We start from the raw sequence: 288,358 nt of genomic DNA, 5'->3' as shown, positions 1-288,358 counted from the left end.
CAGGGTGGCCGGCTGCCGCTGAGGAGCCACATGGGCCTGCTGCTGTCTCCTGCCCTCTCCTGCCCGGCCGCCTCTGCCCTCTTGGCCTGGCTGCGAAAGACCCAGGAGGCTTGCGTTTCTCAGCCGAGCCTGCACGCTGCTGACAGCTCCTTCAGTCTGTGCCCTGGCCTGGTTTGCAGTGCGTTCTCGTCTCGGGTGAAGAAGCCAGTGGGGGTCCCCGCCCAGGCAGTTCACTGTGCCTGGTGCCACAGGGCATCAAGATGAATGCCACAGGCTGTGCCCTCGGGGTGGGGGAGGCCGACGCAGACCCGCCAGCGTCCGGAAGTGAAAGGGGAAGAGGGAGGCAGTGGAAAGCGCTGAGTGTGGGCTTCCGGCAGAGCCCACCCGCCGCCTGCAGAGTTTCTGCTGGAGCCTGCGTGGGCAGCGCCTCCGCGCCGGCCTCGCGGTGCGGGCAGTGAGGCCAGAAGGGACCCCCTTTAAACTCTGCTCCTGCTATCGCCTCTCCTTGAACCTTAAAAACGGGAGACACAAAAACTTCCTTTTGTGTCTCTCAGGGAGCGTGATGTGATGGGAAGAGGGGCCGAACTCGGGCCCCTTCTGGGCCCTCCTGTTTCCGGGGCCCACAGAACATGGGGTCTGAACTTCTTTGTCCTGCCATCTGCTTCCAGGACCTCCCTGAGTCTCGTTTTCCTTATAAAACGGGGCCCAACAGTAGAAACTGCCCGGAATCTTGGAAATTTAAATGAAATGAACATTTGAAGCCAGGTCAGTACAATAAAGCACGTGTATGTACGTGCATCCACTGGGCACCTCCTCCCTGCAGAGCTTGGCGTGCCCCCGACTGCGACACCCCGGCTCTAGTGTGACCCCGGGTCTGCTGGTGAGGACAGCTGCCCTGGGGCCTGCTTCTCATCTGCCTCGCCCACCCCACCCCTGCCTGGCAGCAGCTGCCTCAGCACCCCTGAGGCCAACTGGGATGGGCCAGAGCTCGGGCAGCTGGTCCTGGATGGGAACTTGGAGGCTTGACTGCGGGCAGAGTGCTGCCTGTGCAGGCCCCAGTCCTGGAATGCCGGCTCGTGAAACTCTAGCCAGCTGACCTTTGGGGCACGGTGTGGACTGAAGCCTGCCTGTGCTTTGGACGCCAGGATGGAGGGAGCATGGAGTGGCGGGAAATGACGCTCACCCATCACAGGCGCCAGCGTCACCCTGGCTTTAACGTCGTCTTCCTCCCAGATTGCTGCATTCTCCTTTCAACATCTTCACTGCAAGTGCATTGCTCGATGATCACTACCCGCTGTCAAATAGTAATAATGACAGCAGCAACGTTTACGGAGCTCCCACTGTGTGTGGCGCAGGCACGATCCAGCTTCATGGCTGCTCTCTGGGTCCCTCCTGCCGGTTGCCTGCCTCAGTCGTCTGGGCTAGGCCCTAGCGGTGCACAGGAGCTCCCTGACCTGCATCTCACTCATCTTCTGCTTATTGTTTCCCTCTGCCTGGCAAGGTACAAATACAGAAGGCTGCTTTTGAACTGTGGTATTGGAAAAGACTCTTGAGAGTCCCTTGGACTGCAAGGAGATCCAACCAGTCCATTCTATAAGAAATCAGCCCTGGGTGTTCTTTGGAAGGAATGATGCTGAAGCTGAAACTCCAGTACTTTGGCCAACTTATGCAAAGAGTTGACTCATTGGAAAAGACTCTGATGCTGGGAGGGATTGGGGGCAGGAGGAGAAGGGGACGACAGAGGATGAGATGGCTGGCTGGCATCACTGACTCAATGGACATGAGGTTGAGTGAACTCCGGGAGTTGGTGATAGACAGGGAGGCCTGGAGTGCTGCGATTCATGGGATCACAAAGAGTCGGACATGACTGAGCGACTGAACTGAACTGAACTGTGTAGTGTCAGAATGTAAAGTAAGTGGTAGGGAGTGGGCTAGGCCCGACAGAGTGCTTTGGAAATAAGCATGGAGTGAATGAATGGAAGAAGAAACAGAAGCTCAGAGAGGGCAAGTAACTTGCCCAAAGCCACAAAGCTAGAAAGTGGTGGAAAGAAAGTTTAAATTCCATTGTCCCTGACTGCTGGAGACAACAGTGTCTGAGCTGCCACCTCCCTCCACGGGGACGCCTCACCTCTGCTGTCAGCTGCACCCTTCCCCTCTCCCCCTACCAGGGAGTCCCAGGGGCCGCACCAGCCCAGCTTGTGGACTTTCCTAAGAGGACAGAAGGAGAAAAGGACCCTGTCACCCGTAAGAGGATAGGGTCCAAGCCGGAACAGGAGAGAGGTGCATCCTGCTGGCTCCTTTGAAACCCTGGGACCCTGTGTGGGGCAGCCTTTGGAAGACGGGAGAGCTGGCTCTACCTGTCCTGCAGATTTGGAATCTAGGTCATTCTGCTGCCTCCCCTCCCCCTCCGGAAGGCGAGCTGATTTCTCCTAGGGTCTCAGAGCAGGAGAGGGGCCAACAAGAGAAAATGTTTTAGTGGGACCCACACCGCGCCTGCTGCCGTCAGGAACATTTCATTTTGAAGCCAATGTAATTTATGAGCTGCAAATGGATTTAGCATTTAAAAGAAAAAGACTTGGAAAAGGTACAAAGTGCACCTCACACCCTTGCACTGAGGCGTGTTTGCGGCTCTATTAATCATCCCAGACAAAAGAGATTTTAATCTAGGGCTAGGCAGTCCAGGGAGGCCCAGCCGTGCTCCCGAACCCCAGGGCTGGCTGGGAGCAGCAGGCGCTGGCTGCGGGCCTGGCCTTCGAGCGGCTCCAGCCTCGGGTGCTCCGCACTTGTGCTGAGCCCTGGTCTGAGTCACGCAGTAGATGAAATTACAGAGGTTCTTGCACATGATGAATCAGAAAGCAGGATCAAGGCAAATATTTGGACAAGACTTGCCCCGCGTGGAGCAGGAGGGAGTGGAGCAGCCCGCCAGCTGCCTGCCCAGAGATGGTTTCTGACAGAGTGCTGCCAGGGGGCAGGCCGCTGCTTACGGGGAATTAGTTCTGATCCATGCAGGCACCCTGCAGTTGGAGCGCTTGGCCAGGCCAGTGCTGAGAGAGAGGCCTGGGAGCATCCTAGGACCCTGAGCCGTGATTCAGTCTCACCCTCCAGGGAGGGGGCCGTGTGGGACAGCGTGCAAGGGTGCGGGGCCGTGCGGGGAGATGGTGCACTTTGAGTCAGCCCATCCGCCTTCTTTTCTGGGAGTCATCACGGCAGCAGGCCGCGTTTCCTGCAGCAGTGAGCTGAGGAGACCACGCGGCCCTTCCACTGCCCCTGCCTGGGCCGCAGCAGGGAGGCAGGCAGACGCAGTGACCGCAAAATGGGGAAGGAAGCGAAACCGTGCGCCCTGTGCCAAGGCTTTACTGCTGTGAGGACTTTCAGGAGAGGCTAATTGCCACCCTTTGCAGCTTCAAAGCCAGGCGTTTTCAAGGCTATTCAGAACAACAGCAGCAACAGCTCACCAGTAATAACAAAGCTACCGTAGGTTTGTCTGGAATCTTTATTAATTTTTCAAAATTAACTTTTGAAAGAGCTCAGCCTTCTTGGGGTTATTGTAAGCTACCTTCTCTCCTTTGCAGGGAAGCTCCCAGGAAATAAACGAGTCTGCCCTGGAGACAGCAGATAAACCCCTAGGAGCTAAGGGTTGCTGTTGATGAATGGCAGGGATAGCACATGTATTCTGTGAGCTGACTGCATGCTGGGCAAGCCTGCAACGTCCGGGCAAGCCTCATGAGAACCCTTACAAGGTGGGTGCCATTTCGCAGATGAAGAAATAGGCTTGGGGAGGTTATATTACTGACCCAGACCGTACAGCTAGAGACTGCACAGGCTGAATTCAAACCCAAGCAGTCAGACACCCAGATTATACTCTGCTTCCCAGCAGTTCTCCTGATTACAGACCCATCTGCAAAATGACCACTGGCACAGGGTCAAGTGAAGCCTACCATTCTAATCTTCTTCCAAGTGGTCAGACCTTGAAGAGACCAGACACGATGGCTGCCTTTGGGATCCTGGCTGCTCTTGGAGCTTGAAGAAGGCTGAGGGGAGCTGGCTTCCTCAGAGGCCAGATGGTCCTCAATGGGTCAACCAACGTGGTCTAGCCCACGTGGGCCAGTGTTGTTGGAGACAAAACTCAGCAAAAATCCTCCTACCCAGACACCCTCTGAGACAGCAAGGCTGATGAGCTTGCTTTTGGGGGAGGTCTGCATTCTGAGGTCAGGGAGCCCCAGCTGTGGCTTCACTAGCTGTCACGCTGTTCCCCTTCCTGTTGCTCCATAGAGCCTCGAAACCTGTGACCTAACAAAAGCTATTTTATTATGCACATAGATTCTGAGAGCTGAGAATTCAGATAGAATGTAGTTACAAGTATGAAGGACCTACTTGCTTCGTGATGTGTGGGGTCTTTCTTGTCTGGGAACACTCAAAAACGTGGGTAAATTCAGGGGTGGGGAAGCTATAGCTGGTGGCTGGAATCATCTGGAGGTATCTTCTCTCTGTGTCTGATGGGTGATGCTGGCTGTCAGCTGGAACCTCAGCAGGGCCGTCACCAGAATACACACACGTGGCCTCCTTATGTGGCCTGGGCTTCCTAACAGCGTGGAGGCCTTGGGCACGGGGCCTGCCTTCTTACATGACAACTGTATTTGTTTGCTGTAACAAAGTACTACGACCTCAGTGGCTTGCTTAGAACAACAGAAATGGGTTATCTCACAGTCTGGAGGCTGGAAGTCCAAATTCATGGTGTTGGCAGGGTAGGTTCTCTCTGAGGACCCGGAGGGAATGATCTGTCCCATGCCCTTCTCTTCGGCTTGTAGAGGGCCGTCTGCTGTATCTTTACACGTCTTCTCTGTGTGTGTGTGTTTAAATTTCCCCTTTTTATAAGGATACTGGTCTTATTGGATTAGGAGCCACTCTACTGACTTCATTTTAACTTGACTACCTCTACAAAGACCCTATTTCTAAAGAAGGTCACGTTCTGAGGTACTGAGGGTGGGTGTTCCAACAAATGAATTTGGGGTGGGAGAGCACAAATCAGCCTATAACAACAACTCAGGGCTCAAAGGCAAGTGTTCCAGGAGAATCAGGCAGAAACCACACAGCCTCTTCTGAGTAGCCTTGAAGTTGAGCTTCATTCTATTGGTCACAAGCTCGTCATTAAGGTCAACCCAGATTCAAGGGGAGGGGGCAGAGACCCCACCTCTTAGCTGGAGGAAGGTAAAGGAACTTGTGGGGCTTTTTTTTTTTCCTCTGAAGTGAAATGAAGTCAAAGTCACTCAGTCATGTCCAACTCTTTGCGACCCCATGGACTATACAGTCCTTGGACTTCTCCAGGCCAGAATACTGGAGTGGATAGAAGGGAAGCCTTTCCTTTCTCCAGGAGATCTTCCCAACCCAGGGATCAAACCCAGGTCTCCCGTATTGCAGGCGGATTCTTTACCAGCTGAGCCAGGTACATGTTACCTCTCTTCCTCTTTTACATGCAGAGAAAGTAAATCCTGGCGTGCTGAGGTCGCCTGCTCAGGGTTGGAGAGTCAGTGCGCTGGGAATCCAGGGTCGAATCTCCGTGTGGCCCGTTTTAGAACTTCCCAGTGTCCCTGCACACGTCAACTCAATCTAAGTGCCAAGTGCTGTGTCTATAAAATGGTCACAATCATACCCAATTCACAGAGTCATTGTAAGGACTCAGTGATGTGAGTTATGTAAAATGCCTGGCCCATCACAAGAGCTCAATTAATGGCAGTTTTTTTCCTCCTTCTCGTCCTTTTTCTCATAAGACATAATTGACATATAACATTATGTTAGTTTCAGGTGTATACCATGATCACTTGGTAAGCATATTGCAAAATGATCCCCACAATAAGTCTAGTTAACATCCGTTACCTCACTGAGTTAAATTTTTTTCTCTTGGAGATGAGAACTTTGAAGATATTCTAATCATTATCATTAATCTTAGCAGTGAAAACAAGATGTCAAGAGATTTTTGGGGGTTACGAGTAATGGGAAAATATCAGATTGAAAATTAAAATCTCTGGATCTTAATTTCAGCTGTGGATGTTTACAACTACTAACCTTTATTGCAACCTTATGATGTATCCAGCCAGGAGCTGAGCATTACCCCATTTGATTGCATTTAAATTTCACTCTGTGAGTGAGGTGCAGAGTTCAGATTTGAACCCAGGAGCCAGTACACTGAATCTCTGTGCTACCCAACCCCTGACCAACAATCTATAAGATTTTTTTCCAGCTATAAACATGTAGCCTGTAGTAATGTCCTGACCCACATAATAATATAATGACTCATGTTCTCGTGTAGGCAAAGATGACTTCATTTATTTTTCTATACCTAAAACTGTTTCATATCTTTAGGTTTCCTATTTCTCCCTGATGACAGAAATTATAACCTAGTCATTTTCATGAAAACCCAGTAGAATTCAGTGATTTCTCAATTTAGATTAAAGCTCATTGCAACTTAGGGTTTTCTATGTGGGATAATGTCTTAGTTCTGCAGGGAATTTATGGATGATCATGCCCAGAATATGCTTGGTTCATGATAGAGGAAGAGACGAAACTAAGTCTTCCTAAATTCCGTTTCATTTCCTCTGCCTGAGCACACAGGAGGACCGCATTTCCCAATCTCCCTTGTAGTTAGGTTGGGTACATGTGATTAGTTTTGGTCAAGGGGCTGTATGAGGAGATAATGCATGTTGTTTATTTGCTAAGGCGATGTAAAGCCCTCTGTGTGACTTTCCAATCCTTTTCTCCTGCTGGAGCCACCCTAGCGGCCATAACTAAGCATGCTGGATTTCTGAGTCATCACTTGGAAGGGTGCTACCTAGGAGGAGGAGCCATGAATCAGAGCTAAATGAAGGAGAAACAAACTTTCATGTACCAAGATCCTCTGTTTTGGGGTATGTTTGTGACTGCAGCATAGCTACCCTATTCTAACCATAACAAGAGTCATCCTGGGCCCCTCTGAGATATACACTGTTCAGTGTGGACTATCAACATTGATTTCCACTGGTATCTGTTGAAGTGGATTTTGAATCTCCAAAGCCAAGAATTTGGTTCCTTGGTATTTGAATTCTGTTGCATTTTCTCTTTCTCAGGGAAAGGAGACTTCTGGAAGAAGCAGGGCAGTAAGAATATGCTGGGGAGTGGAAGCAGGATCCTTAATTTTTGTCTCTGAGCACAATAGTGCTGTAATAACGAGGAGCGCTGTGCCATGCTACTCACCACTCACACTAACCCGTCACGCAGACATTACCCATCTTTGACAGGTGAGAAAAGGGGCTGAGGAAGTTCAAGTGCCTAGCCTAAGATCAAGTGGCAGTGCCTTGGACCTGGGGAAGGTGGTCTTTCTTCAGGGCATGTGTCAGCAGAGCTAGAAAAAAAGTCTCTACAAGGATAAAGCGAAGGCAGACATACAGAGCCCGTGCAAGCCAGGGAGAGCACCAAGCCTGTGGCTGTGCCCAGCGAAACCTCGAGGATCCTCAAAACCAGTGTGTTTATGGGTGTCCACTGCTACGGGGTTCAAAGAGAGAGGAGGGCAAGCTTCATGAGCGTGGACCCTCTGTTCTGGGCAATGCTGTGTCCTTGGGTCCTAGAGCAGCATCTGGCCCACTGCAGACACTGAAATAATATTTGTCCAATGAGTTAATAGAAGAAGAGAAAGAAATAGGACCTGCTCTCAGGTCCCTCGTCATTTGGCTGAGAAAACCAATTTCACTAGGAAAATAGGAGCGCACTAAACCAGGCCCAAGAAACTCTTAGCAAGTATGAATGCAATGAAGAAAAATAGCCAATATATGGGTAAGACCACCTGGATATTGCAAATGTCATGTCTCTGCGTCACACAACTGAAGTGTCTCCAGGGCTGTCTCTGTATGACTTCCAGCAATTGTGATGATCGACATTAGAACCAAGAGGCTGAGTTTATGGGGGAAAGTTTGTTTTTAAGCAAATTGGGATAGAGTGAGTCTAAAGGGTATCCACAGAGGATGGGTGCCTCAGAAAGGAATAAAGGATCGGGCATTTCTGAAGCCTCACCAGGGCAGAGCAAGCAGGGTCAGACCCTGAACGGGGAGGGGTGGAGCGTGTCATAGAGGAAGATGCTTCCAAGAAGAGCAGTGTCTTCTGAGGCTTTTGTCAGACGAAATACTGTGCATTGTGTGATGTCCCTTCACTAAAGACCACTGATGCCCAGGGAGACCCCAGCGGGCCGGGACAGGCTGGCCTTCAGGAGGTGACAGAGGACAGTACAGGACTTCCGGTGCCTGGTTGGAGGGGAGCTTAAATAGAGCCAAACACGTGATCAGCCCTCTCCACGACATTGGTGTGAGGGTTAATAATGTATGTAGTACCTAGGACAGCCGTCCCCAACATGTTTGGCACCAGGGACCAGTTTTGTGGAAGATAATTTTTCCCAGGATGGGGGTGGGGGTGTTTTCAGGATGATTCTCATAAGGAGGACGAAGCCTTAATCCCTCAATGCCCAGTTCACAGTAGGGCCTGTGCTCCTCTGAGGATCTAATGCTGCTGCCGATCCCCAGATAGTCGGTGGAGTTCAGGCAGGAATGCGAGTGATGGGGGGCAGCTGTAAATACAGAGGAAGCTTTGCAGGCTCACCTGCCGCTCACCTCCTGCCCTGGGCCTTGTTCCTAACAGGCCACAGAACAGTACCAGTCTGCGGCCTGGGGGCTGGGGACCCCTGACCCGGGACATTTACCACCTGGGCCAGGGTGAGGGAAAGTGGGGGATTTAAAGAGTGGGGTCCTGTAGGAACAGGAACTAAATATTTGTTCATTCCATATAGTGTCTAACCAGAGAAAACATAGCATCAGTTCAGTTCAGTTCACTCGCTCAGTCGTGATGGACTCTTTGTGATCCCATGGACTGCAGGACACCAGGCCTCCCTGTCCATCACCAATTCCTGGAGCTTGCTCAAGCTCACGTTCACTGAGTCAGTAATGCCATCCAACCATCTCATCCTCTGTCGTTCCCTTCTCCTCCTGCCTTCAATCTTTCCCAGCATCAGGGTCTTTTCCAATGTGTCAGCTCTTCACATCAGGTGGCCAAAATATTGGAGCTTCAGTTTCAGCATCAGTCCTTCTAATGAATAATCAGGTTTGATTTCTTTTAGAATTGACTGGTTTGATCTCCTTGCAGTCGAAGGGACTCTCAAGAGTCTTCTCCAACACCACAGTTCAAAAGCATTAACTCTTCAGCGCTCAGCTTTCTTTATGGCCCAACTCTTACATCCATACATGCTGCTGCTGCTGCTGAGTCACTTCAGTCATGTCCGACTCTACGTGACCCCATAGACAGCAGCCCACCAGGCTCCTCTGTCCCTGGAATTTTTCAGGCAAGAATAACTGGAGTGGGTTGCCATTTCCTTCTCCAATCCATACATGACTACTGGAAAACATGCCGATGACACCACCCAAATGGCAGAAAGCAAAGAGGAACTTAAGAGCATCTTGATGAAAGTGAAAGAGGCGAGTGAAAAAGCTGACTTAAAACTCAACATTCAAAAAACTAAGATCATGGTATCTGGTCCCATCACTTCATGGCAAATAGATGGGGAAACAATGGAAACAATGACAGACTTTATTTTCCTGGGCTCCAAAATCACTGCAGATGGTAACTGCAGCCATGAAATTAAAAGACACTTGTTCCTTGGAAGAAAGACTATGACCAATCTAGACAGCATATTAAAAAACAGAGACATTATTTTGCCTAAAAAGGTCCATATGTTTGACTAAATGGACCTTTTTTGGCAGCACTTGCTCCTTGGAAGAAAAACCATGACCAACCGAGACAGCATATTAAAAAACAGAGACATTACTTTGCTGAAATGTCTCTGTTTTTAATAAGCTGTCTAGGTTGGTCATAACTTTTCTTCCAAGGAGCAAGGGTCTTTTAATTTCATGGCTGCAGTCACCATCTGCAGTGATTTTGGAGCCCAGGAAAATAAAGTCTGTCACTGTTTCCACTGTCAGCCCATTTATTAGCCATGAAGTGATGGGACTGGATACCATGATCTTAGTTTTTTGAATGTTGAGTTTTAAGCCAACTTTTTCACTCTCCACTTTCACTTTCATCAAGAGGCTTTTTAGTTCCTCTTCGCTTTCTGCCATAAGGGTGGTGTCATCTGCATATCTGAGGCGATTGATATTTCTCCTGGCAATCTTGATTCCAGCTTGTGTTTCATACATTTCACATGATGTACTCTGTATATAGGTTAAATAAGCAAGGTGACAATAAACAGCCTTGATGTACTCCTTTCCCAATTTGGAACCAGTCCCTTGTTCCATATCCGGTTCTAACTGTTGCTTCTTGACCTGCGTATAGATTTCTCAGAAGGCAGGTAAGGTGGTCTTGTATTCCCATCTCTTTCAGAATTTTCCACAGTTTATTGTGATCCACACAGTCAAAGGCTTTGGCATAGTCAATAAAGCAGAAGTAGATGGTTTTCTGGAACTCTCTTGCTTTTACTATGATCCAACAGATGTTGGCAATTTGGTCTCCGGTTTCTCTGTCTTTTCTAAATCCAGCTTGAACATCTGGAAGTTCTCAGTTCATGTAATGTTGAAGCCTCACCTCGAGAATTTTGAGCATTACTTTGTTAGCATGTGAGGTAGGAGTAACAGGCAAGTTTGGCCTTGGAGTACAAAATAAAGCAGGACAAAGACTAACAGAGTTTTGCCAAGAGAACACACTGGTCATAGCAAACACCCTCTTCCAACAACACAAGAGATGGCTCTACACATGGACGTCACCAGATGGTCAACACTGAAATCAGATTGATTATATTCTTTGCAGCTGAAGGTGGAGAAGTTCTATACAGTCAGCAATAACAAGACTGGTAGCTGACTGTGCCTCAGATCATGAACTCCTTATTGCAAAATTCAGACAAATTGAAGGAAGTAGGGAAAACCACCAGACTATTCAGGTATGACCTAAATCAAATCCCTTATGATTATACAGTGGCAGTAACAAATAGATTCAACGAATTATATCTGATAGACAGAGTGCCTGAGGAACTATGGACAGAGGTTTGTGACACTGTACAAGAGGTAGTGATCAAGACCACCCCCAAGAAAAAGAAATGCAAAAAGCCAAAATGGTTGTCTGAGGAGGCCCTACAAATAGCTGTGAAAAGAAGAGAAGTGAAAGGCAAAGAAGAAAAGGAAAGATATACCCATTTGAATGCAGAGTTCCAAAGAACAGCAAGGAGAAATAAGAAAGCCTTCCTCAGTGATCAAAGCAAATAAATGGAGGAAAACAATAGAATGGGAAAGACTAGAGATCTCTTCAAGAAAATTAGAGACACCAAGGGAACATTTCATGCAAAGATGGTTACAATAAAGGACAGAAATGGTATGGACCTAACAGAAGCAGAAAATATAAAGAGGTGGCAAGAATACACAGAACTGTTCAAAAAAGATCTTAATGACCCAGATAATCATGATGGTGTGATCATTCACCTAGAGCCAGACATCCTGGAATGGGAAGTCAAGTGGGCCTTAGGAAGTGTCACTATGAACAAAGCTAGTGGAGGTGATGGAATTCCAGCTGAGCTATTTCAAGTCCTAAAAAATGATGCTGTGAAAGTGCTGCACTCAATATGCCAGCAAATTTGAAAAGCTCAGCAGGGGCCACAGGACTGGAAAAGGTCAGTTTTCATTCCAATCCCAAAGAAAGGCAATGCCAAAGAATGCTCAAACTACCGCACAATTGCACTCATCTCACACGCTAGCAAACTCAGCATAGGTACTGTTGTTCTTTCAGACAATACCCATGTCAGACATTGCTAATGGATTGCCAGACTTTCTTACGCAGGCCAGACTCACACTCAGAACCTTCTCAACATTGCACCCCAGGTAGCCACTACCAATGGAATGTTGATTTAGGAGATTAAATCAGTTTGCTTTGCTTGTCCTGACCCTGAGGCCACAGACAGGCAGGCAGCTGATGAGTTGAATGGAGACTGGAAATATTGTAAGATGTTATGGGAAAACCTAAACTGACTCTTTGGCCAAACTAATACAGTGGGTTGTTTTTTAATTCCCTCACATAAGATTTGAATTAGCTGATGACATTTTTAATTGGGGAATTTCACATCAATATCCAGATTTCTGGCTTCTCTTAAAAAACTAGAGTGTCTGGCAACACTGCTCTCCTGCATGGTAACAACTGCCCATAGCTAAGGAGTGGCTCTCCCCCGACACTCCATGAAAGGCTGGGTGCTGTGTGGTTTGCAGGTCCTTCCTGGCCCCCGTTGGCCTTTAGGATCACCCCCATCCCTGCCTCTCAGCCTAACCGGCTGAACACAGGCAAGAGAGTGGCTCTGAAGACGGCCCACGTTCGAGTCCCACTTCTGCCAGTTGGGCATCGCATGACTTTGGACAAGTGCTTATCTTTATTGGGCCTTTGCTTTCTCATCTGTATAATGGGGGTTCACAGCAGTACACTTACGTCATGAGGTGCTTGTGAAGATCAAATGAATTAGAACAGTGCCTAACACACAGGAATCACTGAAATAAGCTTAACTATCATTGTTAAGCCTTTGAAGTTTCTGTAAACACTGGAGAGCCTGTCTCTAAGTCCCGAGGAAATGAGCTACAGAAGGGCCAGATGGTGTCCCCCGACACGGGAGCACGCAGGGTCATTACTGGGGGCAGATCTCTGACCCCACCCCAGAGCTTGGAAGCAGCTTTCTGGATCTACAGTGCTCAGGACACTCATGGTCTGGGGCACATATTTGAGCTCAGGAAAAGGAAAGAAACCGCTTGTTATTTGACCTCACTGTTTCAAGGGTGGGCCTGGAGGGTGCTCCTGTCTGGGAAGAATTACAAGATGAAGCTAATTAGAGTAGAAATGTTGGCTGGAATGCACACTCAGAGCCAGCGAGAGGGGGCCCTGGCTGTTCTAATGACATACTTTAATGGGGTGGAGATTCAAAAATACAGACAAATAAACAAAAGCAAAAATAAACACGCAAACAAAAGCAGCACTAAGGCAAGCCTGGAGGCAGATGTCAGCCACCACTTACTTTTTAATCTGGGAGGTGCTTTTAACCCCAACACCCAGTCTGCCCACCCTCCCTTCTGTCCCACACCCCCCGGCCTGGGAACATCCCACTGCAGCTCTTGGGGAAGCAGAGCATCCACATGGCCTCTATGGACACAGGAGCACGTGGTGAGGACATGCCAAGGGGCGGGGGGACCTGCATGGTGCACGGTGGGGTGAGTACCAGCTGGGGGCACACACAGGGTGTGCAGGGAAATGGGTGTTTTGGTTGAGGAAGTTCATCGCCCCTCCCTGGGGACACTGAGCCCAGATGCTTTTGAACTGCATCCCTTGTTTTCTTCTCTCTTTGAGAGATAAAAAGGCCATTGGTTCTGCTTGAAATTCATCCAAATGGCTTCCTGAATGCCCGTCGGGCCTCTCGTTTCTCCAGCTTTGCCAGCCTTTGCTTTGGGTGTGTTGCCGGTGAGAGAGGGTAGATTTAGATACACCTGCACTGGAGGAGGCGGGAGACTTCACAGGGAAGGACACAGGGGATGGGGAGGCCTCAGAATAACCCAGGAACTCACAGCTGGTGGAGGTGAGAGAAATGGAGAGAGAACAGGCATGAAGCCTACGGCTCCTCCAAAGCTCAGCCCCTGGAGGCGCCCAGCCACCCTCTGCCATGTGCCCTGTGGGCCAGGCCCCAGCCTGGCCATGCACGCAGCCCACGTCCCCTAACCCCGACCACAGGAATGAACTGCTCTGAGGGTCCTATCGACCCCACCTTCCTCCTCTTTGCTCCTTCTGTGTGTAATTCATGGCAGGGGAGACATGCCCTGTCCAAATATTTTTCCTGGAGCAGATTAAAGTGAGGTGGGGGGATGGGGGAGGGGTGGGCGTTTGCAAGTGGGCTGACCAGTCTGGGAAGCAAGCGGCTTGCCAGTGCAGTGGGCACTGCTGCGGTAGTGCTCGCAGCCTGAGTGTGTGGCACTCTGCCCAAGGGGGAAACCTGAACCAGCTTTCTCTGTGGAGCCCCTGCTCCTGCGGGCGGCCCCACCCAGCTCCGAGCCAGACAGCAGGGAAGCCAAGAGACATACGCTAACCTTGACCCACCTCAGCAAGAGGATGCAATCCCTTGGACCAGAGTTTTTGTAGCGGGTGTAAAATTTATGACTCATGTGCAGGAAATAACTTTCCTTACTTTCTACAGTAGAACTCACTTTATTGAAAAGCTCCATTTCTGCTCAGTGATGGGAAAACAATGAACCTCATGCCTTCAGGAGAGCATGGTCATAGTTTGTTAATACAATTCAGTCCAGTGAACTCAGGCTCTTTGGAGAGATGCTCAGCGTTTCCCAGTGGCACACGGAGTGTGGGGATGCTCATGTACAATCTTGTCAAAGGGGGCTGGGCCCTCTGGTTGACTTGGTACCCTCCTTTGGGTGGTGGGAAGCGTGGAAGCTCCCTCACTCCTGTGATGCCTGCTGAAGATTCCTGTGGTTCACTCCAGGAACAGGGAGGGGTGCAGAGACCACACACCCAAGCCTCAGCTCTCTTCCTCTCCCTCTCTTTCCAGGCTCTTCCTCCAGCCCAAGAAAATGGGACACACTGCATTCCGGCACAGCAGAAAAATTGCCCATATGTTACATCCTGCTTCTTCTGCATTTCACAGCTTAAAAGCAGAACTCTTCATTAATTTGAGGCTCCTAGAGGAGTCAAATTCACAGTGGTGGAAAGTAGGATGGTGGATGCCAGAAGGGAGAGAGAATGATGCAGAGCTGCTTCGTTGCTTCAGAGTTTCAGTTTGGAAAGATGATGAAGTTCTGGAGCTGGAAGGTGGGGATGGCTGCCCAACAATGTGGGTGTACTTACTGCTACTGACCTGAAAACAGCTAGGATGGTAAAAATGGGTGAGATGGGATATATTTTACCACAAGAAAAACTCCATGTTTAGTATGGAGATTCCTTAAAAAGTAGGAATAAATCTACCATATGACCCAGCCGCCCCACTATTAGGCGTATACCATGAGGGAACTATAATTGAAATAGACAAATGTAGCGCAATGTTCCCCAGTGTTCACTGCAGCACTATTTATAATAGCCAGGACGTGGAAGCAACCGAGATGTCCATCCACAGATGAATGGATGAAGCAGCTGTGGCACATACATACAATGGAATATTACTCAGTCATAAAAAGGAACACATTTGAGTCAGGTCTAATGAGGTGGATAAACCTAGAGCCTATTATACAGAGTAAAGTAAGTCAGAAAGAGAAAAACAAATATCACATATATATGGAATCTAGAAAGATGGTACAGATGAATCTATTTGCAGGGCAGCAATGGAAACACAGACAGAGAAGACAGACTTGTGAACACAGGGAGTGGGACAAATGGAGGGGATAGCATGGATATATACTATATATGCTAATATATTAGCATATATATATTATATGTATGTTAACACATATATATTAGCATATATTATATATGTTAACATATATATTAATATACATGTTATTATATATGTAATAATATATAATAATATTATATATTATATATTACATATAATAACATATGTAAAATAGATAGCCAGTGGGAATTTGCTGTATGACTCAGGAGGTCAAACCAGTGCTGTGACAACCTAGAGGGATGGGGTGGGAGGTGAGAGGCAGGGTCAAGAGGCAGGGGACATATGTATACCTATGGATGATTCCTGTTGATGTGTGGCAGAAACCAACACAATAATGTAAAGCAATTATCCTTCAGTTAAAAATAAGTAAAAAATTTAAAACTCCATGTTTAGTCTTTCTGGATTTAATTCTTCATATATAACAAGATGCTTTGGGAATTTAGAACAGTTTTTTTTTTCCTTTTTCTCTCAAGTACCTACCTCTGATCACTGAAAGACTAAGTAAGAAATGGGCTTCAAGAATCCATCCAAGATGTCAAAGAGGCATAGTTTCTTTCTCTTTTTAATCCAACTATGAATAATCTTAATCCTCCCCTTGCTGTACCAGGAGACATTGTTAAGGAAGTATAAAAAGTTTTTAAATTCATTAATTAATTCTACACATTATCTCCATTTTCATTAACTATGTGTTAGATATACTGGTCCCCTTCATGGATCACAGGCTTGTCCTGGCAAAGGGGCTTGCATAACTCAATGAAGCTATGAGCCACGCTGTGCGGGCCCATCCATGACAGATGGGGTCAACCCGAAAAGATCTTCAGTTGTGGATGTGTCTGGTGGTGAAAGTAAAGTCTGATGCTGTAAAGAACAATATTGCATTTGCATAGGAACCTGGAATGTTAGGTCCATGAATCAAGGTAAATTGGATGTGGTCAAGCAGGAGATGTCAACGTTGACATCTTAGTCCAACATCAGTAGACTAAAATGGATGGGAATGGGCTAATTTAATTCAGGTGACCATTATATATACTACTGTGGGCAAGAATCCCTTAGAAGAAATGGAGTAGCCTTCATAGTCAATGAGAGAGTCCCAAATGCAGTACTTGGGTGCATTCTGTACAAAAACGACAGAATGACTTTGGTTTGTTTCTGAGGCAAACCACTCAACATCATAGTAATCCAAGTCTATGCCCAACCACTAATGCAGAAGAAGTTGACTGATATTATGAAGACCTCAAGACCTTCTAGAACTAACACCAAAAAAAAAGATGTCCTTTTTATCATAGGAGATTGGAATGCAAAAGTAGGAAGTCAAAGGATACCTGGAATGACAGGCAAGTTTGACCTCGGAATACAAAATGAAGCAGGACAAAGGCTAACAGAGTTTCATCAAGAAACACATGGTCATAGCAAACACCTTCCAACAACATGAGAGACGACTCTACATGTGGACATCACCATTTGGTCAACACCAAAATCAGATTGATTATATTCTTTGCAACCAAAGATGGAAAAGCTCTATACAGTCAACAAAAACAAGACCTGGAGCTGACTGTGGCTCAGAGCATGAGCTCCTTATTGCAAAATTCAGGCTTAATTGAAGAAATCAGGTAAAACTATGGGGCTTCCCAGATGGCTCAGTAGTGAAGAATTTGCCTGCCAATGTAAGAGATGCAGGTCCAATCCCTGGGTCAGGAAGATCCCCTGGAGTAGGAAATGACAACCCATTCCAATATTCTTGCCTGGAAAACTCCATGGACAGAGGAGCCTGGCAAGTACCAGTCCATGGGGTCATAAAGAGTCAAACATAACTGAGTACACACACACTCATACAGAGGAAAAACTATTGGGCCATTCAGGTATGACCTAAATAAAATCCCTTATGATTATACAGTGGAAGTGACAAATAGATGTAAAGGATTAGATCCGGTAGACCAAGTTCCTGAAGAACTATGGATGGAGGTTCGTAACATTGTATAGGAAGTGGTGACCAAAATCATCCCAAAGAAAAAGAAATGCAAGAAGGCGAAGTGATTGTTTGAGGAGGACTTACAAATAGCTGAGAAAAGAACAGAAGTGAAAAGCAAGGGAGAAAGGGAAAGATATATCCAACTGAAAGCAGAGTTCCAGAGAATAGCAAGAAGAGATAAGAAAGCCTTCTTAAGTGAACAATGCAAATAAATAGAGGAAACAATAGAATGAGGAAAACCAGAGATCTCTTCAAGAAAACTGGAGATGTCCAGGGAACATTTTATAAAAGGATGGTCATGATAAAGGACAGAAACCATAGGGACCTAACAGAAGCAGAAGGTTTAAGAGGAGGTAGCAAGAATACACAGAAAACTATACAAAAAAAGTCTTAATGACCTGCATAACCATGACGATGTGGTCACTCACCTAGAGCTGGACATCCTGGAGTATAGGCCTTACGAAGTGGGCCTCATGAAGCATTACTACAAACAAAGCTAGTGGAAATAATGGAATTCTAGCTGAAGTTATTTAAAATTCTAAAAGATGATGCTGTTAAAGTGCTGCACTTAATATGTCAAGAAATTTGGAAAACACAACAGTGGTCACAGGACTGGAAAAGGTCAGCTTTCATTTTAATCTCAAGGGCAATGCCAAAGAATGTTCCAACTACCCTACAACCGTGCTTATTTCACATGCTAGGAATGTTTTGCTCAAAATCCTTCAAGCTAGGCCTTAGCAATATGTGAACCAAGAACTTCTAGATGTACAAGCTGAGTTTAGAAAAGGCAGAGGAAGCAGAGATCAAATTGCCAATATTTGTTGGGTATTAGAGAAAGCAAGAGAATTCCAGAAAAACATCTACTTCTGCTTCCTTGACTATACTAAAGCCTTTGACTTTGTGGATCAAAACAAACTATGGCAAATGTTTAAAGATACCAGACCACCTTACCTATTTCCTGAGAAATCTGCATGCCCATCAAGAATCAACAGTTAGACGTGAAACAGCAGACTGGTTCAAAATTGGGAAGGAGTACAACTGGAAAAGGAAACAAGGCTGTAAATTGTCACCCTGCTTATTTAACTTCCATGCAGTGCATATCATGGGAAATGCCTGGCTGGATGAATCACAAGCTGGAATCAAGGTTTCTGAAAGAAATATCAACCACCTCAGATAAGCAGATGATACCAATCTAAAGGCAGAAAGTGAAGAGGAACTAAGGAGCCTCTTGATGAGGCTGAAAGAGGAGAGCGAAAAAGCTGACTTGAAACTCAACATTAAAAAAGCTAAGATCATGGCATCTGGTCCCCTCATTTTTTGGCAAACAGAAGGTAAAAAAATAGAAGCAGTGTCAGATTTCATTTTCTTGGGCTCCAAAATCACTGCGGATGGTAACTGCTGCCATGAAAAGTCGCTTGCTCCTTGGAAGAAAAGCTATATAAATAAATATAATTATAGATAGACAAATATAGATAGCATGTTAAAAAGCAAGGACATCACTTTGCTGACAAAAGTCCATATAGTCAAAACTATGGTTTTTCCAGTAGTCATGTAAGGAGGTGAGAGTTGGACCATAATGAAAACTGAACACTGAAGAATGGATGCTTTCAAATTGTGATGCTGGAGAAGACCCTTGAGAGTCCCTTGAACTGCAAAAAGATCAAACCAGTCAATCCCAAAGGAAATCAATCCTGATTAGTCTTTGGAAGGACTATTGCTGAAGCTGAAGCTCTAATACTTTGGCGACCTGATGAGAAAAGCCAAATCGCTGGAAAGAGACCCTGAGGCTGGGAAAGATTGAGAGCCCGAGGAGAAGCGGGTAGCAGAGGATGAAATGGTTGGGAAGTATCACTGACTCAATGGACATGAATTTAAGCAAGCTCCAGGAGATGGTGAAGGCCAGGGAAGTCTGGCATGCTGCAGTCCATGGGGTTACAAAGAATTGGACACAACTTAGCGACCAAACAACAAAAAGATGTACTGCATTGGTCAAGAGATTTGAATATAGTGTGTCTCTAAGATGGGTTGAGGCATCAGAGAGTCTCACCATGATGAGCTGAGGGGTTCCCTGAGCTTCAAGAATGCAGAGCGAGGCAGAGGGTCTGGTAGCCAAAGTGGCAGCTGATTTCTTTATTTAGGTATCTTAGAGCACCTCAGCCTTCTTTCATTCAGCACTCAGAAGATGCCATTCCACTGATTTCTACAGTGTATCAGCTTCCTTTTCCTACTGTGACAAATTACTGCAAATTTGGTGGCTTAAAAGAGTACGAATGTATTATCTTACAGTTCTGGAAGTCAGAAGTCTGAAATGGGTCTCAGGGAGCTAAAATTAAGGTGTTGGTAGGGCTGTGTTCCTTCTGGAGACTCCAGATCTGTTTTCTTGCTTTTTCCACCTTCTAAAGGCTGCTCACATTCCTCAGCCTCAGCTCACATCACATTGCTGTGACCTGTGCTCCATCATCACATCTCCTTCTCTGACTTCCCGCCTCTATCTTTTAAGGACACTAGTGATGGAAATGGCAACCCACTCCAATGTTCTTGCCTGGAGAATCCCAGGGACGGGGGAGCCTGGTGGGCTGCCGTCTATGGGGTCGCACAGAGTCAGACACGACTGAAGCGACTTAGCAGCAACAGCAGCAGTGATTACATGGGGCTGGGGCTCACCTAAGTAATCCAGGCTGCTCATCTCAAAATGCTTAACTTAGTCACATCTGGGCTGTCCCTTTAGCCAAGTAAGGTAATGTACTCACAGATTGCAGGGATTAAAGCTTGGATGTGTTTGGGAGGCCATTATTCTGTCTGCCTCGATACTTTCTATTGAAAAGCCAGCTGTAATACAACTTATATTTACTCCTGTGCAGGTAATGACCCTTCTGCTAATAACTGCTTCCAAGATTTTATCTTTGTTTTTGGCTTTCAAGTTTGACTGACATGACTGAGAGTGAGTTCCTCTGTATTTATCCTGCTTTTTTGTTGAGACTTTTTTTTTTTTTTAAAGAGAGGGTTGTTGTTTTTTTTAAAACTGGTTTTGGAAAATTCTCAGACATTAGACCTTCAAATACTGCTTCTGCCCATTGTCTCTCCTCTCCCTCCAGGCTTCTAACGATAGCGTGTGATGTGTCCTCAGGGCCCGTGTATCTCACACTGTCCTGCTCTTCCCCTTCTCTCCTCTCTGTACTTTATTTCCTACTGGCCTCTCTTCGAGTTCATGCACTGAGTTTCCTATGTCTGTCTGCTGTTAAATTCATCCAAGAGGTATTGATTTCAGATACCCTCTTTTCCAATTCTAGAATGTCCATTTAATTATTTTATGGATTCCAGTTTTCTGTTAGTCTCTTTTTATCCATTTTGTCCATCTCTCCCTCTACCTTATTTAATGTAATTACATGGTTATTTTAAAGTCTTTAACTTCTACTCCAAAGTCCTTGGCCACTTCTGTAGCCTGTTTCTTACTTTTGGTCAGCATTTCCTGGCACTTGAGTTTTTAACATGTGCTGGACATTGTGTATAAAAGAAGTCTACAGGATGCAGAGTACTCACCCTTCCCTCCACTCAGTTGCTAGAGCTGACTACCTAACTCCATGAGGGACTGAGCTGGGTTGGGGCTGGCCTGCAGGTTTCATTAGGCTCCTTGTACTGCTGATTTAGTCCTGTTCCTCAGGTGAGACTCTCCCAGACATTTTACTGAAAGCCCAGCAGATCTGTGCCCATAGATTGGAAGAGGCCTTCCTTCTCTTGTACTCTAGGTTATTTGGTCTTCGTTGCATACAGCTCTTGAAGGTCTTTTCAAATATGATGGTCACAATTTGTTTTTTCTTTACTTGTTGCAACAGCAGTTTTGCCTGCTACTATCTACTCCATCTTTCCAGGAAGTGAAACTCCCTCTACGCTTCAAAACAGCAATAGGTGAAAATGCCTGGGGAATAATAAGGTAATGAAGAAGACAAGTGAGGAAATGGGTAGTGGTCTCTCCAGAGAATTAGAGAGGCCTCTATTTTGGGGTCATTGAGAGGATAAATACCACCTTTTTTCCCCAACCCATGTTCTGAAATATTAAGCTGGGAAGATGGTTCCACTGTGATGAGTCTGGAAGAATTGGAGAGATGATGTAGGTATGACAGAAGGACAGACATAAAGGAAAGAGGACAGGTGGACGGGATGGGAAGGAGACGTGCAGCCTGGAGGAGCCCTTGGAGCAGAAGGCGGGGTCACAGCACCGTCAGCCTCTGGATGCAGCAGGAGGGGAGCTGGGAAGCAGCCTGGGTGCTGGGAAAGTAGGTCCCGAGTTTTCATTGCCACAGTCCTGATCCCCCACGGCTACAACCTCAGGGGATTCTTTGAAACTTAGATGTGACCAAGTCCAGTCAACAACCTTGGGCATTTCTTCATTATCTTCAAGGGGAAAGATAATCTCTTTGGCATGCCTTTCCAGGCTCCTCTCGGTAATCCAACTGGCTTTTCCAGCCTCATCCTCGTCATGCTCACCTTGTCTCCATTCCACATTTGGCCTCACAACAGGGCTCTCCTCTGAAACCCGATCCCAGGGCAGAGCAGGGTGGGGCAGACCAAGGCCGGCAGCTCTGGAAAGGCCAGGCCTGCCAAGGGAGCCAGCAGGGGACGGTCCTGAGGCCCCGCCGGGCAGTAGTCCGAGAACTATTCAGAAAGGACGATCAAGCTTTGAGCCCAGAGACCAAGATGGGGGAGGGGCCAGACAGCACGGAAAGAGCAGGGTAAGGAGGAGCCGGGCGGGGACCCCGCTGCGGAAGGACTGCTGCAGAAGCCGGATGCCAGCCATAGCATCCCTTCCAGCCGAGGCTGACCCGGCCACCCCTGGACCGCAGCTGGGACGCCCATGGGCCCCCCGTCCCTCTGAGGTCACTGCCCTTGCACTCTGCCTGTGCCTTTGCTTCTCAGTGAGCTGGCTCATCCTTGCAGGCCCTGCTGGTCCCTGCTACCCCCGCAGCACCCGTCAGGTGCCTCCCAGGTGCCCCGCAGGTGAGTGCTCTCCGCTCTCTCAGAGAGTGTGCAAAGCAGACCTGCCGTCCCCTAGTCCCGCTTTATTCGACAGTGGAAAACACAGATGCACAGGGCAGACTGTAATAAGTTGTGTGCTACGTCAGATTATTAGCATCTCCCGAACTCTCACGATAACCGGGGCTTGTGGCTGGACCCGGTAGGACAGCGCCGCCGGCCCAGGTTGCCTCACCCTGCAGGCGGCCCACGGAATCGCGTGTGGAGAAGTACCCGGCTCCCAGGGGAGTCCTTTGTCTTCAGTCCAGAGCTGCTGTGGGCCCTGCAGGGCCTCCCCTGTGCGCTGCGGGGTTGCTCCTCTTCAGACCCTAGGTCGATGGCCTCAGGACCGCAGGCCGTGCCGTCACGGGGGCAGAGAGTCAGCACAGGCTGATTCCTTGGGAGCCTCTCCGCAGGTCAGCGGCCTTAACCGGCCCCATGCAGGCGCTGGGCCCCCGGCCTGCTTCAGCCACGGCCGGGAAGGCCAGCTTCTTCTCAGGAGTGGGGCTGGCTGCTGCCCTCAGCAGAGAGGATTAGGCCAGGGGACAAGCCCCTAACCAAGCACCCAGGATGCTCAGTGAGCAAGACATTCTAAGGAGATGGGCTGGACCCCACACGCCTTCACCCCCAGCAGGGGAGAGCCTGGCATGAGACCCGGCAAGAAGGGTGGCAAGACCTGGCCTCCAGCCTTACGGAGGCCCCAGGGGAGCTGGGCAGTGGGGACGGGGATGGCTTGGGGATGAGGCCTGGCTCTGTGGACTTCCATCTGCCAGCGGGGGTGGGGAGCAACCCTTGAGTCTGACTGGCGCTGGGTCAGAATGTGAGCATCAGAAATGTCTATAGTAAAGTCAGGTCTCTGAACCACGGAGACTTGAACACTGATATTGGAGACCTTTGTCCACTCGGGCTGGGGCCACACGTGCACTGGTTCTGTGGAAAGGGCCACTGCCCTAGAGCCTGAGTACACAAAGTAACCCCCTCATGGACCCACAGGCCAAAGGCAGCAGAGCCACCACTGTGCTTGGGGGAAGGGGGGCAGAGGGGACTCAGCTCGCTTTTGACAAAGTGACGGAGCCCGTGGCCGCCTCCTGTGCAGAGAGGGTCAGGGCCGCACCTCGTCACGGGGTTGCTGCAGAACTGCAGAGACAAGACCAGTCTGATCCTTCAAAACAAGGAGACGTCCATGTTTGTAACTGAGATGAGAGGGGAGCTGCATTATTTATGAAACAGCTCAGCCCAGAGTTAACAAGGAAGAAGGAGGCCTTTAGAGGGGAAAGTGGTTTCCAAAGCATCCGTATTTTGCTGGAAAAAAAACACACAAACTATGATTTAGGGTGTGCTGAGGTTTAGAGCCGGAGATGACTCCAGAGCAGTTAGACCACGGGAGAAGGGGTGAGTGTGTGGGCAGAGAGCCGGGGTGGGGGTGGGGGCGGGGGCATGATCCTGCGGGCTCGGGGCGGGGGAGAGGGCATGTGCAGGGGACAGTCGTGGGCATAAAGGAGAGTGTGTACACATGGAAGTCTGTTTGTGAAGGAGTGTGTGTGTGTGTGCCTGGATGTGTGTGAATACACTTGGAATGGATCAAGGGACAGAGGGAAGGTTCGTTCCCAAAGATGCAGAGCCTTCTGGACTTGCCTGTTAATTCTGTATGCCTGGCTAATCTACTGGAAGAACTTGGGCCAAGACTCTGAGAAAATGATATTTTTCATCTTTTTAAAAAATTTAAGGTATAAAGTATTCAGTTTGACAAGGTTTGATCATTGTATATGCCCATGTGACAACCACCATGGTTGTTACAAACAGAATATAGAACATACCCATTACATGGAAAGTGCCTTCATGCCCCGGACACTTTTTGACTTCTATCCACAGTGACAGAAATTCACATACGTGAATTCCAGAAATTCATATAATGGAGTAGTGCAGTATATACTCTTGTGTCTGGCTTCTTTCACTCAGCATGTTTTTGAAATTCATCCATGTTATGGGTTTAACAGTAAGCACTCCTTTTTATTGCTCAGTAATATTCCATTAAGGGCTCCCCAGGTGGCTTAGTGGTAAAGAATCTGCCTGCCAATATTAGAGATGCAGGAGACTTGGGTTTGATCCTTAGGTGGTGAAGATCCTCTGGAGGAGGCAACCCACTCCAGTATCCTTGCCTGGAAATTTCCAGGGGTAGAGCAGCCTGAGAGCTGCAGTCTATGGGGCCGCAAAGAGTGAGACATGACGAGCACACACACAATATTCCATTAGATGGATATAACCTATTTTACCTGATTGATTCTTATGAATATGACCACTTCATGTACAAGACTGTGCAGACATAGGTTTCATTCCTTTTGGGTTGGCATCTAGGAGTGGAATTGCTGGGACATTGGACACACGTTTTCCACTGTGAGAAGCTGCAGAACAGGTCTCCATGTACTGGATTCACTTCCAGTTGCCCCATGTACTTCCCAGTACCCGCAGGATTTTATTTTATTCTATCTCGTGGATATGAAATGGTATCTCATTGTAGTTTTCATTTGTGTTTCCAAATAAAGACTGATGGTGGCGAGCTCTTTTTCATGTGCTTATTGGCCATTCACGTCTTCTTCATTAGATGTCTGTTGAACTTCTTTGCTCATTTAGAAAATTAGGTTGTTCATCTTTTTGTTGTTGATTTATAGGCATTCTTGATATATTCTTGACCCTCCTAGGTTTTAAAAAGTAAAACAACTACTGCTAGTCATGTGACTTCTCTTCCTTAGGCTAAGTAAAGCCACCCCTCCCTCCCACTTCATATCTTTTGGGTGGTGTACTGGGTTTAAAATGCACCCGCTGTGATCCCATGGCAGAAATGCTAAAGTCTATTTAATCAAACTCAACTGCCTCTGGAGGCCCTCTTCTACTGAAAGCAGAAAACAAATGAACAAATAAAAGCAACTAATCTTACCTCTTCATTTAAAGACTTAATCTTTTGTATAAATACACAGTTCAGGATCTAAGTTTAAAGTCCCTCTCGGATTTCTCTGGGGACAGGAAGACTTTGGAGAGGAGAGACGTCTCCTCAGGGCAGCAGAGAAAGCCCTCCTGGTCCACTCCCTGGGCTCCAGGCTTGTCAGCCCATGTGCAGGCCCGTGGGGTCAGCCCTGGTCCCTGGAGGTCAGCTCCCTCCTGGGCCCACGCCACTTGACCAGGCCTTGACCTCCGGCTGCAGGGTCTTGTCTCCTCCCAGGCGACTGCCTTCCTCTCCCTCCACCCTTTAAGCACTGCTGTTCCCACCCCCAACCTACCCAGAATGTTCTGGATCTCACTCAAGCCACACACCAGCCCCAGGGAACCTGGCCTATGGCATAGTCAGTCTTTCCTAGTTGCCACGTCAATGTGTGTAAAGGATTAATACCTGGAATAATGCTAATGGGCTTTCCTTTCCCACTCCTTCGTTGTGATTTTCCCTTCTTTCACCATGGTTTCCATCATGTTTATGAGCGGTAGCTGGGATGCAGGAGAGAGGAAACTGGCATTTCAGACTGTCTTTCCACCTAGCATGTCCTTCTACTGAAGCCACCCATGTGGATGTAGGTAACTATGTAGGGTGGAATTCTAAACCGAAAGTGGAGCACAAGCTTACGATCCTTCCTCAGACCATATGCTGTCTCCTGCCTTGACGACAGTATCATCATCTAATTCTGCTGACCAAAAATGTCTCCGATCTCTGCCTCCCACATCTCAGCCCAAGAAAGGCTGCTCCTTTTCCTGTGAGATTGGGAAACCCTCTGCCCATTCTCCCCTATTCTATGACTTGTAGTAAAAACTCCATGTTCATCCTCCATATTTAAAAGAAATCTATCTGAATTTAGGAAAATGTTTCCTCTCTCAACAGCCTGATCTTGCCATTGAAAGCCTGACCTTCAAGCCAATTGCTTCAGAGCTTGTTCAGACACCTGAAGCTGAATGTCCTCTTTTCACGCCAGTTTCTCCTCTCTACTGCTAGCACTCATGAACATGATGGAAACCACGGTAAAAGAAGGGAAAATCACAAAGAAGGAGTGCAAAGAGAAAGCACATTAGTATTATTCAATGTATTAATCCTTCATACACATTTAAGTGGCAACTAGGAAGGACTTATTGCCTCCTTTGAAAAAGTCGTGTATTGCTACATTCAGCTCCAGCTTCAGTTCCCACTCAGCCCTCCTATGCTGGACAGGCTGCTGGACATTCCAAGGCTCTGGGCTTGCAAATCCCCTTCTTGGTTCCTGTTCATGTTAACTCTTCATCCAGCATTGCATGCAATCTCATGCAAGGATTTTCTTAGTATCTGGCTCCATGAGACCCATCCCTCCTGTGCAACAAAGGATCAGGATACAGACCCTGAAGGAAGATACTCATTTCTTAATAATGAAGTTATTAAGAGAGCCTCATTTCTTAATAACGCAGGTGAGCCTAACTACGTTTTGATGGGGCGCATCGTGACACCCAGCCCACTGCACTGCTCTATTGTAGTCCCCTTCCCTAATGCATCCTGGTTCGTTGGTGTGACTGATAAGGTCTAGAGATGGTATATTGTTTCTGAATCTGGGTTTTAAAATATGACGGCTTCTGCCCATCTCACTTGGGTCACTCACTCTGGGGAAGCCAGCTGCCATGTTATAAGGTCACCCAGGTAGCCCCATGGAAAGTTCCACATGGCAAAACATGTGAGTGAGCCATCTTGGAAGCAAGCCCAGAATCACAGCAGCAGTCTGGTGTGGTAGACAGGGTTTCTCCCTCCAGACCACAGCTCACAGAAGAGGAGGCAGAGGCTACAGTTGGCACATAGTCCATCAATGGCACGTGTTTGGTCAATGCCCGAGCCACGCCTTGACTCATAGCCCCGTTTTAGAGAAAAGGATTGGTTTCATTCTTCGCTCTACAGTGTTTCTCAGACTTCACAGCTAATGCTCCCTGTGCCTTGACTTCTCCATGCCACAGAGCCTGGTCATCAGGAGAGCCCCAGACATCCTGTGGTGGGAGGCAGAGACTGGTGGGAGGGCGCTGGGCACCCTAGGTCGAGGAGCTGATGTGGCTAAAGGCAAAGTGATGAGAAAATGGGCATTATTTTTGAAGAGGAGCAACGTGCCCACTGCAATGGAATGCTGGTGCCACATGAGAGGGTTCCTTGAATATAGTACAAAGGACAAAATAGGGTTCCTTCTTGGAGCATGCTGGGGTTGCCCAGGGCCTGCATCGAGACCCAAGCCTCAAGTTCACAGTAAGAAGGGTGTCTTCCTTGAAAGGGCTTCCCCTGTGGCTCAGCTGGTAAAGAATCCACCTGCAATGCAGGAGAGCTGGGTTCGATCCCTGGGTTGAGAAGATCCCCTGGAGAAGGGAAAGGCTACCCACTCCAGTATTCTGGCCTGGAGAATTCCATGGATGGTTCATGGGGTTGCAAAGAGTTGGACAGGACCAAGCAACTTTCACGTTCACTTCCTTGAAAGTGGAGGGTGCCGTGCAACAGACACCCTGGGAGGAAATGTATCCTCAGCCCAAGTATGGTGGGGTCCAAGGAAAATGCTGTGGAAGCAAGAAGCAGAGTGAGGCAAACTGTCCCCTCATACTTGATCTGAGGAGACATTTCTAGAACAACATGAGGCTAGAGGAAACAGAGGAAAGGCCCTGAAATGCCAACTGGGGCTCAGGGCTAGCCCTAATGACCCAAGGAGGTTGATCTTTTGGAAAAACCTCCTCAGCGGGCTCTCAACAACCTCTGGGTCTGAACTTCCAAAAAACAGAGGCTGATTCAGCGAAGGCAGATGGAAATGTGTTGGTTCTTTTGGCTTTCTTTCACTTCATTTTCCTTCATTGCAACATTTTTTCTTCTCAGGACGGTAGATAATTTCCTGAAGAAGGGTCCTAGACATTCTGGATGCCCTGCCTCATAGGCATTACCTTTCAAGGCCAATTTCAGTCAAGTGTTTCTCGCCAGCATGTGGCTGCATCAAGTTCAGAAGCCTGGGGATTCTTCAAGAGGAAGATAGAGCTGAACTGGAGGAAGGACAGTTCTCTATCTATGATCTCCACCCACCTTCAGATCCTAGCATGTACCAAAGCTAGGGTAACCCCCAGAAGGTGTGAAGGGTGTATATTTTGCAGACTTGTGCAAGCAAATAACTTACTTTATTTTTCTATTATCTAACTTGACTTAGCTCCCAAGCCCTGTTGACATTCAGTCACTATCAGATTGTTCTTAGTGCCCTTTGGATAAAAATGGAATCAGTTAGGGATTTTATTGCCCATTCCTCTTTCCCTCCCTTCTGTCCAGGTGTTAGGTGGGAGAAGGCTGCTTTACGGGTGGGAGGCACTGTGTGGCTGTGACCAAGATGCCAGTGCTCACTGGCCCCAGGACATCGGCACCCACTCTTTTATACCTGTGTCTGTGTCCCCTCACTCTCCAGTTCCAGATCCATACAGGTCTCTCTGTGTCCTCTTTATCCCACCACCAAGACTCCGCAGCTAGCTCTCAGGCCCTGCACCCCTCTCTGGCACAGAAACATTGATTTCCCCACCCTGAGGCTCCGGACACCACCAGGGCCCATCTCCCCGGGTCTCTCTGTGCTCTGGCTGCTTCTGCTCTGGCGTCATGGTGCAGATGGTCTCCTCCATGAGGCTTGCTTCCCTTCTGTCTCGTCCCCTCCCCTTTCATTTATCTGTTGAACAAAACCAAAACCTTGGCTTTTTTTAAAAGTATTGTCACTGTTAAAAAAAACAAAAACAAAAATCCATCAGAAATTCAAATGATTTTCCCCTCTCTTTCTTTGGGTAGAGGCTGCAGGCCAACAGGAAAAACAAGATAAAGAAGGGAAATCTCAGTGAGAGCAGTGATGAGGTATTTGAAGGCGAAGGGAAAATGGATGCTCTTCACAACAAAGTTCTTAGTAGTAAGCAACAGAAACAACTTCTGGCTAAATTACAAGAAAGGAAGTCTCCTGGGCAGCTGACAGAATTGTGTGGAAGGCCAGAGGGCAGGTTCACAGCTGATCTTTGAAGAACAAGTCAAACCGCACAAAACTGGGCTGACGGGGAAGCCCCAGCACCACCACTGAGCTCGCTGGAGCCGTGCTGGGCTCCCGCCGCTGCTGCGGCCACCACCGACTCTTTCCTCCCGAGTCACTGCACTGGTGCATTTGCCTGGCAGAGAGGGGGCCCCGCTCTGAGCCCCAGTTGCAAGGCAGGCTGGGAGAAGAAGTAGCTGACCATTCCACTACCTAGTGGGGAGGTGGTTTTTCAGCTCACAGACTCAGACAATTGGCAATTCTCCAAATAAAAGATGTCAGGAAACCAAAACAAATGACCAGGTTCTCTTTTCACATGAGAAACACATGAGAGGTGAGCTGAGAAAGTTCTCTGTCCAAGGACCAGAGCCAGCTGGCAGAGGGGAAGCTGAGAGGAAAAAGGCATTGGGCCTCAGAAGGAGAGCAGAGGCATGGGAAGGGTCAGGAGGCTGGGAGGGGATGGCACGAGATACAAGAACCACAGTGAGATACTCTCTGTTGAGGAGCCTATCCTCTGAGGACCAAGCATGGGCTAGAAGACATGACTAAACGAAAGGAAGGGACCCAGGAGTGCTTGACTGGCCAGGAGCAAAGCTATTTCAAAAAGGGCTGCATAGTCTCTTCCTCCCATCGGGTATGCATGCAACCCTGAGATGAAACCAGATTCTGCTGGAATTAGGTCAGGGCCCTGCGTCGGGAAGATCCCCTGGAGGTGGGCAGGGCAACCTACTGCAGTATTCTTACTTTGAGAATCCCCACGGACAGAGGAGCCTGGCCGGCTACAGTCCTTGGAGTGGCAAAGAGTCAGACACACCCTGGCACACACGCACGCAAGAGGGGAGACGGAGACGGGAAGACCTCACCTTTTGGATGTGAATGTGAGAAACCACCTCCCCTCCACCCATGGGAGACAGAGAGGGGCCGAGGGCTCCAGGGAGGGTCACAGGCAGCTCCCATTTGTCAATACGGTGACCTTATGACTGTGGCCTCTTGTCCATATGACTGTGTTTCCACTTAAAGGTCACCTCCCCCCAGAGAAGCAATCGTGACTATTTTGCGGCCTCTTGGGAAGGTCAGAGTTTTAGCCATCAGATGGCAGCGTTTCAGGGTGCTGCTCTGGCCATGCCTCCCCGCAGCAGCTCACGGTCGCCCTGGGAGGTGGCTCCCGTCCCATTATCTGGCTCCTGCAATCCTGTGCACCTGGGATTGCCTTCTTTACTGCGGATGCCACTGGCTGCTTTTGGTTAGAAACGAAACAGCTGCGCCAGTTTGGGTTGTTGTTAGGAGCTTTTAAAAGAGATGTTGGTTGCACTTAACACACAGTTGGGGCCAAAGTAAAGGCTTGGTAAGTGCCCGGGCTATTCAGCTGGAAATTACATCCTGCTCAGGAGTATAAATGTCATGCTCCCCAGGCCCCAACACAGGCAAACTGCCTCACAGTGCCGGTTCCCCAGGACTACAAATGTTCTGACCAACAGCCCTGCGTTTGCTTTATTCACAACCTGTCTCGGTGAGGAAGGCCAAGCCAACAGGAAACATGGGAGCTCTATGATTGACCTAATCTTGCAAGACCTGGCCAAGACAAAACGTACCACTCCAGGAAACTACAATGGACCTGATCTGTGGATCCTATCAAAGGTCATCTCAATAATTCAAATCAGCGGTACAACCAGGAAAAAAACGCTCATCTAACGTGGTTGAAACCCCCCACATGCAGGTGCTTACTGCTGGTGAAAATGCCGACTGGCACTTCTCCAGAGACTTAATTCCAGAGATAGAACAGGGCTTATCCTTCTGTAGGCAAAAAACCCTGGGTCATCTTCTACTGAATGCAATTGCTCGATGGCAAGTTGAGTTAGTGAGATTATAAATGCAGACAAAAGAGATTTACAGACAGATCAAGATGTTTCATTTGATTGCACAAGTAAATCAAAGCCAGAAATGCAGCAATCTGAGAAAAGACTCCCAGGCCTGAGGAAGACTGAGTGTGGCCATTTCTTCTGAGAAAGGAACCCCACTCAGCTTGTCCTTGGTATCCTCAACCCCCACTTGCTGAGACTTTTCACATTTTGGTGTTCCCTTGGGCACCCCCTGATCCCACAGGGGCTCAGAGTTTGTTCTCAGAATCACTCACAATCAAGTGTGAGTGACTGATCTCAACCACACTGGGAACCAGAATCAAATGTGAAAGTCAAAGGAGGAAACCTTCAAGGAGACTTCAGCCATCCTCACTGGGAGATCTAGGGGCCTGCGTGGGGAAGGAACGCTTCGTAGTCACTTTCCACGAAGAAGCAGATGAACAGACTCGGGGAGACCACTTGGAGTGGTTCTGAGCCTCCTTACTGCATCAAGAGAAAGGGGACACTAGCAGACTTCCCAGGCTGGGGATGAAGGGCGGCCGTACTCGTGAGGGTGTCTGGTGCAGCAGGGTGTTCATGAGATGAAAGAACCTGTCCAGATACCACTGTGGCCTGGACACTGACTCCTCCAGGCCAGGACCAGAGCAGACCAACTTCCAGTGGAAAGCTTTGCTTAGGTCAACGGCCGCTTAGAGGTCGGTTTTCTGAGTGGAAAGCCTATATCTGGTAAGCGACTCACGCAGCCTCCAGGAGTCGCAGGTGTCTCTCGCCCCTGCGGGTCCTGACCACTAGCTCTCCTAAGGGAGTGTTTACTCACTGGCCTCCTGGAGCCTGGCCTCGGGATGAGTCAGGTTGTATGACACCAAGCTCTTTTGTTCAGAAGTGATACAGGACACAGAGTTCCCATGGAATTAGCTCAAAATTAATTTAGCCACAATGGCTTATTATTAGATTTAATTATAAATGAAATGATTCTCCAGGGGCTTTTCACTTTGTAAACAAGCACCTCGGAGTCAAAAAGGGATTTTTTTTCTATTCTCTAGTCTCTCCACAGGTTTTCACAATATTATGGCCAAGGAAAAAAGGGATTTGGACATAGCTTTGGATGAGAGGTCACTCCTGCCAGCCACCCTTGCACGTACACTTGCTTTGGGGAGGAGGGCGCTGCACCCACACAGCCTGCTGAGCACACCTGGGTGTTCTCTGCCGCAGGTAATGTGTGTCCCACTCTTTGTGAATCCATGGACTATAGCCCGCCAGCTTCCTCTGTCCATGGAATTTTCCAGGCAAGAATACTGGAGCGGGTTGCCTTTTCCTACTCCAGGGGATCTTCCCGACCCACGGATTAAACCCACATCCCCTGCATTGGCAGGCAGATTCTTTACCACTGAGCCACTTGGGTCGCCAGTTACTAATACATTGTCCAAAAATCACCCTGACTTGTTCCAGAAGCCCCAAGTCCTTCTGCAGAAACACTGACTCTGTTGAAATTAAAAGAGTCCAAAGAACAAGTTCTCGGCAGTCTGGGCTTTGGTCTCCTCCAGAACCCCTGTTACCAATGTTTCTTAGAGCATGAGGCTCTGCTGTGCCACTGAGGGAACATGAAATGATTGTAGGCACGTACTTCTTATTTTAACGGTTATGTGTTCATTTTAAGGTGTATTAAAACAAAAATCACTCCTCAAAGCTCTGAATTCATGGTAACACCCAGATCTTGAAAATTAAAAAGGTAGGTAGGTCAATTTGAAGAAAAGTATTGCCTAAATAATAAAAAAGATGACATGTAACAAAAAAATGAAGCAAGTTTGCCAAATAACGTGTTGAGCCTAGATCCTCAGAACATGATTATCAGACAGTATCATCAGCTTGTTAGGTCTGTAGAACCTCAGTCCCATGACTTAGCCAGAATCTGCATTTTAACCAAGTCCCTAGGGGTTAGCATGCACTTCAGACTTTGAGAAGCACAGCCTGAGACAACCCTGGGCAGGGTCCCTGAGGGCTGCTGAGACTGGATGGATCAAACACATCTAGTCGAACCCACTCTGACAAAATTGGGTGAAGTTTTGCCCAGCAAAGACAATTATTTTGAACGTTTGCTGCCCTTCTCTCACTCTCACAGAAGATCGTCTATGTTGCCATTGTGTGCACGGCCCGGGGCCTTCTAGGATCTGCTGTCCCTAGAGACTGACTGAGCCCAGGGTGCTCTCATCTGCAGCTGAGCAAAGGATCTCCTGGCAGAAGACAGCCTGGAATGGCCCAGGACATGGCCTAAAGTGAATGCCTCAAAGACCTGTGAGGAGGTTGCCAGCTGCAGGGGCCAGAAGATAAGAGTGTTAATTTAGCTTGGCTGGCATCCAGGAAGCTGAGCAAAGCTAGGCCTCTGAGCTAAGGGCATAAATAAATAAATAACATAAAAATAAGTTGGCAGATGTTTATGCTTCCCTTTGTAACACGAGCTGCATGCATTCAGCATATCCTATGGCCAGGCACTAGGCCAGAAATTCCGTCCCTCACTAAAACCCCGGAAGCTCAGCATTGTCACACCACTGGGACTACGGGTGGTGAAGTCCACACGGTTGCAGAGGCGTTGTCTTGCCTGTGGCCACCTAGCCCTTTGCTCTACTGCTTTCTTGCAGAGACCAGCCCCAGGCAAGAAAAAATCAGCTGGTTGTTTGCAGGGCTGCAGCCTGACCAGTTTTGTCCAGTGGATTCACGAATGGAAGAATTCTTGGGAACCTAATAAGGTTTCAGAGCAGATCTCATCCATCCCTTCTATACTTTGACTCAGACGCAATGGGCTGTTAGCCATGGGGCAATCTCGGAGGCATCTTAAAAGAGAGCCTAAGAAGTTGCCAAGATGCTGGGCTTGTGGCGAGTGCATCTGTGACAGAGAGGCTGCGAGCCTGCCGCTTGCTGGGAGGTCAGGGCGAGGGGTGGGGTTACTTTGGGAAAGTGCACGCTGTGTGCCTGGTACACCGTAGGTGCTCAGTTCACTGGTGGTGCCTTCCCTCTCTCCCACTCCCTCCGAATCTGGCTGACATTTCAGATTATATTCCCCCTTCACCCCACACAGAACTAAAGAGACCACATCGGCCTCTGTTTGAAGCCAAATGGATTCTGCTGCTGGTGAGACTGTTGGAGAAGGTTCCCCTTCTAATGCTGTTGCTCAAATACTTTTAATCCACGCGCTGTTTTTGTGAAACGTGTACCCTTCTTCAATATTATTTGAAATTTTTAATGAAATTCAAAGTAAATCAAATGAATTACATAATTTAATATGCAAATGGCCTCCACCCTCTGAGATCCTGATATGATCATCAGTAAGGACAGTCTGGCTGGTCTCTGCTGAGTTTTGATGGATCAAACCATTGCCAGGTCATGATGAAAAGACGTGGCCAGTACAGCAGACCTATACTCTTCTCACCTGTCCAGCAGTGGGAAAAACGCTCTGCCACCCTCCCTCATAAGGTGGGCATAAGGCCAAAGCTTGGACCAATTGCAGTGCCTCCCTGTCGTGGCTGCAGGAATTGTCCCGGGAGTGGGCACGTGACCTAACCCTCCCAGGACCCTGGAAACTGGAGGGGTGGGGGAGGGAGAGCGGGCATCAGGGAGGGACTGGAGAAGGGAGAAGAGCCCGAAGCCCAGCTGCTGCATCTTCTGCCTTGTGTAGGAGAGGTCTGACAGAGAAGTCCTCTCCCAAAACGAGAGGGCAGGAGCACTGGAGAGCTAGGCTCTCGTCTGGGTCTTGGCTCCATTTGCTACCTTAGCAGATGCCCACCTGCCCTTCCTAGGGTTTGGTGGGTGGAGGCAGTATATTTCTCTTATTTACCTAAAAACAGTTCATTTGAAGATCTCTCTGGAACTTCCCTGGTAGTCCAGTGATTAAGAATCTGCCTGTCATTGCAGGGGACATGGGTTCGACTCTCAGTCTGGGAAGATTCCACATGACTTGGGCAACTAAGTCCATGCACCACAGCTCCTGGGCCCACGTGTTCTAGGGGCCGTGCTCCACGACGGGAGAAGCCCACACACCGCAACGAAGAGTAGCCCCACTCACAGCAGCTAAAGAAAGCCCAAGCACAACAATGAAGACAGAGTGCAGCGAAAAATATGTAAATAAAAATTTAAAAAAATAAAGATCTCTCTGCACCCTCAAGCAAGAGTGGCCCAACTAACTCTCTAGAAAATAAGCATAGAAGGAACCTACCTCAACATTATAAAGGCCATATATGACAAACCCACAGCAAGCATTATTCTCAATGGTGAAAAACTGAAAGCATTTCCTTTAGGATCAGGAATAAGACAAGACTGCCCACTCTTACTACTATTGTTCAATAAACTTTTGGAAGTCCTAGCCATGGCAATCTGGAGAAAGCAATGGCACCCCACTCCAGTACTCTTGCCTGGAGAATACCATGGACGGAGGAGCCTGGTAGGCTGCAGTCCATGGGGTCGCTAAGAGTCGGACACGACTGAGTGACTTCACTTTCACTTTTCACTTTCATGCATTGGAGAAGGAAATGGCAACCCACTCCAGTGTTCATCCCTTCCCAGGGACGGCGGAGCCTGGTGGGCTGCCGTCTATGGGGTCACACAGAGTCGGACACAACTGAAGCGACTTAGCAGCAGCAGCAGCAGCCACAGCAATCAAAAGAAAAAGAAATAAAAGGAATCCAAATTGGAAATTTGGATTTCTTACTGTTTGTAGATGACATGGTACTATACATAGAAAGCCCTAAAGAGGACCCCAGAAAATTACTAGAGCTAAAAAATTAATTTACTCCTTGGAAGAAAAGCTATGATAAACCTAGACAGCATATTAAAAAGCAGAGACATCACTTTGCACACAAAGGTCTGAATAGTCAAAGCTGTAGCTTTTTCAGTAGTCATGTAAAGATGTTAAAGTTGGACCATAAAGAAGGCTGAGTGCCGAAAAATTGATGCTTTTGAACTGTGAGCTGGAGAAGACTGTCATGTGTAAAATAGATAGCTAGTGGGAAGCTGCTATCGATAACACAGGGAGCACAGCCTGGTGCTCTCTGACAACCTAGAGGGATGGTGTGCGAGTGGGGAGGAGGCTCTAGAGGGACGGGATATAAATGTAATGATGGCTGATTCACAATGTGGTATGGCAGAAACCAACACAACATTGTAAGGCAATTGTCCTCCAGTTAAAAAATAAATTAAAAAAAAAATAGTGGCCTGATTAAAGCTAGAGGTACACGAGAGAATTCAAGAATATCTCTTGACATTGAAACAGTTGTCTCTCAATGCCAGTTAATTTGCACTAACCCTTCCCTTTATCTCTGGTGGCTCAGATGGCAAAGAATCTGCCTGCAATGCAGGAGACCTGGGTTTGATCCCTGGGTTGGGAAGATCCCCTGAAAAGGAAATGGCTACCCACTCCAGTATTCTTGCCTGGAGAATCCCCACGGATGGAGGAGCCTGGTGGGCTACAGTCCATGGGGTCGCGAAGAGTTGGACACGACTGAGCAACGAAGCACAGCGTCCCTGTACACACATGGTTTTCTTCCTCTGCCTTCTCACATGTGTCTCTAGATCTCACAGCCCCTCTCACACTTTCCATCCCCATACATCCCCTAATTCTCTTCCTCTTCACTACATACTTTAATCCACCTAGGCCTCTGACTTGTAAGTACTTTTGACTGTTGGCTCACATTTCCTATAGTAATTTTTCCCTCTGGAAATAAGGACACCCACCTGCCCCTCCTCTTGGGGCTTTGTGAGTGCTCCCCAGCTCTGCCCTGTGGCCTGCCAGCCGTGCTGGACACTGCCTGTCTGCCAGAGCACATCCTCTGGCCCTTGTGCTGGGGGAGGGAGGGGAGGGTGGTAAAGCCACAGCAGGTTTGACAGATGCACACAGGAAGCAGCCCCATTTCCTCCGAAGCTGCCCAACTTCTGTGATTCATTTTTAGCATCTGGCCAGCCAAGCAAGTTGGGCCTGATACACTTACCAAGTATTTGTTGGAGCAATTATATTCTAGAATCCCATCTGTGATCTCTTATTTTCTATTTGGTGTTACACATATTTGGGAAGAAGTCAATAAAAACCATCATAACTTAATTTTAATTCACACAAAGGCAAGAGACACCAGCAAGTGACATGATATAAACCTTAACAGTTTAGGTAGCAAATGCACACTCATGTGAATGGCTGTAATACCCAGTCTGCAGGCAGTAACCCAGTTTCAAAGCCCGTTCAGTTATGGCGGCTCAGACAAGTTCCATAACGTCTTTGAACATCACTTTCCTCATATGCCTGTGATACAAAAGACTGCTGTGTGAATTCAAGGTGAGATAGTTCTCTGATTCCATTGCTATTATGACCCTGGACAAGCTTATACCTTGTGCATTAAGGCTGAGGGACAGATAAGTGTTACAGAAACACAGCCAGATCCCAATTTGCAAATTGAAGTGGAGCTTGTTGGGTTCAAAACTATGATAACTTGGGTTAAAATCTCAGTTAACCACATTGCGTCTTATTACAAAATGCTTTTTAAAGTTTTTGGGGAACTTTATTTCAGCCTTAAAACAGTCACCACATTTGAGTTAGAGAATTAGAGAACTTTCTAAACCACTAGCCATCCAAGAAGAACTTCCCACTTGTGTGGGTACTTAAAATTATGATTTCATTTGGGCTCTGCATTTAAAAAGCATGAATTCATTTGGGCTCTGCATTGCATTTGGCAGTTTTTTGCATCTTAATAAGAATGAGTTTTAAAATTTTTCAGTTGTCTAAGTAGCTGGAAATTGAAAACAATTCCTTTTCCTTTCCAAAAAGTTTCTCCTAAGATAACTAAATAGTAAGACTAAATTTTTCATTATAGAGGAAGGGAAGGAAACCCTCCTTTTATTACCTCCCCTTTGTAAATTTTCTACTCATATTTCTAAAAGGCTATTTTCAAACCCCAAGGTTAGAGTTAGTGAATATACCCTTTTTTTTTTTTTTTTACAAAATATAATTTTGTGGTGAAGTAACCAAATAGCATAGAAGGAGAAAAATAAGATCTTATGAAGAAAATACTAGACTTCTAATAACTTTTCTGTAAGATCCATTCATACTGCTGACTTTTTATAAGTTAGAAGCTGAATTCTAACCCACCTAAATACACTCTGACTCTATAAATACACACACATCTAACATACTTCTAAAAGAAGTAAATGTGTGCTGGGAAAATATTGGAACAATGAAGTTCCTGAGAGAAGCTTGTTTTTTCAAGTTATTAAAAGAAGGTGGCAAGCGTTCATGAGGATATGAAAAATTTAACGTCGTCTGAAGGAAACTCTTGAATATGGTTAACGTTGCTGCCAAAAATCTCAGCTATGTTATGTCAGAATGTTCAATTGCAAGCTAAACGTTAATGAATGGAAAGATGGGGTAACAGCAGGAAGTTTCTGCAGCAACACACAGAAACCCTGAAAACCAAGTTCCCAGTGTTGAACTCAATCATTCAAGGGCTATACCATCAGGTTACAAGATCTACCATGTAACGATCGGGGGGCCAGGTGCCTACCAGTGGGGAACAGGAGGAGGGAGAGCAACACGCCCCTTTCCACGTCCTCCTCCGCCACACTTAGGTGGAAACAGATCTCAATCTGCTGTTTCTGAAAAAGTGGGACCCCAAGAAACACAGCTCTAGACTCACAAAAGGTAACATGCTACCCTGCATTCAATACTTCATTCCCTCCTTCCATGCAGCTTGCTCGCATTGGTGATGTTGCTATTTTTATCAGCTCTCTTCAACCCAGCTGTTGCTTCATGTTAACATGGCGGCTGGTGTGAAAATCCCAGCAGAGGCTCATGAATCCCAGAGGGCCTGTCTTCAGTCATTTCTAGAACAGATAAAATGTCACGAGCTTCAGTGGAGAATGGGTCAGGTTCGTTTCATCAACAGAAGCAATGAGAACATTTCTGACATTTAAGTGGCATGGAGTCAGGGACCAAACTCCCCCGTCATCTGCTTCAACCAAAAGCAAGCAGGATGGTAAAGATATCTATGACCAATAAGGGACCATGAATCTGCATAGAAAAATTGGAAGCAGGGATCTTTCCCTTTCAGGGGCAGGCCACGGCTGGCTGTCCCGGGCGCTGAATGTTGTGAGGTTAGGACAACTGCACAGAGTCCAGCCTGGATGCTTCCCAGAGAACCCACTTCCTTTTTCTGACTTACACTGTGACTTGTCATTTTAAACCCGCTCTTTGTATTTCCTCTGTCGAAATAACAGCATTTTGGCGAGACTGTGTACGTGGGGAGAGAGTGCCACATAAAACTTAGACTATTTAAAAATATGACTCTAATTGCAGGTTTGTTTTCCCATGGTTTGGCAAATTAGGGGGGCAAATTGGAGGGGCAGTTGGGACTTGCCTCAGGCACAGAAAGACTGCTTGGTTCCTCATCTGATGGTGTAGTCTTGAACTCCTTCAAAACCTGTGAAAATAGGATTTTAGGAGCTTCCTTCTTGAACAGTAACGACAATTTACATGAGGACCTTCTGTGTCTGAGAACTGCAGTTTAGAACGTGAGCATCAAGGACTTGCATTTCTCTGAGTTCGTTAACGTTCTGAGAGAGAAAAAATCTAGCCCCGAGGTTTTTACAAATAATGTAGAGCTCTCCTCTTGGTGTTTCTAGAGGGTGGTCTCTGAGGTCTCTCCTAGCATACACACACAGAGTTTCCCCCAAATCCTGCAAGCCTCCCCTCTCCACCACACTGCTGGCCTTAATCTGTTCTGTGCTCCCTTCCCACCATGCAACCCCTCACCTCTCTCCTTCTCTGCCTCCCCCACTTAGTGATCTCTCCCTCAGGAGGTACCCACAACCTGCATCGTCTGCCCACCAGGACTTCAGGTGGATGGGATTCCTTGACACTATAGTCCCTGCTCCTTCCTTGCCTCCCAGGCGAGGAAGCTCAGAAAGGTCCCAAGGTTGAGAAATGGAGTTTCTCTATTATTTCAATGGGTTTTCTCATGAGAATATTTCTGTAGAGTAATACTCTCTACATGACCATGTAACTTTACACTGGAAGAAAATACATAAACAAGTCAGGTCTTTTCCAAAGTAGATGGATATAAATCTTAAAAAAGGCAAGAGTATTCATCCATTTTAGAAAAATGAAAGATTGGTTCAAGATGGTTGAGTAGAAGGGCGTATGCTCATCTCCTCCTGCAACTAGCTGTTGAACAACTATCAACAGGAGGATGCTCAGTTCAGTTCAGTTCAGTCGCTCAGTCGTGTCCAACTCTTTGCGACCCCATGAATCACAGCACGCCAGGCCTCCCTGTCCACCACCAACTCCCAGAGTTTACTCAAACTCATGTCCATCGAGTCGGTGATGCCATCAGCCATCTTATCCTCTGTCGTCCCCTTCTCCTCCTGCCCCCAATCCCTCCCAGTATCAGAGTCTTTTCCAATGAGTCAACTCTTTGCATGAGGTGGCCAAAGTATTGGAGTTTCAGCTTTAGCATCAGTCCTTCCAAAAAACACCCAGGACTGATCTCCTTTAGAATGGACTGGTTGGATCTCCTTGCAGTCCAAGGGACTCTCAAGAGTCTTCTCCAACACCACAATTCAAAAGCATCAATTCTTTGGTGCTCAGCTTTCTTCACAGTCCAACTCTCACATCCATATATGACCACTGGAAAAAACATAGCTGTGACTAGATGGACCTTTGTTGGCAAAGTAATGTCTCTGCTTTTGAATATGCTATCTAGGTTGGTCATAAATTTCCTTCCAAGGAGTAAGCGTCTTTTAATTTCATGGCTGCAATCACCATCTGCGGTGATTTTGGAGCCCCAAAAATAAAGTCTGACACTATTTCCACTGTTTCCCCATCTATTTCCCATGAAGTGATGGGACCAGGTGCCATGATCTTTGTTTTCTGAATGTTGAGCTTTAAGCCAACATTTTCACTCTCCTCTTTCACTTTCATCAAGAGGCTTTTGAGTTCCTCTTCACTTTCTGCCATACGGGTGGTGTCATCTGCATATCTGAGGTTATTGATATTTCTCCCGGCAATCTTGATTCCAGCTTGTGCTTCTTCCAGCCCAGCATTTCTCATGATGTACTCTGCATAGAAGTTAAAGAAGCATGGTGACAATATACAGCCTTGACATACTCCTTTTCCTATTTGGAACCAGTCTGTTGTTCCATGGCCAGTTCTAACTGTTGCTTCCTGACCTGCATACAGATTTCTCAAGAGGCAGGTCAGGTGGTCTGGTATTCCCATCTCTTTCAGAATTTTCCACAGTTTATTGTGATCCACACAGTCAAAGGCTTTGGCATAGTCCATAAAGCAGAAATAGATGTTTTTCTGGAACTCTTGCTTTTTCAACGATCCAGCGGATGTTGGCAATTTGATCTCTGGTTCCTGTGCCTTTTCTAAAACCAGCTTGAACATCTGGAAGTTCACGGTTCACGTATTGCTGAAGCCTGGCTTGGAGAATTTTGAGCATTACTTTACTAGCATGTGAGATGAGTACAATCGTGCAGTAGTTTGACCATTCTTTGGCATTGCCTTTCTTTGGGATTGGAATGAAAACTGACTTTTTCCAGTCCTGTGGCCACTGCTGAGTTTTCCAAATTTTCTGGCATACTGAGTACAGAACTTTCACAGCATCATCTTTCAGGATTTGGAATAGCTCAACTGGAATTCCATCACCTCCACTAGCTTTGTTTGTAGTGATGCTTTCTAAGGCCCACTTGACATCACATTCCAGGATGTCTGGTTCTAGTTGAGTGATCACACCATCGTTATTATCTTGGTCGTGAAGATCTTTTTTGTACAGTTATTCTGTGTATTCTTGCCACCTCTTCTTAATATCTTCTGCTTCTGTTAGGTCCATACCAGTTCTGTCCTTATCGAGCCCATCTTTGCATGAGGTATACCCTTGGTATCTCTAATTTTCTTGAAGAGATCTCTACCCCACCAAAAAAAGATACCTTATGTCCAAAGACAAAGGAGAAGCTACCACAAGATGGTAGGAGGGGTACAATCACAGTAAAATAAAATCCCATACCCATTGGGTGGGCAACCCATGAACTGGAAAACAATAATGCCAAAGAAGTCCTCCCACTGTTGTGATGGTTCTGAGCTCTATGTCAGGCTTCCAAGCCTGGGGATCCAGCAAAGGGATTAGGAGTTCCCAGGATATCTGACTTTGACAGTCAGTGGGATTTGATTGCAGCACTTCCACAGGACTGGGAGAAACAGAGACTCCATTCTTGGAGGGCACAAACAAAATTTTGCGTGCACCATGACCCAGGGGAAAGAATAGTGACCCCACAGTAGACTGAACCAGATCTACCTGATAACGTTGGAGGGTTGGCAATGGCTTGCTGTGGGGTTGGGGGCACCTAGCAGCAGTCCTGGGAGGTGCCCCTTGGCATGAGCCCTCTTAGAACTCATCCTTAACCCTAGAATAGAGCCTGTAGACTCCAAGGCTCAGTCACCTCACACCAAACAACTAACAGAGAGGGAGCATAGCCCCACCCATCAGTAGACAATTGGATTAAAGTTTTACCAGCACCCACAGAGCAAGGCTCAGTTTTTCCCACTGCTAACCTTTCTCATCAGGCAGCTTTCACAAGCCTCTTAACCTCATCCACCATGGGGCAGACAGAAGTAAGAAGAACTACAGTCCCACAACTGCCAGAATGAAAACCACATCACAGAAAGTTAATCAAAATGAAAATGCAGAGGATTATGTCCCAGTTGAAGGGACAAGATAAAACCCCAGAAAAACAGCCAAATGAAGTGGAGATAGGCAAACTTTCAGAAAAAGAATTCACAATAGTGATAGTGGAGAGGATCCATGATCTCAGAAAAAGAATGGAGAATATGGAAGAACTGTTTACCAATGAACTAGAAGAACTAAAGAACAAATAGAGATGAATAATACCCTAGAAGGAATCAATAGTGGAATAACTGGGCAGAAGAACAGATAAGTGACCTGGAAGACAGAATGGTGGAAATCACTGCCACTAAATAGAATATAGAAAAGAGAATGGAAAAAACAAACAAACAAACAAACAAATAAAGACAGCCTAAGAGACCTCTGCTGTTGTTATTGTTCAGTTGCTGAGTCATGTCCAACTCTTTGTGACCCTGTGGACTGCAGCATGCTAGGCTTCCCGGTCCTTCACTCTCTCCTGGAGCTTGCTCAAACTCATGTCCATTGAGTCTATGATGCCATCCAACCATCTCATCCTCTGTCATCCTCTTCTCCTCCTGCCTGCAGTCTTTTCCAGCATCAGGGTCTTTTCCAATGAGTTGGCTCTTTGCATCAGTTAGCCAAAGTATTGGAGCTTCAGCTTCAGCATCAGTCCTTCTGATGAATATTCATTATAGATTTCCTTTAGGATTGATTATTTTGATCACCTTGCTCTCCAAGGGACTCTCTAGAGTCTTCTCCAGCACCACAGTTTGAAAGCATCAATTCTTCAGTGCTCAGCCTTCTTTATGGTCCAACTTACATCCATACCTTACTACTGGAAAAACCGTAACTTTGACTATATGAACCTCTGTTAACAAAATGATGTCTCTGCTTTTTAATACACTCTCTAGGTTTATCATAGCTTTCCTTCTAAGGAGGAAGAGTCTTTAAATTTCATAGCTGCAGTCACTGTCAGCAGTGATTTTGGAGTCCAAGAAAATAAAATCTGTCACTGTTTCCACTTTTTCCCTGTCTATTTGCCATGAAGTGATGGGACCAGATGCCATGGGATGGGTCATGGTAGAGAGTTCTGACAAAACGTGGTCTACTGGAGAAGGGAATGGCAAACCACTTTAACATTCTTGCCTTGAGAACCCCAGGAACAGTATGAAAAGGCACAAAGACACTTCTGGGACAAATTAAATGCACCAACATTTGCATTATAGGGGTCCCAGAAGAATAAGAGAGAGAGAAATGTCTTGAGAAATATTTGAAGAAATGACATGAAAACTTCCTTAATGTGGGAAAGGAAATAATCAGAAAAGTCCAGGAAGCACAGAGAGTCCTAGATAGGATAATCCCAAGAAGGAACACTCTGAGACACATAGTAATCAAACTGACAAAATTAAAGATGAACATAAAATATTAAAAGCAACAAGGGACAAACGACAAATAATATACAAGGGAACTCCCATAATGTTATCAGCTGATTTCTCACCAGAAACTCTATAAGCCAGAAGGGAATGGCATGATATATTTAAAATGAGGAAAAGGAAGAAACTACAACCAATAATACTCTACCCAGCAAGACTTTTGTTCAGATTTGATGGGGAAATCAAAAGATTTACAGACAAGCAAAAGTTAAGAGACTTCAGTACCACCAAACCAGCTTTACAACAAATGCTGAAGAAACTTCTCTTGGCAGAAAACACAAGAGAAGAAAAAAGACCCACAGAATCTAAACCCAAAATAATTTTTTTAAATGGTGGGAGGATCATATTGATAATTGATAATTAGCTTACATATTGATAATTACCTTAAATGTAAATGGATTAAATGCACCAAGACAGACTGGCTGGGTGGATGAAAATGTGCATATATGCACTTCCACTTACCACATCACTGCTTGACCTTCCCAAACTGTATGTAATTATTCTCTATTGTTAGGTTAATCATGTTTCCATCATGGCTTACAATTGTAATTACTTTTTATTTTTTCTTTGGCTATTGACTGTGAAAAATGGTAAACATCTTTTACTATTGTGACTGAGTGAGTGGAAGTCACTTAGTCATGTTCGACTCTTTGTGACCCCATGGACTATATAGTCCATGGAATTCTCTAGGCCAGAATACTGGAGTAGGTAGCCTTTCCCTTCTCCAGGGGATCTTCCTGACCCAGGAATAGAACTGGGGTCTCCTACATTGCAGGCACATTCTTTACCAACTAAGCTATCAGGGAAACTATTGTGATTATGGAACTATTATTTGTTTTAATACCATGGCATCACGATTGGCCAACAGAAAATAATAGAATTCGATATCACTAAAACTACCATTTAGTAGGCGTTGCCTGTGGCTCTGTGGTAAAGAATCTGCCTGCCAATGCAGGAGACGCAAGAGATGAGGATTAGATCTCTGGGTCAGGAAGATACCACGGACTGCTGCTGCGGCTGCTGCTAAGTCGCTTCAGTCGTGTCCGACTCTGTGTGACCCATAGACGGCAGCCCACCAGGCCTCCCGTCCCTGGGATTCTCCAGGCAAGAACACTGGAGTGGGTTGCCATTTCCCTCTCCAATGCATGAAAGTGAAAAGTCAAAGTGAAGTCGCTCAGTCGTGTCCGACTCTAGCGACCCCATGGACTGCAGCCTACCAGGCTCCTCCGTCCATGGGATTTTCCAGGCAAGAGTACTGGAGTGGGGTGCCATTGCCTTCTCCACCATGGAGTAGGAAATGGCAACTCAGTATTCTTGCCTGGAAAATTCCATGGACAGAGGAGTCTGGTGGGCTACAGTCCATGGGGTTACAAGGGTCAGACACGACCGAGCAGCTGAGCACAAACATGGTGTTGTTCAGTCGCTCAGTCGTGTTCAACTCCTTGTGACTGCAGCGCTCCAGATTCCCTGTCCTTCACCATCTCCCGGAGCTTGCTCAGACTCACGTCCATTGAGCCAGCGATGCCATCCAACCATCTCATCCCCTTCTCCTCCAGTATAGCATGAGCACCATTTAATAGAAAAACCTGTAATCACTTTTTCAAATTCAGAGCCATAGTAGAGTCATCTTGTAATTTTTTGACAAATACAAATGCCTAGGTATTTTTTCTTCAAATCTCCAGATTTGATTCTAATGATCAGCCATGTTTAAAAACAACTGGACAGTAACTTTGACTTTTATCTAGTCTATTTCACTTTTTTCATTTCCTATTCAGTGCTCCAATTTCATTATTTTGTTTTCCAATTACTCTGTCTCTGTTTTTGTTGTTTTTTATCAAGCCTCTATCAAGTATAGTAGAAAAACTTTTGTATATATATTATATATACTAATAATATTATAATATATATACTTTAGAAAACATGAATTTTTGCTTAGCTAAAAAATTGTGACATTTTGGTTCCACTTGTTTGACTAAGTAGGAATAGAATGCTGTATTTCTAATTTACATTCACTAAAAATTTTGATATAGTTTCATCTATTCTGGCATTTAGTTTTAGTGCTAAAAGTCTATAAAGTTTATTATTTTAGTGTTATTTTGAAAAAATTTGAGGCTTGAAACTCCTAACTTTTCTGAGGATATAAAGGAATATTATTTCATTTTAACAAAAACAGGAAATTAACATGTGATACAGTAATATTAACTAAAGTACAGATTTTCTTTCAAATTTCACAAAATTTTATGTGAGTGTCCATTATTTGCTTTCATATCTTATTGAAGGTTCCACATTGTATTTAGTTGCATTGAGCAATTTCAGCTGTATGCAACAAATTCTGATAAATTCTCTTTTCATTTTTTTTGTTACAAATATTTTCTAATTTTCCTTGCTATGGCTTCTTAGATACACCCATCATTTAAAAGTGGACATTTAATTTCCAAAAACATGGCATTTTAAAAGTATCTTTGGTATTAATTTCTCATTTAAATTCTTTCTTTTCTGTAATCACCCTCTGTGTTGTCTTTTAACTTTATTGAGGCTTTCACTGGCTAAGTCAAAGATCTCTGCTGGTCAGTGTCACTTTGCACTTGAAAATATGTGAGTTATTTTCAAATATCTTTTGATACTGATTTCTAACATAATTTGACAGTGAAAAGAGAACAGACTCTGTGTGATTTCAATACCTTTAGACCATGAAAAATTTGCACCTTGTTTTATGTCCCTGAATATGTTATAGTGTCTCTTGGTTTATAGTCTATGGGAACTTGAGTAGAATTTGTATCCTGCTGCTGTGTGAAAATTGTATAAATCTTAATTATGTTGGATTGTATAAATCTTAATTACGTTGAATTGGTTCATGATGTTTTTCAGGTCTACTATATCCTTCTATTTTTCTGTCTACTCATTCTGTTACTTTTTGAGAGTTTGATATTGAAACTTCAACTAAAAGTATTAATTTATATACTTAAAAATAATTGTAATATGTAGTGGAACTATATGTAATTTTGTTCTGTATTTTCCAGTTCAGTTCAGTCGCTCAGTCATGTCCAACTCTTTGCGACCCCATGGACTGCAGCATGCCAGGTTTCCCTGTCCATCACCAACTCACACAGCTTGCTCAAATTCATGTCCATCAAGGTGGTGATGCCATCCAACCATCTCATCCTGTGTCATCCCCTTCTCCTGCCTTCAATCTTTCCCAGCATCAGGGTGTTTTCCAGTGAGTCAGTTCTTCACATCAGGTGGACAAAGTATTGGAGTTTCAGCTTCAGCATCAGTCCTTCCAATGACTATTCAGCACTGATTTCCTTTAGGATAGACTGGTTTGATCTTCTTGCAGTCCAAGGGACTCTCAAGAGTCTTCTCCAACACCACAGTTCAAAAGCATCCATTCTTTGGCGTTCAGCTTTCTTTATGGTCCAACTCTCACATCCATACATGACTCCTGGAAAAACCATAACTTTGACTGGGTGGACCTTTGTCAGCAAAGTAATGTCTCTGCTTTTTAATACGCTGTCTAGGTTTATCATAGCTTTTCTTCCAAGGAGCAAGCGTCTTTTACTTTCATGGCTGCTGTCACCATCTGCGGTGATTTTGGAGCCCAAGAAAGTAAAGTCTGTCATTGTTTCCATTATTTCCCCACCTATTTGCCATGAAGTGATCGGACCAGATGCCATGATCTTAGTTTTTTGAATGTTGAGTTTTAAGCCAACTTTTTCACTCTCCTCTTTCACTTTCATCATTCCTTTTTAGTTCCTCTTCACTTTCTGCCATAAGAGTGGTGTCATCTGCATATCTGAGGTTATTGATATTTCTCCTGGCAATCTTGATTCCAGCTTGTGCTTCATCCAGTCCAGCATTTCACATGATGTACTCTGCATATAAGTTAAATAAACAGGGTGACAATATACAGCCTTGACACACTCCTTTCACAATTTGTTCCATGTCTGGTTCTAACTATTGCTTCTTGACCTGCATACAGATTTCTCAGGAGTCAGGTAAGGTAGTGCGGTATTCCCATCTCTTTCAGAATTTTCCACAGTTTGTTGTGATGCACACAGTCAAAAGCTTTGGTGTAGTCAATAAAGCAGAAGTAGATGTTTTTCTGGAACTCTCTTTCTTTTTCTATGATCACTCACAATGTTTTACAAGGACCTCCTGACCTGGTTTCAAGACATTTCCATCCAAAGTAATCCCCTTGCCCACCGTGCAGCCACTTCCCCCTTTCCTGCTCTACCAATCTGTTCTCTGTCGCTATGGACTTAACCATTCTGGATATTTCGTACAATGGAATCATACAGTATGTGTTGTTTTGTGTCTGGCTTCCCTCATTCAGTAGATTGGTTTTAAGATTCTTCCACTTTGTTGTATATTTCAAAACATCATTCCTCTTTAAGGCTGAATAATATCCCACTGTGTGTATATCCCTCAATTTGTTCATCTACTCATCAGCTGAGGGATATCTGAGGGCTTTTAACTACCTTCTGGCCATTGTGAACAGTGTTCATGGACATTTATGAAAAAAGGAATTGTTTGAGTGACTGTTTTCCATTGGAGAGTTATATACCTAAGAGTGGAATTGCTGGGGAATATGGTCATCCTATGCATAACTTTACAGGGAATCACCAGACTATATTCCACCATGGCTAAACTATTTTACAGTCTCGTCAGCAAAGTTTAAGAACTCCAATGTCTCTATACCCTTTCTAAAACTTATTATTATTGTGTTTTTTACTGTAGCCATTCTCATGTGAAGTGGTATCTTATTAGTATTTTAACTTGCATTTCCCTATTGACTAACTGTGTGTAGCATCTTCTTGTATGTTTACTGGCCATTTGTATATCTACTTTGGAGAAATCATCTATCCATTTTTGATCTGTAAAGCTGATGGCCTTTGGAACTAGACAATTCGGGTTCAAATATGTTCAACTATTTAGAAGCAGTGTGACCTTGGACTGATTACTTCTCCAGGCTTCATTTTCTTCCTCCATGAAGAGCACAGAATAACTTCACATGACTGCCTCCTTGACATCTTTCAGGTCCTGGCTTAAACTGATGGCTCAGAGAGACTTTCCTGATACTCTTCTTTAAGCTGAAGTGCTTTCTGTTTCATATATCCAGTTCTTTCCTTCCTAGCACTTGACACAGTTTGTAATTATACATTCACTTCTAAGTTTTTGTCACCCATCTGCTCTGAGAGATCATTCACTCTGTGGTCAGGAACCATTGACTTGTTCACAACTGTACGTCCACAGCATGGCAAAATGTCTAACAGATAAAAGGATATGTATTGTTTATTGAATGGGAAAAATAATACATTATTATTGACATCTATAGGGAATTATGTATAGGGCCTGGCACATCAGTTGTTCACCATGGGAAATTTTGGAAACATGGTCAGGGGAAGGGAGAAAGTTTGTGGTCACCATAACAATTGACCTGGCATTTAGAGGACAGGGGCCAAGAATGCCTAGACAGTGTCTGTAGGGCAACCCTGTAAGGCAAACAATTGTCCCAGATCTCTCACAATTTTAGGATATCCTATCAAGCACTGATACAGTGGGGGCCAAGAAATGTTACTGTTTAGTTGCCAAGTCATGTCCCCCTCTCTTGTGACCCCATGGACTGTAGCCCACCGGGCCCCTCTGTCCATGGGGTTTCCCAGGCAAGAATACTGGATTGGGTTGCCATTTCCTTCTCCAGGTCAACTTTCTGACCCAGGGAATCAAACCCAGTTCTCCTCCTTGGCAGGCTGATTCTTAACCACCGAGGCACCAGGGAAGCTGTCTGCAATTATCTGCATTTCTAATACTCTGTTTTACATATAAACAGAAAGTAATATTTGCATATTTTAAGATGCACTAAATTTTCCAGGAATGCAGCTATCACATAAATTTAGAAAAGACTGTTGCATTTTGCTTGAAACTCCACCGAGAATTGTTCACCTTTTCAGAAAATCACATCCTCATTAGCAACACAGTTTGTGGTGTTTGGTCCCTCAAAATAACACTCTAGGATTAGACTGTATCTGTAAGTGTGATTCTACATATTGGTGCAAAAAACTGATTAGTTCATTATGTTTTCTAGTCTAGACATGTCTGAGTATCTACATATTGAAATGCATATTATTTTAATATAAATATTCTCTGCTTCATAGTTAAAGCATATAAATTATTTTGAAATAATGTATTCAGGTAGGTAATCTATGACTTTCATTGCAGGATCATAAAAAAACAAAATCTTTGATTTAAAGGAAAGCATTGATTCTAATAGGGCTTCCCAGGTGGCTCAGTAGTAAAGAATCTGCCTGCCAATGCAGGAGAAATAGGTTCGATCCCTCAGTCAGGAAAATCCCCTGCAGGAGGAAATTGCTACCCACTCCAGTATTCTTGCCTGGAAAATTCCTTGGACAGAGGAGCCTCGTGGGCTGCAGTCCATGGGGTCACAAAGGGTCGGACATGACTGAGCACACGTGCAGACAGACTCAGACGGGATTGAGTCTGATAGAGATTAGAACTCTGCTATTAAATTCTTTTTTCTAATAATGGTAATAGTTACATATTCGAACTTTAATGAAATTTTACTGCTTTGTCTAAGATGAATGGCAAAAGAAATAAGCCCTTTCATATTTTTATTCTAAGATCTTACTTTCTTATTCTTATTGCCGAAATACTCCTTTACGTGTGCCCAGGCACACTTTTAATACTTTGTGCACTCAAAGTATGGGTGCCTAAAAGAAAAAGGTGCATTACAGATTTGTGAGTAAAATTTCTACACATCAATGCAGAGTGAAGTTTGGAAGCTGTACTTACACAAAGTCTGGCTGGAGTTTGAAAAGCATATGCTATATGAAAGAGTTCTGGGCCATATGTACTCTTCAGTCCTGGGTTTAAATCCTGGCTCCACTCCTTAGTAATTGTATTATCTCAAGCTAGTTGATTAACCCTCTGAACCTCAGTTTCCTTGGCTGTAAAATGGAGCAGTAACAGCTGTCTCCAGGGTTTGGGTGTCAAGAAACGTGATCATGTATACACAGGGCCCTGCACAGTGAAGTCGCTGATGTGATAGGTTGTTGTTTAGCCGCTCAGTCGTGTCCGACTCTTTGCAACCCCATGGACTGCAGCACACCAGGCTTCTCTGTCCTTCACCGTCTCCTGGAGTTTGCTCAAACTCATGTCTATTGAGTTGGTGATACTTTCCAATCATCTTGTCCTCTGTCATCCCCTTCTCCTCCTGCCTTCAATATTTCCCAGCATCGAGGTCTTTTCGATTGAGTTGGCTCTTTGCATCAGGTGGTCAAAGTATTGGAGCTTCCACCTCAGCACCAGTTCCTCCAATGAATATTCAGGACCGATCTCCTTAAGGATGGACTGGGTTTGATCTCCTTGCAGTCCAAGGGACTCTCAAGAGTCTTCTCCAACACCACAGTTCAAAGGCATCAATTTTTTGGTGCTCAGCCTTCTTTATAGTCCAACTCTCCCATCCATTTATGGCTACTGGAAAAACCATAGCTTTGACTAGACAGACCTTTGTCAACAGTTTAATGTCTCTGCTTTTTAATATGCTGTCTAGTTTGGTCATAGCTTTTCTTCCAAGAAGCAAGCGTCTTTTAATTTCATGGCTGCAGTCACCACCTGCAGTAATTTTGGAGCCCCCCAAAATAAACTCTTTCAATGTTTCCATTGTTTCCCCATCTATTTGCCATGAAGTGATGGGACCAGATGCCATGATCTTAGTTTTTTGAATGTTGAATTTTAAGCCAGCTGTTTTACTCTCCTCTTTCACTTTTATCAAGAGGCTCTTTAGTTCCTCTTCACTTTCTGCCATAAGGGTGGTGTCATCTGCATATCTAAGGTTACTGATATTTCTCCCGGCAGTGTTGATTCCAGCTTGTACTTCTTCCAACCTGACATTTGGCTCAGATGGTAAAGCATCTGCCTACAATGCGGGAGACCTGAGTTCAATCCCTGGGTCGGGAAGATCCCCTGGAGAAGGATATGGCAACCCACTCCAGTACTCTTGCCTGGAAAATCCCATGGATGGAGGAGCGTTTTGTAGGCTACAGTCCATGGGGTCACAAAGAATCAGACACGACTGAGCGACTTCACTTCACTTCACTTCACTTCACTCTGGAAAGTTACTTAGTGTTAATTTCTTTCTCCACCTCTAATCTCCCAAATTATTTAAGTAATTGCCATCTAGAGAACACAGTTTCTATATAGCATCTCAGGACTATGAACTTACAAAATGATCACACATCACATTCGTTATGGGTCTGAATTAAAGAAGTGTATTTTCACACTATGTTCTATGTATTCTACTTAATATACAACTCAGTCCAAGTCTACTAAACCTGCAGTTTGCTAATGAGCATTTTTCCATGAATTCTGTAGCTTTCCTCATTCTCAAGTTGATTGCAATCTCCAAAGGTTAGATATAGCCACCTTAGAGAAAATGGATTCGTTAGTTTTGAGGCAATCATCAAATGGTCAAGTTATGTTTTACTTTACAGATACTTAAGTATGAAGGATAACTTAATGTCAGTCAACCAAGATTCCTTCACTGTCTATTTATTGTGTTACTTGAAAAAAAATATTCTCTGGTTCAAGGAACTGTTGACTAAGAGAGGGTCAGTGTGCTTACTCAGTCATGTCCATCTCTTTGCAACCCCATGGACTGTAGCCTGTCAGGCTCCTCTGTCCATGAGATTTTTCAGGCAAGGATATTGGAGTAGGCTGCTATTTCCTCCTACAGGGGATCTTCCTCAGCCAGGAATCAAACCCACATCTCCTATGTATCTTGCATTGCAGGCAGATTCTTTATACTTTGAGCCCTCAGGGAAGTCCAACTAGAAGACAAAAGCTTCAGACAACTTCAGGATACTTAGAGCAAGCACAGCTAGATATAGTTCAGAATGAAATGTCAAAGCTGAGGCCATTCAATAAAGAGGAGAACTTTTGTAGAAGAGATGAACTTGGAGGAAACGGAACACTGGTGATGTACTTGTGGTGTGGTCAATGGATATGGATCTGGAACTCGCACACGTGTGAAGAAAAGTATTATAATGACCTCTTAATTGAGTCAAGCCATATGGTGTTGTGTTGAGTTCAATTCAGTCTTACTAGTAAAAACTTTAGTTGAAGTCAACCCATTGGTTTTGATGAAACAATGCTTGCATTCATTCAACACATATGTATGGAACTTTTAGTATGTATCAAACACAAAATGAGAAAGTGGAGACTCTTAGATGACCACCTGACATAGTCCCAGCCCCCATGGAACATACATTCCAAAGGGGCAGATAGACATTATCTCACTATAAGTGTACAGCTGCCTCCTTGCATACAAGAAGGAACCAGGCAGGATCTATAGAAACATATACTTGCACCAAATCTAATCTGAGACACACAGAAAGAATTCCTGAGGTGGTGATGGTTCATCTTAATTTTGAGGAATAAAATGAAGCTAGCTGGGGGGAGGGGAAATGAACATTCCTAACAGAAGGAACAGCATATGTTGACATCATGTTTTTACCTTTTAGTATTTTTAAATAAATCTAGAAAGGAGACTCAAGATGTCTCATCCAGATAATTCTATGTGTTAAATTATTCATATCATAATTCTGCAGTCTTTTATTTTTTAATGTTTTCAGTCAATTTAGAAAATGTCCCCCCCAAGATTTTAATACTATCCCAGGATCCCCCAAAAGACAACAACCTAGAGTCCATAAAAACTGTAGGAGAAGGAGTACCTGATGAAATGATGAAGCAATTGACTGGATCTTTATCCAAGATAGAGATTTGGGTAGGAGAGAAGCAGAGTGGTTAGTCCTAAGGCAAAGAGTGCAATGTCATCAAGATTCAGTGATGCTGGTCTGCAAAAGGACAGAAGCTGCTCTGCCTTTACTGAGTTGTAACTCATTAGAGGGAACTGAGAACCATAGAATTTTAGATCCAGAAATGATCTTGATGTGATGTGAAGTCATTCAGTTGTGTCCGACTGTTTGCAACCCCATGAACTATAGCCTACAACGCCCCTCCGTCCATGGGATTTTCCAAGCAAGAGTACTGGAGTGGGTTGTCATTTCCTTCTCCAGAGGATCTTCCTGACCCAGAGATCAAACCCGGGTCTCCTGCGTTGTAGGCAGACGCTTTACCATCTGAGCCATCAGGGAAGAAATGATCTTAGAAATAATTTTTTTCCACTTCTCTTTTACTCTCAAATAACCAGACATCTGCTGTACCATGCCATCTGGCTAAGAACTCTTTGTTATAACTTTTTAAAAATGAAGAAAGTAATGCATTTATTTATTTTGAAAAATTGGTAATTGTGAGAAACAATAACAAATCAGAAAAGCACTCACAGTTTTATTTTATTTCATTGTGCAGTTTACAGTTATTTAAGTAACCATGTTTCAGTTTTCTGTATTGTCAGATTGCTTCTTTTTCTTTTTCCCTTTCTTTCTTCCTTTATTTCCATCCTTTTTTCTGTTTTTTTTTCTTTCTTCTTAAATAATGCTGCAATAAACATCTTTGCTCCTAAAGTTCTGTTACATATATTCTTCTTCTTTATTATTCATTTCTAGAAATAATATTTGGACTCAGAGGAATTAAATATTCTTGAAGTTCTTGATGTACCCTGCACTGACTGTCAATAGTTGCTGATGTCACTAGCAGAAATATTGATGGGAAACTTTATAAAAGATGAATCAGGCAGAAAACACTACATATCCTAAGTAACCTTAACATCACTGAAAATGTGACAGTCAAACACTGTGTTCAGTCTTTGATTTGAGGCAATAGAAAGTACAGAACCCCATCTATTATATATTCTTCTGAAATTAAAACATGAGAATAATGCAAACCTATCAATCTTCTAGGATTTAATCCCAGTTTACAGGACGTACATGGGGTAGAGAAATAAGTTAAACAATGCCACAAGGAAATAGTCAAATACAGAATCTGGAAAAGTGTACTCCTCAAACAATTTAATTGTTTCAACAGGTGGCATAAAACGAGAGAAGGAACTTCACAGAGAGACATAACCAGATTGAATCTGTGGACTTTTCTTGGATCTTGATTCAAAAAAGCAACTATAAGAAACCATATTTGAAACAACTAGAGGCATTTGATTATGGACTGGGTCTTAAAAAACAGAAGAGTAATTTTGTTAGGAATGAAAATGGTATTATGGATATGTAAGCAGTAGTTCTTACTGGTGAAAGATTCATACTTAAGAATATACTGGTGAAATTAGATAATATCTAGCATTTTATTTTAAATACTCCAAAAAAAAAAAAAATACAAGTGTGTGTATATGTGTGTTGGTGGGGGGATTAAATTGAACATCCTTGTCAAGATGTGGATAACAGATGACACTGGATGATGCATTCATGAGGCTTTCATTTGTCAATGTTTAAAATTTTTTCATAATAAAAAGTAAAAAATAAGTGTGTTAACTGGATAGTACTAAGAAAGTGAATTTTATTTTGAAATTTACAAGTGGGAACCTATTTTAGTTGTACGTAGTAGCATCTTCTACAAAATCATCTGTCTTTTGAAATTGAGATATTAGGATGGCACTCTGCAGAGGTCTAGAACTGCTGTCAGGTGAAGGCGATTGCTGTGGAGGTACAGTGTTGGTCACCTCACGTCATGGACATTCCATGGTGAAAACTGGAAGAAGTTGCCTCTTTTAAGAGTGCCGCTGCTGCTGCTAAGTCGCTTCAGTCGTATCCGACTCTGTGCGACCCCATGGATGGCAGCCCACCAGGCTCCCCCGTCCCTGCGATTTTTCAGGCAAGAACACTGGAGTGGGTTGCCATTGCCATCTCCAATGCAGGAAAGTGAAAAGTGAAAGTGAAGTCGTTCAGTCGTGTCCGACTCTTCACAACCCCATGGACTGCAGCCGACCAGGCTCTTCTGCCCATGGGATTTTCCAGGCAAGAGTACTGGAGTGGGTTGCCATTGCCTTCTCCGCTTTTAAGAGTAAATCCCCATTTTTATTACAATCTACAGGCTCAACGTATTAGAAAGTTAGATTCCTAGGGGAAAGTAAACTATTTAGGGAATACTAAGAACAGAAATTGTTTCCTAAACCCATACTTAGCTAGTCTTATGGATGCCCAACCCCCTGAAAACTTGTTCTTTATCCTTAAATGTTTAAATAAGAAGGTCAAATGAAATATCTTCAGACAGAGGGGTGGCACATATTATGAAAAAGTGTATTTAGTCAATGTATTGGATAAGGAAAGTGATGACCATGCTACCAGATTAAACTTGAGAACTATAGGCTGAAGCTGGCAAAGGATATTTGATTTGGGCATTTATAAAAACAAAAGATCAGACTTGAAAGCTAAGTGAAATAATCCAAGCACAAAAGAACAAAATATTGTACGACTGCACTGGTATGAGGTATCTGGAATAGACAAATTCACAGAGACAGAAAGTATAATAGAGGTTACCAGGGGCTGGGGAGATGAGGAAATGGGGAATTAGGGTATAATGGATGCAGAATTTCAGTTTGGGATGTTGAAAAATTTCTGGAGATGGATGGTGGTGATGATTGTATGACATTATAAATGCACTTAATGCCACTAAATTGTATACTTAAAATGGATTAAAATAGTAAATTTTATGTTTTGTAATATTTTACCACAATCAAAAACAAACAAACAAGTACACTCACGGAGGAGAAGAGGAGAAAAGGTGTGGGCACTGGAATGGTTTCCTGCCTCAGCTCATTTGCCCTGCAAATGATGTCCTTTGTGGTTGTGCCATGAATAAAAAAGTATTTCTAGCTTTTGCCTATCAAACCACAGTCTATTTTACAGCTCACAAACTTGACTGGGCCTCAAATCACCTGCCTGGTTTGTGAAAACACACAGGGTTTCACACCTAGGGTTTCTGATTCCATAGGTCTGAGCTGAGGCCTGAGAATCTGCACCTCTACTAAGTTCCCAGGAGATGCTGATGTCCCATCTGGGAACAGCTCTTTGAGAACCGTAATTATAGTCTGATATCGTCTTTCCATTGTTTAAAAAAAGTCGTGAAATGTTTCCCTAGTTGCCTGTCTAGAAAAATTAGGAGTTTTTCAGATGCAAACAAAAAAAACTCAACCCAAACATTCTAAAGTAAAAATGGTATTTAATAGTATTTAATGGCTCCAACAATGCAGAAGTCAGTGGTAGGGCAGTCTTCAGGTACTGTGTGACTAACTGACTCACCACATTCTCAGACAAATGGCTCCATTTTTGTTATGAGCTGAATTGTGTCTCTCCCTCAAAAAGCTATGTTGGAGTCCTGGCCCAGGACCTCATCATGTGACCTTATTTGGAAATAGTGTCCCTACAGAGGTAACCAAGTTAAATTGAGGTGGTTGGAGTGGGCTGTAATCCAGTATGACCTGTGTCCTTGTAAGAAGGGGACAATTGGACACAGAGACAGACATGTATATCTACAAGCCAAGGAACTCCAAAGACGGCTGCCGACCACCAGAAGCTGGGGGAGAGGCCTGGACAGTCTCCTCACAGCCCTCAGAAGCAACCAACCTGCCGACACTTGGATCTCAGACTTCTAGCCTCCAGAACTGGGAGACAAATTTCGTAGTTTAAGTTACCCAGTTTCTGGGGTCTTGCTATGACAGCCCTATGAAACCAATACAAATTTTTAAGGATTTTCTGCCTTGCCCTCTTCTGCATTTGGTTTCCTCCCAGGCCAGCTTCCACAGTAGTAGCAATGGTTTTAGCAAATTCCAGAACTCATACCCCCACACATACCCTCACATCTACCAACTAGAGGAAGAGCCTATTCCCAGAGGAGAAGAATGAAGCTCTTTCCCAGAATCCCCCAGGAAATACCTCCTGACTTTCATTTGTCCAGATCAGACCATGTGCCTATCCTGGAGCCAATCACAGTGGTCAGAGGAATATAAGATGCTAATTGACTCAAGCCCGGAAGGGTCCATTCTTGAAGAAGACTGATAGAGGAAAAGTGTGCTTCCCCTGAGGAAAACCTGGGGGCAGCTGGTGGGAGAAGGGAAGCTGTGCAACCATAATTATATTGCCAGCTACGCACCGGACAAGGGGATTAAAGTGCAGCAGTACCATGAGCTGAAACAAATTAAATACCACTTTTCTTTCCTTACTGAAGTATAATTTACACACAATAAAATGCAACAATTTTAAGTATACAGTTTGATGAGCTTTGTCAAATTAACCACCATCACCATCTTGATGTACAACATTTCTATCATCACCAAGAATTTTGCTTGTACCACTTGGCAGCTAATTCTTCTCATTCCACCCACAACCCCAAGAAACCTCTGATCTGCTTTCTGTAGGACAGTATCACTAGACTGTAGTGATAGATGTACATTTTCCAGAATTGTCTACGAGTAGAATCCTACAAGTCCTGGCTTATTTTACTTAGTCGTAATGCTTTTGAAATTAACCCTTTGTTCTAGATATTAGTAGCTTGTTACATTCTGATGCTGAGTCACAGTCTGCTGAACAATATACCTGGATTTGTCTGTTCGTTCATCAGCTTATGGATGTTTGGGCTGTTTCCACTTTGGGAGCTGTTATAAATAAAATTCAGTTCAGTTCAGTTCAGTCACTCAGTCATCTCCAACTCTTTGCAACCCCATGGACTGCAGCATGCCAAGCTTCCCTGTCTATCATCGACTCCCAGAGCTTGCTCAAACTCATGCCATCGAATTGGTGATGCCATCCAACCGTCTCATCCTCTGTCATCCCCTTCTCCTCCTGCATTCAATCTTTCCCAGCATCAAGGTCTTTTCCAATGAGTCAATTCTTCACATCAGGTGGCCAAAGTATTGGAGTTTCAGCTTCAGCTTCAGTCCTTCCAATGAATATTCAGGACTGATTTCCTTTAGGATGGACTGGTTGAATCTCCTTGCAGTCCAAGGGACTCTCAAGAGTCTTCTCCAATACCACAGTTCAAAAGCATCAACTCTTTGGTGCTCAGCTTTCTTTATAGTCCAACTCTCACATCCATACATACCTACTGGAAAAACGATACCTTTGACTAAGATGGACCTTGGTTGGCAAAGTAATGTCTCTGCTTATTAATATGCTGTCTATGTTGGTCATAGGTTTTCTTCCAAGGAGCAAGCATCTTTTAATTTCATGGCTGCAGTCACCATATGCAGTGATTTTGGAGCCCTCCAAAATAAACTCTCTCACTGTTTCCATAGTTTCCCCATTTATTTTCCATGAAGGGATGGGACCAGATGCCATGATCTTAGTTTTTTGAATGTTGAGTTTTAAGCCAACGTTTTTACTCTCCTCTTTCACTTTCATCAACAGGCTCTTCAGTTCTTCGCTTTCTCTCATAAGGGTGGTGTCATTTGTGTATGAGAGGTTGTTGGTATTTCTCCCAGCAATCTTGATTCCAGCTTGTGCTTCACCTAGCCTGGCATTTCGCATGATGTACTCTGCATATAAGTTAAATAAAAAGGTGACAATATACAGCCTTGACGTACTCCTCTCCCAATTTGGAACCAGTCTGTTGTTCCATGTCCAGTTCTAACTGTTGCTTCCTGATCTGCATACAGGTTTCTCATAAGGCCGGTCAGGTGGTCTGGTATTCCCATCTCTTTCAGAATTTTCCACAGTTTATTGTGATCCACACAGTCAAAGGCTTTGGCATAGTCAATAAAGCAGAAATAGATGTTTTTCTGGAACTCTCTTGCTTTTTCGATGATCCAGCAGATGTTGACAATTTGATCTCTGATTCCTCTACCTTTTCTAAATTCAGCTTGAATATCTGGAATTTCGTAGTTCACGTATTATTGAAGCCTGGCTTGGAGAATTTTGAGCATTACTTTACTAGCGTATGAGATGAGTGTAATTTTGCAGTAGTTTGAACATTCTTTGGCATTGCCTTTCTTTGGGATTGGAATGAAAACTGACCTTTTCCAGTCCTGTGGCTACCGCTGAGTTTTCCAAATTTGCTGGCATATTGAGTGCAGCACTTTAACAGTATCATCTTTTGGGATTTGAAAGAGCTCATCTGGAATTTCACCACCTCCACTAGCTTTGTTGGTCATGATGCTTCCTAAGGCCCACTTTTTTTTTTTTTGCAGTTTTTTTTAAAATTTTATTTTATTTTTAAACTTTACATAATTGTATTAGTTTTGCCAAATATCAAAATAAATCCATCACGGGTATACATGTGTTCCCCATCCTGAACCCTCTTCCCTCCTCCCTCCCCATACCATCCCTCTGGGTCGTCCCAGTGCACTAGCCCCAAGCATCCAGTATCATGCATCGAACCTGGACTGGCATCTCGTTTCATACATGATATTTTACATGTTTCAATGCCATTCTACCAAATCTTCCCACCCTCTCCCTCTCCCACAGAGTCCATAAGACTGTTCTATACATCAGTGTCTCTTTTGCTGTCTCATACACAGGGTTATTGTTACCATCTTTCTAAATTCCATATATATGTGTTAGTATACTGTATTGGTGTTTTTCCTTCTGGCTTACTTCACTCTGTATAATAGGCTCCAGTTTCACCCACCTCATTAGAACTGATTCAAATGTATTCTTTTTAATGGCTGAGTAATACTCCATTGTGTATATGTGCCACAGCTTTCTTATCCATTCATCTGCTGATGGACATCTAGGTTGCTTCCATGTCCTGGCTATTATAAACAGTGCTGCGATGAACATGGGGGTACACGTCTCTTTCCCTTCGGGTTTCCTCAGTGTGTATGCCCAGCAGTGGGATTGCTGGGTCATAAGGCAGTTCTGTGTCCAGTTTTTTAAGGAATCTCCACACTGTTCTCCATAGTGGCTGTACTAGTTTGCATTCCCACCAACAGTGTAAGAGGGTTCCCTTTTCTCCACACCCTCTCCAGCATTTATTGCTTAACATCACTCATTATCAGAGAAATGCAAATCAAGACCACTATGAGGTACCATTTCACTCCTAAGGCCCACTTGACTTTGCATTCCAGAATGCTGGCTCTAGGTGACTGATCACACCATCGTGGTTATCTGAGTCATGAAGTACTTTTTTGTATAGTTCTTCTGTATATTCTTGCCACCTCTTAATATCTTCTGCTTCTGTTAGGTCCATACCATTTCTGTGCTTTATTGTGCCCATCTTTGCATGAAATGTTCCCTTGGTGTCTCTGATTTTCTTGAAGAGATCTAGTCTTTCCTATTCTATTGTTTTCCTCTATTTCTTTTCATTGATCACTGAGGAAGCCTTTCTTATCTCTCCTTGCTATTCTTTGGAACTCTGCATTCAACTGAGTGTATCTTTCCTTTTTTCCTTTGCCTTTTGCTTCTCTTCTTTTCTCAACTACTTGTAAGGCCTCCTCAGACAACCATTTTGCCTTTTTGCATTTCTTTTTCTTGGGGATGGTCTTGATCACTACCTCCTGTACAGTGTCACAAACCTCCATCCACAGTTCTTCAGGCACTGTGTCTGTCAGATCCACTCCCTTGAATCTATTTGTCACTTCCGCTGCATAATCATAAGGGATTTGATTTAGGCCATACCTGAATGATCTAGTGGTTTCCCCTACTTTCTTCAATTGAAGTCTGAATTTGGCAATAAGAAGTTCTGATCTGAGCCACAGATCTGAGCCACAGTCAGCTCCTGGTCTTGTTTTTGCTGACTGTATAGAGCTTCTCCATCTTTGGCTGCAAATAATATAATCAGTTGAATTTCAGTATTGACCATCTGGTGATGTCTGTGTGTAGAGTCTTCTCCTGTGTTGTTGGAAGAGGGTTTTTGCTGTGGCCAGTGCATTCTCTTGGCAAAACTATGTTAGCCTTTGCCCTGCTTCATTTTGTACTCCAAGGCCAAATTTGCCTGTTACTCCAGGTATCTCTTGTCTTCCTACTTTTGCATTCCAGTCCCCTATGATGAAAAGGACATCTTTTGGGGGTTTTAGTTCTAGAAGGTCTTATAGGCCTTCATAGAACTGTTCAGCTTCAGCTTCTTCAGCATTACTGGTTGGGGCATAGACTTGGATTACTGTGATACTGAATGGTTTACCTTGGAAACAAACAGAGATCCTTCTGTCATTTTTGAGATTGCATCCCAGTACTGCATTTCAGACTCTTTTGTTGACTATGGGGGCTACTCCATTTCTTCCAAGGGATTCTTGCCCTTAGTAGTAGATGTAATGGTCATCTGAATTAAATGTGCCTGTTTCGGTCCATTTAGGTTCACTGATTTCTAAAATGTCAATGTTCACTCTTGCCATCTCCTGTTTGACCACTTCTAATTTACCTTCATTCATGAACCTAACATTCCAGGTTCTTATACAATATGAATAAAATTAAAATTCTATGAACATTTCAGTACACATCTTTGCATAATAATATATTTTCATTTATGTTGTTTAAATATCTAGCATTGTTAGGTTTGTGTACTTGTATGGCAAATGTGTGTTATCAATTTTTAAAAGCTACCAAACTATTTGTTTTCCACAGTATTTATTCCCTGTTGCACTCCTGCAAGCAGTGTATGAGAATTCCTATTGCTCCAACTTGATATTGTCAAGTCTTTTCATTTTAGACATCCTAGTGGGTATGGAATAGAATCTCATTGTGGCTTTAATTCGTATTCACATAATGACATAATATTGAGTACCTACTTATGGACTTATTTACAATGTTTATATTTTCCCACGATCTATCTGTTCAAATATTTTGAACACTTAAAATCATTTTTAACTGAATTATTCAACTCACCATTCAGTTAGCTGTCAGTGTTGTTCACATAGTTTGGATACACGTCCTTTATTACATTTTTCACAAATTTTTTTTTGCATGCATGCTAAGTCACTTTAGTCATGTCTGACTCTTTGCTACCCTACAGACTTAACCCACCAGGATCCTCTGTCCATGGGATTCTCTAGCAAAAATACTGTAGTGGATTGCCATACCCTTCTCCAGGGGATCTTCCCAACCCAGGGATTGAACTCATGTCTCTGATGTTTCCTGCACTGGCTGACAGGTTCTGAACAATATCTTTGAAAAGCAAAAGATTTGTACTTTGCTGAAGTTCAGCTTATCATTTTTTTCACTTATGTTTTATGTTTATGTCTTATTTAATAAATCTGCCTAACCTATTGGCACAAAGATGCTTATGTTTCCTTCTGAAGAAATTCTGTAGATTTAGCTCTTATATTTAGGTCTGTGATACATTTATAAGTAATTTTTTTACACAACATGATGTAAGGAGTCTAGGTTTGTTTTTTGTATATGAATGTCCAGTTGTCCCCACGGTGTTTATTGAAAAGTCAAGCCTTTCCTTATTAAATTATGTGGCACCTTTGCTGAAATTCAATTACCCATATATTTGTCTGTCAAACAAACCTAAACTCCTTATAACATATCATATCATATATATGTATATATATGTGTGTGTGTGTGTGTATATATATCTCAATGGAACAGAGAGAAAATGTGTATATATATACACACACTGAGTTTTCAGTTCAGATGGCATGAAACCTCAAACTTTGTTCTTCCTCAAATTTGTTTTGGCTATTGTAAGTCCTTTGAATTTCCATATAAATTTTATATAAATTCCATATAAATTATCTTATCAGCCTGTACACCATCTCCCTTCCCATGCCCAGAAAAAAGCTTACTGGAATTTCAATTGGTACTGCATTGAATCTGAATAATTTGTAAATTGTTAACATTGTAACAATGTTCCTATCCATGAACATGGTATATCTCTTCATTTATTCACACTTTTTAAAATTTCTCTTAGCAGAGATTTAAAGTCTTCAGGGTATAGCTCTCACACATATTTTGTAAATATATTTCTATTTCCAATGTTTCATATATAATGTGTATTTCTAATGTATTATAATTGGTACTATAATTTTAACTACCAACTTATAAAATATAAATGTAATTACTTCCAGATGTTTAAGCTGGTTTTAGAAAAGGCAGAGGAATGAGAGATCAAATTGCCAACATCTGCTGGATCATCGAAAAAGCAAGAGAGTTCCAGAAAAACATCTATTTCTGCTTTATTGACTATGCCAAAGCCTTTGACTGTGTGGATCACAATAAACTGTGGAAAATTCTGAAAGAGATGGGAATACCAGACCACCTGACTGGCCTCTTGAGAAGCTTATATGTAGGTCAGGAAGCAACAGTTAGAACTGGACATGGAACAACAGACTGGTTCCAAATAGGAAAAGGAGGACGTCAAGGTTGTATATTGTCACCCTGCTTATTTAACTTATATGCAGAGTACCTAATGAGAAATGCTGGGCTGGAAGAAGCACAAGCTGGAATCAAGATTGCCCAGAGAAATATCAATAACCTCAGATATGCAGATGACACCACCCTTATGGCAGAAAGTGAAAAGGAACTAAAAAGCCTCTTGATAAAACGGAAAGGGGAGAGTGAAAAAGTTGGCTTAAAGCTCAACATTCAGAAAACGAAGATCATGGCATCCAGTCCCATCACTTCATGGGAAATAGATGGGGAAACAGTGAAACAGTGTCAGACTTAATTTTTGGGGGCTCCAAAATCACTGCAGATGGTGACTGTAGCCATGAAATTAAAAGATGCTTACTCTTTGGAAGGAAAGTTATGACCAATCTAGATAGCATATTGAAAAGCAGAGACATTCCTTCGCCAACAAAGGTCCGTCTAGTCAAGGCTATGGTTTTTCCAGTGGTCATGTATGGATGTGCGAGTTGGACTGTGAAGAAAGCTGAGCGCCGAAGAATTGATGGTTTTGAACTGTGATGTTGGAGAAGACTCTTGAGAGTCCCTTGGACTGCAAGGAGATCCAACCAGTCCATTCTGAAGGAGATCAGCCCTGGGATTTCTTTGGAAGGAATGATGCTAAAGCTGAAACTCCAGTACTTTGGCCACCTCATGAGAAGAGTTGAGTGATTGGAAAAGACTCTGATGCTGGGAGGGATTGGGGGCAGGAGGAAAAGGGGACGACAGAGGGTGAGATGGCTGGATGGCATCACCGACTCGATGGACGTGAGTTTGAGTGAATTCCGGGAGTTGGTGATGGACAGGGAGGCCTGGCGTGCTGCTATTCATGGGGTCTCACAAAGTCGGACACGACTGAGCGACTGAACTGAACTAAACTGAACCTTGTCAAATTTGCCATTTTTTTAGATCCATTCAGATTTTCTTGTATGTAGATCTGTCTTCCATTAACCAAGAAAGTTTACTTTTTCTGCTTCTATGACTGTTAGCATAACTAATGCTATCTTCAGTTCAGTCGCTCAGTTGTGTCTGATTCTTTGTGACCCCACGGACTGCAGCACACCAGGATTCCCTGTCCATCACCAATTCCTGGAGCTTATTCAAACTCATGTCCAAAGCGTCAGTGATGTCAATGCTATCTTCGGGCTTACAGTTTCTTCTGTCCTCCAAATCACCCTACCCAGGACTTCTCTGTCATCAAGGGCTTTGTAATTAATAGACATTGTTTAGTAACCTTTAAGATCAGGTGGCCTCTATGCTCTGTTGGTCCCCAAACAATGATGAAAGCCTTAGCTGACGTATTCCCAGCACCCACAAATCTAGTTATTCATTCATAAATCTTAACTTAGAAATGCATGCCCTGTGTTCAAGCACCTACCCCTATACCCTAGGTTAACAATAAAATTGTCCCAGTGGCCCCTTAGTGGTGCAGAGTGCAGCTGCAAATGCTTCTAGATCACTGTTCTGCTGCTGCTGCTAAGTCGCTTCAGTCGTGTCCGACTCTGTGCGACCCCAGAGACGGCAGCCCACCAGGCTCCTCTGCCCATGGGATTTTCCAGGCAAGAGTACTGGAGTGGGGTGCCATTGCCTTCTCCGAGATCACTGTTCAGCCAATCCCAATTCCTAACCCTGTGAGTAAAAAACCTTATTGCAAACTGATCTATTGACTATATGGAGTTGCCTGCTTTGTTTTGGGGTTTCAGTATACCTTCTCAGTTCAGTGAGCACTTCCCTCCATCCTTCAACACTGTTCAAATCTATGTAACTTCTGTTTTTTTTTTTTCTCTTGTTTTATTGCATTGACCGGGATCATCAATAGATTTTGAAAGGAAGTGATGAGAGTAGTTATCTTTACCTTGCTTCTGACTGCGATCACAAAACAGCTATTTTGAGCTGCTGCCTATGCATTTTACAGTATGATAATCTTGCTCACACCCAGAGTCAAGATTAAGATTCCTACCACAAGTTCCCATTTTGCTTTTCCTGGGGCACCTTTTAAAATAACTACTTGTTGTTGAGCCCTTGGAATTTTAGTGACCTCTACCCCAATCACGTTGTAAGTAACAACTGCTTTCTACCTGCTCTCTCTCCCCTGTTGGATCATGACCTGGTATGGGGGACTGCCCTTTGCCTGGTTCATTGCACACTCCTACCCCATTTCTGGGTTCTAAAATACATTTTGTGACTTTACTTCTTCTGTTAATATATTGAAACTATACCTTTAATCAGAACTACCCCAGGATTTTCACTTCTCTAAAGCAGAAGCTTAGATGCTGAAGGAGCCACTTGCCAACACTCTGGGTGGCATGTGCCTCCTCATTCAGCAGGTCATAGTTTGCATGCTCTTAATTTAATACACCAGTTACAAACAGGCCCCCCAACACACTGATTTTAAGTGTAAGAATCCATCCTTTCACTACTAAATGTATTAGCTGTAGGGCTTTTGTAGGTACCCTTTATCTGGTTAACACGTTTGCCTTCTAATCCTAGTTCACTGAGAAGCTGTTTTTTTAAATCATAAATAGATGTTGAATTTGTAACAAATGGTTTTTCTGTATCTTTTGAAAAGATTTTATTTGAGCCTTTTTTTTCAATCTGTATATGCAGAGAAGGACTTTTTATTTGAGTGGTATTTTCAGTCTATGTATGTGGAGAATGACAAGGACAGCAGTCTTAGGGCCTTTTATATTAACTCTTTTCTGCACACATGGTGTATTGTTTCCCATCATTTCATTTTTAGCATATATTTGACTTCATATTTTAAAAGACTTTCTCATAGACTGTATATATTTGGATCTTGCTTTTTATCTAATTTGACAGTCTCTGGCTTTTCACAGAAGTGTTTACATCATTCATATTTAGTGTAATTATTGATATGATTGATTTAAATCTATCTTGCTATGTCTTTGTGGCTCAGCTGGTAAGGAATCCGTCTGCAATGTGGGAGACCTGGGCTCGATCCCTGGGTTGGGAAGATCCCTGGAGAAGTGAAAGGCTACCCACTCCAGTATTCTGGCCTGGAGAATTCCATGGACTGTATAATCCATGGGGTTGCAAAGAGTCAGACATGACTGAGCGACTTTCCCTTTCACTGTTATGTCTTTACTATTAGTTCCATTTGGTATTTCCTTTTTTTCTCCACTTTTCCTGCTTTCTTTTGGATTGAGTGTTTTTATGATCCTGTAATATCTCCACTATCAGCTTATCAACTATACCGCTTGGTTTTATTTTTTCAGCAGTTGCAGTTTATAGCACATACATAAATACAGCTGACCCTTGATCAACAGGAATATTAGGGCACCAACCTTCTGTGTGGTTGAAAATTCACATGTATCTTTACAGTCAGCCCTCCCTACAAGCTGTTCCACATCCATGGATTCAACCATCCTCTGATTGTGTACTGCTATAGTATGTATTTACTGAAAGAAATTTTTGTATAAGTGGACCTGCTGAGTTCAAACTCATAAAAGAATCAACTGTATGTATGTGAAATTGTATTTGAGATAAGATTATGCATTTTGTTGTTCAGTCATTCACTTGTGTCCAACTTTCTGCAATCCCCTGGACTGCAGAATGCCAGGCTTCCCTGTCCTTCACTGTCTCCTGGAATTTGGTCAAACTCACATCCTTTGACCTGATGGTTTAATATATATAATATTATTTATATATTTATTATAATTTAATATAATAATTTAGCACATATTTATTATAATGCAGTAATTTAATATATTATAATAATTAATTTGCTTATATATCATATTTATTCAATTATTTAATCTTATTTCAAATAATATTATATAACTTCCATAGTACAGTAATCTTTAAATAGTATAGTTCCATTTCCACCCTTAAGACTTTGTGCTTAGGGCAGAAATAAATGCAAAGGAAACAAAAGAGACCATAGCAAAAATCAACAAAGCCAAAAGCTGGTTCTTTGAAAGGATAAATAAAATTGACAAACCATTAGCCAGACTCATCAAGAAACAAAGGGAGAAAAATCAAATCAGTAAAATTAGAAATGAAAATGGAGAGATCACAACAGACAACATAGAAATACAAAGGATCATAAGAGACTACTATCAACAATTATATGCCAATAAAATGGACAACGTGGAAGAAATGGACAAATTCTTAGAAAAGTACAACTTTCCAAAACTGGACCAGGAAGAAATAGAAAATCTTAACAGACCCATCACAAGCACGGAAATTGAAACTGTAATAAAAAATCTTCCAGCAAACAAAAGCCCAGGTCCAGACGGCTTCACAGCTGAATTCTACCAAAAATTTAGAGAAGAGCTAACACCTATCCTGCTCAAACTCTTCCAGAAAATTGCAAAGGAAGGTAAACTTCCAACCTCATTCTATGAGGCCACCATCACCCTAATACCAAAACCTGACAAAGATCCCACAAAAAAAGAAAACTACAGGCCAATATCACTGATGAACATAGATGCAAAAATCCTTAACAAGATTCTAGCAATCAGAATCCAACAACACATTAAAAAGATCATACACCATGACCAAGTGGGCTTTATCCCAGGGATGCAAGGATTCTTCAATATCTGCAAATCAATCAATGTTATACACCACATTAACAAATTGAAAAATAAAAACCATATGATTATCTCAATAGATGCAGAGAAAGCCTTTGACAAAATTCAACATCCATTTATGATAAGGACTCTCCAGAAAGCAGGAATAGAAGGAACATACCTCAACATAATAAAAGCTAAATATGACAAACCCACAGCAAACATTATCCTCAATGGTGAAAAATTGAAAGCATTTCCTCTAAAGTCAGGAACAAGACAAGGGTGCCCACTTTCACCATTTGGAAGTTTTGGCCACAGCAATCAGAGCAGAAAAAGAAATACAAGGAATCCAAATTGGAAAAGAAGAAGTAAAACTCTCACTGTTTGCAGATGACATGATCGTCTACAGAGAAAACCCTAAAGACTCCGCCAGAAAATTACTAGAACTAATCAATGATTATAGTTAAGTTGCAGGATATAAAATCAGCACAGAGAAATCCCTTGCATTCCTATACACTAATAATGAGAAAACTGAAAGAGAAATTAAGGAAACAATTCCATTCACCATTGCAACAGAAAGAATAAAATACTTAGGAATATATCTACCTAAAGAAACTAAAGACCTATGTATAGAAAACTATAAAACACTGGTGAAAGAAATCAAAGAGGACACTAATAGATGGAGAAATATACCATGTTCATGGATTGGAAGAATCAATATAGTGAAAATGAGTATACTACCCAAAGCAATTTATAGATTCAATGCAATCCCTATCAAGCTACCAATGGTATTCTTCACAGAGCTAGAACAAATAATTTCACAATTTGTATGGAAATACAAAAAACCTCGAATAGCCAAAGCTATCTTGAGAAAGAAGAATGGAACTGGAGGAATCAACCTACCTGACTTCAGGCTCTATTACAAAGCCACAGTCATCAAGACAGTATGGTACTGGCACAAAGACAGAAATATTGATCAATGGAATAAAATAGAAAGCCCAGAGATAAATCCACACACATATGGACACCTTATCTTTGACAAAGGAGGCAAGAATATACAATGGATTAAAGACAATCTCTTTAACAAGTGGTGTTTGGAAAACTGGTCAACCACTTGTAAAAGAATGAAACTAGAACACTTTCTAACACCATACACAAAAATAAACTCAAATGGATTAAAGATCTCAATGTAAGACCAGAAACTATAAAACTCCTAGAGGAGAACATAGGCAAAACAGTCTCCGACATACATCACAGCAGGATCCTCTATGACCCACCTCCAAGAATATTGGAAATAGAAGCAAAAATAAACAAATGGGACCTAATTAAACTTAAAAGCTTCTGCACAACAAAGAAAACTATTAGCAAGGTGAAAAGGCAGCCTTCAGAATGGGAGAAAATAATAGCAAATGAAGCAATGGACAAACAACTAATCTCAAAAATATACAAGCAACTCCTACAGCTCAACTCCAGAAAAATAAATGACCCAATCAAAAAATGGGCCAAAGAACTAAATTGACATTTCTCCAAAGAAGACAGGCAGATGGCTAACAAACACATGAAAAGATGCTCAACATCACTCATTATCAGAGAAATGCAAATCAAAACCACTATGAGGTACCATTTCACGCCAGTCAGAATGGCTGCGATCCATAAGTCTACAAGCAATAAATGCTGGAGAGGGTGTGGAGAAAAGGGGAATCTCTTACACTGTTGGTGGGAATGCAAACTAGTACAGCCACTATGGAGAACAGTGTGGAGATTCCTTAAAAAACTGGACATAGAATTGCCTTATGATCCAGCAATCCACTGCTGGGCATACACACTGAGGAAACCAGAAGGGAAAGAGACACGTGTACCCCAATGTTTATCGCAGCACTGTTTATAATAGCCAGGACATGGAAGCAACCTGGATGTCCATCAGCAGATGAATGGATAAGAAAGCTGTAGTACATATACACAATGGAGTATTACTCAGCCATGAAAAAGAATACATTTGAATCAGTTCTAATGAGATGGATGAAACTGGAACCTATTATACAGAGTGAAGTAAGCCAGAAAGAAAAACACCAATACACTATACTAACGCATATATATGGAATTTAGAAAGATGGTAATAACCCTATGTACAAGACAGCAAAAGAGACACTGATGTATAGATCAGTCTTATGGACTCTGTGGGAGAGGGAGAGGGTGGGGAGATTTGGGAGAATGGCATTGAAACATGTATAATATCATGTATGAAACGAGTCGCCAGTCCAGGTTCGATGCACGATGCTGGATGCTTGGGGCTGGTGCACTGGGACGACCCAGAGGGAGGGTATGGGGAGGGGGGAGGGAGGAGGGTTCAGGATGGGGAACACAGGTATACCTGTGGTGGATTCATTTCGATATTTGGCAAAACTAATACAATATTGTAAAGTTTAAAAATAAAAAAAAAAAAAAAAAAAAGACTTTGTGCTATGGTACTTCTATGTATGTCGCATGGTACATTATTTTTATTTTACTCCAAATAGTCAAATATTTTAAAAGAGTTTAAAAATAAGAAATATTTCTTTTTGCTATGATAATTAGCTTGATTCAAAATTCTAGAAACTAAGATAGTCATGTCTGAGAATAGCAAAAACCAAAACCATAATTCAGAAACTGGTAGCTATTTCGAGTTAACCCTAAGTAAACTCTGTATCATTTAATTGAACAATATCCATGATGAAGAGTGCCTGCTTGACAGTCATTATTTAATACATAGCACAACCCTCTTTGACTTCATTCACCAAATATTACAGAGATTTGCCAAGTGTCTAGCAAATCTAGACACTGGAGTGAGGGACTACGTATGTATTTATGTAGTCTTTTTTTTTTTTTTTTTTTCTTTTCTCAATTGCTTTTCATACTTTTATCCACCGATCTAGCACCATCATGCCCCTCAGATATTTTTACACCAGATTTTGATCCACATAATACAAATATTCAGCAATGAAAGGAGGTCCCTCATCTTTCACTGATTTCTCTGAGAATCCTCTACTTTCCATGCAAAAAATTAAATTGCTCAACTTCTTGTTTACTAAGCACAGCAGCAGCTAGATTACTATAGCTTCCTCTAAACCATGCCAATTAGCTCTTTAAATTAATTGAACTATCCTTTCAACATATTCATTGGCACCCTGTTATTATATTTTTCCCTATTTACGGAAAGGTCATCAAACTGACAGCTCGTATTTCTTTTAATTGTTCAGTTCCAGCTTTTTAATTTACACAGGAAACTGAAAGTTGTAGAGGAAGCTCTTTGTCCTCAAGGAACAGATAGAACAGAAACAGGACTTCTGTTCAGCAGTTCCTCTCTGCTTATTATTATGACACTGTTTTGTTGCTTTCCAAATTATAAGCTCACCTCCAAGAATGCAGAGAATTGAACTTGAAATAATTATTTTCTTTGCATAAATATGTTATCAATTTGATAGTGTTCATTAGCTTGTGTTCAGTTTTAATGTTTAATTCTTTTTTCATTTCTTTTCAATTAAATATTGTATTTGGAACATATGAAACATTTACATAGATCAAAATTCAAAGCTATTAAAAAGGAGAAGGACATTGTGCCAGCTACAGTCTCTTTACCACACTGCCGTCTCCCCACTCTCCCATCTTCCCATCCTGCCACCATCCTGGTGCCATTTTCATTAGCTTCTATGTTTCTATTTGTGGAAATAAGCACATATGTATATGTGTGAATGCGTGCATGTATATTTTCTTATTCGCCCTTCTTTGACATGAAACATCGTATACTGTGTACATTGTTCTGTATTTTGCTTTTTTCAGTAGTGTTTTATCTTTGAGTTTCTTCATCTGTAAAATGGGAAGAACAGTGCGTGAAGCGTAGACAGATGGAGGCATATGAGTCACTTACCGCAGGGTCAGACACAGTGCAGCTACCTCACCCTGTCCTTACAACCCACTCGTATTGCTCCACACAGCAACAGATGGCTACAGACACTCCCATGACTTCCTGCTGGCACTGTAAACTGAAGCGTTCTTGGGGGAAGCAGGCACACACAGTAGCTCTTCCAGTGTGAATGATTGTTAGCTTTCTATTTGTCTACAACTGAAGTACTCACCTTTTCAGACTTTGAGATAAGCCCTCAGAATCTAAAGTTTGCTCTAATAACCCCCCGGTGGCACCCCGCAATCTACCACAGGTAGTCGTGAACCCATCCAACCTTCTGCAGGGGACAAATAGATGCATGGCCAGTCTGCAGTGCAAAGACTTTTCTGTTTGCTCACTTATTTACCACTTCCACACATGTCAGTGCCTGCTAAGTTGCTTCAGTCATGTCTGACTCTGTAACACTATGTACTGTAGCCATTCAGGCTCCTCTGTCCATGGGATTCTCCAGGCAAGAATACTGGAGTGTGTTGCCATGCCCTCCTCCAGGGGATCTTCCTGACCCAGGGATCGAACCTGCGTCTCTTGCAGTGTCTCCTGCATTGCAGATGGATTCTTTCCTGCTGAGCCACTGGGGAAGCTCTTACCACTTCTCCACTGCTCTTAATTTGTGTAGATGCATATTTCTATCTGGTGTCACTTTCTTTTTTCATGAAGAACTTTCTTTAACTTTTCTTGTGATACAGGTCAACTGAGAATAAATTATCTTACCTTTTGTGTTCATTTTAGGGGAACAATTCAGACTAAAGTTACAGTTAGAATTCCTTAATGAAAATGTTTTACATTCTTCAGCAAGCAGAGAAGTAACCCAGAAGCCTGGTATTCAAATCCACTTAACAGTTATGTGATCTTGAGGATGTAACTTCTCTGAGTTTCATTTTCCTCATCTATACAATGTGTTTAACAATATTTACTTTCAAGAGTTTTGATGAGGTTTAGAGACTATATAAATACATATGTAGTCCCTCACTCCAGGCTGGCATTAGAGAAGATTCAATAAACAGAGAATATGGAGCTATTTTAAAAAGTTTAGGCTCTTCAGAGGAATTACTTTGATTTGCTAAAATTTTGTTAAGATTTTCATATCTATGTGCATGAGGCATTTGAATCTGTAGTTTCTTTTCTTGTAATATCTTTGTCTGATTTTGGTATCAGGTTATAATGCTGACCTCATAGCATGAGTTGAAAATATTCCTCTTTTTCAATTTTCTGGGACAGTTTTAAAATATGATATTATTTTTTCCCTAAATACTTTGTATAATAACCAGTAGCGCCACCTGGGTGCTTAGGGTGTGTGTGTGTGTGTGGCGTGCTTTGAAGATATTCATCCACTATTGTCTCATTTGCATTGTTTCAGATAAGAAATGTGCTACATTCTTCACCTTTATTGCTCAGAAGATTAAGTCTTTTTTCTTGGTTTTAAGATTTTTTATCACTGGCTTTAAAAAATTTGATTACAATGTACCTTTGTTTTCTCCAAGTTTCTTGAGAAATCTGAAGCTTGAGTTTCATTGAGCTTTTTAAATTTAGAGTGTGGGTTTAAAGTTTTTAGTAATTTGTTGGGGGCCATTATTTCTTCACATATTTTTTCTGCCCTCTCCTCCTATGGAGATTCCATTCACACATATATTAGGCCACTTAAAGCTGCCCCATAGCTCACAGATCCTCTGTTACTGTTGGTTAGTCTTTTTTCCCCTTGGTGTTTCATTTTGGGTAGTTCCTATTTCTTTGTCTTCATGCTCATTGAGCTTTTGTTCTACAGCATCAAATCAATCCTATCTTCTTTGGTATTAATACTATCTTGTGTATTTTTTCTTCTCAGACATGGTAGTTTTCATCTTTTGAATTCTGATATACATTTAACCATTGTAAGTAGATACAGGGTAGTTTAATTATATATATATATATATATATATATATATATGTATGTATGCATGTATACTTATGCTGCATTAAGTCTTAAGATGGTGGATTGGAAGAACATGCATTCATCTTCTCCAGTGAGAACACCAAAATTGCAACTAGCTGCTGAACAACCACCGACACGAGGATGTTGAAATAAAAGACTGATTCAAATCAGGAAAGAAGCATGTCAAGGCTGTATATTGTCTCCCTGCTTTATTTAACTTATATGCAGAGTATAATGCAAAATTCTGGGCTGGATGAATTACAAACTGGAATCAAGACTCCCAGGAGAGATATCAACAACCTCAGATATGCAGATGATACCACTCTAATGGCAGAAAGCAAAGAGGAGCCAAAATGCTTCTTGATGAAAGTGAAAGAGGAGAGTGAAACAGCTGGCTTAAAACTCAGCATTCAGAAAACTAAGATCATGGCATCTCGTCCCATCACTTCATGGCAAATAGATGGGGAAAAAATAAAAACAGTGACAGATTTTCTTTTCTTGGACTCCAAAATCACTGCGAACGGTGACTATAGCCGTGAAATTAAAAGACCCTTGCTACTTGGGAAAAAAAGCTATGACAAACCTAGACAGTGTATTTAAAAGCAGACATCACTTTGCCAGCAAAAGTCCATATGGTCAAAGCTATGGTTTTTCCAGTAGTCATGTATGGATGTGAGAGTTGGACCATAAAGAAGGCTGAGTGCCAAAGAATTGATGCTTTTGAACTGTGGTGTTGGAGAAGACTCTTGAGAGTCCCTTAGACAGCAAGGAGATCAAACCAGTTGATCCTGAAAGAAATCAACCCTGAATCAACTGGAAGGACTGATGCTGAAGCAGAAGCTCCAATACTTTGGCCGTCTGATACAAACAGCTAACTCATTGGAGAAGACCCGATGCTGGGAAAGATTGAGGGCAAGAGGAGAAGGGGTGACAGAGGATGAAATAGTTCAATGGCATCACTGACTCAATAGAGTTTGAGCAAACTCTGGGAGATAGCGAAGGACAGGGAAGTCTGGCCTGCTGCAATCCATGGGGTCACAAAGAGTCAGACACGACTTAGCGACTGAACAACAAATACTTATGTTGTGTATGTAGATTATACTAGGTTGGTGCAAAAATAATTGTGGCTTTGCATTTGTTGAACTTTGCTGTTTGATGTTGGAATACATTCTTAAATAAGTGTAGTTATGTTATACATCATTTTAATGCACATTTCTCGCTTTATTTTTTTTCATAATGACATATTTTGGACTACAGAAATGATGTTAGGCAAAAATCTAATTCCAGCAGTTTTCTTATTTGAGTTCAAAATGAGTGTAAAGCAGCAGAGATAACTTGCAACATCACCAATGCATTTTGGTCCAAGAATTGCTAACAAACCAAATACACAGTGCAGTGGTGGTTCAAAAAGTGTTGAACAGAAAACAAGAGCCTTGAAGATGAGGCACACAGTGGCCTGCCATTGGAAGTTGACAATGACCAATTGAGAGGATTATCGAAACTGATCCTCTTAGAACTACAGGAGAAGTTGCTGAAGAACTCACCATTGACCATTCTACAGTCATTTGGCGTTTGAAGCAAATTGGAAAGGTGAAAAAGCCCAATAAGTGGGTGCCTCTTGAGTTGACTGAAAATCAAAAGAATAATCGTTTGAAGTGTTGTCTTCTTTTATTCTATGCAGCAATAACAAACAATTTCTTGATCAGATTGTGATGTGCAATGGAAAGTGGATTTTATATGACAACCAGAGATGATTAGCTCAGTAGTTGGACTGAAAAGAAGCTCTAAAGCACTTCCCAAAGCCAAACTTGCAGCAGAATAGGTCACGGTCACTGTTTTGTGGTCTGCTGCTGATCTGATTCACTACAGCTTTTGGAATCCTGGTAAAACCACTACATCTGAGAAGTATGCTCAGCAAATCAATGAGATGCACTGGAAATGCACCATCTGCAGCCGGCATTGGTCAACATAATGGGCCTAATTCTTCTCCACAAACATCACACAACCAGTGCTTCAAAAGTTGAATGAATGGGGCTACAAAGTTTTGCCTCATCTGCCACATTCACCTGACCTCTTGCCAACTGACTACCACTTCTTCAAGCATCTCAACAACTTTTTGCAGAGAAAATGCGTCCACAACCAGCAAGAGACAGAAAATACTTTCCAAGAGTCATCAAATCCCGACGCACAGAATTTTACGCTACAGGAAACAAACTGATTTCTCTTTGGCAAAAATGTGTTGATTGTAATGGCTACAATTTTAATTAATAAAGATGTGTTTGAGCCTAGTTATGCTGCTGCTGCTAAGTCACTTCAGTCATGTCCAACTCTGTGCGATCCCATAGACGGCAGCCCACCAGGCTCCGTTGTCCCTGGGATTCTCGAGGCAAGAATACTGGAGTGGGTTGCCGTTTCCTTCTCCAATGCATGAAAGTGAAAAGTGAAAGTGAAGTCGCTCGGTCATGTCTGACACTTCACAACCCAATGGACTGCAGCCCACCAGGCTCCTCCATCCATGGGATTTTCCAAGCAAGAGTACTGGAGTGGGTTGCCATTGCCTTCTCCGGAGCCTAGTTATAGTGGTTTAAAATTCACAATCCAAAAGTGTAATTACTTTTTTACCAAAGTTAATACATATATAATCTTCATACATCTTCTTGAATTCATGAAAACAGTTACAATAACTGTCTTTGCTGGCTATTTATAACATTCATGTCATTTTGGGGTCAGTTTTTATTGACTTTTTTCTCATTATGGTTCATATTTTCCTGCTCTTTTGCATGCCAGGTGCTTTTTTAAGTTGGATACAGGTGTTGTAAATTTTACCTTGTTAGATGCTAGGCACTTTTGTATTTCTATTCCTATTAATATTCTTGAGCTTTGTTCTGAAATTCAGGTAAGTTACTTGGGACTAGTTTGACTCTTTATGATCTTATGTTTAAGCTTTGATAGGAGGAACCAGAGTAGTGTTTTGCAATGTTTTGTTTAGGGCTAATTTCCCTCCACTATCGAGGCAAAACTAATACCCAATATCTTATTAGGCCCCCGCTCAGTGTGAGCTCAAGGAATTGTTCCCTCAGATTCTTGTGGGGGATTCTTTGCTCAGTCGTGGGTTGTCTTCTCTCACAAACATGCTGATCTGTCCTGAGATGAGTATTTGAGGGCATCTCCTGCAGATATCTAGAGTCCTTTCTCCTTGTAACTCTTTCTTCTCTAATAATGCTCTGCTCTGCAAATTCCATCCATCTCTCAAGAGTCACTATTTTTATTGCTACTGGCCAGTATCTTGAATTGACATTCATATTGAATGTGGGTGAAAAAAAAAGTGCGTATCATTTATTGGAGAAATATTGAACTGCTCTTACACTGTGAACCCTCTGGCCATCTTGTGAAACCTATGGCTGTTTCTCAGAATAATGTTTGCAAATATACAAAGTAAAATATAGGGCTCCAAAGTAAACAGTTATAGTGTTTATAGTTATTAACACATTTTTCTAACTGATTTGTGCACTGTAGTAATAGATGTACTTCTTAATTAATGCATTAGCTAACAAGTTCTAGAGGCGGGTCCAAGTTCTGTAATTTTCAAGCAGTAATGAACATAAACAATATTCTGAGACATGTGCAACAATTGCAATGTGATTTGAATGTTTCCATACTCTCTTTTGGGAGTAATGTCAAGGCATCATTAATATAACTGTGGTTTGTTGCCAACATGCATTTGGAAGGAAATACTAAATTTCAGTCTGAGGCTAGAGAAATGAACAAGCAATGGTTTCTCTCTCTCTCTCTCCTAAGTTGAAGGACCCCTGAATTCTATTTGTAGACCCTTAGGATCTACAATTCTAGGATAAGAACCCTTGTTTTAATCAATGGAAACCAGAGGGCCTGGAAGAAGTGGATTTTACACAATGGGCTGAGCTTACAAAATGGCAATGATTTTATTTAAATCTACCATTATCATGGTGATGTGCCGTGGGGATAGATCTGAGGCAGGGGGGAATGTGGTGCTTACCAGAAAACTGAGACTGTCTTTCATGCCAAAACAGGTCTTCCTTTCTTTACAGTTCCCAGACCAAGGAAGTTTGCCCTAGTGCTAGGAAGCCCACCTGTCAAATGGCTTCTTCCCACCTTTCATCCTGAATCTCAAGTCTTCATCTCTCATAACTGACAAATTAGGCAGGTCTGCTGTTTATTTTTGCCTCTAGTCCTCTGGCCAGGCCACAAACTCCTGGACTTGTGAATACACAGTTCTGTTCCTATCCAACGTGTCCCAACCAGAGAGTCACTGTAATTTTTGGTTTTGTTCCCATAATGCCTCCAAATGTCATTAGTCATATCCTCCTTCCCATTTCTGCCTTGAATAGGCAGTCATTATGATGAAGCCAGGCTTGTTTCAGAATTCCATGAGAACCACAGTGTCAGGCCGTCACAACTCTGGAGCTGGAAATGGAAAAGGCCATGCTCTGGGGCTGGCTGGCACAGTCCTTGTGAGTCATTATGGAAACACTGTCTCCGGATACTGCTGAGAGGGACTGGGTTACTGGTGAGTCCATCTGTCAGATGAGATCCTGACCCCCTGACATCTTAAAACGTTTCATAATGTGTGGGATGTTGGGCCTTCTGTCTGGTATCCTGGTTACATTAAAATTTGGGTTGTTTTATTCTATTTTTGGTTCTCTTGCAGTTTCCAATGTGTTAAAAAAATACATTTTTTCAGATTACACGAATAATACATATTCATTGTACAGAAATTGAAAGAGGCAGAAAAACATTCAGAGGGAAATTCTACCACCCAGAGATATACATTTGATTTTTTTAATATGTTGGCATTTCCTTTAGATATCTAGTGTATATAGTGCTTTTATAAGCTGTGTGTGTGTTTTTTAACTATAACAGTGTAACTCACACAGTCCCCATTTTTAAGGATATAAAATTTTATCATTTTTGCCCTAAAGGAGATCTTACATAAGATATGTAGTCCAACACACTCTTTCTAAAAATGAGAAAACTGAAATCCCAAGAGGGTAAGTGATTTATTTGCCCAAGGCTCCCCAGCTCATGAGCCACAGACTCAGGACAGGAACCCTGGATTTTTGTCTCAATATCCGGCTGCCTCATGACCTCCCTGTGTCCATATTAATCTGTCTGTGCTCATCTTCAGGCATGACCTGAAAGGGCTCTGGCCTCTCTGTCCCTTGAGGAAATACATATGAGTTCTTTAATTACTAAGTAGGAAATTTGCCCCTGACTTAGATTTGAGTTAAGGAACTACCTAACTTCTTTAAATCCATTCCTTGTAGGAAAGTTTAAAATATGAGGGGAAAAATACCCCTCTTTCCCATGCAAAAATTATTTTTGGTTATCATTTGGAAATAAAAACAGTTATAACCAACAACTTAACAACTGAACTAATGTACCTGTCTTTAAACTCAGTAATGGTTATTTAATAACACTTAGGAAACTTTAGCCCATGGGGTAGCCAAGAGTTGGACAGGACTGAGCGACTTCACTTTGACTTTTCACTTTCATGCATTGGAGAAGGAAATGGCAACCCACTCCAGTGTTCTTGCCTGGAGAATCCGGGGGACGGGGGAGTCTGGTGGGCTGCCGTCTATGGGGTCGCACAGAGTCAGACATGACTGAAGCGACTTAGCAGCAGGAAACTTTATGAAGCTTCCCTGGTGGCTCACTCTTAAAGAACTTGCCTGCCAATGCAGGAGACTCAGGTTCAATGCTGGGTCAAGAGGAGCCCTTGGAGAAGGCACTGGCAACCCACTCCAGTATTCTTGCCTATGAAATCCCATGGACAGAGCAGCTTGGTGGGCTACAGTCCATGGAGTTGCAAAGAGTCAGGCACTAGTCAGCGATTAAACAACAACATGAAACTTTATAGTATGCATATTTTTCAGAATTGCAAATTCACCCCCAGAAAGTAAGGCAGGTGCATAGTATAGAGTAGTGTGATGCTATAGAGTAGTGTGATTTGGTATATAATATAGTTAATATTGTATAGAATAGAATAAAATGAATGTGGACTTCAAAATCAGGTGGTCTTAGATTCAGATTCTGTTTCTGCACCTTCCTGGTTTGTAATCTTGGGAACTGAAGCTCTTTGAGCTTTATTTCATCATCTGTAAAATAATGGCAGTTATCCTAAGATCTATATCTATATACAATAAATAAAACTTCATTACCATTTTCTTTATAGAAGCAAGTGGAAAAAAGTGAGAGATGAATTTCTGAATTGGTAAAGAATAACTAAAAATATAAGGCTGCCTAAATTGATGAAGAACCTTACCCAAAAATAAAGAAAAAAAAGAAGAACAGGAGTGACTTGAATATAAAAAATAAGCATAACATAAAATAAAGACAGAACTGAGGCCAAACATGTCTGGCATGTCAATCAATGTAAAGCAGCTTAAGTCACCCGTTTAAGAGATTTTCAGATTGACTTATAAAGCCAAACCCAACTCTATGCTTTATAGAGAAAAGTTGAAAACTAAAAATAAAAGCAGGACTTTTGCTTCTGATCCATGATGGAGTAGCAAGAACAGATTTGATCTCCCACTACAAACAACTAGAAAACAGCAAAATACTGTAAACAGCTGGTTTTAGACATTGAACAACAGGGAGCACGGGACTGTGATCCCTCATAGAAGGGAAATAAATAAGGTGAGCATTGCCCCATTCTCTGCCTGATAACAATTTCTGGACCACTGGTATGGCGGAAAGACACGGGCAGACCCAGGCAGCCTTGCTGAGTCAAGGAGATGGAGTTCCAGTTCAAGGACACTGTCGGGAAAACAGCCACTCAAACATTTCCAGTCTGAGTGTAAATTGGTAAAAACCTTGATGGAGGTCAATTTGGCAATATCTACAGACTTACTGTTTGAGCTGTCAGTCTCATGTTTGGGAATTTATTTTTTAGATATTCTTATCCAGGTGAAAATGACACAGATACACGGTTGCAGCAGCATTGAAGCATTGTTGATAATTAGAACAATATTGGGAAATGCTAATGTCCATTAATAGTGAGTGGACTAAACAAAGTATAATACGCTCATACAATGGAATACTGTGTATCAACAAGAAAAAAGCCAGTCTTTTTTTCTGAATATATACAAAAATTCTAAATAAAATATTAGCACATCAAGTCCACTAATGAATTAAAAATAGTACATTTTTCCCAACTGAAGGGTAGAATTTGTCCTAATGAGGGAGAAAAAGCAAAGATCCTCTTGAGAAGTACAGAAAAAGCAGCTGACAAAATTTAATGTTTATTCTTGCCAAAACTGCTTAGCAAACTAAAACAGAAGGAAATTTTCATTACCTTGATCAAAGGTATGTGGTTGTTATCAGTACTGCTCACTGATATTTCTGGTTTTTCTTCTTTCAAGCACAGTATATGTTTCTAGAAAGACTGGCAATCCATTGTGAAAAATTTAATTGAGCTCCTGTTTTGCACTATAAAATAATTTTAAATAGATTAAAGAGCAACACAAATCTCATAAATAATTAGAAAAAATAAGTAGAAATGTTTATAACTTTTAAGATTTTCTTAAACAAGATCCATATAAAAATGATTAATAATTTGGCTATGTAAAAATATATTCTTTCTGTACCACAAAAGAAAGCATTAAAAAGTCAAAAAGAGAAGGATGGGCTAAGGGAAAATATTTCCACACCAATACAGAAAAAGGGTTATTACCTAGACCAGCACTGTTATAGAATGTCCTGCCATGAGGGAAATGTTCACATTCTGTGTTGCCCAAAGGGACAGCCACAGGCCACATGCAGCTATGCCCAATTCAGATGTGACCAGTTTAAGGAACCGAAGCCTTAATTTTACTTAATTAAATTATTTTCAATTTAAATAGACAAATATGGCCAGTGTGACTCATATTGCAAAGTGCAAATCTAAAAAAGGAAAATACTCTGATACATGGAAGTTTTAAAAAAACAAACAAGAGACACACTAGTTTAGAATATGAACAGGCAAATCACAGAAGAGGAAATAAAAATGGCCAATAAACATGTAAAAATTATTCAATCTGCCTCAAAAAATAAAAACCCTGCAAATTTAAATACAATAAAATATCCTTTGGGGTAAAATTTTATAATTTTTTAATATCTAGGATTGGAGAAAGTGAGGGGAAATGGCTACTCTTTTCCATTGTTGGTAGGACTATATATTACTCAGGCTTTTGGGGGGCAATTTAGCAGTATCTATCAAAATTTTTAAATGTGCATAACTTTAATGTAGCAATTAGTAACATTTTTATGGAGCTTGATAAATAAGAGTAGAATAGAAAGAATTTTCTAGGATAAATTCACCTAGAATAGAAAGTATATGTGGATAAACATGAAACTTTTTGAAAAGAGAAAAACAACATAGAAGGAAACTGTAGCCCCAGCAAATCTCTCTTTCCTGGAAAAATGCTAAGTGTGAGCATGTATATTAGGTATTCATTAAAAAAAAAAAAAAAAAAGACAGTACTTCACTGGCAGTCCAGTGGTTAAAGCTTTACTTTCCAGTGTAAGGGATGCAGGTTCCGTCCCTGGTCAGGGAGCGAAAATCCCACATGCCTCTTGGCCAATAAAACAAAACATAAAACAGGATCAACGTTGTAACAAATTGAGTAAAGACTTTAAAAATATCCACATAAAACAAGTCTTTAAAATACAGGCAAATTTTAGCTTTAATGATATTGCAGGGCAACTTGAACACCACTGGAGAGAGTGCAAATTGGTCCAACCACCGTGGAAACCCAACTGAAGTGTCTACAAAAGTTGAGCATTTAAGGATCTACTCAACAGAAATGCATATGAATTTATACCAAAAGACATATACAAGAGTATTCAGCACACAGCACAAGTCATAGAGCCTCAGCTGAAAACTCCATACAGGTCCATCAGTAATTTCATGAGTAGATAAATTACAGCATATTTCTACAATGAAAAACTCTGCTGCAACGAAAATGAATGAACTACTGGTATACACAGTTATGGAAATGAATCCCATAAATAACTGTTTAGTAAAACAAGCAAGACACAAGAATGCATTCCAAGTGCATCTGTTTACATAAGTGTCACAAGCAGGCAAAATAATCAAAGGGCATATATATAATCCATATATACATTCAATGGTTATCTTTAAGGGAATGGAGCATGACTGGGAGACAGCCATCCCAAGATGTCTGTCCCTTTACAGTGTCTGGTCACTTGTCTCTTCTAGAAGTGTGGTTGGTTTTCCATAGGTTCATCTCCCACCAGGGTGCTACATCAGAGATGGAAGTTTGTTTCTTCCTGGCTTACTTACTCTTGAAGCCCATGCACCGAGAAACAGAAGTCTGATCTTCACTGGCTTGATGCTTGCCTGCTTATTTTCACTTAGTGAGTCCGAGTTGGAAACCACAGTAATAAAACCATTGTCGTGTCAAATGATCACAACCCCAGATGGAGGTTTGTGCTAGTGTCTAAGTGAGTTAATGGGCAACATGTTTAGAACTGTGCCTGGCACATACTAAGTTCATATGTTTGTATTTGCTATAATTACTATTATGCTTTCCATATGCAAACGTGATATTTATGTCCCTTCTCTCATCTCCAAACAAAATAATCACATGTAGAACTTTAAGAAATCCCAATACATACCTAAGTTTCATAAAGTCTATTTCCTTTCTACGTCCCATCATTAAAAAAAAACATTTATTTTGATTATAAACATTTTGAAGGTACAAGAAGTGCCGAAAATGATATTATACACATCCGCAGAGCCTCCACCACCTAGATTTAACAGATGTTAATATTTGGCTGTATTTGCCTCAGATCTTTGTGTGTTTTTTTTTTAAAGTAAAAGAAGAATATATGGAATTTAGAAAGATGGTAATGATAACCCTATATGTGAGACAGCAAAAGAGACACAGATGTATAGAATAGTCTTTTGGACTCTGTGGGATAAGACGAGGGTGGGATGATTTGAGAGACTAGCACTGAAACATGTATAATATCATATGTGAAACAGATCACCAGTCCAGGTTCGATGCATGAGACAGGGTGCTCAGGGCTGGTACACTGGGATGACCCAGAGGGATGGGATGAAGAGGGAGGTGGGAGGGGTGTTCAGGATGGGGAACACGTGTACACCCATGGCGATTCATGTCAATGTATGGCAAAAACCACTACAATATTGTAAAGTAATTAGCCTCCAATTAAAATAAATAAATTTTTAAAAAAGAAAGAAAAAAAAAAAAACAGAAAAAAAAAATAAATAAAAGTAAAAGAAGCAGCTAAGTATCCCTCCCTTCAATGACTCTTTCCTCCCCTTTCCTTCAAATCCCAGAGGGTTTTACTCTCTTAGGATTAGTATACACTTAAGGTTAATATACGCCATCCCTACTTTTACTCTAAATGCATTTATTTACAGAGTCCCAATTTAATATTTAAACTATTAATTGAAAGCTGAAATAACATACAGTCCTGATAATGACCTCTCTCAAAATGTCTTTAATAAACAAAGAAGAGGAACTCTTGAAACAAGGTGATGTCCGTTGATGGAAGATTTAGTGAGATTCAGGGACATGTAGGTGCAGGACAGCTTCTACTTTGCACAGAAGCTGCCTTTCTGTGTAAATAGTGACTGCACCGCAGCCTATCTAAGCTGGTCTCAGAATTTTAAGCACTAGTGTCATCGACCACAGTGGCCCACAACACACGCTTCACAGAATGTCCAACAGCTGAATCAAAGTATCAGCTTCTGGACGCAGCAGTGACGGGGGGCTCCTGGCCTGCCTGCCCGAGACCGGGGACAGCTGTGACCTGCAGGTGAGGGCCCTGTGGTTGCCCACGCCCCTCATACCCTTCAGATGGCTGACCCTGGGCTCTTCTTGTGACCTGCCCAGGAATTTGTAGCAGCTATGCCGACAGATGTCCTGCACTTGTTGGGCTGAGGACTCGACTGTCACATGTCACCTTACATTAAGACATGATGAGCTGTCCCAGTCTTAAAGCTTCCTCTATGATGAGTCCCACCTCCCTGGAGGGGGGCCCTTGGATGCCACCCCTGCCCCCAGCCCCTCTAGAGTCTCCCCTGGAGCTTGTGAGTGCTCTGACCACAGGACAACATCCATTCATTATGGAATTAAATTATTCATTATATTATCATTACATAAAGATTTTATTATCCACCCCTAGACAAGCATTTCTGTGGGCAGGCCCTGCAGTGCTTGCTGTAGGGATGACATGGACCCTGCTGTCCAGGAGGAGAGAAACAATGGGAACAGGTGCCTCGAGCATGCCAGAATGTGGACATGCTGAAGGAATTCAGGCGAGGAAAGACATACTGTCAGAGCCCTCCCCATTCACCTTGGGAAGAGTCCCCTGATGAGTTTGTTCTATCAAGAATCCACCTGCAATGCAGGAGATGCAGGTTCAGTCCCTGGATCGGGAAGATCCCCTGGAGGAGGAAATGGCAACCCACTACAGCATTTCTGCCTGGAAAATTCCGTGGACAGTGGAGTCTGATGGGCTATAGTCCAAGGGTCACAAAGAGTCAGACACAACTGAGTGAGCACACCACCCCCCATCAGTCTCAGCTGCCAAGATGAAATACGGGTGCCCCAACATCTCTCCAGGGCCCTTTAGAAAACCCACATTCACAACCTGGCAAGTGGGCTCTCCCTCCCCCCACCTTTGCAGCTGCATCATCAGGCTGCCTGGGGTGGGGAAGGGAGTTGGTCCATCCTGGTTCTTAGCTATCCCTGGGATTCTATTTGCCTGGAATTTCCTGCTGCTTCTCACCATCCCATAAAAACTTACCTTTCCTGGATGCCTTCTTATTAAGGTTTTACTGTTTCCTTTATTGGTACTTTTATTGGTTAACAGAATAGTTGATACAATAAAATGTGTTACTATAAGATAAGAATCTTAGAGCTAAAAGTGCCGTTTAGTTCTAGAGTTATTAATCAAATTTCTGAGTGAATAGGCTTCTGGAGGCCCAGAAATTACCCAAAACTTAATGCAATGCACCTTTTTTCAGGGGGAAAGGCCTAAAGCTTTCATCAGGTTCTTAAATAACAGTAATAATAAATCAATAACTGTTAAGAAGCATTGATCTATTGCACTACATTCATTGATCTATACTGCATTCAACCAGTGTAAATAGAATACATCAGATATCCACAATAGACAGTAACAAGGCAGACATAGCCCAACCCTCGAGTCACTAAGAATCTTAAACGTTGGAACAATAAAAGAGTATACACACACAACTAATTACAGATAGTAATGAGTGCTGTGAGGGAAACAGTGAAATGCTAGAGGATAATGGGACCTGCTCAGAAGGATGGTTGGGTTAGTCTGGTCCACTGGGGCTTAATTTGAGACCTAAAGGATATTTAGGAGCCAGATTTAAACAGATAGGAGGAAAGCATTCTAGTCAAAGAGAATGGCAAGTGTGAAGATTTTGCAGAAGGGAAGAGACATGGAGGTTCGAGGAGAGGGGGAATAGTGATGTTGGATGGAGTTGGAGAAGGGGCAATTACGCAATGGGTGCCAGGTAAGCACTGGTAGCCAGACTGAGTTTTTACAAGGTGCAATGAAAGCCACTTTAGGGGGTTGGGCAGCTGAGTGACACGATAGCGCTCAGGTTTGAGGAATGCCCCATGGCTGTCTAGAGGAATAGGGCGTAAGAGAGGCAAGGGCTGGTAGACGATTTTGCAGATGAGGGATAATGGTTGCTTGGCCTGGAGAGGTGGAGGAGGGTAGAATTAGGATGTTTAGAGGCAAGCTGATGAGATTTGATAATGGGTTGTAGTGGGGGAGGGGAGGAGTCAGGAGGATGGCCACTTATCTGGGTTGAGCCACTTGCTGGATAGTCATGTTTCCCCAGATGGGGAAGCCTGGATCAGGTTTGGGTTGAGGGATCAATCAAGTCCAATTTTCAACATGCTAAGTCTGGGAAGAGGTTGAAGAGAACAAGCTTATGAAAGAAATGTAGTCAGATTGCTACAAGTGTTGGGTACCTACTTGAGGTTTAAAATCATGAACTAAATATCAGGTTGTGTCTAGCCATGGTCATCTGTTTAGGTGTTGTTCTTGTTTTTCAGTCACTAGGTCGTGTCTGACTCTTTGCAACCCCATGGACTGCAGCACATCACACCTCCTTGTACTTCACCATCTCCTGGAGTTTGCTCAAGTTCATGTCCACTGAATCGGTGATGCCATCCAAGCATGTTTTCCTCTGTTGCCCTCTTCTGCCTTCAATCTTTCCCAGCATCAGGGTCTTTTCCAAAGAGTCAGCTCTTCAATCAGGTGGCCAAAGTATTGGAGCTTCAGCTTCAGCATCAGTCCTTCCAATGACTATTCAGCACTGATTTCCTTTAGGATTGACTGGTTTGATCTCCTTGCAAGGGACTCTCAAGAGTTTTCTCCAGCACCACAGTTCAAAAGCACCAATTCTTTGGCACTCTGCCTTCTTTATGGTCCAAATCTCACATCTGTACAGGACTACTGGAAAAACTATAGCTTTGACTAGACAGACCTTTGCCAGCAAAATGATGTCTCTGCTTTTTAATATGCTGTCTAGGTTTGTCACGGAGAAGGCAATGGCACCCCACTCCAGTACTCTTGCCTGGAAAATCCCATGGATGGAGGAGCCTGGTAGGCTGCAGTCCATGGGGTCGCTAAGAGTCAGACACAACTGAGCGACTTCACTTTCACGCATTGGAGAAGGAAATGGCAACCCACTCCAGTGTTCTTGCCTGGAGAATCCCAGGGACGGCGCAGCCTGGTGGGCTGCCGTCTATGGGGTCACACAGAGTTGGACACGACTGAAGTGACTTAGCAGCAGCAGCTAGGTTTGTCATAGCTTTCCTGCCAAGAAACAGTCATCTTCTAATTTCATGGCTGCAGTCACCATCTGCAGTGATTTTAAAGCCCAAGAAGAGGAAATCTGTCACTATTTCCACCTTTTCCCCATCTGTTAGGTGCAGTGAGCAAAAAGTCAGGTGATGGGAATTCCCTGATAGTCCAGTGGTTAGGGCTCTGCACTTTCACTGCTGAGAGTGCACGTTCAGTCCCTGGTCAAGGAACTAGGCTCCTGCATGCTCCTAGTGGCATGGCCCAAAGTAAATATATAAATAAAGCAATTATAAACATTCATGTACAGTTTGTGGGAATATAAGTTTTGTTTTTTTTTTTTTAAGGCAGGTGATGATTTAATCATAAGTTAGGGTGTTGCCAGCTAATTGTGAAAAATGCAGAGAAGGGCTAGAGAGCTGAAGCTATTTGCCAGAAGCAGCTGTAGTGATGCAGTAGAGACTATAGTGGTTCAAGATCCATTTTCTGCTTCTTCTTGGGAACATGGTTGGGCTACATTTCCCAGATTCCCCTGAAGTTAGATGTGACTATATGACTAATTCCTGCCAATGCAATGAGAAGAGAAGATCTGAAGGCCACTTCTTAGCCTGCCCATCAAAACCTTCCTTATGTGTTTTTCCATGCTCTTGTCCTCATTCAGCTGACTGTTTCGGTGACCTCTAGAGGGACCTTGGAATCTACTGTTGCAGATGGCAGAATCATAGCACTTGTGCCTGAGACCTGTAGAAAGCAGGACATCTACCCACCACACACATGCACAGCTTACCCTGCCCACCTGGACTGTTACCTGAGAAAGAAAGTTCCTCATACGTTGAGCCATTACACATTGGGGTATATTTGTAACTAAAAGTGTGCCAGCTCTAACTAGTGCAATAATACGTCATGTCAAAGGAGGAAGATGGGATGGGAACTAATGGATCAGAGGGCCCCATTTCCAACTGAAACCTCAATGAACTGAAGAAATTTCCTGGAGGAGCTAGGCAGTGGTTCTCAACCAAAGCTGCACATTCAAATCACCTAAAGACTACTAGAATCTTCAACGTCTGGGCTGCTCCCCAGACCAATTAAAATCAGATCTGGGAGGAAAGGTGACTGGGACTTCCCTGGTAGCTCAGATGGTAAAGAATCTGCCTGCAATGCAGAAGATCTGGGTTCGATTGCTGGGTCAGGAAGATCCCCTGGAGAAGGGAATGGCAACCCCTTCCAGTATTCTTGCCTGGGAAATCCCATGGACAAGAGGAGCCTGGTGGGCAGTCCAGGTAGGTGGTCGCAAAGAGTTGGACACAACTGAGTGACTAACACTTTGTGTGCAGAGAGAAGGGAAAGGGAAGAAAGGAGGAGCCCAGTCATTTTTTAAAACTTCTCAGTTGATTCCAGTGTGCAGCCAGTATGGAGAACCATAAAACAAGAATGAAATCTCGATAATCTGATTCATGGATCTTGGTCCTATAAGGGTTTTACATGCATTTTATGACCAATAGGTCACCTGGAGGAACCTCACGCCTGGGAGAGGGGCATCCCCATCTCAGAAGACACCAACCAGAGTGGACTTCAGGTCCTTGAGGGATGCCAGCTGGTTACAGAGAATGGCCAAGAATGAGTATCTCCTTCTCCACTCCAGTATATGGTCAATGTCAAAGAGGGAGAGAGGGGGACTCCTGAAATGGATGTGATTCAATGTAAGAAATAACCTGTTTTGCTCCTATTTGGTTAAAATTTACATTATCTGCTATCAGAAGGATTTAAACAAATGATTATATTTATACATTGGATTTCATAGTTTGGGAAATGTGTGCCTGCTTGAATGCATTTTAATCATGAGCGTTTTATTTCAAATCAGCCTCTGTTGTCAATTCCGTTGTCAAGGACTCAGTAAAATGATGGCGATCTCAGGTCCCAGTCCATCTGAGGGAGACCTTGCCATTGGTCCTCAAACCTGATTGGCCCAGTCGGTGGGCCTGATTCTTACTTGGGAGCTGAATGAGTCCCTAACCCTGGCTAGCTCCCCGGTAGACATGGTGCAGTATAAATTTATCACTTTCACTGGCAGGTAACTCATGGGGTATATGTCTGTGTCCACATCTGAACCATCTTTACCTCCTTCATAGACTTAACTACAAAGCTTCTTGTTTAGACTCAGTTCAGTTCAGTCACTCAGTCGTGTCCGAGTCTTTGCAACCCCATGGATTGCAGCAAGCCAGGCCTCCCTGTCCATCACCAACTCCCAGAGTTCACCCAGACCCACGTCCATCGAGTCAGTGATGACATCCAGCCATCTAATCCTCTCTCAACCCCTTCTCTTCCTGCCCCCAATCCCTCCCAGCATCAGAGTCTTTTCCAATGAGTCAACTCTTTGCATGAGGTGGCCAAAGTACTGGAGTTTCAGCTTTAGCATCAGTCCTTCCAAAGAACACCCAGGACTGATCTCCTTCAGAATGGACTGGTTGGATCTCCTTGCAGTCCAAGGGACTCTCAAGAGTCTTTTCCAACATCACAGTTCAAAACCATCAATTCTTCGGCGCTCAGCTTTCTTCACAGTCCAACTTGCTCATCCATACATGACCACTGGAAAAACCATAGCCTTGACTAGACAGACGTTTGTTGGCAAAGTAATGTCTCTGCTTTTCAATATGCTATCTAGGTTGGTCATAACTTTCCTTCCAAGGAGTAAACGTCTTTTAATTTCATGGCTGCAGTCACCATCTGCAGTGATTTTGGAGCCCCCCAAAATGAAGTCTGACACTGTTTTCCCTGTTTCCCCGTCTATTTCCCATGAAGTGATGGGACCAGATGCCATGATCTTCATTTTCTGAATGTTGAACTTTAAGCCAACTTTTTCACTCTCCTTTTTCACTTTCATCAAGAGGCTTTTGAGTTCCTCTTCACTTTCTGCCATAAGGGTGGTGTCATCTGCATATCTGAGGTGATTGATATTTCTCCCAGCAATCTTGATTCCAGCTTGTGCTTCTTCCAGCCCAGTGTTTCTCATGATGTACTCTGCATAGAAGTTAAATAAGCAGAGTGACAATATACTGCCTTGATGTACTCCTTTTCCTATTTGGAACCAGTCTGTTGTTCCATGTCCAGTTCTAACTGTTGCTTCCTGACCTACATACAGGTTTCTCAAGAGGCAGGTCAGGTGGTCTGGTATTCCCATCTCTTTCAGAATTTCCCCCAGTTTATTGTGATCCACACAGTTAAAGGCTTTGGCATAGTCAATAAAGCAGAAATAGATGTTTTTCTGGAACTCTCTTGCTTTTGTGATGATCCAATGGATGTTGGCAATTTGATCTCTGGGTTCCTCTGCCTTTTGTAAAACCAGCTTGAAATACTGGAAGTTCACGGTTCATGTATTGCTGAAGCCTAGCTTGGGGAATTTTGATCATTACTTTACTAGGTGTGAGATGAGTGCAATTGTGCAGTAGTTTGAGCATTCTTTGGCATTGCCTTTCTTTGGGATTGGAATAAAAACTGACCTTTTCCAGTGCTGTGGCCACTGCTGAGTTTTCCAAATTTGCTGGCATATTGAGTGCAGCACTTTCACAGCATCATCTTTCAGGATTTGAAATAGCTCAACTGGAATTCTATCACCTCCACTAGCTTTGTTCGTAGTGATTCTTTCTAAGGCCCACTTGACTTCGCATTCCAGGATGTCTGGCTCTAGGTGAGTGATCACACCATCGTGATTATCTGGGTCATGAAGATCTTTTTTGTACAGTTCTTCTGTGTATTCTTGCCACCTCTTCTTAATATCGTCTGCTTCTGTTAGGTCCATACCATTTCTGTCTTTTATCGAGCTCATCTTTGCATGAAATGTTCCCTTGGTATCTCTAATTTTCTTGAAGAGATCTCTAGTCTTTCCCATTCTGTTGTTTTCCTCTATTTCTTTGCATTGATTGCTGAGGAAGGCTTTTTTATCTCTCCCTGCTATTCTTTGGAACTCTGCATTCAGATGCTTATATCTTTCCTTTTCTCCTTTGCTTTTCGCTTCTCTTCTTTTCACAGCTATTTGTAAGGCCTCTCCAGACAGCCATTTTGCTTGTTTGCATTTCTTTTCCATGGGGATGGTCTTGATCCCTGTCTCCCGTACAATGTCAGGAACCTCAGTCCATAGTTCATCAGGCACTCTATCTATCAGATCTAGTCCCTTAAATCTATTTCTCACTTCCACTGTATAATCATAAGGGATTTGATTTAGGTCATACCTGAATGGTCTAGTGGTTTTCCCTACTTTCTTCAATTTCAGTCTGAATTTGGCAATAAGGAGTTCATAATCTGAGCCACAGTCAGCTCCCGGTCTTGTTTTTGCTGACTGTGTAGAGCTTCTCCATCTTTGGCTGCAAAGAATATAATCAATCTGATTTCAGTGTTTACCATGTATAGAGTTCATGTGTAGAGCCTTCTCTTGTGTTGTTGGAAGAGGGTGTTTGCTATGACCAGTGCATTCTTTTGGCAAAACTCTATTAGCCTTTGCCCTGCTTCATTCTGTATTCTAAGGCCAATTTTGCCTGTTACTCCAGGTGTTTCTTGACTTCCTACTTTTGCATTCCAGTCCCCTATAAGGAAAAGGACATCTTTTTTTGGTATTAGTTCTAAAAGGTCTTGTAGGTCTTCATAGAACCGTTCAACTTCAGCTTCTTCAGCATTACTGGTTAGGGCATAGACTTGGATTACTGTGATATTGAGTGGTTTGCCTTGGAAAGGAACAGAGATCAGTCTGTCGTTTTTGATATTGCATCCAAGTACTGCATTTCGGACTCTTGTTGACCATGATGGCTACTCCATTTCTTCTAAGGGATTCCTGCCCACAGTAGTAGACACTCAAAAATACTAATAGACCAAGGGGTAATAGTAACGAAAACAACAAGATGTTTTATTCAAATTTGTTCAATGGTATCACTCATATCTCATTTTACTGTACATTGCTTGGCTCTATGTAATTTTAAAGAACAGTTTAAATTATCTATTTAATTTGATCATCCCTTCCCTCTTTTAAATTTTTATATTTTCTAAATTTTCTTTTATAATATTTGTATGTTGTGTGTATTTTTATAAGCAAATAGGAATACTAAAAGATTTTAAATGGTCCATGCTCTTGCCATCTTGATAACCTCTGTTGAAAAAAATTATTTAAATGTTGCATGCACAGGTGCATGGTTAGAACATTTAAACAGCATCTAAGAGTATGAAATGCCAAGAGCCCGTGACTCTCTCTACTCCCCTGCCCTCTGTCCCTTTCACCAAAGAAGTCACTGTTAAGAGTGTCATATTTTCTTTCCAGAAAGCAAAATATGCATATGCCAATACAGAATTTTAAACATATTCTTTTTTTTATAATTTATACAGAATGAAGCCTATTATATACACTCTTCTCTAACTTGCTTTTTTTCAGTGATGTATCTTCAAGATCGTACCATATCAATATGTGTGGCTCTTCTTTAGTCTTTAACAGCAGAATATTCTATAGAATGACTTTGATGTAGTTTATATAACAATTTTCTCCCAGACACTTCTCTTATTTTCAGATTCAGACTTAATAAACAATGCGTTATGAACATCCTACTTTGGCAAACTTTTATGAGTAAACTTTTATATGCCAAATTCAAAATGATGGTTAAAACATTTTAAGAGATAATTTACGATTTGAAATATAAAAATGGCACCTTAAGGCCATTAAAGAAGCAGATCCCTGAGTTGACTTATTTTACTGATACATATGGGGAAGGCAAATAGCATTTGCCTTTCTACACCATCCAGTTCTCAAGTCCACATGAGCAGAGGCAAGCAAAAAGGAAAGTTACACTTTACTTTCAGAGTCAACACTTCAGCGATATTGCTATCCCTGGGTGACCAGAAATGGCCCAGGAACTTGTGAATACAAAGCACTTTTTCTCAGCCTCGAGCTCACTCAGGGTGTCTGTCATTTGCTCAGAGCAAAGACGAGATCTGAAGCAAAAGAGGCAGAGAAAAGGTTCCCATCAGGGCCTGTTGCTTTCTGGTGCCCTGCCCGAGAGAGCATGAGAATGAACATTTTCAAATTGCTTCATACTGAGTACATTAGATGTAGTACATATTTCCAATGGGACAAAAGTTTACATCCAGTCTTCTAGTTTCTCTTCTCAGAGGTAGCCACTATTATTACCTAAGGAAACTTCAGATTGTCTAGGAGAAGGGTTTCTCATCTTCAGCACTACTGACATTTTGTGCTAGATAATTATAGTCATTGGAGAGAAGGAGCTGTTCTGTGAACTGCAGGATGTTTAGTAGCCTCTCTGGTCTCTACCCACTAGTTGCCCTGTCCAATTGTCTCCAGATATTATCAGTGTTATTCCTGTTGAAAACCTCTGGCCTTGGGACATACACACATACAGACGCACACCCAGACACAAGCACACACACAGGCTACCTGTATGTATGTATACGTGTATATACATATATATATATATGATTCTCAGGTGGTGTTAGTGGTAAAGAACCCACGTGCCAATGCAAAGATGCAAGTTTGATCACTGGGTCTGGAAGATCCCCTGGAGAAGGAAATAGCAGCCCACTCTAGCATTATTGCCTGGAGAATCTCATGGACAAGGCTACAGTCCAAAAGGGTCATGAAGAGTTGGATGTGACTGAAGTGACTTAGCATGCATGCATACTGAACTGAACTGAATATATGATGGCTGAATAATATTTTATTGTATGGTTGTACCATAAATTGTTTACCCATCTCACCTTGAGAAACCTGTATGCAGGTCAAGAAGCAACAGTTAGAACCAGACATGGAACAACAGACAGTTTCAAAATTGGGAAAGGAGTATGTCCAGGCTGTATATTGTTACCCTGTTTGTTTAACTTATAAGCAGAGTACATCATGTGAAATGCTGGGCTTGGTGAAGCACAAACTGGAATCAAGATTGCTGGAAGAAATATCAATAGCCTAAGATATACAGATTACATCACCCTTATGGCAGAAAGGAAAGAGAAACGAAAGAGCCTCTTGATGAAAGTGAAAGAGGAGAGTGAAAAAGCTGGCTTAAAACTCAACATTCAGAAAACGAAGATCATGGCATCTGGTCCCATCACTTCATCCAAATAGATGCGGAAACAATGGAAACAGTGACAGACTTGGGCTCCAAAATCACTATGGGCAGTGATTGCAGCCATGAAATTAAAAGACGCTTACTCCTTGGAAGAAACCTAGACAAACCTAGACAGAACATTAAAAAGCAGAGACAATACTTTGCCAACAAAGATCCATATAGTCAAAGCTATCGTTTTTCCAGTAGTCATATATGGATATCAGAGTTGGACCATAAACAAGGCTGAGCACCAAAGAATTGATGCTTTTGAACTGTGGTGTTGGAGAAGACTTTTGAGACTCCCTTGGACTGTAAGGAGATCAAACCAGTCAACCCTAAAGGAAATTAACCCTGAATATTCATTGGAGGGACTGATGCTGAAGCTGAAGCTCCAATACTTGGGTCACTTGATGCAAAGAACTGACTCATTTGAAAAGACCCTGATGCTGGGAAAGACTGAGGGCAGGAGGAGAAGGGGATGACAGAGGATGAGATGATTGGATGGCATATCTGACTCAATGGACATGAGTTTGAGCAAACTCCAGGAGATGCTGATAGACAGGGAAACCTGGCATGCTGCAGTCCATGGGATCAGAAAGAGTCAGACACAGCTGAGTGACTGAACAACAACAACACTTTGATAGATGTATTAAAAAAAATTATTTTGCTGCAGTAAACAATTCTGCAAAAAAAAAAAAATATATATATATAAAGTATATCTGTGTGTGGATATATATATAAAGTATGTCTATGGGGTAAATTCTTAGATGTGAAATTGCTGAGCCAAAGGTATGTGTATGTAAAATTGTGATAAATACTAACCAAATTGCCTTCCAAAGAGACTGTACCAATTTTCACTCCCACTACAAAGGTACAAGGGTGCCAGTTTCTATACACCCTTGCCAACTCAGTGTGTTAACAAATCTTTTCATCTTTTTTAATCCAAAAGGTGAAAAAAGTCTTTCTTTAACCTCAGCTCTGCCACTGTGTTCAGTTCTAGAACAGGTGTTCTGAAGAGAAATTGCTCAAAAATGCACCCTTTTATAGATCCAAAGACCAGGACAGAGAATTCTGGTGAAGAATTTTGATGAAGCTCTTCAGGTTTGTTTTTTTTTTTTTTTTGCAGGCTGAATCTAATTTATCCAAGCCCTTGGAAATTGCAAGTGATTCTCAAGGAGAGGACCCAACCCCTTGAAACCGTGTGCTTAGCTCACACAACATGCTGAAGCATGATTTCTGGAAAGGTGTTTTGCGTTCCTGTAGATACATATATGATAAATATTTTGTTATCATCTTTCTGTGGTGCTGAGAGGTGCTGTCTGTCTGCTTTAATCTACGTGCTGAATTACAGATATACATGATCAAATAAAGTTAAGACAAGAATCAGGCCTCATAAAAATCTTGCCTACAGCATGTACCAAAAAACGTCAGTCGTGCCAAGGAAAGCCAAGGGTTGTGCAATTACCCAGCAGAGGTTGAAATTTTTGACAAAAACAGGGACTTCATTGAAAATAATATAAAAATGAAGCTTCATTAAAAAAAAAAAGGCATTTTGATACTTTGCTAATGTGAACATTGAAAACCATGGCTTCTGACCTCCAGTATTTCCTTCTTCTGTACAGCCCAGGATAAAATAGATTTTCCATTCTCAGATTTTCTGGGTTGGTCACTTTGGCTCTAACTTAAACCAAGTTTTCAAGCGGTTGCATCAGACCAGAATGTTCCACACTTTGCCATTGCCTGATTGAAGACAAAGATCCATTCTTTCACCCAGGGACCAGTTATCGGAAGCCTACTATGTGTCAGGTCCTCAGCTAGACTCTGGCAAAGGCTCTGATGAGTAAGATACCACGCCTGCTGGCCAGACCTCGTATGAAAGAAGATCATGTGGGAACCAGGCGAGAGAGCCGCAGTATGAAGAAGTCTGCCTGTGTGTGTGTGGAGGTCCCCAGGACCCACCAGCAGAAGCTTTCAGGGTTCATTGGAGTCCAGAGAGCTCAAATTTACTGACAAGTGCAAATGGCTCTGACTACTCTTAGAAAAGCTATTGAAGTCTGTGACCTGATCACCTCCTATTCACCCGCTTGGAGTAGGAGGGATTGCCTAAAAAACACAAGATGGCCAAACACGTGACACCCAGCCGTGGACAGATGAGACTGGCAGTAGTTTATGATTCATATTAGCTCACAGCCTGAGGGAGGAAGAGACTGGACTCCACACAGCGCCACTCTGGGCTTGCTCTCAGGAGCAGAGGGAACCAGCAAGAGCAGTGGGAGTACTCCGTAGTAACAGGAGGGTGAGATGCCCACTGGTTCCTGCAGGACAATGTGGTTTCCTTGTTTGAATAATTGTGTGGGCTGAATGAATGAAATGAAACCTATGAGGTTTAGAACTGGGTGGGGTCTGGCTGACCTGGCTGACAGGGGCTGGGTAGGGGCCATGGATGTCTGGTGAGAACAAGGAACTCATGGGTAGGACTCTGCAGCCCTGTGAGGGTCAGATGTCAAGGCAGAATGTGGAAGTTCAGGCTCTATAATACAATCGGTTAGGTTTCTTACTGATACTTTTCCTTCTGTGTCTCTTTTCCATTAGGAGCCCAGGGTTAGCTTTGAGGGTAGGAACCAACTTTCTCCACTTATTGTCTAAATACAAGCAATCAACCCTTGCTACTCAGTTGGTTGCGATATCTGTAACTGAGCAGGACGCTATGGGGCCTTCCCAGAACAGACCCCCTCCCAGGTCCTCCACCTGCCTTTTTTGTCTGTAGAAAGACTTGAGTCAAAGAATAAATTTAATCGGAGAAGTGAAAAAAATGTATGAATATCAAGCAAAACAAAATTACGATAGTTTAGCCATTAAATCAGAGTCGGGGACATTTATTTCCTCCTCAATGACTACAGACACTATTCTGAGCCATATCTTTTGGGCTCGTTTGCAGATACTGGTAGGCTGCAGTCCATGGGGTCGCTAAGAGTCAGACACAACTGAGCGACTTCACTTTCACTTTTTACTTTCATGCATTGAAGAAGGAAATGGCAACCCATTCCAGTGTTCTTGCCTGGAGAATCCCAGGGATGGGGAGCTTGGTGGGCTGCTGTCTATGGGGTCGCACAGAGTCGGACACGACTGAAGTGACTTAGCAGCAGCAGCAGATACGGAAACCCCCACCAGGTAGAAGAAGTTAACTGCATGCTGCCCATAAGCAGAGAGACCTGAGACCAGTTGAAACCATAAGGTTGATGATGCTGACTCCAGACTGCCTCACCACCAACCAATCAGGTGAATGTCCATGAGCTGATCCCACTCCCACAACCCCCGTCCCTCACCCTGTCTTTAGAAACCTTTCCCTGAAAGCCTTTGGGGAGTTCAAGCCCGTGAGCACTAGCTGCCTGGACAGCTTGCTTAGCATCTGCAATACATGCTGCGCTTTCCTTCACCACATCCCAGTGTCAGTACGTGTCACAGTGTTATAAACCCGGTGTCACCGGCTTTACGGCATCTGAGCAAGTGGACCCAAGGTTAGTTTGGTAAAAATGTCTATTTTCTTTTTGTCTGTCTGGCACACAGGCCCTTTCTTTTGATGAAAGCACCTCAACTTGGGGAGAACTACTGTCCCTGCTCTCATGAGCTCCTGAGGTTTTGATGCATTCAATTCCCCTTCCAGGATATTCCAGTGGCAGATAGTGACTCAGATGTGACCCGTCAGAGCATTCTGTCACCTGGTCACAGTGACTGGTTCACAAAGAGACATGTTAGCCAGGCCAGTCTTAACTCTGGGACTTTGATAAATAGAAATTTAAAGAACGCTCTTTCTCAAAGTCTTCATTTGGTTGGGCTGCTATAACAGAATGCCATAGACTGGATGCCTTATAAACAACAGAAATTTATTTCTCACAGTTCTAGAGACTGGGAAGTCCAGGGTCAAGGTGCTGGCAGGTTAGGTGTGCTGTGAGAGCCTGCTTCCTGGTTCACAGATGGCCTTCTTGCTTTGTCCTCTCGTGGCAGGAGAAAGGGAGCTCTCTGGGTCTCTGTTATGAGGGTGCTAACCCCATCGTGAGGCCTCTGCCCTCATGACCTAATCATCTCCCAAAGGCCCCACCCCCTCATACTGAACACTGGGGGTTATGTTTCAACATAAGAATTGGAGGGCACAGAACAAAATATATGGGGGAGCAGAGACAAAAGGAGAGGGAAAGAGAGTGTGTGAGTGAGTGTTTTAGCTTCTAATCAGCAATGCTGGAATTAGAAATGGCCCTGAATTTTCAGTCAAACAAGTCAGTCAATTCTCCCTTTAATTTTGGTTTAAGTTTGTTTGACCTGAGTTCCTGTCATTTGCAGCTAAAAAAGTGCTAACCGACACTTTTTTTTGCCCCTTCTGAATGGAAAGTGAGGAATGTTTACTAACATGCTGGTAATTTAATCTATTGCTTTTTCATTGTTTTCCCACTTAGATAACAATGCCACAACAACCCTCCAATAGCCTACAACCATCCTGGGTTCCCCAACCTTGCTTCAGCCATACTTGCCTTCTTTCTGTTCTTTGAACAAAATAAGCTCAGTCCCACCTCAGGACATTGTCCTTCCCTTTGCCCGAGACACTACTTTGTCACCCAGTTTAAATGTCACTGCCTCAGAGAAGCCTGCTTGGAAGCCCCAGCTAATGTCTCCTCTAGACAGCTCTCTTACGATCTTGTGTTTTTCTTTCATTATAGCCCATATCGCTATCTGACATCTTGTTTACATATATTTTTTATTGTCTGTGTATATCCATGACTACAAACTTCCTAAGAACATTGATTTTCTCTGTATTTCCCATGCTTAGAACAGTGTCTGACACACAGTAAGGGCTCAGTATAAGTTTGTGAAATCAGTCAATGAACAGCCAAACCTGTAGCTACTATTTATGCACATAGATTACTTTGTCCTCAAAACAATCTTGAGGAAGGATTCCTATCATCTTACAGGTAGGAAGATAGAGGTTTGGAGAAGTTGAGCAGCTCTCCCAAATTTATATACCTGGGAAATGGAGAGGTGTGATTTGTACAAAGGCCATTGGACTAAAAAATTTGTAGTCTTCCTTGTTTTGGTGACTCCTAGATTTGTTTCAGCTTTTAACATCATACAATCCTAACAGATAAAAATCTTTGCTAGATCATAAGTAGCAATTTGGGAATGATTTATGTAACACAGCCATCACAGAGAACACTGACCCTCTCTCTTTTTATGAGATCCTAGAGACACAGGCCCAGAATAGGTCTAAATGGAGATCCTAATTAGACAAATAGAGCCTGGTAATGCCTGCGATGCATCTGGAAAGAAATTGTTGAGGGGGAACTAGGACAGTTCCAGCTTTTAGAAGACATATTTGTGACAATAAAAGGAGAGAGATCATAATCGCATATTCAAGGGGTAGATGTGAGTAGGATGTTGGGAGAATATGTGAAATGCAGCCCCTCTTTGAATGGAATACAAAAAAATGAAAAGAAAATAAACCTAAGGTTGGGAGTTACTATAATTGACGTGTGAATGTATTGTTGGTTGTGGAGAGGATCACAAAGTCAGAATAAACTCTGTGCAGAGGGAAAAAAATAAAATACAACAAAAATGACAACATATCATAGAAATTGAAAGACTTATTTGAAGTTCAATTGTATAAAACATCCAGCTGTCAAAGATTCGACTTCTCATATTTTTGAAGTTTACTTAATCTTCATGTAGACTTTGACATGTAAGATTATAAACTGAGTAAAGGAAATGTCTTTTATCCTCTTCTTTGAGAACCTGAATTCATCCTTTTCATCATAAGGTATTCAAGAATAAAAGCCCATGATATATTCAAATAAGAAAAGTGAAAACATTTTTAACGCTTGCAAAAGATGTAACAGGTAACATTAGAAGTTATACGTGTGCGTCACTATCTGGAGTTTAGAAATAGCCATAGACATGGCAGTCATGGACCCTAGTGTTGTGTATCATATTCTGTTTTTTCTTCCCCATTCAGAACGTTGGCCACCTCAAAACATTCATACTTAAAAATATTTCCCAATAGTTCTAATATTGCTCAATTTGAAGTTGAACTTACCATTGTAACAATGCTTTAAGTTAAACTCCACATGAGGCTTATTGTTGCAGAGTTGAATTAAACTATAGAATACTAAAATATTTTGTCACTTAAAAGTTTTTTTATCTTGAAATACTTTCAGACTTACCACAAGTGACATAGTACAAAGAATTCACCCAGCTTCCTTGAATGTAATCTTACATAAGGATACTATAATTATCAAAACCAGGAAATTAACCCTGACATAACACTATTAGCTAAACTACAGATTTTACTTGAATTTCACCAATTTTCTCACTGACGTCCCTTTTCTGAACCAGGGTCCAATCCAGGATCCCATTTTGCATTGAGTTGTCAAGCCTCCTTGATCTGAAATCTGTGACAGTTCCTCTGGACACTTTCGATGAACGTTCGTCAGCCGTCTGGTAGAATGTGCCTAGATATGTATTTATCTGAGGTTCTCTATTAGATTCAGATCAGACATTTTGGGCAGGAATATGAAAGAAGGGCATGCCCTTCTCATCGCCTCACGCAGACAGGGTGCATAATGTGAATGGACTTTGTTGCTGGTGATGAGGATTTTGTTCACTCAGCTCAGGTGGTGTCTTCTGGGTTTCCCTATCATAACGTTACTATTTTTCTCTCCATAATTAGCAAATATCTTGCAGGGAACTACTTTGAGAATATATAAATGTCATGTTCTCATAATTCTTTCCCCCACTATTTTTTGCACCCACTGAACATTCTTCCCTACAGACAGTTATTAATTGTGGTGTTTGCCTAACGGTGGTTTTCATTCTCATTCTTTCTACATTTTTTTAAATGGGAATTCTTCTATAAGTAAAATCTATACTTTCTCTCCTGTTTATTTACTCAGTCAGTTATGTATTCATATCAGTATGGTCTCATTTTATTCTATAGGTTACACTCTAATACCAGCATTAGTTACACTGCTGCTCCAATTGGTCCAGCTTTGGCCATTGGCAGCTCTTTCAGATTGGCTCCTATGTCCCTTTAACCTGCCCTATGGTTGTTTTTTTTTTAAAAGAACTTTCTGGCACCATAGGTTTATCTAGGGTTTTTTTTTTTTTTTTTTTTTTTTTTGCCTTTTCTCCTGAAATCAGCCACTTCCCTAAGGATCCCTGGTTCCTTTTATTGGAAAATGGCATTTAGATCTGGATGTTTAGCACAGAACTTGCAATAGAAGAGGAATGCACAAAAGGTCTCTTTCACACATACGTTCAAGATTTTAACACTAAAGAACTTGAGGTGTACACTTCAGTACAAACTGGATTATGTCTTTAGCTTTAGGCTTAATTTAAAATGTGGCATTTTGATTTTTTGAAATATTTACAAGTCATTAGAGCTTATGTCAGATTTATAAGTAAAATTTACTAGTAGAACTTTACAAGCAAGATGTTTCTCTTAAATGTGATATATCTTAACAAGACACAAATCCTTACACAAAGTTAAATTTACTAATTTGAAACATTTAAAACCTTCAAGACATCATGAAAAATATTTATTAAGACACTTTTCCTGGTTCACACAATAATTAATAAATATCAACTTTGTGTAAGAGTGGGGGACACAAGATTGAATATGGCATGGCCCCTATCTTCAAGTAGCTCACAAGTTGAAATCCTTTGGGGGCTCTTTGTATTTTCCCTGTTTCAAATAAATTTGCTTTTTCCTCCCTATAAATCTTTTTTGTTTTGTTTTTACTATCCATTCCTGTCATTGTTATTCTTCTGATCCACAGTTGTTTCTTTTTTTCCTCCAGCCCATATACCTCAGTTTCAAAACTCTGCTTAAATTTCTCCTCCTCCAGGAAGCCCTCCCTATACTGTCCAATCTCATCTAGCTGAATCTTTTTCCAGCCCCACAAGGCTAAGGATAATTTGTCCCACAGGCATGTCAATTCAACATAAGGAGACTGGAACTCATCATACTCCCCTCATCCAGCCCCCTCAACCTCACCTTCCTCGAGTGTCTTCCACTTAAACGATGCTGCAGTTACCCACTCAGGAGCCTAAGCCAGAAACCTGGAGGCAGCTGAGTCTCCCCTGCTTTCCCTGATCCCAGATTCAATGGTCAACAAGCAGTCAATTCTCCTTCTAGCTCCATGTTTTGCTTCTGCCGTCTCCTTACCATCAGGCAACTGTCTTCAGACAGGTCCTCTTTCTTTCTTATCTCATCTGCGATTTGTCTTCAATGGGTCTTCTGAAAAGCAGATCCCAAACCAAGAATTTTGGTGCATGTGGTTTATTTGGGAGGTGATGCTGGGAAGGGCTGTGGGGGAGCTGGAAAATCAGATGTGGGAAATGAGGGGAGACATCAAAAAGTGTGCTAATGAGTGGATCACTATTGAGAACAACTGGGGCCCAATCCACTGGGACCCCTGAGAGAAACTTTGAGGTACATGCCTCAGAATTGTCTTTACAAGGTACGGAGAAGCTGGTGTGTATATCTATTGATCCAAGCAAGCCCTCTCCTGGGGCTAGAGCCTCAACAGAGAAACAGGAAGCCATTAGCATGTTTGGGGACAGTCTGCGGAGATATCTGGGGTTGGAAGGACAGAGGTTCTGACAGCATTGGCTAAACCGCCAGGGCCTCCTAACTGGTTGTCCTGCCTCCAGTCTTGGTCCCTCCCATCCAACCCCACTACTGCCCTCAGCAAACCTTCTAAAATGCCAAATAGATCTTGCTATTCACCTGCTTGAAATCTGTCAGGGTTTCCCTTTGCTTTCAGAAAGAAATCCAAATGGCCTGACTTGATGGGCTAAGGCTCTGCCCTGTCTCACTCCTGACTGCTCTTCCAGGTTTGTCTCCCACCACTCCTCAAAGCTTGATCAGACTCCAGGCTCCAGGCACACTGCTCTAGCTGTGATTTCTCTCTTGAGCCAAACTCATGGGGTCCTTGCACACAGCAGTTCCCTTGCCTATAGGCTGTTCATAAATATTTAACAAACATTTGACTGTCTACTACATGTCAGGCACTGTGCTAGATACAGCAGGTCAATTAAGGAATAAATCACATTTCTTGTCTTCAAGGGGCTTACTCACCAGAAGGAAGGAAACAGACATACGTACAGAAATATTTACACTTCAACTAGGCACTGTATTAGAGAAGAGTTGTTAGAGAAAATGATGCCTAATGGAGACCTGATGGATGAAAAGGGGTTTATCCTGGAGACACAGGAAATAGCCTGGCGTGTGATTCATATTTCTGAATGGGGATGGTGAGGTATGTGGCAGAAAAGGCTAAGGCTAAGGCTGACCAGTGGTCTGAGATCTCTGCCTCCTGGAGAGCTTGGGCTTTATTCTTCAGATCATGACATAATGAGAGGACCCCTTTTCATCCTTCTTGGAGGCTTTTCGATTCACTGTGGGGTTGTCTCCTCTAAGAAGACCTCCTTAATTCTCTTCCCCTCTTAGATATTCATCTTCCGTGCTCTTCCAGTCTCCTTGGAAACCCCTCTCCCGGTGGTTATCAAGTTGGCTTGTGTTTTAAGGTGTACCTCCCCCATGGCCTGCCAGCCTCTTTAAAGGAAGGGCTGCTCCTTCTCACCTATCACACTGCCTAGTACAATGTGGAGTCCCTTCAGTTGAGACACAATTGGACACCTAAGTGCTTTTAGGAGGACAGAAAAAGTTGGAGGACTAAGAGATGCTGCTCTTTCGAAGTTCCTTTGAAGCCACGGGCACATGGTGTCTATGCCCAGCTGAGTGCAGCAAATTGTTGGAGACACTGGACTTCAGACATGCTTCTGAGACCATAAAGGCTGTGATAATTTCCTAAGATTGGTTACTTTAGTTACAAATAAGTGATTATGGTTTGCTAATGGATTTTACAATAGCTGTGCTCTAGAATTCTTAAACTTTTCCCCCTCCTTCCTTCAATTTTTAGACCAGGGCTTTGATTTGCAAGTGGTGAGGGGGCAGTTGGGGAAAGAGGTGCTCTTATGCAACACAAACACTCTTCATTTCTGCTTTGGCTAGACTCAAAGCCAAGTTCTCTATCTGACTTTCTGGAATGACCAATAGCACTAAATGGGTAGGAGGTAGGCAGTCTGAACTGAGTCTTCTGTACCTCCAAGACGGTCAGCTTCTGCCAAGGGTGGTAGATGGGAAGGAACAATGAGAGTATGAAAAACTCTTTCAGAAAAATTTGTTCTCATTGTCCCTTTTCTCCTTCCAGGATGAAGAGTAGGTGAATGAGGGAAGCCATTGCTCGTGGGCCCTCCACCGCACCTTTTTCTGAAGGAAAACTGTTCAACTCTTCTGTTTTCTTGGAGCAGAGAAGCCAAATCCAGCTGGCTCTGCAGCTTCTGGCAGGTTAAAAAGTGTGCATTTCCACATGGTTTGCAGGGTCACACCAAATTCTACCTTTTTTTTTTTTTTTTAAACCTTCCTGCTGCTGATTCCTCTGAACGCATCGTGGGGCTCTAAGCAGAACTCCAGGTTTATCTGCCAGTGTCTGGTGTTTGTGTGTCACTTTTGTGTTGGGTTCTCCCCAGTAGGTTGCCTTGTCCTTGAGGGAGGAAGCCTGCTAGTCTCCAGCTTCCTTTGAAACTTCAGTTCCTCTACCCATAGCCTCTGCGAATCTGCTCACTCACCCCAACCACTTTGTTTTTCAAGTGCCTTGGGAATGAATTTTTCATCTTTAAACGAATATAATTATTTGGCTCTGTGTCCATTGCATAGGTGCAGATAGGCAGCGTGACTGTAGAAACGCCAGGCGAGCAGCCTTCACGATGCAGACCACAACGGCTCACTTCCTAATGACCTCCCTCGACAAAAACTAACAGCTCCCCAAACACATCTCCTTCGCACCTCTCTCAGAAAAGGCAATACGCAGGGTGGTCAGGAGTTCAAGTGCCCAGTGCCCCCTCTTCAGCTGTAACCTCAGAAGGTCACTTCAGCACTCGAGCTTCCTTTTCCTCCTATGTAAAATGGGAACAGAAACTGAATCTACTTCATAGGGATGTTGTAAGGATGACGAGCTATCAAATGCAAACTATTGACACAGTTCAAGGCTCAAGGTATACCAGCTGCGCCTACTAGCAACTATTACTAGTAGTAAAGACTAGTAGGTTGAGTCTCTCTTGGGACGCAGGGAGCCTGGCTGACCACCCCGAAAGGCGTCGCCCACCTTCCACGCAGCTTCAAGTCCCGCCGTCTGGGGGGGCCGGGGTCCGACCTGCCTCGGAGTGCCAGGGGCCTGGGTCCCACCGCGCTCGCTCAGGGCGGGTGGCCTGGGGGCAGCCCCGGCAAGGACACAGGTGCGGTCCCCGCCGCACCAAGGCCGTGGGCGCCGCGAACGGAGGTCGGGGGTCGCCGAGTGCGCCCCGCAGGGTGGCGGCTCCAGAAGCCCGGCGGGCGAGGTCCGGTCCCTCCCGAGCGACGCCGCCTGGCACCGGACTCGCGGCCACGCCGGGCGCGCGCCCCGACGCCGGCCCCGCCCCCGGGAGCCCCGCCCCCTGGCGCCCCGGGCTGTCCGGCGCGAGCGGCCGCGCTAGACGACCCGCCACGCGCCTAGTCACTGAAGCCGCTCCCGGCCGGGCCTCGGCGGCTGCTCTGGGAGGCCGCCGCGGGGGAGGCGGGGGCTGCGGGGCGCGACGCCGCCGGGCCGCCCCGCCCTGGGAGGCGCCCGAGCCCTCATCAAGTGACCAATATCCCTTCCAGGAGAACACGGTCCTTCTGAGGGAAGCGGGCTCCGGCGCGCAGCCCCGGCGCCAAACCGCCGTCATCTCCTTCCTGTGCTGGGTGATTCGTCTCCTCACCCACCCGAAAAAACATAGTCCGCCCCGCGCGCCTTTGTGGGGCAGTGCTCGTCCTCACACGGTGTGGTTCTCCCGGCCCGTAACCTTTGTCTTTCCCACTCCAAGTGCTCTGGGCCCCACCAAGAAGATAACTCAGCCCTGAGAGGGAACCTGAAGGGAGACGCTAGAGAGGGAGCAAGGGGAAAGCAGGGAGAGGCGAGCCTGGCGGAGGAACACAGAGGGCCGTGGGGGCAGTGCGCACGCGCGCCTACGGAACGAGTTCCGGTCTGGCCGGGGCCTGTCTCCTAAAAATAGCCCCGGTGTGGGGATCCGTGCGCGGATGTCCCGGCGAGTCCGGGGCTGAAGGAGGCGGCTCCGGGCGGCGCGGAGCGCGGGTGGCGGGCCCTGGCTGCGGCGTGTACGCGCCCGCCCGCATTCGCCGGAGACCGGGTGAGGGCCGCGGGCGACAGGGCTCGGTCGGTGGGGTCGGTGGGGCCCGAGGGGCTGCGTCTCGGCGAGAGGACTGGGTGAGGGCTGGGGGGCGCCGGGGAGGGGGGCGGCGCCGCTCGGGAGGGGCGGCCGCGGGGCCCCCGGGACGGCGGCGCGGCGCCGCGTCCCGCTGGCAGAGGCCGGGGCGGAGGCGCGCTGCGGCGGGCCGGGTGGGGTGCGGGGAGGCGGCAGCAGTGGTCGCGTCGGGGTCGGCGCCTCCTGTGGAGGTGGGGGCGGGGTGCCCCGAGGGCGGGCCCGCGGGCTGAGGGGCGTCGCGGGCCGGCTGAGGGAGGCGCGGCGGCGCGGGCTGGGCGCTCGGAGTCTCCCGGGGCGCACGTCGCGTCTGGGGCTGGGGGGCGGTGGCGGACGTCGCCTCCTTGAAAGTTGAGGGAGTTCCCTGGGGGTCCGGAGGCTCTCTGTGAGGAAACGCCCCAGGGCCCTTTTCTTAATCTTGCCGTGCGAGGCAGGGGTCTTCTCGAAGCGACTGACCCCTGCTGCAGGGGGCGTTTTGCGCTCTTGTTGGAAGAAGTTCCCTCACTTCTGTTTTGGAAGAAGGTTGGTCTAACGGAGCGGAACTCTCTGTGTGTGTTGGGGTGTGTGTGTGTGTGTGTGTGTGTTTGTCACTGGCCGGTTCGGTACTTGGGGCCAGAAGGTGGCCTGGGCTGGGGACACCTGCGGGTGCGGACTCCCGACGGTGCAGGGAGACGTCGCGGGGGACAAGGGTCAGCATAGGGAACCGCTCGCTGCCCCCCGGACGTCCATCCAAAGTAGATCCCGGCTCGCAGGGAAGGTTTTCTGTGATGGAAACTTTGTCCTTCAGTTCGATTGTCTGTCTTTGATCCATGAGGATCCCTTAGTAGGTGAGATAGTGTAAACAAGTTTGGAAATGTGAGCGTTTCTGAATCAGAAAAAACAAGTTGTTGTGTTCTTTCCCCCCCGCCCCCCTAAAGTGTCACTGTAAAAATGTCCTCAGACCTGATGACTGATTCCTGAGATAAGTAGCGCGCATCCTGTCAGGATCCGATAGGGATCCATGTGTGGATTGAAGAGTCATAGCACAGTGTTAACCTGCATTTTAGTTTACAGTGAGATTGTGATTCTAATAAGTGTGCTTTTAAAAAGGCCTGCTGTGGTGTGTTAAGAGTTACGTGTATTTTTAAGAAAAATCTTGTCCGAAAATTGTCAAGTTTTAGTGCAGTATGTTTTCCATGTGTATTTTTTTTTTTTAGTAAGTGGAGAGAAGGTTCTCTAAAGCTGTAATTAGGTGTACATTACACAAGAGCACTTTTCCTTTAAGAATCCAGCTGTGTTGTTTTGGCAACTGCCAAGTACTCCAGTTGTCAGTTTTAAAATCTGTGTTACCTTGGCAGTACTTGTACAGTCTGTGGCAAAGGTAAACAAAATAGCTTAAAGATTTTTTTCCTGCAAACACAGAAATGGCATTTATTTTAGTATGAATTTAAGAAATGATAAAATAACTTGTTTATTATGACTTTTGTATGTGCATTTTTTGGTTTGGTTTATTTTTGAAGTTATAAATCTTTACTCATGTCTTTTCTTGTGAATGGCAGCTTTTGTTTTAGGAAAAAAGTCAAAAGTGTCTTCACTAAAGTGGATGACAAATTTAGTTAGACTTTATATCAAACAATGAACACATGTTATGTGTCTAGTTCTGTATGATGATGCACTAACTGATTCTGAAATCATTTTTAATTCTCAGTGAGCAGTGTAGTAAAGTGTAAAAAGTTGTGGTAATGGTGTTGCAGTGAAAATACCGAAGAATTAAAACTAGTGATTTAAGTACTTTGTAGACACAGTCTTTAATAAATCTGTTGAAAGAGTGCTTCCAATGAAAGTTTATTTACTAAAGCCATTGTGAGGTGGTAGTGATCTCTCTAAACACAATTATTTCATTTAATTCACCCTGTTGTTATATATATATAACTATGGTTTTATTCATCTTGGAGAAAAGATGATAAAATTATGTTTAACTCCTTAAATTACTTCCCATTAAGTTTTTTTTTTTCTCCCCACTAATTGTTTAGAGTAATGAGTGATTGAGTGGTGGAGGGTGTTCAGTAGAAGGAAAGTAGCTTTTTGGGGTTTAGAGGTAATAATTGTAATATCACTGTTAAATTAAAGCTTGAGAATGATCTATATTGTTAAGAGTTTTTAATGCTTCCTTAATGGGAGTACTTGTGACAAAGACCTTTACTTTGGTAAATGGAACTGGAAATAATCTTTTCAAGATGAGTTATTTTGAATGGTGAGGCTTTATTTTTCAGGGCAGTTGCATTATTGCTTTGCATTTTACTTTTAGGATGCAGTGCAGTTTAATTTTATTAATATTCAAGCAGCAGTGTCATTGCTCATTGGTTATCAGGAGAGAAATATTGAAATGTATTCTGAGAGTAGTTAAGTAATTATGAAAATATTTATTAGAATATGATTTTGAAATATTTCAGTAAAGAGTTTTTTTAGTAGATGTGTTTTCTGATCTAGGAGAGAGAAACCATAAATTTGTTACTGGGAAATAGCATGCTTATCAGTCAGGTTTTGGAAAGCCATCTTTTTTCCTCTCCTTTTGCTGCTTTTATAAAGTCTAGCAAGAGGGATTTGTTGTAACATACAATGATGTTGGTCCTCGATTTTCTGTGGGCATTTTAAATTTTATATATTCTGTCTTGTAATCAGACCTTGCGTGTATCTTTTTGCTTTGAAAGTTATACACTTGGAAGATATTAATATTACAAAGTCTAGCTGAAATTTTTCTTTTATTAGTGATGGAGCAATGAAAAATAATGTTTTGTGGATTGAACATGTTTAGCATTGCCTTTTTTTCTAGATTAGAAAGAAAATTTCAGAATATTCTTACTAAAGTGAGGAGTGGTCTTTCAATGTGTAGTAATAAGACAACTATAAATATGGAAAATAAAGTCTATATTCTAGTTGGATAACTTTCTGCAAAAAACACTTTAACACATTGCGCTGATTTGCAAGAAAGGAAGGCTGCTTGACTTTGTTGTCAGATCTTGGTTCTGATCCCAGCTCTACCACTGACAAAGATATGAGACATCTTCTGTAAAATGGGAAGGAATTATACCACCTGCCCCATAGAATTGTTAAATGAATAGGTCCTAGGGGTTGCTTGAGGCTTAATGTACAAAATGTGTACAAAATGTATATTGCCTTCATCTCCCTTCATCCCTTCCTTCCTATGAAGATTGTATAGGTGATCTGCCTCTTACATGTACCTTTGTGTTTGTTACCAAAAGGGAGTTCATATAATGCATGAATACAGGAGAATGCTCATATATTTGTTTGGGATAAAATATCCCAACATCTTAAATTCATTGTCATAATTATACATTAAATGTTTAGTTGGCTTATCTGCAATCATTGTTGGATTCTAACTTCCATGATCTCTCTGCATATTAAAAAAATCAAAGTCAAATGTGAGTAAATTTCCTAACTTTCAATGAAACATATCTCTTAGTGATATCTGTGAGAGTCATCTTTAAAATATGGTATTTAAAATTTGAAATTATAAAAAATATTTTTATAACATACCTGGTTTAGTCACTAAGTCACATCTGACTCTTGCATCCTATGGGCTATATGTAGCCCGCCAGGCTCCTCTGTCCGTGGGATTTTCCAGGCAAGAATACTGGAGTGGGTTGCCATTTGCTTCTCCAGGGGATCTTTCCTACCCAGGGATTGAACCTGGGTCTCCTGCGTTGCAGGAAGATTCATTACTGACTGAGCCACTAGGGAAGCCTGGTGTATATATATGTAAAAAATAGCTTTTCTCTAGTGGGGTAATTATAATTTTTTATTCTTCATTTTGTTTGGTGGAACTAAATTATTTTTGTATGCTTTATCTGTGTACTCTATGATAAATGGATGACTCCAGTTTATTATAATTGAGAGTGTAAGCCCATTTGTTGATAAGTCTCATGCATGGCACAGGATATGTGTTAACACATAATTAATAAATACTACATTATATAGATGTTTGTCGTTTGCTGATTTTAATAATTACTATTGGAATTGATACTTACTGAACTTAGTATTTTATTTAACATTGAATCATCTTGTTAATCACTCGAAATCATAAAAAAAATTAGCCGGTTTATGAGGTGGACTCTCAGATATTTGAACAATGGTGTAGGACAGCAGATAATTTACTACTTCATCAGTTTAATGATTGATGATGCTGAAAGCTAGAGGAATTGTTAACAAGGGTGCAAAAACATACTAGCTGATATGATTTCTAATAACTATCAACCAAGGCACATCTTTTTATGGTTGTCTTGAGTCAGTACTAATTTTATTTTTCTCCTTATACAAATACAGAAACTTTAATTTATGAACTTAAATTCAGCAATCAATAAAGTTACATTGTTACATGTTTTGAGAAATGTTTTGGTAGTGGGTGGTAAATTTATACTGCATGAGCTGGACCTTTTTCAGCAGCTCATTTTTGTTGCCAGCAGCATCGTTGTGGAGGTTGACTTGGATTACTTTGAGGTATGATTTGTCACCCTTGGAACAAAAGGATACTCTTCATGTAACCTAGTAAGATAACTAGCTTATTAAAACAAGGTCTTTTGCATTGACTAATACTGTGTTTACTTGTCTTATTTTTTATCCCCACCCCTACCAATTTATCTTTTACATAAAGACTAGAATTGTATTTCTTTTTTTTTTTTAGAATTATATTTCTAAAATTCAGATCTAAATGTTATACTTCTTTTAAGAAAAACTTCAAAGGCATATAAAATCAGTAAAGAGGTAGTAATGTAAGAGATAAGAGGTTGATCTCTAAAATCTGACTGCCTAAGTTTTAGAATACCCACTCTAGCACTTTTTGTTCTTTGGCAAGTTCTCAATCTTCTTGAAGCTCAGTGTATAAAACAGTGATTATAATATTATCTACTTTGCAGAGTTGTTGAGAGGATTGAATGAGATGTATATTATCAAGCTTATAGCACAGTGCTTGGAACCTAAAAATGTAGTTTTTTTTTTTTTCTTACTGTTACTATCATTACTACTACTGCTGTTGCCATTATTAATCATGGTTCACTTCGTAATATATTCTATCCTATCTTTTCAGGCTCATTGTCAGCAACAACCCTTCAGTTTCTATGACCCAGTTAAGGCCAGCTGTTTGCTCTTCCCTGAAAAGGCTATTATTTTCATGCTGATGTCTCCCACTTTTACTTTTCTGGCCCAGAATTTTCCTGATTTTGATACCCACTTGGAAATCTAGTTGGGATTTCAAACATAATGTTAGCTACATGACTAAAATGTAGCTATTTATTCCTCTCTCCCAAGCTTCTTTCTCCCTCTTATGTTCATACCCTGATGTCTCTGCTGGCCTTCCCCGTCTTAGTAAGTGGCAGTACTCAAGCCAGAAACCTAAGATAACATTTTGGATTCCTTTCTTTTCTCTCAGATCCAGTCCATCCACACATTCTGTTGTACCTTCAGAGTTTATATTGTGCTAATCCACTGCTCTTAGCCTTCATTGTGAAGTGAAAGTCACTCAGTTGTGTCCGACTCTTTGCAACCCCATGGACTATGCAGTCTGTGGAATTCTCCAGGCCAGAATACTGGAGTACATAGGTGTTCCCTTCTCCAGGGGATCTTCCCAACCCAGGAGTTGAACCCAGGTCTCCCACATTGCAGGTGAATTCTTTACCAGCTGAGCCACCAGGGAAGCCCTTCATTGCTGCCTCTTTATTTCACGGCATCATGATCTCTTACATGAATTACTGCAGTAGCCTCCTAACTGGACGTCTTGTTTCTTTTCCTATTCCTCATAAGTTCTTTATTCACACTGCAACCCTAGGGACCATTTTAAGAGCCTCAATCTTGTTATTTTTCCTTAAACTTCCCATTCTGATCTTTCTTATTCTCATCGTCTTTTCCTTCATTGGAGGCCAGCCACTTGCACCTCTCAGAGTTTTTTAAACTCTTTACTTCCATTTTAGGGTCTTGTGCACTTTTTGTACCACCTGCTTGAGATGCTTTTCATAAGGCTGACCTGGCCAAACTCTTTGGAACTTGGCCCAAATCTCACTTCTTCACTCAGACCATCCTGTTTAATGTTGCAGTCCAGTAGTTACTCTCTCCCACATTTTGTTTATTTCCGTTAAGAATACTTAGTATATTTGTAGGTATCTTCTTTGGTTATTGCGTAAGTATGGTGTTTATCTCTGTTATCTGAATGTAGTATTTCTGTAGCTTGTTCATGTTTTTGCCAGGGATTGGAATGCTCCATTGTTCATATACCTACTGAAATATTTATCCTTTAAGTTATACCCCAAATGTTATCTTGATACTGATTTTAATCTTTTTAGACAAATTTTACCTCCCTTTTTCTCAATGCAAACAATATTTGTAGAGTAAAATGCGTTATTGAACATTTCAGTTCAGTTCAGTTGCTCAGTCATGTCCAACTCTGCGCCCCACGGACTGCAGCATGCCAGGCCTCCCTGTCCATCGCCACTCCTGGAGTTTACTCAAACTCATATCCATTGAGTCGGTGATACCATCCAACCATCTCATCCTCTGTTGTCCCCTTCTCTTCCTGCCTTCAGTCTTTCCCAGCATCAGGGTCTTTTCCAGTGAGTCAGTTCTTCGCCTCAGGTGGCCAAAGTATTGGAGTTTCAGCGTCAGTCCTTCCAATGAATATTCAGGACTGATTTCCTTTAGGATGGACTGGTTGGATCTCCTTGCCATCCAAGGGACTCTCAAGAGTCTTCTCCAACATCACAGTTCAAAAGCATCAATTTTTCGGCGCTCAGCTTTCTTTATAGTCCAACTCTCACATCCATACGTGACTACTGGAAAAACCATAGCCTTGACTAGACAGACTTTTGTTGGCAAAGTAATGTCTCTGGTTTTTAATATGCTGTGTAGGTTCGTCATAACTTTTCTTCCAAGGAGTAAGTGTCTTTTAATTTAATTTCATAGCTGTGGTCACCATCTGCAGTGATTTTGGAGCTCAGAAAAATAAAGTCTGTCACTGTTTCCCCATCTATTTGCCATGAAATGATGGGACCAGATACCATGATCTTAGTTTTCTGAATGTTGAGTTTTAAGCCAACTTTTTCACTCTCCTCTTTCACTTTCATTGAACATTTAAAGTAATGTAGTTGACGTCACTCTCTTCTGCTAGGCTGAGTTCCTATGTCAGAGATACTGCCTTGGTCTTTTAGTATGTTCAGTACACACCTGTCTGTCTTGCCACATAGTGAATGCTCAGTAAATGTTGAATTGAGTGAAAGTTGTCTGAACAACTAAGATGACCAACCCAAACCAAGTTTTCCAAATGAGACTTTAAAAATGGTAAAAGTGCTTTCCAGATTATAAAATACTGGTTTGTGCATTTTTTGTACATATTGACATGCATTCTGGGTTAAGGTTAGAATCCCAGATTGTTGAGCATTTCCTGAGATTCCATCTTGTGAGAGTTTTTGTTCCCAGCATTAGGAACCTAACCACTGTTTGTAATGGTGAAGATCATTCTACATTCTAAATATCTGACTTACAAATGAGATTTTGAAATGTAACTTATTTGCATGTTGGGGACTACTTTGTCAAAATGTTTATTTTGGTGATGAAAACTTTTAATAGTGTTAAGGTGATGTGGATCATGAAGAAAAGGGAGAAAAGAATCTGGGAGTCAAAAGATTTTATTTTTCAGAAATGACTCAGTTTACCCAAAGTAATGTTTTGGTGTTGGCAGAAGGTTGTTGTTGTTTTAATGTTTTGTTTTGGGAAAACTTTAAATGTAAGTTATAAGACTAATACAGTGAGCTCATATACTTGTCACCTAGATTCATCAATTGTTAATATTTAGTATATTTGCCTATGGTTCTCTGTATTTGCAGAGTGATTTCAAAGTCTGGAAACTGGTATTATTTTATCTATAATTTGAAGCTCCTTCATTACATCTTATAGAGGATACCAAAGATTCAAGTGTATTCAGTTAAAGTCAGAGGCGTATCTTTTGAGGCAGAACATCACAGATGCATACAAGGGATAGAAATGCTGCATTAATGTACATTGCTGACAAGGAAACCTCATATTAAACATCCAGCATACCATGTATTACGATGTAATAGCAGAAATCCACTCTCTAGATCTTCTTTTTCCTATTCTACCCTCCTTTTCCTGTCATAATTATTGTTATTGTTGAGCCATTTGAGAGTAGGTCTCATACATCGTGATCCTTTACCCCTAAATGCTTCAGCAATATTGCCTAAGAACAAAGAGATGTTCTTACATAACCACAGTATGATGGATTCAAGAAATTTAATATTGATACAGTAGTTTATTATACAGTTCATGTTGGAGTCTCTTCAGTAGTGCCAGTAAGATTCTTTAATAGTTTTTTTTTTTTCAACTCCTTTTTTATTTTATTTTAGTTGTCATATATCCTTTAACCTGAGACAGTCCTTGAACCTTTTCCCCCATGAAATCGTTAGTTTTGAGGAGTACAGTCTTTTGTTTTGTAGGATGTCCATTACTTTGGGTTTGTTGTGTTGCTTCTTCGTTGGTAGATTCAGGTTCTGCGATTTTGGTAGGAATACCACATAAACTTTGATGCATCTTTACTTCAGTGCTTCACTATCAGGAGGCAATATCATGTCTGTCTGATCCCTTGTTGTTGATGTTTACTTGTATCACTGGTTAAGGTTTGCCTACCAATTTTTTCTCCATATAAAAGTTTTCATTTTCCTCCTTGTTATTATTGAATAATCTTTGGGGAGCCGCTTTGAGGCTGTGTTTTTGTTTTCCCTAAAATGTTCACATAATGGTTTTAACATTCATTAGTGATTTTTGCCTGAATCAGTTATTGTACAGTGGTTCCAAAGTGGCGTTTTTTTACTGTTTCTTCTACATATATTACTTGGCCTTCTAGTAAGTTGTAAATTAGAGCTTTTCCTTCTCATTTGTTTATTTAATATCAATATAAATTCAGAGATTCTTTTTTTTTTAATTAAGTAGATTATTCTCTCATTACTTGTCAGTATTCACTTTGATGTTCCAAATTAACTCAGATTTGGTCAGTGGGAGCTCCTTCAAGTTAACTCTTTGATTGTTTTGACACATTCCTATCATTTTTGGAGCACTTCATTCCTTTTGAGACAAAAGATATTCCAGGTTCATTGTCTGCTTTTTCTGCTGCTGTCCTAGAATCAGCCATTTCTTCAAGGAATCCTGGTTTCTTTCATTGGGTCAGAGTATTTAGAAATCAAGAACTGGACAGCAGGTAAGCTTGTTGACACTGGAATATCATTGTTTTGAGCCCTTTCAGCTGACCAAGTTAAGAAATTTTGAGTTTATGCAAATTGCTCAGGCAGTAGATTGTGATTTTTCTTTACATTCCTGAAACACCTTGCAACAGAATCACTTCTTTTGAAACTGTTAACCATTTAAGGGACTAATTTGTCCTGTAATTTTTCTGTTTAATTTTGTAACGGTTGGGTCTCATTTTCCAAAACTTATTTTAAACTTTGTGGAAATAGGAATTCTGTTTTGTATTTTTGTTTGTTCAGTGAATATGTTTCACAGTGCCTTGAGCATGATTGGTACCCATGTGTTGTTTATATTATAAATATAATAATGACTCAGTATTATTTTTATTAGTGTTATACCATAGTCAAATAATCTTGTGTTTTGTTAAAAGTTTTATGGAAACTTTTAAGTGAATTGATGATTCATTTGTTTTGTTTTTAATAATTCTGCTAACCTTGAAGTAAAAAGTTTTTCAGCTTTAAAATTTTAAAAACCTTATTCCTGAGACTAAAGTATGTAATTAAAAAACATCAAAGTGACTAATTCTGGCATTGCTGTTTTGTAGTGTTCTTTAGCCTTTTCTGGGCTTCACTTTAATCATAAAATGAGATGATATCTAGATCCTTTTTAACTCTAGGTTATATGCTTTATATCTAATTAACATTGACTTGTTTATGAAAGTAGAATTAAGTGCTGCAAAGTATAGTGGAAAGAATATTGTGTTCCTGAGTCAGAGGTCATTGGGTTCTAATTCTTTGTAAGCATTGTGTTACTTTGGTAATTTATTTCATAGTTTGGTTTTCATTATCTTATTCAGTCCACAGGGCTACGTGATGGAATAAGAATGAACACTTTGCTGTGTGCTTGATGTGTGGAGTGCTGCAGGAGCACATGGAAGGCACAGTTTACCCAGTTTCAGGGAGATCCAACCAGTCCATCCTAAAGGAAGTCAGCCCTGAATATTCACTGGAAGGACTGATGCTGAAGCTGAAGCTCCAGTACTTTGGCCACCTGATGCAAAGAGCTGACTCATTTGAAAAGACCCCGATGCTGGGAAAGATTGAGGGCAGGAGGAAAAGGGGACGACAGAGGATAAGATGGCTGGATGGCATCACAGACTGGATGGATATGAGTTTGAGCAAGCTCCAGGAGTTGGTGATGGCCAGGGAGGCCTGGGATGCTGCAGTCCATGGTGTCACAAAGCATTAGACATGACTGAGCAACTAAACTGAGGAAAATTTATCCCAGTGACTTCTTCAACTTAGGTTGAAGTCTAAAGGGTGAATAGGACTTAGCTTTGTGAAGAGAATGGGTAGAGTTTACCAGACCTGTAATAAAGACAAGAAATATGCTTAGGGAGCTTGGAGAAACTCAAAAGAGTACCTCTGGATGAATCAAGCAGTGCCAGAGAGATGACACTGGAGAGATAAGTAGGGACCAGATTTGAAGAGCCCTTTAAGCTATGTTAAGGAATTTGTGGGGCTTTCCTGGTAGCTCAGATGGTAAAGAGTCTGCCTACAATGCGGGAGACCTATGTTCGATCACTGGGTCGGAAAGATCCCCTGGAGAGGGAAATGGCAACCCACTCCAGTATTCTTGCCTGGAAAATCCCATGGACTGAGGAGCCTGGTAGTCTACAGTCCATGGGGTCGCAAAGAATCGGACACGACTAAGCGAATTTGTATTGTATTTTAGGGAAAATCTTAGCATCTTAAGCCTGGCAGGAAATTAAAAGGTAATATTGATTGTTCTGTGTCAGCTTCTTTGGAGAGAGTTAAAGTTGGTAGGTAAGGAGAGTAATTGAGGAGGATATTACAAAAAACTAGTTAAAAGGGCTAAGGTGGCCTGGACTATGGTAGTGGAATGAGGATTGAATAAATAGTTGGATTTGAGAAGATACATAGTAGGGGCTTGTGGAAGGTGAAAGAGTAAGAGTTTAGGGTGATGATTAGTTTTATGGCTTGGGCAGTTGACAGAATGAATGAGTTTACTGAAATAGGAAGCACAAGGGAGGATTAGGCTCTGGAGGAAGATGATGAATTTACTTGTGATAGAGTGCTTAGGTAGATTAAGAGGGTATAGTCAGAGAGTGGGATGAATAATTTACTCTTAGAAGTGGAACAGTTCCTGTTAATGACAGTGTCTAAGGAGTTGGCCATGGAATGGGTATTTGAAGAGAAGTGGAAATGAAGATATGTAATGGGCAGGGAAAGAGGAGGAATTGTCTATTTAAAAAGCCTAAGTATGTGCCCTAAGGCAGAGTAACTCTGTTTTGATTATCTCAAGATTCTCAGTGTTTGCCCTTGGAAAATAAAAGTGAAATCTTTCAGATACTATGTTCTCAATTGATGATGTTTATCAGTTATTGTGTCCAACTCTTTTTGACCCCATGGATTGCAGCACGCCAGGCTTTTCTGTCCTTCACCATCTCCCTGAGTTTGCTCAAACTCATGTCCATTGCGGAGACGGCAATGGCACCCCACTCCAGTCTCTTGCCTGGAAAATCCCATGGACAGAGGAGCCTGGTAGGCTGCAGTCCATGGGGTCGTGAAGAGTCGGACACGACTGAGCGACTTCACTTTCAATGCATTGGAGAAGGAAAGGCAACCCACTCCAGTGTTCTTGCCTGGAGAATCCCAGGGAAGGCGTAGCCTGGTGGGCTGCCATCAATGGGGTCGCAGAGTTGGACATTACAGAAGCGATTTAGCAGCAGCAGCAGCAGCATGTCCATTGAGTCAGTGATGCCATCCAGCCATCTCATCTTCTGTCTCCCTCTTCTTCTCCTGCCCTCAGTCTTTCCTAGCATCGGGGTCTTTCCCAGTGAGTCGACTCTTTGCATCAGGTGACCAAAGTATTGGAGCTTTCAGCTTCCTCATCAGTCCTTCCAATGAATATTCAGGGTTGATTTCTTTTAGAATTGACTGGTTTGGTCTCCTTGGTGTCCAAGGGACTCTCAAGAGCCTTCTCCAGCATCAGTTCTTTGGCACACAGCCTTCTTTATGGTTCAGCTCTCACATCCGTACATGGCTACTGCAAAGACCATAGCTTTGACTATATGAACTTCTGTTGGCAAAGTGATGTCTCTGCTTTTTAGTACACTGTCTAGGTTTGTCATAGCTTTTCTTCCAAGGAGCAAGCGTCTTTTAATTTTGGGGTTGCAGTTAAGATTTTCTTAAGTTAAACAATCAAAAAAAGAAAAAAGCCCACAACAAATAAACATATCTTTCTTAACAAAGCAGGAGGCTGTTTAATTGCTCCAGGCTCATCTTGTATTTTATCTTTCCCAGTCCTGGAATCACCTTCTTTTCTGAAGAGCCTTGGCTCCTTTTATTGGAGGATGGCATTTAGAAACCAAGATCTGGATAGCTAGGTGTGCTAATTGCCCCTGAGGTATCATTATTTCTATGCCTTCTCAGCAGAGCTAAGAAATATATGTATACTAACCCATACATTCACATCTACAGTTGGTTCCACTAAAATGTAGCATGTGTGTTCCTAAAAATCACTGTGCTGTGCAGAGTTGTGTAGTAAAGATCATGGGGTTTTTGGCATCAATGGATCTAGGAGAACGTACTCAAAAAGGCTTCCCCTCTGGCTCAGTGGTAAAGAATCTGCCTGCAGTGCAGGAGGTGTGGGTTCAATCCCTGGTTTGTGAAGGTCCCTTGAAGGAGGAAATGGCAACCTGCTCTAGTATTCTTGCCTGGAAAATCCCGTGGACAGAGGAGCCTGGCAGGCTACAGTCCTTGGGATTGCAAAGAGTCAGACATACTAAAGCAACTGAAGACACACACACAAGAACCTAATAAACCTATTTAATAACAGCCATGGTTTTAACTGTGGTTAAATACAGTTTTAATTGTATTAAATGGTTTAAGTAATCATAAAGAGTAAATATGCCTTTTTAGTATGGGAAAGACATGAAGTTTGCTAATGTAGATGAATTTTGGAAGGGTTGTGGCTTGTGAATTATTATGAAGTCGTAGATAGTTACCTGAAATCAGATGAAACATTAGATGTGGATGGATGTGGCTTGTAACAGATGCTGTTATATTATGGACTGTGGTAGATAATTTTCATTTGAGTCAATTCTCCCTTGGGTACCTTGCAAATTTATTCTTCATTTCTGTAATTTGTTTTCTAATTTTTTTAATTCAGTTACTTTTAACCTTCTTGTTTTTGTTTTTAGTTTTTCAATTGCTGTCTGAGTCAAAGTGGTTTTCATATCCTCAAATGCTTGTTTGAATATATTAACCCAATTATTAATATAATAATAGTTCTTAATTACTAGGGATACTATATTAATAGAAAATGTTTAATTCTGTTTGGAATACTGACTTAAAGATTTTTTTTCTGCTTTGAGGTTGTTTTTGGTAGGGTTTTTCCCTCACATGATATGTCAAATTCTGTTCCCTGATTTTCTGGATTGCACTTTTCTTTTGTTCATTTTTATGGTAGTGGGTTTTTTTTATGGTATTCCTAGTTTAATGGTGCCCTCTTCTGTCAGTATAGAATAGTCCTGTTACTTCAGTAGTTTTTATTTGTCTGTTTTAATGGTTGAAGAGATGGATTATGAGACTTACAATTCTATGATTCTTTTTGGTCTAGCAAGGCCTTAAAATTTCCCCTTTTTCTTTTTCCAAGGAACCATCCAGTTGCCAAAGGACACACTTCCTTTTTTTCTGTCTTCTCCTAGGGCATTGTGCTTCAAGGTTGTACCACTTTACATGGTGGATCGCACTTTGAATGATACCTATTCGTTTAAATCACCAGAAGTGTGAACTTCCTTGCCTATATTTCTGTGGTCTGGTCTGCCCATTTCTCCAGTATTTTCCCAGATTTAGAGTGGGTTTAATATTTTTGGTGATCTTTGCAAGTGACCCTAAGGCCTGTTTGCTGGCACCAAGCCTTGTGGTTTTGTGGGAGTGGAGTGACAGTCTTAGAGGTCAAGCATTGAAATTTGGTAGTTTTTCTGTTTCTAATCATGGTTGTTTTGTTGTTGTTTTTGGTCTTCAGGCTGGGCTGAAAGCTTGGCTTTGAGTAGAATTTCCTTTTCCTCATTTTTTTCACATGGTTTGTGTAGTGCTTAGTTGCTCAGTTGTGTCCAACTCTTTGCCACCCCGTGGTCTGCAGCCCACTAGGCTCCTCTGTCCATGGGTATTCTCCAGGCAAGAATACTGGAGTGGGTTGCCATGCCTTCCTCTAGGGGATCTTCCCAACCCAGGGATTGAACCCAGTCTCCCACATTGCAGGTGAATTCTTTACCATCTGAGCCACCAGAGAATAGGGGGAATATTTTTAGTTACTTAGATAATGCTTCCACCAGCATCCTCACTAAAGTGGCTACTTTTGGGGGAGGGAGAGCAGGAATCTATTACTTACGCTATTGGTGCTACCAAGCTCTTAGTTATGAAAAGAAATGAGTAAATCAACTTCCATTGCTGAGCTGGAGACTTTAGGAAGTAAAGACTTGTAGGAAAACTAAGCTAGTTTAAATATTCTTACTTCATTCTGCTGGCATACAAATGCAGGTTCTAGGTTATTACAGGAGTCTTAAGTACTTTTTTCTGTCAAGTTATTAATTCAAAGATTTATTTCTATAATGTATATTAGAAACACCTTGGTTTTATTATAATATGAATGAGTTATAGGCCTATATTCAACCTAAGACTTAGTACTTCTTTATTCTAATGACAGTATAATATAATACCTTTTTGAAAAAGATAATTTCTAAACTTGGAAATTGATCTGATAGATGTTGACTTCTTTGAAAGTTAAACTACTTGTATCTCTTCTCATTGTTTTTCTACTCCTTTTCAGCCTTCTCAGTTTTATGATTTGAACTGTTGTTCTTTGATTACAATAAACTGTAGGTATTGTGTTATTTCTTAGTTGTACACTTTTATTGTGTTTAATAGGTTAGCACTGTGTTTATTGTAGCTAAAGTTAATTGGTTCTCTATCTTATATACTTTATATGTCTGTCTTTTTAACATGAGAAGTTTAACCTAAAGTTGGAAGTTATTTATGTTTGGTTTCTAGAATTTAGTTGCTTAAAATATTTATTACATTTAAACATTTCTTTCCATAGAATTAACAAGTTTTTGATCAGTGTTTTATGCTGTTGGAGGGAAATTGACATGTTCTACTAGTCATCATGCATTTATTTTTAAAAATCTAGGCCAGAATTAAAAGGCGTGTTGACCTTAAAATCAGAAATCTTTCATAATATAAGTCAAAACCTTTTATTATTAATGATGTGTTTTTGGAATTTTCCTCCGGCCTTTTTCATGGTGTTTAAAGACAGTACTTATGCCCAGCTGTCTGTCTTTTGTACCTCATATATGAGCTTTCATTTCTTTTTTCATAGCTTCCATAAGTCATAAATAATGACTTTACAGGCATTTTATACAGTTTATTTTCCTTGCCCTATGCCTTCTCTTCCTGGTAAATATGGTAGCCCGGAAGCAGTGTCTGTGGCTCTGTTCCCTTGAGGCTTCCTTTTGTATTTTTTTCATTTTCCATTGTCACTACTTTAACTATTGTTTCTGTATCGTTGATGCAGAAACATAAGCACATATAAGATATAGCTCTTTGCTTCTAGTTGGTGATTGTGTAGAAAGGGTACAACCCCATTTATTACTGTGCTACATTAATTACCATGTGATGTGTAAATCGTAGACACAGTGTATAGATTAGGGAGTTCAGGGAAGGAAGAGTTTAGAAGTGACCAGGGGATGCTTCATGAGAGAATTGATGTTTGAACTGGATGTCAAGCTTTATTGTCAGAAATGTAGAAAATATATTCCACAAAAGATATTCCATATGTATTGAACCCAGTTTGGCTCAGAAGTTCAGTTCAGTTGCTCATTCCTGTCCAACTCTTTGTGAGCCCGTGGACTGCAGCACACCAGGCTTCCCTGTCCATCACCAACTCCTGGAGCTTGCTCACTACTCCTGTCTATCATGTCAGTGATGCCATCCAACCATCTCATCCTCTGTCATCTCCTTCTCCTCCTGCCCTCAATCTTTCCCAGCATCAGGGTCTTATGCAGTGAGTCAGTTCTTCATATCAGGTGGCCAAAGTAGTGGAGTTTCAGCTTCAGCATCAGCCCTTCCAGTGAATATTCAGCACTGATTTCCTTTAGGATTGACTGGTTGGATCTCCTTGCAGTCCAAGGGACTCTCAAGAGTCTTCTCCAACACCACAGTTCAAAAGCATCAATTCTTTGGTGCTCAGCCTTCTTTGTAGTCCAGCTCTCACATCTATACCTGACTACTGGAAAAACCATAGCTTTGACTAGATGGACCTTTGTTGGCAAAATGGTGTCTCTGCTTTTTAATATGCTGTCTAGGTTGGCCATAACTTTTTTTCCAAGGAGCAAGGGTCTTTAATTTCATGGCTGCACTCACCATCTGCAGTGATTTTGGAGCCCCCAAAAATAAAGTCTGTTGCTGTTTCTAGCGTTTCCCCATTTTTTGCCATGAAGTGATGGGACCGGATGCCAAGAACTTTGTTTTTTGAATGTTGTTTTAAGCCAAACTTTTCATTCTGTTCTTTCACTTTCATCAAGAGGCTCTTTAGTTCTTTCTTTGCTTTCTGCCATAAGGGTGCTGTCATCATATCTGAGGTTATTGATATTTCTCCCGGCAATCTTGATTCCAGCTTGTCCTTCCATCCAGCCCAGCTTTTCTCATGATGTACTCTGCATATAAGTCAAATAAGCAAGGTGACAATATACAGCCTTGACGTACTCCTTTCCAAATTTAGGACCAGTCTGTTGTTCATGTTTGGTTCTAACTGTTGCTTCTTGACCTACATATAGATTTCTCAGGAGGCAGGTCAGGTGGTCTTGGTATTTCCATCTTTTGAAGAATTTTCCACAGTTTGTTGTCATCTACAAGTCAAAGGCTTTGATATAGTCAATAAAACAGAAGTAGGTGTTTTTTTGGAACTCTCTTTTTCGATGATCCAATGGATGTTGGCAATTTGATCTCTTCCTCTGCCTTTTCTAAATCCAACTTGAACATCTAGAAGTTCACAGTTCATGTACTGTTGAAGCCTGGCTTGGAGAATTTTGAGCATTACTTTCCTAGCATGTGAGATGAGTGCAGTTGTGCAGTAGTTTGAACATTCTTTGGCATTGCCTTTCTTTGGGATTGGAATGAAAACTGACCTTTTCCAGTCCTGTGGCCACTGCTGAGTTTTCCAAATTTGCTGATAAATTGAGTGCAGCACTTTCCCAGCATCATCTTTTAAGATTTAAAATAGCTCAACTGGAATTTCATCACCTCCACTAGTTTTGTTCGTAATGATGCTTCCTAAGGTCCACTTCACTTCACATTCCAGGATGCCTGGCTCTAGGTGAGTGATCACACCATTGTGGTTATCCGGGTCATGAAGATCTTTTTTGTATAGTTCTTCTGTGTACTATTCCCTTGTGGCTCAGCTGATGAAGAATCTGCCCGCAATGTGGGAGACCTGGGTTCAGTCCCTGGGTTGGGAGGATCCCCTAGAGAAGGGAAAAGCTACCCACTCTAGTATTCTGGCCTGGAGAATTGTATAGTCTATGGGGTTGCAAAGAGTCGGGCACGACTGAGCGACTTTTGCTTTTGCATTCTGTGTACTCTTGCCACCTCTTCTTAATATCTTCTGCTTCTGTTAGGTGCATACCATTTCTTTCCGTTATTGTGCCCATCTTTGTATGAAATGTTCCCTTGGTATCTCTAATTTTCTTAAAAAGATCTCTAGTCTTTCCCATTCTATTGTTTTCCTCTATTTCTTTGCACTCATCATTGAGGAAGGCTTTCTTATCTCTCCTTGCTATTCTTTGGAATTCTGCATTCAGATGGATATATCTTTTCTTTTCTCCTTTTACTTTCGCTTCTCTTCTTTTCTCAGCTATTTATAAGGCCTCCTCAGACAACCATTTTGCCTTTTTGCATTTCTTTTTTTGGGGGATGGTCTTGATCACTGCCTCCTCTACAGTGTCACGAACCTCCATCCGTAGGTCTTCAGGCACTCTGTCAGATCTAATCCCTTGAATGTATATTTCACTTTCACTTTCATTGTATTTCATTATACACTTTCACTGTACAGTCATAAGGAATTTGATTTATGTCATACCTGAATGGTCTAGTGGTTTTCCCTATTTTCTTCAATTTAAGTCTGAATTTGGCCGTAATGAGTTCGTGATCTGAGCCACAGTCATCTCCCTGTCTTGTTTTTGCTGACTTTATAGAGCTTCTCCATCTTTGGCTGCAAAGAATATAACCAGTCTGATTTCAGTATTGACTGTCTGGTGATGTCCATGTGTAGGGTCGTCTCTTGTGTTGTTGGAAGAGGGTGTTTGATATGACCAGTGCGTTCTTTGGGCAAAACTCAGTTAGCCTTTGCTCTGCTTCATTCTGTACTCCAACCCCAGTTTTGCCTGCTACTCCAGATATCTCTTGACTTCCTACTTTTGCATTCTAGTCCTCTATGATGAAAAGGACATCTTTTTTTGTTGTTACTTCTAGAAGGTCTACAGATCTTCATAGAACTGTTCAACTGCAGCTTCTTCAGCATTACTGGTTGGGGCATAGACTTGGATTACTGTAATATTGAATGGTTTGCCTTGGAAACAAAGAGAGATCATTTTGTTTTTTGGCTCAGAAGTAGAAGACAGTAAACAAGGAAGAGAGCATGAGACCAGATTGCAGAGCACCTTGGATGTTGAGCAGGTTCAGCTTGGTTCTTCAGCTAAGTAAGAGCTGTTGAAAAGTCTTTTAAACTTGGAATGGACCAGGGCCTTCTTTAATATTAATATACCTATATAACAAGATAGGGAAGATAATATGTCTAATAAAGCTTGGTTCTTTAAAGAATAATGCTTAACAACACTTTGTTTAAAAAGGACAGTTCTAGCCTCATTCTTTGATTATTTGAGATAAATTCATGGGAATATATGCTTTTCAAGTAGAAGACATGTATAAAGATAGATATTCTTTTCTCCCTCTTCTCTGTATCTCACTTCTTGATTGTCTTTCCATGTCAGGCCAAATGCTGTGTTCTCCATGAAGAACTGATTCCTTCCAATTAGGAGGCTTTTCTTTTGAAATCCTCCATTAAAGTTTGGATCTGTCATTTTGTACCTACCATGTTTGATGTTATAATAAAGGCAGTAAATGTATACACACTGCATTGAAGGTTTTATGCTTGTGTCTTATTGTTGCATTTTCATGTTGATTTTTAGTGAATATATAGTGATCTATTAAATTTCTGTCTTTAAAATGACCCTAGATTTTACCCTAGGATTTGGGCTGAACTGAGGTTTTGGACTGAACTTCCGCTACTGGTCTGGATCAGTAATTCTGAACATTTTTTTCTGCTAGGAGATACAGTAGATGAAATTTTGACACATTCACTTCCATGGATCTGCTTAGCAGGGAAGTACACTGTTACAGTGGTTTATAATTGCCACAGCTCTCCTAGGATATGTTGTCAGTGTTAGAAGTAGTAGATGCTGTACAGTTCTTAGGGCAGTAGCTGTAAATCTTCCTAATTCTGTGCCACTTAGAAAAGTTACACCAGAATGCAAGCAGAGGTAATACTATCGGGATAATCTAAAGGCACCCACCTCTCTATTTTAAGGCTCAAAGCGGCCCTTTAGCAATATCAAATTATTTGCAATGAAAATCCCAAGTTATAGTATTCATCTTTGAGAATAACTTTAGGGTGGTTTGTGTTTTTTCTTTTCCATTAGTGCAGGTATTTTTGTTGTTACTATTAGTTTTAAATAGATCGAATCCTCTTTTGATGTGGATTAGACTGGTAGTCTGGATTTTATGCCTGGATTCCATTTCATTTCTTAAGTTTTAGAGCTTGTCTTCCTAAAAAGACCTCTGAGGCATATTCCAATTCAAACTGTAGGAAATAAAGTGTTCAAATTTTTTCTAGATTCTGGTGAACATCCTTATTAATATGGACATCTGTTTGATGCACTTCGGCAGCTTACCAGACTGTTTAACCAAAGTGATGTATATTTGGCCATTCATCATGTTAAGTGCCTAGTGTGAAATTTGAAAGTGTGTTGATTTTTAAACTTTTTTTGTGGACAAAATATACTTTTTGTTATTGGGGTTCGAGTGGTTGAGGACTGTAAAAAATGATAAATTCCAGTAACTATATGCCTGACAAGCAATACTAGGAGTGTTAGCCCTTAAGGTTGGGTTGAAGCATAGAACAGATGGAGCTTCAGCATTTGAGATGTAACATCCTCCACTTGGTGAAATATAGCAGTATCAGAACATGTAATAAATGTTAATATTAAATATTAATATGAATGCTGTATGGTTGCTGATTATAGATTTGAGGGTGATAAATTATTTGGAGAATAAAATGGGAACTAGTAATTTATGTAAAATGCTTAGTCATTTGTGGCTTAACTTCAGCTATGTATATCATTATGGGGAAGATGTTAGATACCATAATGAAGCAAGATTATAGAAAATAAAATGCAAAGATACTGTATAACAGTGGAAATGAACACATATATCCACACAAAACTCATATACCATTGCTCATAGCAGCATTATTTATAATAGGTAGAAAGTGGAAACAACTCAGATGTCTGTCAACTGATGAATGAATAAATAAAAGGTGGTGGGTTTGAGTACTGATGCATGCCGTAACGAATGGATCTTGAAAACACTGTTAAGTGAAATAAGCTAGTCATGGAAGACCATAATATGGTTCAATTTATATGAAATGTTCAGAATAGGCAATTCTAGAGAGACAAAAAGTTGATGCCTCACTGCAGGGCTTGGGGTGTGGGGTGGGAATAGGGAGTGGAGAGTGACTGCTGAGAGATACAAGTTTCTTTTAAGGGTGATGAAAATGTTCTAGAATTACTGGTGATGGTTGCACATTCTTGTGAATATAAAAAACATTCAGGTGTATATAACTTGAAATGTATGAATTCTATGGCATGTGAATTATATCTTGAAGCTATTTCCTTTTTTATTTTTATTTTTAAACAGAGGCTGTGTGAAGAGATGTTTTGGAGTAAATGGGTACTTCGGGGGAAGCAGATGGAAGTGGAAGGGCATGGAGAAAGATGGGCATTTCTTGGCATCAGTATACTATCACATTTTAACGCAAATGATGCCTTCTCCATTTGCTGGCTAAGAATGTAACAGATTGTGTTTTAGTGGGCATTGTATAAGAACCCAGCTTTTTAACATTATACTGATGCTGGAATTGTGCATTATTCCACTCGGCAGGATTAGTCTTGCTTTTGTCTTATTTTTGTATTTTCTGTAGTATTAGGTTGAAATGCTTTCCTGTTTTCAAGGTGATGCATAATTGTGTTCTGCCCATCCATCCATTGTACACCCTGCTTTGCTGTTTTTGTTCACACTTGCTCTCATTTGTGTCATCTTTCTTACCTCCTGTATTTGGAAAGTCCCTAGTTTGCTGTGTGCTTGAAATCACTTTCTTCCTTCAGTGCTTGCTTCTGTGAAATTAACAAAAAGGTACTGTTTCTTGTGGCTTAGTATCTTTTTATGTGTTTATAAATCTATACTTTTAAGGCCTTAGTAGTATTTTTTTTTCAATTCTAGCGTTATATTAAATGATTCCAAATATATTCCAAGACGTCTCATTTGGCTTTTGCTGTGTACAGTGTTTGGGTTTCCCAGGTGGCGCTAGTGGTAAAGAACCCACCTGCTAATGCAGGAGGCATAAGAGAGAAGGTTTCGATCCCTGGGTCGGGAAGGTCACCTGGAGGAGGGCATGGTAACCCACTCCAGTATTTTTTTTTTTACCCCAGGTTTTTTTTTTTTAATTTATTTATTTTAATTGGAGCATAATTACTTTACAATATTGTGGTGGTTTTTGCCATACATCGACATGAATCACCCACAGGTATACATGTGTCCCCCCATCCTTAACCCCCTTCCCACCTCCCTCCCCACCCTATCCTTCTGGGTTGTCCCAGAGCACCAGCTTTGAGTGCCCCGCTTCATGCATTGAACTTGCACTGGTCATCTATTTTACATATGGTAATATACATGTTTCAATGCTGTTCTCTCAAATCATCCCACCCTCCCCTTCTCCCACATAGTCCAAACATCTGTTCTTTACACATGTGTCTCTTTTGCTGCCTTGTGTATAGGATCATCATTACCGTCTTTCTAAATTCCATATATATGCATTAATATACTATACTGGTATTTCTCTTTCTAACTTACTTCACTCTAATAGGCTCTAGTTTTCTCCACCTCATTAGAACTGACTCAAATGTGTTTTTTTTTATAGCTGATATGTACCACAACTTCCTTATCCATTCATCTGCCAATGGACATCTATCTAGGTTGCTTCCATGTCCTAGCTATTGTAAACAGTGCTGCAGTGAACATTGGGGTACATGTGTCTCTTTCAGTTCTGCTTTCCTTGGAGTGTATGCCCAGCAGTGGGATTGCTGAGTCCTATGGCAATTCTATTTCCAGTTTTTTAAGAAATCTCTACACTTAAAAAGTTTGCATTCCCACCAGCAGTGTAAGAGTGTTCCCTTTTCTCCATACCTTCTCCAGAATTTGTTGTTTGTAGACTTTTTGATGATGGCCATTCTGACTGGTGTGAGCTGGCACCTCACTGTGGTTTTGATTTGCATTTCTCTGATACTGAGTGATGTTGAGCATCTTTTCATGTGTTTGTTAGCCATCTGTATGTCTTCTTTGGAGAAATGTCTATTTAATTCTTTGGCCCACTTTTTGATTGGGTTGTTAGTTTTTCTGGTATTGAGCTGCATGAGCTGCTTGTATATTTTGGAGATTAATTCTTTGTCAGTTGCTTCATTTGCTATTATTTTCTCCCACTCTGAAGGCTGCCTTTTCACCTTGCTTATAGTTTCTTTGTTGTGCAAAAGCTTAATTAGGTCCTATTTGTTTATTTTTGCTTGTATTTCCATTACTCTGGGGAATGGGTCATAGAGGATCTTGCTGTAATTTATGTCTTTTACGTTTGTGTGATTTATGTTTTTGTGGTTTCCTCCGTGTGTATGCTTATGTTTTTGTGATTTATGTGATTTATATTTTCCTCTACAAGTTTTGTAGTTTCTGGTCTTATACTTATCTTTAATCCATTTTGAGTTTAGTTTTGTGTATGGTGTTAGAAAATGTTCTAGTTTCATTCTTTTACAGGTGGTTGACAAGTTTTTGCAGCACCACTTGTTAAAGAGATTGTCTTTTTGATCCTTTGTCACAGATAAGGTGTCCATAGGTGCACCTTATCTCTGGGCTTTCTGTTTTGTTCCATTGATCTGAATTTCTGTCTTTCACCCCAGTCTTCTTGCCTGGAAAATTCCACGGACAAAGAAGCCTGACAGACTACAGTTCCATAGGGTCAAAAAGAGTCGGACACTCAGCACACACACACTCATGTATACATTTTTTGACTTCTGATTTCTTCAACAAAGTGATCATTTTTTAATAGGAATATTGCTGACTAGTTGACTTCCAGTGGCATTCTCCATCTGTTCCATTTGCCTCCTTTTCTGGGTTATTTCTTTACAAAGCTAGCACTTATTGAGCTTGTACTGTGTGCCAGGCAATATGCAAAGTATATATGCTTATTTAATTCTCTAACTAAATTTATGAAGTATATAAACTATTACTGTCATGTTTTATAGATGAGAAAACTAAGACTCAAAAGATAATGCTGATTGTTCTTGGTCTTAACTACATATGGTGTATAGCTTTTCTGTGTTGTATATATGTTTTCATAATGCTTGGCCTTCGTATGTATTTGATGGTTTCTCAAAATTTTGCAAATGTATTCCTGAATCGAATCATACAATACGTATTCTGTGTCTGGATTTTTTCCCTCACCAAAATGTTTTTGCAGTTAATCCATGTTTATGTCTATCAGTATTTTGTTCCAGTTTACTGTTGCCTAGTGTTCCTTTATATGTTTATATCACAATTTTTTTCATTCGCCTTTGATGGACATTTTGGTTTCCAATTTGGAAATAAAATTTCTCCCCTTCATTTTTGTGCTATTTTCATCATCTGTTTTATGCTGCATGTTATTATTTTTATATATTATTGCTACTTTTGCTTTACAAACTTGTATCTTTTTAAAAATTAAAAGAAAATAAACTCATACATCATTTCTGTTGGTCTTCCTTTGTGTAGAAATAAGTTTTTATCTGCTGTTTCTTAGAGCAGATTTATAGAAAAATTGAACAGGAAATACAGAGTTCTCATATATTAATACTTGTCTCTCTCTCATTCTTTATCTGTCTCCTTTTCCTATTATTAACATGTTGCATTGTTGTGATACCTTTGTTACAGTTGATATTGATGCATTATTATTAACTAGGTCCATAAGTTTATGTTCACTTAATTGTACAGTTCTGCTGTTCTTCCTGAAGAACTTATTTCAGTGTTCCTTGTAGAGCAGGCCTACTTGTGACAGGTTCTGAGCTTTTGTATATCTGAAAGTGTCTTTATTTGTCCGTCATCTGTGAAGGGTATTTTTGCTTTATGTTGATTTTAATTAACAGATTTTTACCCCTAGCACTTTAAAGGCGTTATTCCTTTGTTTAAACTTGTTAAAACAAGTTTTCCCTTACTTTCGTTGCTTTTAAGATTTTTTTTTTTATATTACTGGATTTTAGCAGTTTGATTATTATGTGCTTTGGTATGGTTTCTTTGTGCTTGTTTTTTTGTTCAGTGAGTTTCTTGAATATATAGGTTTCGTTTTTCTCAAATTTGGAAATTCTTCTGCCTTTATTTCTTCAGATATTTTTTTCTGACTCCCTATCCTTCTGGGACTACAGTTACACCACTTTTAGACTGCCTTTGATATTCTTGCAGGTACTTGATGCTCTGTTCTTCATTTCTTTTTTTGCTTTCTATTTTCACATCTTCAATTTAGGGATCTTTTTTCCCTGCACTGTTGAATCTGTTGCCAAGTATATCCAGTTTTTTTTTTTTTTTTTTTGAATACTGTATTTTTCATCTTCAGAGATTCATTTGATTCTTTTCAAAGTAATTATCTTTTTTCTATTTTTCATTAAATCCTTTAATATACTTGCAGCATTTTAACATTTATATCTTTGAGAATATCATCTTTTTCTTGTTTCTGGGTCTGTTTTCTTTTCTCAAAATTTTTCCCCTTAATATGTTAACACATTTTTCCATTTTCTTATGTTTAGTAAGTTTCGATTGACTCTTGGACATTCATCATGCTGTTGTGTGGATTTTGTTGGTTTCTTCTCAACAGGTTTTAATTTGTTTTGGCAGTGTATTCAATTTCTTATGGAAAAGCAGGTTAGCACTACTACTAAGAGGGTCATTCTGCTTTGGTTTCCACTGATTGCCCCAGGTTTCAGTGAGATCCTTCTCCCTTCTGGTTGAAACTTGAACATTTCCAAATCTTATGTAATCTCTGGTAACTTTTGAAATGTATTTGAAATTCATATCTCAGCCAATAAACACCTTGTATTGTGTTTATAGACAGTTACTTTATGTTTTGGGGTGTTTTTTGCCTGTTTTATTTTTGTCTTAATCTGGATTGACTTTTCAAACTGTTTTTACATAGACAACTCTTTTTCTTTGACAGTGTATTATGCTCAAATTTTATGCTCAAAATATGCAGAAATTTTGATAATTTCCAAACATAAAGATAGTAATTTCCTTCATAATTTTATCAATAATTTTAATCAAGATTTGAGGAGATACTTCTTAGGCCCTCAAGATTTGAAACTAGGAATGCCAGTGTCGTGTTAGCAGCACTTTGGTTTCACTTTGCTTTCTAGTTTGTTTACATTCACTGATTAGACACTTAAATAACAAGCTAATATGGCAAGAGATACGAGGTAGGGAACAGCTCACTTAATTTAGGTCATTCGGGTCTTCAGTAACAACAGTTGTACTGGATTTTGTCTGTTTGCTTGATAAAGCAAATTTGGGACATTTGAAGAAAGGTTTTGAACCTTGGTCATTTCGTTTAACCCTTTTTGTTGATACAGAAAACTGGAAGATGACAATAACTTGTGCTACAGTATAAAATATGAATTTCAACATTTAATTATCACTGAAATGATAATACATTTAAAGGACTTATTTTAGGGTACCCCTTTTAAAAGTTTTTTTTTTTTTTTAATGATCTCCATGTGATTTTTGTGGTACTGTTTGTATAATTTTTAGTTATGGTAATTGTAATATAAAAACTTAAAATGTTTTTTTAAGGTTGTAGAGAAATGATCAGTGCTTATCATTTTTTGTTTGTGTCAAGCACTGACCTGTTATTTGTCAGGATGTCTTCATGGGTATTGATATATGCATTGTATTTCTGAAGCTGCTCAAATGTATTAGCCCTCTGAGACTGATATACTTTGCTGTGTTTTGAGTCTATTGCTGTATTATACATTCATTTATTTCATTTACTGAATTTATTCAGCACAAGTATTAACTGAACTGTGGTTATACATAGCTGTTAAAAGCATTCCTGGGTTCTAACCCTGGCTTTACTGCTTTATTGATTTAGCTGTATGACTTTGGCTAGTTGCTGCTTAGTATTTGTTTCCTCCTGAGGCTAATAATGAGGTTATGGTTAGCTTTACATCACTTTATATGTGTAAAGCAGTTAGGATACTGATTAGTATATGGTAAATACTCAAATGTTATTGCTGCTGTTTAGTTATTATTAGTATCATTGTTATGTTAGGCCTTTCCTGGATACCTTTTCTCAAATTTTAATCCCCTCCCTATGATAGTACTTCTTTTCTGCTTTTTTTTACTCATTAAGGACTTTATACTAACCTGCTGTGTACATTATATATCCTGTATTCACTATGTGTTGCACGTCACTTCCACTAGAATGTAAGTTCCCTTAAGTCAGGAGTAGATATAGAAATTTATTCCTAGCACCTAGAAAAGTGTCGGGAATATATTGGATGCTTGGTAAATGTTTTCTGAATACATGCTGAATTGTGTGCCAGATATTGACTAGATATTCAGTTCAGTTTAGTCGCTCAGTCATGTCCAATTCTTTGCGACCCCATGAATCACAGCACGCCAGGCCTCCCTGTCCATCACCAACTCCCAGAGTTCACTCAAACTCATGTCCATCAAGTCAGTGATGCCATCCAGCCATCTCATCCTCTGTCGTCCCCTTCTCCTCCTGCCCCCAATCCCTCCCAGCATCAGGGTCTTTTCCAGTGAGTCAACTCTTCTCAAGAGGTGGCCAGAGTATTGAAGTTTCAGCTGTAGCATCATTCCTTCCAAAGAACACCCAGGGCTGATCTCCTTTAGAATGGACTGGTTGGATCTCCTTGCAGTCCAAGGGACTCTCAAGAGTCTTCTCCAACACCACAGTGCAAAAGCATCAATTCTTCAGCGCTCAGCTTTCTTCACAGTCCAACTCTCACATCCATACATGACCACAGGAAAAACCATTGCCTTGACTAGACAGACCTTTGTTGGCAGAGTAATGTCTTTGCTTTTCAATATGTATCTAGGTTGGTCATAACTTTCCTTCCAAAGAGTAACCGTCTTTTAATTTCATGGCTGCAGTCACCATCTGCAGTGATTTTGACTAGATATTGGGGATACAGAAATGAATAAAGTACAAAAAAGTTCCTTCTGTTAAATAAGCATATAGTATAATAGACTCATACCTATAAAACTGTACTTAGTTTGCCCCCCTCTAAGTGATGGTAATGGTAAAGGAAACGTGAAGATGCCTTCACAGAAGATGTCCTTGAACTGGACATTTGGTCTACCTAAGAGACAAGGGGGAAAGCTGTTTCCAGTCAGAGGTCAAAACTTGAATGAAACTTAACAAGCCATTGTTGTCCTGGACTAGGATAGCTTGTAGTCAAGGTTAACAACAGTGTTAACTGTTGATGGAGAAGGGAATAGAAGTAGAGGGTGCTAGGAAATTGGTGGGGACCAGGTTTGGGAGAGCTGGCTGTTAGAGGTACCAGCTGTCTAGCTGTTGCCTGGACAGAGTAATGGGATTTTGGATATTCAGTATGTGAAACTTAATGATAACTGACTGAACCACTAACATTTTAGTTTTGGTTTTATTTTTTGAGGGTGAGGGTATATTTCATTATAGATTGTTATAAACTATAAGAACTTGCTTTTTAGAATATTGCCTTTTAGCAACTATTTTAGAACTGTATATAAAATAAACTTGCCAATAATAGTTAACTTATAGAATTGAGGAATTAATATTTTTGATATAAGAATAGGTACCATGTGTGTAATCATCAAATTTGTATTTAATGAGTTATTTACCAAGGGTCAGATTGCTAAACTTTTAATTCCTTCTGTGACACTGACACAAATCTAGTGTCAAAGTACATTTAAAATAATTAGTTTTGTTTAGGCTGAGAAACATGAAAAATAGTTTTGTTTTGAATTATTAGATTTTAGAAGTTAGTACTGTAACTGTATTTGAGGACCTTTTTCTGAGTTCTACATTTCAGTACAATTAGATTGAAAGCAGAAATCAGGTTTCTAGCTCCTTTTAACCTCACAAAAAACAAAAGGCTTAGTTGTATGTGTGTGTTTTAAAGTTCAATTTTTTAATACTTAATTTGTTTATATAAAATGAATATTTGGCATATTGTGGCTTTCCCCCTGCCTCTAAAAGGGGTGTACAGTTCAGTTAGAAACAAAACTGCAGTACCACAATAATTAATACTACTAAGATTCAAGATACTGGTGTTTGTGTGGAGAAATTACCATTTTCATTTGATGAAGCAGATTTACTTGGGGATTGCCATAATTACTGAGTCATGCAATTCTAAATTGCTATTAGGTTGGTACAAAAGTAATTGGCGGTTTCGGACCTTGAATTTTAAATCATTATCACCAGGCTCAAACGCATTTTTATTAATCGAGATAGGAACATTATAATCAACACATTTTTGCCAGTGAGAAATAAGTTGTTTATTCCTGCAGCATAAAAATCTATGCATCAGACCAACTTTTGGAAACTGTTGGAACTCTTTTCTGCGTCCTGCTGGTTGTTGAAGTATTTTCCCTCCAAAAAGTTGTTGAGATGCTTGAAAAAGTGGTAGTTGGTCGCAAGCGGTCAAGTGAACGTGGTGGATGAGGCAAAACTTTGTAACAAGATTCGTTCAACTTTTGAAGCGTGGATTGTGTGACGAGCAGTTGGCTGTTGTCATGGAGAAGAATTGGGCCCATTATTTTGACAGTGCTGGCTGCAGGCATTGCAATTTTCTGTGCATCTCATTGATTTGTTGAGCATACTTCTCACATGTAATGGTTTCACCAGGATTCGGAAAGCAGTAGTAGATCAGATGGGCAGCAAACCACCAAACAGTGACATGACGTTTTTTGGGTGCACGTCTGGCTTTAGAAAGTGCTTTGGAGCTTCTTCTTGGTCCATCCATTGAGCTAGTTGTCGCCGATTGTTGTCTTTCGTTGCGTGTCACCATCCACTCTAGAAATGGCTCATGGTTGTTGTGTAGAATAAGAGAAGATGACACTTCAAAGCGATGTTCTTTTTTGATTTTTGGTCGGCTCAGGAGGCACCCACTGATCGAGCTTTTTCACCTTTCCAGTTTGCTTCAAATGCTGAATGACCATAGAATGGTCAACGTTGAATTCTTTGGCAACTTCTCTTTTAGTTGTAAGAGGATCAGCTTTGATGATCCTTTAAGTTGGTCACTGTCAACTTCCGATGGCTGGCCACTGCCCTCCTCATCTTCAAGGCCCTTGTCTTCTTAGCAAAACTTCTTGAACCACGACTGCACTGTACATTCATTAGCAGTTCCTGGGCCAAATGCATTGTTAACATTGCGAGTTGTCTCTGTTGTTTTACGAGCCATTTTGAACTCGAATAAATAAATCAGTTGAATTTGCTTTTGATCTAACATCATTTCCCTAGTCTAAAATAAATATAAAATACACAGCAAGTTATATCTTTTGCCCTTTCATACTGTTCATGGGGTTCTCAAGGCAAGAATGCTGAAGTGGTTTGCCATTCCCTTCTCCAGTGGATGTTTTGTTAGAACTCTCCATCATGACCCGACTGTATTGAGTGGCCATACACAGTATGGCTCATAGGTTCATTGAGTTAGACAAGGCTGCGATCCACGTGATCAGTTTGGTTAGTTTTCAGTGATGGTAGTTTCCATTCTGTCTGCTCTCTGATGGATGAGGATAAGAGGCTTATGGAAGCTTCCTGATGGGAGGGTCTGGCTGTGGGTAAAACTGAGTCTTGCTCTGGTGGGCAGGGCCATGCTTAGTGAATTTTCTAGTTCTGCTTCATTGACTTACCATCTACTTTGACATAAATAAACATTGACATAAACATCGACTTCATTGACATAAACATCTACTTCTACATTGACTACGCTAAAGCCTGTGACACTGTGGATCACAACAAACTGTGGGAAATTCTTCAAGAGATGGGACTGTCAGACCACCTTACCTGCTTCCTGTGAAAACCTATATGCAGGTCAAGACACAACACAGAACAATGGACTGGTTCCACATTGGGAAAGGAGTATGTCAGGGCTGCATACTGTCCCCTGCTTATTTAACTTATATGCAGAGTACATCATGCAAAACGCTGGATTGGATGATGCGCAAGCTGGAATCAAGATTGCCAGGAGAAATACCAATAACCTCAGATATGCAGATGACACCACCCTTATGGCAGAAAGTGAAGAGGAACTAAAGAGCCTCTTGATGAGTGTGAAACTGGGGAGTGAAAAAAACTGGCTTAAAATTCAACATTCAGAAAACTAAGATCATGGCATCCGGTCCCGATACTTCATGGCAAATAGATAGAGAAACAGTGGAAACAGTGATAGGCTTTTTATTTTCTAGGGCTCCAAAATCACTGTGGACCATGACTGCAGCCATGAAATTAGATGATTGCTTCTTGAAAGGAAAGTCCCTTGGATTGCGAGGAGATCAAATGAGTCAATCCTAAAGGAAATCAATCCTGAATATTCATTAGAAGGACTGATGGTGAAGCTGAAACTCCAATACATTGGTCACCTGATGTGAAGAGCCAACTCATTGGAAAAGACCCTGATGCTGGGAAAGATTGAAGGCAGGAGGAGAAGGGGATAACGGAGTACCAGATGGTTGCATGGCATCACCAGCTCAAGGGACATGAGTTTGGGCAGGCTCAGAGGGTGAAGCACAGGGAGGCCTGGTGTGTTGTGGTCCATGGGGTTGGAAAGAGTTGGACGTGACTGAGTGACTGAACAACAACACAAGTAATAAGTCATTAGCAAAAAAAAAAAAAAAGAGAGAAATGCATATTAAAATGATGTATAACTTTACCCACATTTATTTAAAAATGTATTATAATATCAAACAGCAAATTTTAACAATGCAAAATTGCAGTTACTTTTTGCACTAATTGAATAGATTAACATTATAATTGATCCTGGCCAACCAGGGTGAGGAGAGGCTTACATCTTTCTCTTTGTACCTAAGTGTCTTGCTATTGGAGCTTCCCTCATAGCTCAGTCAGTAAAGAAGCCACCTGCAATGCCGGAGGCCCCGGTCTTCTGTTTCCAAGCAAAAGTGTAACAAGACTGAATCATTCTTTATGCACTACACCATTGGTTAGCATTCACTGCTGCTAAGTCGCTTCAGTCGTGTCCGACTCTGTGCGACCCCATAGACGGCAGCCCACCAGGCTCCCTCGTCCCTGGGATTCTCCAGGCAAGAACACTGGAGTGGGTTGCCATTTCCTTCTTCAATGCATGAAAGTGAAAAGTGAAAGTGAAGTCGCTCAGTCATGTCCGACCCTCAGCGACTGCATGGAGTGCAACCTACCAGGCTTCTCCGTCCATGGGATTTTCCAGGCAAGAGTACTGGAGTGGGGTGCCATTGCCTTCTCCGTAGCATAAGAGTTTTCATTCTTTTAAAGGGAACAATGAAAATGAACATAAAATGCCAAAAACAAGTATGAAACTGAATAACGTCTATTATTCACATTAATAAAGGAACACTTCAGTTTCATACTTGTTTTTGGCATTTTATGTTCATTTTCATTGTTCCCTTTAAAAGAATGAAAACTCTTAAGTATATGCAATTGCATTGACTACATACACATTTTATGGCAGTATAAGTCACTGACCCTTTGACAGTTTTTTTTCCTAAATTAGAACGTAATACAGTGAACATTTTCAACTATTTTATGAGAACGTAAGTTCAGTAGGCTCTGTGTACCATGTAAGTATAAAGTATATCTTGGGATACAGAGGATAGGAAAATGGGACCTGGGACACCAATTTGTGGATCTTGGCACGGGTAGTATGCTGCTGCTAAGTCGCTTCAGTCGTGTCCGACTCTGTGCGACCCCATAGACGGCAGCCCACCAGGCTCCTCCATCCCTGGGATTCTCCAGGCGAGAATACTGGAGTGGGTTGCCATTTCCTTCTCCAATGCGTGAAAGTGAAGTCGCTCAGTCGTGTCCAACTCCTAGGGACCCCGTGGACTACAGCCTACCAGGTTCCTCCCATGGGATTTTCCAGGCAAGAGTACTGGAGTGGGGTGCCATTTATTACTAAACATTAAAGAAAACTTGAAAAATTGGATTAATGACATTAGAAATGCCCAGTTCGCTAACATTATGTTTCTATTAGCCAGATAAAACAACTGAGTTGTAAAGATGTATTTTCCATGGTGCTGATGAACCTGTTTGCTGGGAAGGGATAGACACACATATGAGAACAGACTTGTGGACACAGTAGTGGGGAGAGAGGGGGAGGGATTGAGAAAGTAGCGTTGAAACATACGTACTGCTGCATGTGAAACAGATGGCTGCGCGAAGTCACTGCATAACGCAGCTCAGCCTGGTGCTCTGTGATGATCTCACAGTTGGGACGGCGGGGAGGGAGGCTCCAGAGGAGGGAACATGTGTATAATTACCGCTGATTCACATTGTTGTATGGCAGAAAACAACAACACTGTAAAGCAATTGTCCTCCAGTTAAAAATTAAAATTTTTTAAATTATTTTTCTATTCAGTAAGTATTTGTAGAACTATCTGCCAGGGGTAGTGTTCAGTGTTGAAATTTGTAGTAATGAAATTATATTTAATTTTGTTTTAGAGTTAAGAATAATAACCAACTTAATATTTTTTTCTTTATTAAGGAATTGGATTTTGTGAAAAAGGAATAAAGAAGAGTTTTCTGAAAGGATCACATCTAAGTGCACTTTTTGCTGATACATCACTTCTAGTAAGACATTCTTTTCATTTTTCTATGTTATGAAGTAAATAAACACAATGGGAATGTTTTTGAAAAAAATTGACTGTCTCTTGAGCTTGAATAACAGTCATTTTGGAGTTTATGTTGGGGATTAATGTAGATTAATTAAGGAAATTTGTAAAATCCAGTCTGACATTCACATACACACAATATATGTAATATTGTATGGTGACAGTTTCTTGAATAGTAACACTGCTGAGATAATTCCAAACTTTTACATCTTTTCCACTTTCATCTTCCATGACAATTACACATATTGAAGATAAAGAAAATCTATAGTCCATATTAACTGAGACAATAAATTGGTAGAATAGAGGGATTTTCAAATGAAAGACAAAGTGGACAGGTGTAGCCATATTTCTTGAAAGGTAGAAGGATTGAAGGAAAAATTTAAGCAAATTTAAGAACACTTTTTAACATGTGAGCTTTTTTTGTGACTTGTTTTTTTGCCTTAACTCATAAGTCCATATTTGCAGAGTTCTGGAGTAGGCTATTTTGATTTAAAAACTTACGTTGGCCTAAGATATGTAGTTTTCAAAAAGCTTTCATAAGTGAAACATCACCTGAATTCTGTTTTCTGTTCAAAATGGAAGAGAAGTGAGTTATAGTGATATTAGAATATTGTAAAATATGTAATTTCACAAAACATTCAGTTCAGTTCAGTCACTCAGTCGTGTCCGAGTCTTTGCAACCCCATGAATCCCAGCACGCCAGGCCTCCCTGTCCCTTACCAACTCTCGGAGTTCACTCAGACTCAAATCCATCGAGTCAGCGATGCCATCCAGCCATCTCATCCTCTGTCATCCCCTTATCCTCCTGCTCCCAATCCCTCCTAGCATCGGGGTCTTTTCCAATGAGTCACCTCTTCGCATGAGGTGGCCAGAGTACTGGAGTTTCAGATTTAGCATCATTCCTTCCAAAGAAATCCCAGGGCTGATCTCCTTTAGAATGGACTGGTTGGATCTCCTTGCAGTCCAAGGGACTCTCAAGAGTTTTTTCCAACACCACAGTTCAAAAGCATCAATTCTTTGGCACTCAGCTTTCTTCACAGTCCAACTCTCACATCCATACATGACCACAGGAAAAACCATAGCCTTGACTAGACGGACTTCTGTTGACAAAGTAATGTCTCTGCTTTTTAATATGCTTTCTAGGTTGGTCATAACTTTTCTTCCAAGGAGCAAGGGTCTTTTAATTTCATGGCTGCAGTCACCAACTGCAGTGATTTTGGAGCCCCAAAAAACAAAGTCGGACACTGTTTCCACTGTTTCCCCATCTATTTCACATGAAGTGATGGGACTGGATGCCATGATCTTCGTTTTCTGAATGTTGAGCTTTAAGCCAACTTTTTCACTCTCCTCTTTCACTTTCATCAAGAGGCTTTTGAGTTCCTCTTCACTTTCTGCCATAAGGGTGGTATCATCTGCGTATCTGAGGTTATTGATATTTCTCCCAGTAATCTTGATTCTAGCTTGTGCTTCTTCGAGCCCAGCATATCTCATGATGTACTCTGCATATAAGTTAAATAAGCAGGGTGACAATATGCAGCCTTGACGTACTCCTTTTCCTATTTGGAACCAGTCTGTTGTTCCATGGCCAGTTCTAACTGTTGCTTCCTGACCTGCATATAGGTTTCTCAAGAGGCAGGTCAGGTGGTCTGGTATTCCCATCTCTTTCAGAATTTTCCACAGTTTATTGTGATCCACACAGTTAAAGGCTTTGGCATAGTCAATAAAGCAGAAATAGATGTTTTTTTGGAACTCTCTTGCTTTTTCGATGATCCAGCAGATGTTGGCAATTTGATCTCTGGTTCCTCTGCCTTTTCGAAAACCAGCTTGAACAACTGGAAGTTCACGGTTCACATATTACTGAAGCCTGGCTTGGAGAATTTTGAGCAGTACTTTACCAGGGTGTGAGATGAGTGCAATTGTGTGGTAGCTTGAGCATTCTTTGGCATTGCCTTTCTTTGGGATTGGAATGAAATCTGACCTTTTCCAGTCCTGTGGCCACTGCTGAGTTTTCCAAATTTGCTGGCATATTGAGTGCAGCACTTTCACAGCATCATCTTTCAGGATTTGGAATAGCTCAACTGGAATTCCATCACCTCCACTAGCTTTGTTCGTAGTGATGCTTTCTAAGGCCCACTTGACTTCACATTCCAGGTTGTCTGGCTCTAGGTCAGTGATCACACCATCGTGATTATCTTGGTTGTGAAGATCGTTTTTGTACTGTTCTTCTGTGTATTCCTGCCACCTCTTCTTAATATCTTCTGCTTCTGTCCTTTATGGAGCCCATCTTTGCATGAAATGTTCCCTTGGTATATCTAATTTTCTTGAAGAGATCTCTAGTCTTTTCCATTCTGTTGTTTTCCTCTATTTCTTTGCATTGATCGCTGAGGAAGGCTTTCTTATCTCTTCTTGCTATTCTTTGGAACTCTGCATTCAGATGCTTATATCATTCCTTGTCTCCTTTGCTTTTTGCTTCTCTTCTTTCACAGCTATTTGTAAGGCCTCCTCAGATAGCCATTTTGCTTTTTTGCATTTCTTTTCCATGGGGATGGTCTTTATCCCTGTGTCCTGTACAATGTCATGAACATGAACATCCGTCCATAGTTCATCAGGCACTCTATCAGATCTAGTCCCTTAAATCTATTTCTCACTTCCACTGTATAATCATAAGGGATTTGATTTAGGTCATACCTGAATGGTGGTTTTCCCTGCTTTCTTCAGTTTCAGTCTGAATTTGGCAATAAGGAGTTCATGATCTGAGCCACAGTCGGCTCCTGGTCTTATTTTTGTTGACTGTATAGAGCTTCTCCATCTTTGGCTGCAAAGAATATAATCAATCTGATTTCAGTGTTGACCATCTGGTGATGTCCATGTGTAGAGTCTTCTCTTGTGTTCTTGGAAGAGGGTGTTTGGTATGACCAGTGCATTCTCTTGGCAAAACTCTATTAGTCTTTGCCCTGCTTCATTCCGTATTCCAAGGCCAATTTTGCCTGTTACTCCAGGTGTTTCTTGACTTCCTACTTTTGCATTCCCGTCCCCTATAATGAAAAGGACATCTGTTTTGGGTGTTAGTTCTAAAAGGTCTTGTAGGTCTTCATAGAACCGTTCAACTTCAGCTTCTTCAGCGTTACTGGTTGGGGTATAGACTTGGATTACTGTGATAGTGAATGGTTTGCCTTGGAAACAAACAGAGATCAGTCTGTCATTTTTGAGACTGCATCCAAGTACTGCATTTCGTACTCTTTTGTTGACCATGATGGCTACTCCATTTCTTCTGAGGGATTCCTGCCCACAGTAGTAGATATAATGGTCACCTCAGTTAAATTCACCCATTCCAGTCCATTTCAGTTCGCTGATTCCTAGAATGTTGACATTCACTCTTGCCATATCCTGTTTGACATTAGGGGATGGTTTTTGGTGTGTTGTAATAAGTTCACATTGACATTCTATTAGATATAATTGATCAAGCCTGATGGTTATGTCAGTAAATCTTGTGAAAGGTACTTAAAATATTTTCTGTTGTTATTCTTTTCATTTTAAGAATAGTTTTGCTACTTAATGTAAGGTTTAAATTTTTCCTTCAGTGGTAGGAAGAACTTTTATGAACTTACAAAATGAGTTTTTTCTTATAATACTTTATTCCAATATCAAGTTTCCTATGGCCATACATTTTTCTTGTTAAATCTTGAATTCAGAACAACCCATTTTATGATATTTTTCAGGTTAGGGAGCTAGGGGAAAAGGTATTATTTTTTAATTGAAAAGTATCCTTTAGTTGAAAACTTGAATATACACAGGAAGAATGGGGAAAATGAAGTTTAATTCACATTTTGAAATATAAATCTTGTTTAGTTTTCTATAAATCTTTCAATGTTTGATTTTTTTCTTTTCTCAACTCGTATGTATATATTTTGTTCACTAATAGCTCAACACTGAGTGAATTGAATTAAAGCACTGCAGGAATTTAGCCATTTCCATTCTAGAGAATTTCCCCTATAATTTCCCTATATTTCTGTATCTTCCCTGCACCTCTGTGGTGGCTATGAGCATAGCTTCAGGTGTTGTATTTGCTTCAGGGAATCGTCTATGATAACTTCTTTTACTCAATTCTAAAGATTATTCTTTATAGCAGGCTTTGAGTGGTTCTGAGAGTTGTGATTGAATTAAGAACTACTTGGCTTGGAGTTACTGAGTACTTAGAGGGAAATGCTCTTTCCTTTTGAGTAGTTTCAAATGTTGACTTAAGAACCTCAGATTTGTTTTCCCTAATGATTCTGCCCTAATTTGAAGTAGAAATTGGAGGAATTAGCACAGATATTGGGCAATATTTTCCCTACCTTTTTTCTTTTTCTTCAAGTCTTAAAACTGCTTTAGGCTCTTACATTCTAAGTCTTTTATGTCATTTGAGTTAATTTTAATGTATGGTATTACATAAGAGATAAGATTTATTTCTTTGCCTATGAAAGTCAAATTGTTCAAGAAACATTATTGAAAAGGTTGTATTTTTCCCTACTGAACTACCTTGGCAACTTTGTTGAAAATCAGTTGACATTATATGTGGGCCTATTTCAGAACCCTATTATATCTATTGATCTATGTATCTATCTTTATGACATTACTGTCCTGATTATCATAGCTTTATGTAAGTCTTATATTAAAATCAGGTAGTGTAAACCCTCCACCTTTGCTCTTTTGTTTCAAGGTTGTTTTCTAGCCTAAGTCCTTTCCATTTCTATGTATTTTAGAATTACCTTGTCATTTTCTGCAGAGAAGCCTTAACAAGATTTTGATTATTAATGCTTTTATCATGGAGGGTAATTGGGAGCGAATTAACCTCTTAAAGATGTTGAGTCTTCTGATGCATGAACTTGGTATCTCTCCCCATTTGTCTTTAGTTTCTCAGCAGTATTTGTAGTTTTCACTGTAAAGATATTACATATATTTTGTTGGTCTCTGTTTACCATTTTTATGTTATTGTAAATGGTTATGTAATATTAGTTCCAACTGTTTGTTTTTAGTATATAGCAATATAATAGATTTTGGCATAAAACCTTGTAATTTATGATTCTGCTAAACTCACTAGTTATGGTGGCAGTTTTGTGGATTCTTTCAGATGTTCTGGGCAGACCCTCATCTTGTCTGTAAATAGACTGTTTTACTTCTACCTTTGAAAATTTTTATACCTTTTATTTCTTTTGTTGCTTTATTGCACTGCCTAGTAGTCTCAGTGCAATGTTAAATAGAAGTGATGAGCTGACATTGTTGCCTTACTCCTGATCTTAGGTCTTTTTCCGTTAAGTACAGATTTGTGTTAATGAGAGATGCTTTCATATATGTTCATGGCATACATGGGTTTGTAGTTTTCTAAAAAAATTTTTAATTGTAGGGTATTTGCTTTATAATGTGTTGGTTTCTGTTGTATAGCAGCATGAATCAGCTGTAAATATGACTCTGTAGATAACAATAAACTGTAGAAAATTCTGAAAGAGATGGGAATACCAGACCACCTGATCTGCCTCTTGAGAAATCTGTATGCAGGTCAGGAAGCAACAATTAGAACTGGCCATGGAACAACAGACTGGTTCCAAATAGGAAAAGGAGTACGTCAAGGCTGTATATTGTCACCCTACTTATTTAGCTTATATGCAGAGTATATCATGAGAATGCTGGGCTGGAAGAAGCACAAGCTGAAATCAAGATTGCCCAGAGAAATATTAATAACCTCAGATATGCAGATAACAGCACCCTTATGGCAGAAAGTGAATAGGAACTAAAGAGCATCTGGTGAAAGTGAAAGAAGAGAATGAAAAGTTTGGCTTAAAACAGCATTTAAAAAATGAAGTTCATGGCATCCAGTCCCATCACTTCATGGCAAATAGATGGGGAAAGACTGCAAACAGCATCAGACTTTATTTTTTTGGGGCTCCAAAGTCACTGCAGATGATGACTGCAGCCATGAAATTAAAAGACCCTTGCTCCTTGGAAGAAAAGTTATGACCAACCTAGACAGCATATTAAAAAGCAGAGACATTACTTTGCCAACAAAGGTCCATCTAGTCAAGGCTATGATTTTGCCAGTAGTCATGTATGGATGTGAGAGTTGGACTATAAAGAAAGGTGAGGACTGAAGAACTGATGCTTTTGAACTATAGTGTTCAGAGTTCAAAGGACGAGAAGACTCTTGGGAGTCCCTTGGACTGCAAGGCAATCCAGCCATCCTAAAGGAGATCAGTCCTGAGTATTCATTGGAAGGACTGACGCTGAAGCTGAAACTCCAGTACTTTGGCCACCTGATATGAAAATCTGACTCCTTGGGAAAGACCCTGATGCTCGGAAAGATTGAAAGCTGGAGGAGAAGGGGATGACAGAGGATGAGATGGTTGGATGGCATCACCGACTCAATGGACATGAGTTTGAGTGAACTCTGGGAGTTGGTGATGGACAGGGAGGCCTGGCATGCTGCACTCCATGGGATCTCAAAGAGTCGGACACAAAAGAGCGACTGAACTGAATACATGTATCCCCTCTCTTGAGCCCCTCTCCCACTCCTCACATCCCACCCATCTAGGTTGTCACAGAGCATCAAGCTGAGCTCCCTGTATTACACAGCAGCTTCCCACTAGCTTAATTGTTTTACACATGGTAGTGTGTATATGTCAGTGCTACTCTCTTAATTCGTCCCACCTTCTCCTTCCCCTACTATGTCCATAAGTGTGTTTGTATCTGCATCTCTATTGCTGCCCTGCAAATAGGTTCATCAGTACTATTTTTCTAGATTCTATGTATATGCAGTAATTCATTCTGTATGACAGACTCTAGGTTTATGCACCTCGTTACAGCTGACTTAGTTTTGTTCCTTTTTATGGGTGAGCAATATTCTATTTTCTGTATATGTACCACAACTTCTTTATCCATTCATCTGTTGATGGACATCTAGGTTGCTTCCATGTCCTGGTTATTGTAAATAGTGCTGCAGTGAACACTGGGGTACTTACGTCTTTTTGAATTACGGTTTTCTTACGGTGTATGCCTAATAGTAGGGTCTGGGTCATATGGTAGATTTATTCCTAGCTTTTAAAAGAATCTCCATATTGTTCTCCACAGTGGCTGTATCAATTTACATTCCCACCAGCAGTGCCAGAGGGTTCCCTCTTCTCCACATCCTCTCCAGCATTTATTGTTTGTATGTTTTATGACGATGGTCATTCTGACCACTGTGAGGCGATACTTTATTATAGTTTTAATTTCTGTTTCTCTAATGATGAGTGATGTTGAGCATCTTTTCATGTGTTTGTTGGCCATCTCTATGTCTTTTTTGGAGAAATGTCTGCTTAGGTTTTCGGCCCATTTTTTGATTGAGTTGTTTATTTTTTCTGAAGTTGAGCTGTGTGAACTGCTTGTGTATTTTGGAGATTAATCCTTTATTCATTGCCTCATTTGTGATTATTTTCTCCCAGTCTGAGGGTTGTCTTTTCATCTTGTTTATAGTTTCGTTTGCTGTGCAAAAGCTTTTAAGTTTAATTAGGTCTTATTTGTTTATTTATTTTTTTCCTTTACTCTAGGAGCTGGATCAAAGAGGATCTTGCTGTAATTTACGTAAAAGAGTGTTCTGCCTATGGTTTCCTTTAAGAGTGTCACAGTGTCTGACTTACATTTAGGTCTTTAATCCATTTTGAGTTTATTTTTGTGTATGACATTAGGAAGTGTTCTAATTTCATTCTTATTATGTGTAGCTGTGCAGTTTTACCAGCATCAGTAATTGAAGAGGCTGTCTTCTCCATTGTGTATTCTTGCCTCCTCTTTCAAAGATAAGGTGCCCCTAGGTGTGTGGGTTTATCTCTAGGCTTTCTGTCTTGTTCTTTTGGTCTTTATTTCTGTTTTTGAGCCAGTACCATACTGTCTTGATGACTATAGGTTTGTAGTATAGTCTAAAGTCAGAAAGGTTGATCCTTCCAGCTCTGTTTTTCTTTCTCAAGATTGGTATGTAGTTTTTTTAAAATAATGTCTTTGTCTGGTTTTTATATCAGGATAATAGAATGAGTTAAAAGATTTTTTTCTCAAAAAGTTTTTATATAGTTGTTGTTCTTTAAGTGTTTGGTGGTAGTATTCAGTCACCACTCATATCCAACTCTTTGTGACCCCATGGACTGCAGTGTGCCAGGCCTCTCTGTCCCTCACCATCTCCTGAAGTTTGCCCAAGTTCGTGTCCCTTGCTTTGGTGATGCCATCCAGCTATCTCATCCTCTGATGCCCTTTTCTCCTTCTGCCCTCAGTCTTTCCCAGCATCAGGGACTTTTCCAGTGAGTCAGCTCTTGGCATCAGATGACCAAAATACTGGACTTCTAGCTTCAGCATTAGTCCCTTCAACAAGTACTCAGAGCTGATCTCCCTCAGGATTGACTGGTTTGATCTCCTTGCTGTCCAAGGGACTCTGAAAGTCTTCTCCAGCACCATGGTTCGAAGGCATCAGTTCTTTGTTCCTCTGCCTTCTTTATACAGTCCAGCTCTCACAACCATATGTGACCACTTGGGAAGACCATAGTCTTGACTATACGCACCCTTGTCGGCAGAGTGATGTCTCTGCTTTTCAACATACTGTCTAGGTTTGTCATAGCTTTCCTGCTAAGAAGCAGATGTCTTCTGATCTCATGGCTGCAGTCACCATCTGCAGTGATTTTAAAGCCCAGGAAGAGGAAATCTGTCACTACTCCTTTTCCCCTTCTGTTTGCCATGAAGTAATGGGGATAGATGTCATGATCTTAGTTTTTTTAATATTTAGTTTTAAGCCGATTCTTTCACTCTCCTCCTTCACCCTCATTAAGAAGCTCTTTAGTTCCTCTTTGATTTCAGCCATTAGAGTGGTATCATCTGCATATCTGAGTTTGCTGGTGTTTCTCCTGCCTATCTTGATTCCAGGTTGTAACTCATTCAGCCTGACATTTCTCATGCTGTGTTCAGCATATAGATTAAACAAATAAGGTGACAGCAGACAACCCTGTCGTACTGCTTTCTCAATCTTGACCCAGGCAGTTTTTCCATTGTTACTTCCTGACCCACATACAGGTTTCTCAGGAGACAGGTAAGATGGTTAGTATTCCCATCTCCTTTAAGACTTGAATTACCGTCATGTTGAATGGCTTGCCTTGGAAACAACTGAGATCATTCTCTCATTTTTGAGGCTGCATTTTGGGCTCTCTTGTTGATTATGAGGGCTATTCCATTTCTTCTATGGGATTCTTGCCCACAGTAGTAGATGATAATGGTCATCTGAATTAAATTCACCCTTTCCCGTCCATTTTAGTTCACTGATTCCTAAGATATTGATGTTTAATCTTACCATCTCCTGCTTAACCACCTCCAATTTGCTTTGATTCATGGACCTAACATTCCAGGTTCCTATCAATAATGTTCTTTGCAGCATTGGCTTTTACTTTGATCACCAGACATCCACTACTGAGCATTGTTTCCGCTTTTCCCAGCTGCATCGTTCTTTCTGGCTCTGTTAGTAGCTCTCCACTCTTCCCCAGTAGCATATTGGACACCTTCAGATCTGGGGGACTCATCTTTCGGTGTCATATCTTTTTGTCCATTTATACAGTTCATGAGGTTCTCATAGCAATTATACTGGTGTATACTTGCTACTACCCCAGTGTTTGGTAGAATTCACCAAAGTAGATCTCTGGCCTTGCAGTTTCTTTGTGGGAAGATTTTAAACTGTGAATTCGATTTATTTGATTGAATAAATTGATATTGGCCTATTCAGATATATATTAATTCTTTTTTGAAAAGCTTTAGTTTATGTGTCTTTTAAGGAATTTGTTTTTACGTAGGTTGTCTAATTTATTGGCATGAAGTTTCATATTTCTTAATTCTTTTAATGTTTGAAGGATCTATAGTGATATCCTCTCTTTCTATTATTTGAGACCACTGTTTTCTAAAGGAGCACTTAATATTTAAAATTTTTTCTCTGTCTGCATCATACAGAGTATCTTTACATGCGTTTGTTCACGAGTTCAAAGAATTCTTAAGCTGCTTTGTGATTTTTTTTCTTGGACCTATATAATTTTGAAATAGTTCTTAATTTTCTAGATGTTTTTCTCTAATAAGTTTTTAATTTAATTCTGTTGTGGTTCAATAACATACTTCCTGTGTTTATTGTAGAGTGCAGAATGTTGTCTGTAAACAAATGTTTTGTGTATGCTTAATAAGAATGTGTATTCTGTGTTGTCGAGTGAAGCTTTCTAAAAATATTAGTCAGATTGGTAGTGTTCTTCAAGATTTGTCCCTTCTGATTTTCCATTTGTTGCAGTAATTGCTGAGAGAAGGGTTTGGAAATCTTCAACTTTAATTGTGAATTTGTCTTTTTCTCCCTTCACTTTTTCATGTATTAATTAATAGGTACATGTATTAATTAATAGCTCTATTAATTAATATTAATTAATAATAATTATTAGCTCTAATAATTACTAGCTCTGTTAATTAATTAATATTAATTAATATTAATAGCTATTAATTAATAGGTATGTGTATTAATAGCTCTATTAATAGGTACATGCATTTTAAAATATATTTTTGATGAATTGAGCCTTCTGACTTGAAATATCCCTCTTTATCTCTGGTAATGTGTTGTGAAGTCATTTCTAAAATAAGTTGTATAGTTCCTGACAGAAAGTCTGCTGTTATTTTTTGTTGCCTCATATGTAAACTTTCTATTTTGTTTGATTGCTCTTCAGCCTTACAGCTTTTTCAGTGATTGTGATTATGATGTCATTTGATTATAATTTTTTTATCAATTATATGCCTTTATATGGTTTTCTTTGAGAAAATGATGTTTTAGTGTTTTTGAGTGTTTTTTGGTAACCAAATTTAGAAACATTGGCCACTATGTCTTCCCAGTATCCACTAATCCTAGGCAATATTTTGAAGGGAGGGAATTTCAGTTAAACAGTTGAGATTGTGTCTTTTGGCTGTTGACTCCCCGCCCCCTTTCATTATTTGAATAGTTAATGTCATGTTTCCAGGTTCATTGATTTTTTTTTCAATGTATACTCTGTTCTTAATGTATCCAGTGTGTTTTTTTATTTCTCATGATTATATTTTAATTATGAGTTTTAGATGATTTTTCCTCTCTCCTCAACCTATTTATGTTTTGCCATATTAATGATTTAACCTGAAACATTAAAATAAATTCATAATGAGAAGTGGTATTTTGGTGTTATGATTTTAGAAAGGACACAGTATTTAGTATCTCAGTTGTCTTAACTTTTCTAAAAGGTAGTTGTTTGGATGTGGTATAGCCAGGCCACAGCTAGCCCTTGCAGAGTTAGAAAAAAGCTTCTTTTCCCAGTTTTAAATGAATGATGCTCTCTGCCAGGGTTCAGGGTTTAGAGAGTGGAGAACAAACTGGATTCGGTCTCCACCTTCCTTCTCTCGGCCATATGTCCATGTGCAGGGTACAGCCTCCACCTTTATTCATGTTGCCTTGAGACTGTATGATTTCTTGCCTTTCTTATGATACGGTTATAGCATTATAAATATTTTCTTAGGCCAGAATATCTATATCCACAAGTTTGTTAGGCAATCCCTTTTGTAGTTAGTATGGGATTATTTTCTCAATGCTTTCTGTACTTTGTACCATTATTGATCTTATTTCTTGAATCATATGTTAATGTTTTTGAATTTTACCTAAAATTTATAACAGTATAAGTCAGAGCTTCATAAAATTAAGTGTAAGTGTTTGTAGGGCATGTTTTGCCTTTACATAAGTTATATAGCAAAACTGCGTTTTCAAATAATAGCTATAAGTGTATAACCTTTATATTCAAAGTAAAATTTGTTTTCCTTGTTGAATCATGTCATTAAATACTGACTAGTAGCCATTGCTATGTTCACAGCATATCTTTGTATTTTTAAAATGTGTAATTAGGATTCAGTATGTGCAATTTTGGATGAAATGGAATGCTTTGCTCATTTTCCATAAAAGAATAGTTAAGTGATAGTCTTAATTTAGAATTTGAATTTCTGCCTGGATTTAATTGTTTGTAAACAATAATTAAAACATTCTATTTTAGAGTAAAAAGAAATGTTCTTATATTAAAATTAACTGAAAGATAATTCTGTAGGAGCAGGGAATCTCTAATTGCATTGAAACTTACAGTAAAATAGTCTCCCTCAAGTTCCTGTGACTATGAAAATGAGTGGTTATTTTGTTTATATAGTTTATAAGGAAATGCAAGACATCATTTGTGCCTGTGTGTGAAATGTGTACATATGCATAAGGGGGTTGCATTGCCCACTGAAAACTGGGATGAAAACTGGCACTGCTTGATTTTTTTGAATATTTTTTATTAAAGTGGATGACTACTAGAGTCTCTTGCTTGTTTAGATCAGTTTTTTTCACCTTGTGTGCTGTGATCCTGTAGTAAGTTGCTTCAGTTGTATCTGACTCTTTGTGACCCTATGCACTGTAGCCTACCAGGCTTCTCTGTTTATGGGATTCTCCAATCAAGAATACTGGAGTGGGTTGCCATGCCCTTTTCCAGGGGATATCAACCCAGGGATTGGAAAACCCTTTTCTTTTTGTAGTAGATATAAATTAAAGGACCTATGGCATTCATGTTTAAATACAATAAAAAAGTAACATGCTACTAAAAAACCAGTGAGTCAGCAATGAGATCAAAGAAATCAGTTAATACCTTGAGACAAATGACAATGAAAATAGTCTTACAAAATCCAAGGGGTGCTCAGAAGTAGTTTGATGAGACATAGTGATATAGTTCATAGTGATATAGACTTTCCTCAAGAAACAAGAAAAATCTCAATGAATAATCCAACCTATCACCTAAAAGAATTAGAAAAAGAAGAAACAAAACCCAAAGTCAGAAGAAGGAAGGAAATTAATATGAGTGGAAACAAATAAAATAGAGATCAACAAGTAATAGAAAAGATCAATAAAACCAAGAGCTGGTTTTGTGAAAGGATATACAAATTCGACAGGCCTCTGGCTAGGCTCACCAAAAAGATAAGAGAGAAAACCCAAAGAAATAAGATATGAAAGAAGAAAAATAACAACTGATACTACAGAAATACAAAAAACTATAAGATAATATTATGAACAATTGTATACCAGCAAATTGTACAGTCTAGAAAAAATGAACAAGTTCTAGAAGCATATAGCCTACTAAAACTTAATCAAAAAGAAGTAGATAATTTGAATAGACCAAACACTAGATCTGAAAATAGAATCTGTAATTTAAAAAAAACTCCTTGCAAACAAAAGTTCAGGCCAGATGGCTTCACTGGGAAATTCTACTAAACATACAAAGAACTTATACTAATCTTTCTTAAAGTCTTCCAAAAGATTAAATAGGAGGGAACACTCCCAAAGTCATCCTATGATGCCACCATCACCCTGATACCAAAACTGGACAAAAACACAACCAAAAAAGAAAGGCCAGTATCTTTGATGAATATAGATACAAAAATTCTGAACAAAATACTAGCAACCCAAATCCAGCAACACGTAAAAATACACTACAAACAGATTGGATTTATCCCAGGGTATGTGAACAAGGATTGTTCACATACACAAATCAATCAGTGTGACACTCTACATTAAGAAAAGAAAAGACAAAATCCACATGATCATCTCAATAAGTGCAGAAAAAACTCAACATCCATTCGTGATAAAAACTCACACCAAAGTGGGTATAGTGGGAACATATCTGTACATAATAAAAGCCATTTATGACAAGTTCATAGCCAACATAATACTCTTGGTGAAAAGCTGAAAGCCTTCCTGCTAGTTTATGAGCAAGCCAAGGGTTCCCACTCTTACACTTCTTTTCAACATAGTATTGGAAATCCTAGCGACAGGAGTCAGACAAGAAAAAGAAAAGGTACGCACATTGGAAGGGAAGGGGTAAAATTGTCATTATTTGTGGATAACATAATACTCTGTAAATAATACTCTGTATTATTGTTGATCAGTGGCTCAGTTGTGTCTGACGCTTCGTGACCCAGTAGACTGCAGTATGCCAGGCTTCTCTGTCCTTAACCATCTCCCAGAGCTTGCTAAAACTCATGTCCATCAAGTTGGTGATGCCATCCAACATCCTCTGTCATCCTCCTGCCTTCAGTCTTTCTCAGCTTCAGGGTCTTTTCTAATGAGTCAGCTCTTCACATCAGGTTGCCAAAGTAGAGCTTCAGCTTCAGCATCAATCCTTCCAATGAATATTCAGGATTGATTTCCTTTAGGATTGACTGGTTGGATCTCCTTGCAGGCCAAGGGACTCTCAAGAGTCTTCTCCAACACCACAGTTCAGAAGCATCAATCTTTCGGTGTTCAGCCTTTCTTTATGGTCCAACTCTCATATCCATACATGACTACTGGAAAAATCATAGCTTTGACTAGATGGATCTTTGTTGGAAAAGTAATGTCTCTTCTTTCTAATATGCTGTCTAGGTTTGTCATAGCTTTTCTTCCAATCATCAAGCATTTTTTAATTTCATGACTGCAGTCACCATCTGCCAAAAACCCTAAAGACGCTACACAAAAATTAATATGTGAAATCAGCAAGGTAGCAGGATATAAGATTAATGTACAGAAATCTGTTGCATTTCTTTAGAGTAACAATGAAATATCAGAAAAAGAAAGCTAAAAAAAAATCCCATTTAGAATCACATCAAAGTAATACCTAGGAGTAAATCTAACTGAAGAGGTGAAAGACCTGTATGCTAAAACTATAAGAGATTGATACAGGAAATTGAAGGTGATTCAGAGAAATAGAAATATATCCTATACTCTTGGATTGGAAGAGTGAATACTATTAAAATGGCCATACCTCAAAGTAGTGATTTATTGCAATCCCTATAAAAATACCCATGACGTTTTTTTTTCACAGAAATACATCAAATACTAAAATTCGTATGAAACCATAGAAGACCCTGAACTACCAAAACAGTCTTGAGACAAAAGAAGAAAGCTGGAGACAAAACCCTCCCAGACTTTAGAGACTACCACAAAGCTACAGTAATCAAAATACTATGGTATTGGCACAAAAAAATAGACATAATAGATCAATGGAACAGAATAGAGGGCCCAGGAATAAGCCCATGCACCTTCAGTCAGTCTTAGAGAAAGCAAGAATGTTTGGAGAAAAAAATGGTCCCTTTAATCAGTGGTGTTGGGAGAGCTGGGCAGCTGCATGTGAAGTTAGAACACACCCTCACACTGTGCACAAAAATAGAAATAAGACATATCACTACAGAAATCCTAGAATAGGACATATGTAAAACAGTCTCTGACATAAGTCATAGCAATATTTTCTTATATCAGTCTTCCAAGGTAAAAGAAATAATAGCAAAAATAAGCAAATGGGAGCTAATCAAACTTAAAAGTTTTTGCACAGCAAAGGAAACCATCAGCAAAACAAAAAAACAACCTATGGAATGGGGGAAGATGTTTGCAAATGACCAGCAGGGACTTAATTTCCAAAATATGCAAGCAGTTCATAAAATTCAGTATAAGAGAATAGTCTAATCAGAAAATGGGTGGAAGAACTAAGTAGTTGTTTCACCAAAGGAGATACACAGATGGTCAGTAGGAACATGCAAAGATGCTCAATTTTGCTAGTTATTAGAGAAGTGCAAATCAAAACTACAGTAACATATCACCTCATGCTGGTCAGAATGGCCATCATCAAAAAGTCTACAGATAATAAATGCTGGAGAGACTGTGGAGAATAGGGAACCTTCTACACTGTTGGTTGCAATGTAAATTGGTGTTGCCACTATGAAAAACAGTATGGAGGTTCCCCGGAGGTTCTTAAAAACCAAAAATGGAATTATTAATGCCATATGATTCAGCAGTCTTACCCTGAGTTTGTATCTGGAAAAGACGAAAACTCTTAATTCAGAAAGATAGACACATGCACCCCAGTGTTTATAGCAGCACCATTCACAATAGCCAAGACATGGAAACAACTTAAGTGTCCATTGGATAAAGAATAGATGAGGAAGATGGGAGAGAGAGAGAGTGTGTGTGTGTGTGTGTGTGTGTGTGTGTGTGTGTGTGTAGTGTGTAGTATGTATAGCTATCATGCAAAGTAGTAGAGAATATGCAAAGCGAGGTATGTCAGACAAAGACAAATATCATATGTTATCACTTATATGTGGAATCTAAAAAATAATACAAATGAATCATTTACAAAACAGAAACAGACTCACATACATAGAAAACAGTCTTATAGTTACAAGAGGGAAAAGGGATGAGGAGAGGTAAATTAGGAATCTGAGATTAACAGATACTACTTGCTGCTGCTACTGCTGCCAAGTTGCTTCGGTCATGTCAGACTCTTTGCGACCCCATGGACTGCAGCATGCCAAGCTTCCCTGTCCATTGCCAACTCCTGGAGCCTAGTCAAACTCATGCCCATCTAGTCGGTGATGCCATCCAACCATCTCATCCTCTGTAGGTAGGCAATAAGGATTTACTTTATAGCACAGGAAACTACATTCAGTATCTTAACCTATAATGGAAAATAATATGAAAATTATGTTTATTATGTGTGTGTGTGTGTATATAACTGAACCACTTTTCTGTATACCTGCAACTAACACAGTATTGTAAATCAACTACCTTCAATAAAAAATAAATGCAGTAAGCTTCTAATTACTTTTTAAAATGTTATTCTGTATTTTTGAAGTCACAAATCATGTAGAATGATAGTGAAATCCATAAATGAAATTAAGGAAACAGTTTTATTTATAATAGTATCAAAAGAATAGAATACTTAGGAATAAATTTAACAAAGAAGTGCATTTCCTCTACTCTGAAAACTAGAAAACATTGTCGAAAAAATGTAAAGTCAACCTCAGTAAATGGAAAGGCATACCATATTTATGAATTGGAAAACTTAGTAAAATTGCAGTACTCCCCAAACAGATTCAGTGCAATCCATGTCAGAATCTTAGCTGGCTATTTTTGGAGACGTTGACAAGCTGATCTTAAAATTCACATGGAAATTCAGGATACCTTGAATAACCAAAGAATGATCTTTAAAAATAATAAAAGTTGGAGGATTCCCATTACCTGATCTTAGAACTTACTACAAAGCTATAGTAATCAAGACATTGTGCTTGCTACTCATGTAGGGATATACATATAGAATAGTGGAGTAGAATTGAGAGTCTAGTAGTAAAACCATTCATTTATGGTGAATTGATTTTTGACAAGGGTGCCAAGACTATTCACTGGGGAAACGATAGCCTTTTTAAAAGATGTAATAGATAATCGCTTTACAGTATTGTGTTGGTTTCTGCCAAACATCAACATTAATCAGCCATAGATATACATGTGTCCCCTCCTTCTTGAACCTCCCTTCCACCTCCCTCCCCATCCACACCCCTGTAGGTTGGTACAGAGTCCCCGTTTGAGTTCCCCGAGTCATACAGCAAATTCCCATTGACTCTTTATTTTGCTTATGGTAATGTATGTTTCCATGTTACTCTCCTCTTACCTTCCATCCTCTCTCCACCACCCCCACCCCCCCGCCAGTGTTCATCAGTCTGTTTTCTGTCTGTGTCTCCATTACTGCCCTACAAATAATTTCATCAGTATCATCTTTCTAGATTCCATATATATGTGTTAATATACAATATTTGTTTTTCTCTTTCTGACTTACTTCACTCTGTATAATAGGCTCTGGGTTCATCCACCTCATTAGAATTGACCAAATGCATTCCTTTTTATGGCTGAGTGTGTATGTACCATTGTGTGTATGTACCACAGCTTCTTTATTCATTCACCTGTCGATGTACATTTAGGTTGCTTTCATATTCTAGCTGTTGTAAATAATGCTACAGTGAACATTGGGGTACATATGTCTTTTTCAGTTTCGGTTTCCTCAGGGTATATGCATAGTGGTGGGATTGCTGGGTCATATGGACAGGGAAGCCTGGCATGCTGCAGTCCATGGGGTCACAGAGTGAGACACGACTGAGCGACTGAACTGATGGTGGTTTTATTCCTAGTTTTTTAAGGAATCTCTGTACTGTCTTCTTTCGTGCTTATATCAGTTTACATTCCCACCAACAATGTAAGAGGATTCCCTTTTCTCCACACCCTCTTCAGCATTTGTTGTTTGTAGACTTTTTCATAAAACAATGCTAGGACACCTAGATATCCATGTGTAAATGAACAGAGTTGGCTCCTTGCTTTATATGCTGTTCTGTCTTCAGTCACTTAGTGGCGTCTGACTTCTGATGACCCCATGGACTGTAGCCCACCCACCCACTCCTCTGCTCATGGGATTGCCAAGGCAAGAATACTGGAGTGAGTTGCCATTTTCTACTCTTGGGGATTTTCCTGACCCAGGCGTCACACCCGTTTCTTGCGTCTCCTACGTTGGCACACAGAATCTTTACACTGTGCCACTTGGGAAGCCCCGGATAGGCGTCTAGTATCCAAAATATATGAAGAACTCTTACAAGTTAACAATAAAAAGGCAAATAACCCAATTTATGAAAGGATTTGAAATACATGTTTCTTCAAAGAAGATATACATTGACCAATAGGTTCACTAAAAGATACACTCTATCAGTGATCCCCAACCCCTGGGCCTTGGGCAGATAGTGGTCTGTGGCCTGTTAAGATCTGGGCTGCACAGCAGGAAATGAATGATGGGCTAACGAGTGAAGCTTCATCTGCTGCTCCCCGTCATATTACCGCCTGAACCATCTATCCCACCTACCCCCACTCCCATTGCAGTCTGTGGAAAAATAGCGTTCCACGAGACCTGTTCCTGGTGCCAGAAAGATTGGGGACCGCTGCTTTGTATCATTGGTCATTAGAGAAACACAAGTGAAAACTACATTGAGATACCACTTTACATCCATTAGGATAGTTGTCACAAAAATAAGACAATAGCAAGTGTTGATGAGGATGTGTAGAAATTGGAACCCTTGCCTTGTAAAGATTCTGTGTGCCAGTGTAGGAGACGCAAGAAATGGGTGCGATGCCTGGGTCAGGAAAATCCCCAAGAGTAGGAAGGCAAAATGGTTCATACCCATTGGAGAACAGCCTGGCAGTTCCTCAGAAAGTTAAACATAAAGTTAGTATATGACCCAGCTATCTTCCTCCTAGACATACACCCAAGAAAATTGAAAACATTCACACACAAAAATCTAGGCACCACTGTTCATAGCAGTGGAAATAACCCAAATGTTCATCACTGTTGAATGAATAAAATGTGGTATCCATAGAATACAGTATTATTCAGCCAAAAAAGGAATGAGGTGTTGATAATACTTAACACAAATGAGCCTTGAAAACTGAAAGAAGCCAGACACAAAGGGCTGCCTATTGTCTGACTCTGTTTTATGACTTACCTCAAAGAGGTAAATTCATAGAGTCAGAAAGTAGATAAGTAATTTTCAGGAGTTGGGGAGAGGAAGGAATGGAGAATAATAGCTAATGGGCATTGGACTCCTTTTTAGGATGATAAAAATGTTCTGGAATTAGATAGTAAGGATGGTTGCACAACTTTGAATATTGTTTAAAAAAAAAGAGCAAAATTGTATACTCTCAATTGTATACTTTTAAAAAGATGATCTTAATGGCATATATGAATTGCAGCTTGGTTAAAAGGCATATAGAAATGAAAACATTGGCCTACTTCTGATGTAATTTATCTTCAAACCAGGATTTTGAGAGTGAGGGGTCTCACTTAATAATTACTCCCATACAATAAAAATAAAGTTGCATGTCCAGGTACACCAGAATGTATGTTCTCCCTGCTTCTTGGTATCTTTAAGCTGTTTCTCCTCATAGAAGACATATAAGGATTACAAAATTCTTCTTGTCTTTCTTTATCAAATATGGGAAAAAGACTAAGACAGCCCTGTAATTCAAGAAAATGGGAGAGAAGGTATTTCTTTGTGGAAATGAATATAAATATGTGTAGCTATGATACAATTAGATCTTTATTGATTTATATGATTTTGTCACTTAAGTGTCACACATAGCCAACCAGTGTTTGAATGAAAAAGAAATTTAGTGCTGTAACATAATAAAGCAGTTGCTCTGAGCTAGGGATGTGCATCATAATAGGTGCATAACAGTATGTGGAACCTTTAAAAATTACTCTTGCTTAGACATTAGTCTCAATTATGATTTGATAGATTTTTGGGGCCAGGGTAAGTTCATGCATGCAAAATAGATGTTTTAGCTCCTCAGTTGAATTTAATATCCATTTAAGTTGAGAGTCACTGCATTAAGTTGAGGAGTTTTATTGATTTAATTATTGAAATATATAGTTATTATTGTTTGGTGCATAAACAGTAAACAGCTGTAGTAACTGAGAGAACCTCAGCCTGAAGTATACCCTCCTCACCCCCAACCCCCCGGCCACCCTCTTTGACCTGAGCTAGCCATTGGTAATCCAGAAATTGTGATTCCTCTGATCCTCCAAGAACAGGGATTGGGAGGAATATTGATTTATTGATTTTTTTTTTTTTATTTTGGCTACATTGAGGCAGGATTAGTAATGGGAAGTAGGCAGAAGCTCAGGTTCATCTGCAAATGCTTGAAACTATATCCTTGGCAGATATAGGAAGGGCGTCATCACTGCAGAATAAGAGGGGTTGGGAGATGGAGACCTTGTAGGAGGTCAGAACTCACTCAGTTAACTGATAACTGCTCATGGCCTTTGTATTTTGGCAGCCCGTTATCAGATCAGATCAGATCAGTCGCTCAGTCGTGTCCGACTCTTTGCAGCCCCATGAATCGCAGCACGCCAGGCCTCCCTGTCCATCACCAACTCCCGGAGTTCACTCAGACTCACCTCCATCGAGTCAGTGATGCCATCCAGCCATCTCATCCTCTGTCGTCCCCTTCTCCTCCTGCCCCCAATCCCTCCCAGCATCAGAGTCTTTTCCAACGAGTCAACTCTTCGTATGAGGTGGCCAAAGTACTGAAGTTTCAGCTTTAGCATCATTCCTTCCAAAGAAATCCCAGGGCTGATCTCCTTCAGAATGGACTGGTTGGATCTCCTTGCAGTCCAAGGGACTCTCAAAGGTCTTCTCCAACACCACAGTTCAAAAGCATCAATTCTTCGGCACTCAGCCTTCTTCACAGTCCAACTCTCACATCCATACATGACCACAGGAAAAACCATAGCCTTGACTAGACGAACCTTTGTTGGCAAAGTAATGTCTCTGCTTTTGAATATGCTATTTAGGTTGGTCATAACTTTCCTACCAAGGAGTAAGCGTCTTTTAATTTCATGGCTGCAGCCACCATCTGTAGTGATTTTGGAGCCCAGAAAAATAAAGTCTGACACTGTTTCCCCATCTATTTCCCATGAAGTGGTGGGACCGGATGCCATGATCTTCGTTTTCTGAATGTTGAGCTTTAAGCCAACTTTTTCACTCTACACTTTAACTTTCATCAAGAGGCTTTTGAGTTCCTCTTCACTTTGTGCCATAAGGGTGGTGTCATCTGCACATCTGAGGTGATTGATATTTCTCCCAGCAATCTTGATTCCAGCTTGTGCTTCTTCCAGTCCAGCATTTCTCATGATGTACTCTGCATATAAGTTAAATAAACAGGGTGACAATATACAGCCTTGATGAATTCCTTTTCCTATTTGGAACCAGTCTGTTGTTCCATGTCCAGTTTGCCCTCTGATGCTGGAACTAAGGAGATAGTTCAGTGGACATAGAAAGGAAGCACATAGTGCAGTCTTGTGGTTTCTCTTGTACAACCACACACAGTTTAGAAGAAATTATCTTAATGCTAGACTGATGAAATTGGAGTTGCATCACACCTTGAAGATTTTGCAGTTCAGTTTATTTAGTGATGGATCATTCCCATCCAAACATGTCCCCCTGACATTTTTAACTGATAGCCTTTCTTCACTTAAATTGTCCTACTGATGCTGTTATACTGTTGTTTCCCTCCCTGTGCTATATAGTAGGTTCTTATTTGTCTCTTTTATACATAGCTGTGTATATTAGTTGATCCAAGTCTCTGAATTTACCCCCACTCCCCCCAACCCATGATGCTTTATTGTTGTACTGCACATGGCATTATAGCCCAGACTTTAACTTTGCCCCCCTTGGTGTAACTTTGGATGATGACTAGCTGTTTTGTCCTCAGTTGCTTCACCCTGGAAATGGAGCAAATGCTAACTACCTTACAAGGTTATTGTGACTACTAAATGAGATAGCACACATTAATTTTTGACACAGCTATTGGTACATGTAGATACTGGATAAATGTTAGTGACCTGTAGTTCAGTGAAAAACAACTGACTTCTTTCAAAAGATTGACTTTAGAGAATTTTCACAGCCTGAGGCCTGAAATCTTTCTAATACTTTGATTTATTGCCTCCATTCATTAACTAAGCAACTGTTTATTGAACATCTATTTTGGGCAGGGTACTTTGGTAGCTTTTGGGGTTTTAGGAAAGGCAGAGGAAGCAGAGGTCAAATTGCCAACATCTGTTGGATCATGGAAAAGCAAGAGTTCCAGAATGACATCTGCTTTATTGACTATGCCAAAGCCTTTGGCTTGTGGATCACAACAAACTGTGGAAAATTTTTAAAGAGATGGGACTACCAGACCACCTGACCTGCCTCCTGAGAAATCTGTATGCAGGTCAAGAAGCAACAGTTAGAACTGGACATGGAACAACAGACTGGTTCCAAATAGGAAAAGGAGTACGTCAAGGCTGTATGTTGTCACTCTGCTTGTTAACTTATATGCAGAGTACATCATGGGAAATGCCAGGCTGGAGGAAGCACAGACTGGAATCAAGATTGCCAGGAGAAATCAATTACCTCAGATATGCAGATGACACCATCCGTATGGCAGAAAGTGAAGAACTAAAGAGCCTCTTGATGACAGTGAAAGAGGAGAGTGAAAAAGTTAGCTTAAAACTAAGCATTCAGAAAACTAAGATCATGGCATCTATTCCCATCACTTCATGGCAAATAAATGGGGAAACAATGGAAACAAACAGTGAGAGACTTTATTTTGGGGGGGGCTCCAAAATCACTGCAGGTGGTGACTGCAGCCATGAAATTAAAAGACACCTGCTCCTTGGATGAAAAACTATTCCAACCTATACAGTATTCAAAAGCAGAGACATTATTTTGCCAACAAAGGTCCGTCTAGTCAAAGCTATGGTTTTTCCAGTAGTCATGTATGGATGTGAGAGTTGGACTATAAAGAAAGCTGAGCACCGAAGAACTGATGCTTTTGAACTGTGGTGTTGGAGGAGACTCTTGAGAGTCCCTTGGACTGCAAGGAGATCCAACCAGTCCATCCTAAAGGAGATCAGTCCTGAATATTCATTAGAAGGACTGATGCTGAAGCTGAAACCGCAGTACTTTGGCCGCTTGATGTGAAGAACTGATTTGAAAAGAGCCAGATGCTGGGAAAGTTTGAAGGCAGGAGGAGAAGGGGATGACTGAGGATAAAATGGTTGGATGGTATCACCAACTCGATGGACATGAATTTGAGTAATCTGTGGGAATTGGTGATGGACAGGGAATCCTGGCGTGCTGCAGTCCATGGTGTCGCAAAGAGTCGGACATGACTAAGCGACTGAACTGACTAAGTCTACAAGTTTACTGTTCCATTTTGCTGCTTTATCTTTGTTACAGTCATTTGTTAATCACCTTTTAATTTGCATATGATTATTGTCAGGTAGAATAGAAAAATGAGTCCAAGATGGCAGAATCAGGCTGAGGGTAAAAATTAACAACAGCACAAAAGTCAATGAAAGAGGAGGTTAGGGAACAGAGTGGGAGTCTTCATCAAAAAAATATGCCCCAAACACACCCCCTTTCTCTGATTGGTCCTGCGTTTAACCAATCAGGTGGACACTGGTACAGGTCCCCTATTTGCGTAGGATGTAAATAGACCCCAGGGACAGAACAGTTACCGTATTTGCATAGGGCTGAACCAATTAGGCTTCAAGGGGAGGAGACTAAGTATACAAAGGGATGCCAGATGGGATGGGACTCCCGCCTGGATGGATCTGCCTTTGCCTCTGGGAAGTGAACCGCCTGCTTCCTGCTTGAGTTGTAACAAAGCTGTAACTAATTTGTCCTTATGAATGCTGCCTGCTTAATAAAATCCTGCCTGAGCTACAAGTGATTCTTCGTTAAAAAGTTATCTACTACAGTGAGACAGGAACCAATGGTGACTAAATGAACCAGACATGAGAATCAGTTATAGGAATTGATTGCTCATCTTTGAATTTTGCCTCCTATCACCCAATACTGCTGTTGGTTAGCAGTGTTTCATTGTGTGCTCAACTCACACAGCATTTCTTGTAAAGACTGCTGTGTTGTGTTGTTTAGTTGATAAGTTATGTCCGACTCTTTGCGGCCCCAGGTACTGAAGCATACCACGCTTCCCTGTCCTTCATCATCTTCTGGAACTTTCTCTTATTCGTGTCCATTGAGTCAGTGATGGTATCTAGCCATCTCACGCACTGCAGCCCCCTTCTCCTTTTGCCTTCAATCTTTCCCACCTTAAAGTCTTTTCCAAAGAGTTGGCTCTTCTCATCAGGTGGCCAAAGTATTGGAGTTTCAGCATCAGTCCTTCCAGAGACTATTCAGGGTTGATTTCTATTAGCATTGACTGGTTTGGTCTTATAGGCCAAGGGACTCTTAAGAGTCTTCTCCAGCACCAGTTTGAAAGCATTAATTCATCTGCTCTCCGCCTTCTTTATGGTCCCACTCTCACATCTGTATGGTTCAACTCTCACATCCATACCTGACTGTTGGAAAAACCCTACCTTTGACTACATGGGCCTCTGTCAACAAAGTGACGTCTTTGCTTTTTAACACACTGTCTAGGTTTGTCATAGCTTTCCTTCCAAGGAGCAAGTGTCTTCTAATTTAATGGCTGCAGTCACTGCCCACAGTTATTTTTAGTCAAAATAAAATCTGTCACTGTTCCCACTTTTTCTCCATTTGCCATGAAGTGATGGGGCCAGATGCCATGATCTTAAGCTTTTTGAGTGTTGAATTTTTAAGACAGCTTTTTCACTCTCCTGTTTCACACTCATCAAGAGGCTCTTTAGTTCCTCTTCACTTGCTGCCATTGGAGTGGCATCATCTGCATATCTGAGGTTGATATTTCTCCCAGCAGTCTTCATTCCAGCTTGTGATTAATCCAGCCTGGCATTTTGCATGATGGACTGTGCATATAAGTTAATAAGCAGAGTGACAATATACAGCCTTGTCATACTACTTTTGCAATTTTGAACCAGTCCATTGTTCCCTATCATGTTCTAACTGTTGTTTCTTGACCTGCATACAGGTTTCGTAGGAGGCAGGTAAGGTGGTCTAGTATTCCACCTCTGGTATTCCACGTCTTTAAGAATTTTAAATTTGTTGTGATCCACACAGGCAAAAGCTTTAACATAGTCAGTGAAGCAGAATAGATGTTTTTATGGAATTCCCTTGATTTCTCTTTGATCCAAAAATTTTGGCAAAATTTGACCTCTGGTTCCTCTGCCTTTTCTAAACCCAGTTTGTACATCTGGAACTTCTTGGTTCACATATTGCTTAAGCCTAGCTTGAAAAATACTGAGCATAGCCATAGTAGCATGAGAAATGAGTGCAGTTGTCCAGTAGTTTGAACATTTTTGGCATTACCTTTCTTTGATCCCAAAGAAAGAACACTAACCTTTTCCAGTCTTGTGATCACTGCTGAGTTTTCACAGTTGCTGACACATTGAGTGCAGCACTTTAACAGCATATTTTAGGATTTGAAATAGTTCAGCTGGAATGCCATCACCTCCACTAGCTTTGTTCTTGGTACTGCTTCCTAAGGCCCACTTGACTTCATACCTGTATGTCTGGCTGTAGGTGAGTGATCACATCATTGTGGTTATCTGGGTCATTAAGATCTTTTTTTGTACAGTTCTTCTGGTATTCTTGCCACTTCTTCTTAATATTTTCTGCTTCTGTTAAGTCCATGTGATTTCTGTCCTTTATTGTGCCTGCCTTTGCATGAAATGTTTCCTTGATATTTCTAATTTTCTTAAAGAGAAATAGTCTTTCCTGTTCTGTTTTCCTCTATTTCTTTGCATTGTTCACTTAGGAAGGATTTTGTACGTCCTCTCGCTGTTCTTTGCTTCTTTGCATTCAGATAGGTATTTCTTTCCTTTTCTCCTTTGCTTTTCGCTTCTCTTCTTTTCTCAGCTACTTTTAAGGCCTCCTCAGACAACCATTTTGCCTTTTTGCATTTCTTTTTCTTGTGGATGGTTTTGATCATTGCCTCCTATATAAAGTTACAAACATCTGTCCATAGTTCTTCAGGCACTCTATCAGATCTAATCCCTTGAATTTATTTGTCACTTCCACTGTATAATCGTAAGGGATTTGATTTAAGTCATACCTAAATGGCCTAGCGGTTTCCCCTACTTTCTTCAACTCAAAGTCTGAATTTTTCCATAAGGAGTTTGTGATCTGAGCCACAGTCAGCTCCTGGTCTTATTTTTGCTGACTGTATAAGAACTTCTTCATCTTCAGCTGCAAAGAATATAGTCGATCTGATTTTGGTATTGACCTTCTGGTGATATCCATGTGTAGAGTTGTCTCTTGTGTTGTTGGAAGAGGGTGTTATGATCAGTGCGTTCTCTTGGCAAAACTCTGCTAGCCTTTGCCCTGCTTAACTTGGTACTCCAAGGCCAAACTTCCCTTTTACTTCACGTGTCTCTTGACTTCCTACTTTTACTTTCCTGTGCCTTAGTATGAAAAGGACATCTTTTTTTGGTGTTAACTTCTGGAAGGTCTTGTAGGTCTTCATATAGCTGTTCAGCTTCTTCAGCATTAGTGTTTGGTCATAGACTTGGATTACTGTGATATCGAATGATTTGCTTTGGAAACAAACTGAGAGTATTGTGTTGTTTTCAAGATTTTACCCAAGTACTGCACTTCGTAATCACTGTTTAAGGAAACATTAGTGTCATTTGATTTTTTTCCTACCAGCTTTTGTAGCAGTGTATTTCTCCCATGTTCTGCCAAAGGTGAATTAGTTCTTGTGTCCTGTCTCCTCAGAGAGGCTTGTCATCCTTTATAATTTACATGGTTGTCTTGCAACCTCAGCTTCTTGATAGGTTCAGTAAAATTATGCTTTTGTTAGGATAGGAGCCTCTAATGTTTTTAATGTCCTTGTTCTCAGTCGCTTCAGTTGTGTCCAACTCTTTGAGACCCTATGGACTATAGCCAACAGGCTCCTATGTCCATGGGATTCTATAGGCAAGAATACTGGAGTGAGTTGCTATGCCCCCTTACATGGGATCTTCCTGATCCAGGGATTGAACCTGCTTCTCCTGCAAGGCAGATTCTTTACCACTGAGCCACCAGGGAAGCCTTAACATCCTTAGCTGAAGTGAGTGTTGTTTTTTTTTTAATAGATAAAGTCCTTTCTTTTATAAAGTTTAGAGTGTTGCAAAAAATGTTAATATCAATTAGGTAATTAATGTGTATATTTTCTTAAAATATATGTTTTAGGGGTTTTGGCTGTATGTTAGTTCTTTGGACGTATACACTGAAATTAATTGAAATTGAATGAATCATATCTTGGGATGATAGAAATGTAATGAAAATATGTCAAAATTTTGGGGATGCATTATTTGTTGTTAATTACATAAAATCTTTTCTGCCCTAAAAATAATCAGTTGTTGTCTTGAGTTCCTTTAGGAGTGAAAGGCTGGACTCTGTTAGGAGTCTTCCTTCTATTTGTAATGGCCAGAGTAAAATGAAGTAAAGTGTAGCAGGTTAAAGATTTTTGTTCTCTGTTCTGTCTGTAGAAGAAAACGATGCTAAGCTAGAATGCTACATAGAGCTAGAATATTCATGTGAGAATGTTCAAGTCTCTTTTTGTGTCTGTGCTTTTTATACCTTTATTATTTTTTAACTGAACATTGAAACACTTGAAGATTTTTTCTTACCCTTGGCTGTTCTAAAAATATGTTGTTTCTAATTGTTATCAATAAATACCTTATCAGTTAAACTGGGCAAATTTCACTGAGTTCAAAGTATTACTTTCCTTATGGTCTTGTATGTCTTGATATCTGGAAATCTAATTATCTTGAAAATAATGCAAAGTTTTTACCTTCCCGGAAGTGTCCTTCCTTCTAATAATAATGTTGAAAATACGATCCTTGCCTTGCGTAACTGTCATGTAAAACACTGTGCTAGGATGCCTTTCTTGGTCTCACTTCTTTTCCTGACCAACTTTGGGACTGAGGAGACTTCTTTTTGCTTCTGGACACAGTTTACTTATGTAATAGGAAAATATTGGAATTCATGTCTCTCTCTAACTATTGAGCATTAATCATTATTAAGTAATAATAAGGCTTAGGGAAAAGTGTTTAATGTAGATGCATGGTAATAAGAATTGTTATGAGTGATTTTCTGAGAATCCAGTCAAAGATGGGAAAGTTTCCCTCATACTCTTGTTGAGATGTCACTGGAAAACAGTAATGATTGTTGCCTGGCTCTTGACTTTCAGTTGATTTTTTTATCGCACATTTAGCTACAAAATATGTATATATAATTAATTTTTTAAAATTAACCAACACAAACTTTTGGAATGACAGAGTAATGGTACTGCTGGGCACCTGTGGAATTGTTACTATGTCCTTACTATGTGGATAGGCCAGACAGATCCCTCCCTTCAGTTTCAAAAGATTTGCCATGATTACTGTAAGAGTGACAGCTGAGAGTCATGCGCTTTCACATTTCATTTGAGAGGATTTGGGTAAATTGATGTAGCATTTTTTTGTTTGTTTGCAGCATTTTCTGGTTTTCCTAAAATTACAAAAACACAGTAGAAAATAGTGTCTTATCGGACCAGGGAAGTCAGTTTGGAGAAATAGTTTTTCCCACTCCCATAGTGACATCTTTAGGGCTTTCTGGTGACTCAGACAGTTAAAGAATCTTCCTACAATGCAGGGTTCAATCCCTAGGTTCAATCCCTAGGTCAGGTTTCGATTCCTAGATGAGGAAGATCCCATGGAGAAGGGAATGGCTACTCCAGTATTCTTGCCTGGAGAATTCCATGGACTGAGGTGCCTGGCGGGCTGCAGTCCACAGGGTCACAAAGAGTTGGACACGACTGAGTGACTAACACTTTCACTTCACTTTCAGTGACATCTTTAAAAATTTTTTGGATGTCCTTGAAATTTATACACTGATGGTTTATGTTGTCTGCATAGTATTCACAAAGGTAAAATCAGTCTTTGTTCAGCAGAGATTATAATCTTCAAATGATTTTGTATGTTTCATTTTAGAAGTATGTAAATATTAATTAGAATTGTGGAATGTTAGAGCTGAAGTCCTGGCTAACATTCAGATCGGATCAAATCAGATCAGTCACTCAGTCGTGTCCGACCCTTTGCAACCCCATGAATCGCAGCACGCCAGGCCTCCCTGTCCATCACCAACTCCCGGAGTTCACTCAGACTCACCTCCATCGAGTCAGTGATGCCATCCAGCCATCTCATCCTCTGTCATCCCCTTCTCCTCTTGCCCCCAATCCCTCCCAGCATCAGAGTCTTTTCCAATGAGTCAACTCTTCGTATGAGGTGGCCAAAGTACTGGAGTTTCAGCTTTAGCATCATTCCTTCCAAAGAAATCCCAGGGCTGATCTCCTTCAGAATGGACTGGTTGGATCTCCTTGCAGTCCAAGGGACTCTCAAGAGTCTTCTCCAACACCACAGTTCAAAAGCATCAATTCTTCGGCACTCAGCCTTCTTCACGGTCCAACTCGCACATCCATACATGACCACTGGAAAAACCATAGCCTTGACTAGACGAACCTTTGTTGGCAAAGTAATGTCTCTGCTTTTGAATATGCTATCTAGGTTGGTCATAACTTTCCTTCCAAGGAGTAAGTGTCTTTTAATTTCATGGCTGCAGTCACCATCTGTAGTGATTTTGGAGCCCAGAAAAATAAAGTCTGACACTGTTTCCACTGTTTCCCCATCTATTTCCCATGAAGTGATGGGACCAGATGCCATGATCTTCATTTTCTGAATGTTGAGCTTTAAGCCAACTTTTTCAGTCTCCACTTTCACTTTCATCAAGAGGTTTTTTAGTTCCTCTTCACTTTCTGCCATAAGGGTGGTGTCATCTGCATATCTGACAATCCCGGCAATCTTGATTCCAGCTTGTGTTTCTTCCAGTCCAGCGTTTCTCATGATGTACTCTACATATAAGTTAAATAAACAGGGTGACAGTATACAGCCTTGATGAACTCCTTTTCCTATTTGGAACCAGTCTGTTGTTCCATGTCCAGTTCTAACTGTTGCTTCCTGACCTGCATACAAATTTCTCAAGAGGCAGATCAGGAGGTCTGGTATTCCCATCTCTAAGAAGAATTTTATGCAAATTGCATTTATTCTTTAGAATGTCCATATGATACATACATATGTTATTATTATCCATAGTTTATAGTTTTGCATAGAGAAGTCAGGTGATATTTCCAAGGTCACACAAAGCCAGGTAGAAATATCAGTGGTTTCACATTAGATTTAGGATAAAGTTCATATCTCCTGCTTACATCTCCAGTTTGTCTTTTTTCATTATCCTACCTGTGGCACAACCATTTCATCTCCTTATATATAGTTTTGTTAAAGTTTCATATTGTCTTTCATACCATGTACTCTCTATCCCAGTAAATATGTTAATAAACTTGAAATCAAACAAACCAATTAAATGAAATAGTTGCTCCCTCCTCTTGTTGTCATTGTTCAGTCGCTAATTCGTGTCCAACTCTTTGCGACCCCATAAACTGTAGCACACCATGCTCTTCTGTTCTCCACTAGCTTACAGAGTTTGCTAAGTTCATGTTCACTGAGTCAGTGATGCTATCCAACCACCTCATTCTCTCCTGCCCCCTTCTCCTTTTGGCTTCAATCTTTCCCATCATCAGGTCTTTTCCAGTGAGTCGACTCTTGGCACTAGGTGGTCAAGATAATGGAGCTTCAGCTTCAGCGTTGGTCCTTCTGGTAAATCTTCAAAAGCACCACAATTCAAAAGCATCAATTCTTTGGTGCTCAGCCTTCTTTATGGTCCAGCTTTCACATCTGTACAGGACTCCTGGAAAAACCATAACATTGACAATACAGATTTTTGTTGGAAAAGTGATGTCTCTGATTTTCAGTACACTGTCTAGGTTTGTCATAGCTTTTCTTTCAAGGAGCAAGTGTCTTTTAATTTCGTGGCTGCAGTGACCAACTGCAGTGATTTTGGAACCCAAGTAAATAAATCTGTCATTGCTTCCACTTTCCCCGCTTCTATTTTCTCCCTTTTACTGTGTTTGTAAATTTTATATATTTATGTTTGTTTCGGAGAAGGCAATGGCACCCCACTCCAGTACTTTTGCCTAGAAAATCCCATGGACCAAGAAGCCTGGTGGGCTGCAATCCATGGGGTCTCGAAGAGTCGGACACGACTGAGCGACTTCACTTTCACTTTTCACTTTCATGCATTGGAGAAGGAAATGGCAACCCACTCCAGTATTCTTGCCTGGAGAATCCCAGAGACGGGGGAGCCTGGTGGGCTGCAGTCTATGGGGTCGCACAGAGTCGGACACAACTAAAGCGATGCAGCAGCAGCAGCAGCATGTTTTGGAACGTAGCACTATATTGACATTTATTCCCATGGCTCTCTTAAAGACAGAAAGTTTTTTTAGTTTTTATTTTAAACATTCATATTTGGTTTCTTAGTATTTAGCCTAGTGCCTAATACTCAATATTTGCTGGTTCTATGATATGTTACTCTGAACTTTGTAACTTTGAGACTGTTACTTCTAAACATTAGTTTCTCTTGTCCATAAAATGAATAGGATTAACATGTCTCTTCTTTTTTTCTCCTTTAAAATTCAATACTTGTAAGTTTTATTATGTTGATTTTATTTGTCAAGCTTTTGGCATTAAGCCTGCTTTCATCATATTATGTTAATAAATAGTATATGTTACAATGATATTTAGTGAGGAAAATGAAGATGATCTCTATGAATTGATACAATAAGTGAAAAAGAAGATACAATAAGTGAGAAAAGTAAAGTTGCAAAAGAGGAGGCACATAGAATTACTTCCATGTTTGAAAGAAAATACCATGTCTGTATAACGTATCTATATTATCTTAGTTTTATAGAGAAGAAACACAGAAAAGGTAAACTAGTAAATGTTGAAATTGGTTACCTGTAAGAGGAGGGAAGGGGAAAGAGATAGGGATAAGTGGACAGTTGCTTTGATTCTAGGTTTCAGTATATTTTTGATGTGTATAAATTTGTTAATATTCTGCATATTAAAAAATTAAAAGGATACGGGGGAAAAAATCCTAGAACTGAATGTGCATAGAAGTGAGCTCATTTGTGTATATAGTAGGTGAATAGCTACCATCACTCAGAATAGGGGAAGCAACTGATCCAAATAATTTTTGAACATAGTACTTGACGATATCTCCTTATTCTATGTAAAAAAGAACCTCTGGAGCTCTTCCAGTGATTTGGGGTTGGGGGGTGGCTGATAATACTATATGTGAGTTGGTCTTCCCAGGTGGAGCCAGTGGTAAAAAATCTGCCTGCCAGTGCAGGAGACGTAAGAGATGTGGGTTTGATCCCTGGCTTGGGAAGATCCCTTGGAGTAGGAAATGACAGCCCACTTCAGTATTCTTGGAAAATTCCATAGACGGGAGCCTGGCTGACTACAGTCCACTACAGTTCATGGGGATGCAAAGAGTTGGACATGACTGAGCACACACATGCACACACAGAGTTTAAGTGGGACAGTTTAAAACTGCTTTGTGTGTATGGTAGGCAGTGCTTCTGTGCCAGGGGCTTCTGACGCCTTGAGGAAGACAACTTTTGGATATATTTTATTTTTTATTATTTATTTTTATTAGAATACAGTCACTTTACAGCACTGTATCAGTTTCTGCTGTACAGCAAAGGGAATCATCAGTACATACACATACATTTCCTCCCTTTTGGATTTCCTTCCTATTTGTGTCACCAGAGAGCACTGAATAGAGTTCCCTGGGCTGTAGAGGAGGTTCTTAGTAGTTATCTATTTTATATGTGAAAGTGAAAGTCACTCCGTTGTATCTGACTCTTTGTGACTCCATGGATTATACAGTCCATTGAATTCTCCAGGCCAGAGTACTGGAGTGGGTAGCCTTTTCCTTCTCCAGGGGATCTTCCCAACCCAGGGATTGAACCCAGGTCTCCCGCATTGCAGGCGGATTCTTTACCAGCTGAGCCACAAGAGAGGCCCGTTTTATACATAGTAGTGTATATGTCATTCCTAATCTCTTAGTTCATCCCATATCCCCCTCACCCTTCCCCTTGGTATCGATACATTTGTTCTGTATGTCTGTGCCTATTTCTGCTTTGCATATAAGATCATCTGTACCATTTTTCCAGATTCAACTTATATGAGTTAATATATGATAATTTTTTCTCTTTTTCTGTCTAACTTTACTCTGTATGACAGTCTCTAGGTTCATCCATGATTATTTTATTGTTTTAATGACTGATAATATTCCATTGTGTATATATGTACTGCATCTTTATCCATTCATCTGCTGATGGACATTTAGGTTGCTTCCATGTCATGTCTATTGTAAATAGTCCTGCAGTGAACATTGGGGCGCATGTATCATTTTAAATTATGGTTTCTCTAAATATATGCCCAGGAATGGGATTTTTGGGTCATATGGTAGTTTTATTTTAGTTTTTTGAGGAACTTTCATACTGTTCTCTATAGTGGCTGTATCAATTTACATTCCACCAACAGTGTAAGTGGGTTCCCTTCTCTCTATACCTTCTTCAGCATTTATTATTTGTAGATGTTTTTAATGGGGGCCATTCTGACTGGTGTGAGGTCATACCTCATTCTAGTTTTGATTTTCATTTCTCTAATAATTTGTTATGTTAAGCATCGTTTCATGTGTTCATTGGCCATCTGCTGTATCTTCTTTGGAGAAATGTCTGTTTAGGTCTTCTGTCCATTTTTTGATTGGTTTGTTTGTTTCTTGATATTGAGCTGCATGAGCTGTTTGTATATTTTGGGGGATTAATCTTTTGTCTGTTGTTTCACTTGGAAATATTTTCTCCCATTCTGAGGGTTGTCTCTTTTGTCTTGTTTATGGTTTCCTTTGCCTTACAAAAGCTTTTAGGTTTAATTAGGTCCCATTTGTTTATTTTTGTTTTTATATTCATTGCTCCAGGAGATTGCTCAAAAAAGATCTTGCTGCATTTTATGTCAAAGAGTGTCCTGCCTGTATTTTCTTCCAAGAGTTTTATAGTGTCTGAGTTCCCTTTAGGCCTTTAATCCATTTTGAGTTTTATTTTTGTATATGTTGTTAGGGAATGCTCTAATTTCATTCTTCTACATGTAGCTGTCCAGTTTTTGCAGCACCACTTATTGAAGAGACTGTATCTTGTCCACTATATATTCTTGTCTCTTTGTCATAGATTAGGTGATCGTAGGTGTGTTGGTTCATCTCTGGGCTTTCTGTCCTATTCCATTGATTTGCATCTGTGTGTGTGTGTGTGTGTGTGTGCACGTGTGTGTCAGTACCACACTGTCTTGATTTCTGTAGCTTTGTAGTATAATCTGAAGTTGTGGAGCCTGATTCCTCCAGCTCTGTTTTTATTTCTCAGGATTGCTTTGACTGTTTGGAATCTTTTGTGTTTTGATACAAACTATAAAATTTTTTGTTCTGGTTTTTAAAAAAATGCCATTGGTAATTTGATAGGAATTGCACTGAATCTGGAGATTGCTTGGGATAGTATAGTCATTTTCACAATATTGATTCTTCCCATTATGAATATGGTATATTTCTCCAGCTGTTGGTGTCATCTTTGATTTCTTTCATCAGTATCTTATAGTTTTCTGTACAGGTCTTTTGACTCCTTAGGTAGGTTTGTTCCTATGTAATTTATTATTTCGGTTGTAGTGGTAAATGTGGAGAAGGCAATGGCACCCCACTCCAGTACGCTTGCCTGGAAAATCCCATGGACGGAGGAGCCTGGTAGGCTACAGTCTGTGGGGTTGCTAAGAGTCAGGCATGACTGGGCAACTTCACTTTCACTTTTCACTTTTCCTGCATTGGAGAAGGAAATGGCAACCCACTCCAGTACTCTTGCCTGGAGAATCCCAGGGATGGGGGAGCCTGGTGGGCTGCCGTCTATGGGATCGCACAGAGTCGGACACGACTGAAGCAACTTAGCAGCAGCAGCAGCAGTGGTAGATGAGATTGTTTCCTGAATTTTTTTTTCTGATCTTTAGTTGTTAGTATATAGTAATGCAAGAGATTTCATGTATTGAATTTTGTATCCTTCAACTTTACTGAATTCATTGGTTGGCTCTAATAGTTTCTGGTGGCATCTTTAGGATTTTTTTTTTAGGATTTTCATTGTATCGTACCATGTCATCTACAGACAGTGACAGTTTTACTTCTTTTCTAACATGGATTCCTTTTATTTCTTTTTCTTTGATTGCTGTGGCTAGGACTTCCAAAACTATGTTAAAGAATAGTGGTGAGTGGGCACTCTTGTTTTTTTCCTTTCAAAGAGAAGACACTTTCTGTTTTTCACCATTGAGAATAGTGTTTGCTTTGGGTTTGTCACTTTGTTGTTCAGTTGTTAAGTTATGCCCGACTCTGTGGTTTTTATTATGCTGAGATATGTTCCCTTTGTGCCCACTTTCTGGAGAGTTTTTTTTTTTTTTAATCGTAAATGGATATTGAATTTTGTCAAAAGCTTTTTCTGCATCTGTTGAGATGATCATATGGTTTTTATTCTTCAGTTTTTTAATAGGGTGTCTTACATTGGTTGATTTGTATATATTAAAGAATCTTTGCATCCCTGGGATAAATACCACTTGATCATGGTGTATAATCCTTTTAAGGTGGTGTTGGATTCAGTTTGCTAGTATTTTGTTGAGGATTTTTTGTCTTTGTTTACCAGTGATACTGACCTGTAATTCTGATTTTGGTATTAGAGGATGGTGGCCTCATAGAATGAGCTTGGAGTGTTGCTCCCTCTGTAATTTTTTTTTTTTAGAAGGATTTGAGAAAGATAGGTCTTAGCTCTTCTGTAAATTGATAGAATTCAGCCATGAAGCCACCTGGTCCTGGACTTCTGTTTGTTGGAAGATTTTAAATCGTAGTTTCAATTTTATTACCTGTGACTGTGCTGTTTATATTTTCTATTTCTTTCAGGTTCAGTCTTGAAGATTTTGTTTTTCTAAGAATTTGTACATTTCTTCCAGGTTGTCCATTTTATCAGCATATAGTTGCTTGTAGTAGAACGTTTGTATTTCTGCAGTGTCAGTTGTAACTTCTTTTTTGTTTCTAACTTTATTGATTTGGGTCCTCTCCCTTTTTTTTCTTGTTGAGGCTGGCTAAGGGCTTATCAATTTTGTTTATCCTCTCAAAACACCAACTATTGTTTCCTTCATTTCTATTTCATGTATTTCTGTTCTGATTTTATGATTTCTTTTCTTCTACTAACTTTGGCTTTTGTTTTTCTCTCTCTAGTTGCCTTGGGTATAAGATACAATGTTCATTTGAGATTTTTCTTGTTTCCTGAGGTAGGATTTTATTGCTTTAAACTTCTGTCTTTGAAGTGCTTCTGTGGCTTTCTACAGGTTTTAGGTCATTGTGTTTTCATTGTCATTTGTTTCTAGATTTTTTTTTTTTTATTTCCTCTTTGATTTCTTCATTGATCTCTTGGTTATTTAGTAGCATGTTGTCTAGTCTCCATGTGTTTGGTGGTGTTTTTTTTTTGGCAGTTTTTTTTTTTTCATGTAACTGATTTCTGATCTTATAGTGTTGTTTTCAGAAAAGATGCTTGATATTATTCCATTTCTTAAATTTTCCACGGCTTGATTTATGACCCAAGATGTGATCTGTCATGGAGAATGTTCCATATGCACTTGAGAAGAAAATGTATTTTGCTGCTTTGAAATGCAATATTCTATCATAAGTGTTAGTTAAGTGTGTGGAATAATTGTCAGTTAGGGCTTGTATTTCCTTATTAATTTTCTGTCTGTATGATCTGTCCTTTGGTGTAAGTGGAGTGTTAACGTCCCCCACAATTATTGTGTTACAGTCAGTTTCACCTTTTATAGCTGTTAGCATTTGTCTGTTGTATTGAGGTGGCTCTTGTGTTGGATGCATAAATATTTACAGTATGTCTTCGTGAATTTATCCCTTGATCATTATATACTGTCCTTACGTGTCTCTTGTAATACTCTTTATTTAAAGTCTATTTTGTCTAATATGAATATTGCTACTTTAGTGTTTTTTTTTATTACCATTTGCATAATCTGTTTCCATCCCCTCACTTTCAGTTTGTATGTGTCCCTAGGTCTGAAGTGGGTCTCTTGTAGATGGCATGTATATAAGGTCTTGTTTTTGTATCCATTCAGCCAGTCTGTATCTTTTGGTTGAAGCAATTACTGCATTACATTTAAGGTAAGTATCAATATGTGTGTTCTTATTACCATTTTCTAAATGTTTTGGGTTTGTTTTGGTAGGTCTTTTTCTAGCTTTGTGTTTCTTTTTTAGAGTAGTTCCTTTTACATTTGTTGTAAATCTGGTTTGGTGGTAATGAGTTCTTTTAGCTTTTTCTTGTCTGTAAAGGTTTTGATTTCTTCACTGAACTTGAATGAGATCCTTGCTGGATAGAATAATATTGGTGGTAGCTCTTTCATTTTCATCAGTTTAAATGTATCCTTCCACTCCCTTATGGCCTGCAGAGTTTCCACTGAAAAATCAGCTAATAACCTTATGGGAATTCCCTTGTATGTTATTTGTTGCTTTTCTGTTGCTGCTTTCAGTTTTTTTTTCTTTGTATGTTGTTCTTGTTAGTTTGATTAATAGGTGTCTTGGTGTGTTTCTCCTTGGGTTTATCCTGTATGGGACTCTGAGCTTCCTAGATTTAGGTGACATTTTCCTTTCCCATATTAGGGAAGTTTTCGACTATAGTCTCTTCAAATATTTTCTCAGGCTGTTTCTCTTTCTCTTTAATGTTGGTGCATTTAATGTTGTCCCAGAGGTCTGTGAGAATATCCTCATTTCTCTTCATTCTTTACTCTGCTCCATGGCAGTTATCGCTGCCATTCTGTCTTTCAGCTCCCTTATCTGTTCTTCTGCTTCGTTTATTCTGCTATTGGTTCCTTCCAGTGTTTTTCACGTCATTTATTTTGTTGTTCATCATTGGTTGGTTGTTCTCTACTTCTTCTAAGTCCTTGTTAAAGATTTCTTGTATCTTTTCTATCCATGCCTTCATTCTGCTATTGAGATCTTTGATCATCTTTACTCTCTTTACACTTAATTCTTTTTTGGGTAGATTGCCTAACTTCTCTTAATTTATTTGATTTTGTGTGTTTTTACCTCGCTCCTTTGTCTGCAACCTCCTTCTCTGTTGTCTCATTTTGTCTAACTTGTGGTCTGTCCTTTTCACAGGGGCTTCAGGGCCATAGTTCCTCCTGCTTCTGTTGTTTTGCTCCCTGGTCAGTGAGGTTTGTCCAGGGGCTTGTGGAGGCTTCCTTGTGAAAGGGACTGGTGGATGGAGCTGTGTCTTTCCCCTCTGATGAACAGAGCTGCGTCAAGTTTTGGGGTGTGTGTTTTGGGGTGTCTCTGAGTTTAGTACCACTTGAAGCAGCCTTCCTGCTAATGGATGGGGCTTTGTTCCTGTCTTGCTGGTTGTTTGGCATGAGGTGTCAGGCACTGTCACCTCTAGGCAGTTAGGTGGAGACATGTCTTGGAGTCGAGATGGATACCTATGGGAGAGCTCATGCTGATTAATATTTTATGTACCTGGGAATTCTCTGGCAGTCCACTATTCCTGGACTTGGTGGTGCTCCCACTCTGGAGGTCCAGGCCCAACCCCTGACTTGGGAATTAAGAACCCACAAGCCGTGCAGCACAGCCAGAGAAAAAAGAAAATGAAGGAAAAGAACACAGACAAGGAAAACCCAAGACTGATAACAAAGCAAACAGAAACAAATAAGAACAACACTAAAAAAGAAAACAAACAGACCAAACCCAACAGAAATGATGGAAAAAAAAACCAAAAAACAGAAACAAGGAAACAGACAAAAAATAAAAAGCCCCTAACAAACAAAATAACTTAAAAATGAGACTAGTCAATATATACTAACCTAACAAAAATAAAGAATAAAAAATAACACAGAAACAGAAGTAAGTTAAAAGTGAAGAAAACAGCAGAGAGAATAAAAAAGAGAAAAAGAAAGCACAAAATGAGAAAAAATTAAAAATATGAAAGAAAAAATATACTAGAAGAAATAATAAAAACAACAGCTGAACAATAATAAATAATAGCAATTAGAATCTTTTTCCTGGGGTCTCTGCTGTCAGTGTATTTGCTCCAACAGTGAACCACAGTACACTGGAGGCCATCCAATAACTCTATGTAGGTCTCTGGACCTGCTGTGGGCGCTCACTGTGATCTTGTTTAACTCCCACATGTACTTGCTCCCAAGTTTACTGCCACCAAAGTTAGACTGGTCTGAGTTGTGGGAACACTCGTCTATTCAGGTGTTTCACAGAGGCAGGATATAGCAAGCAGGATCACAAGGATTTAATCTGCAGCTTGTGTAGCTGCATGGAGAGATTTCCTTTCGTTTTCATTAGTCTTGCGGTCTTTGGGACTTAGCTTTGGTTTTGGCCCCACCTCTGCATGTGCACTACTCTCAGGCATCTGTTCATTGATAATATATTTATAGAAAAAGTAAGAAATCAAGTGAGAGTATCTACTGAACCTAAGGAGAAAATTTCAAGCTATATATACATAAATGTATATGTGTGTTTGTATACACCCTATATAATATTAGGCACTATATTACTATATATTGTAACATGTTACTAGTATATATTTCATGTTTATTAGCTTTTTATAAGGTATAACCTTAGATACCAATTTGACATTCAGTTATTGAAAATTATTAATACTGTTTTTCATCTAATTTTTTCTCTTGATTTCTGCTGTATATGCAGTAAAAGTATAAATACGTTTCAGGGGACGTAAATATGTGAAATAGCAGACACAGTAAATTACTCATTTCTAATCATAAATATTACGTATAACATGTTATACCATGCTTAGAGATATATTTGTCAGAAGTAATAATAAGTCATTTCCCTCAAATATTTGCAAATACAGTATTCTAGCCTTGTGTGGTACATATAGCATATATAATTTCAATTTTTGGTTATAAAAAGTTACTTTTACTTAGAAATTATCATGTACCAAAGGTTGCATAGCTAGTTTAGTGACATTGTTTGGGTCTAGGGCCCGCATTTTCTCACTTCACTTGTAATAGACCTTCTCAGTCAAATAACGCCTCAAAATTCCAAGCAAGTTATGAACAAAGAACAACTGGAAATTGCACAAGATGCTCATGTAGAAGGAACATTTCAGTAATGTTTAAAGTTCATGCTTGCTATCTTTCAGACTTTTAATTTTCTTTTAATTTTAAAAGTGGCCATTAGTTTTTGTTGTAATTTTTTTCTTTATCACAATAATGTTTATTTTATAAAAAATGAAAATAATCTTTAAAAAATGTCAACAGGTTATTTATTAGTTTCCTTAACATGAGTATACAGTACCTCTTTTATACTATACCTACAGAATTTAAAAAATGATACTAGAATTATATATTTTCTGCCCACAACAATATATTGTGGACATTTGCTGTAAAATGTTCAATCTTTTAATGGCTGTGGCATTTTATTATATAAACAGGTCATTCCTATATGCTTGCATATATCTTCCCTCCACATTTTCACTACTTTGGTTGCATTGGGATGAACATCCATATATGTATATATTTTTTGTCTTTGTCTTACTATTTCCTTAGAATAAATTCTTAAAAGTAGAATGGTTTTTTCAAGCGAGGCTGAAAATCTGATTTCTTTTTGAAAATTTTTTTTTAATATTGGCCAACTTGTTTAAAGCCTTATGTCTTGAGGATCATTTTGGACTATTCATTTGCAACAATAATAATAAATCTTCCTTGGGGCTTTCACTCTCCCTGTTCACTTTACATTTTATCCTTAGGTGAGCACGTTGTTTCCCACATGACTCCCCAAAGTGTATTTTTTGCTCTAAGGTCTGGGTCTTATATCTAGCTTCCTTTTTGACATTTTCAATATATGATACATGAATGTCTCAAGTTTATTATATCCAAAATTGAATTTTTACATTCCCTTCTTTTAACAAAGAAATGAGTCATTAGAGATTTTCTCTTGATAGATACCTGTTTATTTATTAAAAACATTCAGTTGTTGATTGCACATAGTTACTTTTATTACAAAGTTTATTTTAGTAACTTTTGGAAAAAATTAATAAATAATTGATTTACCAGAATCACCAAAATGGGATGTTATGATGAAGTCAAAAGTTGGTATCAAGAAAGGCCAGGTTTAGAAAGTAAAGATTACCTTCTGTTTCAAGTCCACACTCTTAAAATGTTTATTTACTTAAGCAACAAATTTCTTTAAAATAGTAAATTGATTTTAAAAGACTGAACATGTTTAATCAGTGTTAGTATGAATTGGTCTGAATCTGAGTGCCAGAGTCCGTGATATCTCTTAAATTAGGACGGCAGAGCCCATGCTGGGAATTTTTAAAAAAATCTTTAAAGAAATTGTTACTGAGGTTTATTTGATTTAAAGTATTATATAATTTTCATGTGTATAGTACAATGATTCACAGTTTTTAAAGATTATATTCGAAGTTACCTATGGGGAATCTTTTTAAGAATGTAGTTCTGATTTTAACAAAAATGACTTAGGTTGGTGTAAATCCTTTTGGAGGAGGTCACCATTACTTTTACAGGGAGGTAGCACAGCTCCACCCATCAGCAGAAAATTGGATTAAAGATTTACTGAGCATGGCCCTGCCCAGCAGAGCAAGTCCCAGTTTCCCCCACAGCCAGTCCCTCCCATCAAGAAGTTTCCACAAGCCTCTTACCCTCATCCATCAGAGGGCAGACAAAATGAAAACCACAATCACAGAAAACTAACCAAATTGATTACATGGATCACAGCTTTGTGTAACTCAATGAAATATGAGCCATACCGTGTAGGGTCAACCGAAGATGGTCAGGTCATGGCAAAGAGTTCTGACCAAATGTGGTGTACTGGAGGATGGAATGGCAACCACTTGAGCATTCTTGCCTTGAGAACCCCATGAGCAGTATAAAAAGCCAAAAAGATACGACTATATTGAATGATGAACCCCCCCTGTCGGTAGGGGTCCAATATGGTACTGGAGAAGTAGCTCCTAAAGGAATGAAGAGGCTGAGCCAAAGCAAAAACAGTGCCCAGTTGTGGATGTGACTGATGGTGAAAGTAAATTCCAGAGCTGTAAAGAACAGTATTGCATAGGAACCTGTAATGTTAGATTTGTGGCTCAAGTTAAATTGGAAGTGGTCAAACAGGAGATGGCAAGAGTGAACGTAACACAGTATTTACCATTTTAACTATTCATAAGTTTTCAGTCCAGTGGCATTGCTAAGCAGTGATCACCACAGTCCATCTCCAGAACCCTTTCATCATCCGGTACTGACACTGTATCTATTAAACACTATCCCTTCTGTCTCTGAATTTGACTACTCTGGGAATATCATATAAGTGGAATTAAACAGTATTTGTCTGTCTGCAGCTGGCTTATTTCACTTAGCGTAATATTTTCAAGGTTCATCCTTGTTATAGTATGTGATAGGATTTCCTTTTTTAAGGCTGAAAAGGATTCCCGTGTGTGTGTGTGTGTGTGTGTGTGTGTGTGTGTATACAGACACCACATTAAGCTGCTTTGTTCATCTTCCAGTAGACATTTCGGTTGTTTCTATCTTTTGACTATTGTGAATAATTCTCCTGAGAACATTGGTGTGCAGATATGTTATTCAAGTCCTTGCTTTCAATTCTGTTGTGTGTATACCTCAAAGTAGGATTGTTGGATCAGTAGTGATTCTATATTACATTTTTTAGTAAGAGCCATACAGTTTTTCACAGCAACTGTACCATTTCAGATTCCCCAAAACAATGCATAAGGGTTCCAATTTTTCCACATCTACCTTAACACTGGTCCTCTGTTTTTTATTTTTTGTTTGTGTGATAAAATAGCTATCCAAATGGGTGCGAAGTGTTATCTCATGATATGCATTTGCCAAAAGATCAGTGATGTTGAACATCTTTTCATGTGCTTATTGGCCTTTTGTGTATCTTTTTTAAAGAACTGTCTACTCAAGTCCTTTGCCTGTTTTTAAAATGGGCTCTTTTTTTGTGTGGAGTTTTAAGGATTCTTTATGTATTCTAGATATTAATCTCATATCAGATATGTAATATAAAATTATTTCCTCCCATTCTGTGGGTTGCTGTTTTTATTCTGTTGATAGCATCCACTGACACCTTTTGACATTTGACCATGCATGCATGGATTTATTTATGAGCTTTTTGTTCTGTTCCTTTGGTCTGTATGTCCTTTTGCCAGTACTATAGTCTTGATTATTGTAGCTTTGTGGAAAATTTGATGTTAGCCAGTATGACTTCCAATTTCTTCCTTTTCAATATTGTTTTGGCTGTTTCTTGATATTACATATGAATTTTTGGAATGTTTTTCCTATTTCTGCAAAAAAATCATTGGGGTTTTGATAGGGGTTGCGTTGAATTTGTAGATCACTTTGGGTATTATTGGTATGTTAACAAAATTAAGTCTTTCAATCTGTGAATGTGGGATTTTTTTTATTGTGTCTGTTTTCTTTGTTTTATCAGTCTTTTTTAGTTTTCAGTGTGTACTTCCTTGACTAAGTTTATTCCTGAATATTTTATCCTTTTTGATGCTATTGTGCATGGAATGATTTTTATTTCAAACTGTTTAGTGTTAGTGTATAGAAATGCAGCTGATTTTTGTGTCTTGATTCGTATTGTACTTTTTTGATGAATTTATTGAGCAAGGTTTTTTGTGTAATCTTTTGGGAACTCTACATATATGATCATGTCATCTTCAAACAGATAATTAGGCTTTTTTCTTTCCAGTTTGGATGCTTTTTATTTGTTTTTCTTGATGTTTTGCTCTGGCTGGAACTTCTACTACATTATTGAATAGAAGTAGCAAAATTCGTTATCCTTGTCCTCTTCCTGAACTTAGAGGAAAAACTTTCAGCCCTACACCATTGAGTATGGTGTAAGCTGTTGGAGCTTTCTCTTATATATTTTTATTATGTTGAGGTAGTTTCTTTCTATTCCTAGTAGGATTTTTTTTTATCATAAAATGATAGTGTGTTTTGTCAAATCCTTTTTCTGCATCAATTGAGATGATTATGTGATTTTTCTCCTTAATTTTTTTAATGTGGCATATCACATTGATTAATTGTAGTATGTTGAACTATTCTTGAATTCAAGCAATAGATCCCACTTCGTCTTGGTGTTCAATCCTTTTACTATGCTGCTGAATTTAGTTTCCTGGCATTTTGTTCAGGGTTTTTGCATCAGTGTTCATAGGGATATGGATCTATACTTTCCTTATAGTGTCTTTGGTTTATTATCAGGCAGAGCTGACCTTAGGAAATGTTTCTTCCTCTTCAGTTTTCAGGAAGAGTCTGAGAAGGATTGGTGTTGGTTCTTCTTTAAATCTTTGGTAGAGCCCACCAGTGAAGCCATCGGGTTGAGTACTTTTCTTTATTAGGAGATTTTTGATTACTTATTTGGCCTTCTTACTAGTTGTAGGTCTATTCAGCTTTTCTTTCTTTCTTCTATTTAGGTTTTGTGTTTCTAGGAATTTGTGGATTTTATCTGGTTTATTCCATTTGTTGGTATACTTTTGTTACAGTAGTCTGCTACTGTCATATTTATTTCTGGTAATATTGTCTCCACTTTCATTTCTGATATTTTATTTGAGTCTTCTTTCAAAACCCATCTAGCTAAAGGTTTGTCCCTTTTTGTAACCTTTTTTCAAAACCAATTTTTGGTTTTGTTGAGTTTTTTTTTACTCTTCTTTTTCTATTCACTTTCTCTGTTCTGATGTTTACAATTTCTTTTCTTCTATTAGCCTTGAGTTTTCTTTTCAGAACAATTTGGGGGCACACTGCCTTAATTACTTTAGCTTTATAATAAGCCTGGTGAATCAGTGGTCCCTGACCTTCTTGACACCACAGACTGGTTTTGTGGAAGACAGTTTTTCCACAGACCAGGGGGTGGGAGTTGGTTTGGGGATTATTCCGTTTCATTGCATTTACTGTGTACTTTATTTCATTATTACATTATGACATGTAATGAAGTAATTATATAGATCACCATAATGCAGAAGCAGTGGGAGCCCTGAGCTTGGTTTCTTGCAACTAGACAGTCCCTTCTTGGGGTGATGGTATATTCAGTTTCTGTAATCTCATTTTGATAGCTGTCACTGCAGAAAACCCCGCTTTACAAAGAGAGGATGTTGGAAATGGAAGCAGGCTTTTCAGAACTTTTGTGGCAATCTCAGGATATGCTGCCTTGACTTTAATCCTGAATGTATGGCGATCTGAAGTTGTCTCAAACATACTTTAAAGGCTGCTGTTATTTGCAGCATCAAGCAGTTGATGCTCTTCTAGCACAGACAAAGTCGATTCACCTGGCTTATTCACAAATGGGTCTTGGATCCGTTCCTTCCCAGTTCAGAGGTCTTTTGTGCTTGGGAAGTAACGCTGACTCTTTTGAAAGCTGACACAGGTGATCATGCACCAGCTGGCAGAAAGAAGACCCTGACTCAGTCTCTTTCAAAATCTCTGCTAATATTTGAAATATGTCAGAAACCCCAATGTTCACTCATTGACCCATAATTCCAGTTTGACTTTGAACACAGCCATTTTTTCTGCTGACTTGAACAGTCGTCTTTCTCCCCTGAAGTGACAGATTGAGTTCACTGAGCAGGTTTAATATGTCACACGAGTAAGCAAGGTTTGCGACCCATTCTGTGTCACTGAAATGTGTTGCTAGTGGTGACTATTTTTCCAAAAGAAATCTCTAGAGCAGCTCTTGTAACTCGAGAACTCTAGCCAGTAATCTACCTTTAGAAAGCTATCTGAGTATAAGAGAAGACATATGTGCTCTGTATTCATCTCCTCACACAGTTACGTGAACAGAGGTGAGTTAAGGCCATGTACTTTAATGTGGTTGATAATTTTAATCACATCCTACAAAACACTGTTAAGTTCGGGTGGCATTTTTTGGCTAGCCAGCATTTCTCTATGGATGACATAGTGTGTAGACTCACATTTGAAAGCAACCTCTTTGACCTGACTAGTGAAACCATAAAGCTGTCCATTCATGGCAGCTGCTCCATCCATATAAATACTGACAAAAAATGACCAGTTCTGTTTCCCTGATATGTAGTCATTCGAAGACTTGCAGCTGTGGTGTTGGTTGGCAACAAAAGTGCACATAATATATCCTCTTGCATATCCTCCTGAAAAATATATTGCATGAAAACAAGCATTATTGTCTTGCTGTCAACACTAGTAGACTTGTCAACCTCAGTTGAGTACCACGTGACTCATTAACCATCCCTGACAACTGTGCCTCAGTATTCTTTGCTGTTTCATCAGTTTGTCTAGTTTTGGTGCTAGTCAAAAAAAAAAAGAACACGTTTTACCTTTTAAACTGCAGCCTCTGCTGAAAATTCACAATGAATGTCCTCATCAGCAGGCAGGATCAACTCTTCACCATTAGTAAGGGGCTTCTTAGCTTTAGCAATGAGATAAACCATTAAGAATGATGCTCTTAGTGCAGACACATTTGAAGAAGTGGTGGCCTTCAATGATTGTTCCTGTTCTTTGTGTTCACAGTGTTTTTTTTGAAAAATTCTAAAGACTTGTCTTAATGCAGGGTGCTTGGTCTCCAGGAGGCAGAGCAGTTTGGAATGTTTCATGGCTTTGTTGTGTAGCCAGTTGCCACATACTATGCAAAGCAGGCTTGGAGAATGTGAATCACCTGTTGCAATGAAACCGTAATTTAAATAGGACTCTTGGTATTTCCTTTTAAATGCAGTTTTCATTTTGTTAACAGTCTTAGAATCTTCTGCTGTCTCATCACTAGATCTTTCCCCCTTTGCAAAGAGGCCTTCCAGTGGTTTTTTTCTTTTTTACTCATTTTGGCTAGGATTAGCTAGTGGGCTTACCAAAACTATGACTGAGACAAGTGTGCAGTGCAGGAAAGAGATGCAGATGGAAGAGGTAGATAAAATAATGGGCAGGCCATGCACAGAGTAAAATAATATTGGATTCTGCCTTAAAGCCTGGCCCCAGATGCAGCTGTACAAGGAAGTACATCAACTCACTTGCCACTATATAGCCTGCCACCAGGTGCAGCTTGACTGTCACTTGCCACTCACTGATTGGGTTTTGATATGAATCTGGAAGAAGTTGATTTATTATGACTCTGCAGTCAAACCTCTCTGCTAATAATCTGCGTTTGCAGTCCCTCCGCAGTGCCTCAGCTCCACCTCAGATCATCAGGCTTTAGATTCTCATAAGGAGTGCACAGCCTAAGTCCCTTGTATGCACAGTTCACAGTAGGGTTTGCTCTCCTATGAGAAGCTAATGCTGCTTCCGATCTGACAGGAGGTAGAGCTCAGGTGGTAATGCGAGCAGTGAAGAGTGGCCGTGAATACAGATGAAGCTTCACTGGCTTCCTCTCCACTCACCTCCTGTTGTGTGGCCCAGTTCTTAACAGGCCACAGACTAGTAGCAGTCTGTGACCCGGGGGTTGGGGACCACTGTGGTAAATGATGATATGTGAGTCTTTAAGCTTTATCCTTCAAGGTAGCCTTCACTAGTCTTATAACTTTGTATTTCCAAGTGAATTTTAGATTAATATTGTCAGTTTCTGCGTATGGTAAAAGAAAACCTGCTGGTGTTTTGACTGGGATTGCGTGGAGTCTTAATTTGGGGAGAATTGACATCTTTACAGAATTGGAACTTCTGACAATCAGCAAACATTAATTTATCATTTAATGTATTTTAAATGTTTCTCAAGACCAAAATGTTTTGTTTGTTTTCTGTGTTTTGTTTTAGGTAAGTGAAATAATAGCATCTTTTATTTTTTTGCCACTGGGAACTCTTCAGTATAGAAGAAAAAATTGACGTTGAAGGAAAGAAAAGAAGAATTGTTTGAGCCAAGATTTTAAAAAGAAGGAAGGCAGAGTATATGAGATAGATTCTGGTGGGTTGATAGTTGTGATAGCAGGGATTTGAAGAGTTTCTGTTCTGATTGCGCTTTTTGTTGTTGTTCCTGTCAATAGAGTAGGTAGCAAAGTCATCACCTGTGTGAAGGTTAAGGATGAGTGTTGTAGATGTGAGGACATATAATATGGTATTAAATAATCAGCTAGGAAATTGGGAAATAGAAGATTGCTAGGCAGTATGAAGGGAATATTTAAGGTTTGAGGTTCATGATCTTCATGAGTTTAGTCAGAGTAATTATAATTAGCATGGTTGTTTGTTTTTCAGCCATATTCAGCTACATGGGAGTAAGCTGTCCTTGCCAGGGGTGAGTTTTTCCCCAGGAAATATGGGCAGAGGAGGGATAGCCTGAGCCAAAGGAGTAAGAATGTATGAAAATTAAACTGGGTAAGGAGCTATATCCACATAAAGTGGATGAGGGACAGTAAAATGTGACAAGCTTAATAAATTGTAGGACCTACTGGGATCAAAAGATTGTTGGAATTAGGTTATTCGAGTGTGTGAGCTGGACATAACAGCAGGTAGTGGTTAGAGTTATACATGCTAATTTAATTTCATGCTAATACATAATTTACTGTACTGTCACATTTTTTATTGTTTGTATGAATTTTCATGTGATAAATGTATGTTATAGGACAGTCTAGTTTCTTTATGTAACACTTTTGGGACCAGATAGGTTTTGTATTGCTTCCTTTATTCCTCTATTACTCTTTTCAGAAGTTTATCAATTAATACCAGTTTTTTAAATAACTAACTTTTCGCTTTGTCGCTCTCTGTTGTATGTTTATTTTCTGTTTCGTTACTTTTTGCTCTTACCTTTCAGTTCAGTTCAGTTCAGTCGCTCAGTCATGTCCGACTCATTGCGACCCCATGAATTGCAGCACGTCAGGCCTCCCTGTCCATCACCAACTCCCTGAGTTCACTCAAACTCACGTCCATCGAGTCAGTGATGCCATCCAGCCATCTCAGTCTCTGTCGTCCCCTTCTCCTCCTGCCCCCAATCCCTCCCAGCATCAGGGTCTTTTCTAATGAGTCAACTCTTTGCACGAGGTGGCCAAAGTATTGGAGTTTCAGCTTCAGCATCAGTCCTTCCAATGAACACCCAGGACTGATCTCCTTTAGAATGGACTGGTTGGATCTCCTTGCTGTCCAAGGGACTCTCAGGAGTCTTCTCCAACACCACAGTTCAAAAGCATCAATTCTTCGGCACTCAGCTTTCTTCACAGTCCAACTCTCGCATCCATACATGACCACTGGAAAAACCATAGCCTTGACTAGACGGACCTTTGTTGGTAAAGGAATGTCTCTGCTTTTGAATATGCTGTCTAGGTTAGTCATAACTTTCCTTCCAAGGAGTAAGTGTCTTTTAATTTCATGGCTGCAATCACCATCTGCAGTGATTTTGGAGCGCCCCCCCCCCCAGCCCCCAAATAAAGTCTGACACTGTTTCCACTGTTTCCCCATCTATTTCCCATGAAGTGATGGAACCAGATGCCACGATCTTAGTTTTCTGAATGTTGAGCTTTAAGCCAACTTTTTCACTCTCCTCTTTCACTTTCAAGAGGCTCTTTAGTTCCTCTTTACTTTCTGCCATAAGGGTGGTGTCATCTGCGTATCTGAGGTTATTGGTATTTCTCCCAGCAGTCTTGATTCCAGCTTGTACTTCTTCCAGCCCAGCGTTTCTCATGATGTACTCTGCATAGAAGTTAAAGAAGCAGGGTGACAGTGTACAGCCTTGACGTACTCCTTTTCCTATTTGGAACCAGTCTGTTGTTCTATGTCCAGTTCTAACTGTTGCTTCCTGACCTGCATATAGGTTTCTCAAGAGGCAGGTCAGGTGGTCTGGTATTTCCACCTCTTTCAGAATTTTCCACACAGTCAAAGGCTTTGGCATAGTCAATAAAGCAGAAATATATGTTTTTCTGGAACTCTCTTGCTTTTTTTGATGATCCAGCTCTTACCTTTACTTTATCATTTATTCTGTTTTGGAGTTCAGTTTTTTTTTTTTTTGTACCTCTTTCAGATGGTTACTTAGAACAGTAGTTTTTGGCCTTTCTACTGAATATATATTTTAAAGCTAAAAATTTTCTTCTTAAGAACAGTTTCAGCTATGTCCTATACATTTTGATAGGAAGTATTTTAAAAACATTCCATTAAAAATTTGTTTTAGCTCTCCCTATGATTTCTCCTTTTACTCATGGGCTGTTTAGAGTTTTATTATTTAATGTTCATATATATAAGGATTTTCTTATATTGTTATCAATTCATGGCTTAATTTGTCTGAGATTACAGACATGCCTGTCCTTTGAAATTTGTTAACACCTAGTTTTGCTCCAGTTTGTGGTCACTTTTGGTAAATGCTTTTTATGCATTTACCAAGAATGTTATTTTCTGCATTTGTTAGGTATAGTTTCTATATGTCAGGTTGTTCATTATAAATTTTTTCCTGTGTCTTCTGGTCTGCTTGTTCTTGTTTTGGTATGTTTGTTCCTTAAATTACTGAGAAAGCTGTGTTAAAATGCACTTGTTAGAATTGTGGACTTCACGTAGTTCTATTCACGTTGGCTTTATATAACATATCCTTGTTTATTAGTTTATTTAGGAAAAAATGGTTTTTACATCTATAAAATTTAATGCAATATTTTAACAAATTAGTCTATGAGGAAGGACACAAATTACCCTCCAAATGAAATTTCTAAAATATTAGAAGCACTTGTAGACGTTTTGAAGCATCTGCTGAGTGTCTCCAAAAGGAGAAGGGGATGACAGAGATGAGATGGTTGGATAGCATCACCAACTCAATGGACATGAGTTTGAGCCAACTCTGGGAGATAGTGAAGGATAGGGAAGCCTGGTGTGTTGCGGTCCATGGGGTCACAGAGTCAGACACGACTTAGCAGCTGAACAACAACAAAACAAAAGGATTGTGCATCTCTAATGTTGCTGGCAGTAAGAAAGATAGTATGGCAGAATTAAGTCAGGCTCAGGATGGTGAGTCTTTGAGCTGTTATCTGCTGTGTGTGTTTATCTTGAATAAATTTCTAGTTGCCTTGCATATTTGGCCCTTGATTTTGCATAGATTTGTATAATGCACCAAACGTGTTGAGAAAATGTTAAATTGTGTAGAAGGAAAGCAAACTTACTGCATGTGATGTCATATAATGTGCATTTTACATCATAACCATGATAATTTACTATGATAAATGGATATTTTATATATTTGTGTGTGTTAGGCACTCACTCGTGTCCAACTTTATGTGACCCCATGGATTGTAGCCCACCAGGCTCTTCTGTGCATGGGATTCTCCAGGCAAGAATACTAGAGTGGGTTGCCATTTCCTTCACTAGGGGATCTGCCTGACCTTGGGATCGAACCCAGGTCTCCTGCATTGCAGGCATATGCTTTACCATCTGAGCTACTAGGGAAGCCCAAAAGATGTAGTTAAAGTTTAAATTAGAAGTGATTGGGGAGTTTTAGTTGATATGTTATATGATTTTTCATGTTAAAAGTAGGAAAAAACAAGCTTCTGATTAGGATTTTGCAAAGAATATCTGCTCTTCAGGAAAAGATACCTGACTTCTGGTGTTATTAGGTACATTCAAATTTGGAATTGTGGTGCCTTCCTGGTAAATTGAACAATTATTATAATGAAGTATTCCACTATATTTATACCCATGTATCTATAAATATCTTCCTCATGCATTAAAGTTTTCTGTGATAGAGTATAGCCCCACAACCTTTCTTGTGGTTTGTGTCTTACAAAATATATCTTTATTTATGCTTATTCTTTCCATAATCCCATATTTTAGATGTATTCTCTATAATCACTTTATAATTAGGTTTAAAAAAAATCTAATCTGGATTATTTATTGATCCTTTTCCCCCCTCTGTTATTAATAGCTTTGTTAGCTATACAGTTAGCCCTTCATATCCACAGACTTTGTACCTGTGGATCCAATCAACTATGGATTGAAGATGTCCCAGAAAAAATTCCAGAAAAATCCTCAGAGCAAAACTTGAATTTACCCCATGCCAGAAACTAATAGCATTTACATTTAATAGGTATTATAAGTAAAATAAGAATGACTTAAAGTATATGAGAGGATGTGTGGTTTTTATGCATATGCTATGCCATTGAAGTCACTCAGTCCTGTCAGACTCTTTGCAATCCCATGGACTGTACCCTACCAGGCTCCTCAGTCCATGGGATTTTCCAGGCAAGAATACTGGAGTGGGTTGCCATTTCCTTCTCCAGGGGATCTTCCCTACCCAGGGATCAAACCCAGGATAAGAGACTTTAGCAACCTCAAATAAAATAGACTGGAATGGGTGAATTTAACTCAGATAACCATTATATCTACTACTCTGGGCAGAAATCCCTTAGAAGAAATGGAGTAGCCATCATGGTTGACAAAAGAGTCCAAAATGCAGTACTTGGATGCAGTCTCAAAAACGACAGACTGACCTCTGTTCGTTTCCAAGGCAAACCATTAAGTATCACGGTAATCCAAGCCTATGCCCCAACCAGTAACGCTGAAGAAGCTGAAATTGAACGGTTCTATGAAGACCTACAAGACCTTTTAGAACTAACACCCATAAAAGATGTCCTTTTCATTGTAGGGGACTGGAATGCCAAGAAGCACCTGGGGTAACAGGCAAATTGGCCTTGGAATACGGAATGAAGCAGGGCAAAGACTAATAGAGTTTGCCAAAAGAATGCACTGGTCATAACAAACACCCTCTTCCAGCAACACAAGAGAAGACTCTACACATGGACATCACCAGATGGTCAACACTGAAATCAGATTGATTATATTCTTTGCAGCCAAAGATGGAGAAGCTCTATACAGTCAGCAAAAACCAAGACCGGGAGCTGACTGCAGCTCAGACCATCAACTCCTTATTGCCAAATTCAGACTGAAATTGAAGAAAGTAGGGAAAACCACTAGACTATTCAGGTATGACCTAAATCAAATCCTTTATGATTATACAGTGGAAGTGAGAAATAGATTTAAGGGACTAGATCTGATAGATAGAGTGCCTGATGAACTATGGACAGAGGTTCGCAACATTATACAGGAGACAGGGACAAAGACCATCCCCATGGAAAAGAAATGCAAAAAAGCAAAATGGCTGTCTGGGAAGGCCTTACAAATAGCTGTGAAAAGAAGAGAAGCAAAAAGCAAAGGAGAGTTTAAAAATAAAATGTAAGTTAAAAAAAATAAAAAATAAAAATATTGCTAAAAAACAAAAAAAAAACAAAGGAGAAAGGAATGATACAAGCATCTGAATGCAGAGTTCCAAAGAATAGGAAGGAGAGATAAGAAAGCCTTCCTCAGCGATCAATGCAAAGAAATAGAGGAAAACAACAGAATGGGAGAGACTAGAGATCTCTTCAAGAATATTAGAGATACCAGGGGAACATTTCATGCAAAGATGGGCTCGATAAAGGACAGAAATGATATGGACCTAACAGAAGCAGAAGATATTAAGACGAGGCGGCAAGAATACACAGAAGAACTGTAAAAAAAGGTCTTCACGATCCAGATAATCATGATGGTGTGGATCACTCACCTAGAGCCAAACATCCTGGAGTGTGAAGTCAAGTCGGCCTTAGAAAGCATCACTATGAACAAAGCTAGTGGAGGTGATGGAATTTCAGTTGAGCTATTTCAAATCCTGAAAGATGATGCTTTGAAAGTGCTGCACACAATATGCCAGCAAATTTGGAAAACTCAGCAGTGGCCACAGGACTGGAAAAGGTCAGTTGTCATTCCAGTCCCAAAGAAAGACAATGCCGAAGAATGCTCAAACTACCACACAATTGCACTCATCTCCCAAACTAGTAAAGTAATGCTCAAAATTCTCCAAGCCAGGCTTCAGCAATACGTGAACCATGAACTTCCAGATGTTCAAGCTGATTTTAGAAAAGGCAGAGGAACCAGAGACCAAATTGCCAACATCCACTGGATCATCAAAAAAGCAAGAGAGTTCCAGAAAAACATCTATTTCTGCGTTATTGACTATGCCAAAGCCTTTGACTGTGTGGATCACAATAAACTGTGGAAAATTCTGAAAGAGATGGAAATACCAGACCACCTGACCTGCCTCTTGAGAAACCTATATGCAGGTCAGGAAGCAACAGTTAGAACTGGCCATGGAACAACAGACTGGTTCCAAATAGGAAAAGGAATACGTCAAGGCGGTATATTGTCACCCTGCTTATTTAACTTATATGCAGAGTACATCATGAGAAACGCTGGGCTGGAAGAAGTACAAGCTGGAATCAAGATTACTGGGAGAAATATCAATAACCTCAGATATGCAGATGACACCACCCTTATGGCAGAAAGTGAAAAGGAACTAAAAAGCCTCATGATGAAAGTGAAAGAGGAGAGTGAAAAAGTTGGCTTAAAGCTCAACATTCAGAAAACTAAGACCGTGGCATCTGGTCCCATCACTTCATGGGAAATAGATGGGGAAACAGTGGAAACAGTGTCAGACTTTATTTTGGGGGGCTCCAAAATCACTGCAGATGGTGACTGCAGCCATGAAATTAAAAGACACTTACTCCTTGGAAGGAAAGTTATGACTAACCTAGACAGTGTATTCAAAAGCAGAGACATTCCTTTGCCAACAAAGGTCCGTCTAGTCAAGGCTATGGTTTTTCCAGTGGTCATGTATGGATGTGAGAGTTGGACTGTGAAGAAAGCTGAGCACCGAAGAATTGATGCTTTTGAACTGTGGTGTTGGAGAAGACTCTTGAGAGTCCCTTGGACTGCAAGGAGATCCAACCAGTCCATTCTAAAGGAGATCAGTCCTGGGTGTTCATTGGAAGGACTGATGGTAAAGCTGAAACTCCTTTGTTTGGCCACCTCATGCAAAGCGTTGACTCATTGGAAAAGACCCTGATGCTGGGAGGGATTGGGGGCAGGAGGAGAAGGGGACGACAGAGGATGAGATGGCTGGATGGCATCACCGACTCTATGGACAGGAGTTTGAGTGAACTCCAGGAGTTGGTGATAGACAGGGAGGCCTTGTGTGCTACGATTCATGGGGTCGTAAAGAGTTGGACATGACTGAGCGACTGAACTGAACTGAGGTTCCTGGAATAAATACCGAGGAACAACTATATATACTCTAATTGACCTCCCTGTGGTTATCCCAGAGATTACCACATACATCTTTCATGTACTGAAATTTGAAGTAAATGAGAACTTTTTCCATTTCCTAGTCATTGAAAGGTTTTAGAACTCTTTAGCTTATTAATATTACCCCTCCAGAAATTATGTACTGTTATTGTTGTGCATTGTAATATTTTAAATTCGACAAAATATTGTCATTATTCTGTTTAGTCAGTATTCATTTAGAGTTACAGATTTACCCTGTTCAATGTATTTCATTTCTTGGTGTATATCCAAGCTGCATCTGGAAGCCCTCTTCTCCTTCTACGTGAAGAAGTCTCTTTAGTGCTTCCTGGTGATAGATTCTCTGATTCTGTTTGACTAAAAATGTCTCTATTTTGTCTTCATTTCTGAAGGGTATTTTTTCACATATAGGATTCTGTTTTGACATTTCCCCTGTTTCCAGCACTTTGAGGACATCATTTTGTTTTCCTCTGGCTTCCATTATTTATTCAAAGCCAGCTATATCTTACTGTTACTCTTAGAGATAATATTCTTTAATTTATTCTGGCTGCTTTTTAGGTCTGTTGCAGCTGTTTCTGTCTCTTTTTTTTCTGTCCATTCCTCCACCTTCCCCCTTTACTTTGATTTGCCTAAGTGTGGTTTTCTGTGTATTTGTTATGCTTGGGAGTTTAGATCTTGAATCTGGCTTGATGTTATTGTTCAGTTTTCCTTTGTGTTTTTAAGTTTTAAACTATCAGGCCCTTAAGTATTTTTTTCTCCCTCCTATGTGGTTACCTTCTTTCTGGATTCTAGTTACGTGTATTTTGGACCTTTTCTTCATGTGTCATATTTTTTCATGTATTTCCCATTTTTGTGTCTTTTTGGGCCTCAGGGTAAGTATGTTTTTCTTTTCTGTCTTCTGGATCATTCTTCAGTTGTATCTAACCTAATGTTAAAGTCATCCATCAGTTTCTTAATTTCTGTTTTTAAAATTGTATTTTTCAATTTTTTGTTTTCCATGTTTTTAGCATTGTTTCGGAGAAGGCAATGGCACCCCACTCCAGTACTCTTGCCTGGAAAATCCCATGGACGGAGGAGCCTGGTAGGCTGCAGTCCATGGGGTTGCTAAGAGTCGGACATGACTGAGCAACATCACTTTCACTTTTCACTTTCATGCATTGGAGAAGAAAATGGCAACCCACTCCAGTGTTCTTGCTTGGAGAATCCCAGGGACGGAGGAGCCTGGTGGGCTGCCGTCTATGGGGTCACACAGAGTCGGACACGACTGAAGTGACTTAGCAGCAGCAGCATTGTTTAAAATTCTTAAAAAACAAACAAACTCCTTTTAACACATTAAAGTAGCTTATTTTATGACATGGTGCTGCCGGATTTTTGCAGAAACTAACTCCTGTGGTTGATGATTTGTTATATATGAATATTGAAACATCTCCGATCAATAACTTCCAGGTAACAAAAGATGTGTTAATGTGACTCTGGTCAATAGTGCATTAAAACTGTTTTCTGCTGGCACCATTATCTGGATCTACTATGGGTCTATTTGTAGTGCTATTTTAAAATCTTGGTTTTCAGTCAGATCTTCATTGGGTTTTTTTCTGTAGACTTTTATGTGAAAAATGGTAAGATAACTTAAATTTGGGGTCTTTTTGCTGATAAGATTTACTTTTGCCAGAACCTTTTGGAAAGATTTTGTTGGTATGCAGCTAGGCTAATGATTCTAGGTTTAGCCTACATTACCTTAATATGGTCAGATTGAAATGATTTGAAGCGATTCTTTCCTTGCATGGCCTCTTTCTGGTTTACCTTTATACAATAGGGTATAGTCCTCTGGATTCTCTCCAGCTTCCCGATGTGTTTACTGAAGCTATTCCTCCTGACTAGACCCTGAATTGAATTTTTGTGCCCCTATGCAAAGAACTGTTGAAAGCTCTGCTTAGCTTCTCAGACTCTCAGCTGATGTTTTAAGAATCAGTGAGTCTTAAGTCTGGTCCCACCTGTTTCATCTAGGTCTCAGAAGAATTTCTGTGCAAATTCTCACTGTCTTGAAAGTTCTTCGGTTTTTAAACAGATTACTTTTTGCTCTGCTTTTCTAGTGATACTCAGGGACATAGTGGTTTAAAGCAACCTACTCTACCATTGTCAAAAGCAAAATGCTCAGATATGTTTAGAATTTTACAGATCATACAAGATAATACAGTGCATATACCTTATAGAATTTAACGTATTATCTCAGTGGTGAAATGTGTGAATATTTGTCTTGCTTGCTACAGTGCAAGTTTTCATAATGGGAATTGGGTGCCCTGTCATCTGTTAGGGAACATGATTTGGAATAAGCCAACTTCTATGGTTTATATTATAGTCTGTAAAGAAGCAGACATTCTACAGCACAGCTACTTGTTTGATTGATTCATACAAGTTACTAGCCATCCTTCAGTTCCTCTCATATTTCTTGCTCTTTCTTGGCACAGAGTTTTTGCACATACTATTCTCTGTCTGGTATAAACACCTGCATACTCAGGTTTGAGTATGAAGCAGTTCTCAGTGAAGCCTGCCCTGACCATGAATTTAGGTCAGATAAATGAGTTTTTATACCTACCCATTTTTATGATGGTTTGACTAATGTCTGCCCCTACTAGACTCTGAACTGTGAGGTTAGAAATTTTGCCTTTTTTCCTTGACTATTTTATCACAGGTACCTCGTTCAGTATTTCAAAGTACCTGTTTTGCATAGGTTATTAGTTATTAATAGATTATCAATTAATATATGTATAAATGAAATAACAGGATGAATAAAGGAAGAAATGGAAGAAATGCTGAGATAATAATAAAAATTGAAAGCTCACCGCTTTTGAGCAAAAGCCAAATTTAATCAAACCCTGGATTTGCACGGTACAGTTAAAGTTCTGTAGAGTTACATGTACAGTGTTAAAAAATACTTCAAAAGATTCCCCTGAATCTTTACTGTGTTTTAAGTTTTGTTTAAAACATTACTTAAAAACATTACTGTGTTTTAAGATTTGTCTCCCATCCCTCTGTAAATATTTTATTACTTAAGTTTTAATAGCATTGTGTTTTTGATGAAACTATCGTTCAGAGCATAACAAATTATATCATTGCCAGTCATTCTACTGTAGAGATAAATGGGGGAAAAAATCGTTATTCTTGAAAGATTCACAGTCTGAGAGGTAAATGATTTTGGAACTTATGTACAAAATAAGATGCTGTGGTTTATTCTACGAAGGGCTATTGGCCTTTTATTCATCCAGAGTGATGACATTTGAACTGAATCTTGATTGATGAGGAAGAGTTAATTAAATGGCTAAAGGAATAGTTTCATTTAGGTATGTATTATTATGAAAGCATATAATGTCTTTGTGGATTGACAAATAGTAATTTTGTTAGTAGCTAGGGCAGTTTGCAGGAAGAATTTGTAAAAGCAGATTGGGACTACACATGTAGATTTATGAGTTCATCCTTTGACATGGGAGCCATCAAAAGCCATTAAGAATATTTGCTGTTATTATATGCATTAAGGAAAAACTTAAAGGTTATAATTGTTATAATTACGTTGTTTTAGCCAGAATTAGGGGCATGAAAAAGTTCAGGAGATATTTTAGTGGTAAAATTAACAAGGTTTCAACTTGTTTACTGATTTTATGTAGTGAAAAATTTCAACTAATAATATAGTCAAAGGCAGGTTTAAAATTTGTAAAGCATTTGCACGATGTGCTACAGAATGTAAATTTTCTAATTTGTGTTTTCTTTCAGATCTTACAGAAAATTTTGGCTATAGCCCTCCAACTAGAAGCTGAAGTAATAGAAGCAGTGTACCATGCATTAGGGTATTAAAGAAAATTAATTTTTGATTTAAATATTTGGACTACAAGGAAGGAAAGGTGACTGAAAATGGGGCGGAAGAAAATACAAATCACACGCATAATGGATGAAAGGAACCGACAGGTAAATGAAAATTTTAACTTATCTATTTTAATAGATGTAAATTTTTTTAAAAAGGTGTAGAATAGAATGGTGTTTTAATTTAATTAAGTCTAAATATTTTTATTTCTAGACTACATTAAAAAATTTAGTTACCAAAATTTCTGACTTTCCATCATATGCTTTAAAGTAACTTTTTTATTATTATTATAGAAATCGTTTTGTTAATTATAGAAACACAGATAAGCAACATAGCAAAGTAAAATCACTGCAGTTCTACTGGTACCATCCATTGTGTAGGTTTCAGTTCAGTTGCTTATTCGTGTACAACTCTTTGAAGCCCCATGGACTGCAGTACACTAGGCTTCCCTGTCCTGGAAATGAACAGAGATCATTCTGTTGTTTTTGAGATTGCACCCAAGTACTGCATTTTGGACTCTTTTGTTGACTATTAAGGCTACTCTATTTCTTCTAAAGGATTCTTGTCCACAGTAGTAGATAAAATGGTCATCTGAGTTAAATTCACCCTTTCTGGTCCATTTTAGTTCACTGATTCCTAAAATGTCGATGGTCACTCTTACCATCTCCTGTTTGACCATTTCCAATTTATCTTGATTTGTGGACCTAACATTCCAGGTTCCTATGCAGTATTGTTCTTAACAGCATCAGACTTTACCTCCATCACCAGTCACATCCACAGCTGGACATTGTTTTTGCTTTGGCTTAGTCTCTTCATTCTTTCTGGAGTTATTTCTCCCCTCTTCTGCAGTAGCATATTGGACACCTATTGACCCAGGGAGTTCATTTTTCAGTATATCTTTTTGCCCTTTGATTCTGTTCTACATACAGTAGTCACATCCTTATGTGACTGCTGGAAAAACCATGACTTTGACTATATGGAACTTTGTAGGCAAAGTAATGTCTCTGCTTTTTAATAGTGTCTAGGTTTGTTACTGCTTTTCTTCCACAGATCAAGCAGTAATAGCAAATAGAGTTTTGAGTTACTAGAGTTTTTGAGCTCATAAGATAAATATCACACTTCATATCATTGGAACAGCATGCGTTCTTTGTGCAGCATTATGTTTGTGAAATTCTTCACTGTTATTGTTGCATGGAGATACTTAGTAAATTTTCGTTGATGTATAATATTCCATTGTGTGGAAAGAACACAGTCTGTGTGTGTATATATGTATATATATACATATTTTTCTCTTGTAAATAGGCTTTTGGGTTTTAGATCTATTCTTTGTTTGGAACTTGGTTTTTATGTGGTTTGAGGTGGAGGGGTCAAAATTTGCCACTTTTCAGATGGATACTCTGTTGGCCCTGTCCGTTTTATTGCAAAAATCATCCCAGGAAAGCACAAAAAAACACACAAGCTATTCATAAAAAAATTCAACAATAGGCATAGTTAATCTGTGGTGCTAGAGGCTGGGTTTCTGACCTTACTTGAGACAAGGTAATAATGACTGGGAGACAGGACAAAGAGGGTTTCTGGGTTATGCTAAATATAAGGCCATGTTCTTTTTTTTTTTCCCCAAAAAATTCAGTGAGCCACACACTTCGGGTTTGTGGGTTTTCATTTATGTTATATTTTAATATGAAGTTTACTTTTTTAAAAGAAGTATTAGAAGGACAAGAAGGACAAACACAGTTTCACCAGGAGCTTCTAACTGGAAGTGAAGTCTGTCATCCCTCTAGAGTTTTGGCATCTTCAGTCCTTCTTGCTTCAGCAGCTTTCTGATGTCTTAGAACATGTATTGGGTGTATTTCACTGTTTTTTATAGTTGATCTCAGTGGGTTCTTTGTTCTTCCACCAGTCACTCCATTTAGAGGCAGACATCCTCTTATACTTAAAAAAAAAAAAAATGAGTTGAAAAATTATTTTAAGGCAGAATACAGAGAACAATACCTCAAACACTGTTACTTTTCCAGAAGCAATGTAGGTCGATTCTGCCATATTTGCTGCAGATACCTTTCCTTGTAAAAGAAGAAAATTAGAAATGTACTTCCTTTGTAATTTTTGCAAGTCTCATTCTTCTTTCCTTCCCCAAAGGAACCTTGCATAATGGATTTAATTTCTATTTTCTGTATTATTTAAGCATACTATTATTATTTCAGCACAATTTAAGAATCTTACATAATAGCATTCTCATCTGCACTTGCTGTTTCACTCAGTGTAGTATTTCAGACATTTGTCTGTGTTACTCATTCATGTAGTACAAGTAGTTTGTAGGAATGAATGTGCCTCAATTCATTTCTCAATACTTCTATCAGAGAACATTTAGGTTGTTTCCAATTTTTTAGAAATTTTGCTGCATGTTATGTTAGAAATGATGCCCAGGCTACATCTGTGGGCATGTCTCTGTGATTCTAGAGGAGTTGCTGGGTTGAATATATCCATCATAATTTTATTGTGAGCTTTTCAAGTTGCTCCGCCAAGTGGTTGTACCAGATATACTGTAGTAATTTATGAAAATTTCTTCTTCCTGTACACTTTACCTTTCTTCTTCCTTTCTTTCTCACTTTATGTTTTTTCATTTTATTTTGCATGTTTTTTGGCCTAATGAAGGTAAAATATTACCTGTTTGTGGTTTTGTGGTTTTGCTGGGTTGTTGATTTTTTTCTTAGAAGTTCTTCATATATTCCAGATATTAATTCTGTGTGTACTTAATCTGTTTCAGATAGTATATTTCAGTCTTTACCAAAACACTTTGTAAACTCTTTTATGACAGGACTTATTTCAGTGTTTCTCAGTAGTTTATTTTGCCTTTACCAGTAGATTATGAACACTTTACAATGATTTAAGGCTTGCTTCATTTTCTAAATCATAATCAGCTTGTAAATGTTCCAATTGAACTTTAGATAAATGTGTATTCTTTTAATTGTTACATACAGGATTCTACATGTCTATTAGTTCAGTCTTATTTTGTGTTCTCATTATCTGTATTATTTGTATTTTATTTACATATTTGGTTTTGGCTCAGTGAGACCTGTCAATAATTACACTTACCACAATAATGGATTTGTCATTTTCTGTATATATTTTACTAGTTTAACACATACTGTTTTAGATATTGGGGAATATTTCATTAGGCTCATACGTATTTAGAATTGTTACATGTTCTTGGTGAATTTTTAAAATACGTACTGACTTTTTCTTTCCTCGGTAAGGCATGCTGTTTTAAACTACTTAAATCTACTGTCTCACATTACAATAGCTACTACATCTCTCTTTTGGCTAATATTTTCTTGATAGGTCTAGTTCTCTACATTTACATTCAACCTATCTATATCTTTATACTTTAGGTATATTTCTGTAAATAGTATATGGCTGGATTTTTTAAAATCTATTCTAATAATATATCTTGACTCCCCAGTTTTCTTGGACCTTACTCTTTATCATGCTTTGTATATATATTTGGACTGTTTTATATCATCTTAGTTGATTATTTTGATTTACTATGAGAATCTGATAGAGGTCCTATGGGTAAAACTCACGTAAGTGTAGGTGTGCCCTCCAAAACTGGGTCTCCCTAGAGTTGTTAATCTTTATACTTGTCCAAAATTAGCCTCCAGCAATTCACTAATTAGAGTTCAGATTTTCCTACCCTTGTACTGATTCTTGTGGTGGTTTCTGTTTATGGCTCTGGTGATTTATGGTTCACAGTATCTGTCTGTCTGTTTCCAGTTTGGCAGGTGGGGCAGAAGTTGCCCTGGGACCTCAGCTCCCTGAGGAATCTAAGAAGAGTTGTTAATTTTCATTTTGTTCTGTTTTATTACTTGAGTGGCAACTTCCACTGGAGTTGGAAGTGCTAGAACAAACACTTGCAGTCTCTCCTGGACTTTTAAATTCAACAATGAAATAAAGATATGTCTAAATGTATATGGTGTAAAATTTTTTCAGGTCCTTGGGATTTAAAATATAAAAGATCTTTTGGAGATGGTATAATCTAACCTTCTTGAATTCAAAGAATTGTATTACTCTAGATTTGACACAAAATCAGGAAAGCTGGTTTAGATTAAAATAAAATCTACCTCAGTTTATAGTGGCACTGAATTTTGTAGGCTAGCCTTTAGTCCTGTTCTTTTTCTTTACAGTGACTGTAATACTGGAATAAAATTAAAATGTAAAAATAAAATTAGTTTATTTTGACTAATACTGAAATGGCTTTATTAATGTTGATTTCTTACATTTAAATTTTATAACATTTAAAACAAAATGCTAAGTACGTCTCAAGTAGAAAAATGTATAAACCTGTTGCAAAATAAAGATTCAGATTTATAGGTGGAATTCTTGGAAATCAGAGTAATGTGGCTGAATAAATGCTGACTCTTCCAACATAATTTCTCCAAAAATAAATGTAGAAAAACAGGAACATAAAACCTACAACCTTGGCACAACTAGAAGGCAAAGAATGTCTAAATTCACATTACCTCCAGGTAGAAAATTATTTCCAAGTCACTGTGTGCTGTTTCTTGACATCTATTGCAAGTCTTTGTGGTGACCCAAGCATACATCTTTAGTCTTTCCCATTCTATTGCTTTCCTCTCTTTCTTTGCATTGATTGCTGAGGAAGGCTTTCTTAACTCTCCTTGCTATTCTTTGGAAGTCTACATTACATGGATATATCTCTCCTTTTCTCCTTTGCTTTTCGCTTTCCTTCTTTTCACAGCTATTTGTAAGGCCTCCTCAGACAGCCATTTTGCTTTTTTGCATTTCTTTTTCTTGGGGATAGTCTTGATTCCTGTCTCCTGTACAGTGTCACAAACCTTCAACCATAGTTCATCAGGCACTCTGTCTATCAGATCTAGTCCCTTAAATCTGTCTCTCACTTCCACTGTATAATCATAAGGGATTTGATTTAGGTCATACCCAAATGGTCTAGTGGTTTTCTCCACTTTCTTCAATTTCAGTCTGAATTTGGCAATAAGGAGTTCATGATCTGAGCCACAGTCAGCTCCCGGTCTTGTTTTTGCTGACTGTATAGAGCTTCTCCATCTTTGGCTGCAAAGAATACAATCAGTCTGATTTCGGTGTTGACCATCTGATGATGTCCATGTGTAGAGTCTTCTCTTGTGTTGTTGGAAGAGGGTGTTTGCTATGACCAGTGCGTTCTCTTGGCAAACACTATTAGCCTTTGCCCTGCTTCATTCCATATTCCAAGGCCAAATTTGCCTGTTATTCTAGGTGTTTCTTTACTTTCTACTTCTGCACTGCAGTCTGCTATAATGAAAAGGACATCTTTTGGGGATGTTAGTTCTAGAAGGTCATATAGGTCTTCATAGAACTGTTCAGCTTCTGCTTCTTCATAGTTACTGGTTGGAGCATAGATTTGGGTTACTGTGATATTGAATGGCTTGCCTTGGAAACGAACAGAGATCATTCTGTCGTTTTTGAGATTGCATCCAAGTACTGCATTTTGACTCTTTTGTTGACTATGATGGCTAGTCCATTTCTTCTAAGGGATTTCTGCCCACAGTAGTAGATAAAATGGTCATCTGAGTTAAATTCACCCATTCCATTCCATCTAAGTTCACTGATTCCTAGAATGTCAATGTTCACTCTTGTCATCTCCTGTTTGACCACTTCCAATTTGCTTTGATTCATGGATGTAACATTCCAGGTTCCTATGCAATATTGCTCTTTACAGCATCAAACCTTGCTTCTGTCATCAGTCCCATCCACAACTGGGTCTTGTTTTTGCTTTGGCTCCATCCCTTCATTCTTTCTGGAGTTATTTCTCCACTGATCTCCAGTAGCATATTGGGCACCTACCAACCTGGGGAGTTCATCTTTCAGTGTCCTATCTTTTTACCTTTTCATACTGTTCATGGGGTTCTCAGGACAAGAAAAGTGGTTTGCCATTCCTTTCTCCAGTGGACCACATTCTGTCAGACCTCTCAACCATGACCCAGCCATCTTGGGTGACCCCACACCACATGGCTTAGTTTCATTGAATTAGATATTTCATGCAAAGATGGGTACAAAAAGGACAGAAATGGTATGGACCTAACAGAAACAGAAGATATTAAGAAGAGGTGGCAAGAATACACAGAAGAACTGTACAAAAAAGATCTTCACGACCCAGATAATCATGATGGTGTGATCATTTACCTAGAGCCAAACGTCCTGGAATGTGAAGTCAAGTGAGTCTTAGGAAGTATCACTACGAACAAAGCTAATGGAGGTGATGGGATCCCAGTTGAGCTCTTTCAAATCCTGAAAGATGACGCTGTGAAAGTGCTGCACTCACTCAATATGCCAGCAAATTTGGACAACTCAGCAGTGGCCACAGGACTGGAAAAGGTCAGCTTTGATTCCAATCCTGAAGAAAGGCAATGCCAAAGAATGCTCAAACTACCGCACAACTGCACTCATCTCACATGCTAGTAATGCTCAAAATTCTCCAAGCCAGGCTTCAGCAATACGTGAACCGTGAACTTCCAGATGTTCAAGCTGGTTTTAGAAAGGGCAGAGGAACCGGAGATCAAATTGCCAGTATCCTCTGGATCATGGAAAAGGCAAAAGAGTTCCAGAAAATCATCTTTTGCTTCATTGACTATGCCAAAGCCTTTGACTGTGTGGATCACAATAAACTGTGGAAAATTCTGAAAGAGATGTGAATACCAGACCACCTGACCTGCCCTTGAGAAACCTGTATGTAGGTCAAGAAGCAGCAGTTAGAACTGGACATGGAACAACAGACTGGTTCCAAATATGAAAAGGAGTACATCAAGGCTGTATATTGTCATCCTGCTTATTTAATTTATATGCAGAGTACATCATGAGAAATCTGGGCTGGAGGAAGCACAAGCTGGAATCAAGATTGCCAGGAGAAATATCAATAACCTCAGATATGCAGATGACACCACCCTTATGGCAGAAAGGGAAGAACAATAAAGAGCCTCTTGATGAAAGTGAAAGAGGACAGTGAAAAAGTTGACTTAAAGGTCAGCATTCAGAAAATTAAGATCATGGCATCTGGTCCCATCACTTCATGGCAGATAGATGGGGAAACAGTGTCAGACTTTATTTTTCTGTGCTTCAAAATCGCTGCAGATGGTGATTGCAGCCATGAAATTAAAAGACGCCTACTCCTTGGACAGAAAGTTATGACCAACCTAGACAGAATATTAAATAGCAGAGACATTACTTTGTCAACAAAGGTCTGTCCAGTAAAGGCTATGGTTTTTCCAGTGGTGTCATGTATGGATGTGAGAGTTGGACTATAAAGAAAGCTGAGCACTGAAGAATTGATGCTTTTGAACTGTGGTGTTGGAGAAGACTCTTGAGAGTCCCTTGGACTCCAAGGAGATCCATCCAGTCTATCGTAAAGGAGATCAGTCCTGGGTGTTCATTGGAAGGACTGATGTTGAAGCTGAGACTCCAAACTTTGGCCACCTGATGTGAAGATCTGACTCATTAGAAAAGACCCTGATGCTGGGGAAAATTGAGGGCAGGAGGAGAAGGGGACACCAGAGGATGAGATGGCTGGATGGCATCATCGACTTGATGGACATGGATTTGGGTGAACTCTGGGAGTTGGTGATGGACAGAGAGGCCTGACATGCTACTGTTCATGGGGTCGCTAAGAGTCGGAGACGACTGAGCGACTGAACTGAACTAAAGCATACATCAGGTAAATGTATTGGGAAAAGAGAAGAGGAGACCTTGTAGCTGTCTTAAGACTGATTTGAAATCACTACCAAAAAGAGGAATTCTAACTAAGTTAAAAAATTATGGAAAATATGCCTTGTAGATCTGAATTGACCACAGGTAAAGAAAGGACTAAAAGTATATGCCCAAGCAAGTCTATAGTCTTGAAAAAGCAGCCATTTCAGGAAAAAGAGGGCAAGAAGGAAGGCAGAGGTACTTTTTAAAAATGTTAGGTAAATGGAAATGAAAAGAAGATACACACACACACACACACACACACACACACACATCCTTCAAGACAAAAGAATATGCAAAGGTATTTTAACTAAAGGACACAAAACTCTTTTCCCCACTGCCAGTACTCCCCCCAAAAGCCTTTCATTAAAGAGACCATACTTAACTTCTTTAAAAGGAGAGGTGCTCTTGAACTAAGAATATTTTCAATCGCTGCCCACTAACCAGTGCTAATTCTTTCTGTAGAAATTCAATGATGCAGGCAATCTTCTTCTATATCAGTTCAGTTCATTTCAGTCGCTGAGTCGTGTCCAACTCTCTGTCACCCCTTAGACTGCAGCACGCCAGGCTTCCCTGTCCATCACCAACTCCTGGAGCCTTCTCAAATTCATGTCCAACTAGTTGGTGATGCCATCCAACTATCTCATCCTCTGTCATCCCCTTCTCCTCCCACCTTCAATCTTTCCCAGCATCAGGGTCTTTTCCAGTGAGTCAGTTCTTCGGATCAGGTGGCCAAAGTATTGGAGTTTCAGCATCAGTCCTTCCAATGAATATTCAGGACTGATTTCCTTTAGGATGGACTGGTTGGATCTCCTTGCAGTCCAAAGGACTCTCAAGAGTCTTCTCCAACACCACAGTTCAAAAGCATCGTTTCTTCAGCACTCAGCTTTCTTTATAGTCCAGTTCTCACATCCATACATGACTATTGGAAAAACCATAGCTTTGACTAGGTGGACCTTTGTTGGTAAAGTCATGTCTCTGCTTTTTAATATGCGGTCTAGGTTGGTCATAGCTTTTTTTCCAAAGAGCAAGCGTCTTCTAATTTCATGGCTGCAGTCACCATCTGCAGTGATTTTGGAGCCCCAAAAAATAAAGTCTCTCACTGTTCCCAGTGGTTCCCCATCTATTTGCTGTGAAGTGATGGGACCAGATGCCGTGATCTGTTTTCTGAATGTTGAGTTTTAAACCAGCTTTTTCACTCTCATCTTTTACTTTCATCTCCTATATAAACTGGTACAAAGAAAACAAAATGATATTTACAGCTGTTCATGTGACAAGATTGTTCCCCATACAATGAGGCAGTGGGGGAAAAAAAATGCTGACTATCCACGCTGAAATGAATTTCCTTAAACAAGTATTTAGGAATGTTACAGACAAAAATCAAGATTCAGAATTTTGAATACTAAGAATGGAAATGGATTTTTATAAGAAAGCATGGGTGAAACAAAGTGATTAAGCTGATTAAGTCAATTGAAAGAAAGAAAAAAAGGTAAAATAATATTAAAACAAAGGCTAAATTACAAAGTGGCCAAGGAATATATACTCAAATGAATCTTTAATATTAATTGAAGGCAGGCAGGAACAGCTAAATGAATGAAAATAAGTAATGCCAAAGGGTTTGAGAGAAAATGGTTGAAAGAGAGACAAAGAAGATCCAACTTACGTATAAAAGAAAAAAAATGAAACCATAGAACTGATATATAAAGTTTTCATAAATAAGATTCCAAGGATTAGGTCAGAGAAGGCAATGGCACCCCACTTCAGTACTCTTGCCTGGAAAATCCCATGGATGGAGGAGCCTGGTAGGCTGCAGTCCATGGGGTCGCTAAGATTCGGATACGACTGAGTGACTTCACTTTCACTTTTCAGTTTCATACATTGGAGAAGGAAATGGCAACCCACTCCAGTGTTCTTGCCTGGAAAATCCCAGGGATGGGGGAGCCTGGTGGGCGGCCGTCTGTGGGGTTGCACAGAGTCAGACACGACTGAATTGACTTAGCAGTAGCAGCAAGGATTAGGTTGACCTGCGGAGGTCAACTTTGATACATGTCCTACTGAAAGTATTATAATAGGGTGTTTTTTTGGTAGTTGAATGAACTTTATTTTTCATTCTGCTACTGACTTTATCTTTGTAAAACTGGATTTGATTACAAAAGATTCATTAGTTTTCTTTTATTTAGTTCTAGGAATTAATTTGTTTGTAGCGATTTTTCACATGGACGATCATGTTATCTATGAATAAAGACAATTTTGTTTTCTTCTAGTTTGTTTACATTTCCTTTCTATCCTTTCTTTTTTTCTCTTTTTTTTTATTGGAGTCTAATTGCTTTCAAATGTTGTGTTAATATCCCTTGTATAACAAAGTGAATTAGCTATATGTTTACATAGATCCAGTCCCTCTTGAAACTCCCTCCCAACCCTGCCCCATCCCACCCCTCTGGGTCATCACAAAGCACCAAGCTGTGCGCCCTCTTCTATACAGCAACTTCCAACTACTTACCTGTTTTACAGATGGTAGTGTATATATGTCAGTGCTATTCTCCCCATCCATCCCTCCCTTCCCTACATATCCATTCTCTTCTCTACATCCCCATAGATTTTAAGATAAAGAAAAAAAATCATCAGAGCTTCTGGTATAAAACAAAAGCCAATTTGTAAGTACAGAGAATTAAACTGGCATCAAATTTTGCAAAATCAAGATACAAAGGAAGACAACAGAGCAGCATTTTCAATAAATGCAGGGGAAAATATCTGAAGGTAGGATTTCATTTGCAGTTAAGCTGTATTCAAATACAAAGATGTTTCAAGTTAAACCTACTAGAGCTCAGGTAATTCTGTACTCAAGAGCTATTTTATGCAGTCTAGTAGAAGATAAGCTCCATACAGCTGAGAGATGCCTGAGGAAATAAGGAAAAAGATCCTTGACCAATATTTAATATACTTAACTATAGATATAAGCCTAAAGCGACAATGGGGGCAAGGGTGGAACAATAATGTATTATATATTATTTATTATATATTACTTTGGTTTGAAAAAAACAAATAATGCAGCTGAGACATGGTAAGAAAGAAAAGGGAATCAGGAAAGTAGAACAAACGTACTCGTAATTATTTACTCAGTAGGTGGGAGTTAAAAAAAATCACTAAGATTTGACACACCAAATAGTGAGGGCATGAAACATGAAAACAGAGACTAAGGGCATTTACAAAAGTTGTAACTACAAAGATAACCAGTAGAACAAAAATGCTAATCTTCATTAAATTTTACTCAGAGAAGCAAACAAAACACATCATTTAGAGAAAAATAACAGGAAATATACATAATACATATAAATATTAATATTAAAGTACTAAAATATCAATGAAATCTCTATTATCAATCATATCAATAAATGTGAATGAGCCTAACTGTTTATTTAAAGGAAAAACATTTCCATTTAGTTCACAAGGTCCAAATATAGGCAGAAGGAGACACAATGGAATCTTTTTTTTTTTTTGATAAATATTCTTTATTTAAATTGATTTTAAAATGTTTTAACTTTTTTTTTTTTTGGTATCCCCCTTTTAAAAATATAAATTTATTTATTTTAATTGGAGGCTAATTACTGTTGGGCGAGTGTATGCTCCTATGTTCTGTCTCGGCTGCAACAAAGATTTGGAGCGACGGACATTAAAGCTGTCGGCATGTCACAGCTCTCGGGTCTTGGACAAACCATGTTATAGTTCTTAGACAAATCAGTGTTACAGCTCTATTTTATTTAGAAGATAGCAGGAGAATCCATCCTGGAAGCGTGAGGGCATGCCAACACAAAGACGCAAAAAGAGTGGAGGAGCCTGCCGGTGCGTGGGAGGCGGGGTTGTGGGAGGTAGGGAGAAAGAGCACACACACGTGGAGGGGAGAGAGAGAGCGCGCGCGCGCACGCACATGGAGCAGAGAGAGAGAGAGAGCACTTTGGCTCCTCCTTTTATATGTTTTTTCCTCCCTTGGGCCTGCCCTATGCAAATTGGGCTTAGCCAGGAGTGCTGTTTGTTCTACCTGAGGTCTTCACTCAGGTCCTCGGTCCTTCCTTTGTTCTATTTTCGCGGCCTTTTCCCTTCCTTGTCTTTTAGCTACTGCCATTTTGAAATCCTTTTCCCTATTCTTAACTACCCAACATTACTTTACAATATTGTACTGGTTTTGCCATACATTGACATGAATCCGCCATGGGTGTACATGTGTTCCCCATCCTGAACCCCCCTCCCACCTCTCTCCCCATCGCATCCCTCTGGGTCGTCCCAGCGCACCAGCCCTGGGCATCCTGTATCCTGCATTGAACCTGGACTGGTGATTCGTTTCGCATATGATAATATATATGTTTCAATGCCATTCTCCCAAACCATCCCACACTCGCCTTCTCCTACAGAGTCCAAAAGACTGTTCTATACATCTGTGTCTCTTTTACTGTCTCGCATACAGGGTTATTGTTACCATCTTTCTAAATTCCATATATATGCATTATTACACTGTATTGGTGTTTTTCTTTCTGGCTTACTTCACTCTGTATAATAGGCTCAAGTTTCATCCACCCCAAATATCAGAAAGAAAGAGATGAGAAAAGGTATACCAGACAAATGAAAGCAATGAGAAAACAGATATAATCCTGATATTAAACAATGTAGGGTTGAAGACAGAAAGCGTTAAATGGGACAAAGAAAGATACTTTTCAATGCTGAAGGCTGTAATTCATCCTGAAGATGTAAGAATTAGGAATATTGATAGACTAAATACCACCTTTTACCAAGCAAAAACTAAAAGAGCAACATAAGTGGAAACTAATAATTAGAAATAACTTAAACACATTAGTCTTAGTATGAAATAGATCAAATGGACAAAAAATAATTGATGGTAAACCAGATCTAACTGGCATAATGAATAAAATTGACACTAAGTGATATATTGAACACTACACTGAGAAAATAGTGTATACAAGTATATCTAGAGCATTCACCAAATTGGTTAAGAATTACCTACCCAAACAGAAACAATAGTAAATTCAATAAAGGAGAATATTAAAAACATATACTGATTACCAGGTAGTAAACCTAAAAATTGTGTTGTTGGCTTTTTTGTTGTTGTTGTTCTGTGCTGGGTCTTTATTTCTGAGCATGGGCTTTCTCTAGTTGCAGTGAGTGGGAGCTACAGTTGTGGTGTGCAGAAAAAGAAATAAGATTTTTATTTTGCACGTTGTAAGAGTAGTAACATTTATATGAAAAAATTATGAAATTATTGAGAAGAGTACCTAAGAACAATACTATTTGACTTACACATTCATGAGGTGTGGCTTGATGAGGAAAACAAAAAGTATTGGATCAGTTCAGTTCAGTCACTCAGTTGTGTCTGATTCTTTGCAACCCCGTGGACTGCAGCATGCCGGGCTTCCCTGTCCATCACCAATTCCCGGAGCTTGCTCAGACTTATCTCCATCGAGTCAGTGATACCATCCAACCATCTCATCCTCTGTCATCCCCTTCTCCTCCTGCCTTCAGTCTTTCCCAGCATCAGGGTCTTTTCTAAGGAGTCAGTTCTTCACATCAGGTGGCCAAAGTATTGGAGCTTCAGCTTCAGCATTAGTCCTTCCAATAAATACTCAGGACTGATTTCCTTTAGGATGGACTGGTTGGATCTCCTTGCCGTCCAAGGGACTCTCAAGAGTCTTCTCCAACACCACAGTTCAAAACAATGTCAAAGAGTATTGATAAGAGTCCCAGTTGCATAAGGAGAAGGCGATGGCACCCCACTCCAGTACTCTTGCCTGGAAAATCCCACGGACAGAGGAGCCTGGTAGGCTGCAGTCCATGGGGTCGCTAAGAGTCGGACACAACTGAGCGACTTCACTTTCACTTTTCACTTTCCTGCATTGGAGAAGGAAATGGCAACCCACTCCAGTGTTCTTGCCTGGAGAATCCCAGGGACGGGGGAGCCTGGTGGGCTGCAGTCTATGGGGTCGCAGAGTCGGACATGACTGAAGCGACTTAGCAGCAGCAGCAGATTCATAAAATGCTGACAAGATCCTTTATATGTATACATCTAAATGTATATATGATTATATGATCTTGTACAAAAATGTGAGATGAAAAATACCAAGTTGAAAACATGGGTTAAAAGGAGGCAAACAAAACACATTATGTTCCATATATACATTTATATAAAGTCATATATTTGTGTATTTGTATTTTAAGGACTTTTTAAAAAGATTAAATAATGATAAGAGATTTTTCTTTTTTTTTTAAAGGAAAGAGAAGGAAATAGAAAGATGTGATGTGAAGAGTGTTCCACAGAGAGGGGAAATAGCCAAGTTCCTAAGACAGGGAGTAGTAGCTGGTGGTTAAGAAAAACCCACACACTGTACACACCAGTGCAGCATAATGTTTGTGTGTGAGAGAGAGATGATATTTCATTTTGAAGGCAGATTGTTTATTTTGTTTCCTTAATGAGTTTGACTATTACTCTCAGTGCAGTGAAAAACTCTATAAACTCCTACCTATACATTTTGATTTACGATTCAAATATATCAGTCTGTCAGGTATGTGGCCAATAAACTGTAGGGTGCAATAGGTGAAGCAGGAAATCTAATAAGGTGATTCTATAAATAATTCACATGAGATACCATGTTACTTAACCTCGGGTGGTATAGTGGTGTAGATAGAAGTGGATTGATTTGGGATATGTTTTAGAGGTGGAGCTAACACAATTTACTGAGGGACTAGATAGAGTAGATTATTGTGATTGGAGAGATGAAGGATAACTCTTAGATATTTGCTTTTGTTTGAATGGATGACAGTGTCATTTGCTGAACTGGAGGAGACTGTAGAAAGAGCATATTTGTTACTTTTAAAATTATGAAGCTGGATAGCTGGATGCAATTACCTGGAAGGACTGTGAGGGTAAAGAGAAGGGATCCTTGATCTAAAGCTCACAGGCACTTCAATGTATAAAGGTTGAGCAGAGGAAGACGGTATAGCTCTAAAGGCTGAGAGGAAGAAGTCATTCAAGTAAGGAAAACTAGGACAGTGTGGTGCCATAAACAATTTGAGAAGAAAATGTTTGAAGATTGAGAACATGGCCAACTTTGTCAAATGAGCTATATGGTAAGATAAGAAAAAAAAGTGATCATTTACTTCAATCACATAAATTGAAGGTCAGTGTGATGATATTGGCAAGTCTTAGCAGACAGAATATGAGGACTGGAAGTCTGATTGCAGTAGGATGGGGAGAGAATAGGTGGTGAGAAATTAGAGGCAGTAACTATAGACATTTCTTTCAAATATTTTTACTGTGAAGTAGAGCATAAAGAAGGGCAAGAAGAAGGGGTGGTGACTGGAAAGGCAGCATGAAGTCAAAGAAGATGCTTGAGCATAAGTTTATGGCCTTTGATCTGACAGAGAGGAAGGAAACCATGATGAAGGAGGAGAGGGCAGCATCTGGAAAAGACTAGAAACAGATGTCGGTAATACCAGCAGAGAAGGAAGAGTGGAAACGTACAGACAAAACGGTTGGACAGATAGATTCGGTGATAGAAAGTGAGACAGTTGCTGCTTGCTTCTGTTTTCCCAGTGCTTTGAAGCAGGGTGGCTCAGATAGTAAAGCATCTGCCTACAATGTGGGAGACCCGGGTTCGATCCCTGGGTCGGGAACATCCCCTGGAGAATGCAATGGCACCCCACTCCAGTACTCTTGCCTAGAGAATCCCATGGATGGAGGAGCCTGGTGGGCTACAGTCCATGGGGTTGCAAAGAGTCGGATATGACTGAGTGACTTCACTCCACTTATCAGTGGAGAGTGGATTTGAGGGAGAGAAGATAGGAAGTATCTCTACCTGGAGAATGGGCTTTGTTGTCATTCAGTCGCTCAGTCTTGTCCCACTCTTCCTGACTCCATGGTCTGCAACACACCAGGCTTCCTTGTCCTTCACCATCTCCCAGAGCTTGCTCAAAGTCATGTCCATTGAGTGGGTGATGCCATCCAATTATCTCATCCTCTGTTGCCCCTTCTCCTCCTGCCCTCACTCTTTCCCAGCATCAGGGTCTTTTCTAATGAGTCAGATTTTCGCATCAGGTGGCCAAAGTATTGTAGTTTCAGCTTCAGCATCAGTCCTTCCAATGAACACTTGGGACTGATTTCCTTTAGGATGGACTGATTGGATCTCCTTACAGTCCAAGAGACTCGCAAGAGTCTTCTCCAGCACCATAGTTCAAAGGCATCAATTCTTCAGCACTTAGCTTTCCTTATGGTCCAACTCTCACATCCATACATGACCACTGGAAAAACCATAGCTTTGACTAGATGGACCTTTGTTGGTAAAGTAATTTCTCTGTTTTTTAATATGCTGTCTAGGTTGGTCATAGCTTTTCTTCCAAGGAGCATGCATCTTTTAATTTCATGGCTGCAGTCACCATCTGCAGTAATTTTGGAGCCTAAGAAAATAAAGACTGCCACTGTTTCCATTATTTTCCCATCTATTTGCCATGAAGTAATGGAACTGGATGCCATGATCTTAGTTTTCTGAATGTTGAGTTTTAAGCCAACTTTTTCACTCTCCTCTTTCACTTTCATCAAGAGGCTCTTTTGTTCCTGTTTGCTTTCTGTAAGGGAGCTGTCATCTGCATATCTGAGGTTATTGATATTTCTCCATATGTAGAGTACATCATGCACAGTGCTGGGCTGGATGAAGCACAAGTCGGAATCAAGATTGTCGGGAATAAGGAGTTCATGATCTGAGCCCCCGTCAGCTCCCAGTCTTGTTTTTGCTAACGGTATAGAGCTTCTCCATCTTTGGCTGCAAAGAATATAATCAGTCTGATTTCTGTATTGACCATCTGGTGATGTCCATGTGTAGAGTCTTCTCTTGTGTTGTTGGATGAGGGTGTTCACTATGACCAGTGCGTTCTCTTGATAAATTGTTAGCCTTGCCCTGCTTCGTTTTGTACTGCAACCCCAAATTTGCCTGTTACTCCAGGTTTCTCTTGACTTTCTACGTTTGCATTCCAGTCCCCTAAAATGAAAAGGACATCTTTTTTGGGTGTTAGTTCTAGAAGGTCTTGTAGATCATCATAGAAACGTTCAACTTCAGCTTCTTCAGTATTAGTGGTTGGGGCATACACTTGGATTGCTGTGATATTGAATGGTTTGCCTTGAAAACAGAGATCATTCTGTCGTTTCTGAGATTGCATCCAAGTACTGCATTTTGACTCTTTTGTTGACTATGATGGCTATTCCATTTCTTCTAAGGGATTCTTGCCTACAGTAGTAGATATAATGATCATCTGAATTAAATTCACCCGTTCTGGTCCATGAAGTTCACTGATTCCTAAAATGTTGATATTCACTTTTACCATCTCCTGTTTGACCACTTCCAATTTACCTTGATTTGTGGACCTAATATTCCAGGTTCCTATGCAATGTGCTTTACAACATTGGACTTTGCTTTTACCACCAGACACATCCACAACTGGGTGTTGTCTCCACTTTGACTCAGACTCTTTATTCCTTCTGGAACTATTTCTCTGCTCTTCTCCAGTAGCATTTTGGTCACTTTGTCAATGTGTGGAGTTCATCTTTCAGTGTCATATCCTTTTGCCTTTTCATACTGTTCTTGGGGTTCTCAAGGCAAGAATGCTGTAGTGGTTTGCCATCCCCTTCTCCAGTGGACCACTTTTTGTCAGAGCTCTTCACTCTTACCCATGCGTCTTGGGTGGCCCTATACTGCATGGCTCATACTTTCATTGAGTTAGACAAGACTGTGATCCATGTGATCAGTTTGGTTAGTTTTCTGTGATTGTGGTTTTCATTCTATCTGCTGCGGGGTCAAGTGCACTCTATATAACAGTCTTGGTTACCAGTGACATGCTGGCATAAGTCCTTTTGAAGGAGGTGGCCATTATGCCATTATCCCTACCATAGTTTGGCCTGAGGCCAAACTACAGGGAGGGAACACAGCCCCACCCATCAGCAGAAAATTGGATTAAAGATTTACTGAACATGGCCCCGCCCATCAGAGCAAGATCCAGTTTGCACAGTAGCCAGTACCTCCCATCAGGAAGCTTCCACAAGCCTCTTATCCTTATCTATCAGAATGGGATGATAGGATAAATATGCTAAGTTATAATGTCAGGCAACCTTAAGTGTTAGTTAAGATGTATGGTCATCAGTTTAGAAAAACAAGGGGGATGTGGATGTTAGTGTGCATGCACATTTATGTTCCCAGTAATTGTCAGCCACTTATATAAAGATAAAGATAATGGAGAAGGAAATGGCAGCCCACCCCAGTATTCTTGCCTGGAGATTCATGGACGGAGGAGCTTGGTGGGCTATGAGCGACTTCACTTTCACTTTCACTATCTAAAGATAAAGGAATAAATGGGCAAAGAGTTGGACACCACTGAGAGACTTTCACTCACTCACTCAGAAAGAGATACTTATATGACACGTATCAGTGCATGGGGACAAATGATTTCGAGGTCCCCACAAGGAGAGTTTGAAAAGTGAAAATGGGTCAGTCGTGTTCGACTTTTGCGACCCCATGGGCTATACAGTCCATGAAATTCTCTAGGCCAGAATACTGGAGTGGGTAGCCTCTCCCTTTTCCGGGAATCTTCCCAACCCAGGGATTAAACCCAGGTCTCCCTCATTGCAAATAGCTTGAGCTTCAAAACATTGGGGGTTTTTAGAGAAGAAAGGAAAATTGAGGAGAGAATGGGAAGCAAAAAAGGACATATCTTCTAGACCCTTGAGTACAGGAGATGTAGTATTTGAAAAGAAACAAAGTAGTCTCTATTTGAGAGGGCTTCAGGTGACAGGTTTCAGTTAGAGAAATATTCAAAGGAGACTTTGAGGACATTGAGGAATTTGCTGATCTAGACTGTGAATTTTCATGGGTGAAATAGAAGGGATTGGAAAGGAGAGGAAGGATAATTTAGATTAGTGAGTGGATGTATTTTGTTGTTTAGGGATTGATGGATTCCCTGATGGCTCAGCGGGTAAATAATCCAGTGCAGTGCAGGAGATACAGGAGATGAGGATTCAGTTCCTGGATTGGGAAGATCCTCTGGAGAAAGGGAATGGAGCCACTCCAGTATTCTTGCCTAAAAAATCCCTAGACAGAGGTGCCTGGCAGGCTACAGTCCATGGGGTCACTAACAGTTAGACATGAGCAACTAAGCACACACACACGATGGATTACTTGAGGCAGGACTTGGACCTTCTAATGCCTTCTGAAGCTGGATGGTAAGAGGCCACTAGTTAGCTGTTTCCTTCTCTGGTTCTTTGCCCAGAGTCGCAGCCAAGGATAAAGGAAGCCTCCTCAGGAGACTACTCTGTCAAGCCCTTGGGGGTACAAAATATATGTAGAATTGTAGTCCTTTGGCATGCTGGGAAAGGAGACTCATGTGGAGTATGAAGCTAGGAAGTTTTTTCACCTTTGAAATCAGACTCATTATTAAAAGAGAACTCATCTTCAGGTAGCCTATATTCCAGTACTACTAATAACTTTTAATAAAAATACACTTTTTTAAATTTTCTAGGTCACTTTTACAAAGAGAAAGTTTGGATTAATGAAGAAAGCCTATGAACTTAGTGTGCTCTGTGACTGTGAAATAGCACTCATCATTTTCAACAGCTCTAACAAACTGTTTCAGTATGCCAGCACTGATATGGACAAGGTTCTTCTCAAGTATACGGAATATAATGAACCTCACGAAAGCAGAACCAACTCGGATATTGTTGAGGTAACAAATACATCTAGTGATGCCTGAATTGCAGATAGTAATTAAATTAGATTGCTTTTTATAGCCAAAACATACATAAAAACATATTTTTTCTCTGAATTGTTTCTTAGAAGGATCTAATTATTACTATGTGATGACCCATTTATAAGCGTATCTTAATCACCAAGAAAAAATAAACAAGGCTGATACAGTATGTGCATCAATATAATGTAACATTTCATCTGTGATTACTTTTTATATGAGTTTTAGAATTAATCTTGTAAGAAACTGTATCACTTTGGACATTATGAAGTTTTAGTTTTTTTTATGTCTTAATTATTTCATTACCTCAGTGACTACCCACAATTTTAAACACTAATGAAATGGAAGAATTTATTCTGTTTTGTTTATAGTCCTTTAGTTGTGGGAGGAGGATGGTCCCTTTTTTTTTTTTAATTTCTTTTCCTTCGACATCTCATAGTTCTACCAACCTATTTAGTGAAAATAAAGAAAAAGAGTTGTTTAGAATCATTTTAGTCCATTCAGAAAGTATTTTAGGACAAAACCTTAAAAAGGAGAATCAATATGCTTTTCCCTTTAATTCTTTCCTGTTATAAAAATCTTCTTATAAAAGATAACTTTCTGTGTGTATGTCTATAGCATTTTATACTAGTTTCGTATTTACTTTTATTTTTTTGTTTATACTTAGAAGTTTTGTTTTATTTTTGTTCAAAACAGGTTTTTTCCCCCACTGCTTAAAAAGACGTCTTTAATTTTGTAATATTAGAAAACTATTTCAATACATTAGAGATTTCCTTGGTTAAAATACTGAAATCGTGGGAAATGAAGCAAAAATAACCATAAGAGAAGAAATGTAGTCTCAATTTAGGTTTTATTTCAGAAATTGAAATTAAGATACTTTATTGTGTAGGGATCTAATTTATTTGTCTCAACACATTGTTATAGTTCTGAAAATGCATTTAAAATATCTCCCATGTTTTTCTGCCTTAACCATTCCTTTTGGACAGTAATTGATTCTAACTGCCAAAAAAAATCTGCTACTTTTATTAGAAAAATCCTTATTTTTTAAATAATCAATTGCTTAAAATGGAAAGTAATAGTCTGATTACAGTTACAGTTAGTCTGTTGCTTGCTGTGCCCACTGCTTTATTTGTGTCTCACTCCCTTCAGGGTCTGTGAAGCTTTTGATCTTGCTTTTGCTGATCACTTAAACTACATGGTTACATCTTTAACTAAACTCCTTAGCACAGTTATGTTTTTATCAGTTGTAAATTATTTTATATCATTTAGCTTTTATGGTAAATCTTATTACTTATGCGCAATATAAACTGGTAGACATTTTCCTCATTACGTATCAGAATGCATTTTGAATCGTAATTTTATAAATTAGGGGATCTTGATTTGAGTAAACTTCATAAGAGACTTTGTAACTGGATTTCTTTGAAACAGAAGGTATCCCTGGTGTTTAGTTTAAAATGACATCTTATTTTAAAAAAGTCTCTGTCTTACCAAAAGCTCCACTACCTTAAAGTCAAAGAAAAAGAGTTGACCTTAATAAACAAATAGGTATTCAGACTAGTTTCGTTATGGAAGGCAGCCACCTCCTTGACCCTAACTACTCTGCTCTTTCATTCCAGCAGTTTTTGTTCTTGGGTCCTGGAAGTTGAGGGTACTTCACACAGCCTAAAGCTTACTTTCTTAGAGAATATGAAGAATATAGGGTGATTTAATCCTCACAGAATTTTCAAATTACCTGAGTCTTCATCTCTGTTGTGGTCAGCAATGAGTGTAAGAGAGTAAATCCCAATCATTTTTTAGCACTCCTCCTATGTTACAGTTTGCTTCAGTATGAAAGAAAATATTTGCAGCTCAATTATCAATTGGCATTTTGATGATTTATTTTTTAATTGAATTTCTTAGACATAAGCAAACATGGATTTTACCAGTAGCTCTTTTTGAAGCTCTGAATTATATAAATACAAGACACATATGAATAAAAGAAGATGCATTGAATTATAAGGGATTTAATTTGTTGCGATAGGATAAAATTATAAAACTTAAGGCACCTTTCTTGTATGTCAGTGTCTTACTGAGTTAATCTTCATAAAACTGGATGATTACCATTGTAAGACAGTCTTTCTTCCACATGTAAAGGTGATAACACAACTACATTTTCACTAGTAGTGCAAACATACTTGAGTTCTTTTTATTGGTTGTAGTGATGGCTTTATACTAATGGAGCTACCAAGATTGTTGTGAACCAGACTAAGTTAATAGGATAAGAGTAATGACAAATACTTATACAGAGCTTCCTATGGGCCACTTTCTAAGTGCTTTATGAATATCTTAAGTATATTTTTAGAGTATCATTTTAAGTATATTTTCCTTTTACATATAGTTTTGTTTCAAACAGTTATAGTAATTGGAAGCAAACATTTAGACTTGTGTTTGTTTATTTAACAAACATTTTTGAGGGACTCCTGTGTGCCAGGGACTCCACAAAGTGATTTTTAGATTTCAAAATCAAGCCACAATACTGTTTTTTTTCCTACCTATAGTTCTGTAAACCACTGAAATATACTTTTACCAACTGAAGATTTTATATTAAACTTATGACAAGTTGGTTTTGGACTCTTTGGCTATCTCATGTGGCTGAGTACATCAGCAGTAAATAGAGTCATGAACAGCTTCAAGTGATCTACTTTAGACTGTTTCCTTATGTAGTATAAACAACAGTGAGACTAACTGAAAACTTCATGAACAACTTTCATATGGCCTCTGAAGTCACCCATTTCCTGTTGCATATGATAGTTTTTAAAACTAGCAGGATTTTACTTTCCCCCATATTACTAAAATATTCTTTGACAGAATCTGGAATATGTTAAAATGGAGTCTTGTGTGGATGCATTTCTATTCTATTGGATCTAACACACAGGCCCTTTTGGCATGTACTGTGTAGAAGAGAGGGATGCGTGCCCTGTACTGTTGAGCACATCTACATAGTCTACGAAATAAGGACACACATGAAATTAAATCTAATATGTTTTCTGGGAGTGCTGTAGAATAAATACAATAAAGTAGAAGTAGTTGGTATTTGAATATTGTGATGATAAACATAGGAGGACATGATACATTCATCTACCTTCCAGGTTTTAACCACAGGTATTAAGAACACATATACAGAATGGTGTTTGTATCTTTGCTTTTTTTATTTCATATTAATTACATTTTAAAACTAGTCTTTTAAAATTTTAATCAGTTTTAACATTTTAATCATAGTTGATAAGAATTTTTTTCTTTATAGCTTATTAAAAATCGACAGCATTTATGTATTTTAAGTTGCATTTAGGTATTTTTAAATTAAGGTTTGCAGTGTTGGATATATATATCACCTATGATGTGGTACATTCTTTATTAAAAAATGAGTTTTACTACTTTATTACGTATAGTTGATTAAAAAACATCAAAGATATACATTATATCTTTTTATTTAAGTACACAAAAAAAGATGGCAGATTTTGTTTGGTCCTATCAAAGATAGTAATTTAACCGAAGGTACAAAGGAAATGTTATGACCCCTAAATCTTCTTTTCAGGATATTGATTTAAAAATCTGTGAACTTTATTATGCAATTTTATAAGAATATTAGATATATCCTAGAGTATTAGAAACTAGAAATGAAAATCACCAGGGTAATTAGTTGCCATTATTCATTCACATGTGTGTATAAATTGAATTTAAACTCAATAAAAGCCTAGACCATAGAATGGTTCTGCATCAAAATAAAAATTATGCTAAAGGAATGAAGTGAAGTAGCAGCTGCTACACAATAAATGCCCAAGATTACTTTGTAATGACATAGCTTTCACTTTGCAGTATCTGCAATAATATTTGAAATATTAGGTATTTTTCCATGTAATATATTTAAAATAATGACTTGGTGGCACTGAACATTCAGTAAATAGTTAATGTGGTGATTCAGATCATTGTGCTGCCATTTAAGCATGTAAATACAGAAGCCATGACCATTTGTCTTTCTTATTAATATGTTGTGAACTGTTCCCAAATAGAGGTACTTTATTTATCACAGAATACTATAGTATTTAAAAAATTTCTTTTCACTTGCATTATATATTATTTGATCTTCATATCCAAGGTAAGCTTTTTCAGAAGCAGAAATTGAGACCAGAGTTAAATGACTTGCCTAGAGTTGTGTAGCAGTTTAATGGGAAAAGTGGGATTAGAACCTGGGTCTTTAACATTAACTCCTCCCTTTGTTCCCCAGTTTACCAGATCCATCGGAGCTCTGCAACATTTCACCATAAACAGATAAGATTTTATACATATACCAGTAATGTATTAACATATGACAAACATGAGTAAGTTTTCCTCAATAATGAACAGAAAATTAGTGAGGTAATTGCATTTCTCAATGTACTCATTATGACCTGGTACTCTTCCAGGGGCTTTTATTGATATTATTATCTTATTGATGAGATGGTTAGATAGCATCACCAACTCAAGGGACATAAATTTGAGCAAACTCTGGGAAATAGTGGAGGACAAAGGAGCTGGAACACTGCAGTCCATGGGGTCACAAAGAGTCAGACACAACTTAGTGACTTAATGACAATGACAAAATTATTTTATTGAATCCCTCTAATTGTCCCCATTTCACAGTTGAGGAAATTGAGGCACAGTGATGAATGAAGTAAAATGATGATAATTTGCATTCTGAAGGAAGAGAAAATCTACTTTTTGAGTCTTAATAGTTCTTCCCTGCTTTAAAATTACAACAGAATTTGCAAATAATATAGAAAGGAGGATAGGGCATCAATATAAGATGCGTTTATGAATTATTAAATATAAACAGCTGGTAGCAAAAGTAATCATACCAGTGATTCATGCTATTTAAAATCAGTGGTTCTTAAAGTGTGATGCCTTGACCAGAAGCATCAAGATTACCAGAGAACTTGTTAAAAAGTTTTGAGGTTCCAACTCAGACCTATTGCATCAGAAACTTTTGAAATGAGACCTGAGCATCCTGGTATTAACTTGAATCAACTTGTCCTAAGTGCAGTGAGACTAAAACTTCAAGTTAACATGCAGTCTCTTGGCAGTGGTTATCCAGCTTTTAAAATATTTTTATCCCTAAGACTTCTCTGAAATAATTTCAGTCGTGAGCAAGCATAAGTCATAATTTTTAAGACCTTCTAAAGAGTAGTTCAAGATAGTATGCTGATATTGGTGTGAATTGCAAACTGTTTTTAATGGGTGACATTTTGATTTAATTCTATATGATTATCAAGTGCTTCTTTGAATGTATTTAGGGGATCTGGTGGGGATGTGTGGGGAGATGGACTCCAGTTCCTCAGTTGAGCAAAAAAGATAGATGACTTTTTCTCCTGAGATTACCTAGCTACAGAACTGGAGGTGCGATTATGTTTAGGATTTCTGACAGTATTATTACATCCTCAAAAAGTCTCTTTGAGCCCATCAGTTTTTTCTCCCCATATTACAGATGAGGAATGGAACAGACAGGGAGTGTTTAAGAGGCTTGCCTAATGTTTTACAGGGCTGCAGTGGAGCGGCAGGGAAAGGGAAAAAATAATGAAACATCTGAAGACAAGACAAAGCTTTCCTCCACCTCCAGCCCCCTGCCCTGCTCTTTTATTCTAACAGAGCCTGAAGCAGCAGGACGGTGATGCACAGGGTGAGGCCCCCAATCCTCACGGCCCTCCTCTTCCACCCACATGTCCTGCGCCATCACCTCACGCAGCAGTCACCGTAGCTCCTGCAGTTTTGGTTTTACTATTTTCATTTTGCTATGTATTTGAATATTATTATTTATCATACAATTATTGGTTTTCATTTATGTGCTTTTTATAAGGAATTGTGCATCTCTGCGTGTGATTTTATTTTCTTGAAGTCAGGTTTTTCTCCATCAGAGATTGATGTTACTGAAAAATAAACAGGAGTTCATGTCATGGGTGGAAAGGGTTGTGATATATATATATACATATATATCACTTCATAATACAAATCACGTTTCTGTAATGTATTTCTTGTGATTATTGATAAATATCTTTGTATCCTTTTTATATCCCTGTGTGTCATGGGTTGAGTGTTTCAGTGCTTATGATGAGATAAATTGTTCTGTTTTCTCGGGAAGTTCTTCGATACATTGACCGAATTTTTGACCGAGGAGGGAAGGAAGGTACAGAAAATTGGGAGAAGAGTGGTCAGAAAAAACTCCCTCTAGAGGTGACACCATCACCTGAGTCCTTTAAAGGGTAGGGTTGGAGAGAGAAAGGGGGTTAGAATCAGAAGAAAGGTAGGCTGGGTGGGACAGCTTATGTGAAAAGTAGGAAATGAAGCATAGCGTGCTTATTTTACAAAGTTAAAAATCAGCTAAGAATAGCTGTAGTGTAGTGTGAAGAGTGGAGACAGCTAAAACGTGAGAAGTAAACTAGATCCCAAACAGATGTATAATACCCTTGACTCCCTTCTGAAGATCTGGGTACCTGTTGAAAGAGCCTAATAAAGCTACCTGAGTTTTACTGAGTCTTGCACTTCCCAAGCTGTAAATTTTTAGAATTGCCTTATAATTTTTTTGAAAGGGGTTGCAGAGAAGTGAAGAGAAAAGGGTACAAGTATTGGATGTAATGCATTATTTCTTCATTTTTTAATTTATCAACTGATGTTTATCATACTGTATATGAGACATTGTACTGGACACTAGGAATATGGTGATAACTGGACATATTTCTCTGTTTCCCTAATAGGATTATGTGTGGCTATATTCTTATCTTACCTCAGAAGTCCCTTTGTTGGATACATTTCAGTATGGATTCAAGGCACTTAGAATTCTAAGATACTGATGTTTACCACCAAATATTAACCATTCAGCATATAAACATTATATCACTATTAAAGCTAGAAGCCTATTTAGAGCAAAAGATGTAGAGTGCTTACCATATTCAACAATGATATGGGTATGCCTGAAAAGCAAGATATATCTGCCGGGGTCCAGCCCCGGCTGATCCAGGGTATTCGAAGGAGAGATGGCATCGGCGACCTATTTATTTAAATATTCATCAAAGATATAAAGAGTAATAGAATGAGGATAGCTCAGTCGGCATATATCTATAGTCTTAAGTGATATTTCAGTTACTTTATATAAAGATAGCTAATATAGACATTCAGTTAAAAAAAAACTGGCCATTTAAAATTAAGAGGATAACTATATATTATATTTATTGATGCACAAGTAATTGTGGTTTTGTCGTGTTGAAATTTGCCTTTGATATTGGAATACATTCTTAAATGTGGTTTTGTTATATATCATTTTAATACACATTTCTTACTCTATTTTTTTTTTTTACTAATGATTTCTTATTTCCTGTGTATTTTAGATTAGGGAAATGATGTTAGAAAAAAAGCAAATTCAAGGAATTTTCTTATTTGAGTTCAAAATGGGTCATAAAGCAGTGGAGACCACTCACAACATCAACAATGCATTTGGCCCAGGAACTGCTAACGAACATACAGTGCAGTGGTGGTTCAAGAAGTTTTGCAAAAGAGACAGTAGCTTTGAAGATGAGGAGCATAGTGGCCAGCCATTGAAAGTTGCCATTGACCACTTGAGATGATCATAGGAGAAGTTACCTAAGAACTCAGTGTCGACCATTTTACTGTCGTTTGGCATTTGAAACAAATTGGAAAGGCGAAAAAGCTCAATAAGTGGGTACCTCATGAGCTGACTGAAAATTTAAAAAATGGTCGTTTTGAATTGTCATCTTATTCTGTGCAACAACAGTGAACCATTTCTCAATCGGACTGTGAGGTGCGATGGAAAGTGTATTTTATATGACAACCAGTGATGACTAGTTCAGTGGTTGGACTGAGAAGAAGCTCCAAAACACTTCCCAAAGCCAAAGTTGCACCAGAAAAGGTCATGGTCACTATTTGGTGGTCTGCGTGCATCTGATCCACTACACCTTTCTGAATCCCAGCAAAACCATTACATCTGAGAAGTATGCTCAGCAAATCAGCGGGATCCATAGAAAACTGCAACACCTGCAGCTGGCATTGGTTAACAGAATGGGCCCAATTCTCCTCAACAGCGCTCATCACACATCGCACAACCAACACTTCAGAAGTTGAATGAATAGGACTATGAAGTTTTACCTCATCCACCATATTCACCTGACTTCTTGCCAACTGACTACCACTTCTTCAAGCATCTCAACAACTTTTTGTAGGGAAAACACTTCCACAACCAGCAGGAGGCAGAAGTTGCTTTCCAAGAATTCCTTGAATCCCAAAGCACAGATTTTTATGTTACAGGAATAAGCAAACTTACTTCTCATTGGCAAAAATGTGTTGATTATAATGGTACCTATTTTGATTAATAAAGGTGTATTTGAGGCTAGTTATAATGATTTGAAATTCACACTTCAAACCACAATTACGTTTGCACCAACCTAATATTTTGAAGTTATTTTTGTAGCTCAGTCCTGAGAGGAACTCAGTTTTGGAATCTATAGAGTCTGAAGAAAGCGAGATATTTTCTTGGAATAGATAGTCATAACTGTACTTTTTAATTTACAATGGTGCAATCAGTGTTGTACCTATAAACAATTCCAGTGGTAGTGTAAACTGCTTATATAAACAGTTTTGAATGATAGTATGCACATACATTATAATTATCTAGGTTTTTGTTTGAGGGATTGATTCATACCTTTAATGTATGCTTTAATCCTTATGTATCCTAAGGCTGTTCTAGCACACTGGTATGTGATTATATTTATTTATTCAAATAATATTTCTAGTAGTTCTTATTTTAGTTCATTAGCACTAAAGTACCAGAAAGTAAACTTTTAATACTGTTTTGAAAATGTTAGTGAATAATTTTGGTAAATAAGCTATATGCTTGAGTCTTCTTGAATGTATGAATGCTTGATTATTCATATTGGAATTTACCTCTTATACTTTAACAGAGAATCTTTTTCTGAAAGATTTTGCTTCTGTACAAATTTTCTTTGCATATAACTGGTTAGTTATTTTGTGGCAATTTCTGGACTTGACTTATTTCTAGAATCTGTCTTAACTTCAAAAATATTTATGTTCTACGAACAAAACTTGGAAATATCAACTAGTATTTGTATAGGAATTTAAAATTTTTGCTTGCTTCTTTATGCCACCAGTGTTCATACAGAATTATCTCATAGTATTAAGTAATTAGAATATTGTTATTGCTGTTTTCCACATTGTATAGCTCATTAAGTTTTTAAAAATTGCTCTGTTACTTTGAAGAGTGAAACCTACCAGTTACGTTCCACAGGACAGTAGAAAGTTAAGAGTTTAGGTAGATATTTAGCTGTTTTGTGAGATGTGTTATTACAATTCTCAAATACTATCATTTGATATTTTTCTTAATAACAATTCAGATATAATTAGTATTATAACTAGCATTTCTTGGATATATTAGCTACTGAATGATTTGGGGTATGCACATAGAAAAAAATCAATATCTGTTTCACATCATACACAGAATTTCTGTTGAATAGAGAGTTTGTGTAGAGGAGTAATAAAGGAAAAACAGATTGGAAAACAAATTGGGTATAGTTGATGGAATGTCTTGTATTCCAGGCTGTGACATTTGACATTTGTCCTGTGGTCATTGGACAGCTGTTAAAGGTATTTAAAAGTCTAAGTGGTCAAATAATTGTAAGAATGGTAAGCTGGAAACAGATAAAAGTTTATAGAAATAGACTGTTACCTCATCTGTTAATTATGATAGATTTTTAGCTATGTTGAGATTTATATGATGCTATTCCACTTGGTTTGAATAGGGAAGTAGGATTAAATTGGGGATTTAGGCTGTGTTCTAATTCACGCATTATAAGTTGGATTTATCCCAGGAATCAGGGTTGACTTAGCAGAGTATCCTATTATTATGGACTGAAAGTTTTAATATGTCCATGCTACATAAATAATCCATATAGAGTCAAGGAAATGCCAGTCAAGATCCCAAGGAATTAATTTTTTCAAGAATTCAAAAACTGATCCTTAAATATATAGGGAAATTCAAGGGGATAAGAAGATACTCTGAAGAATAGCAAGATGAGAAGCTTTGTATTACAATATATTGAGACTAATGTTATAGCTATAGTAATGTGGCATTGGGACAAATACTAAATATATGAGTGAAGTAATAGCTCAAAAAAAGAACCATGCACATAATGTGGTATTGCACGTCAAAGGGGGAAAGAACCAACTCTTTAAGCAGTGATGCTGGGATAATTGGATACATATATACGGGGGAACTGTGAGATTGAACCTACCTTGTATCTTATACAAAATTGATATCCTGAAATATTATCAACCTAAATGTGAAAGGCAAAATTGTAACACTTCTGGGATATAATGTAGGAGAATATCTTCATGATTTTTAGGTAGGGAAGGAATTCTTGTACAAGACATAAACGTTACTACCATAAAGGATAATTGTAAAGGAAAAATGAATAAGTTTGATTTTATTAAGAACCTGTTTTCATCCAGAGGCAAGTGTTAAACATGTCACAGAATAGGAAAGGATTTTTTTTCAACAGTACATAAAAGTGACAAAGAACTTATGTTGATTACAAGTAAAAGAATGACTGTAAAGCGATAAGAAAAAGACAACTCAATAGAAAATTGGCAAAGTCCTGGAACACTTGGCACCTCACAAAAGAGAAAATGCAAATGGCCAGTAATTTTGAAATGTGTTTCATTTTCTTGGTAATGAAGGGAAAGCAAGTTAAATCTTCATTGCAGGTAGAATACGTTGATACAACTACTTTAAAAAATTGTTCAGCATTATCTAGTGTGACGATATCATTTTATGAATTAACAATTCTGCTCTTAAGAATATACCCTGGAGAAGTGTGTGCAGATAAACAATAAACTATGTCTTCAAAAATGTGCATAGCTCCATTTTCATAATAGCTAATAGGTTGAAGTAAAAGTACAGGAAGATAAAAGTACAGGAAGTCGACACCACAGACTTAGGATGGTATTACTATGGAGGAGAGAGGGGAGGGTTATGTGATTGAAGGAGATACACACGGTTCTGGTTCTAGTGTATTTTTTGACCTGATTAGAATTACTGTTGTTCACTTTGTAATTGTTGAATTTTATATAAATTTTGATGCACCTTCTATTGGTAGTGGTTTATTCACTAAGTCGTGTCCAACTCTTGGTGATTCCATGTTCTATAGCCTGCCAGCCTCTTCTGTCCATGGGATTCTCCAGGCAAGAATACTGGAGTGGGTTGCCATTCCCTTCTGCAGGGGATCTTCCTGACCCAGGAATCAAACCCAGGTCTCCTGCACTGTAGGCAGATTCTTTTACCGACTGAGCTACGATGGAAGCCCTTTTATGTATTATGTCCAGTTTTTAAAAAACGTTTTTGTTTTCAAAGTGTCTAGGAAGAATAAGTATCTTTCAGAATTGGAAACAATTATTAAAAATGGAAAAAAGGAGAACTTTTCACATTTAAAAACAGTTCTAAAATCTAGTTTAAGTTCCTTGGGATTTAAGACATCATTCCATAATTTTAAGCACTCATATATTCTTTATGCTAGAGGTGACAAATTATCCCTTCAGCCAGTGTTTATGGAGTTGCTTAGTTGTTTCACTGAAATGTGATTTAAGGTGGGTGATAATGTGGATTGGTATAATTGATGAGCTCATCGTACATTTTAAAACTCTGTGTATATACCTTTTGAGTACTTTTAATTCCCTAGTTTCACTTCTAGGTGCTATGATTATTACTACTTTGGAATGGAATTTGACAGTTATCATTATGAAATTGAGTGTGTCAAAGAATATTTTTAATTCTTGGTTGACGGTAGTTAAAAATACAGTCTTATCTGACAAGGGCTCTGTTAAACAGGCAGTACAGACTCCTGAATCCAAAATTCATTATCATCTAAAAATTCCAGAAAATACCAGTCCTCTGGGATTTTTATCAGTTTTTGTTTCAGACTCCACATGATTCAAATGTTTATTTAAGTATATTTACAATGAACAATATCCTGAGTCCTAGATTTCTTCATTCTGTGAACAAACACCAAAGGTTACAGTGTGTATATATGTATTAGGGCATATATATTTTATATATATCTGCATCGTGTATATGATTTCCATGGAGAATAAATGTTATTTTTATTATATCTGAAAGTTTAAATGTTATTTTTTGCTGATGAAAAAATATAAGCAAAAGGAAATCTATTTAAAGTTAGCTGCCTCTGCCTAATTTAAAATTCTTTTTGAAATATGTTTCTGTTTTAAAAAAAAAACCTGAGATATCCAGAAAAAAGTCTAAAACAGCATTGTTCTTGCCTCCTCGGGTTTCTTTTTCCTGGTTTCTATCTCCTTTTTATTCTTCCCTTATTCTTGCTGTCTTCAGTTTCACCAACAGATTTAGTAATGTAAACCAGAAAGTGACAAGCAAATGTTCAGGGCCAGCCAAACAGTGTTTTATATACCCAGAATTCTAAAAGTGTTTCTTTGAACTTGAAAGATCAAGGTTGTGAATACTTTATAAGTAGAACAATAGAACATGTGACTTTAAAGATCTTTGTTGGTGTATATACCATTATTTGAGTAAGTTTTTCCAAGCTTGGGATCTTTTCTGGTCTCAGTTGTGGAGGCATTAGCCAGACTTGCTTAGGAGACTTAGATGACTTAGGTAAGGAGACTATTAACTAATGACTCAAAGAATTGTGACAGGTTTTTTCATCAAGGTTCTTTGATTATAAAGAATAGGAATTCATTTGAAGTGACTCTAACTAAAGAAGAATTTATTGGAAAAATATAGGCAGATGGCACCCAAGTCTGAAAGGAATACCTGGCTTCTTTAAGGCCTGAAGAGGAACTCTGTCTCAAAGTTTCCATAGTCCCTCATCTCTGCCACCATGGCTAGTGTGCAAAAAGACTCTCCTGAAGGCACAACTGATGGTCTTCATGTGAAACTAATTGATGTTCTAGGTTCTTACACAATTAGCCATTTTTGTAACCAGAACATAATTCCCAAATTTTAAAGAAACTTAAGTTATGATACTGTCTTGCTGATGCTTTCTCAGTAGTATAAAAGATTTAGTGAACTATGGACCTTTGTCTCAGTGCTAACATAATTTTTTTAACAGGGTTGATCCTCTATAGATGACATGGAGTTTCTCTTATTTAAGAAAAGTATGACTTTTGATTTTTAGACCTCTTGGTTTATTCTTCAGTGTTCTTTATTCAACATAGATCCAAAATAAGAACTTTTGGCTGTTAGTTGATTATAGCTAAATGTACACTTAAAATGAGAGGTCTTCTTGCACTACCAGTTCTAATCTTTCCTATCCAAAAGCCCACTGGAGAGTATCCCAGAAGCTTTCAGAGTCTAGATTGTTATGAGTTGAACTTGCATATGAAATTATAGTTATAAAATTGTATTTTTGTGATTCAAATGCAGTCAGCTGTCAATAATTTCTGTGGATCAACCTAGTACAAATTAATGTCTGTGAATTGCCTTATATTATTGCTAAAATATAGCAAATTCATAACTTTATGTTTTAGAAAACATCTGAAGTAACATCACATCATCCTGGTCTCTTCTTTGCTATGTAGTTTTTTTTATTGTGCAGGTATTAATAAACACATATTTCATGTGTGTGTGACACCTTGTTTGTCTAGACTCTGAAAATGTAAAGCAGTCTAGACTTCAGTCTTTGAAAGTTCATACATTAGTTGAAGAATACAGAAAATATGCAGAAGATAAGTAAATACAATGTTGCATATGTTACATGAATGCTCTAAAGAGTAAGTGCTCTTACAATTTCAGTATATGAAGCAGTGGGGAAAGAAGGTTTCATGGAAAAATGCAGTTTAAACTAGGCCACAGTGAGCTTATAAGATAGTCATACAGATAAGAGAGAAGATAGGGTTTCAAGCAAGTGGGGTGACATCAGTGAGGGATTTTTATGACTGTAAGGAGGACAATAATTTTGACTACTCTGGCTGGGTCAGAAGTTTCAGGGAGCATAAAAATGGGAAAGGAAAAAAAGGCTTTTAGGTAACTCGCAGTTAGGATAAGGAATTTTGATTTTGTACTCCACATTTGTTATTTCAGGAGGGATGTAAGATGTATAAAACTACTGGGGTTCAGGGAGAAAATAATAGAAATTATATTTTATCCCAAGATATGTTTGTTACTATTTTAGAAGATTGACAGTCATTCATGCTTATAATTTTTTCAGTGTATGCATATATTGGGGGTTGTGCATGAAATATGTTTACAGGTGGGGTGGGATAATCTAAAAAGTTGAGAGAGTACTGCTTTTAGATCACCGAGAGCCATCAAATGTTTAAAACAAGGGTGACAGACAAAGTGATATGGACGAGAACTGAGTCTGTAACAATTTATGGGACAAATGAGAAGGAAGAGAAGTAAAGGGAGGTATAATAAGAGGCCAGGTATAAAGCAGCACAGACCTGCATGAGTATGGTGGCAGTAGAAATGGAATAATGTATCTACAAAATTTGGAATTCCACGTTAATGTGGGGAGAGAGCAAAGTGAACAGCAAGATTGCTTGCTGTGTTGACTAGAAATAGCTAAGTCCAAAGAGGAGATGTATTGATACTTGATAAAAGGTAATAAATTCCATCTTGATTAAATTGAAATAGTGATATTAGCCAAATATCCAAATGAAAATGTGCATTCGCCACTTGGGTGTATAGTTCTTCAAAGTTTCAGAATAGATTTGGAAGAAGGTACAAAATCATTACTCTCACCCAACTATAAAGTGAGCTTCAAGTTACTCTTCATTTCAACAAAACTGATTTAATTAATACCAAAACTGAGAAGAAAACATCCTCTTACTTGTAAGTTTAATTTGGGCATATCCTGTGTGGAAAGTTTAGATATATTATAGGGATTCCTTCTCCCTGGAAATGCTTATAGGCAAAACACTACCTACTCTTTCCCCAATAGCTTGAATTTTACTTTGGCCCTCGTAAGCTTCAGATGGAGAAGGAACCCTGTTTCGAGAGAGTCTGTGGTTTGCATAATTATCTTTTAGATGATTATGCTCTTAATACTGTTGTATGAATAATAATTTCATTTATGAATTGTCACAAAAATTAAGGATTATTCTTAATTTCTTGAATAAGATAACTGAAATCTGATAATCCTTCTCTGATCATAATTATCTTAGTTGTTGATACCATAATTAATACAGGTCATTAATTAGATAATCAAATATTTTCAAAAATTTTAACAGCACATTGTTTTTTCTTTTAAAAATCAATACTCAGTCCAGTACTAAGTTCTAAAAAGAACAGACTCTTTCCCCTGCATTTGGATCTGCTGTGAATCATGAGTCAAGGGTGATTTCACTCTTAAAACTGTTAAACAGGTTTTTTTTTTTTTTCTCCAGCAAAAGGTAAAATCATGACTCTCAGCTATATAATGAACATGTCAAGAGTTTAACTTACTGATTTCTGAGGGAGCACAAAAAATGTTGCAACTGGTTAAAGGTAAAGCCAAAGAGAAGTGCATAAGCCCATCTAGAAGCTTTTCAGGTGGTTCAGACAGTGAAGAATCTTCCTGCAATGCAGGGGACCCAGATTCAGTCCCTGGGCTGGGAAGATCCCTGGAGAAGGGAATGGCTACCCACTCCAGTATTCTTGCCTGGAGAATGCCAGGGGAGAGAGGAGTCTGGCGGGCTCCTCCACCAGAGTCCATGGGGTCGCAGAGTTGAATGTGACTGAGTGAATAACACTCTAAACTCATCAAGAAGGCAAAATGAATTTTCTTCATAGATGCAAAACTGACCTCTTCTTCAGTGAGAAAAGAGATCAGTTGAGACCTCCTGCAGACAGAATCTATTTGTATGTCTATAAACAGTAATTATTTGTATTAGTCTCAGCTTTCTACAAATAAACTTGTTTCTGCAGAGTTGTAAAAGAGCTTGAAGACCGGCACAAACCACAGTGAATCAGATAACCTGGAAGGATGTGTCCTAATGAATGCATTGCTTTAAATTAAGGACACTTAGCAGTTATTTTTCATCCATTTAAGAAATTTTTACAATCTGTCTTTATGTAACGAGTATTGAAGGTAAATGTTATCTAAGGGTATTATTTTAAATCTACGTAAAATTCCCCAACATCACAAAAAGAAAAGCTATTAAAATCATAATAGAATTTAACTTTGTTGTGACAAGTAGAAAGTTTGTTTTTGTAAAGGTGTTTAACTGACACTCCAAAAATAAAATGTCTTCTGTAGAAATGGACTGATAAAATTTGTAGGTACACTAATTTTACAATTTCATGTAAATAATGTTTCTAGTTAGACCCTTTAGATATATTTGGAACACTGATATAAAGACACAGAACAGATTGTATCAAGACAGCTTAAATTGATTAATAATTTAATTTTTCATCACCCATTGATCCCTTTAGCAATTCATAATCTATATTTCAGAATACAGTCATTTAAGAAAAGCAAATAGGATACATTAAGTTAAGTGATGTATGCCCCTGAAATATCAAATTATTCTGGCACAATAGAGTCTTCCCCTTAAGTTTTGCCATAATGGCCTCAAAAAATGTCCATCACATGTACAAGAATAAAACACTTTAAAATCTTGCTTACTTAAGAATGTGGAACATTATTATCATCAGTAATAACTATAGAGAGTACACAGTGCTAATATTCTTGAATGTTCACACTTAAAAGCAGACTGCCCCCTTAATGGTGACCTTTCAGGTTGTGTTTTCCAAGTGTTTTTATTGCGGCTGGCTTGCAGCATTTAAGAAAGCTGAAGCTAGCCTGTTTCTTAGATGCCTCGCCTGGCCTTGTTAATAGATACCAGCATTCCACTTGTTAGTACCAGTGACACAGGAGAAACTCTTAATATTATGCTATGGGGTATTGATAAAGAAGACAGAAAAAGTCTTTTTATGGTAGTTGGATCCTCAAAACAACTCTTCATGTTCTAGTGATAAAACCCAAGTTGGATATCCAGCAGAGGTACATGAGCTTATCTGTAGAGCTGATACAACCTCTTGAATTCTCTCACCATGACAGGAACCCCATCTAAAGTGAAGGCTTGCAGAACTGGAGATACCAGAACGCTTTTCTTCCTCGTTAGTACAAGTAGGGTTAACCCTATTCTTCTAGGATAAAAGTGTGTGATTATTAAACAAAGACCATATTCTTTTTCTTCTGTAATTTGAAAATGTTCAGAGAGACACACTCGGGTGATTGTTGTTAGTAGAAGAGCAAGACTGTGAATTACCTAGCCTTAAGGTATAGGAATATGAGGGGAAAATATCTGGAGATTTCAGGGTAGAATAAATCAACTTTGTGATAAAATCTGTATATAGGCATCTACTGTATTTGTTCTGTTTCTATAGCTGTGTTGGTTATAAGAGTTGATTGTGTTCCAGTATTCGAGTGTTAACATCTTCATTGCTGATAGCAAGTTGCGGAGCTTTGGCAGGCAGAACTTGCTACCATGAATGGGGCAGAATTTATCTTCACCTTTTAGTTATAAACAATAGGACTTTTTATGACAAAGTATACATAAAAGTTCAATGATTACTTAGACCCACATATATTACTTAGAGCCTTGAGGCCAATTTTGGAGAAATAGGTGTGGTGTATGCTGCCTCACACTCTAGTAAAGCAGTGCTCAAAATTCTCCAAGCCAGGCTTCAGCAATATGTGAACCGTGAACTTCCTGATGTACAAAGCTGGTTTTAGAAAAGGCAGAGGAACCAGAGACCAAATTGCCAAAATCCGCTGGATCATAGAAAAAGCAAGAGAGTTCCAGAAAAACATCTATTTCTGCTTCATTGACTATGCCAAAGCTTTTGACTGTGTGGATCACAATAAACTGTGGAAAATTCTGAAAGAGATGGGAATACCAGACCACCTGACCTGCCTTTTGAGAAACCTGTATGCAGGTCAGGAAGCAACAGAACTGGACATGGAACAACAGACTGGTTCCAAATAGGAAAAGGAATACGTCAAGGCTGTATATTGTCACCCTGCTTCTTTAACTTCTATGCAGAGTACATCATGAGAAACACTGGGCTGGAAGAAGCACAAGCTGGAATCAAGATTTCCGGGAGAAATATCAATAACCTCAGATACGCAGATGACACCACCCTTATGGCAGAAAGTGAAGAGGAAGTAGAAAGCCTCTTGATGAAAGTGAAAGAGGAGAGTGAAAAAGTTGGCTTAAAGCTCAACATTCAGAAAACGAAGGTCATGGCATCTGGTCCCATCACTTCATGGCACATAGATGGGGAAACAGTAGGAACAGTGTCAGACTTTATTTTTTTGGGCTCCAAAATCACTGCAGATGGTGATTGCAGCCATGATATTAAAAGACACATACTCCTTGGAAGGAAGGAGTATGTGTTTCCAACCTAGATAGCATTCCAACCTAGATAGCTATTTCCAACCTAGATAGCATATTCAAAAGCAGACATTACTTTGCTAACAAAGGTCCTTCTAGTCAAGGCTATGGTTTTTCCAGTGGTCATGTATGGATGTGATAGTTGGACTGTGAAGAAAGCTGAGCACCGAAGAATTGATGCTTTTGAACTGTGGTGTTGGAGAAGACTCTTGAGAGTCCCTTGGACTGCAAGGAGATCCAACCAGTCCATTCTAAAGGAGATCAGTCCTGGGTGTTCATTGGAAGGACTGATGCTAAAGCTGAAACTCCAATACTTTGGCCACCTCATGCAGAGAGTTGACTCATTGGAAGAGTCTGATGCTGGGAAGGATTGGGGGCAGGAGGAGAAGGGGACGACAGAGGATGAGATGGCTGGATGGCATCACTGACTCGATGGACGTGAGTCTGAGTGAAGTCCGGGAGTTGGTGATGGACAGGGAGGCCTGGTGTGCTGCAATTCATGGGGTCGCAAAGAGTCGGACACGACTGAGTGACTGAACTGAACTGATGCTGTCTGCTCATATTTAGTGATGTGTTGTGGTAGAAGTTTGAGGCATTATGGGCGGGTTTCCCAGTGCATGCCAAGAAATTTGAGCAGCTAACATAGATGTCCCAATGATTACTTCTAATTCTGTAAGCATCAAATTGAATAAAGTGAAATTTTAAAATAGACCAGATAAATTTTTTAAAAATTTTCATATCTTAATGTATTGTGTGTTTATATTTTACTACTTTCAAGAAAAGAAGAATTAAAATAGTATTCGTAGTTATTATAAATCATATTTGAAAGGATACCAAGATCCATTATCATGAATTAATTTAAAATATACCTTAAGTTAACATAATCATTTGCAGTACAAATGCATTCATCTAGTGTTAGTCTATTGTTCAAACATTTCTTAGGCTAAGTTGGTATGCCTACTTGGAAAATTTTAACATCTGAAAATTTCTCTATGGTTGGCTTGAAAATCAGCAAATCTAAAAGCTATCCAAGTTGTTGAGCTTAAAAATCTACTTTAAAAAAAATTCTACTCTATAATAAGATCCATGAGGATTTTTTTTTTTTTAATTTAAACATTCTGGAAGTAATACTGTATAGAATATTAAGCCCTACTCTTTTAACTAAACAAGTCATTTTGTGGTGATTTTAATTAGAAAAATGCAATATGAAAAAAAAAAAACAACTTTATTTTTATCCTAAAGTAAGAAAACAGAAAAATAATCAGTATCGTCCAGGACATTCAAGAAAATTCTCCAGAAAGTCAATTCAGTGGATTAAATTAATCCATGAAGGAGCTCTATAGAAACAGCTGGCAGAGGGTGGGAAAAATCTTGCTGAATTAGTTTTTAATCACAAAATTTAAAGATTTGTGAAGTCAGTAATATGTACATTCTATGTAGGAAAGAGTCATTGCTGTCATACATAAATAAGTATTTGAGTTTTTATACTTGAGAATTACGTAGGAAAATCCGTGTGCGTGCATGCTAAGTTGCTTCAGTTGTGTCCAACTCTTTGTGACCACATGGACTCTAGAACTCCAGGTTCCTCTGTCCATGGATCCTCCAGGGAAGAATACTTGAAAGTGAAGTCGCTCAGTCCTCTTTGACTCTGCGACCCCATGGACTATATAGTCCATGGAATTCTCCAGGCCAGAGTACTGAAGTGGGTAGCCTTTCCCTTCTCCAGGGGATCTTCCCAACCCAGGGAGCGAATCCAGGTCTCCCGCATTGCAGGCAGATTCTTTACCAACGGAGCTATAAGGGAAGCCCTGAGAATACTGGAGTGTGTTGCTATTTCCTCATCCAGGGGAGTCTTCCTAACCCAGGGATCGAACCCACATCTCTTACATCTCCTGCATTGGCAGGAAAATTATAGCATTTAAGAACAAATTAGGGATGAAATTACTGGGATAGCGTGCAGATTATTTCTGGTGAAAGGGATAAACTCTCAGGCAAAAAGGAATGTCAGTAGATGAAGTTGCTGAAATGTTCATTTCATAAAAATGCTGCAATAACTTCTCAAAGTATCATCTTGATATATTTTGGGATCTCATACTCGTTGATCCTGTTAGACAAGTTGATCAGGCTGTAATCAGATTTAGATTGTAACTATCAGAGCAGTGAGTAATTTCATATTCTTTAGGAAGTTTGGAAAGGAAGAATCCAAATATGGAAATACTCCTTTTCTCTTAATGTACAATGGGAACATAATTTTGCTTATGTATAAGGATTACCTTATTTGAAGAATTACAGTACACTTGTGATCATTTAAAACCATTTCAGTGGCTCTTGTATTACTCAGTTCATTCAGTCTGTGCTCTCTTACTTAATTTTTACAAAAAAGACTCATGGCAAGTTAGTATCATTTGTGTGTGAATTTTCCAATTGTATTTCAGACTTTAAGAAAAAAAGGCCTTAATGGTTGTGAGAGTCCTGATGCTGACGATTACTTTGAGCACAGTCCACTCTCGGAGGACAGATTCAGCAAACTAAATGAAGATAGTGATTTTATTTTCAAACGAGGCCCTGTAAGTACTTTTACTTTACCTCTACTTTTTATTTGTTGATCCTTTTTGTTAACTTCATTATTTAGGCTCTGAACAAGAAGGAACACAGAGGGTGCGACAGCCCAGACCCTGATACTTCCTATGTGCTAACTCCACATACAGAAGAAAAATATAAAAAAATTAATGAGGAATTTGATAATATGATGCGGAATCATAAAATCGCAGTGAGTACTAAAGTATGGTTTGTGCTTTTATCTTGTGCATGAAGAGACTGACCACACCTCTTGTTGTTTGTTTCACAGTGGGTGATGACAGCAGTAAGTAGAAGGAGGGAGGGGGGTGGTATTAATTTGTTTTGAATTTATAGAACCTCAAGATAAAATTGCAGAAATCTTAACAGTAGTACATCTTCAGTGTCTTAAATGTAGAAGTGAAGAGAAAACATCCTAATCTGGGCTCTACTACTATCTCCTTACTTTTGAATAGGGCATCTAAACATCCTAGATTCCAATTTCCTCATCTGTAAAGTGAATGAATTGGCTCACATAATTTTTTAAGGTCCCTTCCAGCTTTAAATTCCCATGATTTTAAATATAAGGATGCATTTGAGACTTGCCTCTCCCTCTCATGACTTTTAAAATATTACATAGACTTTAGATTTTGAGACTATAAATTATGGCTAGATTTTATTATATAATTTGGTGCTTCAAAATTATTTTTAATTATTTTATATAGTTGCTATAATAGTAGCTTACTTTTTGACTCTTTGTAAGTGTCCCAAAACAACTTGGCGACAGTACCTCCAAATTCCTATTCTTTTCTTGCCCTGTCAGTGTTAAGGAAGAGCACCCTGACTTGATTTTAACTTAAGGAAACAGTGTTCTTAAACTGGTTGCAAAACAAAGTTACTTAAAAAATTTTCCATGCTCACACATCTAATGCTAAAAAAGTGCTCTTTTGATAGTTCAAAGAGTTCTCACTGAAGCTCCATTGGCAAGAGTTGCTTAAGACATTATTCTTGATCTAATTTTTCTAACACTATGTATGTGTTGTAGTCTTCAGGAATAAATTGGTACCACTGCTATTTATTTCACTACCAGAGTTAATTCTCTTAAAACTATGCCCTAATGTATGTATTATGGATTATTTCTTCAAAATAGTCTGATGCTATAAGAAGAAGCCCATGGACAACAGATTTAAGGAGATATTTTTGTGGTAATACCCTTCTTAATAAACATAACAACAGAAAAAATAAAGCAAAATTCGTTTTGACCTCATATGGATGTGGTGACCTTGCAGATAACATTAACCTGCAAAAACTTTGTATAAATAAAATTGCTTTACCTTTAAAAAATTTTTATCATATATCTGTTGTTTTATATCTTTTAATGAGTTATAATTTTCTCCTTGAAATAAACTATTGAATAAAGTACTTAATTATTTATACTCTTTCAACTTTGAATTAGCAGTATTACCTTAATTGGGAAATCACTGTTTTAAAATGTAAGGAGAGGAAAGTTTTTATTTTCTCTCAGATTATAAAGAGGATTGTTATATTTATCATGGTTAACAAGTATAAGTGGCCTATGGAGGAAATGTAAGAGGAAAATAGAAAATAGTGTTTTTAAGGGACCATGGTATATTTTGGAGGGAAATAAAATAACATAACTTTGTAATTTAATCTTTATACATTTAAAGATAACTTGTCAGTAGTTAATTTTGCTTAAGTTTTTTTTTTGCATTTTTATTACACTCGTTACATTGTGTTTTATATACATAGAAAAATTTGGCTTTTTTTTTTTTTTTCCAGTTTTGTCCATTAAGAAGTGTAGTGAATTAAATCAGACAAGGGCAGATTTGATGTATGAAGTTTATGATACGTGTACATCCTTTCTCTCTTTTGTTATATTTGGAATCTCCCAACTGAAGTGTCATGTTACTAAACTTATTTGCATGTATATAAGTGCTAATTTATGCTTTCTTGGTAACAGTGATGTATTTATAATGTTTTAAGTTGGACAGCACATCTTTAATATCAGGTTCTGGCCTTTCATGTTCATCTCTATGAATATTTGAAATATATAATGTACATATTATACTAGCATATATGTATTACTGTATAAAAATTGAAATTGAAAATGTTCATGGTAAATATTCTCATATAATTGTAAAGAAAGTAACTTAAACCTGCAAATTTATTTTAAGAACTTACCTCCATCTTCTGCTTTTAGTAACTAGTGTTACCTTACCAAATTAAAGTGCGTAAGTTATTAAATTTAATTAGATGAAAATGAAACTAACAGTTTTCTCTTCCTTGTTCTTTATTTACAGCCCGGTTTGCCACCTCAGAATTTCTCAATGTCTGTCACAGTCCCTGTGACCAGCCCCAGTGCTTTGTCTTACACTAACCCAGGGAGTTCACTTGTGTCCCCATCTTTGGCAGCCAGCTCAGCATTAGCAGATACAAGCATGCTCTCTCCACCTCAAGCCACATTACATAGAAATGTATCCCCTGGAGCTCCTCAGAGACCACCCAGTACTGGCAGTGCAGGTATGTACTGATAGTTATTCTTCTGATTCTTTAACTAAAAGAATGAAAAAATTAATTGCTAATATGAACAGTTTCTTATTCTGCTACTCATAATGTTCTTGCTTTGATGAGCAAGAGTCACTACTACATAATTGCCCCCATTTTAAAGTGTTTTTTTTTTTGAAAGTCTGTGGCTCTAGCATTGTACAGGTATTGTGGAACAAATAGAGAACCTTCCTATTTTGGAAAATAAGCTTTCCATATCATGGGGATGCTATACCTAGACAGGCAGAAAATTTATTTAGGATATCATAAAGATTAAAAATTGATTGTGAGCCAGTTGTGTTAAAAAATAAATGGAGAGGTAGAGTCACTTAGAATTAGAGCATTCTCTGCATCCCCCTCCGCCTGATTTGTTCATTAACTCAGAAATTTGAGGTGCATTTACTGCATCTCTGTGTATAATGCAATTATCTCCTGTCCCACTATTCCTAGATTTTATGGCACTCCATTAGCACTGCCCCTAATTCTTGTCAACATGTACTTATTTGGTATTGAGTCACAAGACGGCAGACATGTCCAGAGCTTGATAGATGAGTGCCTATATGTTTGACTACATCATAATGCCTAGTTCAGACTGGACTAGTTTTTATTTTCATGTTTTTTAGGAATGAAGTGAGGGTTACCTCTGGTCAATTCATTCTCATTCAGATAAGGAGAATCAATTCACATTCACTCCTTGCCCTCTCTCCTCTCTCTGTAATGTTGTTAGGTGGGATGTTGAGCACTTCAGACCTCACAGTGCCAAATGGAGCTGGAAGCAGCCCAGTGGGTGAGTGAATTCCTACTGCCTCACTTTGTTGGCATCTGTCTTATCTGAGAGAAAAGGAATACTGTCCCTCAAACAAGGGTTTCTACCAAGTAGAGAGGAAAATATGGGGATAAATGACTAGAGTAGACCATGTCACTTTATGATTTGTTTAGTTATTGCTTTCACTAAGAGTTTTTGATACCCCTGTGTTATTCCTCATACCTTGGCCTTACATTCACTTATTCATTCAATAAATATTTATTGAATGCCTCCTTCATAGCAGACATTGTTCTTTTCTACAGACTAAATTGCCTTAATACAATTTTTACATTAAGACAATTTCTTAAAGAGAAGCTTTCCGTGTCATCTGTCCCTACCAAAGTCAGACTGTTAGCAGACTGCTGTATTTTACAATTATATGAAATGTTTTCAGGGAGATTGCCATAGGAAGAAACAGTGGGCCTAATAGATAGACCCCTAATAGTGGGTCTGTCTCCACGGGATCAGTTTTGATGGTCACATGTGGAGCATTGACGTTTTGTCGTGGTTGCTACCAGATTGGCTCTTTTGCTTTGGAACCCCTCCCAAGATTACTCTCAGTTTAAAATTTTCGTAAATGTGTCTGCCCAGCCATGAAATCCTGGTAAAGATAGATTATGATCTTAACATTACAGAAACATGGCATATATGTCATAGAGTCACAGGAATAACTGTATTATTTTGGGTTACCATCAGATTTAGTTGTATTAGTCTCTTCATGTATGATAATCCCAGTTACCTTCATTTTTATCTGAAAGCAAGGGAAGGAATTCCCTTCTGTTTTTATTTTATTTTATTTTTTTAACTACCTTATTGATTACTCTTAACAGCCATATATGCTATTACTTTGACTATAAGAATAATAGAGTATTATGAATGTATACTTTTTATTTTATTTTTTTTTAATTTTATTTTATTTTTAAACTTGACAATATTGTATTAGTTTTGCCAAATATCGAAATGAATCCACCACAGGTATACCTGTGTTCCCCATCCTGAACCCTCCTCCCTCCTCCCTCCCCATACCCTCCCTCTGGGTCGTCCCAGTGCACCAGCCCCAAGCATCCAGTATCGTGCATCGAACCTGGACTGGCGACTCGTTTCATACATGATATTATACATGTTTCAATGCCATTCTCCCAAATCTCCCCACCCTCTCCCTCTCCCACAGAGTCCATAAGACTGATCTATACATCAGTGTCTCTTTTGCTGTCTCGTACACAGGGTTATTGTTAGCATCTTTCTAAATTCCATATATATGCGTTAGTATACTGTATTGGTGTTTTTCTTTCTGGCTTACTTCACTCTATAATAGGTTCCAGTTTCATCCATCTCATTCGAACTGATTCAAATGTATTCTTTTTAATGGCTGAGTAATACTCCATTGTGTATATGTACCACAGCTTTCTTATCCATTCATCTGCTGATGGGCATCTAGGTTGCTTCCATGTCCTGGCTATTATAAGTAGTGCTGCAATGAACATTGGGGTACACGTGTCTCTTTCCCTTCTGGTTTCCTCAGTGTGTATGCCCAGCAGTGGGACTGCTATTGCATGATCAAAGAGACATCTGAAAACAGATCACTTATAGAAAAATTCCCTATTACATATGTTCAACCCACTTATACCAAAAATGTGAGGAGCTGCTTCCCTTGTGACTCAGCTGGTAAAGAATCCGCCTGCAATGTGGGAGACCCAGGTTCCATCCCTGGGTCGGGAAGATCCCCTAGAGAACAGAAAGGCTACCCACTCCAGTATTCTGGCCTGGAGAATTCCATGGACTGTATAGTCCATGGGGTCGCAAAGAGTCGGACATGACTGAGCAGCTTCTACTTATCTGCCTTAAGAAAATTTTGATGATTGAATAACTTAATTTAAAATGATTAGAAAGAAAGAAAAACAGTATTTAATGAGAGTTAAAAAACATATAGTGACCTAAAGTAGGAATAAATGCCTAATTGTTTCTGCCTCTGTATTAATCTCTGTTTTAATGGACTCAGATAGGACCTGTTGTATGATCTTTTTTAACAGATAATTAAATGTGGAGAAATTCATAAAGGTCTTACCAATTATACATTAGGACTGCTATCCTTGTAACTGTATTTCCTAATATTTATAGTTTATTTCTTTTCAACTCTATTTTAGTTGCTTATATGCCCATATACTCTTTTTATTGGAGAAGGCAATGGCACCCCACTCCAGTACTCTTGCCTGGCAAATCCCATGGACAGAGGAGCCTGGTAGGCTGCAGTTCATGGGGTCGCTAAGAGTCCGACAGGACTGAGTGACTTCACTTTCACTTTTCACTTTTCCTGCATTGGAGAAGGAAATGGCAACCCACTCCAGTGTTCTTGCCTGGAGAATCCCAGGGACGGGGGAGCCTCGTGGGCTGCCATCTGTGGGGTCGCACAGAGTCTGACACGACTGAAGTGACTTAGCAGCAGCATACTCTTTTTATGTTGCATTTTCCTACATGCTTTTAGTCTCCCAACACTATGCATCTTTCTCTCCTCTCTACTTTCCAGCCTGCTTAAGGCTAGAATCAATAATTTCTATTTTGTTTAATATTAATTTTGACTAGTTCTCAGTTTTAATTCCCAAATTACTTTTATTTCATAACTATTTGAAGATTTCTAATGTGTTTTCCCTTTGCCTTTGTTTTTTCCTCTCATCCTTCTGGCTTGATAAACATTGTTCTCCTTCCTACCAAACAAGTCTTTTAATTCTTTTCTTGCTTTGTTTTTGGTTTTTGTACTGTCCATACTTCCCTAAAGCTTTTTCTCTTTTCTTTCTTATCTGCTGCGCAACTATAAATCTAGACTTTGCTGCTCAGTTTTCTGTGTTCCATTTGATGAGTTCAGACTCAGATTTTGTCATCATCTTAATTTGACCTTTTACATATTATCTAATCCTGTTACTTTTATTTCTTTTTTACATTCATGTTTCTTTTGTAAGCTTCCTCCGCTTGTTTCTAGACCCTCAGGTTTGGAGGGTCACATTAGTCACACTGTTCAAATCATGGCACATCATCTCAGCATCTCTCAGTATGCTATTCACTTACCCCTTTATACTTCTATTCCACTCCTGTTCCCTTTCTCCTCCCCCACCCCCAGTCCCCAGTCATAGGCAACTGTTTTAATATGTTTAGTGCTAATAGTGTTAATTAATCATGTTAATGATCATGATTAGTGAACATGAATTTTTTTTAATTTAAAATTTAAGTATTAAGATATTTTAACTGCTTAGTGAGTTACTTGAAAGTCCATTTGTTACTACACAGTAATACAGTATAACCTCAGTCTTATGACACATCAAGATTGAATGTCTTGATTCCTCGCTGGTTCGTACATTATATACCTATTTTACCTGTGCTAGGTGTATTTCTACTTTTTCTACTTGTTTGCTTTATATCCTAAATGATGTTTTTGTTGTAACTGCTTTTTAATATGTACCACCTTAGAATTCATATTCAACTAAGTAGACACATTGCATCACTTAATTCAGATACCAAATGGAAGTTATTATTTTTGTGCATTACTTATAGCATACATATTTCTTGCTGTAAATCACCCCCCACCCCAATAAATGGTCTCTCATAGGTATTGTAGAAGTATTGTTAGTTTTTGTGAAGAAGAGTCAGAAAATGTATTTTAGCCTATTTCAGCAATGATGCCGTTTTCGTTTAGTAGTTTGGAAAAATAGTTTAAACTCAGAGAAGGCAATGGCAACCCACTCCAGTGCTCTTGCCTGGCAAATCCCATGGACGGAGGAGCCTGGTAGGCTACACTCCATGCGGTCGTGAAGAGTCTGACATGACTGAGCGACTTCACTTTCACTTTTCACTTTCATGCATTGGAGAAGGAAATGGCAACCCACTCCAGTGTTCTTGCCTGGAGAATCCCAGGGACGGGGGAGCCTGGTGGGCTGCCGTCTATGGGGTCGCACAGAGTCAGACACGACTGAAGCGACTTAGTAGTAGTAGTAGTAGTAGTAGTTTAAACTCAATTTTATCCCTGAAATCTTTTTTAATATAAAGATTAAACATTTTAAATTCCAAGAGAAATTAAGAAGAAAATTATTAAAAATTGTGGATATGATTTCTCATCTACATTTTTCAAAGTATGTTTCTTGGAACTACATGAAAAGAATTACTTACCTATATGAGTGGCAAACCTTGTACCAAGTAAAACTAAGCAGGTTTCTTTACTGTAGGACATCTCAGAGCCTTTACAATGCTAACCTGTTTAGCATTTTTACTAATACTTTAAACTGTGGTTATTCAAAGTGATATTACAGTAGAACCCTCCCCCCCTTTTTTTCCTAATGAAAAATCATCTTGTAGGATTCAGTTCAGTTCAGTCACTCAGTCGTGTCCAACTCTTTGCAACCCCATGGACTGCAGCACGCCAGGCTTCCCTGTCCATCACCAGCTCCCAGAGCCTACTAAAACTCATGTCCATCCAGTCGGTGATGCCATCCAACTGTCTCATCCTGTGTCATCTCCTCCTCCTGCCTTCAATCTTTCCGAGCATCAGGGTCTTTTCCTATGAGTCACTTTTTCGAATCAGGTGGTCAAAGTATTTGAGTTTTAGCTTCAGCATCAGTCCTTGCAATGAATATTCAGGACTGGTTTCCTTTAGGATGGACTGGCTGGATCTCCTTGCAGTCCAGGGGACTCTCAAGAGTCTTCTCCAACACCACAATTCAAAAGCATCAATTCTTCGGTGTTCAGCTTTCTTTATCATCCAAGTCTGACTTCTATACATGACTACCTGGAAAAACCGTAGCTTTGATTAGACGGACCTTTGTTGGCAAAGTAATATCTCTGGTTTTTAATATGCTGTGTAGGTTGGTTATAGCTTTTCTTCCAGGGAGCAAGCGTCTTTTAATTTCATGGCTGCAGTCACCATCTGCGGTGATTTTGGAGCCCCCCAAAACAAAGTCAGCCACTGTTTCCACTGTTTCCCCATCCATTTGCCATGAAGTGATGGGACCAGATGCCATGACCTTAGTTTTCTGAATGTTGAGCTTTAAGCCAACTTTTTCACTCTCCTCTTTCACTTTCATCAAGAGACTCTTTAGTTCTTCACTTTCTGCCATAAGGGTGGTGTCATCTGCATATCTGAGGTTATTGATATTTCTCCCAGCAATCTGGATTCCAACTTGTGCTTCATCCAGCCCAGCATTTCTCATGATGTACTCTGCATATAAGTTAAAGAAGCAGGGTGCCAGTATACAGCCTTGCTGCTGCTGCTGCTAAGTCGCTTCAGTTATGTCCAACTCTGTGTGACTCCATAGATGGCAGCCCACCAGGCTGCCCTGTCCCTGGGATTCTCCAGACAAGAACACTGGAGTGGGTTGCCATTTCCTTCTCCAAGGCATGAAAGTGAAAAGTGAAACTGAAGTCGCTCAGTTGTGTCTGACTCGTAGCAACCCCATGGACTTCAGCATACTAGGCTCCTCCATCCATGGGATTTTCTAGGCAAGAGTACTGGAGTGGCTTGCCATTGCCTTCTCCAATACAGCCTTGACATACTTCTTTTCCTATTTGGAACCAGTCTGTTGTTCCATGTCCAGTTCTAACTGTTGCTTCTTGACCTGCATACAGATTCCTCCAGAGGCAGGTCAGGTGGTCTGGTATTTCCATCTCTTCAGGAATATCACTGTTGTCATCTACACAGTCAAAGTCTTTTGTGTAGTCAATGAAGCAGAAGTAGATTTTTTTGTTTGGAGTTTCCTTGCTTTTTCTATGATCCAGAGGATGTTAGCAATTTGATCTCTGGTTCCTCTACCTTTTCTAAACTCAGCTTACACATCTGGAAGTTCTCTGTTCATGTACTGTTGAAGCCTAGCTTGAATTTTGAGCATAATCTCGCTGGCATTTGAAATGAGTGCAATTATACGGTAATTTGAGCATTCTTTGCCTTTCTTGGGGATTGGAATGAAAGCTGACGTTTTCCAGTCCTGTGGAACTGCTGAGTTTTCCACATTTGCTGGCATACTGAGTGCAGCACTTTAACAGCATCATCTTTTAGGATTTGAAATAACTCAGCTGGAATTCCATCACCTCCACCAGCTTTGTTTGTAGTAATCCTTCTTAAGGCCCACTTGACTTCACACTCCAGGATGTCCGGCTCTAGGTGAGTGATCATGTCATTGTGGTTACCTTAGTCATTAAGAGCTTTTTTGTATCATTCTGTGTATTTTTGCTACCTCTTGTTAATCCCTTCTGTTAGGTCCTTGTCGTTTTTGTCCTTTATTGTGCCTATCTTGCATGAAATATTCCTTGGTATCTCTGATTTTCTTAAAAGAGATCTAGTCTTTTAGACAATTCTACTGTTTTCCTCTATTTCTTTGCATTGTTCACTTAAGAAGACTTTCTTATCTCTTCTTGCTATTCTCTGGAACTCTGCATTCAGTTGGGTATATCTTTCCCTTTCTCCATTGTCTTTTGCTGCTCTTCTTTTCTTTCTCTTCTTTTCTTAGCTCCCAGACAACCACTTTGCCATCTTGTATTTCTTTTTCTTGGGGATGGTTTTGGTCATGACCTCCTGTACAGTGTTACAAACCTCTGTCAATAGTTCTTCAGGCACTCTGTGTACCAATTCTAATCCCTTGAATCTGTTCATCACCTCCACTGTATAACGATTTGATTTAAGTCATACCTGAGTGGACTAGTTGTTTTTCCTACTTTCTTCAGCTTGAGCCTGAATTTTCCAATAAGGAGCTGATGATCTGAGCCAGAGTCAGCTCCAGGTTTTGTTTTTTGCTGACTGTCTAGAGCTTCTCCATCTTCTGTAAAGAATATAATCAACCTGATTTTTATATTGACCATCTGGTAATGTCCATGTGTAGAGTCATCTCTTGTGTTTTGGAAGAGGGTGTTTGTTATGACCAGTGTGTTCTCTCGGCAAAATTCTGTTAGGTTTTGCTCGGCTTCATTTTGTACTCCAAGGCCAAATTTGCCTGTTCCTCCAGGTATCGAGGTCCCCTATGAAGAAAAGGACATTTTTGTTGTGTTTGTTGTTAATTCTAGGAGGTCTTGTGGGTCTTTATAGAATTGTTCAACTTCATCTTTGACATTAGTGATTGGAGCATAGACTTGGATTACTGTGATATTGAGTGGTTTGCCTTGGAAACGAACTGAGATCATTATGTCATTTTGGGTACCTGTAGAATAATAATAAAAAGAATAAAACACCCTCCCAGACCTTATTATTTCTGCTTGACATACAAGCAAATTACTAACTAAAAGCACAGTTAGGAGCAATACAAGATAAATGAAAGCCTGCATTAAAAATGGACAATAGAACCAACTTCTTAGAAACTCCAGGGTTTGGGATTATTAGGCACAAACTTTGACTTTAACGTAGCAGTGTTTATTGTGTCAAAGAAATAAAAAGATTAAGAATTTTGTCCAGAGAACTGGCATCTTTAAAAATGAACATTTATAACTAAAAATATAATAGTGTTTAAAACTTATTAAGTGGGTTTTGTAAGAGATTTAGTCAAAGCAAAAGGGAGAATTGGTGAATTAAAAGATAAGACAGGAACAGTATTCAGAATTTTTGAGATTAAAGGATGGATAATTCAAAAGAAGATTAAGACCTACAAGGTACAGCGAGAAGTTATAACATAGTTAAAATTGGAGTCTCAGTAGGCAAAAAGAGAGAAAATTGGCCAGAAGCAGTATTTGAACAGATAATCACTGAGAGTTTTCCAAACCTGACAAACACATCAAGCCACAGATTCCAGAAGGCTTATAAAACCCATGTGGGATGCAGGTAAAGTTGTGCTTTAAGAGAAATCTGTCTTTTAAAACAGAAGGCTGGAAAACCCTGAGCTAAATAAGCCTGTATCTCTGTAGGAATAAACAAGTTAAAGAAAATTAGAAGTAAGTTATAAAGATAAGAGCAGAAGTTATTGAAATGTTATATTTGTATCAATGTTCAATTCAAAATATATTCTAATTTCTATTTTCTGATTTCCATTATAACTTCTTTTTTGATCTATAGTTATTTAGAAGTCAATTTCCTAATTCCAAATGCATGGTGTTTTGTAGTTATCTTCAGGTATCGTTTTCTAGCTCAACTGTTTTATTACCAGAGTACTTAACTCCATATGATTAAATTCTCTGAAATTTGTATACTTGTGTGTGTGGCTCAGCATGTGGTCACATTTGGTTCTTTGCACACAAAATGACATTTTTTGTTTTTATACAAAAAGAATGTAAACATTGAAAAGAATATTCTATACTGTAAGCAGAGATTGTACATTCTACTTGTTTTAACCAAATGTTTTATACTTAAATACGATAACTTATTGTATTCGTCCACATTTAGAGACTTTGATAGACCAGTTCCAGGTAGTTTCACTTTATCTTTAAACTGCCATCAGTTTTACTGATCCTGTCATTTTCAAATGCATAATACATTTTCAGGTGAACCCCCCATTTGCCTTAATCTTATTTTAACTTTTTTGGAGTCTTCTGTCTGTTTCTAAAAGCTGGAAGGCTTCAGGCCCATGTCCTATTGAAAGCAGAAGTATCCTTGAACTTTTTAAGTGTTGATTAAACTCTAAATATTCATTGAAAGGACTGATGCTGAAGCTGAAGCTCTGATACTTTGGCCATCTGATGGTGAAGAGCCAATTCATTGAAAAAGACCCTGATGCAGGAAAAGATTGAGGGCAAGAGGAGAAGCAGGTGGCAGAGGAATGAGATGGTCGGATGGCATCACGGACTCAATGGACATGAGTTTGAGCAAACTCGAGGTCGAGGAGATAGTGAAGGACAGGAAAGCCTGGCGTGCTGCAGTCCATGGGGTCACTAAGAGTGGGATATCACTTAGCGACTGAACAACAAAACTCAGGATAAGGAGAGACTTGCTAAATAGGAAACCAGAGAAAGCCTAACCGTAAAGAAAAGATTGATCAGCTTGCCTGTGTTAAAATTTGGAACCTTTGTTCATCAAGATACCATAAAGAGAATGAAAAGGCAATAAAGAGTCAGAGAATATATGTGGCGTACATATAAAACAGAACTTTTTATGAAGAATACTTAGAAATTATAAAGAAAAGGAAAATTTAGTTTTAAAAATGTGCATGAAAACAGACATTTCAAAAAAGAAAAAAACTATCCAAGTGTCTAATAAACATGTGAAAAGAAGCTTGTGATTCAGTAATCAAGGAAATGCAAAATTAAAACCACAGGATAGCATTGGGTACCTACCAAAGCAGCTAAAGCAAACTAGATAATACCAAGTGTTAACAAGAGTATGGAAAAGCCCAAACTCTTATACACTGATGATGGTAGTGCTAATTGGTGTGATCATTTTGACATTATCTACTAAGGCAAATGTGTTTATTCCATGACCCAGCATTTTCACTCATGCTTAAATACTAGAGAAGTGCATATTTGCATCATGAGCACCAAGAGATATGTAAAAGAATATGCATGTCATTATTCATTACAGCCAGCATCTAGAAAGAATCCAGATTTCTGTCCACAGTAGAGTAGATGAGTATATGATAGTATCTTTACATGAAGTAACGCTATACTTCAGTGAATATGAAGGAACTGTAGCAGTAATCAAACTAGCAGTATTCTTTGGGGTTCTAACAATGTTCTCTTTCTTGGTCTGCTAATGGTTTCATGGTTCATATGATAAATCCTTGCTCCTCTAAGTTTTTGTTTCATAAAATTTTCTGTATATGTATTAAAAGTTTTAGAAATACACTTTGCTGTTAAAAATAATTATAATCACGTATGTTGAGATACTTAAAACTATAAGAGAATGTAATTGTATAGTAGTATACTATTAATTGTATTGTATTATATACTATTAATTGTATTGTATAATAGTTATACTGTTAATTCTGAAATTTAGAGAGAAAAACAGTTCACACATTCACACTCAACAAAGATTTGGCGGCCTTTTGAGACTGGGCGTTACTGTCTGCATGTGGCAGCTGATAGGCAGGTTAATCTTAAAATCATGAAGTGAGTCAGAATAAAGACAAGCCAACAACAGCCAAGGTCGGCAAAGTGGAAAGCTGTAAAGACTGTGGCCCCTCCATGTTGAGCTCTGAAGGCACTGAGCCTGCAGCCCCAAGCCATCTTATGTGAGAGAATAAATTGTTTTCATTCTTAAGAGAAAAAGGAAATAGGAAATAGAGACACAGGCATAGAGAACAAATATGTGGATGCCAAGGGAGAAGCGGTTTGACTTGGGATTAACACATATACGCTGTTGATACTGTTTATAAAATGGAACACTAATGAGAACATACTCTACAGCACAGGAACTGTACTTAATGTACCGTGGTGACCTGAAGGGGAAGGAAATCTAAAAAGGAGGGAATTATATGTATAGCTGATTCATTTTGCTCTACAGTAGAAACTAACACATTGTAAAGCAACTAAAGTCCAATAAAAATGTAAAAGAGAAGAAGATAAAGTACAAGCCACATCTAATATTTGATAAATGGATAAACATTTAATGTACTTAAATGTGCAATGCAGAAAAGAAACCCAACTAGTATTTTTAAAATTGAAAAGAATGTTCATTGTTGATAATAATCATAAATTCAAATAAAAATGAAACAAAAAATCCCCACCTAGTAATTGCCAACTATTGCCACTTTTTATTGTGACATGAAAAGCTGATGAAGGTGGGTAAAGCTGATGATCTGTTATGTGTTTGTAGTATTGCAAATTAGTAGCAGTCATTTTGGAAAGTTATTGACAATATATTTCAGTAGTCATAAAAACACCTGTTTTCCTCTAAGATGTGTAAGAAATGTGTAAGTTATTACATTTCTAAGAATCTATCCTAAAGAAATCAATCAGATTATGCAAAGGTTCCTTGCAACTTTATTTCTAGTAGGGAATAACAAGAAAATATAAACATATTCAACATATGAAAATTAAGTAAATTAAAATTTTCAACTTAATTCCTTTTTAGTTGTGATTTAAAACTATGCCAAAAATATATACATGGAAAGGAGAAGAAACCTAAAATGATTATAATAGTTAGAGTAGTGGGAATGTGTTTTCCCTCCTTTTTTCTAGTTTTTGAACTTTGTTGTTCTTGTTGAGTCGCTGAGTCCTGTCCAACTCTTTGCAACCCCATGAACTGCAGCACACCACCCTTCCTTGTCTTTCACTATCTACCAGAGTTTGCCAAAAGTCATGTCCATTGAGTCAGTGATGCCATCCAACCATCTCATCATCTGTTTCCTCTTCTCCTATTGTCCTCAGTCTTTCCTAGCATCAGGATCTTTCCAATGAGTCAGCTCTTTGCATCAGGTACCAAAGTATTGGAGTTTCAGTATCACCGCCAGTCCTTCCAGTCAATGTTCAGTGTTGATTTCCTTTAGGATTGACTGGTTTGATCTCCTTGCAGTCCAAGGGCAGATTCGCAAGAGTCTTCTCCAACACCACAATTCAAAAGCATCAATTCCTTGGCACTCAGCCTTCTTTATGGTCCACCTGTACATGACTACTGGAAAAACCATAGCTTTAACTGTATGGACCTTTGTCAGCAAAGTGATGTCTCTGCGTTTCAATATGCTGTTGTCTAGGTTTATCATAGCTTTTCTTCAAAGAAACAAGTGTCTTTTAATTTCATGACTGCAGTTACCATCCACAGTGATTTTGGAGCCCAAGAAAATAAAATCTTGTCATATCTATTTGCCATGAAGTGATGGGACTGGATGCCATCTTAGTTTTTTGAATGTTGAGTTTTAAGCCAACTTTTTCACTAGGCTCTTTAGTTCCTCTTCAGTTTGTGCCTTTAACGTGGTATCTGCCTATCTGAAGTTGTTGATATTTCTCCCAGCAATCTTGATTCCAGCTTGTGAGTCTTCCATCTGGTGGCATTTCACATGATGTACTCTGCATATAAGTTAAATAAGCAGGGTGACAAAACGCAGCCTTGACAATATGGTACCTCTTCAGTCATAAAATTATTATAGTAAATTAGAGCATTCATTTGTTTTTTTTCTTATAAAATGATTTTGTGAGTATATTATATATGTTGTTGTCCAAATAAAACCTGCTGGTTTTGCACGTATTATAAATTGTATACATTTATCATGGAGGCAATCTGCTTATTGAGTATGGTTTACTAAGTAAATTTCTCTAGAGAGAATTTTCATTTAATACTCAGGTAATGCTGTAATTCAGATGATTTGGGGAACTCTTTAACTTTGGGCCTATGTTCAAAGATCAAGCAAAGTAAAATCACCAAAATCCAGCAATTTCACTTTTCTAAAACATGTAGAGAAAGAGAAAAAAATATACAGGAGTAGAATGAGCTCAGTGAGATCTTGGAGTTGATAGGGTTGAGTGAAGGTAATAAGGATTTGCATTACAACAGAGTCAGTGACACTTAAAAAGAAGAGATAGGTAAGGAGAAAGGGATTATAAAGAAAGACTAGCAAAGCTTGATAGCTCTATGAAAGTGAGGATGGGCAGGATGGAGGAAACAGTAGAACAGTCATTTAAAACAGGTTGAGTTTGAAATGACAGCAGCATATCTGGGGGAAACTTCCCACCACATGGTTGTGTGTAGCCTGGAAATTAGGAGACACAAAGCAGAAATACAGATTTAAGAGTCATTTTGAGGCAGAAGTTGAACCCATGGGGATGCATGAAGTCTCTAAAAGAGAAGGAGAATGTAGCCTTTCAGGGACTGTGCACTCAGAAGAGGTTTAGAGGAAATACAGAAGAACCTGAATCTCATGATTTTCTGTTTTAGATCCTAAGTGTTTAATGGACAGAATCCATGTTCTTCATCATATAGGAATTTTCATTGAATCAAGTAAATAAGTCATCAGTGATTTTAAAACCCATGGTCTTTTTAAATTTTAGAAACTTAATTTCTTTATACAAATGACATAATTTTATAGATGTAAATATATTTTCATTTATTTACTTTTTTATTGAGTAATCTGCTGAAAGTTTAATTTTATGAAAAACTTGTCAACTATGACAGAGTTAATTATTAACCTTGCTTTGGATGAATTTTTCAGAATCCTTGGAGATTTTCAAAATCCTTTCCATGTCAGTTCAACTTCTCAGATAGATTCATAGTAATAAGCCCTAGAAGAGTAGAATTAAGAACATGGGAGTGCTTTCTAGCCACTTCAGTGCAGTATTTGAGCTGATAAGCTATTCTGAAATAGGAGCCAGATTGATACAATTGAATGACTTGCTTTAGAGCTATAGGACCATAATTAAGATTAACTTTGTCAACTTTCTAGAGGTATAGTATTCAGTGCTAAGCATTTTTGTCACAGTGGTATCAAGGCATAAGCTATCATAAAGCCTGAAAACACATTTTAATAAAAGTCACATTATATTGGGTTTATTCATTTAGAGTCAGTACTTTATTCCTAAATTTTTAAGCTGTGACAAGATGAGTTATATACTTAAAAGTATATACTTCAAAAGTCTGTCCCAACAATATCTTCTTTTTGGTCATAAAAAATGAATTGGAAGTAAGGTGGCATACGTTAGGTAGTATATCACTATACTCCACAAAATAACGAATGGTACATCTGTTTCAGTCTGGCAAGTTACCAAATGCTTTTTACATCATCTTGTAATCATCCGCTATAGACTCCGACTTCACACTCAGAAATACTGTGCTTTTAGGTCCCCTTTCATTCTTGTAATTTAATTCTCATGGGTTGCTCTGGTACCATATCTAACTGAAAAACATCATAGATTCCTCAGGGAAAAAGTTAATATTTCTTGATAATGCATTTTTCTAAATTATACCTTTGCATCATTTTATAATGTATTTGAGAGGAAATACTGCTTTATCCTTCAGGTTTGAGTGCAAATCAAGTAAATAAGAATCTTCTATATATTATCAGAGAAATTAAGAACACACGTTCATGTTTGTTTTTAAGAGAAATATTTTTAATCTGTACTTATTAATCTCCGTCTTCCATTCTGTTGGTTTCTATTAAACCTTCCTGCTTTTGCATAAAATTATTATTTGATGAACATTTTATATCCAGTTGACTTGCTTAGCAGTTCAGTTCAGTCAGTCAGCTGTGTCCGACTCTTTGTGACCCCATGGACTGCAGCACGCCAAAGTTCCCTGTCCATCACCAACTCCCAGAGCTTGCTCAAACTCATGTCCATCAAGTCATTGATGCCATCCAACCATCTTATCCTCTGTCATCCCCTTCTCTTCCTGCCTTCAGTCTTTCCCAGCATCAGGGTCTTTTCCAATGAGTCAGTTCTTCACATCAGGTGGCCAGAGTATTGGAGTTTCAACTTCAGCTCTGTCCTTCCAATAAATATTCAGGACTGATTTCCTTTAGGATTGATCTCCTTTCAGTCCAAGGGACTCTCAAGGGTCTTCTCCAACCCCACAGTTCAAAAGTGTCAATTCTTTAGTGCTTAGCTTCCTTAATGGTCCAACTCTCACATTCATCCATACATGACTAATAGAAAAACCATAGCTTTGACTAGATGGACCTTTGTAGGCAAAATAACGTCTCTGCTTTTTAATATGCTGTCTAGTTTGGTCATAGCTTTTCTTCCAAGGAGCAAGCGTCTTAATTTCATGGCTGCAGTAACCATCTGCAGTGATTTTGAAGTCTCTCACTGTTTCCATTGTTTCCCCATCTGTTTACCATGAAGTGATGGGACCAGATGCCATGATCTTAGTTTTCTGAATGTTGAGTTTTAAGCCAGCTTTTTCACTCTCCTCTTTCACTTTCATCAAGAGGCTCTTTAATTCTTCTTCACTTTTACCATAAGGGTGCTGTCATATACGTATCTGAGGTTGTTGATATTTCTCCCAGAAATCTTGACTTCAGCTTGTGCTGAATTCATCCAGCCTGGCATTTCGCATGATATACTTGGCATATAAGTTAAATAAGCAGTGTGACAATATATAGCTTTGTTGTACTCCTTTCCTGATTTGGAACCAGTCTGTTATTCCATGTCCAGTTCTAACTGTTGCTTCTTAATCTACGTACAGATTTCTCAGGAGGCAGGTAAGGTGATGTGGCATTCCCATCTCTTAAAGAATTTTCCACAGTTTGTCATGATCCACACAGTCAAAGGCTTTTGCATAGTCAGTAAAGCAGAAGGAAATGTTTTTCTGGAACTCTCTTGCTTTTTCATTTATCCAGCAGATGTTGTCAATTTGATCTCTGGTTCCTCTGCCCTTTCTAAATCCAGGTTAAACATCTGGAAGTTCACAGTTAATGTACTGTTGAAGTCTACTTGGAGAATTTTGAGCATTACTTTGCTAGCATGTGAGAGGAGTGCAGTTGTGCAGTAGTTTGAACATTCTTTGGCATTGCCTTTCTTTGGGATTGGAATGAAAACTGACCTCTTCCAGTCCTGTGGCCACTGCTGAGTTTTCCAAATTTGCTGGCATATTGAGTGTCGGACTTTAACAGCATCATCTTTTAGTATTTGAAATAGCTCAACTGGAATTCCATCACCACTGCTAGCTTTGTTCATAGTGATGCTTCCTAAGGCCCGCTTGACTTCACATTCCAGGATGTCTGGCTCTAGGTAAGTGATCACACTGTCATGGTTATTTGGGTCATGAAGATCTTTTGTGTACAGTTCTGTGTATTCTTGCCACCTCTTCTTAATATCTTCTGCTTCTGTTAGGTCCATACTGTTTCTGTCCTTTATCGAGCCAATCTTTGCATGAAATATTCCCTTGATCTCTGATTTTCTTGAAGAGATCTCTAGTCTTTCCCATTCTGTTGTTTTCCTCTATTTTTCTAATTCTTAAGGAAAGCTAAAAAGTAGGAATTAGATGATTAAATTTATAGTAATCACAAATACTTAATGAAGACCTGAGTGGCAGCTAAAGAAATAGAACAGCACTAGGTAGAGCTGTAAAGAAGAACTACTTGGTGAAAATAAGGCTTTAGAGCTGAGTGCTAAATAAGCTTCAGTTAAGGAGATGCTCTGAACCTAGTAGGAATGCCCTTGTTTTCTTGTGAGAATGAATGAATAGGTTGGTCTCAGGCATCTTCTTATATCTCCCATCATCTTGGTCCCTCAGTCAGAGAGACCCTTTTAGGAACATCTTGTGTTTCAAGTTTCTCTGAGCAGGTCCAAGTAGTAAGGCTGGAAACCAGTGGTATTAAGTCTTAATGTATTTCAGACTAGGTTGACTTTTTTTTTTTTTTTGCTTATTCCAAGATAAGATGGTTATGAGTAGTATTATAAGATTCACTTGAAACCTGGGGCTGAGGAAAATACATTTGTACCAAAGTATTTTAATGACTCGTTTCATGTAAAGAATGAATTCTCTTTTTTCCAGGGAATGGATTTGTAAACTCAAGAGCTTCTCCAAATTTGATCGGAACTACTGGTGCAAATAGTTTAGGCAAAGTTATGCCTACGAAGTCTCCCCCTCCTCCAGGTGGTGGCAGTCTTGGAATGAACAGTCGAAAACCAGATCTTCGAGTTGTCATCCCCCCTTCCAGCAAGGGCATGATGCCTCCACTGGTACGTTAAACCTTTCATTCTTTAAAACATGGATTTTATACAGAGTATATGTTTTCCTTTGGAATTTTCTATACTTCCATGGGATCTAGACCTTTTCCTAAAGAGTATTTCTATTGGAAATTAGCATTTGAAGAGACAAGTCTATTTTAAATATACAGAAACAGATTATGAAAAAAACGGAGATAAACCTACTTAATGGTTTTTAAATTAAAGCTAAATATGGAGAAGTTATTATGTTAATTTTCATTTACTGGACTGAAATCTTTACTTAGAGATCTCATCCTCAATTTGATAAATTAAACTTGACTTAAGTACTTCTCTGTGCTTTTGCGTAGTTTCAGTATCTTTAGCATATTCTTTTCTGTAATAAAAACTCTATTAGAAAGTTCTACATACAAAGAGAACTATTATAGAATAGGAAAGAATGTGTAAAAACTTCTGCTAATAAGTTTTTTTGTTTACTCCTTCTCAAATAACCTTCCCATTTAATTCTATAAAGAATATAGGTCTTCCCACTCTATTCCTTAACAATGTTCCAGCCTCGTTTGCTTTTGTATCCTGGGTCTATGAAGAAGGGGAGAATGTTTATCACCTTAGCTTTCTACAGAAAAAGTTATATATGCAAGTTTTATCTGTCTGACTTCAAATAATCAATGTGATGTACCAGGTGGTCTTTCTACTATGCAGCTGCTGAACTTGCCATTTGATAGATTTTTAAGTAAAAGCAGTGCTATCAAGGTTTAGATAATTATTCTACACTGTATAATACTTTATGGATTCCCAGACTTCTTTATGTGCATTGTATCATTTGAAGCTCCAACTGTGATCTTCGCTAGGTAAGATAAGGAGACCAAGGGAAAGGTCAGTACTGGTCCAACATAGTACAAAAGAGAGCCAAAACTGAAACTCATTAAGTCAAAAAGCAAAGTGCTTTTTCATTCAGAGATATAGAAAACTGAAAATTTGTTCCCAGCCTTACACTAAAAAATGTTGGACAAGCAAGTTCATAGTTTTTCTTGAACACGTTGTAGTATTGAGATTTCAGGGCACTCAGCTGGCCCAGACTCTGGGGAGGGACAGATACTGCAGGGAGAGAACATTGGAGCACGAACTTATCTGGGCAAGACACAGATAATAAATTAAGCTAGGGTGATTGGTGAATTTCTGGAGACCAAGTGTTCACTGGCAGAGCTCTGTAAAACCTCTGGGATAGCGATATAGGGCAAGTCTTATTCTCTCTTGCAGAAAAAATTGGGAATGTTCTGAAAAAAATCTCCTTTTTGGTATACAGCTGGGATAGGGGAAGAGCCACCATTACAGTATGGGCAAAAAGTTTTCTCTGGGTACTTCTATTTCACTCCTATGGAGTAGGAGTCTTAATCTATGAAGAGATGAACAACACAAATGGTCACCCTTAGGGGACTGGTGAATTCCCACTGTACTGGGGCAATGGGAAAGGGAAGCTCTCTCAGCCTGTGGTGAAGAAGAAGGAACAGTGCCATATCATGGCAGAATTTCTGAGAAGGCTGCAGCCTGATGCATAACACAAAGGAGAAGGCTTAAAACTGAGAATGTAGCAGTTTTCTTTGGGGAAAAAACAAGCAAAAAAACCTCTAGTAAACCTGTCTCCCACTGCCTCCAGAGGCATTTGAGGCCTGTGGTAACTATATTGAGGGTAACAATACCAGCAACGAAACACAAACTCAGCCTAGTTCTTAATTAAATTAACTCAGACTCTGCACTAAAGGCCTGGCAGGAGGAAGACCTGTAGGTCTACTGTAAGTAAAAATCACCCAAACTGAAATATAAACAGAAGTTGTTGCTGTTCTCAGTCATGTCTGACTCTTTTCCACCCCATGGACTGCAGCACACCAGGGTTTCCTGTCCTTCACCATCTCATGGAATTTGCACAAACTCATGTCCATTGAGCTGGTGATGCCATCCAGCCGTCTCATCCTCTGTTTCCCACTTTTCTTCCTGCCCTCAATCTTTCCCACCATCAGGGTTTTTTCTAATGAGTTGGGTCTTCGCATCAGGTGGCCAAAGTATTGGAGCTTCAGCATCAGTCCTTCCAGTGAATATTCAGGGTTCATTTCCTTTAGGATTGACTGGTTTGATCTGTTTGCTGTCCAGGGGACTCTCAAGAGTCTATTCTAGCAGCACAGGTCAAAAGCATCAATTCCTTGGTGCTCAGCCTTCTTTATGGTCCAACTCTCACCCCCACGCATGACTACTGGAAAAACCATAGCTTTGACTAGACGAACCTTTGTCAGCAAAGTGATATCTCTGCTTTTTAATATGCTGTCTAGGTTTGTCATGGCTTTTCTTCAAGGAATAAGCATATTTTAATTTCATGGCTGCAGTCACTGTCCACAGTGATTTTGGAGCCCAAGAAAATAAAATCTGTCACTGTTTGCATTTTCCCCCATCTATTTGCTATGAAGTGATGGGACTGGATGCCATGATCTTCATTTTTTGAATGTTGAGTTTTAAGCCAACTTTTTCACTCTCCTCTTTCACCTTCATTGAGAAGCTGTTTAGTTCCTCTTCACTTCTGCCATTAGGGTTGTATCATCTACATATCTGAGTATATTTATTTTCTCCCAGCAATCTTGATTCCAACTTGAGCTTCATCCAGCCTGTCATTTCACATGATGTACTCTGTGTGTAAATTAAATAAGCAGGGTGACAATATACAGCCTTGACGTACTCCTTTCCCAATTTGGAACCAGTCTGTTGTACCATGTCCAGTTCTAACTGTTGCTTCCTGACCTGCATACAGATTTCTCAGGAGGCAGATAAGGTGGTGGGGTATTTGCATCTCTTTAAGAATTTTCTAGTTTGTTTTGATCCACAGAGTCAAAGGCTTTAGCGTAGTCAAGGAAGCAGAAGTAGATGTTTTTCTGGAATTCCGTTGCTTTCTCTATGATCCAACGGATGTTGGCAGTTTGATCTCTGGTTCCTCTGCCTTTTCTAAATCCAGTTTGTACATCTGAGGGTTTTCTCGATTCATGTACTGTTGAAGCCGTGAATCTTCTTTTTGTACAGTTCTTCTGTGTATTCTTGCCACCTCTTTTTAATCTCTTCTGCTTCTGTTAGGGCCGTACTGTTTCTGTCCTTTAATGTACCCATCTTGCATGAAGTATTCCTTGGTATCTTTTAGTTTTCTTGAAGAGATCTCTAGTCTTTCCCATTCTGTTGTTTTCCTCTATTTCGTTGCATTGTTCACTTAAGGCTTTCTTATCTCTCCTTGCTATTCTTTGGAACTCTGCATTTAGATGGGTATATCTTTCCTTTTCTCCTTTGCCTTTCGCTTCTCTTCTTTCCTCAGCTATATGTAAGGCCTCTTCAGACAACCATTTTGCTTTGTTTTATTTCTTTTTCTTGGGGATGGTTTTAGTCACTGCCTCCTGTACAGTGTTATAAAAATCCATCCACAGAATTACCCAAACTGAAATGTAAAGAGAAGAGTCAAAAGAAAACAAAAAACAAAGCAATACCTCCTTTCAACCTAGAATTCTGTACCCAGCAAAAATATCTTTCAAGATATGAAAAAGAAATAAAAACTTGCTCAACAAAAATGTGGGAATTTATTGCCAAGAGACATACATACTCTACAAAAAATATTAAAGGATGTCCTTTGGAAGAAGGAATATGCTACCAGAAAATTTTGGGGTCTGTACAATAAATAAAAATAAAGAATGGAAATGGAATAAATGAAGATTAAAAATAAAGTTAATTTTGTCTTCCATTTTATAAATTTCAATTTTAGAACAGTTTTAAATTTATATAAAGATTGCAAAGATAGTACAGAAAGTTCCCATATGCTTCACACTCAGTTTCTCCTGTTACTAACAGATTAATATTACAACTAATGAGTCAATGTTGATAAATTGTTATAAAGTCCATTTATACATTGTTTTAAACTAAGAGTATTCACATACTCTTAGTTTTTAACCTTATGTCTTTTTCTGTTCTGGAATCTAATCCAGGATACCATATTGAATAGTAGTGTGTCTAGTAGTAGTAGACATAGTAGTCATGTCTTTTTAGGCTCTTCTTGTCTTTGAAATTTATCTGAGACTTTACTTACTTTAGTGACCTTGACAATTCTGAGGAGTACTGGTCAGATATGCTGTAGAATGTTCCTCAGTTGGAGTGTTTCTGATGTTTTCCTCATGGTTAGGCTGGTGTTACACATTTGAGGGAGGAAGGTCATGGAACTAATGTGCCCTCTTCATCACATTATATCAAGGGTACATACTATTTCCATGACTGTTGATCACTTTGATAACCTTGCTGGTATAGTATTTCACTTGCTACCCCTTCCCATACTGCCCACTTTGGAAGGAACTTACTGTGTGAGGCCCACATATAAGGAATGGAGGTTATATTCCACCTCTTTTAGGACAGATTATACATTATTTGGAGTTCTTCTGCACAGGTCACTTATTGTTCTCTCTCATTTAATCATTTATTTATATTAATATGAACTCATGTACATTGATTTTATACTTTGGGTTGTAGTAGTACTAAATTTTGTTAATATATGATTTTACCAGTGCTGGTTTATTCTGTTGCTCAAATTGTTCCAGCTTTAGCTATTGAGGACTATTCACTTGGTTCCTGTCCCCTTTTATATACCCTTGTTGTTTTGGGTTTTTTTTTAGCGGGGGTAAAGGTAGAGGAGTTACTGTTTTATTTTCTGGTTACTTTGGAATGCTTCAGGATCATCTTGTGTATTTTCTGCTCCAGTTCTACAATCAGGCATTTCTCTGAGGAACCTTGGCCTGTTTTTGGAGAATGTTATTAGAAACCAAGATCTGGCTGTTTTCCCTCTTCTTACTTGCTTCAAAAGATAGTTGACTCTCTAAAGCAAAAGTAGTGGCAGTGACTTTTGTGTTTACAGCACATGTAGAAATAAAATATATTAAGTTGGTGAAAAAGTAATTGTGGTTTTGGATCATGAATTTTATATCATTATAACTAGGCTCAAACATATCTTTATTAATCAAAGGAGGAATCATTATAATCAACACATTTTTCCCAACAAGAAATAAGTTTATTTATTCCTATAGCATAAAAACCCATGCTTTGGAATTCAGAGAACTCTTAGAAAGCATTTTCTGCCTCCTGCTGGTTGTGGAAGCATTTTCTCTGCAAGAAGTTGTCAGGATGCTTGAAGAAGTGGTAGTTGGTTGGCAAGAGGTCAGGTGAATATGGTGGATGAGGCAAAACTTTGTAGCCCTATTCATTCAACTTTTGAAGTATTAATTGTGCAATGTGTGGTCAGACGTTGTCATGGAAAAGAATTGGGCCCATTCTGTTGACCAATTTCAGCTGTAGGCATTGCAGTTTTTGATGCATCTCATTGATTTGCTGAACATACTTCTCACATGTAATGGTTTCATCAGGATTCAGAAAACCATAGTGGATAAGACAGGCAGCAAACCACCAAACAGTGACTGTGATCTTTTTTTGGTACAAGTTTGGCTTTGGGAAGTGCTTTGGAGCTTCTTCTCAGTCTAACCACTGAACTGGTCATTGCTGGTTGTCATATAAAATCCACTTTTTGTCATACATCACAATCCCATCAAGCAATGATTCATCATTTTTGCATAGAATAAAAGAAGATGACACTTCAAAACGACAGTTTTATTTTTCAGTCAGCTCCTGTGGCACCCACTTATCGAGCTTTTACACCTTTCCAGTTTGCTTTAAATGCCAACCGACTGTAGAATGGTCAGTGTTCAATTCTTTGGCAACTTCTGCTGTAGTTGTAAGAGGTTCAGCTTTGATGATCCTCTCCTTGGTCATTGTCAGTTTCTGATGGCTGGCCAGTGTGCTCCTCATCTTCAAGGCTTTCTCTCCTTTGCAAAACTTGTTCAACTACCACTGCCCTGTACGTTTGTTAACAGTTCCTGGGCCAGATGTGTTGTTGATACTGCAAGTTGTCTCTGCTGCTTTACAATCCATTTTAAACTTGAATAAGAAAATTGCTCGAATTTGCTTTTTGTCTAACATCATTTCTCTAGTCTAAAATAAATATAAACAGCAAGTAGTAAGTTATTATGGAGGAGGAAGTGGCAGCCCACTCCAGTATTCTTGCCTGGAGAATTCCATGGACAGAGGAGCCTGGCAGGCTCCAAGAGGTCACAAAGAGTCAAACACGACTGTGATTAACATACACACAAAGTAAGTCATTAGCAAAAAAATAAAGTGAGAATTGTACATTAAAATGATGTATGACATAACCACATTTATTTAAGAATGTATTCCAATATCAAACAGCAAAGTTCAACAGTGCGTTTTGAAACCACAATTACTTTTGTACCAACCTAACATGATGACAGAGCAGAGAATTAGAAATATACTTTTATAGGTCTTTACACATGATGAGGTATACATTTGAAGTTTAACTCAAATTAACTGAAAGCAGATATTGTAAACCCAAGTAAAACTGTAGGAAATAAAAAGAGGTATAAATGATAAGGCAATAGAGATAAAATGGAAATACAAAATATGCTCCAATATCCCAAGAAATGGGAGAAAGGGCAAAAAATAAAGAACAGATGGAACAAATGAAATATAGCTAGCAAGATTGTAGATTTTAATACAACTATACAAATAAACATGGTAATAAACATCAGTTAAAAGACAAAATGTCAGATTGGTTTTTTAAAAAAAATAAAAAGGTCGTACTATACAATGTCTATAAGGGCTCCACTTTAAATATAAAGACATAGGTAAAAAGATGGAGGAAAATATACTATGCAAACATTAGCCAAAAGAAAGCTAGTACAGCCATATTAAGTTCAAACAATGTAGACTTCACAATAAATATTATCAAGGATAAAGAATTTTGATATATGACAAAACCAATACAATATTGTAAAGTTAAAAAATAAATAAAAAAGGATAAAGAATATTTGCTGACAAATGTTTGCCAACAAAGGTCTGTCTACCAAAGCTATGGTTTTTTCAGTAGTCATGTATCGATGTGCAAGTTGGGCCGTAAAGAAAGCTGAGCACCAAAGAATTGATGCTTTTAAACTGTGGTGTTGGAGAAGACTTTGAGAGTCCCTTGGACTCATATTGGACTGCAAAGAGATCAAACCAGTCAATCCTAAAGGAAATCAGTCCTGAATTATTCATTGGAAGGACTGATGCTGAAGCTGAAACTCCTTTGTACTTTGGCCATCTCATGCAAAGAACTGACTCATTGGAAAAGACCTTCATGCTGGGAAAAACTGAAGGCAGGAGGAGAAGAAGATGACAGAAGTTGAGATGGTTGGATGGCATCACCGACTTGATGGATATGAGTTTGAGCAAGCTCCGGGAGTTTGTGATGGACAGGGAAGCCTGGCGTGCTGCAGTCTGGGGTCACAAAGAGTTGGACATGCCTGAGCGACTGGACTGAACTGAACTGAAAGAAGAATATTACATATTCCAAGAAATATCTTTAATGTGTATGCAACTAACAGTAAACATTCAAAATACAGAAAACAAAGATGATACAACTAAAAAGTAGAAGAGAAAAATCCATAATTATAGTTGGAATATTCAACACTCTTCTCTCAGTAGTTGATACAACAAGTAGGCAGAAAATTCAGTTAAGGATCTGGGTGACTGAGAAATATTTAACCAGCCTGATGTAAGAGACATTTATAGAACCCTTCACTTTGCATAGGAGAACATAAATTTCTTCTTTAGTGCACTTGCAACATGCAGCAGGGTATCCAGTGTCATAAAACCTCAGCAAATTTCAAAGAATAGAAATCATATGGATTACAGTCTCTGACCATAATAAAATCAATAACAGAAAGATAACAGGAAAACCGCCACATATAGAGATTAAAGAACATGAAATTTTGAAATCTATAGCATATCAGAATTTTGGAGACCAACTAGGAGGAGTTTTGAGAGGGGAAATTGATGGCATTTATATTAGAAAAGAGGAAGGTCCCAAATCAGTAAGCTTTTACTTTAGGAGAGAAAAAAGAGCAAACAACTGAAAGGAACCAGAAGAAAAGGAAAAAATGAGCAGAAATTAATGAAACTTAAAACAGACAGTAGAGAAAAAGAGTCAGACCAAAGGCTGATTCTAAGTTTATCACTATAATTTACCATGTTAAAAGAATTCCACTTTTATTCATAATAAAAATAAGTTTCACCAAACTAGGAGAAGAAAGGAACTTTTTTAACCTAATGAAGACTGTTTTCAGAAATTCTGCAACTAATACAATTAATAAGGGGAAATTTCAGTCTTGTAGTAAAATAATATTTGAAACTAGACAGTGATGTTTTATTCTCACCACTCATATTCAACATTATACTGGAAGTCCTAGATGAGGCAGTAAGGCAAAAAAATTAAATGCATAGCATACATACTTGGAAGGAAGAAATTAAACATTATTCATAGAAGATATAATATGTAGAAAAGCATAAAGAACCTACCAAAAAATCTTCAAGTGGAAGTTTCATGTTGGAGTATGAAATTTTAAAATATCATTTAAACATTACTCAAAAAATACCTACAAATCTAACCATATGATTTTCATGCTAAAACTATGAAAGATTGTTGAAAGAAACCAAAGAGCCAAATACGTTGTTTTCAGTTGCTAAGTTGTGTCCAGCTCTTTTGTGACCCCATGGACTATCGCCAGCCAGGCTCCTCTGTCCATGTGATTTTCTAGGCAAGAATACTGAGGTTGGTAGCCATTTCCTATCCAGGGGATTTTCCCAACCTAAAAGGATCAAACCCACATCTTCTGCATTGAAGGCAGATTCCTTACCACTGAGCCACCAGGGAAACCTATGTCAAGATGTTATTCCTTCCTAAATTGGTTGGAAGATTAAACACAACCCTGGTTTACATCACAGCACAGATTTTTGTAGGTATCAGCAAGCAGATTCTAAAGTACGTGTGGAAAGGCAAAGGAACTACAATAGCCGGTACAGTTTTGAAGAGAACAAGATAAACTAACACTTCCTGGTTTCAAGACGTAGTGTAAAGCTACAGTAGTGAATGTGTGGGGGACTTCTCTGGTGGTCTGGTGGCTAAGACTCTATGTTTCCAATGCAGGGAGCCTGGGTTCAATTCCTGGTCAGGGAACTAGATCCCATATGCTGCAACTAAGACCTGGCATAGCCAAATAAATAAATATTTTTTAAAAGACTGTGTGGTACTGGCAAAAAGATGAGCACCATAGGTCAAAGAGAGCCCAGAAAATATATTCAGTTGGTTTTTTACAAAGGTAGTAAGGCGGTTCAGTGGAGTAAGGACAGTCAGTACAACTAATGGTGCTGCAGCAGTTTAGCTTCAGTATGCAAAAACAGAACCTCAGAGTGTAATTCATACCTTGTACAAAAGTTAACTCAAAATGTATTATAGATCCAAATGTAAAACACAAAACTGTGACACTTCAGAAGAAAACATTAGAGAATTACACCAAAAGCATAGTCCATAAAAAATGGATATATAGCTATTTATCAAAGTTTAAGATTCACTCCATGAAAAGGCCCTGTTCAGAGAATAAAAAATCAGTCTAGACAATACAGAGTGATTTTTTTTTTAACTATATGCAGTTAAAAAAATCAACCAGGATTCCAGGGGAACCCAAGATGAAATACATGAATAATTATTAAAAATGAGTGATATGGTATGGAAGGGGATGAACTGGTCTAAATAACTTTGGAAACTATTGCTCAAGATGGTAAATTTGTTAAACACACACAGACACACACACCCTTAAATAAGTGAATACTATACATTGTAGATAAAGCCAGGTTTTTTGAGAAAGTTTCAGTTAAGCAAGGTGAATGGGAAGGTTATAATGAACCCTATTTTTCTGGATTTATAGTTGGAGGTTTCAGTATAAATGTATTTTTTTAAACATATATACAGATAGATACAAAAGTATAGATGTGTGTACACATGAATTCGAATACATCTGATATTTCCTCACTCTGACTGCTGAGTCTTAAATGAGTGACACCTGGAAACCGAGCACACCTAGCCCTCAGGTCCTAGTTTCTAAACACCATTCTCCAGTGACAGGAATCAAGCCTCCTTGCAGAAGTGATCGATTGTAGAGCTAGGGCCAGGAAAATACACATTGATCCAGAGGGGCCAGCAGATAAGGAAATACATGTCAAGTCAGAGGAACCAACCTTTCAGAGGAGCTCCCCATGGCCAGATCTAGAATAATTTAAACAACAAAATAAACAATAATATTATTGGATTATAACACAAAGAATAAAAAATAGACTGTTACTTAGTGACTGAATAAATAAATGGAGAAGGGACAGCTCTTCCTTAGGAATTGTAATCAATGCATGTAGAAAGTCTTGCTTACAAGAAATGGGGGACAGAAAGGCCTCTGTGCCTGGGAGCCCCACAGGGCCCTACTCGGTTTCAGACTCTTCACAAAAATTAACTCAAAATGGATTGCAGACCAAAATTTTTAAATGCAAAACTCTAATATTCTTAGACAATAATAAATGAGAAAACCTAAATGACCTTGGGTATGGTGATGCATTTTTGGATATAACACTATAGGCATGATCCACAAAATAAACAACGATATACTCCTACATGCATGTTAGAATGGCCAAAATCTGGAACACTGAGAACACTAAATGCTGGTGAGTTTGTGGAACAATAGGAACTGTCACAAATTGCTGGTGGGAATGCCAAATGGTAAGCCACTTTGGAAGACAGGTGACGTCTTACAAAACTGCTGCTGCTAAATCGCTTCAGTTGTGTCCAACCCTGTGCGACCCCACAGACGGTAGCTCACCAGGCTCCTCCATACCTGGGATTCTCCAGGCAAGAATACTGGAGTCGGTTGCTACTTCCTTCTCCAATGCATGCATGCATGCTAAGTCGCTTCAGTCATGACTGACTCTGCAGCAGCCCACCAGGCTCCTCTGTCCACGGGATTCTTTAGGCAAGAATATTGGAGTAGGTTGCCATTTCCTTCTCCACTTACAAAACTAAGCATACTTTTACCATATGATCCAGCAATCACACTCCTTGGTATTTACCTGCATAAAAACTTGCACATGGATGTTTATAGCAGTTTTATTCATAATTGTCAAAACTTGAAAGCAACCAAGATGTCCTTCAGTGGGTAACTGGATAAACTGGTACATCCAGACAATGGAGTACTTTTCAGTGCTAAAAGAAATAAGTGATTGAGCCATAAAAAGAAATGGAGGAAAATTAAATACAGATTACTAAGTGAAAGAAGCTAATCTGAAAAGGCTTCATACTGCATGATTCCAACTATATATGACATTCTGGAAAAGGCAAAACTTTTCTTTTTTTTAGTAAAAAGATCAGGAGTTGGAGAAAGGGAGGGATGAATAGGCAAAGCATGGAGCATTTTAGTGCAGTGAAACACTCTGATATTATAATTATTGATACATTTGAACAAACCCATAGAATTATGCAACACCAAGAATGAACCCTAAATGTAAACTAGGGATGTTGGGTGATAATGGTAACAAATGTACCACTTTGGTAATGGGGAAAGCTATGTATATGTGAGTTTATGGAAAATCTGTATGCCCCTCAGTTTTCCTGAACTGCTCAAAAAAGAAAGGTTTAAAGAAAAAAAAATAATATTATTGCATTATAACACAAAGAATTAAAAAATAATGAGACTGTTACTTAGTGATTGAATAAATGTAGAAGGGACAGCTCTTCGTTAGAGAAGACTTCTAATCAATGCCTGTAGAAAGAATGAGCGAAATGGCAAATCACCATTGTAATACAACAGTGCAGACCTTGAAGGCAAGGTCAATGGATGAGTACTAAAGTTAGCAAAAATTTAAGGAGAAACAAGATATTTAAAAAATCTCAGAATATCACTCCCCAAATAATTGTTGATTATAAAAAGAAAAATAGTGATGTTTATAGTGGAGAATCCTAGTCATTTGGTTCGTCTTTCAGGAACTGGATGTGGAATACTGCCACTATCCTTCAGAAATAAAAACTATAGGAAGTTTCATTTAAGGCATAGAAGTATGTTTATAAGAATTGTAATAAACTGCAAAACTGATGGACAAACTACAAGTTTGACATTTAGCAACTTGTCAGTTATCTTGGTCTTTTTTAAGAGTTCATGAAGCATCTCTGTGGAATTCTAAAATCTGCCCCAGAAACTATCAGTATTTACACTGTTATCCCTGTAGGTTAAAGTGAAAAATGAATACACACACACCTATAGTATTTTGTTGTGTCTTAACAGTTGGAGATGGGTGAAGATATGTATAACAAAACAGTTGAAGAGGATTTTGCCACGTTTGAAACAGCAGTTTATAGGCCAGGTAGTTATTTTTCAGAGTCAGTGATGAGCCTTACTCCTCTTTCACACTGTTGTCTGCAGATAAACCTGCTTTCAGATTGGGACTTCATGGATCACTGATGCTTATAAAGATACCTTTCGCAGATTGACAGAGAAGCTTGACTTACTCAAGTAAAATAATTTTTAAAAACTAGTTGGATTATTCTAGTATATTAATATTTTTATATGTGTATAAAGAAAAGGAGCAATATGTTTCATTCATCTCTTTTGTGTATGATTTATCAATTCATTTCTCCTCTCATTTTCTTTATGTGGCTTTTCTCCATTGAAATTATTATACTCATTTGAAAATTATATTTGCAAATGATAAATATATAAATTTGTAAAACTGTTATACTTATTAACAAATATTTGAGTTCTTATTGTTTCATAATACTGTGTTAGTTACTGTGGGGAAAAAAGAAGACAAAATAAATTCTGCCCACCACAGAATTTAATTAAGATAAATGTACATGTGTAACCAGGTAGGGTAGGGATGGGAGATTTAGATGTAAGTATTGGGCAAATTCCAGGAGATGGTGAAGGACAGGGAAGGCTGACGTGCTGCAGTTCATGGGGTCACAAAGAGTTGGGCACAACTTAGTGTCTGAACAAACAAAAACAAAAAAATAGTGTTAGCGTTCTCCAGATTCCAAACAGAAACTAGTTTCACGATTAGGAAGTCCTTTTATATGTTATCACAGCATGGCATAAGAACAGAACAAACTGGGGTAGGAGGATCTTTAAATCCTGGCCCTAGAGAACTTAAAAGAATCTTTCCTGTCTTTTGAAGTCAGCTACAGGTACAGAGACAATAAATAATGTATATTTGTACTCACTGCCTATATAATCATCTCTTTAGATTTCCAGACAACTCACAGTGTTCAGATAACATGTTTTTCTAAAGAAGTATTTTATATCAAGTACCAACAGTCTTAGTAACTCTCTTATTCCTCTTATGTGCTGAGTGCAGTCGGAGGAAGAGGAATTGGAGTTGGTGAGTGTGGGTTTCTACTTGAATGGAATTGAAAAAGATATGGAAAGTACTAATTCTTTTCAATGTTTTTATCTGAGTAATGTTCCCTTTGTTACACAGATTTTTTTTTTTTCCTTGCTGTTAAATACTGTCCAAACATTCTGAATAACTGAACCAAGCACTGGTACTGCAGAATGTGGTTTTTCTACTCACAATTATATATCTTGACCTGTTTTATTTGTTCTGGAAACTTTGGAATAGAGCCTTTATAAACAATAGCTGCCCGTGATCACAAGACATGTTAAAGAATTTTTTAAGGAAAGATATAAAATACCTTACATAGTTCCCCAAATTATTAATATATTTTTAGAAAATGACTTCACCCTCACAGTTCCTCAGATTGTAACACACTGTCTTGTGTTGTTTCTCTTTCTTTCAAAAAGATTACATCATTTTTGGTGAGGTCACCTTTTTCACAGAGTTAGAATTATTTCATCCTGCATGAGACAATCTGAACCACAAGGGGGTTCCCTGTTTATTAAAACGAATGTCTTTAATTGAACATACACAAACTTCCTTTTTTTCTATCAGAAGATATTCTGTCCTTAATAGTAGCTGTTACTTTTTTTCAAAAACAAATGATTTCTATTGGCTTTTCTTCTAGAAAATAAATTTGACTAAAAATAACTTTCAGTTGCTCTTTCTTTGGGAACTAAAACTCAAATCTCACAGAACTGATCTTCTGATTTCGAAGTCAGCTGCTAATTAGGTGACTTTAAGGGAACTAAAGACTTGAAAATGTTTAGTTTTTAGCATGGGCAGGGGTTTAGATTGCATGAAAGCATGGGGGAAAGGCATCTGTTCGTTTTACATTTTATTATTACATATATTTGCATGCTGGTGTGTTTTGCGCAATTTGTTTCTTTTCAAATAAGGTTGTGCTCTGTCCTTAAAATTAAAGATTCTTCTTTAACTTTGTGATCACTCTCACAGTTTTGGATGTGGTTTCACATTGGATAACTAAAATACACCGAAAGTGATGAAAGTGAAAGTCGTGTGTGACTCTTTGGGACCCCAAGGACTAGACAATCCATGGAAATCTCTTGGCCATGGAATTCTTGTGGTGTTGGATTATATCATGTGCAGATTTTACGTATCTTTTAGGCAAATACTTTACTTACTGATACAATAATGATTAGCAAATGATAGTTTAAGATTAAATAATGTGTCTTAGATTAAATCTCACTATTTATACCCTTAAGAAGTTAATCATGAATGCTTCCTTGTGAATTTATGAATTATCTAGCAGTATGTTGCCCTCTAGTGGCTGTGGAAATCAGTGCCGTTGAGATTATGAGCCTTGATGGGTAGAACCAATGTATTGGAGTGTCACTGTTTTACAGACACACACACCACCACCACCACCCCATCTTGAGGTCACATTAGGAGACTTCCGTGGAGGTGAAGGTAGGGCATGGATAGAGCCAGGCTAGACCATGGCATACTGTGTTTTTCACCTAGTATTTGACTCCTGAAGTTTCAGTGACAAAATTTGTGAGAACAGATCTCTGTTCTCTCAAAGTAGATCTCTGTCTCAAAAATGCACTAAAATTTTTAACTTGATGCTGAGACAAAAATGTATACCTAGTTGTTATATGTTGACTTTTACATTCCTTAAAGTATACCCTCAATTACAAAATCTCAAAGGTAAATTTCTAAGTATTTGAAGACTAAAATCAAGCACATAAAAATACTTTTGATTAAGAAACAAACATTTAACCAGAAACTGTAAATAGTCATTGATATTCTCTAAAACTTAAGTTAATTCAAATTCTAAAACTTAATTAAAATGCAGAGCTCTGTGTGTCAGAACCAAATCACAATCAGAGACACAATCTGTTAGAATCTAGAAAGTTGTTCAAATTGGCTTGAGCTCTAGAATAGAATCATGAGTGGGTCTGACCCAAAGTGAGTGCCCTGGAACCTACACTAAAGGCCCATTTAGAGCCAGGCTATAAAGATGCCTTTAGAAGTTTTGCAATTCTAGAACAACTCTCCTTTCTGACAGCTCCAAGGGAATAGCTGTGGATATTTACCTTCAAAAAACAACAAAAAAAAAAGCCAGTTATGTAGAAATCTTGGGCCAGAGAGTATCTTAGAACAATTTAAGGATATATCTTACATTTCCGAAGTACTTAATTTATCAAAGCACTTCTTACTGTTGCCTTACTAGATTCTCACAGTAGTACTGCAAAGCAGCAGTGCAGTGATCACCATCTTCTCTGCTTTACAACCAAAGAGATTTGGAGAGGGTGAAGGATTTTTCCAGTGCTCAGGAATTAGTGAATCTGGGACAAGAATCAGGCCAGTATAGCCTGAGTGGTCTTTCTAATATCGTCTAACTTAAGATTGGATAGAAAATACAAACTAAAAAAAATAAAATGAGATATGAAATATCTAGATCTAACCAAAGGTCTTCAATTTGATTACCATTTGAAATAGTGATAGAGAAAACTGAATGACATCCTGATTCTCTGTAATCTCAAGGGCACTGAGTTATATTTTGATATGGCTTAGGCCCCCTAAATGTCAGTTACCAGGCTGTAATTTCTTCATTTAGAAAAAAACCCTGGAGTTATGCTTTAGCCTTCTTGTGTTCTAATCACATGAAACTTGGAGTCTCTCTTTCACTGATTCTCAGTTTTAGAACGTGTTCGCTTGAGGCAGCGCATTGTGAGAAACTGCTCTTTCATACCCATACCCTTAGAGAATGGTGACTGTCTTAAACTGACTTGATTATTCTGTAGTTCATTTTGTTTCACTCCCACTGTAGATAGGATGCTATGTAGATGCTGTTGGTCAGCAAGCATTTACCATTGGTCATCTGCAGCCCTATGAGAAGTATTATATTTTATTTAAAAGTTCTATACTCAAAGCTTCTCCATTCATAAGCGTCTGAAGAAGGGATACATGGCTGAGTCTGCCATTAAAAAACAGGTCAATGTTGGATGATGGGAGAGGCTCTGCATGTATAGTGTCAGGGAGTATATGGTAAATCTCTGTACCTTTTCATCAATTTTTCTGTGAACCTAAAACTGCTCTTTAGAAAAATCTTAATAAAAATTTATATCTAAATACATACACATATACATATTTGTGTGTGTGTTAACTGCAGGATCTCAGGGAAGGAAATATGAATACAAGCTGCAGTTTAGTAAGCTATGACTTAAAACCCTGTTAATTTGTAAATCCAGCAAATAGAAGTAGTTTTGAACTCTTTTGGACTCTCATGGACTTATAATCTATATATACACAGATAACCTTGCTATCCTCAGGTATTTAAAATCTACACATATCTTACTTAGGTAGGGTAGCCTGGCAGTCTTTATAAGGGGCATCAAATCCTCATTTATGTTAACATATAAGTGTTATCAGCCCTAATACAAGTTTTCTATTTTAAGGATGTATCTCTGACATCAATAAACTCTCTGAAAAAGGCACTAGGAGAAAATGAATGATTAATGTAAAATACATCCCTTAAAATTAAATAGTTATTCTCATTAGTATTTTTAAAGTTTTCACATAATCACTTGCTTCAGGGAATGATGTTCACATCATAAAACTGTGAAAAATGTCACTTTTAAATTGAATGTTCTATTTTAAAAATTAAGCTTAAATATAAATACTCATAGAATAACACTTTTTTCTACTCTCTCACAGAATACCCAAAGGATAAGCAGTTCTCAAGCCACTCAACCCCTAGCTACCCCAGTGGTGTCTGTGACAACTCCAAGCCTGCCTCCGCAGGGCCTGGTGTACTCAGCAATGCCGACCGCCTACAACACAGGTGAGCCTGCCCTGTTGCCTTTTGTGGGGTTTTTTTATTTGTTTTGTTTCAGTGTGTACTTTTGTGATTTTTTAAAAAATATATTTATTGAAATTATTTCAAGTTTCTTAGATTCACAGTTGGATATGTTAATGAAACACATGCTAGTCTTGAAAAAATTACACAATACACATTGATTATAGAAAGATTCCCCAGCATGAACTTCTGCTTACCCCTGAGAAACAACTAGCTCTTATCAAATTATGACGCATAGCAAACGGAGCAAAACACTTGGTGTTTTCTATGTAGTTCTTGTTACATAGCATCTCACTCTTCCAAGCTTTTAAAATAAGATGTTTTTCTGTATGCTGTGTCAACCTACCTTGGGAAAGACAGCATCCCTTGGGACCTCGGAACTCAGGGAGGTGGATCTAGGTGGCTGTGTCAGCAGGTCACATTTTCTTCCCTGTGATAGCCCGTTTGGTTTCTACTGTTTGTGCCTCGGGAGCAAGACCAGGAGCTTTCTTATTTCTCTTCAAAACCAGTCACTCCTCACCTCTGAGGTGAGCTTTTCACTCATTCATGGTATTTAGACTTTTCATCCACAAATACCCTATTTAGGGAGTATATTAGATAAGTTTAAAAATACTGCAGTGATTGGAGGAGTGCTGTGTGGAGAGCCCGATGTATGAAGGTTTCTCTAGATGTGCCATTTAGGGATTGGCAGAGGACACATGGGGGAGCTTCCCTTTCTCACTAGCAGAGCCAAACACCTGATGCTTCAAAAGGAGGAGGAGCGAGAGAAAGAGTTAAAAATACCTTGCCAGTTTTTCAGAGACCACAGGGCAGGGCATTTTTGTGATTCTGATAGATTAATAAAGATCATCTAATTTCACACTTCAGGGTAAATGCTGTAGCACAGTCTTTCACCCTGCTCTGTGGAGCTCCCTGAGGGGTGCAGAGCCATTAATATATTTGATTGCTGCTTTAATTCCAAGTAGTTCTTTTAAAACAAAAATGACTTTAAATGGTTTTGTTGAAAAGAAAGCTTCTTAGGAAATGTCTACTACCTTTTCCAACAATCAATATAAAAAAAAAAATGTCCAAATCCATCAACTAAATCTAGAGTAAAGCCAGGGATTATACGTTCATAGAAATTCTGTTTCATTGTCCTGGTCACCAGCTATATGAGCAACACTAGTCTAGGGACATACATTTTCTCCCAGGTTTATTCTGGAAAAGGAGACATACCCAAGTTGGTAACCTATGGAGGGGAAGTCCTGAGTTGTTGAGGTTACCAGTTTATACTCTGATCTTGAAAAGGTGAGGAAAGTAGAAAATTTGTGAGCTAGAATGTTCAGAGGAGCGTTGGCCGAGGAGATGGTTCTTGAGCTGGGTGTCACCATTACATTACAGTTTACTGAGCATTTCATGACAGGTTTTTCCAATAGAAAACTTAGATACCCCACTATATTTGTTTTTAGAAATGCCATTGGCTTTAAAGAATATTTTTTCCAAAGTCCAGAAGGAATTACCAAAACACAAAAATGGAGTCACATTCTCTTGAAACCATCCCTTATCAGTCTCACTCCTGTAACTACTTACTTCTCTCTCAGAGCACCTGTTCTGTTTAATGTTACCACATTATCTTTAATGTATTTATCTTTTTAAAACATGCATCTATATTTTGTCTTTCATTAGTATATCAACTACCTTTCTGTACATAGTTAAGAATCAAACACGTGCCAGTCAGTCAGTACAGGGATAAATAAATGAGCAACATTTCAAAAAGTACAGTAGTTCTGTGTGGAGGAATCATATAGACACTTCCTCATGCCCATCTGTAAGATCACTGCCAGCTTCTTACCTTATTCATGGATCCATTCAGCACAGATTGATTGAGTGTGTTCTGTGTGACAAGCACTGTGCCAGGCACTGGCAATATACAGGAGCACACAGTTAACAATGGAACGTAGGGTCTATCAGAGGAGAAAGACACAAGACAAATAGCTCTAGGAGTAATTTATCACCATCCTGTTAAGGGCCATACTGAAGCTTTGACCTGAAGAGGCTTCAACCTGCCTCAGCCAGGCAGAGTAGGGAGAGTGCCCCAGGAACGGGGAGCACTGTGTGCAGAGGCAGCAGGAGCATGGCTGACGTGGCCAGATGGCTGTAGAGTTGAAACCACAGAGGGAGGTTGGGATGCATACGCCTTGCTGAGGACTTTTGGACATGATCTTGAGACATTGGGAAGCCATAAAAAGGTTTTAAGCAGAGCGGTATCATGACTATATTTGTTTTGTATGATCACTTAACTACAGCACTCATGGCGCGACCACACAAGAGGCTACTATGATAGTCCAACTAATGAGTGCTAAAGGTGTGAACTAGGCTGGTGGCAATAGAGACGGTGAGATGTGGGCAGGCTTGAGAGACAGTAGCTAGAATTGACTAGACTTGATTGTTGGTGGTGGAAGTAAGTATCAAGGGTAACACCCACAGATTTGGCATGAACAGTTATAGGAGAGTTGGTGCCATTTACTAGAGAGAGGCAGGTTTGGAGGAAATGATGAGTCCAGTGGGATCATGTCAGACTTGATGTGTCTGGAGAAACATCATGACAAGTAGACATGTCAAGTGGGTAGTTGGAAGGACTTGGAGGCACTGTGGAAGGCGCAGTGTGATGGACCCCCCCGACCCAGCTTCTGTGGGGAGGGGCAAGGCAATGTTAGAGAGCAGTGACTGAAAAAAGATCCCAAGCACAGCTATGCTGTTTAAACTCAGGTTCTTTTTTAAAATGCTAATTCACTAGGGAGACTAATTTCTTTAAATACTTCTCTCAAGACATGAAAAAGAAGTTAAAAGTAGAAGAGCTTTTGCCACCTCTCTTTAGAACTAAATGGAAAAAAACAAATGTTAATGTTGAACTGAAATAACTCTATATGTGAGTGATAACGAACATGCTATGTCTTGGCCAAAATGATTATGACTGAAGCATTTATGTCTTATAACACAAAGTTTTTCATGAACTTTCATTTTGCATGCAATCAGGGATCTTTGACAGTTCCTGTACTTCGAAAAAATGCAATTAATTGTATGATAGTGAATATACTGTCTATGTCACTAAGCTTGACAGCCCATGAAAAGGGGTCCTGAATCTTTTCTGTTTCCCCTGTACTTCAAAAATATGAGACATGCTGAACTCGTTGTAGTCAGGATGAACTGGAGTGTTTTCTCTTTTGTTCATGAGGGTAGTGGTGGGCATATATATTTTAAATAGCAATTGTATAGGAACATCTTTTAGTGACAGCATTTTTATTATTTCTGTTTACAATCCTGGAATAAGTATCTCAACTTTTTGTGAAAAATTAAGCTATAAATGTTTAGTATAAAATTGAAACCTTTTTTACTGAAATAATCCCAGACAACTGAATATAGCTAGGTCCTAGAAACCTCCTGAAAGAAAATTTTTTGTCAGTTGTAGACCATAAGCTTGTTTTTGGCTTCCCTGGTGGCTCAGTCAGTAGAGAATCCGCCTGCAATGTAGGAGACCTGGGTTCTATTCCTGGGTTGGGAAGATCCCCTGGAGGGGAGGACATTGCAACCCACTCCAGTATTCTTGCTGGAGAGTCCCCATGGACAGAGGAGCCTCGGGGGCTCGTTGGACACGACTGAGCGACTAAGCACAAAGGGAGTTTTTTGATGCTATGAAGTACCTGGCTTCTTTCAGACTAAGAAAATTATGGGCACAACTATTTGAAAAGCAGGTGTTGTATGGTCCTTTTATTACACACACAAGCAACATTTCCTTCTTTTTTAGACTACTCGCTGACTAGTGCAGACCTGTCAGCACTGCAGGGCTTCAACTCGCCAGGAATGCTGTCTCTGGGACAGGTGTCTGCCTGGCAGCAGCACCATTTAGGACAAGCAGCCCTCAACTCTCTCGTGTGAGTAACTGACTAGATGTTTTCACCAAACCTCTACCTACACTTCCCAACCTGTGTCTCATTCCACTGTTAGAAGAAAGGTAACCTGAAGGTATTCAGGCCTACCTGCCACCCTTCTCTTTCCTTGCTTTGGTTAACATCAACAGACAGAATAAGAAAATGAGCTGTGCCCGTTGCTTTATCCCTGGATCGTAGGGAAGGGTGGTAGGGGCTGGGTTTCTTATGTATGCGTCAGGCTACGGGGGATTCATGTGGTTGACCCCAGTCCACTGCACACATTGTACCTCTCCAGGAAGGGTTCGCAAGAGAATGTTCCTTACAGACTGCGTGAAAAGGGATTACAGTGGTGCTCAGGAAGGACAGGCATCACTAGCAGGAAGAGAAGGAATGGTGTTTTGGTAAAACTAGAATAGTCAGCCCAAGGAGAAGCTGGAGGAGAACGGTCCAGAAGAGGGGACAGCGTAACAGGTTAGCTGTGTCGCTCCTGCTCAGGACACGAGGGACACCCGGCCTCCCAGCCTCTTGGCCTAAAAGTCCCCAGAGAGGCTCCCTGCATCCTGGTAGCTCCACAGTACACACTGTCGTTGGTCATCAACTCGGGAACTATGTCATGGAGAAATGGCCAGGGTATCTGAGGGAAATCTCTTTGCTTACACAGGTGGTTGGCCCTCGGGCGTGTGCAGAGCATCCTAAATGAGCATACTAAAAATAGCCATGCAAAGGCAGGCAGAAAAGGCTTGGTGCTCAGGCTGAGGAAGAGGCGTGTGCACACTTTACTGTGTCCTCCTCTGAGCCACTCTCTTAGCCTTTCTGAGACTCGTCTGGAGAGTGGGGTGACGTGGCTGCCTTCTGAGAGCTGCTGTGAGCGTAGGTGGCGGGTGCCATCACAGAGGCAGAGCAGAGCGGAGGGGGAGTTGGGGTCAGGGTGCCGCTGTCCCTCTGCCACTTTGGTCCCCGCGCGTCAGTCACTGACACTGTTTTGGAAACTTCAGCCACAGAAGTACCAAGATTAAGGTAACAGAACCAGCCACTAGAAATCTTGACTACTCATTTCTGTTTTTACCAGGGATATGTTATTTTTTCTGTGTGAAGCACTGCAGGAAACACCAAAACTAGTCTTGGGGAGTTATGGCAGTGTTTCAGACCCTGGGCTCTCTGTCAGTCAGGTGGTATCTGTAGTATCCCATTCTTGCAGATGCAGTCACAGACCAGCTGTCTAACAGATCTTTGTTTTTTTCCTTCAGTGCTGGAGGGCAGTTATCTCAGGGTTCAAATTTATCCATTAATACCAACCAAAACATCAACATTAAGTCAGAACCAATTTCACCTCCCCGGGATCGAATGACCCCATCAGGCTTCCAGCAGCAGCAGCAGCCACAGCCGCCACCACCGCCGCCACAGGCCCCACAGCCGCAGCCCCGGCAGGAAGTGGGCCGCTCCCCTGTGGACAGTCTGAGCAGCTCCAGCAGCTCCTACGACGGCAGTGACCGGGAGGATCCGCGGGGCGACTTCCACTCTCCCGTTGTGCTCGGCCGGCCCCCAAACTCTGAGGACAGAGAAAGCCCTTCCGTAAAGCGGATGCGGATGGATGCGTGGGTGACCTAAGGCTTCCAGGCAGGTGTTTGTACTTTGTGTTACTGCAGTGAACTGCTCTACATATCTAAACTGGTAAATAAGGACATGAGTTAAATATATTTATATGTACATACATACATATATATCCCTTTACATATATATGTATGTGGGTGTGAGTGTGTGTATGTGTGGGTGTGTGTTGCGTACACAGAATCAGGCACTTACCTGCTAACTCTTGTAGATCTGCAGGTGTGCGTACCACGGCAAACAGCACCCTGTAGGCAGAGTCTAGTCTGGCACTTCCTTGGACTACTTGTTTCATAAGATAACCAGTTTTTGCAGAGAAACATGTACCCTATATATAATTCTCCCACACTAGCTTGCAGAAACCTAGAGGGCCCCTACTTGTTTTATTTAACTGTGCGGTGACTGTAGTTACTTAAGAAAAATGCTTTGTAGAACAGAGCAGTAGAAAAGCAGGAACCAAGAAAGCAATACTGTACATAAAATGTCATTTATATTAATTACCCAACCTGGCATGGGTCTCTGTTGCAAAGAGGTGCATGGGAAAGGGCTGTTGATATTAAAAAACATAACAAAAAAGCCCCACACATAACTGTTTTGCACGTGCAAAAATGTATTGGGTCAAAGAAGTGATCTTTAGCTAATAAAAAAGAGAGAGAATAGAAAACACGCATGAGATATTCAGAAAATATTAGCCTAGAGATATAGAGCATTAACAGTAAATTAATATATTAAGTTATAATTGGAATATGTCAGAAGTTTCTTTTTACATTCATATCATAAAATTAAAGAAACTGATTTTAGCTCATGTATATTTTATATAAAAGAAAACACCCTTATAAATTGATGACTATATATAAAATTATATTCACTACTTTTGAACACATTCTGCTATGAATTATTTATATAAGCCAAAGCTGTATGTTGTAACTTTTTTTTTTTTTTTTTTAGAGAATAGCTTTATCTTGTTTTAACTTTTTAGTTTTTATTTTGAGAGGGGGAAAAAAACAAACAAAAATATCTTGCAAGCAGAACCTTGGAAAAAAAAAGCCATGAACACTTATTATTCTATATGTAAATTAAAAGTTGAGCCAAACTCTTTGTGTATATAGCATCTTAAATATATTATCACCTTTGATGTAAGTACCTATGTATTGTATGGTCACCAGATTAAAAAGTATATTTTTGTGGATTGCCGCCAATTTAGGGGGAAAAGGCGAGATCCTTATTAAGTAGAGTATTCACTGTTTAATATTTACTATTTTGTTAAATATACTGTACTTTGGATTTTAATTATTGGCCCAGTCTTTTCAGAGGATTGTATAAAGGGGTTTCTCCCCTCACTGGTGGTGAATGTGTGATGTTACATTGTAATCTTTGTGCCGTATGGGTTAAGCATTATTATATATTTTATATGTGTATATAAATAGCAAAGTGGCAAAAAAAATTGATGTTAAGTTCATCCTGCATAAATGTAAAAATGTGTTGTAACAGATTTTATAAGGCATTATTTAAAACTTGCCTTTTGTGAGGAAAAAAATATAGTAGAAAAACTGACCTAATTTAATTAATATTAGAGAAAATGGCAAAATAGTAGATGAGCACAAAGGTTTTATAAGTGGTAAATGATTAGGGAAGAATATTTGTGGGGGAAGGGATCTTTGTTTCTTGACCTTCTAAAATAGATTGATGCAGCTGGTTACAAGATAACTATCATTCTGGACACTCTGTGCATTGAATGACACTTCAGTGTGGGGAGAAGTCCTCTCATGGTGCAGATCCTTGGCATGACTCTTGCCATCCTGATGCCCTCAACTGAGATGCTGACCAAGGCCTTACTCTCTCAGGAAGACAGCTAAGTGGTGACAGCAAGTTCGGCAGTTCCCTGGGCTTGTGCCATGACAAAATTCAAAGTCCTGTATATCTTTCATCGTCGATTTTTAAATACTCGTTTTCTTGAGAAACTCAAAATAAGGGTTGAAAATTACTGCTATTTTATATTTTAAACTTAATATTAAGCAGCTACCTACAATTTTTACTTACGTTTTTGCTTTTTCCCCCTAAATTGCGTTCCTTGTGACATTTTCCTCATATGCTGTTTGTGACAAATCATCAGCCAGATTTCCTGGCTGACACATAGGTAGTTAGGTACAGGATAAACTTGTGGCATTCACAGCTGCAAAGTGGAATTCTGTTTTTAATGACATTTTGGGTAGTAAATTTTGATAGAGGCCAAAAAAGGGAGGGTGATACACTCTCCCCTCTCATCGGTTTAGACATTTGGTTTTTATTCAGAATGGATTTGTTTTGTTTTGTTTTAAATATACTTATTTTACTGAACAACTTACAGGCACATTTCTTCATGAGATCACACCTAATTGAAACAACGCAGTTTCCCAACACTGAATTTCCAAGATAATCCTTACCACTTTGTAAACCATTTATAGCTTTGAAGTGTTCAGTGCTTCTTTGGTTGTTATTTATGCATGTTCATGAACTTCTGCTGTACATGGGATAGGAGTTAACACATTCACATTTACTGTCTATTTTCTTGTGTGCCTTACGAGATGGCTTTTCTGACTGTATCTCAATAGTCTTTCTTTCTATGCAGGTTTATAATCAGTACAACTACTGTTTTCTAAAATAATATTACCAAGGCTCGGAGTTTGTATTTCAATTACACTGACCAAGTAACAATGTATTCCATTTTCAGGAACTGAGTATTTGACTGTTAACCCTTTTCTCATATGCCCAGTGTGACTTAGAGCATATGGACTTGACAGAGGCACTCTCGCCCCATGTACGAACACATTACACACACGCATCTCCTGGTGGGAACCAGCTCAGAGTGGGGAAGACACGAACCACGTTACTTTAGAACCTACTTTTCTTACCCTTTTTGGACTCCTGTGTTTTGTATGACACCATCGCAAGAAATTTTATCCCTGCAGATGAAGTATTTTATTACTAAAAGACAAAAACAAAAAAAGCTAGAGTAAATTGCACTGGTTCAAGTACGGTTTCCAGCAGCTGTACTTCCTTCAGCAGTCTACCTGGTACTACATTGAAAGGGAAAGTCACCATTGTATGTCTACAGATGGTCCCAATCAAAACTCCATCTTTTGAGCCCTAATTATGTCCATTGTGTTAAGAGACTAAATCAGGGGTTTGTTCTAAAAGAACAATATATGTTTTACCATTTCCTTTTACTGTAAGGACAGCTAATAAAGCATTAACATATTTTCTGTATTAACCATCATGCGCACAAGAAATACATAGTAAATAAGGAACCAGAAAACTCCTGGCATCGGATCATAAGAAGCTAGATGATTAGAATGTGAAAAAGATTTTACAAATGTAAAACTTTTATTTCTCTGTAGAAACTTTCTTCACTTTGCTGTGCAAGAAGACACTGCTTTGCTATATTTAAAATGGCTTTTTTAAAAGAGATTTATGTATTTGGTAAATGTTTGTAGTCAACAGTTCACACAAGAAGCTGTACACGGTTTGAACATGTAAAACCGTTTGGCGGCACAAGCTGGACTTTGTTGCCATCCTTGAGATGAACCTTTTAAGAAAAAATAAGTTAATCTCAATTTTTCCCTGAATGTGTTGTTTTTTTCCTTCATTATACAATAAATATTATAGTGAACTTTTTATCAAATGGTTAAGAAAATGTTAGAGGTTGTTGTAAACTATTTGTATCCTGCACTCACTACAGTAAAGACGGACTGGCTTTTCCTGTGTACTCCAGACTCTGTCATGTTTGCCACCAGTCGCCCTCTTTTCCCTTCCCTTCCCTTCCCTTTCCCAAACCTCTTCCGCCTGCAGGTCCCTTTTACTTCCTTTGAGATGTGGTCGAGGAAATTGTTACAGCGCCCCACCCACCCCCCTGTATTGGCTCCTGAGGCCTCTCCTCGTGGGCGGCCCTGGACCCTTCAGGAAGCAGCCAGCAATCTGGTCCCAGCATCGGCCAGCCTGGCTGTTCTGTGCCTGTTGGTGTGGATACATTAAACCCATTCAGGCTGTGATAACAGCTTCCTGCAGGATACGCTACTAGAGTGCAGGGGTGGATGTGGGGCATCTGTTAGAACTT

At 39.6% G+C, this 288,358-nt stretch overlaps 1 protein-coding gene across 9 annotated transcripts; it reads left to right on the top strand.

Moving 5' to 3' along the window:
* Window positions 1–108,075: 108,075 nt before the first annotated feature.
* On the top strand, window positions 108,076–288,010 carry MEF2A (myocyte enhancer factor 2A). Of its 9 annotated transcripts, none has more exons than XM_027521841.1 (12): window positions 108,076–108,225; window positions 141,722–141,807; window positions 201,056–201,247; window positions 220,461–220,664; window positions 241,568–241,699; window positions 244,010–244,229; window positions 244,981–245,040; window positions 261,374–261,561; window positions 274,888–274,911; window positions 278,611–278,737; window positions 282,537–282,663; window positions 283,908–288,010. In XM_027521841.1, the coding sequence occupies exons 3-12, from the start codon at window positions 201,194–201,196 to the stop codon at window positions 284,266–284,268; spliced, it is 1,497 nt and encodes a 498-aa protein (XP_027377642.1). In that variant the 5' UTR covers window positions 108,076–108,225; window positions 141,722–141,807; window positions 201,056–201,193; the 3' UTR covers window positions 284,269–288,010. The 9 variants fall into 9 exon arrangements, with proteins under 9 accessions (XP_027377642.1, XP_027377643.1, XP_027377639.1 ...); XM_027521838.1 differs by lacking the exon at window positions 241,568–241,699 and adding an exon at window positions 241,765–241,902 and having other exon boundaries at window positions 108,077–108,225; XM_027521842.1 differs by lacking the exon at window positions 141,722–141,807.
* Window positions 288,011–288,358: the final 348 nt, after the last annotated feature.

This window comes from Bos indicus x Bos taurus, chromosome 21 (genome assembly GCF_003369695.1).
Source record: "Bos indicus x Bos taurus breed Angus x Brahman F1 hybrid chromosome 21, Bos_hybrid_MaternalHap_v2.0, whole genome shotgun sequence".
In the NCBI taxonomy this organism is placed as follows: domain Eukaryota; kingdom Metazoa; phylum Chordata; class Mammalia; order Artiodactyla; family Bovidae; genus Bos; species Bos indicus x Bos taurus.
The sequence above is the reverse complement of the archived record's forward strand: the minus strand, read 5'-3'. Positions and strand labels throughout refer to the sequence as shown.

Coding starts and splice junctions, on each gene's coding strand:
- MEF2A (XM_027521839.1), top strand. CDS start 201,194: ATGGGGCGGAAGAAAATACAAATCACACGCATAATGGATGAAAGGAAC. Junction 274,912..278,610: donor AGGAAGAGGAATTGGAGTTG/GTGAGTGTGGGT, acceptor ACTCTCTCACAG/AATACCCAAAGGATAAGCAG. Junction 282,664..283,907: donor GCAGCCCTCAACTCTCTCGT/GTGAGTAACTGA, acceptor TTTTTCCTTCAG/TGCTGGAGGGCAGTTATCTC.